We start from the raw sequence: 257,336 nt of genomic DNA on the forward strand, positions 1-257,336 counted from the left end.
GATGCATGATTGCATTTTGACTTTCATCAGAGCTTCAAAATTACAGATCCATTTTTTTACCACACTTTTGGGCAGCAGGGTCAGAATTCTCAAGTAATCCAAATTTTTTTTTTTTTTGAAAACAGAAATTAGTTACAAAACACACCCTCCTCCCAGGCCTCCAGTCTACAGCACACAGACCCCCCTTACAGAGAGCACAGTAACACAACCACGCCAGGTTTTTGTAAAGGATGAAGGAGTTTTTCCTTTGCTTTCCTTTTTTCTTTCACCCCCTTGTGTTTGATACCGTTTCCCTGACGCAGCTGAGGAAGCAGAACTCCTTTTGTAGTTGGGTTAGTTGACTATAATGATAATGTAGCTTCCTTCCTTTCTCTTTGGAATTGATTAGATTGTGTTTTCGTGTTAATTAGTCTCATTCGTATTAGCGTTTCTTCTTGTTCATGTACTTGTGTGGAAAGAGTACCTTTACAATTTTGTACTAAAATGAGGATTGTATTTGTAATATGAATGTTTGAAAAGTTTCTCTGTATTTTAAAAGAAATAAAAAAACAAGAAAACTAATAAAGGTGTTGGTTCTAAACGTGGTTTGTGCAGCGTGGCTGATTTCTTGCTCTTTTTAAATGACTCGCTCACCTCAGGTTATGCACAGAGCTCAGTTTCTGGGGTTGTGTTTGAACACACAATATTAACCAGGGGAAATAACCCATATGTAAAATTCCCTCCGGCATTGTTGGCAATGATGAATACAAATAAAAAAAGCTGTCAATGACATATTTCAGCTATATTTACTTTCCATATGGGGGGGAAATAATAGCCAAGCGAAAAAAAAAGATATCAATTTACCAGCAGCATTTCCACACCTCGCAGTGGATACCTGCAGCGGTTTGGAGAAATTGCACAAACCCAAGGAAGGCAGGCCGTGCTGCATTCAGCCCCCTGCAGAAGGGAGAGGTTCATGGAGATGTAAAAGAGAGATGACAGTGAGCCGCCAGGGAGAGAAGGCAGTACATGGTTTATAGATGCATACCCCTCACAGAGAGGCTGAGGAGACTGCTCTCTGATTTAATCAACATTCTATAAGTTTGCTTATAAAGTGAGATTTCCTGTTGAAGTCTATCATAGTGAAAGAAAGAAAGAAAGAAAGAAAGACAGACTAAGTTTTCTCTTAGTTGTGTTTGTGGGTTTTGAAGTTACAGATGACTCACCGATTGCGTCACCAGAAGAAACAGATGCATTCTCATCCGTTTGCAAGGATTCAGCCCCTCAGTGCTCGCCCACTTACTTCTAGCTGAGTGATCCCAGAACTTTATCTAGTCAGTTCTTAATTTACATTGGCAATCCATTCCATACACTCACCACACTGTAACAAAAAACAAAAAGATTCTCATACTCATGTCCTGTCCACTCCATGACCTTGTCCTCTGGTCCTGGTCTCTGCTGCTCTTCAAATATCCTTGTCAACTCCTTTTAAGAAATGTGAAACTTTTTAATAAATGCACCATATTCCAAAAAGCTCATAAAATGTATACAGCTTGGTTTCCCAAGAGATCCAGACTTCAGCGTTAAAAAGCTTCACGGCAAGCGACACAAAAACAAAATCAAAATCGATCAGGAGGTTTAACGAGTAGACACAGTCTCTAAACCAGGTGAAGGAGGATCTTCATTTCCTCACAGTTATTGTTCGTGATCGTCTGGGGGAAATGACATTCATTTCCACAGCGAAAGGTTCAAGTTAGTGCCCAGAGGACACAGTGTTTATCTTTCAATGCCTTTTCAGTCCAAACTCAATTGCAGAAGGCAGAGCGAGTGTGCTGTTTTCAATCAGGTTGTCGCTGGATTGAAAATGAATTCTCCTAACGAGAGTTGACAGCTGTAAGGGGCCGGCGACGCAGAGGTGAAATTGCTTCATGTCGTCTGGAGAATAAGTGAGTAGTTCTGTATGTATGTATGTTCATGATTAAAGAGATATACTGTATGAGGAGTAGAAGTTCTTGAATTGTCTGGTGTATCTTTTCCTGTTGAGCAAAGTAATTAAATAAAGATACTTCAGGAATATCTTGTGTATCAACTAATAGAACTACGCGATTCCCTTCCTAAAAGCCAATAAAAATACAAATATTTCTTTAACCCTGATCAACGTGATCCTAGCCAGACTGACAAGCCAAATAAATGCTGATTTTAAAACTCCTTTTTTCTCCACTGGGAAATTATAATTAAAAGCTTTGAAAAAGAAATCTATCACATTTTCCCAACCCTGAGATGAGCCTCGTTCTGTGTATCTAACCTCAGAGTTCACAGGTGCTTGATCTGCTGAGAATAAATCAGAGATTTATTTTTCACAATGAATTGATTCCCTTATGGTAGCCATTCCACCTCTGCTCTCCACCTCTTAATAACCAATAAGCCGCTGGCATATAGAAATGCCATTTTGAAGGCGATTAATCATGGTGTTGCCTTACTTTGCACATTGGGGGGGGGGGGGGGGGATTGGAAGCACATATGGGGAAGAGAGAAGATCTTCTCTTTAGCCTCATATCCATGGGCTCCCCCCTCCACCTCATCGGCATGTCTCTGTATGCTCTCCGTCTGAATAATGGAGGCCCTTAACAAACTCCCGGCCTGACCGTGATAATCAATTCTCTGCCACACATCAAGACCTGAGCTTTAGAGGCCAGGAGCCAACTAATTAATATGGTTTCTCTCCTGCCGCGTCGCCTCCTTTTCGTTACAGTGCTGCACGGGGGGAGAGGAGAAGAGAAGAGGGGGAGAAGGATTGTGTCGCTTTCTTCCCTCACACGTGTATGACCCCCCTCTACTCCACCACTCACTCATGCAGCCTCGAAGCAAAGTCTGGTTAACATCAGGGTCTTATCAAGTGTTGGTACTTCCATTGCTGGCTTCAGATAAAGTATAAAGGTTTCAACAGCTTACTTTCCCATGTGGAACAGGCCTCTGTGTTTTATATACTGTATAGCTCAAAGCCAAGTATTCAAAACGTAGTGTTTATACAAGTTCAAACCCAACCAAATGCATGACCTTGTCTACCCTAAAACATGAATCTAAGGAGGTGAGGGAGGGAGCGGTTCAGTCTCCATGTCTCAAGCCTGCCCTGGACTGGAGGGAGCACCCTTTCTCTTAGGGGGTGGGGGAGCAGTTCAGTCTTCGTGCCTCAAGCCTGCACTGGACTGGAGGGAACAAGAAGAACTCATCTTTAAATGGTTTAACTTATAAAAGGCATATTAAAATGCTCTGGAATCCTTAGCTTATTACAAATGGACAGAAACAAACTTTCTCTTACTAGAGACAAAACTAAATTAATTTGAAAACTAATTAAACACAAATTGTAACTTTTGAGATCACAAATTTATTTTGAAGACACATTTAACACAATTATGCCTGCCTTCCCATTATCCGATTCAAACAAATTCCAATTACACAGAGCAAACAAACCAGCCCTGTGTGGCAGCTTGGACACAATTAATTAAAAATAAATCTGTGTTGGGCACAATGGAATTAAATACATGGATAACGCAACTAATTCCTCATAAGAGCATTTTAATGTCATGTGTCTTACATATTGAAGTGATTTACTGAACCATTAAATATCCTAAATATCACCTAGATAGCCAATTAAAGAAGAATAACTCAATTCAAAGTGCTGGCTGAAATTTGTCGGCTTCTTTTCAGACTTTGAAAACTTCAGCACTTCAAAATACAGGTTCCTCAACACTGACTGTCACTTTAGAGATATATATGGTAATACAGAACTTATAAAATACTATCAAATCAGGAAAATGATCTTTCACAAACGCATCATTGCGCACCATCTGACTTCCAGCAAAAGGGATTATTATTATTATTATTATTTCAATTTCACTAAAACGATTTCAGGGCTCTCGGAGGAATCAGTTTCTATGCTGAAGATGCGAATGCTGTATCACAGAGAAACATTTTCTATTAAACATTTCCCAGCTGTTCGGGGCTGCTCCATGCTAGGAGATGGAATTCACATCAGGGCATCTGTATTGCTTAAATAAATCATGCACACAGACACTATTACTGTAGATAATGGAGAAAAGAAATACAGCCTTTGCCAAGAGATTATGTTTGGGGAAAATAAATATGCTTTTTGAAAAGCAGGTTTTGACATAACAATGTTCAGCTCAGTTTGAAGAAATGAGTCCGTCATCGACCCACGATGTAGATATAACAAAACAACGAGAATATCCTTCTGTTCACAAGTCCGCTATTACATACAAGCAAGCACACAACCTACTTTTAAATTCCATTCAACAGGAACGCACAGACAGCTTCAATTCCGTTCTCATGGTCGTGCTTCTGACCCCTCGCAATCATTCCGAGGGTTTCTTATTGTAGTTACACATGTCTGTGTGTCAGTGTGTGCGCTCTTTATTTGTTATTAAGGCTGAGCTCATGAGTTGATCTCCAGTTCCACTTGCCTGTCGTATGCATCACAGGGTAGGTGATCAAAAGAGCGTTTGAAGGGGTGAGAGAACAGAGGAGCACAGGGTCATGGCATAGCAGCATGACGGACAGTGGAGGATGTATTGCTAAGACAACATCCGATTGCAGATGACCTTATCTATACAGGAAGAGGGTGTGACCTGTACAGTGAATTAAATGCAAGGCTTTTCTCTATAACAACATCTTCACTGCAAAGCATGATGGCAGTAAACCACAGCGATGCTGCAGCCCTGAATCTGTACAGCAGGGATATTGGAGACACAGGAATTAGATTCATTTAGGAGTGTCCACACCAACGAGAACTTTAGTTATGTGCAGTTAAATAAACAGCAAGCGCTCAGCTCTGACAGGAGTAATGAGTTCCTGCAAAGACTGGCACTTACAACCAAGAATGACGCAAATAACCACCCCCCGCGTGCGATAAGCACAGAGCACTTTTCAGCTCAGTGGTTGATAGCATCCAGGTGGGTTCTCTACATATCCAGCACAGATTTATCCCAGCGTAAATGACTGTATATTCATTTCACAACACTTCACAAATAATTACTTTGTAATTTCAGTGTAACGTGCCCCCTCAATACAGTCACCTAACCAGAAAAAATGAGCTCTTATGAATTGCATCTTCTCTGGTGAAATTCATTGGACATGAAGAAGCTTTCTTGGACTGGTTTCCCGCTGGCAGGAACCCAACACAAGCGATGCTCGTTAATCAGCCTGGCATCAGACAGCTTTTCAGACCACAGCCTCGGGGTTATAAATCAATAGAAAGCAACGCGCGTCCCACAAAACACATTACTAGCTTGTAGCTGTTACTGTTGCTAAATTTGGGTGTCACAACTTGATGCCCCAGTTTCTAAGTATGGGCAGTGAAGTGTGTGCATGTTGGTCAGTTTCAGGTGGTATCCTCTTTCTGCTTTGTGGCGTAGAGAACTCGCAGCCCCCTACATTTAATCCACTTGTTACTTTGTCAATGAATCGATATGCACAAGGGTTGCTGGTGTGGATCCATTAGCCATTGCAATGCTGAGCACTTATTAAACAAACCAGCAGCAGCCTGTGGCCTCTCTCGAGTCCATGAAGGTACATTTCTGCCTCCGTTCTGAGAAGCAGTTGCTCGAGTGTTTTGCTTCCCCCCCCCCCTCTTGTTTCTTCCCCGAGCAGCAGCACTTATTTTTAGCAGCTAATAATAAAGAGAAAAAAAAAATCCTAATCCTGCTAAACTGTGCATTTCATTAATGAAACCTGTTAGCTGTGCACCTCCTGGGTCCTAAAGCTAATATTACCAGGCAGTTTCTCCAGACAGTGTTTTATGATACTGCTTTGGGAAAAAAAGCTCAGCAGTTGCCTATTGTAAATTACTTCTTACAATACAAATTCACTTAACACGAAGTTCCCGTCAGTGCAAATTATACTGGAGCCCCCACTGGGCACTGGTACTTGAGAAGTGCTACTTTTTAAAACTACAACAGGATTCAACTGTGTATCATAAATACTGCTTTTCAAAAGCCTTAGTTCTTTATCTAGCGTTTGAGCCACTGAAATTGATCTAATATGCACATCTAACTCATGTAAACAAATTTGGAAAAACATGTTCCGGTTCCATGGCAATCAACTACAAGTGCCATTGGATGTTTCATTTCTGTCTGCCTTTAATCTTAATGGAATAGAGCACCACAGAGTTCAGAGCAGTCTCCTTTATTTAAGGCTGTGGTTCCCAATAATGTGGCCCTGGTTTTAAACTCTGCCCAGGAGTACTGGTGGAGTCACAAACTAAACTCTGTTTGACCCGACAGCCCCCCTTTGCTTCCACACAGGTAGCAATCTCACGCCCATCTGAACGGTGTCCTTTCATTGAGGTCCCATCAGTTTCAGCACATTGACTGTGTAACACCGCGTGAACCACTTACATCCCAAGCAATGATGAGTGTTTTTAAGAGAGGCTCGCAGCTATCTCCACGAACCTCCCATCATGCACAGCACAACCATTCCGGATAGGCCTGCACTTGCTTTTTGGACACTAATAGAATTCTTGTTTGCGTTCACGAAACACCCTCGTTAGAGTAATTTACAAAACAGATTAGCTGAAAATGATTCTTTAATATCTGTTTTTTTAGATTAGTGCTCATTATTAAAAGCGCAGAGTAATGACAATGCTGGCAAACTGTGAATGAAGTGTTTAGAGCAGGATCCAATGGGACGGTGCAGACAGGACAAAGTGGGACTAACTATCATAGCAGTGTTTCAACACAGTCAAAGGCTTCGAGAGCGTTTTCTGAAGGCGTTATCGTCTGTTGTCTTCTGTCAGTGCATTTCTCTTTTTTGCATGGAGTCTCACATCGCCTGCCTGGTCAGAGAAGCACAGTAATGGTCTCAGTGTCTTTGGCGTCGCTGTGTTTCCAGTGCTATAAAAACAAAATGTTTGTTGTTGAATGGACTATGCTTGTTTTAGTACTGCTTAATTGCACAAGGCTAGAACTAAAACGACTAGAAAATATCATTTTCTGGTCACCAAATTCAAGTTAGGAGACAGACTTGTAAAATGGGTGTTCTCCCTCCTAAAATGAGTTAACAGGAGCGTTTTGGAAACACACTGCAGTCTGTCTAAAGCATTCGCGGGTTCAGGGACTGCTTTCATTCATGGTCCATTGCAGTTCTTCAGGTAAAAAAAAAAAAAGAGTTTTTCAATGTTACTTTCTTCCTTTGCTCAGCTGCGTATCCTTGAAGGACAGCTGGCAAATTCTGCCTTTTCAAGGTTTCACAGCTTTTCCAGGAGTTCAGAAAAAGCAGGGCAGCAGCCAGGGAGGGGGGGGATTGTTACCCCCAGCTGTGCTTTTCCATTCAGAGGCTGGGCTCAGCAGGGTAAACTGCATACAGATACTGCAGCTGGATCTGAAACCACATCCGCCTGCAAAACAGCTCCCCACTGACACCCACTGCACGAGCCAAAGCACAGCACTACAGAAACTCTGCCTTCACCATCCCGATGAATCTGCTGTCAGGAAGTTCTTCCATAGAAGCCTGTATTGTAGTTACACACACACACACACACACACACACACACACAAAAGTCTGATCTCTTCATAATTTAATACCCAAGTACAAAAAGCCATGAGAAACCTCAGCTGGCATTTGAGTGGATTATTACCAGAGCATTCTACGGATTGCTTGCTATTTGCAGGCACTGTGGAGAATGAAAAGCAAACAGGAGGGGTTCTGTGTGGAGGGAGGACGCTGGGGACAGGGAGGCAATGGGACAGGAAGCAATGGAAATGGATTGTGGGACAGGGCGTGCTAGGGCTTGGGGAGTTCTGGTTTGCAGTTCGCCTCTCCATTCAGTTTAATGGGCTGAGATGCTGATTCATTACAGAGTTGGCTCTTCAGGTGAACGGGAAGGCGATCGTCTTTGATCCGGATGGTTTGCTGTTCGCCTCTCCATTCAGATGCCAATTCACTGCAGTGGTGCCCGATAGGAAGAACACATTGACCTTGTTGTGCAGCTCCTTTCACCACACGCGTCTCAAATGTGCATGTTTCGAAAGAAGCACATGGATGTTCATTTAAAAACATGACATCTGGAACTACACTAGATCAGAGAACGCTCTTGGTTTGCTTGCCTTCCCTTCCTAGAAATCTGTTACTGCTTCACTTCCTGCGTCATCTGGGGTCAGGTTACTAGTACAATCCTCTGGAAAAAAAAAAAAAAAACACATTCTGCACACAAGCATCAGATAATGATATTCTATTAACATCTCAAATCAAATATCAATTGACAAACAAAAAAAAAAAAAAAAAAGATTTTTGAAGTTTCAGCCCTGGGAAAAAGTCCTTACTGACCCTATCTGAATTCCCTCTGGGTGGGGTTCCCTAGCTGTGGTTAGGAATAAGCCAGGATGTAAAACAGAGCTGGGGTTAGGAAGACGTCAAGTTCTAGAACAGAGCTGGTATTAGGAAGACGCTGAGTTCTAGAACAGAGCTGGGGTTAGGAATAAGACAGGATCTAGAACAGAGCTGGGATTAGAAAGACGCTGAGTTCTAGAACAGGACGCATTGCCATCTTCTGGTTATTTATATTATTTAAAGATATGGATCACTAAAGCTTTCCCCACCAGGGACCCTGTTTCCTGAGCTGCCTCTCGCTTCCTCTGCTTGCTTTAGTCTGTAAGTGGTCGTCAGCATCGATGATTAATGCACCACCACAGAGCTGCACACATGTTTCCAATCTAGAGGGGAACGTGGGGCCACGCATTCCAAGCACAGAGGAATAACCAGCAAATATTTCAATTTCAGCCCGCTTATCCCTGCCAGCATTGTTTTCCAGCTTCCAATTGCAGAGGGCTTTACAGTTAAACAGTGTAAACCTACCTTTAATAGGATCAGCCGAGTATTTCAAATACACCAGCTTTCTACAAAAGGTCTCTTTAATAACATTTCCTCCACTTGTCTCTGCTGCACCGTTCTGGAGCCACTGCACCCCAGCAGCTATCGCATTAACATTCCCCTCCCATTGGAATCGTACTGAAACAGCCACACAATCTTGGGGGGGGGGTTATTAACAAAAATACATTGTAAAACATAATGGCTAGATGTTTAGTCACTATTTATTGATTTAAATTTTTCTACAAAAAGACCTTGTATCCTTGAAAAATACATACAAAAAAGTACAGAGGAATACAATTGGGAAAAAAAAAATTCTTTGATATGAATAGCATTTTTTGTTCCATTAACGGGTGATCTGCAAAAAAACAAACAACACCTTTCAAATGCTTGGCAGAAACACAGCACCATGAACAGTAAGTGATGTCACTGAATAGCATTGTCAATGGTGAGAGAGGAGGGCAAGTGGTAAAGATACAGAAAGAGTTAAGTCCCATTCTGTGAAACCGCTCTACAGTCCTTGTGACGAGCTAAGACCAGCTAACACAGTCCCTGGTGACGGGAAACAGAGGCCCCATGGCACCAAGTACCTTCTAAAAAAAAAATTCATTACCAGTGGCTTTGCGTTATATTACATGTGATAGTGTACTGTTTGGAGAGGGCAGAACCAGCCTGGCTCCCCACCCACCCACCCACCCACCCCCAGTTCCTAGGAGCCCTTGTGGGGTTCACACCTCCAGCTTCTTCTTCAGGACAAGCTTGTAGAGAATCTGATAGCCGTCATCCCAGGCGTAGATCTGCCTCTCCCGGGGGTTGTACTTGAGGCTGGCGTGGGAGCTGTAGCGTCTGGGGAAGTAGACCAAAGGGGCGTCGTCGTTGGTAACCATGTCGCTGACGTCGAAGACACACTGGACCCGCGAGCGGCTGGGCAGCTTGGTGTTGTAGACCACGTACACCGTGCCACAGATGACGAAGGCCGCCTCAGCGTTCTCCCGGGGGCAGGGCGTGTCCCACATCTCCTCGATAGCCAGCGTCTTGGGGTCCATCTTGGCCAGGCAGATGTTCTTCTCGTTCTCCTTGGTGGCGTAGATGGCCCAGAGTCCTTCCTCATCCACGGCCAGGTCGATGAAGGTCTCGGGGGAAAGCCCGTAGACGGGGACCTGCTCCTCCGCCGGGAAGACGACGCTGTCCACCACGGTCTCGTTCTTCAGGTCGTACTTGATGACCTGGAAGTCCTGCCCCTCTTTCACGTAGTAGACGTGCCCGTCGTAGATGGTGTGTCCCGCGCCGCCCCAGGGGAAGGGCAGCTTGATCTTCTTGGCCCGCGAGGTTCCTGCAGAAGCCGTGAAGTCGCGCACCGTTTTGAAATGGTGCAGCGTGTCCCCGGAAGAGTTGTTGAAGACGTAGATCTCCCCCGACTGTGCGACCGGGTCTTTGGCCCACACACCCGTCGCACCACCGAGCCTCTTCAGGATCTTCATGGACTTGATGCTGGATATCATGTCCCTGCAGTCTGGGAGGGGGGGAGGAAAGGAGTTCAATAAAAGTGTGATTCTGAAGTGCATTCGAAATCATGCAGAAGAAATCACCGTTACGAAAAATGTCATCCCCACAGAACACCCAACTTGAAAATAAAAAGTAAAAAAGCAACACTTTTTATACAAGCATCAAATGATTAACTAGGAAAGAGATTCCTTCAGCTAATCAACTGGCATAAAAATGACTGACTTCCCACGAATATTCATTCTTTATCCTTTAGTGCTTTGTAGAGAGAATAAAACCAGAGACTTAGAGCAAATGGACCCCATTTCAAAGTAGAAATCCTAAAACTCAATGAGAAACATTTCAACTACAAGCCTCAATTAAAACATTTCTAATTGAATATTACAACTTGTCTTGTACTATATCAACTCTTAGCACTAGTAGGTGTTTTCTACTGCAGCGACGGATGAAATCTCAGTTTAACACGATACATGTTGGCAGTATTACACATGTGTTCCTTTTCCTGGCCCGGGTATACATTTCGATACCTCTGCATGATGTTAGATCTGCAGCAGCATGTCGTGAAGGAGTGCTCCTTACCTGTGAGCCTCTCGTACTTCACCTTGTTCTTCTCCTTCACCTTTCTGACCTGCTGCTCCACCAGCTTGTCGTCCACTTCCACGCAGGGCGGGGCGTGGTTCTGCGTCTCCAGGAAGTCCAGCTCTCGCTCCATGCGCTCCACGCGCGTGTTGGTGTTGTCCAGCTCGTTGCGCAGTCCCTGCCGCTCCTTCTCGAGGGTCTCCATCAGGGCCACGATCTGCTGCTTGAACTCACGCAGCTCCACGGCGTAACGGTTCGTGTTGTCGTGCCACGCCGAGATCCGGTCCTGGGGAAGGGAGAGGGTGCAGACAGGAAGGAAGTGAAGATGGAGCTCATGGAAGGGGAGGGACAGTGGGCATGGTGTCGGTGTCACTTCTTTCTCTCGATTCAATCACAGGTTGTTTTGGTTAATCTTTTAAAAATGTGGATTAAAAAAAAGGCAAAATATAATAAAACACTAAATACAAAAACTCTCAATAAACTCCTTCAAATCAGTTTAAATGTACCGAGACTGTTCTGATATTTGATGGTTTAATTGTAATGTGCCAGTAAAAGTTCTTGGTAAAGAAAGTTAGACTTTCACAACGCATTATACAGAGCTTACATGGGATTAATTGTTCATAGGCCATTTTTTTAATTACTTAAACCTCTCAGAACTTCAAATGCAAAAGCACATTTTTCTGAGAAGGATAAAATGACTATATAAAACTAGCAAGAATTTAACTGCAACTAATCCCAGAATTATATTTAAATTACAGCTCCACGTTCCTCATAGCAAGTCAACAACAAACTGTGAGACGTGACGGTATCATTGCACAGCTAGCATAGTTTGTTATAAAGTACCTTTCGAAAGATGCTATAAAAGATGTCATAATTAAATTGTAATCAGAGGGCATCTTGTTTTAATAAAAAAAAAAAAGTCTATTCTAAAAACTTCTCTCGGGATCCCCAGGTTGGGCTGGAGAGTCTGGTTATTCTTACCTCTATTGAGAGAATCCTTCTCTCAATGTATTCCATCAGAGGCTGGTGCTGGGCACAGGCCAGGGTGAGGGCAGCAAGGAGACACAGTGCTCGGAGTGCCATGGTGCTGGGGAGAGGCTAGTCAGCGTGGCTCCGTCCTGTACCAGCGTCTGGCTGTGTGCGAGTGAGGCACTCTGAATCAGGCTGCAATGCTTTCACAAAGAGAGGGGGAGGAGTCTGTGCACATCTGGGTTTTTATTCATTCCAGGTGTCCCGCTGGGAGTCTCGGGACAATCTTGACGGATTGGGGTTTTTTTTTTTTTTTTTTTGTACCTCTGGATGGGAAACTGCAGACTCCTGAAGGTTTTGCTTTCAGTGTAAAATGTTACTAAACGGTATGCAAAGGAAAGCAAATCTGCCCCCGCTCCCAACAAGGTGTTGAAACTCCAAAGTGATCTCTCTCCATCTATCTTTTACTATTAAAAAAAGAGACACTTTTTTGCTGGTATTTTAAAATGTTTTTTTGGGGGTATACTATTTCTAGAGGTGTCAATACTAGTTTGGAGTTTAAAATGTTTAAATCGTTAGCCAAGTGTTTGACGTTTCAGATTTTGCCTATATGTTTAAATTAAAAAATATGCAGGACAAACGCAGGGTGGTCCTGGTCCGCCCTGTGCATAATGGGAAGTGTAAGTCACTATTTCACATTAAAGTTCTTCTTCACTGTGTTTTGCATATATGATTGCATGCTGTACGGTTCACCCAATGTTTAAACTTTTTAGAAAATTAAAACACAAACCAACACTTGCATCGTGCCGTTTGTAGCTCTGGAAATTCCTCAGCACTACTGTCAAGAGTAATCCTCCGGGAATGCCCCTCCTGAAGTAGATTAGGGAAGCCTGTCTGCTTTTCAAGATCAAACTTTCTGATGTAGTATTCTCTGTCTCCACTTGATCAGAAGACCCATTCATTAGAGGATGGTTAATTACAGGAAGGGCGCAGTCTGTCTGAAGTTAATTATGTTTTTAAAAGTGCATCAGTTAGTCCAATTTACACAGCAATCTCAAGTTATTCTATCACTTCAGAGCTGTGTTATTATCCCATGGACTGCATTACAACCCCCCACCCCCCCCCTCCCCCCCCCCGAGCAGCAGAAATGGGTCGTCTTTCTGCTAAACTGTCTGCGATACAGCATTTTTGAACACAAGATTGTTAGAGAAGTTAAGAAGAGTCTTGGCTTCTGTTTAAAACAAGTTTACTTTCTTTGTTAACCTTTTAAAGGCTTAGATCCGCGTCAATGGAGTTTAGACCGTTCTTTTCAGTTATTGTTTTAGCTTTAGGATATAGCCATTAAAAAAAAAAAAGACTCCAAATGCAGACAGGTGTGTCAGGGGGCTGCATAGAAAATGTCTGCAAGCTGGTGAAGTGAATGTTCAAGCAGTTGTTTCAGGATCAGGGTATTGGGTAAACGCCAGCACAATCATGTTTTTTCCAAGACACAGTTTCACAGAGACTGCCAAAGCACCAGCGAGTAGCGTCAACGTTTCCATCATCCCATTCCAAAGGCTATTCCGCGTCCAAAGCAAACGAGTCCTGCTTTAAAAGCCTCTTGCCAAGCAGCTTCTGGCGTAGGAATAGAGGATTTCAGAGTATAGGTTTATTCAGATTCAAGAATACAGTGATGACTTGTGTGCACTGGGAAACTATCTCGGGGAATCGTATCTAAATGATAATTGATAACTATAAAAAACATTAAAACTACATTTAGAGCAACTTAAAAGAAACCAAATACATTTAGTAAGGTCTCTCTCAGTATTTATAAAAGTAACGTCAAGGAAATAGGATCCCAAAACAATGAAGACGTCTCCATGGACACCATAAACTGCAGTAACCTCCTTAAGCATTGCCATTTATGTGTTGCATTTCCAAGCACTCATTGTCAGCTCGTAAAAACAGACGCACAAACTCACACACAAAAACAAACAGTCACACACACTGTTTAATAGCCAAGCCTGTGCCAAGGGGAGACTTGCGTGGAAACTGCGTAAAGAATGAGATCATGCCAAGTTACACAACAGTAGCCCATTTATTTGTGACTCGCTGTTACAATCATTAAGCCAAGTACCAAACACAGAAGAACACACACTACTTTGTAAAACCAAAGACTTAAAACAACGAGATGAAAGAGGAAGATTTCCAACCAGACCCCATTTCTTATTAAAACATACAGTTAGTATTTTGTTAAATAGCTCTAGTTTTTTTTTTATTATGTAAAATTTTACAATCACCCCAAATACATTTGCAATACTAAAAATTAACAGATAATTAAAAGCTGCCTACATGTCTAAAGGGAAAAAAAAAAGAAATCACACCATATCAAAAAGGTTAATTCCTTACATTAGTGTAGCAAAAATATTTCAGAAATCTTACATTAATAGGAACACACACACACACACACACACAGCAGTGGAGGCAGATAAAGTTTTCTTGTGCAATTCAACACTTAACTATTTTTTTTAAACTGGAATGCAACAGCCTAAATCCCAAATGTTCAAACAAACAGACAGCACATGACAAGGCACCCGAGCCGGCTACACATGCACACAAAGCAGGGCTGCTCCCATTTCTAGAAGAAAGTGAAAAGAGACGAGACATTTTATTAAACTTCTTTATCAGGGATAAGCCTCCCCTACGACAGTGTATCACTGAGACTGTACAGAGTGGGAAAGCCGTTAGTAACACAGTGATGAAAGCGTTAGCCGTGCTCTACGAGTTTCATTCCTGATATGAATTCGTGCTGGGACAACAAACACTAGAATACGCAAACAAACACTGCCTGAAATGGAAAACAGGACGCAAACCTCAATGTATTCCTTCATATTACAGTTTACTGTCTGCGATACAATGCAAAAGGAGACCAATGCAGAAACGAGGAAATAAGAAACACACATTCTACTGTACAGAAGAGTTCGTCTGCTTCCTCTAACTGCAGGGAGATTATTAATTATGATTATTATTATACTGTAATATGGTACGAATTATACTTTTGTTTACCAGCTAGTTCAAAGTGAAAGAATATCTTTACATGGAACATCATCCCAGCACTAATATTACCCTGCAGAATAAGAGAACCCAGTTCACCTCCTCAATGTGATTGAACCACAGTTTCAGAGGGCTCATGTAGTAACAGTGATGTAGAAATTATACAGCATCAACTTGCTTTCCAAAATAGTGATTTTTTTTTTCAGCCGGTTCATGAATATTCAGCGCACTGAAACCTGCATTTGTTTCTGATGCACAGAAATGCCAGTGGCCTAAAATTCAGATCTGAAAATACAAAATGCAAAAATACATCTTTTCAGCAATATATTTGGTGCAACCAAACTGCAGAAGGCTCCCAAATGCAGTATATTCTCATAAAGGCGACTATGAAACAGGAAAGATCTGCAATGAAACATGCAAGGCTTGACATTAGGCAAGCTATGTGATTCACCAAATACAATCTACTTATACTGTACTGTCCATTTAAATATGACTGCATCATTAAAATGAAAGCTTTAATCACTGTATTACATATAGTACAGTCACTTTGGGAATTTCACTTCAATTCTACATGTGAATGTTTAATGAAGACTCGATACACAGACCTAATCAAAGCTTAAAATGAAGTTCCCACTAACTGGGGAAGGGTTGCAATTCTTCTGCTAACTCAAAACGCAGATAACTAAGACGGCAACATACAGAGCATGCACTCTGCCAATGTCGAACACATATAGTTGAAATTGTATTAAAAGCAGCCTTCCCGACATCACTGACCTACACGTAAAGTGAAAATGCAGAAGTACAATCTAAAACGGCTATACGTGCCACAACAGTTTTGAAAATATAAAACTAATAAAATGAACAATAAATCATCATAATGAAGCCTTGACGCCCACAAAAGAAAAGTACATTTTAAATTAGTTATCGATCTAAATATAAATTTACAATACTATGTTCTAAAAAAAACAAAAATGAATGCTAATTAAACACAGGTAGGCTAGCTATACTGTACGTTCCTAAAACAGTCAGGTAAATAAGTAAGTAAAGTGGAAACAGCAATACAAGGAGCTGGCTGTACAAATCCTACTGTTATCGATTGATTGATTTTAAATCCAACACGCAAGAGAGAAAGATTCTGTGTCTCTATTTCTCTCCTCTTCTCCCTGAACGCCTTTAAAAAAGGACAAGAGACTTATAGGAACTTCTTCGATTTACCACACAGTTAGCTCAGCATATCTGACAATGCTTAGTAAGGCACTATGAGGAAAACTCTCCAAACTGGCCCAACGCTGCGGCACGCCCACGGGTCACTACACCGTACCTGCACGCCCTGCAAGAATGACATTATAAAAAGGGGGAAGGTTTTTATTTGAAAACGGTAATAGGTCTATCACTATTGAGCCAGCCCTTTCCTCTAAGCTGGTCCGCATGTATTAGTGCCCCAGTGCTCTCCTTGCTGAAGGTGTTCTTTGTCCAGTAAAGAAAGCATGGAGGACTAATAGATGAAGACCACCATGACAGAGGTGTACCGCCAGGGAATTAAACTGAGGTACAGTCACTGAGGCACTCACAAACCTGTGCAACTCACAGACCTTAGAAAAAGCAGGCATCCTCTCCACCCCCCACCCCATCTGCAAATCAAAAACACTCTCAACTGTGTTCTCTAACAAATCCAGACTGGCTTTGAACGGAGGTGCCCTCATCTTAAAGACGTTTGGAACCCCTTTCAACCCAACTGTTCAAAACTAGCAAAGTAATTCACCACACACTAACCCCAGATCAATTCTCCAGACTCCTACCCACCTAGTAACATACCCGTATCCCTGCAGTCTTACTCCCTCTGGTTACCTGCTGTAGACCATCTTGGTGGCTGAGTGGACACGTGCGTTGCAAGTCTTCAAGACTGTAACCGCGCTCCACTGCAGCCCAAAAGCAGAAGCCATCTCACAGAGGGCTCAGGGGATGGGGTTGGAGAGGTGGAAGGGGACAGTAACAGCACGGGGGATCCCAGTCCTGCTTTTGATACCCTGTTGAGATGTGCCTAAATCAAGTCTCCCCTGGCTGCCTGGATATATTCAAGAAGACAGAGGCTTGTGAGGAACTTATTACTGGACTGCAAGAGCAGATTGAGAACCGGTCCGACTGCTCAAACCTTTAGCAACAAATCTCAACAAGGCAGCAAACAAGTGGATTCCCCGCCCCGGCGATGCCTTGCTTTCTCCATGCAGAAACGGATCCCAGAAGGACAAGCTCTCACGGCATTCAGAAGACACTGCAGACGGTTTGAAACAGAGCCAGGCTGCTGCGCGTTTGGATGCTCTCGGATTTCTCTTTTTGGTTTCCATTAAAAACAACATGAAAGGGAACTAAATAAAAATCTGTCGACCCCTGTTTTTAGGCGTACTTTTTTTTCTTTCTTTTGAAATAACTTTTGTGCTAAACCCGGTCACCACGAAAGCAAAAGCTGCACATTTCAAAACTGGCCACCTCTGCTCTATAAAACAACTTGACTTTCCCCAAGCCCAGGAAACCAGACTGACTTAAACGGAACCCGTTAGCTTCTGAAACTGGAATGGAAGCGCTCATGGGAACGTGTACCCAGCAGTATGAATTACAAACAGTAGATCTTGGTACCATCTCAGCCCATGTCAAACTAATATATGCTTCAGCATATTACATGGAATGTGTTATCCTGTGATAATGCCATCTTTATAAATGCATTCATAGCAAACATTTACAGTGGAATTTGAGATAGTGCCAGAAAAATAATTACAAAACTTGCATGAACACAATGCAGAATAACTGTGTGATTTAACTCTATATTAGCGAAACAGTGCTCAAGGCTTAGTAAACACTGCATAATAAAACTGAAATGAACTGATGAAGCAAAAAAACCAAACAAAAACCCTAACGTACAGGCTGAGTGGCTCCCAGGTTTATCTTAAACATTGATGGGAATGGCTAAACACCTCAGAATTAGTGGAGGTCATCTAAACAAAAACGTGTTCAAAATAAAACGTGGTGCCCTTAAAAGCACAAGCATGGCTCTGTAGGGAATGATGTCATACTTCACTTTTCAATGAGAACGCCAGTACAGACCGTCTTGGTATATTATGTTCATAGTCCTTCTGCGAGTCAGATGTGACACTGGCAGTATTGAAGCTACCTATTCCAGTTGTGAAGAGGCGCTCTCTCTCTCTCTCACACACACACACACACACACACACGCCTAGAGCAGCAACAACAATTCTTCACAGAGGATCGAAGAGCAAACTAAAAACATTGAAACAATAAGCGGCATTACTATACCGAGGAGCAGCTGGACAGCCTGAATTCAAGTGTGAATTACACTCTGTGTAATGAATGGTGAAGCATTTTCAAATCGACAGGTCGGGGGTTTGTTTAAAACTAAAACTAACTTCTTATTAACAATAATAATAATAATAATAATAATAATAATGATGATAATACTAATAATAATAACAACATCTATCCTGTCAGTTTAGAAAACTCAATTCCAGATTCCTATTGGCAGAAACTGCAAAGGGGGTTCCTTTTTTCCCCAGCAGTGGGTGCTATTGCTTAATTAAAATATATTAACAGCATGACCTCGCTGCCAAACCACTGAGTCTAATACCACTCAGCAGCACTAGGAACACGAAGGAGTGAAACAGCCTCCTTTCTCTTGTTTTGTTCTTTTAAAAAGCTGTTTTTTTTTATAATATCCTGCACATTACTTTTTTTTAAGCTTTTGGATTAAAACGTACACATTTATAAAAGATTCATTCTAAAATAAAAAGAGAACAGGCTAAATATTTGAGTTCGAATTTAAAAAAAAAATTAAATTGAATCCCCGTACCCCCTCAACATTAGTGAATTTCATAGTGGGGTACAGAGGGAGTTTAACAGCCCTGTTACTAAGGAGAAGTGTGCACAGTCCCTCTGGTTCAGAGCCTCGGTCTTAGCAGGGCAACCCCCTCCCCCCTATTGGTGTGTTCCATCTCTCTGTAGCCGACAGGCTTACATAGAGGGCAGCTGGTCCACGTCACTCTTGGCACCTTATTCTTCAATCTGAAGCAATCAGTCACCTCCTTTTCACAGTCCCCAGTCTTTTCATGCAAGAGAATTGTCTAGTTGTGTCTCTTTATTTATTGATTACTGATTACCCCCTCCCTCCCATCCCGCATTAGGGGCGAGCTAAAAATCAAGGACTGCCTTCTTTCCACCCTCATCCACTCCTCTTTTCAGCCAAGGGAACTGGTGGAATTCGGTAGGTGTTTGATCTCCATGGTTACGGGTATATGAGGGTCGCCAACTGTCTCCCCCCAAGCCCAGGGGCTCCCTCCACCACCACGCCCCCCCGCTGCCCTTTTACAGGTAAGAGTACTTGGTGGGGCTGAGGGGGTAGCCGCTGTAGACAGCAGTGGCTCTGGAGGTGCTGATGTATGGGCGAGCGGCAAACTGGTGCTGGTACTGCGCTGCCGGCATGCTGGCGGTGGCCAGGAGGCCGTGACCCATGCTGACTGGCACCTGGTGGACCAGGCTGGCGGGGTGGTGAGCGAAGGTGGCAGCGTGGCGCGAGGAGCCCTGCGAGGTGGCCAGCAGGTGTGCCATGGAGGGACCGGGAGCCAGCGTGGCTGAGGGGGCGTAGGTGTAGAGGTGAGGCTGGCTGCTCAGGTGGGAGGCTGCAGCGCTGAAGTGGGGCAGGCCGGAGCTGTGAGGCGGGGTCTGCTGGAGGCAGTACTGTCCCTGGGAGGACAGCGGCGCTGCAATGTACGCCTGCTGCCTGCGGGAGGAGCCGTTTCCAACACGCTCCTGGGACATCTGCGGCTGCACCTGGAATTGGAAATTCTCATTAAACAACAGGACAGGCATTTGAGCGAGTGATGAGCAACAGGTTCTCCAAACCACATTTGAGACATGCATTTTAAAGCCAGTTGTCAACAGCAACATTTGGGCATGACCATCTTGCTATGGTGGAGTGGAGCACAGTAAAGCACCTGCAGTCACAGGACTTGAGCAGGGATCGGAGTCCCATCCACAGTTACCGACTAGGGGAGCGGCAAACTAAGATTTTTAGGGAACTTCCTTTTACTAATGTACATGCACATGGCACATGGCACACAATTCTGTGATGGATCTTCATACACCAACAAGGTAATTTTCCCTAGAACACAGTTTTGTATTGGTGTGGTACCTGGCTGAGGTTGAGGGGCTGTGTCCCGCTGTGTGCTGCTCGCTGATGCCTGTAGCTGCTGGAGGTCCCTGCAGTGCTGGTCTGCAACATGTTAGTGGAAGAGGCATTCTTCCCCTTGCTGTACACGCTGGAAAGGTATCCTGAACAAGGAAATCAAGAACAGCTGTAATGTTATTATAAACCTCTCACCAGTTATAGACGAGCGGTTACTAGCCCTGCTGTAAATGAGAGCTAGGCTTCGAATCCTGATCTAAGTCATCACCACATCCTACACAGAGACACAGGCTCTCATGTGAAGGGCTGGCTCTCACTCACTTCGAGATGAAGTCCTTCCCTAAGCCAGGCTACACCCCCTTACATGTTTTATTGTTGGGAGTGGAACAGCTTAATACCACATCCAGAGAGTTTGTAGCTTAGCAGAATTTATAATAGTCTGACAATAAGCATGCATGTTTACGGTGTGGTTTTTTATTGTTGGTCTGACTTTGTTATTGGGGGGGGGGGGCTTGTTTAAAACTAAAACCCGTCAATTACTACACATCTGAAGCTTGATTGTGAAAGGAGACGGCACTGACCTGACACTAGGGCGGCGCTGGTGGCCAGGCCCTCCCCGATCTGGGTCTTGATGGAGGGGACGATGATGGTGCGGGACTGAGCCGGGTTTGCCGAGGCGTCTCTGAAGCTGGGCAGGCGCTCCGAGGGGAAGGGGCTGCTGGTGGAGGAGTCCGAGTCGGGGGAGTCGTGCACGGTCACGCAGCTGATGACGTTGGGGCGCTGCTTCATACCCGAGCTGCGAGGTGGAAAGAGAACGATAGGAATACGCAGGGAATCGGAGCGGACGCCCCTCTAAATTAATAACAACTTTAATCTCAAGAAACTGCACTAAGGAAATGTTTGTACCGGGAGCAACAGCTAGAAAACGTGTGTGGTGTGCATGACCTATAACGATAAGAAAAACACACGGACCAAGAATGTCGTAATAAAGCAGTCTACTTATTAAACCACATGCAATCAAAGTGGATCATGCATCATTAAAGCATTTTATCCTGATATCCCCCCTGAACAGGATCCCTTTTTCCTTTTCTCCTCACCCACCCTCTTCTCACACCTGGTTGCCACATTTCACACATCCATCATCACACTAATGGGAGACATTTACAACCAATTTAAAACCGGGAGAGGCCAACACTTCCTAACCCTTGTAAAATCGATGAATAGTGTTGAAGGCATTCCACAATTACAAAGATTTGAAACTGCAGCAAAACTAAATAACTGCCTTATGCAATTAAACATATTGATTGTGCCACATTCACAAAGCAGCAGCAGATCTAGGGACCAGCTCACACAATGAAAAAGTAAAAAACTAACATGCAGAAACTCTGTAACCCCACTGCTACACTGCAAAAACCAGTGTGCCCTGCTGAGTAATCAACACAGAACGTTGTAAAATGAAAAGGACTGAAGTGAAGGATGTCTGAGAGTCCAAGTCTTACCCGGCCAGGCTGTACTTGTTGTCATCCTCGTCCTCCGTGTCGCTGCGGATGGTGATGACACTGACGGCGGGGCTGGGCGTGTCTGGGATGATGATTGGCTGGGACAGCATGGCGTTGTAGGGCGGTGTGGCCAGCAGAGGGCTGTGTTGCACCAGGGAGGGGACAGGGTCCAGCAAGGTCATGGTCCTGAAAATACAAAAGCCAGTGTTAGAGCAGGCAAGGAGCTTCAAGTTTCAAGCCCCTTGTTCCCTCTGCAGCGTCAGGACGATTACCTGCCACGTTCTTCTGCTTGCCGAGCTTTGGCCCTCTTCCCCGAAGCTCCGCCCTGCTGCTGCCGGACCATGTGAGCCACGCCCACATTGAGAGGCTGCGCTGCCAGGGTCACGTGACCAGCTAGCAGAGACGGCTGCTGCATCACGCCACTGTACTGCCCACCATGCGAGCTTCTGAAAGTAAAAAGGAAAGATAAGTCAGCTCACCCACACTGCTGCTACAGTCCTGCCACTGGGCCTGCTTATTCTCTTTAGAATCAACTGAACAAGGCACCCTTTTCAATGTCTCTCAAGGATAAGCTGTACCAGATTGGGGGAAGGCTCTGCTTCTTTAGAGGGACTGCGGAATATGGATTTGTGCAATAAAACATTTTGACTCAGTTACACATTATCGATTATATGTTCGCTGAAATAAAAAATAAACACTGCTCTGCATTAACTTGCTTACTGCAGGAATATTTATTTTCCTCCAGTATAATTTTGGGACCGGCCCATGAGGTTTCATACATATATTTCTGTGGAGTTACATTCAAATGAACCAACCTTGTGTGTTCATCAATGAACCATGACAAATACTTTCATGATATGGGATTGCGTATATAGGTAGCCCATTCCCCTCATTTATCCCCTCATATACCCAGCTACATTACATCCACTAATTTCTTAAATGATGAACACATGTGATTTACAGCTGATATGAAGGTTTTTAATAAAATAGTCTATCATTGATGACCGTTGTATTGTATTGCAAATCATACAAAGTACTCCATCAGGGATCTCTCATCTTATGCATCTGTGGTTTAGCTTGCGTTGGTTTTAGTCTATTCACTCTACCTGTATAAAGTGTGATTAACTTCATTTAAAAATCCCTCGAATTCTTGGAGCAGACGTATATATATATAACGTTTGAACTCCTCGCCCTAGACGAAGCTGCTCACCTCCAGTCGGAGCCCATGCTGTCTGGGAGGACGGCCCCCAGAGAGGACTCTGGGATGACCGCTGTGGCCGGCTGGACGGAGCCGTGGAGGGCCACGCCGGGAAGCTGCTGCCACGTGGAGGGCAGGAGGATCTGCTGGGTCCCCGCGGGCCAGGCCTGCTGCAAAGAGCAAGCACACACACACACACACACAGGTCAGCATGGCCCAGACACGCTGTCACACTGCAGGAGACAGGGCCTCACAATGACAGGGGAGGGGAGGGTGCTGCAGGCTGAGGTGCTGGCATGGACAGCCCAGAGGAGTGGCTCAAATCTGGGGAACTCGCTCACTGCACAATCTAGGATTAAGGTCAATTTGAAGTAGAATGACAAATCCGAAAACGTCACTGTGCAGTATTTGTCTTTTTATTTTATTATTAATTTCAAATAGGTGGTTCATCTCTCATTTTTAAAACACTCAGCTCACATACAGAAGTACCAGCAAAGAAGCTTTGTAATATATTTATGCAAGCGTAAATGTTTTCAGTATTAGACAGAGGTCGGTCAGCGAGTGCTGCTTTGCGTTCCGTCACATGCAAAGCTTAGCGAGTTACACAGGCATTTTCAATTGCCCTGTCTCTGCAAACAGCTAGTGTGCTGGAGATCTTTCTACAGCTGGCTCTCTTGCTCTTTCTTTATGTGTGTACGGTGATGAGAATTCAGTGCAGAGGCAAACAGAAACCTTAGCTCTGATCTGAGTGCTGGCTGTGGTGCAACTGAAAATCTGGAGACAGGATACAGATAACATTATTCTGTACTCCAATAGGAATGGGAGTCTGTTGAGTGTTTATGTAAAAAAAAAAGGGAGGGTGAAAACAGAAAGCCTGGAGAAAACAAAAAGGTGATTCAGACCAGCTATGGATCCAAGCAGAAAGAATAATGGTTTTCTACCTACGATGGGAAAGTGCAGAGCCTTTCAATGAAGGTGGAGTGTGTTCTAGCTGTAGATAAGGAACTACTACAAAAGCCTTGGAATGAGGGTGGATTGTAGAACGGGGAAAAAAAAAAAAAGCATCAGAAATGTACTTTATTTTTTTTTCCACCATTGCATAAAAACTACAGTGGTGGCCACAGATATGCCAACACCTTACACTTTCCAGCCATCTTAAAACACGTCAAAAACATGCTTGAACTGCAACAGCTTGCTCCTTTTTAGTTTTCCAAATTCAACAGGATTGACCAAAAAATGAATAGGTGGCAGAAATGTGAAGAAAAAGATGACTTTCCAAATGGACAGCAAACTTTATACCACTGATTGGATATTCTTTTTGCTCGACCGGCTGGTTTCACAGACCCGATTAGCACCACTAACGTTCAGTAAAGTAGTCCACGAGTCTGTGAAACCAGTGGTAGGAACTTTGTAATAGTTCAAGCACGTTTAGATTATGAATAACAATAAAACCAAACACACAAAACGTGTTAAACTACTGGAAAAAGTAAGGGCAGTGGAACGTGTGTGAGCGGCACTGTACACAGGCTGAAATCTTTCAATTCCTTACAGCCCCAAAACCCCTCTGGAGGCGGTCCATATCAGCTCTGCAGTGGCCCTCTGGGATCCTGTTACTGTAACAACGAGCAGCAAACCCCCGCACGCCCTGCTGCAGAGGGGTACAGGATTGCGGTCAAAGTGAAAACAAACAAACACACACACACACACACAAACGAAAAACTCAAGCGCCTAAAAAAATAAAATAAAAAGGAGGGGGGAAAAAACATTGCAGCATGCCTGTTTCCTTAGCCAACACCTGCATTGAGACGAAAGCGAAGGAGATTAAATAGAGAGTGACTGGAGTGAGTGCGTGCTCTACGGGACACACACACACACACACTGCACAGACAGGACAAGGACAGAGAGAGAGAGAGAGAGCCAAGCCGTGCTCGCTTTTCTAAGCCAGGCGCATGCCCTACCCGTGCCCTAAAAGAAACCTAAAAGACAGGCAACAAGGCTTCTGTTAATGCACAGACGAACAGCCCATCCGCACCCTCACCCAACCCCCAACCTGGAAAAACTGGCACAGAAACAGCACTACAGTTTGGAGATCCACTCGCTGAAACAAAAAAGGAGTTTCTCAACTGCACAGGAGAAAAAGGGGGGGCTGCAAAATGAAGCCCTGTATGCGCACCAACAGCTACGAGAATGTTTTGAAAGATCCATCTAGTTCATTTTGTGAAGCCGAGTGCAGACGTAATCCACCGCCTTTAATATCAAGAAAACAAAATTAAATCCAAGCAATGCTTCAATAAATTCACACAACTAAAATCTCTTGTTTTGTTTTTTTAAATCCTGTGCTACATGTACACTGCTTCTTTTCATCAGTTCATTTAAAAGCCCCTAAATTTACTCGGGATGTTTGTTACTCTCTGGACACTGACAGCGCGGTGCCGAGACTCCTTTCCAAGACAGTGCAAAGGCAGCCCAAACATCCTTCTACTTAACCTGCCCCTTCACCCTCTAAACAAACCGGGATTACAATGCACAGCTTGAAACCGAGCTTGCATCAGCACTCTAATTGGGTGTAGACTGGTTGGGATTGTCCGCGGGGTTCAGTTTATGTACGTGCATTCTGAGCAGTCTAGTTCTCCGGCTATCAAACTGCATTAAGAGCTGCCACTACTCTGCAAGTCTGTGATGGAAGCTTGGAATGCATTTTGCTAACCAATGGCAGAGAGGAGGAAAAACGGGTGGGGAGGGGGTGGAATTACAGTAGTCCAGTCCCCACGGGGCCACTATCACCACGTTTTAGTTTCAAACCTATAACGGTATTTTTTTTTTACACTTTACAAAGCTGTGCTGCCTATAAGAGTTTTTTTTTTTTTTTTAATATTAGGATCAGGGTTGAAACAAAAGCATGGACTGGCAGCAGTCTGAGGACTGAAATGGGCACATGTCAGCTCTAGATAATCAAGGAGAGATTCAATTAAACACAGCGCTGCTGGGGACTGGTCTTTTTCGTTTTTGTTTTATGGCGCCATTCAATCAAAGTTTCAAATTGTGGGAGGATGCCAACCAAACACAGTCAAAAACATGCGGCGATATTCGAAACACATACGCCACCTAGGAAGTTTGATTGAATTCCACCACAGGAGCGGATCACGAGCAGGCAGCTGCATTTGTTAAATGAATCTCGCCCTTAGTCACCAACACCAGTGTTAGGGGGTAGCAGGGAGTGGGGGTGGCGTATGAAGGCAGCAGGCGAAGCACATACAAAAAAGGCGCAACAATTAGCACATGCTTCCATGCCTTCTGCAGATCGAAGGGTAAAAAAAAAAAAAAATACTAATGAAATAAAACAGAAAATGAATAATCTATAAACAGAATAAATGGCGCTACTTCAGGAGTAAAAGCAGTCAGTGCGGAGGAGGAGGAGGAGGAGGTGGTGGTTTTACCAGGACGGTGGCGGTCTGCTCTAGCAGGGCCGGCCTGCCTGCTGCGCAGTTCAGCGCCAAGGGGACTGCGTACTGCGGCGCTATCGTGGCAACGTGAGGGTGCAGGGTGGCCACCATCAGAGGAGTACAGGTGCCCTGGAAAGGAGGGTGGGGGTGGGGGGTTAGTTCTCTTCCATTGTGAAGTGCTGCGGTTCAGTCTTGACTGTCCTCGTAGGGCTGCAGAACACGTTTTATTACGAAACCAGACCAGCTGGTGTGGACAAATACTGGGGACGACTGACCTAGTCACCTAGTTTGGGAAAAATGATAAAAATGGGAGGTGGGGGGGGGTGAGGGGGGGGGGGCTACAGTGCCCATCTGCAATTTCCATTTCATTTAATATTAATAACCTCTTCAACGGAACTGACTTGAACTTAACCTTTTATAGTCCCGTTTTACATACTTCTATTGAACATCCTCCTCATCCTAGTTATCCTATAAACACATTTATTAGAATCAGAAGTACAGAAACAGATTATCCGGTGAGGAACAAAGCACCCTTTAAAAAAAAACAAAAAAAAACACCATTTCCTATAACTACTGTACTTCATTCTAAAACTATTCACTCGCTCCACATACAAAAAGGTGACCTTGGCAATCAGTCACTCCTCCCTCACCCCCCAACAAAGAGGACACAGGTGCTGACAAACAAATCCAGACTGAAAGAGCCATCTTTACTGGCTTGCAAGGACATCCTTGAGACGCTTTAATTAAGGGGGGAGGGGATTCTGTCCTTGGTTCTGAAAAGCTGGGGCAACAGACTGCAACACTGCCAGACTCCAATACCCTGTCGATAGGATTTTAAAAAGGTGAAAGGAGCTGCTGGAAAGAAACTGAGGGGAAAAAAAAAAACAACTCTACAGTACAGACAGCAAAACACTTAACTGGCTGCGGCAACAGCTTCGTTAAATAGAAAAGTATTTAATCATCATCATAATGAACTTTACAGTCAGCCAACAGTGTGTTTTACAGGTGTGTTCGATAAGCCGTCTTTACATAAACAGGGGCTATTCATCATGCCCATTCTGCACACACAGCTCACTATTCGGGTTACTCTGAATATAAGGAGAGACACTGTGAGACACTGTGTGATTTAGCGTGTATAATAAGGACCAGCTGACTCCAAGGTAAGTCACTGTAATCATTTCTGTATTCTTTTTGAGTCACCTCTGAGAACAACTGAGGTCAGTTAAACAAACAAGTGTGAATAGATTCCTGGAAGGAGGAGAAAGCAGATATTTTAAACGTGCCAGTTTCACCACGGAGATAAAGGGCTATTTCCCCTCTCTTCACAGCAGGGATGCTACCAAGCAGACACCTGAGTATTTAACCTGGGTTTAAAGGGGTGCTGAATGGAATTCTGGTTTTAGGTGATACCTTGAGGGGGTAGGGAGAGAGCTGGTCTGCTTTTATGCAGCAGAGGTTTCTCCAGGCTGGCTGTGGAGGGAATCTGCTTGTACTGAAGCAGGAAGAACGTGCTCTGCCCAGTGAACCTTACCTGTGTGAGCACCCCGGGCTGGAGCTGCAGAGACTGGCCAGACTGGGTCTGAGGAACCAGGGGCACAGCGTTGTCCATCCTCACTGGGTAACCAGAATGCTTAGCTGAAGCCTGAAGTCCTGCCGAGAACAAAATATAAACATGTTGTGATTTATATTGAAGGCAGAACAGTGTTAACCGTGTGCATGGTGGGCTTTACAGCTACAAGATGTGCTTTGCATTCACTGGTTCATTGTTAATCCTTAGCCTCTGCTGCCCTCTAGTAGTTTCACCAGGGATTGTTCTGAATACTCTACTACATGACAGGCTGAAGCTGCCATTCCCATTCCATTTCCGGAATGACTGGAATGCTTATTCCCGAATAATAATGGGATCGAAACAGCTCTAATACCAGATGATTAATAGGGCCCTTTGTGTAGCAAGGTTATGAATATCAAGCATGCAACAGTGCAGGTCTCTTCAATGTCTTTTAGCCCGGTGATAGCGAGGCAGGCAGAGCTGCAGCCCTTACCCTGGAAGGCTGGGGGGCAGACAATGAGCGTCTGCTGGAACGGCTCTGGCTGGGCACAGAGCTGGGGAGGGCCAGCCTGCAGAGGCATGCCTTGCTGGGCGATGCCCGGGATGTTTACTGTGGCCGGCGGGTACAGAGCGGGCTGGTAGTTCAGCAGCGACACGTCAGCATTGGCCAGCGAGAGAGAGGGGGCTCCTGACGATCCCGACACCAGGGACCCCACCTGAAGAAACACATAACAGAGCTGTACTATACATAATGCAATACAATGCAATGTGCAGCACTGCGGACACTGCGCTTCAAATCACTCTGCCTCAGACCCGAAAGACAGACGACTGCCCTGACAAGGACAAAACCCATTTGTGACCCAGAGCCAGAATTTAAAATGAAGGCCCTGGGGAGGTGAAAGGCTGGTGCGTTATTAACCCATCGTATGCATTAACGAGTCTGTGTGAAGGTGACGCAGAGGCTGGCTGCTCAGGCTGCAGTACCTGGCTGTGCTGCACTGTGTTCAGCAGGTTGCTGAACGTTACTGTGAGGTTGGTTCCTGAGCTGGGCGCGGTATGTGTGGTGAAAGGGCTCTTCCCGCTGTCGTACACGCTGCCCCGCCACTTGCAGATCTCCATGTTCTGAAAGCACGACTTGACACTGAAACAGAAAGGGAGGAGAAAACCTTTGCATTGAGAGGGAAGAAAACAGGGCCGCTATTGTAGCAGTGCAGGCTCCAAAAAACACGACAAAAGAAAGTTTGAGAGAAACAGTCTGAAGTTTCTTTAATGTTTGTTGTAACGGGTCCCAGTTTGAAAAAGCATTTACCAACAGGCAATTTGCACTCGCAAAATTCATAAGTTTAAAAGCTGTAAGGAAGTGATGTAGGACTTCTAAAGGGGTTTACTTTAAAAAGAGCATTCTAGAATTGCAATATATTCTAAATAGATCACGTTTCATTTTTGAAAAGCACATCCACAGTATTAATGGTTTCATAAAAGCGAGTAAAGCAATTGGCAATTTAACATCAACAGGGCTATCCTGTTAGGAATATCAATCCTCTTCTCTTACTGGGAGCTGTGGGGGAAGTCGAGCAGGTGGGTCATGGTGACGAAGGGGTGGTTCAGGGTCTTCAGGGGCGTGATCCTTTTATCAGCATCTATCGTCAGCATCTTCTTCAGCAAATCAATGAACTCCCTCCGGTCTGCCTTCTCGGCCAACATATCAGTGCCTTCTAAATCAGTGGACATGTTCACCTGCACGCAAGGAGCAAGGAGGTGAAGAGATTCAACGCATTTAAAAAACACTGTTTAAAAGATGTTATTGGTATCTGTGCAAGTTCCTTTGGGTAACACAAATACTATAGACAGGTTGAATCATATCTCCGCTTCCCGAACTCCTAAACTGACCACTGGGGGGAAATCAGGACCGCCCCTGAAGAACAGCCTGTGTCTTACTGCAATTCAGAATGTGTCATTACCTGCACCATATCATCCAGACAATTGAAAATGTACTTCCGCGCCTCCTTCGACTTGATACCCATCTCCCCTTCGTGCTCAGCTGGAGTCTGAAGACAGGAGAAAGGGGAGTGCATGTTACTGTATAACCCTGCCACTGCTACAAAGAACTGGGATCAGCTGCTGGGTCAGTCCAGCTCAAGCAGGGTTACTGATCCAAGTTACCATCCCTCACACGGAAGAAACGAGGTCATGGCAATACAAGACTCTGAATGATAAGGTCATCAACGGGATCTTAAGAGCACCTCAGTCTGTCCTCTAATCTCTACAGGTGACTCTCACTATCTTGAGCTCACCTTCAGTCTCCAGAGAGGGTAGCTCGAGCCAGTGTCTCTGTTGAAGAAGCGGCTGGTTTTGGTCCCCGCGCTCAGTAGATACTCTGCCGGCAGCCCCTGAGTTTGTGAGATATAGCGAATCTGAAAGGATAGGAAAGATTACACGAGGGGGTGTCAATACTGGGACAATATACTGCTGTTCGACACCAGTTTGGGGGAAAGAATTCAGACCATTTATCCTGTTGGTATATTTCAGTATCAGCCACTTGGCACAAGAAAAACTCAAGACATCAAATCGATTCCTCCCTTGCTCAAAACCCAGTGGTTTGCAAAAGCAGTAATCTAGCAGCTCCATTTCCTACACGAATGGCCCCAGAGCATGGCTCAGTATCTCTTGGCACAGTGGGGGCTGCTGATAAGCTTGTGCTGCCCTTAAACTGACCTCAGATTCTCTGAATATTTTCACAGACACACACACACGCCCACCCACATTTCTGTGAACTGCCACATTGCTTCAGTAAGGGGAGACAGAGGCACTGAGCTCAACACCACCTCGCCCCAGCCCCTATTATCAAAGGTGTAACAGCATTGCTGACTCACTTACGGCTTCATTCCTTGCAAATACAAAGCTTCCTTCACCAGTGGAATATTTCTGCTAAGCCCCCACACTGATGAACAGAACCAGGGAGGTACAGACAGACAGACAGGTATGTGGTACTGACCTGGTCGTACTCCGAGGCACCAGGGTACAGGGGCCACCCCAAGAACAGCTCTGCGATGACACAGCCCAGCGACCACATGTCAATAGCCTCACAGAAAGGGAGCCCCAGAATAATCTCCGGAGCTCTAGAGGAGACAGAGAAACAAGCAAAACATCTATACATTACTGAATAACTTTGACAATAAAGCTGAACTAATATCTATGATACTACTGCATGAGAAAAAGAAGCTATTGGATAGAGTCCAAATATTTTGAAACAGACTGTGAGAGTTTATGCAAAAGGAAGTTAACCTGGAATGGTTCCATTTATTTTTATTTTTTTTTGCTGTTACAATTACGCAAGGCCAGAAGTTAGGACAGTTATATAACCAGTGAACCCTGGCCAGGCCTGCACAGACCAGTCGGCTTCCAACTGCCCGACGTGTAACTCTTTATCTGCGTCAGCTGTCGCAATCGCTGTCATTTACAACGAAAAACGATGACACAACAAGACCTTCTAAAAGACCATCCGAGATGCTTAAAGGTATTATTTCATTTCTGTTTGCCACCTCTTCCAGAGCTCACTGGTGGTTGTTTAGCCATAGCAGCTCGGGTACAGCAGGAGTCTCACCGGTAGTAGCGAGACTGTAGGTAGGTGGAGCAGACAGCCTTGGAGACGTGGCTGGCCGAGCCGAAGTCAATGACCTTGACCCGGTAGGGCTGCCTCTGAGGGTCCACCAGCATGATGTTCTCCGGCTTGAGGTCGGCGTGGATCAGCCCCAGGCTCTTGAGCTTCATCAGAGCCGTGCCCACCTGCTGCAGGATGGGCCGGATGGACCGCAGCGGCAGCGGGCTGAACTTGCTCTGCTTCAGGAAGTCGTACAGGTTCTGCTCCAGCATCTCGAACACCAGGCACGTGTGGTTCTTGTGCTGGAAGCACTCGTAGGAGCGCACGAAGTTGAACTCGTCAGCATTCTCCGTGCTCAGGCGGCTCAGGATGCTCACCTACAAGAGAGATGAGAAGAAAATAGGATTACAGGAGTCTGCTCCAAACTACTTGTTTAGCGGAGCTCCATTTACTTATGCATAGTTAAGATATCACTGTGTTAGAAGTATCTTCAGTGTGGAGGGGCTCACCTCTATCTGGCCCTGGCGTGCATAGGAAGGGTGGTTCTTCAAGATCTTAATGGCCACAATCTCATTGGTTCCTCTCTTCCAGCACTTGGCCACCTGTCCAAACGTCCCCCTGCCCAGGAACTCGAGCACCTCGTAGCTGTTGGTCACAGAGCACAGGATCTCGTGCTGCACCAGCTGGTAGTCCCCCTCGCTGTTGGAGCTGCTGCTCTTGGTGGTAGAGGTGGAATGGGTGATGGTCTGGGTGGTGGTAACCGCTCCCATCCCTGTCCGATTGGGCTGCATGGGGGCCGGCCGCTCCTCCAGGATCTGCACGCTGCCGCTGCTGTCCACCTCCTCGCTCTTGCGCTTCAGCCCATACTTCTGGTAGGGGTCGAGGAGGGACAGGTCTGCGGCTCGCCGGCTCGAAGGACCTGGCAGGCTGCCTGTGCTGTCCGCCGCTCGCACCACGATGTGGGTCCGGGAGCCGCCGGCAGGGGGCAGGAGCAGGCTGGCCGTGCCGTAGGCAGCTGGGTTGAAGCTGGTGGTAGCGGAGGAGTGGCTGGCCTGGCTGCTGCTGGGCTGGTAGTACTTGCTCTCCCCTGCCTGTCCCGTCACATCCCAGGCACAGCTCTCCACTTTCAGCTTCTTCACGCGGCAGAAGGCACTCGATGACACGGATGGAGGGGAGAACACCTGCAACTGGGAGGCCATACCTGCGGAACAAGCAGAACAAGAGCTGAAGCAGTGTAGTAAAAACACTGTGCTTTTCTAAGGATGTCAGGGCACACATATTGAACCGAGATACTGTTTACAATGAATAATGATTACAGATCAATGCATTGGTTACTCATCATTTCAGTATTTCTATATACTTTATTATTTTAACTCTGAACTTTTTGTATGCATGTATTGTGCTGTTATAAAGATAGGCAGGTAGCTACTGAAGGTTGTGTTATGGTACATAGCCTAGCTCCATGTATTTCTGCATAGTTAAGATATCATTGTATTAGAAGTATCTTTGTATAAAGGCTTTCTTTACTTCTTTACATTCGGTTTAAACAACATGTTTATTGCTGGCTGCATGCCTCACTGCAAAACACCATCACCATTATTCTTCTTGAGATGACCCAGTACACAACACTGAGGCTTTCCCATTCATGCACGCCTTGTTATATATAAAAAAATAAAAAAAGGGTTAATGCAGCCAGGATCGCTCTTCCGCTTGCAAGTAAAAGCAAGCCCAGTAACCTGTTCTACACCTCAGTGAAGACAATGAAAGAACTTTGTAGAAACACATTTCCTTTGGGATGGGTGGGGCAATGATCCAGCCACAGGGGACCCACACACTAGCAAAATCTCTCTCTCTCTCTCTCTCAGGAGGTATTGTGAAGCACAGACAGAAACAGGGGTGGGGAAAGACTTTGAATAAACTTTATCCTGCACCTTTTTTGTTTGTTTGTTTGGACAAACTAAGCGGAAAGGTTTTCAATCTAAAATGAATGGACACCCATTAGCATACACTCCCCAACCCTTCAAAAATAACTGGGTGTGTATTGTTACTAGGGTGTGGATTCAACCAATGTATATTTTACCTGCTTAAAACACATTTTCTTCACCTTCTGCACGGGTACATTTACTGTGCAAGAAGTCATTTTCAAGGTACTGCAGGGATGCGAGACAGACCAAGCTATTCAAGACAGCTGAGCTCAAGTAACGCATGACTTGGGCTGCAGGGTACGGTGCAAACACCACTTACATGTTACTTATTTCCCTAGCAACTGATACTTACCATACAGAAATGAGTTAGCACACCAATTTAAAATCCTCTTTAACCCCAGGTCTCGAAATAAACACAAAATATACAACTGCTACAAGCAAGCACCTTACAAAGAGCACTGTGAACTGTCTGGGGCATTTATTACAACACTGTAATCTAGCCACTTTTATATTCCCCCAGTCACAGCAAGACAACTCCTCCTGCTCCATACAGTTCTTATTTTGTTTCTTAATCTTGTCTGCTCACTCCGTCTTGCCAGCCCTGCACAGAATCCGTTGCAAGTCCAAACATCCCCAGCCGGTATGTCTAAATAAACGACACGCTCTCGTCTAGAACTGCTCCTGCTTGGGAAGAGAAAAGCTGGAATGACTTTGATTTGCACTTAAGCGCTAGGAATGTGACCTTTAATCACTGCGACTGATTTCAGCACAGGAAGCAGCGGCGCGCCATCTTGCCATTTTCTAACAGCTCTGAGGAAGCACAGCCCAGCTTGTAAACTGGAAACAGCACCAGATGAAGAACAGAACAATACATAACAAGCTCCAGCTACAGTAATTCAACTCAAACGAGCTCTCCAGCCTGTTTTCAGTACAATGCAGGTTGCTATGGCAGTGCTAAGATTAGGCATTATCTTAGTTCACACATGAACAGTGTTTAGGCCCTGCCTGCATCTGACTTGCAACAAAACCAAAACTGATCTTTAACCCCAACCTTGTTATTTTTTTTTCCGCTTCAATGAGATTCCCTTGAATGTTTACTGTAGTGTGGGAACAAACAGACCTGGAAACGGCTCTCATATTTCAGAGATACTGAGCTCCTGCACCCCTGCAAAGATTAACAAGAAGAATCTTACAAAAGCACAAACAGGAAGTGTGTTGCAGCTCTGTAGATCCTATTCTTAATCAACGCAATACTAATGCCAAAAACTCACACGCTCATAAATATGCAGGCGTTTAATTCCAAGCAGTCTATCCCTGTACACAAAGCTGTTCCCATATTAGAACAGATAACACACCAGCTTCACCACGCTGCTATTACAGGGCCTCATAACAATGAGCTGCAATTGAGACAATAAAGCAACTCGCACATCTGTGCACATACCAACCCTTAATATATTCAATTACACTTTACTAGCCACAGTTAGCTTTAGATTTCATCCCAACACACACACAGATTAGTAAAGTTAGCACAGCATATATTAAGAGGCGTTAATTATAACCAGGAAGACACATTCTCTGTCTTGCAAAAGTCAGGCAAGCGCAGGCATGGAGGAAATGGCTTTTCTCTGGTGTGTGTGTGTGTGTGTGTGTGTTGAACTTTGGAGACTTTTGAAACTGATTAAAACGCATTGTAGCCCTGAAGCTGGTCTGTATAATAATGGCAGGCATTAATACTGTTCGCTACCTGATTGTAAATCTAAAGCACTGCGATGCTACTTTGCTGTTCAGTTTTAACGCAATATTCCACGTATGAGGCCGAGTAAATCGCGCATTACCCACAATTCTTATCCAGATCTGTTTGTTATGAAGCTGAGCAGTTTTTACATAAATAATGATTTACCGACTGCATCTTATTTCCGAGGAGTTTCTTGCGTCTTTCTACTCAATCGGGTGTTAATTCCATTGTAAAGTTGGGCTCCTGTCCTGTGCACGTCTTCAGAATGTCACTCCTGCTAAACACCGAGGAAGGTGTCTGCAAACACTCCAACGTCACGTGGTTGCGATTAAACTACAGAGCACTGGGTGTGTGCTCGTTTTTCACTTCGTTTTACGGTTTGCTAATCTCCTGGCACCACTTTGGTATGCCAGCCTCCTGTTGACGAATGCAAATTCGATTTTAAAAGCAGCACTGCGGGTATCTAGTCATCCCAAATGCAAATGTCTTGCACACATCGATGCCACTAATTTGTATGTACAGACCTAGGGAAAAGAATTTAACTTGCAACGATCCTTCACGAAACTGCGACCAGCAGCAAACTGAAACACGTTACTCTTCTGAACGGAGGAAATCCCGTGGTTTAGGGGGATTTTTACAGAACCCCGTGTTCTTGAAGCGTACAGTTCATCCTCTTTACAACACACACAAGTGCAATACTTCGTTGTGACCGCGGGGCTAGAGCAGCCTGTATTTGCATTAGTACATACTGTGCACAACACGACGTTATCTTAGTTCTGCCTTGGAAACAGAATTACTCCCCACACCATAATGGGTTACAAAATGTGCCGGATAGGGCACGGACTGCTGGCAGCTGGGCGATTATGTAAACCAGTGGGGAAAAAATAAAAATCTGAATGCATCCAATCCAAGGGATCACATTTCTGATCTAAAATAGAACAATCTATTTTTGTTACGCGCATCTAACTGCAGCCTTAGTAAACAGTGCACACAGATGTATGTACGTGTGCAACTGTATATATATATATATATATATATATATATATATATATATATATATATATATATATATAGATAGAGATAGATAGATAGATAGATAGATAGTAGATACATACACACACACACACACACACACACAAAGGTAGCAGGCCCCTAATTTGATTCTAGATATATTCAATTGAATAGACAGAGAAAACTGGTATATGTCGATTTTCAAACATATTCAAAACATTTTCAAAAACCAAGTGCATAATCAAATGCTTTTATTCACAAACGCTGCTAAACATTGTGTATATGTTACTGTATACATATTATATCCCCCACCCCCACAGCTGACCCTACCATAATGAAGCATACCAACATACACAGAAACCACTTCTCGTCCAGACTGTTGTATTGTAATTTTAAGAGCGTGTTGTTACGCGCTAGATTTCTGATCAGCGATCTGTTTTTTAATTACTGGTCCAGACTCTATTTACATTGTCACATTCAGCAGCGTATACAAAAAAACAACAACAACAGGATCTGATTACTCACCGATTTCACTGATCTCAGCTCCGGGTCGTGTCTATAGCAAAAGGGTTCGTGGAAGCGGCGACGGCCCCGGCTTCAGCACGGAGCATCCTCCCCAGCCTGCCTTTGTAAAAACGGAAAGGCACTGTCCGATCCCCGCCAGGTTATACGGCCAGTTTTCAATCAAAACGGACCAACAAACCAACCAAAAATAATAACCCCAGTACCTGTACGAAAAGCGCTATTGTATCCCTGCAAAATGACCGCTGTACATGCCTGGTTTTGATTCAAAAATACAGATCGCCAGTGGCAAACGGGCTCAGCCGGTCGGGGACCGAGTCTCGGGTCTGGAGGTTAACTTGAGTCCGGGGATTGAGCGGCTGGGGCTTCAGAGTTCCAGGCCGCCGGTTTATTTTTCCCCTTTTTTTTTCCAGACAGCGAAACAAGCCCCCAACCCGACCAGAAAAGAACCGTCAGCGCATGGAGGTTTCTGATACAAACAAACCAAACAGGTTGGTTTCTAAAATGTATTTATTTTTATAAAAACACCGCGAGCCCCTCTGCTTGGTGTGGCAAACCCGACCGCGGACACACAGGGACACGAATCGCTCGCAGAGTCATCGCTGGCACTGGAATCGAAAGCCGTGAGTATCAACCGCAGGATCCGGAGTCATCGAACGCGTCTGTCGTGCGTACTCTCTGAGAGCGATGACATCATAGGAATCATAACAAAATATATACACGTGTGGGAATAGATCGTGCAAACGGGGCATCATAGGAGCCTTACTCAATAGCCTGGAATGCGCCCCTTTTGGAAGAACTGTGTCAACAGGGCTTGCCTAATCAACATGAATAACGAATTAACATTTAGATATTCCGTGTACACGACCCTGGTGTTGATGTCACACATCTGCCTGGAATGTGTTGGTATCGATGGAAATGACATCACATTCGTTTTTTCTACAGTCTTGGTTTAAGATTAGATTAGATTATATATATAATGATTTCCATTACACGAGAGTAGATGTTAAAACTTCATGCTGATTTGAACTCTCGCCAAGATAAGCACCAACTAAGACGTAGCTTTACAGTAAACTAATGTGATCCATATGCGTCTCCATCCATTTACGTTTCCTTCCATATGATGATGTAGATATCCTTCAGTCTGGTGTTAATGGCTGAAGTGTAATGCTGGCTCCAGGGATCAGCTTATTTTGCCTCCCTGGCGCATCAGCACACACAACGGCTGCGATGCTGGCTCCGGGGATCAACCAAAGTGCGGCCTCCCCAGCGCATCAGCATGACAACCGTCTGGATTGAGCTAAGTAGGGTACATCTCTGGGGTTTTCAAGTGGGCACCTTCCATCCTCAGTGTTTCGTCGACTAGCCCACGACACCTCAAGAGGGCTCGACGGTGATTCTGGCGTCCCAGCATCACCCCCCTCCGTCCCCCACTCAACTCAGCCCAGCTTACTTACCTGTCCCCAGCCAGAATTTTTCCGTCTCAACCACAGCCAGTTGCTGCTCCTCTCTGCTGCTTCAGATAAGTTCTTCACTGTGCGACGCAACTCTTGGCCACTGAATCCGACGTCTCTGAGAAACCGGGTTGTAGAGTGTGCCACAAATCATCGACAACCCACTTCCACTGGGTAAACCCGAACTCTCCATCCTCGCTGTTCCGCTTCAGTGGCTAGTTGAGCATACCGCAGTTTCTTCCTCTCATACGCCTCATCTACAGCGTCCTCCCATGGCACTGTTAACTCTACCAGGTGAACAAGGCGTGCTGATCCAGACCACAAGACAATATCTGGTCGAAGGTTAGTGGTGGCAATCTCAGGTGGAAAAATAAGCCGTTGACCAACATCTGCCAGCATTTTCCAGTCTCTAGCAGCTTCCAGTTGTCCTGGGCGAGGATTGGTTTTAACACCTTTTCTTGGTGGTTGCTCTCCTGGGCGGAGGAATGTTGTCTTTTGTGTGTAATGTTTTGATGGAACAGGTGGCAACTTATTGGTCATGTTACGCTTGTCTTCCAATGCTAAGGCCAAACATCGCAGCACCTGGTCATGGCGCCAAGTAAACCGTCCTTGGCTAAGAGCCACCTTACATCCTGTCAAAATGTGCCTTAATGTTGCAGGTGATGAACACAAAGGACATGAGGGATCCTCTCCTACCCAGAGATATATATATATATATATATATATATATATATATATATATATATATATATATATATATAAACTGCACTGTACAAAATTGAAGGCATATGAAAGAATGTTTTAAAAAAATGTACATAAAAGGTTTAATAGATTAAAAAATCTTATTTTCAGGACGTTTCAGGCAAAAGCCCTTCTTCAGCTGTTTAAAAGGAAAAGATGTATATATATATAATGTGTGTGTATGTGCGTGCATTTATTTGTTATAAGTGTAACGTGTGTGAATGGCCCTCTGCATAACTTTTTCACCAGATTACTGACAGTGTGCTTTGCATTAAAACATTAGCTGCTCTTTCACACCCCTGCACGCCCATCTCCAGTCTGTCACACTGTGGATCTTACTGACAGACTATTGGGGGTATCAAATAAACGCCTTTGCCTTGATTCAAAAGAGGCCCCCCCATCACCTGATGTTTCTGGGGCTTTTAAACCCCCACACCTGACTGCGTTTTACTTGTGGTATCAAGAGGCACAGACGGGTGTGTCCCTGCCATGAGAAGCACAATAAATAATGTAGGGGGCGTTTTGGTTTTGCACTGGGTGAGATATTAAACACACGAGGCAGTATTTCAATTCAGTAAGAAATAAATAAATAAATAAATAAATAAATAAATACATACATTCCAGCCTTGGCCCCCGTCCAGTTCCCATTCAGATTTGTTTGAAATCGTGTTGGTGCCAGCTGAACGCACTGTGAACAAAAAAAAAGCTATTTTTGGATGGAAACATTGATGTCTCTTGTGTGGATAAGGAACGGAATGTGCTTGGAATGAAAGGGAAAACAGCCTTCTTATTAAACATTTACAGAAAGCAAACACGAACCGCATGACAAAAAACAGAAGTAGCTTCAGATTGGACTTGCTTTTATTTTGACATTTCCCTTACTGGCACAATTTCTTACAAAGAGGAAATCAGATACAAATGAGTATGCCGTGCCAGCAGCATTACAGCTGCACATCAAGCCCAAACTGTATTCATTTTCTCGTCACACATTTTATTTTTAATATAAATTATAACAATGACAGAACATTGTGATTTTATTTTGTATATATTTATTTCTTTTTACCATTAGTCCATGAGGTGCTAAGTTTTTAAAGCCATGCAGAGCAACTTCCATAAGACATTGTCTTTCAGTTTGAGCCCTGCTATTGTATTCCAGCTCAGTTGTGACTTGACAGGGAAGCGCTGCTGTTTCCCAGTGTTTGCATGACAGTCTTCAGCACTGTAAGAAAGCTGCTGAGTGCCTCCTCTCGCTCTGGGTCCTGCTTCACGGTCACCTGCAGCCCGCCAGCGTCTGTGTCCCGAAGCAGCTCTGCCAGCACCACCGTGCCCAGGCTGTGTGCGTACAGGTAGGCCTTCCAGGGGCGCGCGTGGGGCCTGCTCAGAGCCAGGGCCTGGATGTTGACGAGCTGCAGCGCGGCCTGTAGTGTCTCCAGGAGACAGTCACTGCCTGGCCAGTCCAGCGAGACCCTGCGAGAGGGCTCCAGAGCCAGCCAGCGTCTTTCGAAGAGCTCTGGGGACAGAGGAGGCCCTGAGACCAGGCACAGCTCTTCACTGGGGCCCGGGGGGGAGGGTGCTGCTGGTGCTGCTGCTGAACCGGCTGCTTCTGCTTCCTCGGCACTCCCAAGGTCTGGACAGGACAGATTTTAACATTAGATCAGTGAGTACCGCCCTCTACAGGTGGGAAACGGAATAATAAATATCACATTAACATATACCAAAAATGTAAAAAAAAAAAACCAGCGAAGTTAACATGTATATAGAAAGAGTAAAAGTGTTGAATAAGTAAATAAATGAACCGATTCTTACAGCTGCAGCCCTACCTGCTTGTGCTGCTCCCCCAGTCACCAGGGGTATGAGTGAAGGGCTCCCCCCAGTGGTGGCGGTAAGTGCTGCCCAGTCCTCCTGGCTGTAGACGGGTGCAAGTGTGTTGAAGTCCCCTGCCCAGCTGTTGATGGGCTCCTCGGGCCGGCCTGCGATCACCCCCAGCGAGGGGTCTGATTTGGGGCCGCCCAGCACCCTGCGAGCCTCCTCCACTCCACACTGCAGCAGCCGGTAACAAAACAGGGCCCGGTCCCGCACAGACATATCACACTCCTCCTCTGTAAAGAGAACAAACTGACTGCTTTACAGCCACCATCCAAGATGCCTTTTACACCTACCCACCTGGAGGGCTGATACTCAACAGGAGCAAAACTACAGCAATCTATTAAGAGACTGCTCAGCAACACCCAAATAATACCTGCCTTTACGGGAATGTTAACAAACTGGAATGTGAACAAGGAACGCACTTGAATTGAACAGTATGCTAGTGATGTGCAACCCCTGCCACAACAGTAAATACACAATGACATCATTAAAAACAATGATCCACTTCCTCTGTAAAGTATATGCGACACACAGAGATATATCCCCAGATTCTGATACTCTCAATAACTGCTGGAATCAAATCTGACTGCCGATTCTTCCGAAGCAGCTCTGTATAACACTGCAGTTCAGTTGATGAGCAGTCAGTGCGCATGCAGCTTCAGTACCGATGCAGAAGGTGAGCAGGCGTCCCAGCATGTCCTGGGTCTCAGCTGGACGGGACAGGAAGAGACGCACAGTGGCGGTCAGCAGCTCCAGCTTCACCGCAGGGGACTGCTCTGTCTTCAGGGCGTCAATGAACTCCTCCAGCACGTAGGGGGCGCCGGGGATCTGCTCGCCATGCACCCCCAGCAGCCAGACCAGGGCCTGCTTCCCCTGCACAGAACGAAAGAGACAAACACAGCTACGGTTACAGACTGCAGGACTGCCCCTCATTCACTACCAGAACCCAGGGCTCAGCTAACAAGCTTTCCGAACCACCGCACGTTTTGTCAGCTGTTTTGTTGGCATTTACAGAATTCTGTTTAATATCAGCGTATTACGCCAATGTAACATCAGAGATATGTTTAGATTCACTTTGTATGGCTTCTGTTTGGGTCATCACAAGTTTGAAGTGCCCACACGGTCTCAACAGAGCTCTCAGAATCACATCTAAACTCTAAACTCATGAGGCCCAGCACGGCCCAGCCCCTCACGGTCTCTCTGTAACACTGGTGTCTGTAACAAGCAGCACATTTGTACCTACAGGCCTGTGGATGGTGGTAATTGTAAAGTGTACATGCTGTGATTATCATGATGGTTTTCAGCAGGTTATGGGATATGACACGGCTCTACCTCACTGTCCTGGATGTGCTCCTCACAGCCTGCGATGGAGGCACACACAGACTCGCTGCACTGCGGACACAGCCAGACCAGGTCCCGGAACGTCTGGACAACAGCTGGGGAGAGGAGAGACAGAGAGCTGACGGGCCGCTCTCGCTGTGCAAGTCCTCTCTCCATCCTCCCAGTGGAGAATAACAGGGTGGAGAAGAGCTACGGCGATGACAGATTTTTCGGCAAATCAAAACAGCGGTTCTGAATGTTCAAACGTCATTATTATTTACTAAAGGCACTAACATTATCACAGCCGTGACAGATGCACAGCAGGTTTCTGAGACCCTGATTAGTCTGGGGCTATCCAATGTTAATTTAGGTAAAGTAGGGCTAGGGGTTGGGGTTAGGGTTAGGGTTAATCTGGGTCTGCGGAAATGGCTGTAAGGTAAATAAAAATATTGTTCAACTTAATGCTCTTTATCTTCTTGTTGAAGAAGGAAAAACACACCGCAGATGAGCAGATCTAAACCATATGAATAAACGTATAGACCTACCTGAAGTGATCTGTTCTTGTTTCAGTTCCAGAAGCCCAGTAAGGATGCTCAGGCACTTCTCACTGTATGTTTGACCAACGCGCCCTGCCAAGCAGAAGCACTTGTGAGCGCTTTCCTTAAAGGACAATCACTGTTTACATGTTTTGAATTGCAGTACATTATCTGTCTCCACCCCTTTCTTTACCTAATATAACATATTTAAATTGAAAACGCATGCTTGCTAACATTTCCAGACTCCACCTCTGAGACCCATGCATCTAACAGAAATGCAAAACAGTTAGGACTGCTGGAATTATTTTGCAAGCCCACGGTAACTGGAAAACATGCAGGTGAGGCTCCTGACTCCAGAGCTGGTTTTGAGTTACCGATGGCGAAGATGGCAGCCTGTGCCAGCTCGGGGGAGACATCAGTGCAGTACCCCCTCAGCTCCTCCAGCACCGTGCCCACGTTCTCATCGTTCACCAGCTCCACCAGGATCTCCATTTTACGGAACTTGATGTAGTTGGGCTCCGAGTAGCTGCAGAAGAACTTCTTGTAGTGCGCCCCGAAGTGCCCTGGCAGGCTGCGCAGGACCTGCTGCACGTGGCAGAGCGCCACGAAGCGCAGCTCGCGGGACTGCGCGTTGCAGGCGGCCAGCAGGGGGCCCCGCGCCCGCTCTAGCGCGCCGGACTGCACCGCCGGGAGGGCGGAGCCCAGGCTCAGGAAGAGGCGGGTGGTCGCCGCGACGACGCAGCTGTGGCTGCTCCCCAGGAAGCTGTCCAGCAGGTTGAGGATGTCGAAGAGCTCAGAGTGGCAGCGCAGCCGGTAGCGAAGGAGGAAGGTCAGCACCTCGCTCTGACCCCAAACATCCAGGTCCTTCATCCTGTCAGGACAGACACGCACCCCATTACTGAGTGACACTGCTTTTATTAGGAGTGTCAATTAAACATTCAGTCTTTGATTAATCCCCAACATCAAGAGATGGACAACTGACCCACTCTGTGAAAGTAACAAGGATGAATTACAACTTTATCGAAGGCTACACTGGACCTGCTGGTCATTTCGTTACCTGTTGAGCAGGTGATGGGCGATTGGCTTGTTGATGACCACGCCCCCTTCCTTTTTCAGGATTTCCTCCAGGGCCCTCAGGCAGTTCACCATGACAACGGGGTCCTGGTCTCGCAGCAGGCCATACAGCTCATTCACGACAGCGCCATCTACAGGGAGCACAGGACTTCACAGCTACAGCAGTGACTTCAGCAAAGTGAGAAATCAGAAATATCCGTACAGGAGAACTTCTATGACTCAATGTACAGGACTAAACGGAATGAGGGTTTTGTCACAACCATTCAGACCTTTGGAAAAGTCTATAGAAAACAAACATGTGCCGTTTAAAGCCTAAAGCTATGTTTTCTGCCCTACTGAAGTTAGCGATTTCAACACTGTGTTACGGCAGCTCCAATAACAGACATAGTCTTTACCGATTTCCACGTTGGGCTGCAGATTCTGCATCTTGGCACAGCCGAGAACCGCAGCCCGACGCACATAGGAGGCCTTGTCTCTCAGCCCTGACAGGATGGGCTGCTGGATGTACTCGCTGATACCGGGCATTCTAGAAGAAAGAGGAGCACAGGACAAATCATTACAAATAACACACAAACACCTACAGGCATGACTTTACAAGCCAAGTCACTGCCCCCACAACTGCCCCCAATTATTGATTGTAGGCTCAAAATGACCACGATTATCAGGTCATCTTAACCCTTGTTTTAACTCCCGGTAATTGCTGCTCTTCCTCAGAGGCTCCTGTTAAGCTTCAGATGAGAAACACATTCATCAGCAATCATATCGCTATGCGACTGCCCTGCACTGTGTCCAGACCCACCTGAGGTTGCACATGTTGCGCAGGGCCAGGCCGCGCACCATGGGGTTGGGGTCAGCGCAGTCCTTGAGCAGGGTGTTGATGGCCAGCAAGGCCAGGTCAGGTTTCAGAGTGGCGTATGAGCACATGAAGAGGTAGACCAGCTTCTTCTGCACGATGTCAACTGTGGCGCTGGCTTTCACCATCTCCATAAAGAGAGGGGCCATGTCCAGTCCTTGTGTCATGAACCTGCAGAGCCAGACAGATTCAACACCCAGCTGCACACACACACACACACACACAGACAGATTCAACACCCAGCTGCACACACGCACACACACAGACAGATTCAACACCCAGCTGCACACACACACACACACACAGATTCAACACCCAGCTGCACACACACACACTGACTGTGCCCACAATGGTTTTAATAATAATAATAATAATAATAATAATAATAATGATAATATCTTTATTTTTATACAGCGCCTTTTCATAGTGGACCTCCATCACAAAGCGCTTTACAGAGGTAGGCTGTGAACTGTGCATTATATGCAGAGTCACTTACAACAGGACATTGATTTAACATCTCATCCACAGGATAGAGCACAAGGAGGTGAAGTGACTTGCTCAGGGTCACACACAGTGAGTCAGTCAGTGGCAGAGATGGGATTTGAACCGGTGACCTTCTGGTGACAAGCCCTGGACCACACAGCCTCCTAATCACAGCATAGCTGACAGAATGTTATTATGTGAAGTTAGCGATGATGTGTGAAGCAAGTGTGTTTAGTCTAGAAGCTTAAAGAGAAGGGAGACTTCACATTCCACTGTTATATCTGTTTTTATGCTGCTCTTTGTAATCCTTGTCAGTGTTTCTTACTGTATTCACTCAAACACTGGGTTTGAGACTTTTTTTGTAAATGTAAGGGAGACCAACTATTAAAATGTAATTTGAAGAATTTTAACATGAAATGATTCAAAAAACATATTTTCGTGCCAATGTAATAACTTTAAGATGAATTTCATAGCTTTTAAGAGGTATACATCTGCTCAGATTTTTATATTTCAGTATCAGTTTATGTTTGATCAGTTACGAAATCCCCAAACTGTTCCTTGCTTTGTAACTTCCAGAATTGCACCGTCACTTAACAGAAGATCAGCCCAGGAACACAGCTGAAACCCAGATCCTTTCAGATATTCTGCCTTTGCAGAAAAAAGTGATTTGCAACAGGCCTTCTGAAGCACAAGCTATGGGGGACTGTGTTGATTTTATTTTGTTTCCTGCACTCTCATCGATTCATTCCAGTGTCAAGTCTGTAGCGCACTCACCTGATGACCCTGAGAATGACATTCCTGTATCGCAGCCGGTCAGACTGGACGTTGGGGTTGGACAGAGCCCTTTTCAACTCCTTCACCGTCTCCTCTGAGCCCAGGTAAGGCATCCTGACCACTTCCAGACACTTCAATCACTGACCGCACAGGACGAAAGAAAGGCTCAAACCGGGGTCTATTCGAGTGAAGCAGATACTAGACCACCTGTACCTGTCCACCAAGCTTACAAAATACAAGCTCTCCTACTGTAGGGCTAAGCACAGCCGCAGAAACAGATCGTTTGAAATGAAACGCCGAGCCCCCTACACGGTTACAGATCAACCGTTTAATTCGCGAATAATAACTGTTCATTTAAAAACCTACAACAGTGTGTTTTGATGTAAGGTTAAACCTAAACAAATACGTAAAGAGACATCCATGTAGAGAAATGTAACGTCAGGACTGACATTTCCTTCAGCTTTACACCCGAGAAAATAATTCAGCGAGCGGAAAAAAACATTTAAAACACTTACCGTTAACACAAAAAAGTGTCCAACATGCTCCATCTCTATTTATTTGTTAAGAAATTCATATTTTTCTTTATTAATTACAACTAAATAAAACCGCGACAGACGATAAGGTGGTAGGCGCTACTGTTTTTTTTTTTTTTTTACTTCCTGTCTGTCACTGTGAGACTTGCTGATTGGCTCACCGGGTTCCGATGCTCCACTCTAATTGGCTGCAAACAGAGAGCCTATCCGGCTGGTTAGAGAGGTTTGCCAACTGTCCCGCCTTAGGAGGGATAAACTCTGGGAGAGTGGAGAGAATTTCTTTATTTTTCAGTGTCCAAAGTGTAAAGTTTATTATGTTACTAATTTATATTACACAGTTGTAAAAATAGAAGAGGTGTATATTTTCTTTTTGTTTTATTGCAAATTTAACACAAATACACACAATAACATGAACAATTTTTAAAATTTTTCTTTATTTTTACCAAAAACAGTCACGCTGTATAATCATGCATATCAATAAAATGAAGTCTGTTAAAAGTTACAAACAATCCACAACTGGGTAAAGTTTAATGTTGATATAAATACATGATTATGGTCACTTGAAGCAGGTGCAAGTTAAAGACCTTTACTTCAGACTAAAGAGTTGTTGGTTTTTTTTAACCTCATTACCTCTAATATAAACACACACACATATATATATATATATATATAGATATATATAGATATACAGATAGATTGATAGATAGATAGATAGATAGATAATTTGTTCACATACTGTAAATGGCATATTTATAAAGTGCTAAGTAGGGCACCCTCACCCCCTCCCCCCCCCCTTCAGTTCAATAGTCCGCTGTTGCCAGGATGTACATTTAACTTCGCAAATCATTCTTCTGATGACGGCATACAGCTCCTTTTCTTCATATGTTTCTGCAGGCGACGTGGTTTCCAGCGAGGCAGTTTACAGTCTGCTCCAGCTGTTCTCCAGCGTCCCATGTTCAATGTGAATGGTCTCCTAGTTTGTGTTTACTGCTCATCCCTGTGTGTGTGTGTGTGTGTGTGTGTGTGTGTGTGTGTGTGTGTTCCAGGTGTCGTCCCCCAGTTTACTTGCCTGGTGTCCGTACGAATCTCAGCACCAGATAGGTGGCCACTCGGAAAGCCAGCATGTACAGCACAAGGACCAGGATGTTGCCCCAGACGGGGAGAGGAATGATGAACTGGTCCAGGATCTCCTGGGCTGGGATGTAGGCCGTCTCGTTGGGATTATTCAGATGTGCTGCTGCACAGTGTGGGGAGAAGGACTGGATCGCACACCTGCAATACAGACAAACAGAGAGACCATGGCAGGATCTTTACATGACAGCAGGGTCAGGCTAACCACAGACAGGAACCCTGCCGCGTGTGGGGGCGGCTGTGAAAGGGTCAACCCGAATTACTTCATGGCTAATAGCAATATTCAGAGTGAACTCCAATCCAGCTTACCTGAAAGAGGTGTCGTCTGTGAATTCGAGCTGGAGAGTGGCGTGGAAAGTGAACAGGATGATAGCCAGGTACCGCAGCCAAACCAGCCAAAAAGGGAGCTTCTGGATGTAAAATCCACCCAGTAGAACCGTAAGGACTATCAGCGAGGTGGAAAAAGCCATGGTCTGGTCCATGCGCAGGAATACAACACTGATCAACAACCCTAAAGCCTGGGGGAGAGACAGAGTGTTTGTGTCACCTCTTACTGCAGTCACAATGTCATTTTGTTTTTAAGGCTAAATCGTTTCCAGATTGTTTGTTACACGAGCAGGAATACAGCCAGCCAGTGTAATCCACATTCTGTATGGTGTCTTGTATAGCGGCAGCCTGTACCTCTGCGGTGAAGGTGCTCAATGCGATGATGCCCATGTCAGCGAAGTAGGCTCCAGCTCCGTTGAGTCCAGTCAGCCAGAAGGAAATGGTGATGTGGACCAGGAGCTGGGGGATCGCCAGGGGCAGCTCACTCAACACCTTGGCCAGGAAATAAGCTGACAGGCGGTATGAGCCGGCCAGGCGCTCCTTGTTGATTATCGGACGCTCCGCTGGGTCTGAGAGAGAGAGCGAGGGAGAGGGAGAGAGAGAAAGAATGAGAGAGAGAAAGAATGAGAGAGAGAGAGAGAGAGAGAGAGAGAGGTCACAATCACATTCAGGTTTAACTTCTTAAACGTTTTGATTCGTGGCTAACAGTTTCATGACTCCATTGAAGGCATTGGTTTAGGTGCAGTTATGCCAACTAAGACTCTAGAAAACTATGTTCCTCACCTTATAAAAGTTTACCACAGTAAATCTGCACATTCATTTTGCATTTTCTCATGGTCATGCTATGCATTTACCAGAGTAATATTCTTTACCATACCTCTGTGTGCTTTACAGTGCTTACCTGTGCTTCAACTGCACAATGCTGTCACTATGGTCAACTATTATAAGAGACATTTTTGCATGTCACATCGGTCATTTATAACTGTACAGTGCTGCAACCTCTTGTCAAGAAAATGTAAAGGCAACACAGAGAAAAGTGAAACACAGGTTTCTTTCTGTTGGTGTTAATAATACTAATACTTACAAGACGGTAATGTTCTGAAAATGGGTGTGATGAACCAATAGAGGACAAGATGAAACAGCTGCAACATAACCAGACACAATATTGAAAATGCATTCCTACTATCAAACGCTAACAGTGCAAGAACCATCCAAAATCTCTGCTATTTACACAACAGTTCCTGGAAAGTCTCTGAAGCAATTTCAATGTATCCCAAGCACCCCTGGGTCCCAATCAGTTGGGATGGGAGAGGCTTCCCTGTATATTGTTGAGTGATGAACTCTGGGTAAACCCTCACCATTCCAGCACGAGCCTTGACTTGGTCCTCCTCTCTGGGCACTTGAAACCAGATGAGCCCGGGGATGATGGACGTGACCAAGGTCTTTATCACGTTGATGAGGGACAGGATCTGCGGCCGCTGCTGTTTGAAATTGCGAGCGGTCAGCGTGCGGAGCTGCATCCAGAAAGAGGAGGCCCACTGTGGGCTTTCAACTTCCTCCAGCTCTGCCCCAGCTGCAATCACAGGGAGGTAAACACAGGCAAAATGAACGGAGGCCCAATCGGATCCCCAGAGTAGATTTATCTAGCCTTCCAAAACCAAGGGCCTACAACAGGCTTACTTCCCAAGGGGGCGATGGGGTTTAGTTTTATATTTTAACTGCATGTCCACCCATTTCTGGAGAGCAAGACTTACTAAAAAAACTATTCAACTGCCCTAAGGTCATCTCAAGTGAGATTGGGTCTGATTGTTCAAACTCCTGGCACCTGGTTCATTTCAATAATAAACCTAAACTAGGGGAGTTCTGAGTCCCAGGACTGGGTGTGAGCTAGTGTGAGTTTGAAGCCCTGAATTGGAGTTTTTCAATTTTCTTTCCAGTAAACTTGTACATACCTCCCTCCCCATCTGTGCCTGCAATCTTAACCTCAGACAGCTCTCCTGCCATCGACTGCAGATGTGTGTTGGTTTCGTCCTTTGAAAGCAGAGGGCATTCAACAGAGCTGATACTGGAATTAAAAGCAAGGCATTGTGGGATTACAGGGGCTGTTCAGGAAACTGCACAAGGGAGATGGAGGGAGTGAAGCGAGCTCTATTTCAGAGATATCAGTTATCTTACCGGAATTCATTAGAATAGTCCACAATATCCTGCCTGACCTCAGGAGACTCTTTTACTTTGTCCACTGCAAATACATGACAACACATATCAAAGTGAGGGAAAGAGGCGATAAAAAGCATGACCTGACGCTCTCAAATTCAAAGCATTTATTTTAACGTTCGATCTCTGCTTGCGATTCCACAAATCTGGTTTTCACCTTCATTTGCTACAAAATGATAACGTTTAGCTGAAAGAAAGTTCTGAGTTTGCCGTATGCCTTATCCTCGAGAAACTTCCCAGATCGTTTCACTTCAGCAGCGTCTTGCTATCGGCTGAAAGCGTGTCAGTACACACACACACACACACACGCACACACAGTATACAGCCTGAACTCACACATGTAATCAGCAGGATTCTCGTGTGCTGTGCACGGCATTCCAAGGTCAGCGAAGAAATCCACAATCCTTGAAGCCTGTCCGTAATACGCCACCTGCAAATCAGACGCGGATATAACTGGAGGGGAATCGCCGTTATAGAGAGGGCACATCTTAATGAATTTGCATTTACCCAGTGGTTTGGGGAGTCTGCACAGGTGCGGACCTGGAAATCAGTCCTGTACAAAGTTATCCTAAACCACATGGCTTACCTCTCCGTCAGACATAAGGAGCAGCTTATCAAACATGTGGAATATCAGGGAGGAGGGCTGGTGAATGGAGCTGATGATGGTTTTCTGGTGCTTGACTGCGTAGTGTTTCAGAGTGGCGATGAGACTATGTGATGTACTGGAGTCCAAGCCAGAGGTCGGCTCCTGAAATGAAGAAGACAGCGAGCCATCAGTTAAAGAACACAATTAGAATGACTTACAATTACTTTAAAACAAAAAGAAACAGCAGCTCACAGATTTGACAGCAGTAAAAACATCTTTGCTTACGTCTAGAAGCATGACAGAAGGGTCGGTCAGTAATTCACAAGCGATATTGACTCTCTTCCTCTCCCCGCCTGACACACCTCTCACAAAGTCGTTCCCAACAACTGAAACACAAGAACACATACCACAGGTTCATGAGTGTGTCAAAACACTAGCCTAAAAACCCTGCATATGGAGAGAGAGAGAGAGAGAGAGAGAGAGAGAGAGAGAGAGAGAGAGAGAGAGAGAGAGAGAGAGAGAGAGAGAGAGAGAGAGAGAGAGAGAGAGAGAGAGAGAGAGAGAGAGAGAGAGAGAGAGAGAGAGAGAGAGAGAGAGAGAGAGAGAGAGAGGAGAGATTTTGCTAGTGTGTGGGTCCCCTGTGGCTGGATCATTGCCCCACCCATCCCAAGGGAAATGTGTTTCTACAAAGTTCTTTCATTTCTTCACTGAGGTGTAGAACAGGTTACTGGGCTTGCTTTTACTTGCAAGCGGAAGAGCGATCCTGGCTGCATTAACCCTTTTTTATTTTTTTATATATAACAAGGCGTGCATGAATGGGAAAGCCTCAGTGTTGTGTACTGGGTCATCTCAAGAAGAATAATGGTGATGGTGTTTTGCAGTGAGGCATGCAGCCAGCAATAAACATGTTGTTTAAACCGAATGTAAAGAAGTAAAGAAAGCCTTTATACAAAGATACTTCTAATACAATGATATCTTAGCAGCAGTGTGGAGTAGTGGTTAGGGCTCTGGACTCTTGACCGGAGGGTTGTGGGTTCAATCCCCAGTGGGGGACACTGCTGTTGTACCCTTGAGCAAGGTACTTTACCTAGATTGCTCCAGTAAAAACCCAACTGTATAAATGGGTAATTGTATGTAAAAATAATGTGATATCTGTATAATGTGAAATAATGTATAATGTGATATCTTGTAACAATTGTAAGTCGCCCTGGATAAGGGCGTCTGCTAAGAAATAAATAATAATAATAATAACACAACCTTCAGTAGAGTGTGGTTATTGATTCATGCAATTCACACCTCCAGTCACTGTGTGGCACTGTTTTAAGACGACTTACTGGTATTAAGACATTTCTTGATGCCAAGCTCTTCCACCAATACAGAAATTATTTTTTCTTTCTCTGCAAAAGTAACAGAATCTGGCAATCTTAGATGAGCCTGGCACTAAAACAAAAACAGAAAACAAGTGAGTCTATCTTGCATTGATTCAAGTGAGTCTATCTTGCATTCATTCAAAATGAATATCGTGCATTCATTCAAATCCAACGAAAAGATGCCCAAGCAAATAGCACTCTTCCAAACTCTGCAGATGCAAAGCCTCATCTTATGGAAGTAATTCTCCGAATTCAGCTGTTTAACTTCAGAAAAAAAAGCACTGAAATTCAAATTCAAACTTACCATTAATGTATCTTTCACAGTCAGATTGGGGAAAAATATATCCTGCTGCATCACGTAGCACAACATTCTTCTGAGGTTTTTGGTCAGTGGTCGGCCACCTAAGGTGACCTGCCCTGATTTTGCTTGTATTCTCCCAGTGAGGACGCTGAGCAGGGTGGTTTTACCAGAGCCTGCAAGAGAAACCATAGCTATTGTAAATTTAAAGAATGACACTGGTAGATTTTTATTTATTTTGCCATTATACATGACAGACTCACCGCTGGGCCCCATCAATGCCAGCAGCTCTCCCGGCAGGACAGTGCCAGCGACGTCTCTCAGAATCTGCCGGCCCTGAATCTCCACCTCCACCCCTCTGAACCGGACAGCCAGCCCCCTTCTCTTCTGGGACTCTGCCTGCCCAGCACTCGCTCCTGTGGTACTATTAGAAATCAGGACTGGAGATTAGTTTGTTGCGTTTTCTAAAAGCAATATCCGAATTTGGCAAGGGAATTAGTCCAGACGTGGTAAAGATTACTTAAAAAGGCTATCAGCTTATAAACTAATGTTTATAATTTGTGGACATTTTATATCAAAACTGCCCTACAATGATAGACTATGATATAATATTAACTGTTGGTAAAAGGACATGAACCCTCACACTGTGCGATCTCTTTTTGGTATACTGCTATTTCATTGTAATGATCTCATAATGTTAGAGCTGTGATCGGGTGTGCCCTGTTATACTGTATCCTGTTATATGATCATGCACCTGCGCTGTTCAGCACACCTCTACTGTGCACACTTGAACGGTCTCTAATGCGGTCAGACTCACCTGTCCAGGTGAAATCCTTCCATCTTGTCTTCCATCCTGGCTCTTTCACATTCCCCCTCTCCAAGCTCCAACCCTGGGTTGGAAAACCCTGCCAACCCCACCTTGGAGCGTGCGGGGAGCGAGTCGCTGTCTTGGCAAGATGACATCCCTGCACGGCTGTGTTCTCTCAGTGTAGTTACTGTCACACCTGCCGTGTCAGAGAGTCTGTGTGCAGCACCTGATTGGCACTGGCATCTATATACTCTTCACCTGCAGGTGCCCCTCCCTCGAAGAACATACCGTCTCTTAGGCCAGGCATGGCATGTTAAGGAGTTGCTCAACATCTTACTACAGCAAAACCTTCACACTAGAACCTCCCCACCCCACCCCACCCCCCAGACGTGTAACAAATTCAGAGAGATCGACATCAGCACCATGACTGTGGTGGAAATTTTGTTCCCAGACCCTTGAACAGAGATTCAGGCCTTACAGACAAAGTGGAGTAAAACAAGTTTAATGGTTTGCAAACCCGAGAACACTCTCAACACACGTGGTGTTAGAAAAACATCGAGTAGAGTTCTGACTACGCAGAGTCAGTAAGCATAATATATACCTTGCAACCTACAGTTATTGCGAGCCCATCACAGAAGCTTAACTCAGCATATGTTGGATAGCAACAGCTTGGAAGATTAAGATGAGACCAATCATATAACAACTTATCTAAATTGCAAGCATCCTGTCAGTTGTACCTCTTCTAACTAGTTCGGTGACATTTCTGAGAAGTGTCACAGATGCAGCTTGCGGTTGCTGAATCCCTTATATGGGCCACTTGCCCTTCAACAAGAAAGAGGAACTATGTACAATAAGCATCTTTAAACTTTATTTCTATATTTTATATACTTATTAAAAACAAATCACACTTTATTCTATAACTAAAGTTCTGTTTGTCCTACGGACCTAGTAAAGCCAGCAAACTGTAGACAGTAAAATGTAACTTTCCCATTACATGACCTCGCCACAACTGAACAAGCCCTTCTCTAGACACATGGAAAAATGCAAAGCGCGACAGATGCACGTTTCCGTTATAGCCCCTTCGGACAGGAATTATAAAAATAAATGAATGCATTCCAGTGAAGCAAGCTCTGCACTGCACCAATCGCTTCGTAAAGCTGGTCCACTATTGTTTGTGTAACATCTGTTTGTTCGCATCGGGAGCTCCTAAAATGACCGACTGTGATGAAAATGAAAGTCGAAGCCGTTCACTGGAGTGGGACAAACAGCCCTGTTTCTAAGCAATGACATAAAAGAACCTGGTTATGCTTCGCAGTATCCGTCTCTCTGTAAAAACTAAACAGCCGTGTTTAACGTTACAAGATGTTCTTTCTTTATACGGATCTAGAATGTAGTTTGAGGACAATCAACGTTAACAGAATTCCACCAAGGACGCTGTCGTGTGGCTGCAGGTCTCCTTACAGGACAAGAACACGGCGCTGAATTCCTAGAACATGACTCACACTTTGCATAAGAACAGCCAGGCGATTCCACCAAGATCCAGAAGATCTGATGTTTGTATTCGTAGCTATGGCTCAAAGTTTTGCATCACCTTGAACTTTAGTATTGCGATGCAATTAAAATAATAATAATAATAATAATTTTAGATATTTTATTTAGCATCATGTAAAGAAACTACAAAATGATATTGCAAAAGTCTACCGGAAGCCATGCTAGTAGTACACTATTTCACGTTAGATTTTGAAATGTCACATTTTTGAATTTGTCAGTTTTTCGTTAAGTATATGGAAAGCTACAAAGCGGTGTGTGATTCAATATGTTAACGTAACATTATTCAGCAGGCTTCATTTGACTTCATGAAGCAAAATTAGTTAATTCTACGGGTGATGCACAACTTCTGGCTATAGCTGCAAGTTCACATGGCTTAATTTTGGGCTATTGGGGCTCCTGTAACAGAACTGGGGTTGACCTCTGTGTTGCTTTCCTTGTTTGTTACACCTTTGAGTTCTGTACAGTCCTGTAAACATGCGCTCTTCTGAAGAACCCTTTGGAACGCAGTCAAGCCCTCCAGCTAACATCTGGGATCGGTATCCTCTACTGTTCAATTATCTTATAATAACACAAGAACGAGTTCTGCCTGTAATCAATCCGAATCTCCAGCACAGCCCTCCGCGCTGTATCCACGTCCAATCAGGAACAGCGAGTAACACACGCATGAGGAGAATGCATTTTCCCTGAACGCTGTCTTTACAATCAAATGTTTGTTTCGCTTCACTGAGCCGTTAAGAACGACGCAGGCGGGCATACACAAAGTGCCGCGATTTGTTCTGCAGTTTTTTGTTCAAATTCCTTGCAAAAGAAAAATCGTACAGCACATGCCCCGATTCTCAGAAGTTACTTTAAACACTTACTTCATGAACAAGTATTAAAGCATTGCCCAGTCTACAGGACTGAAGCTCTGCTAACTGTACCAGATGGAAATAAGACTCAGATTGCATAGCAGTTTCACCCATTCCAGGTTTTACTACGAGCGTGATTAGCCACAGAGTAACAAGCTCAGGTGTGTCTTATTAAGCACAGTAAAACCAGGACTGGATCAAACTGCTATGCAATGGGAGTCTTATTTCCATCCCTGCTGTAGTGAAACTGTTTGGACAAACAGAGCCTGGCACAAAAGGATCCCAACTACAGCTGTTAAAGTTCATATAAATTCCAATTGAAAATCAAATCCTATAACAGAATATTTTAAGGGGAAAGGGCACAGATGTTCTTTCTTTCTTTCGTTTGTTTCATCCTTACCATCCTGGTGCATTGAGAATTGTAATTGAATACGGTGTATGAAAATCTCTATAACTCTGAAATACAAAAGTAAAATACAAATGAATAAATACTAAAATCAAGTCTACAGTAGAACCTGTCATATCCCATTTAATTGGTTCCAGAGGTCCATCAAATATGTGAAAGTATCTCCGAGAGGGCGTGGTTACACTACATTGTAGTCTCTTTATTAATGCTGGGAGGATTATAAATGAACACATTCATGTACAGCACTGGGTCTAAAACACTCAAGTACAGTACTGCACATATACCAGGCAAAGAAAATCAGTGAACATGAATACATAAAAGTGTTGAACAAAAAGCACTGTAACGCAGTATTGAGCAATTTACAAAACAGTTCTTACTGTACTCTCCCAGCCCAGGCCCAAGGAACGGGACAGTGTAGTTGAATCTTTCTTTTTGCACCAAACACACAAGATGCTGAGCTGGTTCACGTCAGAACAACGCAGGTTTAACAGGATTATTTAATCAAGACCAAATCTGCACAGAAAGAACTTGAAATCACACACTGTACAAATCGGAGCACGCTCTTCCGTCACTGTGAAAAGCACAGCGTGTAACAGCAGACACCAGAAGCACTGCTGGCACACCTCCTAGGGTTCAGCTATTCAGAGTGGACACAAGACTTACATATACAAGTACAGAGAGGGGCACGCAGGCTCCAATACAGAGAAGAGCTTCCAACAGCTTTCTCTGTCAAGAACTGTCATTGTAGAACGGATTGACTTGGACCTGATGCAACAAAAATAAAAACAACAATAATAATGATAAGAATGTGCTTGCAGTTGCTGTCGATTTGCACACTCATCCTGGTAGAAATAGTGCTCCTCTTCTACCGTCCAAGCAGCTTTCTAAACGGCTGCATCTCCTTGTTCCAGCAAACACCTCACACACAGTATTGGGGTTTGGTCTCCTGGGGGGGGGGGTCAGAACGCCCCTCGGTTGGGTTTCAGGATCTCTGGGACCTCCCCGTGCATCTTTCCACAAGTTCATCGAACGTTGGGTAACGCTGCTGCGCGCGATTGAAGGGGGAGAGACGGTACTTCTCAGCCAGGTGGCTGGAAGTTACTGCAAGAGCCTTGCAACTGGCAGCTCGGACCGTAGATGCCCCCTCGTAGAGACCTTTATGACCCACCTTATTTAAGGGGGCGAGCCTGCACTTCCCTGCAAGGTGACTGGAAGTAGCTGCAAGAGCCTTGCAACTGGCAGCTCGGACCGGCGATGCCCCCTCGTAGAGACCTTTATGCCCCACCTTATTTAAGGGGGCGAGCCCGCACTTCCCTGCAAGTTGACTGGAAGTAGCTGCAAGAGCCTTGAAACGAGCAGCTCGGACCGGCGCTCCTGTCGTAAAACCAGCAGACTCTGGAAATGAAGGCGAACCTGCTTGCTCTGAGAGGCAGGTGGATCCAGCTCGATCTACAGGCACTGCATCTCTCGTGTGCTGAAGACAGTTTTCAGCTTCAGTGTTCTTAGACAGCCAGGCTGATTCTGCTCCAGATTCCCTCATAAGCGCGCCGTTCCCAAGTGGCCACACAGACTCGTTCTCAGCTCTCCACGACCTCTGGGAGACTCCCTGCCAAGCACGGCACTCCAGATCCTCTGCCAAGCAGCCAGGATCTCTTCTTGATGGCTCCTGTAGCCCGCCGTCGTCTTTGTCCTCTGCTTTCGACTCATTCAGTCTCTTCGGTGGAGTGAACAGCTCACAGGAAGACTTCAGGGTTGGGTTGTCCTCAAGTGTGTTACCTGAAGCTTGTTTTGAAGAACCAAGTCCAGTCTTATACCACACATCATCCAGCTTCATCTGCTTTCGATTCCCGCCGCAGAAAGCAAGTGAACGAGGGAGTTTCTTACCGCGTCTAACTGCTACCTGGGTGGCAGCTCTGCTGCAGTCTCCCAGCACTTTGATTGGAAAATCAGGGTCCTGGCGCTGGGGCTCTAGGTCGTCTAGAGGGGGTCCAGTCTTCCTGACCTGGGGCTCTAGCTCATCTAGAGGGGGTCCAGTCTTCCTGACCTGGGGCTCTAGCTCATCTAGAGGGGGTCCAGTCTTCCTGACCTGGGGCTCTAGCTCATCTAGAGGGGGTCCAGTCTTCCTGACCTGGGGCTCTACCTCATCTAGAGGGGGTCCAATCTTCCTGACCTGGGGCTCTAGCTCATCTAGAGGGGGTCCAGTCATCCTGTCCTGGGGCTCTTGCTCGTCTAGAGGGGGTCCAGTCTTCCTGACTTGGGGCTCTAGCTCATCTAGAGGGGGTTCAGTCTTCCTATCCTCCCCCTGGCGCTGGTTTGGTCTGGGATTGTGCTCCGGCGACTCAAACACCACTCCCCTGGGGATATAGGGCCCGTGTCTGGGTGGTCCCGGCACATGCTTGGCTGGAGGGTCGTGGTCCTTCTTCATAAACAGCTGCACAGATTCCGGCACCTCCACTGGACCTCTCTGCTCCCGGTGACTCAGGTAAGCAGAGAAGTTACACGCGGATGATCCGACGATGGGGATCACAGAGCTGGGCTCCAGGGCCCTGACAAATTCCTCCAGCTCCTGGAAGGAGGAGTGGTCGGAGTAGGGCACTACGTGCAGGTTGCAGTGCCAGGGGGTGAGCGGGCGGCTGGTGGGCAGGATGGCCAGGGTTGGGTGCTGGGTGTTCCACTGAATCAGGGCGGAGTGCTTGACCTCTCTCTGCTCCACCACTCTGAATCTGCCAGCCCCCTCCTCTGTGACAAACACATCCGGGAGGCCCAGCACACGCATGGTCTCCATCCGCTCAGGGCTCACCACCACCCATGACTGGAACTCCAACGCCAGCTCCACCAACAGGGACTCCTTGCCCAGCTTGTAAAGGCCTGTGTGTGCGAGAGGGAGAGGGAGAGAAAGTAAATGCAGCTTTGTGTGGATTCCAGGTCAAAACAAAAAAAGAAAACTTAACAGAATCTCTGCCTAGGACAGGGTGAATCAGGGCACGCTATATCAGTTAGCCCTGATAGTTCTGCAAGACAACACACCCAAACAGAACGTCAGAGACATTCATCCAAACACCAGAGTAAAAGTCATCGTGACCTACAGCCACAGAACGCAGGCAGACTGCATATACCTCCAGATTCTGATATCTTGCACCAACGTCCTTGGCACGCTTCACAATTAGACGATTCAGACCTACGCAGAAAGCCTGGCCTCCCCAGCGGGGTGTTTCAGGAACGGGTTTGAAAGCCGCGGCTCGCGCTCTTACCGATGACGATGTTGTGCTCGGGGTGCTGGCGGATGAGCTCTTTGATCCACTGGGTGGCCTGGCTCCGGGACGGCAAGACCCGGTCTCGGCTGGCGTTGGTGTTGTCCAGGTACAGCACGTCAATCTGCTTGTGCTTACTGAGACATGGCTCCCTCAGCATCAGCGGGGTGTAGCGGAAATCACCTGAGAGAGGGGGGAGAGAGCGAGAGGGAGGGAGAGGGGGAGAGAGAGAGGGAGAGAGAGAGAGGGAGGGAGAGCGAGAGGGAGAGAGAGAGGGGGAGAGAGAGAGAGAGAGGGAGAGCAAGAGAGAGAAAGAGAGGGAGGGAGGGAGAGAGGGAGCAAGGGAGAGAGAGTGAGGGAGAGAAAAAACTGGTGTTTTTAGTTATTGGATCTTCTGTTAAAAAAAAAAAAACTAATGTTTGCTCTATAATTTGAAAACTAAAACGTCAATGCATTGATTATCGCTGATAAATCCCTACACGATAATCAAATACAAAATTAGGGTGCCGACTGCACCTCTGGTTACCAATAATAAAACATTTTCCTTAACAAAATAGTACCACAAAACTGAAATGTTTAAAAAACTAAAAACGAAACTGAAAGGAAAAAATAAAACATGAAAAACGAATATGCGGAGTTGTGTTAATATCGTTTCATGAAAACGCTCTATAAACGGCACAGCCAAGCTGCAATGACTTCCCACTCTGTGGCACTGTTACTCAAAGCACATGGATGGGTGTGTCTGCACTGTCACTAAAAAAAGAGAACTGAAATCGAAAGTGATTAATACAGGTTTTTTTTTTAATTTTTTTTATTTATTGTGAGTGCAGCAACTCTGCGTGCACCTAAAACTAAATAGAAACAAAACAATCTTACCAACTAAATAAAATCTGAAACTGAAAAAAAACACAATTAAAAGTTGATTTAATTTGGGAGAAACACACACACACACACACACGAGTAGACCAGACTCGTATAGGGAGTATTTTACAGAACTGAGGAAAAGTCCTGAATTGCATCAGCCTGTTATTTTGACATTGCTTGTGGGGCAATTCCTGTCAAATGATCTAACAAAAAAAAAAAAAAAAAAAAAGAAAAATCCCAGCTGTGGTATAGGTTGATGAAATCAACCGTACTCCATTCCAGATTCTACTGTGAGGACGCAGGCATGGGTGGACTGACAAGCTGAAGCCATGAACAGTAGTTTATGGGTTTACCTTCGGATGCTGAGTCAGTAACTGTTGCACACAGCCTTGAGAGCAGTTGCAGAAGAACCCCTCTTTTGTCCTACATCGACGCGCCCCTCCATCTGCTTACCTGTGTAGAGTATGGTGCCGAAGTAGCCCTCAAACAGGAACATGACGGAGCCCGGGCAGTGGTTGGCATCGATCAGGGTGACCGTCATCGTCTCCTTGCCCACCTCATCCAGGGGCAGCAGGTGGGCGTGTCCCACCTCCAGGGGGCGGATCCACCTGTCCTTCACCTTCACAGAGGAAACGGAGCAAGCTGTGGTAACAGTGCACTGTCCACGTGCCACGACAGCGACGCAAAACAGACCAACACCACGCTTCTGCTGAACCCGTTACACGCATGCAGAGAGAGGCAAGCAGGTCTGGGCAAAACAAAGCTCTTTAAAAACTACTGCGGACTCTCGATAGCCCAGAACGATCTCTAATCTGAACCACGACATCCTACTGAAATAACGAGCAGAAACCAAACTTAACTTGAAATGAAACACTTACACCCGCCTCTGTATTACACCCTGAATCGAGTGTAGTTCTCAAACCCAGGGCTGGATGCCGCGCCAGTCATCACGATTAGAGTACTATTGCTGAGGCCGCCCTGTCCCTTACCTGCAGCTTTAACCTGAGCAGCTTGGCGGTGACAGGCGAGCAGTAGATGGGTCTGTTGCTCCAGGTGGAGGTCAGGCCGCTGGTGTGGTCGGCGTGCATGTGAGAGAGGAAGAACAGGCGCGCCTGGCTGCACTTCCGCAGATGCCAGAAGTCCACGGCTAGCGGGGTGTGGGGGATGACAGCCCCGTTCATTTCAGCCTCCGAAACACACCTGAAAAATAAATAAAATAAATAAATAAAACGGGTAAAGCGTTATCACATAACAGCGCCGTCCCTACCTGCACGCTGTTAGAGAATGCAAAGGGAACAACGTTTGTTTACTTATTTACTTAAACGGCAGCAGTTTTTATCATAAAAACTTATTAATTTCTGTTTAAGCATATTTTGGCACACATGATTTAAAAAATAAAAAAAAAAAAACACACGTCTCATTTATTATCAAAATCCATTCATTCAACTTCGTACAACACACAGCCTTTACAACACTGTTAAAAAATAACCCTATTTAAGAAACGTAATATACTAATATACCATACTTTTGGGTTTTGCAAAGTTTCGTAACAAAAGTTTCATGCGTGCTACAGACAGCACCTTACCTGCTCGTGTGTAGCCTGTTAGGAGATACTAAAACGGACTGCTTTACATGCCCTAGAAAATAAACAGTTTAATAATCACAATGCATTAATTTAATAATAAACAACACGTCAGAGACTCTGAAAAGAATAACCGCTTCTTCTGAGAATCACTTCACTGCTGTAGTTGCAAAACCGCGCCATTTTTTCTTCTTACACTGTGACCTGCGTGGATGGGTGGGATTACGTGCATTCCATCCAATCAGCATTAAAAGCAACGTGACGTTCAGGCATTTTGTCCAGTCAAATCACTAGCACGTTCTCAAGCCCTGCCTTTGAGTTCTGCTGCGGTTTGCAACAACTATTCAAAGAAAGACCAATTTAATAATGTAGCAAAATAAATCAGCGCATTTAACACACATTTTAATTTTATTACATGCAAATACTGTTCGGAAACATCACGCGTTCATGTGTAGCGATCTTGATGCACGCAGGCTTCAAATCTAAGGGATACAGAATTCTATAGGGATGCATAAATCTAATTAAAAAAAGCGACCCTGCCTGCGCCCCCTCATTCTGCACTTGGGACTGTACGTTCACTGCGCTGTGAAATGATGGGCGTCTTTCATGTCCTAATTTACCGCTGAGGATATGTATACAAACAGGAAATACCCCAGCAACACGCAATAACTAGTCGCGGAGGAAGAGTTCTGGTTTTACGTCAAACTTTTAAGAAGTTTTGCTCGTCAAGAGAGAAAAATGGCCCCAAAAGACATCGAACGGCAAACCGCATTGATATTAAACTGTCTTTTCAAGGACGAGCCAAAGAGCTCAGTACGAAGCTTCAAGAAATCTGCAAAATTAATTTATGCACAATGCAACGCAGGTAACTCGTTTTTTTCGTTCAACTAAAGCAAGTGGTGCAGGTCTGTTTATTTTTTTTTATGACGCTCAATTAAACTATCTATATATCTATATATATAGAGAGAGGCTTGGTTTCAACTAACATAAAAGCAACTCTTTGTTACTGGCGCTCTATTATCCGTTAGTTAATTTGTAAACGGGAAGGATCGGGGATTTTTAAAAAAAAATAGTTTATATGTGTCACATTTCTACCAGACAATATAACTGTATGTGTTGTTTCTTTATGTTCAAGTACTGACTGTATCAAAATGATTAAGGAGGGTTTGGTAATATATAATCCCTTGACAAAATTAACCACAGTAAATATGGATAGTAATTTTGTATTTCCCCCCAACGCATTTACTATAGTTTACCATGGTTTGTCATGTTTTCTTTTCGTGGTTTTTTTTTTCAGGCTTGGTTTCAGATGGTGTGGAAGGTAAGAGTTTGTTCAACTAAACTTAAAAGCAACTCTTTGTTACTGGCGCTGTATTAAAACGTGTTAATTTGTAAACGGGAAGGATCGGGCATTTAATATATATATATATATGACTGCACCTCTAGTTACCAATAATTCATTTTCACATCGGGGTTTATCAATGAAAAAAAGAAACATTTTCCTTAACAAAATTGTACCAGAAAATTGAAAAGTGTTTAAAAAACTAAAAACGAAACTGAAAGGAAAAAACATGAAAAATGAATATGCTGAGTTGTGTTAATATCGTTTCATGAAAACGCTCTATAAACGGCACTGTTGTTCAAAGCACATGGATGGGTGTGTCTGCACTGTCACCAAAAAAAAGAAAACTGAAATCGAAAGTGATTAATACAGGTTTTTTTTTGGTTTATTGTGAGTGCAGCAACTCTGCGTGCACCTAAAACTAAATAGAAACAAAACACTTACTAACTAAATAAAATCTGAAACTGAAAACACACACACACACACAAGTAGACCAGACTCGTATAGGGAGTATTTTACAGAACTGAGGAAAAGTCCTGAATTGCATCAGCCTGTTATTTTGACATTGCTTGTGGGGCAATTCCTGTCAAATGATCTAACAAAAAAAAAAAAAAAAAAATCCCAGCTGTGGTATAGGTTGATGAAATCAACCGTACTCCATTCCAGATTCTACTGTGAGGACGCAGGCATGGGTGGACTGACAAGCTGAAGCCATGAACAGTAGTTTATGGGTTTACCTTCGGATGCTGAGTCAGTAACTGTTGCACACAGCCTTGAGAGCAGTTGCAGAGACTCTGAAAACAGCAACCTCTTCTTCTGAGAATCACTTCACTGCAACATTTGCAAACCCGCGCCATTTTTTTCTTTCTTACTCTGTGACCCGCGTGGGGGTGGGATTACGTGCATTCCATCCAATCAGGATGAAAGGAACGTGACGTTAGGGAATTCAGTCCAACCAAATCACGAACCGGGCAGATCCAATCCCCAAGCCTGAAATGATTTCGCTAGGAATTTAAAGTTGCAACGGCAGAGTTAACACTGAAAGCCGCACTGTAAAAACAAGCAATGATATCGAATTAAAAAGCTCCTTTAATCATTTCTGTGTGTTTTAATATTCTTTGACCTCCCTCTGGTCTCTCTTCTCTATGTAATACATGTAATGCGTGTCTGTCTATGTTTGTCAATAATAAGAAAAAAGATAATAAAAACATGTGCGCACCACGGCCCCTCAAAGTAGTTTTTGATTTTATACTGTATCTAACTGCTGTACCATTTCTAGGGTTAAAACCACTGGCGACGCTGTTTTCAGATGAGTTTGAAAACAAATCAGACTTTGCAATGGAGAAAATATGACTAAAGACTATATATATAGTATACAGCTAGACAACATGTGATTTGTTTATGATTTGACGTTCAGGATCAATGAGTTTTATTTTTATATATATATATATATATATATATATATATATATATATATATATATATATATATATATATATATAAACACATTGTAGTATTATAGTGCGCTCAGGTGTTGTTTAGCTGGAGAAGTCTATGTTTACCTGTGCCCTTTGGACTGTAGATTGCTTTGTGCAACACTAGGCGTGTTCGGTGTTCCTGAGAGAGGCTATATATAAAGTAAGTATAATCACACACCAGAAACAGGAAATACTGCGCGCATCAAAGCTGCACAGTTCAGTACTGTGAGGAAGAGTTCTGTTTTTATCTTTGACGTTTACGAGAAATGGCACCAAAAGACATTGAAAACCAAACCGCATTGATATTAGACGAGCTTTTTGAACTTTCTGACGGCGAGGCAGGAGCAACACCACGAGTTTTTTCAGGGTCAGGCTTGGTTTCAGATGGTGGGGACGGTAAGACTTTGTTCAACTAAACTTAAAAGCAACTCTTTGTTACTGGCGCTCTATTAAACCGGTAATTAATTTGTAAACTGGAAGGGTCGGGGATTACATTTAGCTTTGTTTAATTTATTTATACAGAAGGTTAACCCATTGAGGCCGAGACCTGTTAGACAATAAAACGATTACAAATACAAGCAACACAACAAATACATGACAGCCTACAAAAAAAAATAACACAATAAGACACATCTCTATGTTAATGTGGACTAAAGGAAAAACAACGACAAGGGGCGAGTCTAAGCAATTCCCAAATGCGATCTGTACAAGAACAGAACGGGAGGGCGCGTCACATCCCATCCTCATATCACTAGAACTAGTGAAACAGTTCAGCGTTTCTGGGAGCTGAGAGTTTATTTACGGATCAGGGGAAGAAGACAGTTTCGTAATGGATTTGAAATGGCTGCTAGTGTAAATTGCTACAGTACTGCTAGCATTAGCGGAGAATCGCAAGGGGTTTCTTACTGCAGTGTATAGCACATCGATTAATCAATGCAATAGGTTCAATACTGATACAAGTAATACAAGAGAGGTTTATAGGTGTCACATTTACCAGACAGTATGAACTGTGTATTTATTTTCACGTACTAACTCTTCAAAATGGTTAAGGGGGGAATATAATCCCTTGACAATGTTAACCACAGTAGAGTTGCATGGTCGTTTTGCATTTTTCCCCACGGTTATGCAATGCATTTACTGTAGTTTACCATGTTTTTAAATAACCTTTACTGTACCCCTCTGTGCTTTACAACGTGTACCTATTCACTGTACATTATTACACGTTGCTATGCTTTTAGTATGTAAGCTTTTAAAGGAATGAAATAAAACAAAGTATTGATATTCATAATTACCATATGAAACGCCCATCACCCCTCTCTATGTGTATTCCAGTAATTTAAAGATAAAAAGCTGGCATTTCTGTCAACGGCCACTATAAACAGCATATAGATTGTACAAGATTAAACAAAATAAAACACAAAAAAACGACATACAATAATTTAACTGCCATGTGTCTACCTGTTATTGTAATTGTCTCTCTAACTGTATTGTTATGATAACTGTCTAAATGTAACGTAACACTTTACATAAATACAACTTGTCTGTTACGACTTTTTTCAAAGAAAAATGAATTTGGTGCTTCAGGGGATAAAGAAGTGGAGCATTTTGTATCACCAGTTTTGTGTTTAATAGCGGTTCTGTATTCTGTAGACGATGACAGTTTTGATCCCGTAATAATTGCTGACCAGCTGCGAAACATCGCTGACCAATACAACAAGGACGTGCTGCAGCCCCTGATGGATCAGTTTGTAGGACAAGCCCGGGCGGCAGCAGGAGATCAGGTGATGGCCTTTCTCACTTCCTGTTGAGCAGTGTGTGGCATGAGAGAGGATGTGCAGCTCAAATCCTCTACCGTGACATGCAAAAACTCATCCGAGACCCAGGTCATCAAAACCAAATACTTCCTGCAATACCCAACATACAAATGAGTCGCGCACTTCCATAATGCGCAGCAGCAACAAGTGCAGAGAGGTGTTTGTTACTGACGAAGATCACTGTCTGTTTAAAGTCGATGCACAGAGTTAAAAAGTATTTTGTTGTGTGTTCGTGTGAGAGACCTCCTCCGTCTCAGGCCGTCTAATATGCTGATAAGTTGTCCTTTTATAAAAGCAGCTAATCAGTTAATAACTTAGAATGTAATATTTGTCTCTTTGTTTTTTCCCCACTTCCAGCTAGCAGCTATGTTTTCACAGACGGTGGACACTCTCAGTAAAAACTGGGTTTCGCAGGGTGGTGATGTCAGACAGGAGATGTGCGCTCTTAAAGCAGCCACGGCGTTGGGTTTATACGCCCGGAGGAAGTGCCCAGAACTGACTGCCTCCGTCCGCAATGCCATGGCGCAGTTCCTGAACTCTCGCCTGACCGGCTGGATTACCCAGCAGGGGGGCTGGGTAAGTAACTCGAGCCCCTCAATCGCAGCTGCTTTGTGACATCGCAGGTGGTTTTCAGAGAGCTTCATTTAAAGGAGGGCTAACCCTGGTTTATTATTCACCATTTCAAAGAACACAATCTAAATGTACACTATATTGGAAAGGCCTTGTTTGCAGTTCAGGCTGTTTACATGAGCCCTGCTCCGCCCCTCTCTGTGTGCACTACCGCTGGCAGTGTCATCTTAGGGGAATTCAGCTGGACTGCATTTTGCTTACAGGAAACGCCTACAAAGTTATTTTAGATCATTGTCTTATAAGGACACAGACTTTTTTTACATTATAAAAAACACAGAAACCCCCACGACAGTGACCACCTCCTACCCCGTTGTGATTTGTTTGAAGCATGGTATAAACCCTGGACTGACTCATGCTCGTCTCATTGATTTGCTATGGAAAGGTGTCGCACGTTGTTTCTTGTAGGTGTTTTTGCTGCCCTTCATGTGAGCAGTAGGGACGGGGCAGGAGAGCCTGTCTTTTACTTTCTGCTTCTATTGCACAGTGTTTTACACTTTAGACTGTTGGCTTGTGTCCATATATTTACCTAAGCTGACCAGGAAATGAGGAAAGTGAATAGGAATCACGTGAAAGCACACGGGCTGCCAGCCAGACTGGATATTAAAGCAGACAACAACATGCCATCAAAACTAAAAGCAAAACCTGTTTCTCAGACGTTCTCTTCATAAGGAACTCATTATGATTGAGGAAGTTGAGTTCGTTCATCAAAACAGCTTTTGTTCGGCTGTTTCCTACCAGTCACATCTGTTTATAAGATTTTGCGCCTTGGAGAAAACCGAGCGCGGTGTTTGAGCTAGCAGTGAAAAAGAAAGCAAAGGGAAGTTTCTAATCACACCTTACAGAACCCTCTGTGCATCTACTGAAGCTTTTAGGGAAGCACGTCGGTCAAAGAATGACTCTCGTCTTCACCAGCGTGAGTCGTGACTGCACTGTCACTGTGTATGAGCTGAACTGAGAAACCACATCTACACCCGCTATCAGTTATAAACTCCCCTGCCACCCTTAGGGGGCACTGTCGCTCCAAACAGAGGTGCAATGACTTGCATCCTGTGGTACATCACTATGATGCCAATCCCATAACATAGTTTTACTTGTGCTGAATTTCTTTAAAACCCCTCCCGTTAGACACTGTGTCTCTGGAGCAGGGGTCCTGAAGGGCCAGCCCTACCCCAGAGTAATGAACTCCTCTTGGACCGAGATTGCTGGATCTCTCCTTCAGACAATGTAAAGAACCAGACAGTCAGTAGACAGCAACATTGCCGTCCATTAAAAGCAGTTTCGTTGAATCCCCAGAGAGGTGACTGTGTAACGGTGCACAGAACAGAAAGCATGTAATAAACCTGCATGAGGCTCTGCTGTGGAATGTGAAAAAGGGTTTCGCTCCTGTTATTATTACCAATTTAAACAGCAGCCCACATGCTGCTGTATAAATATCTTCAAACCGCCCCCCTCTCACTCCGCACAGAGAGCTGGCTTTATTCCCTGGTGCTTTACATTCCATTCTCAAGGGAGCAGGGTGTGGCTCGAAACACTTTATACATTTCTGATGATCATTGTTTTGGTTTGTGGTCATTTCCAGCCGTGAGCGTTTTGTGACGGTAGTTTTGTCTTTTTTTATGGATTTGTAGGGTCAGGTTGCATCCGAGTGACGGGACGCCTGGGGGAGTGCTCCAGATTCAATGGGTTTGAATGGGACGCCAGCACACTGCTTTACTAACTGTGAAGAATACTACATAGCAGCCATTCTACTGCTATTACAAAAGGGAGATTATACTAAACTATCAAATCTGTAATCTGTGTTGATTTGCCAATAATAAAAAAAAAAATGTTTATTTTCTCATAGTACTGGTATTTTTAAAACTATTTAAGGCTCTTTCCACCCTACACCTCCACTCAAACCTGCACAGCACTGGAGTGAAAGAAACCTCCACTGAAACCTGCACAGGAAAGATACCGCCACTCAAACCAGCTTAATCAGCTTAAATGCAGTATATGTATTGCAAAAGCATGCCACGCTGACGGGCAGAGAAAGTCATGCAGCTTCCTGTAAGGGGGTGAGGGAAATGGATTAGTTTAACACCTGCAGTTACTGACATCCGCCACTAGAGGGGCTCATAACACCACTACTGCACTTGGAACTCGGACAGCTGAGGCGCTTCCACACGGACACGTGGATATAAAACAAAGCCGCGTCCCACCCCCACGCGTGCAACGGATTTGCTCTATTCTTGTGTCGTTGAGCGGTTTACTTCAGGGCTGTTCTATAGTAATCACCGCATCGATGCATTCTTCAATCAAAACAGCCGTTACATCAAAGCATTGCATATCAAACACCTCAGCAACAGGAACAGCAGTCATAGCTTTACACTGGAGCTGTGATACAGTACAGCAATATAGCGGGCTGAAAACTACTGCATTTACTGCAATGAGTTCATCTGATGCCTGCCTTGCATCATCTGTGATGCAACAAATCAACTTTTTATTTATTTATTTAAATCCCCGATTTTAAATAGAGCAAAACTCACGGATCAATGCATTGACACAGCAAAAAAAAAAAAAAGATTAGCTCCAGTGGATAATAGAAAAATAAGAAAGGCCAGTGGATTTCTAAGAGTCTCTTTATTTAGGTCTAACGGGACTTTTGTCTGGATCTCTGGGTCACAACGCTACCCTTTCAATAGATTGCATATTACAACCATTGATCGTTTTTTCATCATCCATAACTTTACACACGTTAATATAATATGCAGCACTACTGAAAAACAAGGTTAGTAATACAACATACAAATACACATGCTACAAATCAGACCGTGTCCATTTAGTACCCAAAGTGTTGCGTCTCTCAAACTTCCCTCAAGACTGTCCCACTCGCTGTGCGGGTATAGTGACGGTACAGTATGGAGGCTTTAAATCATATATCACATGTGATTACGCTGTTCAGTGCAGATTGATATCAGTCATTCATTAAAGAAAAGTGTCTTTTGTCTTTTTCAAAAGTCTCTGCCGGCATGATAACTGGCAGTGAACGGTCATTATTGCGAACGAGGTGGGATTGTACAGAGTGGTTTCATGGTGCAATACACGACACACTCACTGTGCAGCTTTACTAAAATCAACCGAGCACTATTTTTAAATAAATAATAAAAAGCCACTCTCTTGATGCTTATATAGATAATGAACGGGACAGTGAAAGCTGCTTGTGTCTCACGCAGCTGCAGGTCAGACAGCGTTCTGAACTTCCTGATGGTCGGTTTTCTCGTTCTGGAGATTGTCCTCCAGATCGGGGGTTTTCTTACAACAGAAGTACTGCCTCCAGATTGTGAGAAAGGCTGTTCTGAATTTCTTGATCCTGAACGCGTATATGATGGGATTCACGGCTGAGTTGGCGTGGCTCAGGAATATGGCGATGTAAGTCAGGACCATTGGTTTCTTGCAGGAGGGGCAGAACAAGGTAACACAGTTGAGGATATGAAGGGGGAGCCAGCTGACAGCGAACAGAAAGAGCACCAGTGCCAGCGACTTGGCCAGTCTCAGTTCCTTGTTGTAATATCTGCTGGGGTCGGAGGCGCTGGCCGACACCTTCTTGGTGAGCTGCTTGTGGATCATGCAGAAGATCTCCGTGTAGATCAGCAGCATCAGCACCAGCGGGGGCAGGACCCACCCGAAGAAGTTAAAGTAAACCATGTAATCCATGCTGATGACGTTCTCGAACTGGCAGGTGACCAGGAGGTCTGTGGAGTTGATCTTCTCCAGGTTGTTCCAGCCCAGCATGGGGATGAACCCCACAATGAAGGCCACTGCCCAGCACACCATGACCGCCACTCCGGCCCTCTTCTGAGTCACCACCCTCCTGTAGCTGTGAAGAACAACAAAGGAAAAAAAATAGCGCCCCGTTATTTCAGCCCGGGGCAGTTCAGAGCAAGGAGCCTGATTGTTCAAACACCTGGACCCTGGTCATTTTAAATACAGTATCTGAACTAGGGAAGTTCTGAAACCCAAGGCGAGTTTCAAGACCTGGACTCATTCTTGAACCCCAAACCACAAATAATGACGGACTGTCCCTCTGCTGGAACTGAAAAGGAAACACCTTGAAATGGGTACCGAGGTAATGAGATGCAGACAAGCAACAGCAAGCGAAGGCTTCCTCTCAAGAAAATAGAACACACTTAGATCAGAAGAAAACAGTACACACTTAGCTCAGAAGAAAATAGAACACACTTAGATCAGAAGAAAATAGAACACACTTAGCTCAGAAGAAAACAGAACACACTTAGCTCAGAAGAAAACAGTACACACTTAGCTCAGAAGAAAACAGAACACACTTAGATCAGAAGAAAACAGTACACACTTAGCTCAAAAGAAAACAGTACACACTTAGATCAGAAGAAAACAGAACACACTTAGCTCAGAAGAAAACAGTACACACTTAGCTCAAAAGAAAACAGTACACACTTAGCTCAAAAGAAAACAGTACACACTTAGCTCAGAAGAAAACAGAACACACTTAGCTCAGAAGACTCACGCTTGAAAATCTGCCTAGGTGAGACTGAATATCATGACCTTATGGACTATTTAAAAATGGACACAGATGGTTTGGGCTATAATTTGAAACACAGAGAAAAACTGATAGCAGAGGAGCTAATAGAGATAAGGGCAAATACAGAGAGCAGCAAGACTGGGAGGGAGGAGAGCAGGTGTGACACAAGACAGGAAGCCTGCAGGTCAGCAGGCTGACAGAATAAATACACTTCAGAGAGTTCCACAGAACTATTAACAGAAGATTCAGAATCACGGTCAGCAATCCCACACAATCACAAACGCTCGAGTCTGTTAGAATGCGCTCACACAGGTCATCTTTCTCGGACCCGCTTCAGAACGCGGACCAGTTTGTTTGTGTACAGTGTTTACTTTTTAGAGGCATTTCCAGCTCCCAACGACAGGAGGCGCTACCCCCACATCCCTTGTATTATTAATAATCCTATTGAGAGCAGGGTCTCGTTTCTAAAGGTGTCCTGCCATCCTGTCACTGTACCAGGTAATGTCCTGTAGTATATACAGCCGTGTGCACATGGTGTCATTGATATCCTTTCTATATACCTGCCTGCATGAAAACCTCAGGGGTGTGAGAATTTCAATTTCCACCCAGTACATCAGTGATATAGAAACAACAGGCACTCGTGGTGTGCGAAAATGTTTGACCACTTTTGTGCTTTAATTACGCATCTTAAAACTTCTAAAAAGTCTCATGCATGTTACGATTTGTGGCTCTGTGTTCTCTTTCTCTTGCTATTTTAGAGGAATTTCTTGTGCGGTACCTACTAGCCTCCCCACAGGTGCAGTCGATCCGGATCAAGCGTTTTAATGGACGTCGGGTGTAGTAGCCGCTAGGGGGCGCTAAGCAAGCGGTGTTGAAATAATACAGTTTAATAGTAACACAGTTAGGTTTAGGGGTAGAGGTTAGATTTAGGGGTTAGGAGACTAGTAGGTCCCTACTGGCCCATTCCTATGGGATGATTTTGCTGGATAACGTCCCATTGAATCGACTGATTCTAATCAATTCAATCAGACTATCACCAAACCTGCCTATTTTGACAGTTGTCCAATATTTTCAGTTCCAGTGGTTTTATTAAACATGCACAACAAAATCACAGCTACAGAGTCACCGGGATGCTGCAATACATGTGCGCAGTGCTGTAGTGCAGTGATATGACATGGGCACAGACTGGAGAAGTTTATTACAGGTTTATTAGAGAGAGAACGTTCTGCCAGTGGCTGCATGGGAGAGCGGACTGATTTCAATACAAGCCATACTCCACCTTGTCGGTATCTTCACCCTCAGGTACCGATCAATGGCTATGGCTAGCAGTGCCAGGATTGAACTCTGCGTCAGGACCAGCACGATGCACGCTACCAGCAGGCAGCTGTAGAAATGGGTTTGGAGTCCGATGCTGAGGTTTATCGCCAGAGGGATGACCAGCGCACCCACCGCGATGTCAGCGAGGGCCAAGGAAACGAGGAAGCAGAACGTTGTGTCCCTCAGTGCCCGGTTAATCTTGACAGCCCAAACCACCATCACGTTACCCAGCACAGAGGACACCGCAAGGAATAGCTCCACCGCGATATACAGGGCCTGGGAATCCGAGATGGGAGTCGACATCATTGTGCACCTGGCTGATGTGGAAACAGCCTGTTCCTTTATCACCAACCCGGTATGATACAGCGTCTCAGGGATGCCTCCGGTAAACTGGCATTATTCAGCACACCGCAGTCAGCAAACCGTAGCGACACACACAGCAATCAAAATACAGTCGCAAGAGGAGAGAGGCGATAGAATACAATCCATTTTCATTGCGTTATTCGGGTCGAGCGCATTCCGTCCCGTCTGTTTCCAATGAAGGTTTTATGAAAAAAAAATCAATGCAGGGAGATAAAACGCAATGTTATTAGCTAGCTGTGATTTTCAGTACAAGCGCACTCCCAGCCCGACGATATTGCAAAACCCGTGCTCTTTGAAACAGCAGTTATGCTTACCCAGCGCTGTAGAGCACATGGGGATCTGAATCTGGACCTGGGATATTTTTAGGCGGACCAGTCCAGCATTCTCCTCCAATACACACCGCCTGTATTGTCCTGTTCCAGAAATCACCTTCATTAACGATGCCGTCCCGTCTCCGGAATCACCCAGCGAGGAGTCTTTGTACAGGTCAAATCCTGATACATATATAAAATCAAGGATCACGAAACAGCAGCAAAGATCCTCACTTCAAACCACACGCGTTACAGCTCTGTGCCCGAGTCCCGTCACTCCCCGCAGCTTTGGTGTGGAAAGGTGATAAAGCGAGCGAATGCAGCGGCTCTGAAAACAGCGTCTGAACGCAGATACTACCAGCAGCTCTGCGAGTCAGCACTCCACACCGTCCCTCTCTGCCACTCCTCCCTTTAAGAAATGCCAGTATGTTTGTACACTAGCACGTCAATGGCAGGGGGTGGGTAGTAGCGGATCCTAATTCTAATTGTCCCGTCAATCGAAGTTTCCGAACCCAGCATACCCGTACCGAACTGGTCTTGAAATGGGGCTGTTGTTCGCCATTGTCCTTCTCCAAATCACCGCTGCACCTTGAGTGAAAAGAGAAAGCGACCGCGTTTTATACAGAAAGCGTGGCTGCAGCTAGTAGTCAATCTTATACAGACGCTATTATCTGTGGATTTATTGCAATTTCATTGAGATAGACCCCCCAAAAAAGTCTTGACGCTAGCTCGCTTCAGGCTTGCGATTGGTGGTACTCGTCGCGCAATCAAGTGAAGATACGAAAAAAACCCACCTGACAAAGAAATTGCCAACCTACACAAAATACACGCCGTAGCACGCACCGCGCGCGGTTTACTTGTCCAGACCCCGGATCACTGCAGCGCGTCGTTTTTGTCATTATTACACATTTATAATGATAACAGTGTACATTGCAGAATAGCATTGTGCGCACCGAGAACTCTTTGTGTAAATGTGCACCATTGTAATCAGCGCTATACCGGTTCATAGTTCTGCATTGCCAGATCGACAGCAAAACACGCCTATTGTAATTCAGCCCTCTGTATTGTAATGCGGATTACAGGGACTCCAGCTCTGACACTGCCATAGACAGTATTATAATTCATATACAGAACACTGCAGAGAGTGCGTTATAATAAAGCGAAGAATTCCACCGAGGGGATCTGATCGGGAAATAATAATAATAATAATAATAATAATAATAATAATAATAATAATAATAATAATAATAATAATAATAATAATTGGAGTCTGCGGTCCACCAGATCCCTCGAGCTGGAATTACACCGTCAAACCCTTCCTGTTAGTTCGTGACAATCCACGCTGTTTATTTGTCTCTGATTCTGCGTATCCAAGAACAGATACAAGCCGAGGTAACAGGATGTGAATTGCTAAAATAACGAGGCGTTTTTGAAAAGCGTACACAGCGAGATCATACACAGATCATCAGTTAAACACAGGGGACATCATTTAGACAGCAGTTAGAGCAGAGAAGCGACCGGGAAGGGGAAACAGCGCTGTTTATTTGACTGGAAATAGGAGTTTTTTTTAAAATTTAATTTCTCAAAGCACTTTAGAAGCTACGTTTTGTTTACAAGCGTTCCAGTGGGATAGCAGTATTCACAAAACAGCTATTAAAAACAAACAAAAACACCGTGTGTGTGTGTGTGTATATACATACAGGGATGGAAACACGACTCCTATTGCAGAGCAGTCTCACCCGTTCCAGGTTTTAATGCAAGCTTGCTTAGCCAAACTGTACAGGTAACAAGCTAAGGCGAGTCATAGCAAAACCAGGACTGGATCAAACAGCTATGCAATGGGAGTCTTATTTCCAATGCTGAATTATATACTATATATAATTATACACACACACACACACACACACACACACACACACACACACACACACACACACACACATAATGAAGAAGAAATGACAGGTTTGTGTTGAGGTTTGCTTCAGTGACAGGCTGATGGATTGCATTACTGTTCCAGGAAGCTGTGATCTGTCACAGCTCAAGGCTCACAGATTCACTGAATTTTGATTCTTCTCATCGTGGGGGAGTCTAGCGGACCTGGGAATCCAGTGTTCTCAGATGAAGGGACCTGGAGGAGGAGGAGGTGACCCGGTTAGAGGGGGCAGGGACCTCCCACAGGGTTAGGGTTAGGGTGAGGATAGAGCGGCTGTTTTTCTGGATATGTCAAATCTCAATTCAGTACAGATGAACATTCACCGAGTAGTGTAGTTCTGGTGGGCTGCTCACATGCTGTGAACACAACAAGCTGTATGTTTGGAAAAGAAAAAGTGTGTTGAAACTTCAATCAAACAGCTGAATTCGAAGAATGGCTTTTTCAAAAATCAAGCTCTGCATCAGCTCAGCAATGCAGCCTGATCTGGAAGCGTCCTGTCATTCTGTCGTTGGATTTATATAAATGCAAAATAAATAAATAATAATTCACTCAGCAGCAGAGTGCGAAAAAGTTATTCAATGCAAGATAAAAGGCATAAAGGTAAAAAGCTTTGAGTAAAAAAAAAAACACACACACAAAAAAACACAACAGCTGCAGTTTTCTGGAATAAGTAGGTTACTGGAAGGAGCTGAAGCACACAATATTGTACAAAGCTCCAGACACTCTCTAACACTGTAGCCCCTGGGCAGCCAGACCAGACCCTTCTTAAAAGCATGAAACTGTAATCTGGGCCGGGCTAGCAAGCTAAGGTATGAATCTGACAGGACGGGCTTCCTCTCTTTCTAGTCGTATTGTTCACACAGCATCCAAACAGCATCACCCCCGATGCCCCTGCAGCCAGATCCCATGCCTTTCATTCCATTTACTCAGCGTCGCTGTCACTGATGCCAGCGCAGCGGAGGATATCTCACAGTCGGGTTCATCTACTCAAAGCACAATGTTTCTGAGTCCACAGCATTAGCAGCACACGGCCGGACATTCCTAGAGTAGCTATTCCACAAATGAAGAAGGGTGACTAACCTCACCAGTGAAATAACCACAGCTTTCAACCAACACGCATCAAGTATTTGGTTTATATAACAAGAACATTGTGTGGAAAAGAAACCTGAATAAAAAGCAGCTGAGTTCAGGAGATTGTCTCCGACTCGATACTGCCGTTGTGCAGCCTCTGCTGTCAGTGAAGACCACTGAGTGAGTGAACGCGGTTCCCAGGGAGCTTTGAAACGCATGGCTAGGACCACATGCCCATGCATGCCAGCCATGGTCCCTTACTTTCTGTTAATTATCAGTGAAGCCAGGACGCTTCCTACTGAGCACGGCCATAATGGAGTCCCCTTGACAGCCAACAGCAAAAAACTTTAACCCACACCTTCTATAGAAACGGGCTTAACAATTGCAACTGTAATGTATCACAACCCTACTGTTTCAATTTAACAAAACACAGCGCCTTCGGGTTTGCCCATTTATGAAGCATTCCTCCTCGAATGCAAGGATGCAGGCTTCTATCATAGTGCAACTGTCAGTAGTGCAGCCTATAATTATAAAAATCAATTCCAGCAGTCGAAACAGGGGAAATGAATGCGCAGCAATTACCAACGCTGTGCCAGCCCTGGAGCTATAAAAGGAAAGGTTCCCGTAACTCAGTGAGGTTTTACTGTAGTTCATCTTTCTGCTTTCTTTATTCCTGTTTCTCTACCTGTAATTTATATATATATATAAAAGGGTTGTTTACTCCAAAATTGTGTCATAAGATTAAAAAAAAAGAATTTAAAAACACAGATGAAAGCTACTACAAACAACTCCCAATGTAATCAAACAACTCTTAATCTAATCAAACAACTCTTAATCTAATCAAACAACTCTCAGTGTAATCACACAACTGTTAGTGTAATCAAACAACTCTCAGTGTAATTAAACAACTCTCAGTGTAATCAAACAACTGTCAGTGTAATCAAATAACTCTCAGTGTAATCAAACAACTCTCAGTGTAATCACACAACGGTCAATGTAATCAAATAACTCAATTTAATGTTCACGGCTTTTAAAAGGTGAAGCCCCTCCAACGCAGCCCTCAAACACGCAGTCAAAAAGTAGAACAGACACCAGGCTTGGTTTGGGTTATTTCCAGATACAAGTTGCCCCCTTTACAGAGAAGCCCCAGCGTTCTAATACTAAAGCACTGTGGATGCAGCGAGCTCTCCATTCCCAGGACAGGATGAACAAGGGGGCTGAACTGCTGCTTCACCCCCGGGATGTTACCAGGGGCAGGGTCACCATGGTCTTTCAGAGGCAGGGGTCTTTGTTCTAGACATGTGCTGATTGATTGAAGTGATCCTAATAGGGCTCCACCTAGATCTTCAAACTATCAGGGTTAATGAATTGCACCTGATAAGCTTGGGCTGGTATGTCCTCCACACACCCTAGAGAGAGTCCCACCTGTGCCCCAGGCAAGGTATGAGGACAGTGGGGAGCCAGACTGAATGAGTACCTGCTCCACAATTTCAGATCCCAAGTCTCCAGTGATAAACACGCCATTGATATCCCTACTGGGGATGCAACCCTATTGTGAAGCGGATATCGTGGAGTCAGAATTGTAGAATCTCTTATCTGATTGGTCAGAGTTTGGTATAAACATGATTTAGTATAAGTTAATGACGTTAAGTCGGATCCAGGGGACACACACATGGAGGTGTCTGTCTGTCCATGCACTGCCGTTTCCTATTCTATAACATACTGTACATTGCTGAGAGCTAATTATGTTTAATTTCCAGCAGCAGTGGGGGTTGTACAGTTGGTTAATGACATGCTTGTTAAAACACAACACTGTTTTCAGGATCCAGTATCGCTGCTTCCTTTGAAAATGCAAACGCCAGCGGGCTCTCTTGTGTTTCCACGTTAGCACCATGTACAGTGTCAGCACTGCATTTATAATAAGACACCTCTCCCAGCAGCAATCTGTGCACGAGGAAGACTAAGATTTCTGAATGCTGGTTCATAATCCTTTCTGCACTGCGCTGACACAATGGGGTCGCCAGCCACTTCACTCGCAGTCACGTTCATGGGAGACACCCCTCCCAATTTCAGACAGCTCCCTCCACAAAGAAGGCACCATGTCACAGCTTTTTATGTAGTGATGATGACTTCACCTCCTTGTGCTCTGTCCCGCGGATGAGATGTTAAATCAATGTCCTATTGTAAGTGACTGGGGATTGATTCTCATGCACTGCAGGAATGCTACTTCTTGATGGCTTGTTTTTCTGTGAAGTTGTTTGATAAAGTGAAGGCTGTATCAGCCTCGTGACACATGAGATTTACCATCGACATGCCACATAAACAGCTGAATCACGGCCGATAACAGCCTCTTCCACACATTCCACAACAATATCTGTGTCTGGTACGTCTTGATACAACAATGCAGGAGTGTTTGATTTCTCATGAACTCTGTGTATACTATGGGTTCTCCTGGTCTGTGCTTACCTTTTTACAAAACAAATCCACCAGCGCCTGCTAATATTATACAAGGGAGAGGGCGCAGCAGCAAGATAATAGAAACAGCCTTGGAGAGAGTCCAGAGAAGAGTCTAGACTAATCCGTGGGCATTCCTCTGAACCGCATTGAGTTTGTAAAGTCAAACTTTGTTTTGCCTTTTTTTTTTTTTAAAGAAAGCCCTAGCTGTCCCTGGATCTGTGTTTTTGCACGGACACCAGCCTTACAAGATATTAAAATATGCAGCGCCCCAGGAGGGACAGACAGTCTCGAAAAATCAAAGCGCGACGTGCCTTATTGTGACAGAGGAACAGAACAGATCTGACTGCAGATCACGTTCGATTTCAAAGTCATGCCTTTTTAAAAATCAGCAGGTTCACTGTACACTGTGCAATTCGTAAGGAGGCAGTCAGTGAACTGTAAGAGGACTCTAACATGATAGCATTGCTCCGTTCACCAGGGGGGAGGACTCTGTGTGAGAGACAGGGAGGTGTTGACAGCATGTCAATGCAGCAGCGGCACTGGAACATATGGAAATTGCCTCTACACAGCCCGTTCCATTCAGGCTGGACCCCCTCATTACAACCATGTCTGTGTGCCCTCTAAACATGCGCAAGGTCGAGTCGGGTAGCTTTTACACCTCGCTACGCAGAGCGACTGAAACATGCTGGTATTACAGCCGAGCTGATTGAGATCAGTCGATTGAATGGCACGTTACCAAGCAATCCCATAGGAATGGGCCAGTAGGTACCTCCTAGCCTACTAACCCCTAAATGGGGCCTGTCTACAACTAAACAGTTAGACCTGCGATGGCAGTTTCATTTGACTGAACAGGACCGACTTGTTGTCTGTCTCTCTTTCTGTTAACGATATAGAAACGAAAGGCTCTCATGTGTGAAAATGTTAGACCGCCATGGTGCTTTAATTAGGCATCTTAAACAACTTCTAAAAAGTGTCATGCACTTTACCTTGTGTGGCTCTGTGTTCCGTTTCTCTTCCTATTTTAAATGAATTGCATGTGTGACCTATTAAATTAGTCAATTAAATTAGTCAATAATTAATTTGCCTATTTTGACAATTTTCCAATATTTTCAGTTCCAGTGGTTTGATTTCATATGCACAACAAATCAAAGGTACAGCAGATATCGATGTCTGAGTCCACAGCTTAAATCAGCCAACTACAGTGGCACTCAGATATCAGCGACACTCAATGTTCTGCAATAAAAAAGTTATTGTAAATTGAAAAGGTTCTGCTGCTTGTTACAATAAAGAAAACGGTGTGATTAATAATCTCAGAGATACATGCTGTTCCACCAGAGCTAATAAGTGGCACAGGAAGCTGAGTCACAACATTAATAAATTGCACACAGCGTTTGCCTCAGGGCGGGCCAAGTCCTGCACACATAATAAAAGGGTTTGATTTATTTACACAGCAGATAACAAACAGCACAGGTCAGGGCCAAAAGCATACTTCTCATTTTAAAGTTTCTTTAGCAGAACTCCAGCAAGAACACTTGGGACTAGCACAGGCTGGTGTGCATCTAATGCCTTTTAAAATCCCAGGCAGAGATATGGGATGACTTCTCGCGCACACGTGAGATATTTTGCATGATGTTGCAACCTATTTAGAGCACCACTGGCCTCCACACGCATGTTCTACACCAGGGGGCCAGTGTAAATAGTTATATGTATAAGCCATGCCTTTGTTTCTTCTATGGGTTTCAGGTAAGACAGGTAAGATGGTCCTTTATTGATGTACACACAGGTATTATTACATAGTACCCTACCAGAACCAAACAGGCAACGGGTTACAGTGTGGCCCAAACCAATATTGGAGACAGATCCTAATAAAGTGTCCAGACAGTATAGATGCATACAACCTACAAATAATAATATTCTGTAATCCGGGTCAAGGCTCAACACACTGTGTTTCTGGTGTGTAGACTATATGAAGGGCCTATTCTGTATTGTGAATCATTAATCACTGTTACTAGAATAGGTTTATTAAGAAGAATTCTTGTTGAGCAATTACTGTATTTTTGACACAAGGGGACCACAGAGAATTATTCCCTGTCAGCAGTGCGTGTAAATTAGTGTTCATGACTGAAATGCATAACAAATGCAATTAAACAAGCAGGTTTAGAATCAGCGGCCGTGTTGATGGGAAAATGTGTATTAGAGGATTTCTCAGGGTTGTGTACAAAGGGAACGTTTGAGAGATGCGATTCATATATTCTATATGTAAACAGATAAATGTGAAGAGCTGTTCTCTTCTCTGTGAGTGTGTGTAAACATAACTACTGGCATGTTAGTCATCTCGAAGGATTCCGTTTCAAATGCAAAACACAGTTTTATTGAAACGTAGCATTGAAATCATTTCTGTCTAAACGTTTTCTGCCAAAAGAAATTCAATCTTGTGTTTGATCGGAGATGCTCTTTTATGAGGTGTTGTGAATAAAGTTTGATGAGAAAAAAAAAAACCACTTCTTCGCTACCCATCAATCTCTGCTCCTTCTGCGGTTCGATAAGCACTGCCCTCCACTGAAACAACTGAAGAAACAGCTGCTTGGGTTTGCATGGATTGCTGTTCTCCACAGAGTCCAAGAAAATGAGCAATCATCTCAAATCTCATAAGCCCAATCGACACCAATGCCCCCCACATGGATAGCTCGATCAGAATAAATCAGCTAGTCAGGAAACTTTCAGGGGAAAGACACTGAGCACACGTCTTTCAGCAGGGGTGCATCTGTCTTCCTTCTGTTTTGTTTAAGTCACATCGATATTATTTTAGGCCCTCATTTGCATTCATCCTCCCTGTAGTCGTGAGGCTATTGATAAAATGTGCAAATAATATCCCTGTGGTACCATTCTATCAGACCCCCCATTGTAGCCTGCCCTTCGGCTGTCATTGCTGCTTCGATACACAACCACTGCATTGCCACTGGAGAGTGTTTGCACACTTTGGCAAAGCGTTTGTCTGCTTTCTTTCAGTGCGCCTGGTCCCGCTAGTCCTACGCTGGCATTAACAGCTTTTAAACAGAAGTACAGCGAGAGCAGGTCTGCTAACTGGACTGGCTCACTATACAAACCCATGGCTCATTTTAATTTAGAATCCAGACTTGGGGTTTACGTTTTTAAGTAAACTCTGCAGAACTCCGCACAAGGTCAGCAAGACTATAAAATATTGACTGACTTATTTCCCTTTTAATCTAACTTTGGAAAACCAGCAAGCTTTCTCTCATTATTTCTTATCCTCTGGCAGGAATGTGACATATTTGTGAAGCAGACAGATTTGCGTTGAGAGCACTTCAGAGTGTATTACTGAAGAGTCGGTGAACTAGAGAAAAGTTCTGGGTCGCTGGTTTGTATTCTCCTGGCATGCCTGCGTGGCTGGGAGCTCCTGTAGCACGGGCGACGTTGATGACAATGTAGACGATCCCTTGACTTTTCAGAGCCCATCCTGCCCTTCCTCAGAATACAGATCCGTCACAGATCCCAGCTGCGGTGGCTTTGACCTTAAAGAAGTGCTGGCACATCTGTGCATGTTTTGCATTGATAAAAGGACTAGCATGGTGGAAACCTTTACAAAATACATGTCAGTGGAACTGGGCATGCTTTCATGTACATAAGGCGAAGGGCAATTGCACTGACAGCCTCTAAGAAAACTCTGCAATGGAAGATACTCCTGATTTATATTTCCATTCGAGAGCTCTCTTTAAGGTATATGGATAGCACTTTATCATAGGTGCCTGGGGTTTCTGACATTTATTAAACCGCACTAAGTGAAGCTTGTCTGCTGATTCAGCACTGCACTTTGTCCCTGTGTTAATTAATGCTTAAACAAAGATCAAAAGCACAAAAAGCTGTTCATTGTTCCCGCCGCTACAGCATAAATCAAGCTCACCCGTGTCAATATTAGAGGAGGTACTCTCGACGATGTAGCTGCACTGATAAACACGCCATTTTACCCGCGCAGGTACAGTTGCGCTCCATGTGAGCCTGCATCTCAATTCAATTAGGCGAGGAGTCGTGCTGGTTTAATCAAACGGATCAGGCACAGCGAGCGAGGGAGCGAGCCCTCCAGTTAAATGCTCTTACTTGTTATTTACTGCTGCCTTCCTGTACATCTCACTTTGAAGGGAACTGCTGTTACACTCTTCCAGCAATGCTTAAAAATAAAAAATCAATACACTGCACCTATTAATCCTCCTCACTCACCAACGACACTAGGAGAATTGTTTAAAAATAAAACACCATCGAAATCTTTAAAGCAACACATTTTGGTGGGAAAATAAATATTGAATAAAGTCCAACTTTAAATAAGTGTTGAAACAAACAAAACTGAAAAAACCACTATTGGTTCTCCACTACTGGAATAAAATGATGCAAACGTTTCACGAAAGATCTGTAAACATTGCTTGCAGGTGATTGAACCCAGATCCCACACTACATCCCAGGACCCACAGAGCCTCCTAAGCCTCCCCTGGTCTGTTTTTTTAAATGAACCGTTAACACACTGCTTGAGTGACCTCTGCTTTCAGCCTTGACAGATGTTGTGGCAAGTGGATTGTAACTAAGATACACAGGTGTAAACCACGTCTCGTAACCAAAACAAAACTAAATACATCTACTGTTGCAGTATATTTAGACAGAGACACATAACAAGCCTGGAGATAGCATGTGGAACTACAGCCAAATGAATAGGATCAGAGGAGTGGAAAATCCATGTCATTTGATAGACTCCTTGTACAGTACACATTAAGTAGGGCACATTGTGACTATGCATAATAACATAGTAATTACGTGTAAGTGTACCGGTATTTACTATGTAACTACTATGTAAATACACAGTAATTAGGGACACTTCATGTAGTGGTTTATTTTACCGCACATTGAAATAGAATGGTTGGGCATTGAGAGAGATTTCAACAGGAACGGGAAGGCATATTTTAAAAGGAACTGCAGTACCTTCACTTTGAACTCCTTGGCAGTAACCAATCTTAGCAGAATCTCATCAGACTGTTATTGCGCAGGATTGCAGCTCATGTTTCACGCTGCGCTGCCCGTACCTGAGTTATATCTGCTAAGCAGCGAGGGAGCGGCGCACTGATGGAAGACTTCTCTAGTGACAGGGTGGAAGATTGTTCTAAACACTGTACTTCAGAGCTAAAAGCTTTCTTAAAATTGTAGGGATTACAACTTACAGAAGAAACTACATGAAGAGTTTAAAGCCCAGATATTAAAAGTGGTTTGTTGGTAAATCTAATTGGCTTTGAGTAAATGTAATTACTTTCCTTTTTGTGTATAAATGTAATCGCCGGTAGGTCCTGTCGCTTCAGAATGATAGACTTGATTGCACATTTCGGTGCCAAGCTTTTAGATATATGAGAAAAGAAATGACTTTGACCCAGGGCTGAATTCCAGAGTAGATTTGCTTGGGTTGGTTTCTTATTTTTATTTAAAGCTGTTGTTTTGCTCAGCTTAGTTTGCCCACAGTATTGAATTATTATTGGGAGAAATGGCAGAAGGATATGGCTGAAAGTATAACACAATGCTTTGCATAAAACAGAAGTGACGTGAATGTAAAATAAAGACATCCATTCTTTATTTCAGTACTTGGAGAGTTCAGGGGACGTTTAATTTTTAGTGGAAGAGATCTCTTGGGGTAAATGATAACGAATAAGAAGTTGATTTGATTAATCTATTGAATGTTTACAAAATTTCCAGTATGTGATCAAAACAATTAGTACCAACAGCAGAGGAATCATTGCAGTAATTGTGATTATTATATTAGTTAATAATTCACAGCTTTGATAACTAAATACCCAGCATGCTCTAGAACCGCCCTTTACTCATACCTGTTATATTGAACTTCCACCCAACCTCAAGTTTACACTAAATACATTTCATCACATCCCTGCATGCTGGTGAGAAGCACTGTTTGTTGTTGAGATGAATTTGAAAAATGACAGTACGAGATAGATAGACATATAGATAGACAGACAGACAGACAGATAGACAGATAGATAGATAGATAGATAGATAGATAGATAGATAGATAGATAGATAGATAGATAGATAGATAGACAGACAGACAGGTCGATCCAATCAATTCCTAAGCATGGTGAAGTTACGTATGAGTCCCATATCTTTTGCTGATGATTAAGAGTTGAGAAGGCCAGCCAGCTCATGCATTCCTGGCTGAGCCATGCCTGACAGTCCAGCTCAGTCCTTTACTCACAGTCATGTGGCTTGTTATTTATATTGAGCAGTATGTGTTGGTCGAGTTCTCTTGATACTAACTCCTGACCGCAGTGTAAAGGAGTCTACGTGTCACACTGCTGCACTAACACGGTTCAATACTATGACTGTAGCTCCAGGAATGAGTTCTGTTTTGCGTTCTTCCTGATGTGAAAAGGGTCAATATTTGAGTGCTTTAAGATGGTATTGTGAAGAGGCAGTTTTTATGTTCGAAGGTAAATCTGAGATATACAAAGGTGCGCTCGCCCATATCTAATTCTAGGTATCTTAAAAGCAGGCTCATCATTTGTTCTCGGTGGATAAGTAGAGTCTATGCTTTGTGTGGAACACCACCACAGGCACAATAAATACTCTTTAAATGCTTCCTGGTTGTTGCCAGCATTCTGGTATCGCTATACAAATGAAAACTTCAATAGATTGCTGCTAAGCAATGCATTAAATACTTTGAGAATAAAACATACTCGAATAATGATTATCTTCCTCTGCCAAACATCAGCGTTGTACCTGGGACAGTCCACACTGCTCACACAGCAAGACACCGCTTACTTTCTGGAGGAAGCTCTACTCTATATTCTGCTTCGGAATGGTTCACTGCAGTTTTTAAAGTGATGTTTTTTTTGTCTTTGCCCTCTGTTTCAAAACAGAGCACCAGGGGTGTTGCCCGACACATTTATGAGAAGTGTGGAACGATCTCCATTCGTGCTCCTTCAACTGAAGCAAAAGCAACAACACCAGACAGATCCGTGGTAACTTGTCAGCAAATCATGTAGATTGCAGCTGGATTGGGATGACAGTGAAAATGAGAAGAGACCGGGGTCACCCGTTCAGAAATACAAGGTGTCAAGAACTAATTCTCATACCACCTGCAGTAAAGCACCAGAAGGAATGATTTTAGCAAGTTGTGGGTGGTAATGATGTATAGAGAGCGCAGGAATGCAAGGACAGTGTCTTGAGGCTATGTGGTCCAGTGGTTAAAGAAAAGGGCTTGTAACCAGGAGGTCCCCGGTTCAAATCCCACCTCAGCCACTGACTCATTGTGTGACCCTGAGCAAGTCACTTAACCTCCTTGTGCTCCGTCTTTCGGGTGAGACGTAGTTGCAAGTGACTCTGCAGCTGATGCATAGTTCACACACCCTAGTCTCTGTATGTCGCCTTGGATAAAGGCGTCTGCTAAATAAACAAATAATAATAATAATAATAATTGATAACGGGCGGAGACGAGCAGCGCAGCTGTCTTCATGTTTTCAATAATTCAGTAAGTTTAAGTACTGCTTGTTTGAGTTCAATCATGCATTATGTATTGGATCAGCAGCCAGCATTTTATCTGCCTTGAGGGCTAATTTTAGAGCAGCAGCAAACGCCCCTGCCCCATGCAGCACAAACCAGCAGGGGTGTTTCCAGAGATTTTTCCACGACGCTGTATGCATGAGATGCATGTATGCAGTGCGGTAAGTTAAAGCGCATGCCCAGGACATGAACTCAGCTCTGTAATTACCTCTGTACAGAACCATACATCAAAACACGGTGGCATAGACTTGAATGGGCAGAGTAATGAGGAGAAGATGAGCGAATCCCCAACAGCATTCAGTGACTGACGTGTGCTGTGAACGGGACAGGAAGGCATTCATTCACGGGACAGCGAGCGATGGAAAGAAATGTGCATACATTACAGCATGCAAAAGAGGAATGGAAGCTGTCAAAAGCGTGGCGACTTACACACACACCAGAGGAATAACAAGCACTAGTTTGCTAACTGAATATCACACTGGTAATAATCAACAACAGACAATGCATCGAGCGCGCGGCAGCATTCACAAGCAATAAGAAAAAATAAGTGTTTTCCCAATAGAAAACATGCATGCAGATATGGATTACAAGACACGGTTCTATATCAAATGCATTGAGAATTAAATGCATGAGAGTCTTGCAGTCTTTTCAATCCAATACCTTCAATGAGATTCTTCACTTCAAAAGAGCCATACTGGGGTCTATACATGGATCAAGAGCCATCTGTCACCCCCTGCTATACTTTATGTAAAGCATCCCTTTAGTGTTTCTACAGCAAAGCCTTTATTCTGGACATTAAAATAACTGTGTTAAGGTGCTTTGATCCGAGTCGTGCAGAATTGTTTGTTAAAGGTTAATCAGAAGGGATTCTGCCCATCATTAAAATGCGACCGAGTCTCTTTATATAATAGATTGGAATCCGCCTCTGCTTTGATCCCAGGCATAGCCAGGGTTTGCTTCATCACAGGACAGTAGGAGTGAGTAAACACTTTATTCCTTCAATGAGTTTCAAGAAGTGTACGCCATTAACTTCAATTCAGCCCTTGATTTAATTTCTTCTCAAGTAAAGCTGAAGAGCATCACAAATCAACACACTGAGACAAATCAACCAGCGCTGACAGTGAGCTGAACCCAAAACACAAAGCACCAAATACCAAACTGGCTGACTGTGCCAGGTCAACGAGTCTCATTAAACCAGGGTCAGAATCTTTTATTAGGACAACGAGGAACGTAAACACACACTGCATTGCTTACACAGCGTGAATAATGCAGTCACTGTCTCTCTCTCACACACACACACACACACACACACAAAGGAAGGCATTGTTCGGTTCAGGGAAGCTCAGAACTTTTAAAAACACTTCTGTGCCAGTTACAAGTAGTTACGGTTCAAGCTGCAGAATTAACACCAAAGGTCTTCAGTGGCAATGGTTCTCTACTAAGAGGCGATGGTAGCACAAGGACAGCTACATGGCCAGAAGATTCGTTTCCATGTTAACATGCGCTTGGTATTCTTCTGCTGCAGCATGCACACGAGGACGTGCAATATGAACTCCTCTTGCTGTGTTTATACCATGTGGAAGATGCCATCTCTCTGGAATGCCCTGTTTACATGCTGAATAATTAGCGCGCATTGGGAGATGGGAGAATTCCGCCAGAGCAAAAGGCCCTTTTACTATTGAGCACACTATTGGTGTGTACCAGAATATACCGGCATGCTGAGCTGATAGGGGTTTTAGATTCTACATGCAGAATAATCATCAGAATATAAAATGCATGTAACTGTGCTGGATCTCAGTACACTCTGTCCAATGTAACTGTGCTGGATCTCAGTACACTCTGTCCAAACATTGGGCGTCTGTGAGCCCATTGGAGCAACAATGATTTACCCAAATCTCCACCCCAGAAGCTTATATATATATATATATATATAAATAAATTAATAATAAAAAAAAATTAAGATTGCAAGTGCTGGGTTTTATCCAGTTCTATTTTCATATAAAAGGTCTTTCTTGTAATTTTTCTCAAAAGATAACTGGTTTCGCAGACCCTGAGTGTAGCTGGTGCCCTTGTCCCTCACTATTTATCATTGGTCAGTCTCCACGGCCGTATGGATGCTTGCTGGTTTTTTTTTTTTTCATTGCATCATAGAATGTCAAAGGTAGCCAGAAGGTGCCAATCAAACACTTCTCCCCTGTCGTGACTCCAACACATCCGTCTCACATTACATGTTAACATCGCCCTCTTATTTGGAAATCCTCTTTCTCTGTCAGCGTTCATTTAACTCAATGGCACTGAAACAGGCTGCTGCATTGGAACGGTCTGCCCAGGAGCACGTCACTAACATCAGGGGTTACTACAAGGTCAGGGCCTCTCGTCACCTTATAGCTGGCCTGGTCTGTTTAATAACTCAGGAGCCAAATAAATAACTGGATCGTGCCGCATCAGCAGTTGAAAAGGAAAGACCTTTAAATAACTCATGAAAAATGAAACACAATCTGATCTACTCTCCAGTTCGGGAAACTGGTGGTGTTTCGTAACACAGGCTATTAATCAAGGGACAGGGATCCTACCCATTAATACATTATTAGCATGTGTCCATTAGGAACCTGCGCCATTCTTAAGAATTCTGATACGCTCCCTGGAGCGTTGTTATTCTCAGATCAGGATGCAGAACTTATTTTTCCCAGGAAGTGTAACAATCCAAATGAAGTGAAAGTGATATACGTTCCCAGCCGGGGCTTACAGGATTTCCAAGACTAATTAAGGCTCAGCCCTGGGATAGTAACAATTGAATCAGTATGCCATTGCTCTTATACAGAACTGCTGCTTATGTGGGGCAAATTCAATTGAGATGTTTGACCAACCTGTTCATGTTGTAGGTGTTAAACACCTCCAAATACATCCACGTATGGGTTTCCCATTTTTAAGGGGGTACAGTTTTACAGGGAGTGAAGGGAGGGTGTTAGGTCCTTGGTGCCCCCTGTTAAAAATCAGTCGATCCTTTCAATGCATCTCTTTTGTGTAGTACTTATAATCCTTTAGAAAATCATTAACTATAAAACACTGAGAAGCTGATAATTCCATTGATTTCTCACTGCTTTTTTTTGTTTTATAATGTGTTGGGGTCGCGTACTGACTCAATACAATTACGGTTCATTATTAAGCAGCCAGCTTCCTTCCAGTCCTATTGTGCCTCAAGGCGCTGTGTGCATTTGGAATTGTGTTTTTTCTTTATATAATTTACTGTATATCGTAATGGAACTACCCCCTCCAAAATACATTGTGCTTCAGGCACCGCCTTGACAAACTGGAACTTTATGAAACGCAATAATTACCTGTTGAAGAGAGTGATGAAAGTGAAACGTGTCACACTGCTGTGACTGAGCCCTGAGACTGAACTTACTTTCAACAGGGCGATGCAGCTTTTTACACACAGAGAGGAAGGATGTTTCCAGCCACGCTCAGGAGTGGAAGTCTCACAGCTCTTCCCGTGGATCCTGTGAATCGCAATACAGTGATTCAACTGCTGAAACAGAGGGACAGCTTTGCAAATATGAACAGTGGAATATTAAACACTGCTGTTGGGCCAGTCATTCTGCTTTATTATTCCAAGACAGACTTCAGAATGACAGAACGTTACAATAAGTGCAATACATATTATTACCAGAAGTAAAACCCTCAAGTAATACAATACATGCTTGTCACTTACTCTTTTTAAAAGGGCAGTTGCAATTGCTTTCTAGTTATAGCTGGATTGATGTGAGGGCACCATTCTGCAAGATGAAAATCAAAGAGCTCAGGAATAAAGGGTTCTGTTTCAATCAATTCCTCTCCCATACAATCAGCTATCATGCATGAAGGCTTTGGAGCGGTTTTATGAGGTTCTCAGTGTACTATGAAGCTATCTCCATGCAGTGACAGTATTGCCAGTCCTGGGATCTGCTTGGGTGCACATCCCTTTGGTATTTGGAATTGCAAGTGGTAACCTGAATGAATGAGTTTTGACAGACGCCACATCCTGCGTCTCAGTCATGCATCATTAGTAATGGTTTGACTGGTTGCAAATTCTGGCTGCCTCATTAGAATTCACCTATAACGTGATTGGATTGCGTGCGATTGGCAGGATCAATAATAGTCTATTTATCCTCAGAGCCAGGTCTGCACAAGCAGTGACAGTGCGTGCTTCCCTACACCCTTAGTTAATTTTAGTTATCTGAAAGCCACATCGACTGATGTCTGAGTGGATACAATCCAAGTCTAGGTTTCTGTACGAGCACGGAAGTACATTCAAGGCTTCCTCTAGTTGTGTGAACAGTGGCTTGGACTTTCCCTTTTCTGTGGCCCAAGATTTTAAATTTGCATGAAATAAAGCGATGCGCTACTTCAATGGAAGCGGTCATTGCCGGCAAGCTGTTTTTTGAATGAGAGCCTTTGTGACATTTGTTCATTGAAACTGTACTGCGTCCAGGATTGAAATCCCAGTGAAAGAGAACGACAGAGACAGATCACACTTGTCTGATTACTTGTCTGATGCATTTACTTCTAATACAAGGTAGTTAGCTATAGCAGAGGCGACAGAGCCTAAATGACCTGGCAAGACTGGATGCAGAGTGTGCTGCTCCTCAGGGTCCAATGACGTTGAGGAAGGACTGGCTGAATGCAGTTTCAACAAGGAGCGTTTCAGGAGGCACGTCACCTGAATTGTTGCCAGGGGGAGCTTTTATTGCACATTCACTGCACCAGCAGCCCACAGTCCGCATTGTCACAGATGTTATTTTTTTTTAAAAAGCTTTTTTCAGTCTGAGGACTGTTTTAATCTGAGCCGCTGTAGGGTTAGACCCAGAATAAGTGGAATAGAATAAAAAAAAACCTTGAGCCAGAATTACTGAAAGAACAGAAAAGGCTCATTGAAAATGGATGAAAAAGCTTTTTCCTGAGCTTGGGGAACAACCGTTTAATTTACTTTACTGTACAAAGACTGCAAAATAACTAGACACTGCATGTGAAACACACACAATCATGTCTGGTGCTGCTGACAAAGAAGGCGAGAGAGGGTTCTGGCAAGAAGGCCGTGTGGCGCTCGTTGAGTCACGCTCTTCATGATGGGAGCTATGCTTTCCTCTCCTGGACTGCAGTCAGACATTCAGCAGCACATACTGGCTTCAGAGCGCTGAGCTGCTAACAGCACTGGAACAAATATTACCGGCTACTGACACCCAGCAGGTATATAAAATCCTAGAGAAAAATTACAGAACATGGAATAATCTAGGAGTTCCGTTGATCAACTACATTGTACATTGACTCCCTGACCCTCGTACAGTACCATGTGTTTTGGGCAAGTCATTACCGGAGCCGTTCCTAATGGCCTGTCCTCAATATTCCCTTGTCTGGCGTTTTTATGGCCCTTGTCGATGTGGAGCGATCAACACTATTAATGAACTAATTACTTCCTAATTACGAGAGCCTTTCTGAAACGCAATGGCTTGGACAGCCCGCTCATGAAATAAACACAGCACGATTCAAGGAGGATTCACAATTCAGCCGACCTTTCTGCCTTTCAAAAGCCTAAAGGACACAGTGCCTGATCCTTTTGTTTAACTGGTTTACAATGTAGATCTGCTTCTCTGAGCTCCAGTGAAGCGTACAGATCACATTCATCACAGCCTCCAGCTGCTGCAGGTACTCCCTAACAAGGGTGGATTCTACTGACTTACAAACTATACAAGAATGTAAGACATGGACACAAAGGAAGGAATGAAGGACACTGTCTAACCCTAACCCTAATCCTCAATGGTAATCCAGCAGCAATACAAGGGCTCTGTAGTGTCTAAGGTAGGGCAAGGTATGGAACAATGGTATGAACTAACGCATAGCAACAGATTGCCCTGCTGCAAACTAAATGGCCTTGAAGAAATCTGTTTTATTATGATGAGATAAGACTCTGCTGTAATGTGCATTTTTCCCATATGATGCGTCTCATTGCTCACAATAAACAAGCATGCTTTAAAAGCTGTTTTTTTTTGCTGTTGCTTTGAAAGCATGGAATTCCTGTCTCATAATAAAACAAACACTGGCATTGTGACCCCTCTGTAAGGATTGCTTGAGTGCCTGTAAACCAGTCTTTTGATTTACGAGACTCGGGGAGGAAGTTCTGCTCCTGCTGTCTCTCGTAAGGATACACACGATTTAGACGGTGCATATAACTGCACATTAAGAGAAACATTGCTTCCATGACGAGAACAGATAGAGTAATGCTTTTCAAACACAGAGCAACCCTAGCGTGACACACAAAGAAATTCCCTCTCTATCTATCAATATATCTTTATATCTGTATCACTAAACTATTTCATTCGTCTGCTTCCATCTGTGATCGTCTGATTTGACTGGTATATCAATCCTGACACTCGAGTTTGTTTTAAAACACCTGTCTTCTTTCGACAGGTCTGGAGTTGTCAGTTTCCTCACCAGTGGATATTATCAGATCTGAATGCCGCTAATGGAACAGGCTGTCGCGTCGCTTCGCTTTGCTTCAGTCTGGTTGCCGGGCTGCACAGATCACCACTCTATCCGCGGTGAGAATCTCAAACGCTTCGTTAGAACCCAGTTGATTTTATTATCTGTCCACACTGGGCAGCGATTGTAGTGCAGACAGTGCCAGCTGATGCATGTCTGGGCACGTTGTACCGCGTACCTCACCCCCACTAAACCCTGGCGATCTTTACTGCAGCATTGTGACAACAGATCTGTAACACACCTGACACTTTACATGAAGCGTCTCCAATTACTGTGCATTCACATGTGTGCTTACACAGCCTCACAATGCTATCATGCACACCATGATATAACCTAACAGGACCTCCGAACAGAAGGAGGTCGTTACAAGTTTTAACTCTCTTTAGATAGGAAACGTTGATAACATATCTACTATAGTATTGACAACCATTTCATATTGTATGTCTGTTGCAGTAATATTGGATCCGGATTTAGCTTGTGCTCTATTTATGGTCATGGCATTTAGTGTCCTGGGAGCGTGACTGTTTTTCATCCATCATTCATCCTTATAAAGCCAATTACGTGACTTCTAGAGAAGGAATCCATTTGTGGTAATCACAGTAACCAGTGGAAGCGGCACATTACACAGAGCACAGTGCTGACTTACAGGAATACTGGCTGCACGCCCTGGAACTGCACTCATATTTTTCAGTTCATTATCCCCATGATATGTGTTCTTAACCCGTTCATGCATGAAAGATTGAACATTTGCCAATTCCATATCAGGCCTGATGTGTCCATCTAGATAGAGGACCGCAGAACCACACTGCTCCCACATTCAATCATATCTGTCAGATCTCATCACCACAGAACCTTTGAGACCAGGGTTGCAATGCTAATCTAGTGTGTGTCTAAAGGTTACGATAATGACCCTTCCTTAAACCCGAGCTGCCACTGTGAAAACGGATATTTGTATTTCATGTTTAATCAGAGGTAACAGCCACACATTCAGTAGATTATGGTACCGTGATTATAACATTGCTCAATAGCGATCCTATTCTTCTTGCAACACACCAGAAGCATGCAGCTGTTAGACAACAGTGCACACAGGCTTATTGCTTCACTGTGATATTCAGCCATGTTCTGAAACTTCATTCTGACAATGATAATCTCTATGAGCTGCCATATACCAAACACTGCCTGGAAATGGTTCAGCGTGGTAAATTAGGACTGACCACGTTTATTAGTTCAACCGTGGCTAAACACAGTTTCAACAGGACACAGATATGTCTTGCTGAGGTGCAATGGTAGCACTGAGGCAGCCATTGGCAAAACTGCACCACCAATGGAATCACACTGCAGTGCGATCTCTGTAACAGGCAGTGGGTCTGCAGGATTAGTGATTTGCCTGTAATGCTGTGGTCTGCTAGTGGGTCTGCTGGGATCTCTTCTGTGTAACACACTGGGATTATAATGGGATTTCAGCAAGCTTCTCTGAACAAGGACGTGTCAGAAAAAAATGAGACCAATCAAAATGCAATCATAGAGACTCAGTGCTGCCATTTCATTATGGGTGAACACAAGTGCACAGCTTCAGCACTGAGCGATGCATTTTGAATCTAATCTCCTGTGCTTCCAGAGTTCACTTATTCCTTCATATCCGCCACCCCCACAGCCGCTGATTGAGTTTGTAGTCTTTGCAGACTGGCACTGAGCTGCTGTCTATTCAACATGCCTGTTTTACGCTTTGCATCCTAGCCAGACGTTCAGCAGCGGTAAACTGGGATATACACGAAGTAAAAACTAAATCCAATAACATACAACGTAAAACAAACGCCTTGCCTGTTGAAGACCCTGAGAAAGACTTCTAGCTCTGTGGTGTTGCATAAAATGCTAGCAACGTCATTTCAGGGCAGTTACAAGGATAATTTGCAGCAAGCAGTAGGACCTGCGGACATGGGATTTTTTCACTGCACAGGGATTCAAACTTATTTGCAGAGTGATGTGCACAAAGAATTCCAAACTACAGGTTTGCAGCACGAGCCTGAGGGCAAATCGGTCCACTCACATCCCCACAGCAGACTGTGTTGGGACCTCTATCCTGGCCAGCAGACCTAATGAAATTAAACGAATGCATTCCATGATCGCAGGGCTGCGTTGCCTTGCACTGACCCCTTTAAAGCACCACACTATCTCAACACAACAGATGTACAAACACCTGCTTCCGCTGCAAGGGCAGGAGCAGTCCTGTGTTTGTTTACACAGCTGGGCTTGTACGGTTCCTGAAACGAAATCCCTGGTGTTGCAAAACTTTTAAAAAGCGCAGGCTGATAAACAAGGAAGAGCAGATGGCATGTTAATTGAACTCAACAAATCGATTAGCAAGTTCAATGAATCTTAATAGGAGCACCAAGGCTGGGATGAAATCTGGCAACCAGATATTGTAGCGATCGGTTTGGATATTTTAGTGTTGTCCTTTTTGTATTGTATTGGTCGCTTTGTTAAATTTTTCCACATATATCTATGGAAGCACTGAATTAAATGTAATGAAACTTGACCGAGACATCCTTTAGCGAAAGCTTTTGAGAGTAGCGGAATCTGCAGGTAAATCAAGACAGCTGTCCGTCTGTCTGTATGTCAGACTTTTACATACAGCAGAGATGGTGATATACTGTTACTGATAGCTTTGAATTCACAGCCGTGATGGGAGATATGTGTCATTCAAACACTGGTACAGTCTGTACCCTAGTGGTGTGTACCTAGATTCTCACTGCCACCTAGTGGCAAGACCGTAGAATTACTGAGGCTGTCATTCCATATTGACATTTAACAGTGAAGCCAGGGGTGGAGGTCAAAGGGACAGAGTGGGGCATTCTTATCAATAATCAATCATTTTTAAATGACTTCTTGGCCACCTCAGTTACTGGCGGATTAATCAAAGCGATGCAGTGACTTTATATTGCTATCACAGCTCACAGTTTTGTTCGGGTGAATGCTGCACAGACTGGCGTTAGTATTGAAATCATTAAAGACCTGGGGATGCCAATGGAAAGCTGTCAGCCACCTGGACCTCTTGACTCAGCTGCTGTAAGAGCCCTCTGTGTTAATAATGACCAAGCACACATCCACATGTCTGAGTGTTTATTATTGTCATTTAAAGGTATGCCTGCCCTGCACGGTTTCTCAGATACTTTGCATGTATAACAGTGTTAATTACCCCATGAGCTCAAGGATGGAGGCTTCTGTCCGGGACACTAAAACAACTGCAACAATGTAAACAAACTGGAGTGTAAACAAAGCCTTCCTTTGGGTAAGGCTGTGTGCGTAGAAGGCTTAACCACTGAACAATGCAGCAGACAGATACCAGATGACACTTGAGCATAACATTGAAAATTACTATGGGACGCTGTAGCTGTAAGATCACACAGAACCTTACATTTCCATAGAAGCAATGTATGTCAAAATGTATTTTACATTGTAAACGGAAAATGTTTCTATTGAAAATAAAAAAAAAAAGAACATGACCCTAACATATTTGAGAGAAGGGCAAAAAAAAAAGTTATTTGAAAGAACTCGTATTCCTTAAATACCAGTGGTTCAACTGCAATGTGTTATTAACCCAATAGGTGGCACTATGCACCAAAAATGATGCTAAAGAATAACACCTTAAATGGTAAGTGGTTTTTGCCACAATCTTCAATCTACTTCCCTGAACATTTTTTCACTTAAATTCTAGTCTGAACATTGGATGGTTTCACAGATCTCAAATTTGCACTAAACTGCAGGACCTTACCTGTGTCCCCGTGAGTGCTAATCTGGATCTGTGAAACCAGCCTGGCACTGGTAATGTTAACCATGTTTGATACATCTATTCTGTTAATATCATTAGTGTACCACAGTGCCAATCAACTTGCTAATGAATAAAAGTAGGATTCTTGATCTCTTGTTTAATTCCTTCTGGATTTGATAAATGTATTTAATAACATGCTTCTGAATGTACTGTTTTGATAGTGTGCTTGTGAACGTACTGTTTTGATAGCGTGCTTGTGAACGTACTGTTTTGATAGCGTGCTTGTGAACGTACTGTTTTGTAACAATTTGCTGTCTGTGCACCGTATTTAAAACTGCCTGGAACTTTATAAAGCTATTCACAATTCTGATTCACACTTCTAAATACAATTTGAAATACTGACATTGCTAGTTCATTACCAGCATAAACGTGAAACACACCAAAGCATTACCAGTGCTTCTGCGTTAAACATTACAGTGCAGCGACACAATCACAAAACACAAAGCATGCAGGGCTGACACAATCACAAAACACAAAGCACGCAGGACTGACACAATCATAAAACACAAAGCACGCAGGGCTGACACAATCACAAAACACAAAGCACGCAGGGCTGACACAATCACAATACACAAAGCACGCAGGACTGACACAATCACAAAACACAAAGCACGCAGGGCTGACACAATCACAAAACACAAAGCACGCAGGGCTGACACAATCACAAAACACAAAGCATGCAGGACTGACACAATCACAAAACACAAAGCATGTGGGGCTGCGAGAGATTCTGCAATTACCTTTAGCTTAATAAAAACAAAATGACTACATGTTTAGTGGACTGCGACTTTTCTGGTCAACTCGTGGACTATTTCGCTGCTACCCCTACACAGTACATGATCCAGTAGGCACACCATGGTCTCCCAGGGAGCACAAAGGTACCCGTACAGTATATACATTCATACAGCCAGGATCGCAGGAGACACGCCCCTGGTAGCAGTGCACAGTGCCTGGCTCCAGTCTCTGATGAACAGCTCATTGTCTGACAGTCTCAGCTGTTCGATCTGTTCTGTGTCACCACAGCCACCTGCCCGATGCTGCCCTACTATGGTAGCAACCCCCCTGGAAATGCGCTAACACTGTTCCTCGTATTACTGTCTAAACAGACGAGATGAACTGCCGATTGCCATCCTGAACTCTTTAATGAGAACCTTCCATGTGTTCAGGAGAGAACACAAAGATGCGGATATGAACCCTTCATTAAAGAGAACCGGGTAGTCTCGGTGTGAAGCTGTTCTGCATGACTTCAACCTCATTTGTGATGCAAGAAGAATCTTATAGGACCCTATAGGTTTATATATGAACATAGGGTAATGCTTTATTAAGAGTTATTATTAGATCAGTATTTAATTAATATGCCATTAGCTGAAGTTTAGTTACATGTTAATAAGCAGTTGATAGCTGTCTTGCATGTGTGTGTGTCTATCCTCAGCCTGCCATTGGAGCAAAACGTGAAGCTTGACTTCACACAATGCAGCTGTTTGATTTAGGTGGGGATGATTTTTCCCATGCATTTAACATGTCTTTGTAAACAGAACACGACATCTAAATACACAGAGTGTACTCCTGTTCAACATCAACACAAAACGCGCTTTCATTTGCTGTTGAGTGCAGACGCGTCTCCTCCTTCTGGAAATGTGCTGTTCATATCCACACTGCCGAGTCTGACTGAGCAGCACGGAGCGTTCACTGCAGGACACAGCTTTATTACTGCTTTGAGAAGAGGCAGCTTAGCCACAGTGAGGGGAAAACAAATACACAGTGCATCCCATGTGCGGCTCTAGATTACTGCATCGTTTGTTCACACAGACAGCGTTTGAATGGACGCTGTCAAGCTGCTATTGAAACGAATAGGATCAGTGAAGCCGGCAGGGCTCTGAAATTACCCATGCATTTATCCGCTAGCAAAAACAGCGGCTGTGTTTAATTGTGATCTGGACAACGCAGAATTGTTGCAAACACTGCAGGAGGTTCTGCAACACCTGAAACCCAAAGAGCTCTTATGTCGTGGCTGAAAACCTTGACTGAAAAAAATAAATCTGTCCACTTTTTAACTTGGAGGAGAATGACAGGGACAGAGTCTCTTCCCTGCGACGGAGATGTCATCTGCAGCAGGTGTAAAGAAGCCACCAAGAATGGCAAGAATATGTGAGACTCTCTCTCTGACACAAAGTTTAAGTCAGAAGACAGCTGTTGGGTAAATCAAAACTCCCCAGACTGGAAGAACGCTGATGGAACAGCTTTCGTACATGCTTGGCACAAAGACACCCATTGTTCACTTTCAGTAACCAGAAAAATGATGCCAGGCTTCATTAAAAGCTATGCAAATGTAGATCTGAGCTCAGTGTTAAAAAGCTCTTCCTACCTTCTGTACTTTCTCGGACCTGTTGTTCTCTCTGCGCTAAATTTGAAGTAGCGTCTTGGGTTAACTTTATCTATACCATTTATGATTTTTAAAGACTTCAGTCAAGTCCCGTGTTCCCCTTCTAGTCTTTCCTCACAGCTCAAGTCACTGAATGTACAAGTCAGATATGAAATTGCTTTCAGGTCTGCCCTGGGGTCAGATGGAAACAAAGCATTATCTAGTGGTGAATCTATGCAGTCTAGTGTATTCTGATTCCCCGCTGATCTCAGTCCCCAGCTAACAGTAGAACATGAACCGTTATAATTTCAACCCGGGAGCGTTCTCGCTACTGAATTAAATCATGATTTATAGATTGCATTTCACAGCAGGATTCAGTACCCGGTGCTGCGTCCCAAAACCCTCCCCCAAATGACCACACCTGCCTCCCATGCCAGGCGACAATGGAAAGTGTGGATCCTGACAGTGCAGATCGGAGAGGCAGCTGTCAGCTGCCACACAAACTGCAACTTGCACCTGCATCCGTGAACAAGGGAGCGGATCACGAGTATTAGAAACAGTCAAATCATTACTCCAGTTGTAAATGTTAAAGGATTTGTTAGGTCGCAATACCTCAGGTGTTTAATCACACGAAGAGTGGCAAACAAGACATTGCAGAGCCTTCATTTACAGCCTGCGATTGTTTTGCACCAGCACAGTAAGCATGACGTGTCTGTCAAGTGAGAAAGAGACAAAGTTTTACGAGAGGCTGTGTTTCCCAGTGCCCTCCCCCGCTGAGCCACCCAGACCCTGACTGCAGGACGCTTGGAGGCGTTCCCCTTCTCACTCACAGTGGTGGCACCGTGGGAAGCGAGAGACCTGTGATTAGATTATCATTCGACAGTGAATCAGGGTTAACCCAAGCCTGTGTTGGGATTTATTACACCTGGGTTAACATCCTCATGATATCAAATGAAGCAAGACAGCTCCTGCAGTGCAGAGCTCTCAGTATGAGCACTGGGATTAATCTCCGTCTCAGAGAGGACAGGGCCCCTTATAGATCCACCAAAGTGGCCCAAGTGAGATCTCAGCTGACCAAGTCGGTCTATTAGGCAGTGTGTCCAAGTTAAATGAGAGTCCTACTGGATGTATGAGTGTTGCTCCTCTGTGGGTTTTTAGTTCCCTGCAAGAATAAATTAAACTAAAGGAACACAGTGTCTCACTAACAGGCAGTGGTGTGTGAAGGGAGCCCCAGGGGAAGGAAGTGATGTTGCTCATGACATGTGCTAGAGAATGAGAATTGTCAGCCTTTTTAAAGTGCTATGTGAGCTTAACCATACAGAGCAGTCCAGTCTCCATGCCTCAAGCCTGCCCTGGACTGGAGGGAGCACCCTTTCTCTTAGAGAGTAAGGGAGCAGTTCAGTCTCCATGCCTCAAGCCTGCCCTGGACTAGAGGGAGCACCCTTTCTCTCAGAGAGTAAGGGAGCAGTTCAGTCTCCATGCCTCAAGCCTGCCCTGGACTTGAGGGAGCACCCTTTCTCTTAGGGTGGGAGGGACTTCAGTTTTAATGCAAGAATACATTTACAAAAAGAAATAATAGAGCTCACTGTTTTAGAAGACAGTTCAATGCAAGAAGGGGACCAGGCTTGAAGTATCAAATTATGGAAATGGGCGTTTCGAATCATCTGGTTTCATATGGAGCTAAAGGACTCCAGTTCATCACCAACGACAACGACAAGAGGAATTAACAGATTTAGCCGCCTTCGCTTGACAACAAGAGATATATTTAAATCGTTAGGGGGAGAAAGAAGGGAGAATTCCTTTGATGGGAAGGCGGTAGTGAAACAGGGGAGCGAGCGGGGTTATTTAAAACGTGTTGATCCTGGTGATCGTGGAAAAACAGATTAACAGGGCTGGATGATGCGGCAGCTCAAGCAGGACAGGCATCTCAATAGATTCCACAATCATGTCACCATGCAACATATCTGGAAGCACTTTGTACAACAAATAACTGGAAGTGCTGCAGCGAGAGTCACGGCCGGCATGCACTCCCCACCCCCTAACCTTCAATGTCAACCGAAAATAAATGAAGCCCTGATCAGAACCGACTGCACATTATAAGCTTTGAAATAAAATCACCTCTTCATGTCCAGTAACTAGGTTCCAGGGATGGGAATAAGACTCGCATTGCATAGCAGTTTGACTATGGTTTTACTCCGAGTTTAATCAGACACACCTGAGCTTGTTACCTAGACACACTGAGGCTAATCAAGCTGGTAGTGAAACCTGGAATGGGTGAAACTGCTCTGCAATAGGAGTATTTTTTATTGTGGGTTGCCATAAAAAGAAGCCTGTTTAAATGTTTATCAGGCATCTTAAAAAAAAAAAAAAACCCAGCAATATACATAGCTCTTCGTTTAAACTTAAGTACATCTGGTACACAAGAGTGTAACCATTAACCTGTCCCCCACCCCCTCCAAAAAAACACACTGCCCCCAGTGGATGTAAGAAACACATCAGCAAGTAGGACCACATAGAACAAATGGGGAACAGGTTTACAGTTACACTCAGGTGTACCAGAAGCACTTGGAAGTTAGACATGATTCGAGAGCTCTGTTGAAGCCACAAGGACGCTTTAAAAGGATGGAATTAACCGAAAACATAAAACGATGCCAACAGCAAGGTTAGATCTCGTGGTTAAGATCACCTTGGTTTGTGATCGCAGGTATGAACGATGTACGGTGGAGCGCTGTGTGGCGTCCTGCCCTTCAGCAGCACAGCAGAGTGTCACGCTTGAACAGATCATTTAGTCCAGGATCTGTAACAGGTTGCAGCAGCTGCTCTCTAGCGTGACCTCATTGCTTGGGAGCTCCAGTAATGAGTTAAACCACATGCCTGTGATGTCAGTGTGGGGACAGCCAGGCCCCTGTGCATCTCCGTTGATCCAGAGCGGAGGTGATGTCCAGCGGTCTTGAGAGCAGAACCAAAGAGAACTTGTGGGGCTAATCGACTAGTCTTTAAAAACCCTCATCTATAGCTATGCCCACACGCTGTGGGTACATTTGTGGGGCAGCAGTGTGGAGTAGTGGTTAGGGCTCTGGACTCTTGACCGGAGGGTTGTGGGTTCAGTCCCCAGTGGGGGACACTGCTGTTGTACCCTTGAGCAAGGTACTTTACCTAGATTGATCCAGTAAAAACCCAACTGTATAAATGGGTAATTGTATGTAAAATAATGTGATATCTGTATAATGTGAAATAATGTATAATTGTAAGTCGCCCTGGATAAGGGCGTCTGCTAAGAAATAAAAAATAATAATAATAATAATAATAATATTATTTTAAAACCAGTGTTTTGACCTGTAGAACCAGCAGAACCATTAGCAAGCCACCCAGCAATGGCACCACTGTACTGGGAACCACCGTGGCACGTCAATATGAAAATGCACAGTGATGCAACACATTTTCTCTGACCTAGTCCCCAAGGCAGATCAGACACTGATGACAAGGTCATGTATCTGATCACAGCGAAATTGTCATCTGCCCTGCCACTGAATCAGGGGTAGTCTGCGTCCTGGGACTGCATATAGACTCTGTGACCTGTTAAAGAATTGCATTGAAATGAATTGAGACACACCAGCTCACAGAAACACTGTGCTGAGCGTGAGGGATGTGATGTCATGCAATTCTGTTAGCAGACTCCATTGCTTGCCCACCAAGGCCAGTCCAGACACTGATATCAATCTGCAGGTCTTACTTTATTGGAACACGTGCACCAATTCTGAGTCCATCTTGAGTTCAGAGATTTTATATGACTTAAATAAAGAAGTATGGCTTTGACCACCCACGCTTTAGGAAATGATCAGACAGCCACAGGAGAATACAGCTCTTCCTGCTCCAGTAAAAGCAATCGCCATGTCTGATCAGATTACTATCAGTACAGTGTACTGTATGCAATGTGCATGTTGTTTTGAACCCATCAGAAGATTTTATAAAACATGAGAACTCAATTTTAATGGAGATTCAGAACACTCAAGTCAAACAGACACATGTTTCGGCTTTAAAAGTTTGAACCCGTGTTTTAAAATCCATGTTCTTATTGGCTCTAGTGATGACATCAGTGAAACAGAAAGAGGGAATTGAAGAGATTGGGAAGATCAGGCAGCTTGGACTGGTCATCTGGGCCTCCCCTGGTCACACAATTACTCAGAGCAATTGCAAATTTCAAAAAACTATTTGTCGCTTCTTTCCCATTAAGTTCATTTCCTATGACTCCCCCCCCCCCCCCCCCCGTATTTCTTACTAACATTCAGCAAAGCTGCGATATATCAGGCTGGGGTTCACATCCATAACTGGGCTCTTTTCTAGACTTGTTTTTTTTTTTCATTTTTTGCCTTAACTTGACACCACTGCTACTTAAGCTGCAACAGCTGCATATGTAAATGCCTTCCACTGTGAGTGCTGTACAGGATTAAGATGTGATCAAGCATGCCAAAAAGGGAAAGCAAAAACTCAGATTTAAAATACAGCATTTCACCATGTGCAGTACATGAGAGGATAAGCGTAATACAATTTGAAGACATCTGCTGGAAATCATTTCCCTATACTCCACACTTCCCATTCCAATTAACGAGTGGACAGGGCAGCTACACCACACTGCCTGGCTTACCTGTGCAAGGCCCCAGGGCGCACTAGCACAGCTCACAATACTGGAGCACCATCCGCAATGGCAGCATGTCAGTGTCAGCCCAAAATGGAATGATATCCAAGGCTGGTCAACGCTGGGCTGGGAATTGCTTTCTGAGCTTAAAGAGGAGCACCGATTCAGACAACGTATTGATTTTAAGAACAATGCTCTTACATTTTTACCCTGAGGTTGTCTGTTTTTGTTTTTTCATGCATTGTTCATAATGCTCAAACATTAGGCTGGTGCTGTTGAAAGTATAATCGAATCTGTTTTTAATTAACAACCCCATGTCTCCCGAGTGACCCAGCTGGTAAAGACACGGCTGTGCGGTGCGCAGGGAGAGTCGCACAGTCAGGGGTGTGCAGGGTTGCATCCTGGCTGTGCAGGGTTGCATCCTGGCTGTGCAAAACTGACATTCTTCACTGGAGATTCTGCATTGGCTCTGGCGCTCCCATGGGTTAGAGAAGCAAAATCAGCCATGCGAGATTGTCATTCATGTTAGGTGAGCTTTACTGGAACTGTCACACGTTTTATACACTGACAGCCATGGATTGAACTAATTAGATTATAGACCGTGATTTGACCGTATTAAAGACCACTGGGCGGTATGGTATAAGTTTCCTAACTATGGGTTGGTGCATATTTGAAATGCTCAAAGATGCGAGAGGGTGGCCACGTACTATTTAGAGATTTGGATGCTTGGTATCAAGTGTTGATTGCAATGTTGTGAGATATAAATACAACCATAAGGAGCATGCTTTAGGTACTTCACATTGAAGAGCACAAATCTGGGTGACCACTGGATGCCTTGCTAATTTGAATACGATGATGAAGGGCACTGGCGAGTTCATGCGATCATACGAGTATGGTACGCGACCTGCAATGTTACTTTTGAAAGAAAGAACAAGTCCAGCGATGCAGTGAACAACACAATCAAAGAGTTATTCAAATCCAAATCCTTATTTCTATTCATCTCAAATAACAACATGACTAGGTAACCCATTCCACACCCTCACCACTCTGTGTGTGTGTGTGAAGAAGTATCTCCTTCTCTCTGTCCTAAATCTAATTTCTAACTGTGTCCTGTGTGTGCTTAAAGTACTGGTTTACAGTCACTATGTCCACTCCTTTTAAGATTATAAAAACTTCAATTCACCCAGGACTGAGTGCAGGGCTGGTTTGAGTCGTTAACTCTGCGTTCACCTCCTTAGAACAGCCTTGCCTCACATTGTTTCTAAAGGGGGGGTTTAAAGCCCTCTGTTTTTCAACGACTAAGCTGTTAAGAGTGGAGAGCCTTTGTTGTAGCCAGCCCCTCTCTGTAGCTCCAGTCCGCAGCTCCTCTCCTTGGTTCTTGTGTTTATTTAGGCTTTTCCCCATATGAAGTCATTATTGTTCAAAGCCAGATTCCTTACAGCACACTTCTGTAAAATCCCCATGTGACCATGCGAAGGATCACTCAATAAGAGCTATCTGACGGTAAGACGCAAGCTCAGAGAGTCAGAAGGCAGCAGAGCTGTGTAAATAGCGACCAAGGCCATCTGTCGCAGTCACTGGAGAGGCGAGCGTTCGCTTGGAAGCAATAACGAGAGCGCAGATTATTTTTCTAGGCGTGTGGAGACAAGCGGGTGAGAAGAGGGCACATTCCATGGCTAATGCACCCACGTTCTGGGCATTTCTTCTCTAGAAGCTAATTCACGGATACACAGCTGTCTTGCAATTTGCTGCTGTATGTCACTGACGAAACAGGACCGAAACATGTAAAGACAAGACTCCAGAGGAGTTTAATAGCAACAGCTGCCTTATTTCAGTAACATTAGTTCATGTAGTTTTTGTTTACACGGTTAGGTTAAGGGCAGCCCCCACAAATATAAGATACAATTGCAGAACACACGCAGGTACATTGCAACTTCAATAACCAGAATCACTTCTAATAATTAACAACAAAAACGCCTACGCTAGTACTGCTAACGTTACTGCAAAGACAGTTCTTAAACTAAATAAATGCTGGTTCAACCAGGCGCTGGGTGTGCTGCATGAAGATGATGAGATGCAGGGTAACTGAGTGACACCGCTAAATAAATGCCAGACGTAAAAGAAATCAAGATACATTAGTCTCGTTTAATAGCACGGGCCACGTAGAAAACCCTTGGGGTCTGGCATTAATAAAGGAAGTCTAATGGCAGCCCGTGCCCTGCTGATAAAAAATTACTTTTGCTAGTGCAAAGTAAAACGCTTTTGAATCAATGGAAGAGTTTCATGTTCCTCGAGTTCCCCCGGGAACCAGACCCTCGCGGGACAGAGCAGCGAGACGGGGGTTAGCAGCTAACAGTGACGGATTAGAGCGTGCTGAGCCCCTGAAGAGCTGCCCGCTCCAGCACAGTGCTGTCTTTGTGTTTCCACACCATCAGTGAGCATCCATCACACTTTAAAGTGACAGCACACAGCAGAGGCACTTAATCTGCCAGCGCAGAGATGAATTACAGAGCGGAGGAGCCTGCACGGAGCGACCAGCCCAGAGACCTCCACCAGCACTCATAGGGTGTGAAGGAGACTTGTTTAGAAGTGTCTTACAGATCTTGAGTGTCTATTCATTTCTATCCTGTCATTTTAATATCATCAGATAATGAGCTGTTAAAATAGTGCCAAATTCATGAACACTGAAGGGAACTTAATACATTCAAAAGAGAAACGTTTTGATTGAAAAATACTTTGTTGAAACATTTGTCATTGTATCGATCAATGCCCAAAGATGATGATACCACTACTACTACTAATAACAATATTAATAATAATAATTCTGCTTTAGAAGGCAGATTTTCCAATTAAAAAAAAAAAAGACAAAAACCGTCTCAATTATTTTAAAAACTACATAAAATGTCAACCACAGTAACCTAGCACCTCTGTGATGGTGTTCATTTATTCATGTGTAACATGCATCCTCCAGGATTCACTTTGTGAATAAGATCTTCCAGCCAACAAACTCAGCAAACAGTTTATAATTAGAGGAATAAATGACTAGAACATTGACATTCTTGCTTAAAAGATAAATCGTTTTAAAACCTCAGAAAGAAACAAAACCAAACCCTCATTAGAAATGGTCGGGACTGTTTTTCTTATTACCAAAAGTTATGCAATTAATGAAGAGGTGTTTAAAGAGTGACTTTCTCCTCTCCGTTCCCCAGAGTCCATTCTCAGTCTCTCCTGTCTGGCTCTATACAGGAGCTCAGAGATGGTGTTGTGTTATTACAAACTGCAAATATACAGCTTATTTACATATTTTTGGGGCTGTCTAAGCCAATCAGAGTAGAGCAGTCATTATTCCAAAAGGCAGATTCCCTATAAAAGCTGAAGCAAATTTAAAACTGTGACATCAATCCCAAGCCGCCTAATCGCTCCTGACCAAAATATAACAAACACAATGCCGCCATGCACAAAAATATCTGCATGGTTTATGACGGCACTAATACCCTGTGCAGCCGGAATTAACCTGAAGCATCAATTATCTAGCAGTGTCGGGGACACGAATGCTTTTATACATCAATTCAGATAAAAATACTGAACAGAGCCCCAGGTCTGCGTGTGAAAACACGACCGTACGTTTTAAAAGATGATTTCCCAGACTGACACAGCGCAGTGCTGCTGAAGTGCCCTCATCAGTCTTTATTACAGCCTGGCAACGCCGTACAGTTTGTCCAGGAAAGTGTGTGGAAAATCATTTCTGCAGAATTACAAAAAGTCTACCAGAGTGCTGTTCTATAACGATGTCATGAAAAAAAAAAGACTAATCAAAGACTGTTGCTTCTAAAGTTTTTGAGCTCAGATATACCTTTACTGGAATGCAAAGTCAGTATAATAGCTAAATAATGGCTAAATAAAACATCTTTCATGTTGACCCACCACATGCCTGAAGAAGAGTAATGTGCCTGTATAGTGTTTATAATTGTCTTTTTAAATATAAATGTACAGTCACATTATGATTGTGATCAACAGTGTATTGCATTTCCTGTAAACCAGGCAACTCATCAAAGCTGACATCTAGCACATGCAATTGTTGTAGGATTGATTCGAAGTGTCTTCTGACTGTCCATATCCGGGACTGTGTTCTGAAGTCCCATGTAAAGTAAAAGAGAAAGGGTTTGATTTGTGATGCGAGCCTGGTCAAAAGATGAGCAAGAGGAGCTTTATATATTTGTGCTTTATTTGAGATATTCAGCCCCTGCATGCAGGACTTATCTATCCACTTTCCTTATGGAAATAAGCAAACACAACCACGGACCGATGTAATAAACATTATGCGATGTCCAAAATGAAATAAACTACATATCAAGTACACAGAAAGCACAGGACATCTCTCCCTGGTTAAATGTGCTTCTCTAATGACTCTAGCCTCGTACAAGTGGATACCTACTGCACTGCTGTAAAATCAATATCGAAAACTCCCTAAAAAATTCAATATGTTTACACCCCCATTTAGATTTGAATGCCACAAGCAACTTGTACAGCAGTCTCATCTTCTGAAACGAAGTACAGTTATTCCCCGAACCAAGTAGTGCCCAAAATCCCCGGGAGACCAGGAATGAAAGGAGATGTGAAGTCTAGATGTGAGGCAACAGCTAGAAGAGGGATCAGGTTTCCTCGGGCATTTCTATATATAACCCAGTGATCCCATGCCAGGCACAGGGTTTAAATGCCACCGGCCAGTTGGTGTGAACAGTTGTTGTGCACAGAGCGAGCGAGCGAGCGAGCAGTGGCTTCAGAACAGAAGTGCTGGAGTGGAGAAGCAGAGAAGCTGCAGCTATGGAGCTGTTTGAGACCAACCCGTACTTCTTTCCCGACCAGAGGTTTTACGAGTCCGGCGAGAACTTTTTCCCATCTCGGCTGCAGAACGGTTATGATCAGTCGGGTTACCAGGAGCGACCGCTTGTGGGGCTGTGCCCTGACAACAGACTGCTGCCTGGACCCGGATTGGAAGAGAAGGTCTCCCCAGTGTCCAGCCTCTCCCCACAGGAGCACTGCCCCGGCCAGTGCCTGCCCTGGGCGTGCAGGATCTGCAAACGCAAGACCGTCACGGTGGACAGGAGGAAAGCGGCCACCATGAGGGAGAAAAGGAGGCTGAAGAAGGTCAACGAGGCTTTCGAAGCCCTTAAGAGAAGCACCCTGATGAACCCCAATCAGAGGCTGCCCAAGGTGGAGATCCTGCGCAGCGCCATCCAGTACATCGAGAGGCTGCAGACTCTCCTCGGCTCCCTGAACCAGCAGGAGCACGAGCAGAGGAACCTGCATTACAGGAGTGCCAGCTCTCAGAGGGTGAGTGCACAGGGCTACAGTACAGCATCGCTCTCAGAGGGTGTGCACAAGGAAGGGCAACAGCATGACAGCTTGTACACCTATGGCCAAAAGTTTTGCATCACCCTATAAAATTACATAGCGCTTTGTATGGCTTCCGGTAGACTTTTGCAATACCATTTTGTAGTTTTTTTGATTATAAGGTCTAAATTATGTTCATAGTTTTTTTTTTTTTTAATTATGTCTCAATCCTAAAATTCTATGTGATCCAAACCTCGTGGCCCTAGCTGTACAGAGAAGCGGGAAGTTATCAGGGCTGGCAATACAGCATCATCCAAACAGCAAGGGCAGAAGATGAGGCTGGTTTTGTTTTCCTAGAACCTGAGCAGCCCTAATCTTGGGCTGTCTCACCTAATGTTAGGTAAACCAGGAGCAGTGCTAATCAGGGTCAATGAAAACCTGTCAACAGTCATTAAAAAAAATTGTATTAGCCACTTACAGTAGATAACTAGGTCCAGTGTCTACGGGCTCATCATACCTGAAATGTATCAAACAGCATGGGATTCACGGAGCGGAAGTTAGTGCCAGTCGCATGGTATACTGCACATCAGTGCGGTTAATTGATTGGGCTGTGATTACTGGACGCTTTTAGAACGCATCGACTGCGGATTATATTATTATTTAAAGAGGTTCTCATATATTTAACAGTATGTCTGCGCACTGCTTATGACGTCAGCAACCACAGGATACATTTAGGATAAAACTTCGCTTTTGACACCCGCATGAAGCAAATGCTGTTTCTGAAGATCAGACTGAGGTGAAGACGTATTTTTAAAAAAAGGCGCAAAATAAAAACGAATGCTTTGAAAAACATGATTTTGGACATTCAGCGTTTTCAAGATGCTTACCTTAAAGTTGTATGGGTTTATTAAAAAGTAAAGGTGTTTAGAACACACACACATTTGGGTTTACCTCTAGGTTTTTTCTTCTTCCATGAAGCAGTTTCTTTTTTTTTCAGATGTCCTCCTCCAGTGAGCGCGGGTCCAGCAGTACGTGCAGCAGCAGCCCTGAATGGACCACTAGCACAGAACAGAGCAGCACCGCATACAGCAACATTGCAAACAACCACGAAGGTAAGACTGATACAACACAACCCGTGCGTGCAGACTGGGAACTAGTGAAGGTAAGACTGATACAACACAACCCGTGCGTGCAGACTGGGAACTAGTGAAGGTAAGACTGATACAACACAACCCGTGCGTGCAGACTGGGAACTAGTGAAGGTAAGACTGATACAACACAACCCGTGCGTGCAGACTGGGAACTAGTGAAGGTAAGACTGATACAACACAACCCGTGCGTGCAGACTGGGAACTAGTGAAGGTAAGACTGATACAACACAACCCGTGCGTGCAGACTGGGAACTAGTGAAGGTAAGACTGATACAACACAACCCGTGCGTGCAGACTGGGAACTAGTACTAGAGAACTGAAAAATGTTCTTCACTACCAGAAACGAAAAAAAAAAGGATTTTATATTAGCACTGTCGTGGTAAGTCATTTCATGTGTGGGTCTTGATAAGGTTAGCCAGCAGTCCCTTGGGCTCGCTAGTTTCCCTGGCGCGTTGCTGACAGTGGCAGCTGTGTTAATTAGTTTGGCTTGGCAGAGCCTCTCCGTTGCGCCGCGGGGAGCAGGTACTAATTATCGGACCGCTTTCCATTCCACTCACCCTATCAGCACACTGCAGGCACCCGTTACTTGGTGAACTTTTCTTGGTTAGATTGTAATTTAATGACCATAACAATGCGCTTGTGTGGTTATTCCAGCAACATTGTGTCGGTCAATTAACCCTAGCGCGTCGACCGTATTGGAATGAGTATTTATTTACGTATTCATATGTTTTTTTTTTTCAATTTTGCTATAATAAACCTTATTTAAGATGGTTCTGTCATAAAAGATATTTAACGTACGCGTTTATTTTAGAATTTTCTTGTGTGTGTCGAAGCTGTACCATACCCGTCATGAAGACACTATTTCAAACGGAATTGCATTTTCCACAGGGTGGGAGCTCGAGCAAGCACGACCCAGATAAGGAGCACGTGATACATGGTTGCAGGGTGCAATATGTCTCCTAATTAACCAGTCCTAGTTTTCTTCTCGGTGTGATTTATTAGACTCAGCAATGCTTGGAAAGGTTGTATGGTTAGGGACACCGCACCGGTGCATGGAGTGCAGCCATAACTGTGTCGCGGGCAGGCAGGGGGGCAATGATTCAACGTGAAGAGGTTGCAAGGTGTTTCAATTGTTTACGTGGCGCCAGCAGTGCTGCGGCTTGCGATTCGCTTCAGATGTAAATTTAATTGCGTATTCGCATTGCCCTTGCTGTCGCAATCATCCACAGCGGTTCTGGGTTCCGCAGCTCCAGTATTCAGCACTCATTATTCCTGGTTTTTGAACTTGTCTGCTGGAGAATCCCATGGGCCTTCCTCGTTCCAATCAAATCACGTGACGATTTGACCTTCACATTTTGGAACAGAACGAGAAAGGATTAGCGCTGCTCTTGAGATCAAAGCAAACTCAAAGCCAAGTGGAAAACGAGAACCCTACACTTAAATTCGCTCACAACTTCAAAAACACTCGAGCACTGATTATAAGGGTCACGCAGACAAAGTGACAGCTGACGCCTCCATCCGTGTTCAACATATACGTTTGTACTGTGAGCAAAATTATATCCCCGAGGGTATTCCCCACGTGTAAGCAGAGTGCCTCGCACGGCAGTCCCATACTTTCAGTTGTTCTGTGTTTAAAAAGCCCACAATGTGTGGTTCATCTTCGACAGCAGCGCAGTGTATAGTGTGAAAATGAGCGCTGCTTACCGCAGTGATCTGTGCTGAGGTAACAGGTGGCACCTGTTCGGTGTGCAGTAATTAGAAACAGGTGTGGTTGCCCCGTGTAGGTGGCCTCTTTAAGTTAAAGACTGCTCTGTTGAAATGAAGGATTATGTAGTACTAACGCTATGGTTCGTGAAGGCAACAGAGAGGAGACAGGATACACTGCAATCCTTTCACATTAGAGCAATCAAACCTGGCAGGCGGAGCACTCTCCAAATCCAACGGTGACTACAGGCTCTGCAGGCTCTCCATTGATAAAACCAAACACGTTGCATTTTGTGAGCTTGCAAAATCAATGTTTCGTTTCTCTGACTGAATCCGCCCTTTCTGTTTTCCAGATCTTTTGAACGAAGACTTGTCGGAAGAGCCGAACCTCCGGTCCCTGTCTTCAATAGTGGACAGCATCGCCGCCGAAGCGACCCCCGTTTCATATTCGGGGAGCGTGCCCGGGTTAGAATGAAGAGGGATCGAGAGGCAAAGAACCGCGGCCAGCGGCACAGGTCAAATCAAACCATTCGGGGTTTGTTTATCCTAGATGAGCGGCCACTACGAAGAACCAACGCACAGAACAAGGACGCGTATCTGTAATTTAAACGCGGAATCAGATATTATGAGGAAGTCAAAAAACATGCCAGGCCTTGTAGGCAAAGCAGATTGCTGAAACATTTCTCTACTTCATTGAAACCCAGTACAGCACTATCCGAATTATTTACCTAATTTAAGGACGCTGTTCAGTTTTTAAAAGAAAAAGTGCGTCTTTTTTTATTCTGTAAGCCCTTAATTTCAAACACATAGCTTTTAATGCAATTGAATGTTGCCCATTAAATGGGGGGAAAAAAACAAGGGTGCTGTATTGAATTAATTTAATGCATTTCTTATACATTTGAGACAGAAAGACTTCAAAGTTTCAGATGATTCATCCTCTCTCTCCTCCCCTCCCCTCCCCTCCCCTCCCCTCTCCCTTAACTTAAAAACTGTTGATTCAATATATTCCATATATTTGCATTGTTGTTTTTTGCGTGTGTGTGGTCTGCTTTAACTCTGCTTTTAATTTGTGGGGCCAATATTTTATACTGGGGTTTGACCAACTGAGACTTATTCTAATGATGTAAATAATGACCTTTTTTATAGAGTGGATTTTGCTATTTTATTTTGGCTAACTTATTTTCATTTTTATAATAAAGATGGTTGTGTATTTGTATACCTGCTATGTGTATTTCTTTTGTCATGTGTCGAATATTTACAAGTTGAAATCTCAAACATGTCTTCCTTCTCCCTAAGTGGAGCTGGTACACCAGCATGTAACCATTAACCTATCCCCCCTGCAACACTGGATGTAAGAAATACAATGTCACTTGCACATCTTAGGAGTGTCTCTTTGTATTATAACTGCAGTGCAGTCCCAAAGGGTTGTTTGCTACCTGACCAAGTCAATATACAAAGAAAACAGTTACTTTACAAAATGGTGAGGATCTGGCTTTTATTGTCAGTTAGTGTTGTATGAAAATCCGGGTCACTTTTGTATCAATCACATTTTTATCATGTAAATATCCAGGACTACACAGAAACCATTTCAGGGAAGCCATCCAGACATGGGAGGCGACCACTGGCATGTGAGTTTAACATCTATTCCTTGTAAAAACAATTCCACCTCAGCACAAAACAGTGATATTGAACGTCTCTACACATCGGACAAAAGAAAACGCTCATTTATTGAAAACGCACAACAAAGGAAAGCTGGCATTTCTGTTTGGGAGAGGAGGGGAGGGTTAGAACGGACAAACAAACAAACAAACATCAGCTAAGACAAAATGCAGTTTTATACAATAAATTAAATATATATATATATTTCTATACTTTAAATTCCATATTGATATCTATAAAATCTTTTGATTTATGTACAGGAATAAATAAATAAAACAAAATAATAACCTTGCATTACTGCGGAATGGGGGGGTCCCTTTTATACACACTGCAGATCTCTCACACCCAGGAACAGTACTACATTACTACAACCACCACACTACTAGGCGTGACAGACCGGTTTATAACAGAGTATCAGAACAACATCACATCGACATCTGAATCACTGGAACATTACTGGAGAATCGGACTCCTTCTGCTTCGGGTCCCTCAGTCCCACAGTCATCTCCTGCTGTGCAAGCAGCAAAGAGAATCATCCCGCTGCTGCCCAGTGAGGTCCCGATCCTCCCCAGTCCCAGGCAGCTCACTCCCGGAAGGCTGCAAGCATGTGTCCATACAAGTAGTGGGATTGCACTGGGAGGAGAAGAATTGGAGGAGATGCGTTAAATTCAGTGACAAGCTGGTGGACTTGAGCTACATCAACGCCAGACCAAGCACTACGTGAAGGAACGTTTGCAACACAATACTGGAAGTGAAAAATCAAAGCAGGTGGTATTTTCTGTGGAGGTCCAGCCATGTTCGGCAGTGCCATCTACTGGCGGTTTAAATAATTACTTTTACTTGTTTACCCACGTGTGTCAGGCACGATTCAGAGCAGACTGACCTCTAAAACAGAGACCTGCTGTGTCGGCATTCCTGACTGAATCCGCCTTGCAACAGGGAGATGCAGCTTTTATATAATACAGAACACATGTCAGTGATAACACGATTACACAGATGTGTTTGCTGAATCCTGCAGATGTTTTTTTTTTTCATTTTTTTTCAGCTGGACGCTCGCTCTTTTATTTCTACTATCTGTGTGAGTCAGAGCGATGAAGCTCTGCCAGCCCGTAATCCTAAATGCAATCAATGTGATCTCAATCAGCTGCTGACGGAAATGGACCAGTCTGCTTTCACATCTTACTATCACTTTTAAAGGACGCTCACAACTTCTATCGAGCGTCTTGTTAAACACGGTCTGTCTGAGTCAGAAAAGCTGCACCACATTGCTTTGATCGAATCCACGCTATAGCCTGCTAATACTGCTGCTTCCGACCAATTACTGCCATGCACTGCTCAATGCTATTACTCCTTTACTCCGGAGTGGCCCTGAGGGAGTGCAAGCTCCTCATTTAGTTGTTGTTTTTGGCAAGTGCTGTTGGCTGTTTTTCACATTCCTCAGCAGAAAGATGTTCTGACATGGTCTAATGCACACTGTCAGTTTTCTCTCCTCTCGGCTGGCCAGCGTTTCTAAGAAGATGATCTGATGGAACAAGCTGTTTCATGCATTAATGCCTGTGCTAGATATCCAGAGAGTGTGAGAGAGCAGCACACGCTCACAGAAAAGGAATTAGAGTCAGAGGAGGAGGAGAAGGAGATGAAAAATCTACACCTCTGAACAGAGAGCGCTGTGCTGAACTTAAAATGAAACACAATGGGGGAGAATTCTTTATTTTTAATTATGGCTACCTTCGCCATCTTAAAACAACAAGGTGTTTTGTCGCCTAAATCATTTCTGGTTTGTCATTAAGTATTTTATATTGTCTGAATGTATTTTACTTGAAACACTGGGAACACTGTTGTTATTTTGGTATCCAGTCGTACACACTGAATACCAGTTTTTGACCTTGGCATTGCAAGATCGCCTGAACGCAAGTCATGCAGACTAGAACTGTATTTAATGGTGCCAGAAAGGCTTGTGAAATACGAACGCCTGTGTGCTAAAGCGTGTGTCCTTGTCAAAGCACTTGAAACAATCTGTACAGGATTATTTCACCAACACCTTGAAGAAACGTACAGCAGTGACTGGAATGCTAAAGCGACTCTGGCTAACACAATAATCCCATGCATGTCCCTTGCCATGCCTCTCTATTCTCTATGCACAGTAGAGCTTGAATGTGTAGTTTTGAAAGAAACACATATTTTCATTTCTGATCACTGGTACTCCTCTAGGTTAAAGAAATCTCTGTTTGCAGGCCTTGCTTTCGGATAGTCTTGCACTTGGTCATTTCTCCTGTACAGTGAAATTGTCCCCGCCCCTTCAGGGCCGTACTTCCCGTCAGTAACCAACCAGCTGCATCCCCCCCAATGACTGACATGCAGTACAGCCAATAAGATTCTTTAACCCTGAAGACGCTGCAGGGGTGAAATGGCCTAGGAGTTTCCTGGAAGGCATGTCAAGCTCGATGAGAACTTTATTACCCTGTGAATGTTTTAAAATGGAAATGCTGCACATGTGAGACCTCCAGTATGCAGTGAATGAAACGCACGACAGGGAAGATTTTTGAAATGATCTTATTAGCGGCCACCCATTTAAATCAGTACAAAAAAAATAATCTTCATAGCAACAGTGTAATGCGCTTACCTTGACTGCCCACGTGCTCCTGCTAGTTCAGGACAGTTAACAAGAGTAAGTCCGAACTGTCGAGCTGTCTAATCTCTGTGACCCTGACGATCCTGCTCAGAGTCAGTCACAGCAAACAAAGCCAAAAAAAAAAAAAAAAACAACATGCGGTGAGTGAAGCAAGCCAGGTCCAGCCACACTGCAGCCCAGTCAAAGACATTCTCCAAGCAGGTGTTAACCTTTTAAGAACCGGCACCGCTTTCCCTGCTAAAAACCTGCAACTGGGGTTTCTTTGCTTCTCCAGTTGGCTCGCTAGCTACTGGCTCGTAATAACATTCAGCTGTCCTTAGGCGCTCCAAGCATTACTTTAAATAATCTCTGTACAGGATTCCTCATATCGGATCTCGTACCTGTTTAAAATCCTGTTACGCACATTCTCCGTTGTTCTCTGTGCTTGTTTTTTGCTTAGATCATTATTTATTATGCTGCCGGGTCTGATTCTGAAAATCCCCCAGGTAAGCTAAAAAACACACACCTGCCAGGGTGTACAGCTGCAATCCCATATGCATCCTTGAGTTCTTAGAGAGGGGTTTCACTCAATAAAATCGAAGTTGCAGAGGAATGGCAGTCGCTCTCCCCCTAGTGGTGAATTCTAAAACCGTTAGCTTTCCTGCTTCTGTTCAGTGGCAGCCCCTGGGGTTTAAAGAGGACCCACGAGCCTGGTAAATACAGCAGTGATCTGAGCAGAAGCAGCAATAGAGAACTGTACTACACTTGTGTAAAAGTGTATACAATATGCCACTGCAGAGCCATCGGAGACGGTGCAGCGAAGACTTCTTACTGTGATCTGCTGGTAGCTTTGCAATGAACAGAAGGGAGGTCATTCACAGCTGATAACTGCACTAAAAAAATGGATACAAGCACACAGACACAAAATGAAATAATAAAATAGTAAGCATATTGGTGCCATTTCTGACAGGGAGATCGGTTGCCATTGCTGGCAAGCAAAGGCAGAATGCAAGGATTCACAAGGCAGCTCCACTGGGATAAGTGTGACAGGGTGTGGGGCTCTCACTCACCTTCAGGGGGCATTTTCTTGGGCATCGTGGAGACGGAGGAGGGCATGGACATGGCAGTGACCCTGAACCCTGCTGGCAGAGTCTCGATGGAGCCGGGCATCATGCTCAGACCGTGACTGTCGCGCGGACGAAAGCGCTTCCTCCACGACGGTGTTCTCCGGAAGGATTTATCATCGCCCTGCACACGCAGACAGAACGCTCAATTCAAGAGACCGGCAGGGAATCGCGTTTACCACACTGCCTGTGTTATTAGAGACAGCTTGAGATCTTTCAGCCAATCCAAGCGCATGTTTCGCCTTCTGTTCATGACATCAGCAGTGCCTCTTTTAATTTTATAACCAGAAAACATCATCTATTTAGTGGAATAAAAACTACTTTCTAGTAACAAAGCCAGGTTAATCTCAGCGTGAAGTTTTTCATTCTCGTACTCACCTCATCCAGTCGCCTGTCGGTCCCCAGGGCCAGGACGTTGTTGAATTCACGTTCTAAAACTTGCCTTGCCTTCACCACAAAAACAAAGAAACATGGATCACACTTCTACGGTCGCCCCCTGGGTAACTTGCAATGTGGAGGTTCTTGTTGCTGAAGTCTGGAATTCTGTGTAGGTTTGAGTCTCCCATATAAAGGATGGGTTTTACCGCAGTGAGACTCCAATCTAAGTTTTTCCTCCTGGTGTTTTTGTGTCAATTTACTTTGTATGTACAGGTCTGCAGCTGCATTTGAGGGTTAGGGTTGGAGTTAAGGTTAGGGTTAGGGTTAGGGTTGGAGTTAAGGTTAGGGTTAGGGTTAGGGTTAGGGTTGGAGTTAGGGTTGGAGCTAGGATTAGGGTTAGGGTTAGGGTTAGGGTCAGGGTTAGGGTTAGGGTTAGGGTTGGAGTTAGGGTTGGAGCTAGGGTTAGGGTTAGGTTTATGGTTTGGAGCTAGAGTTAGGACTAGGGCTAAGCTCTGCATCTGCTTAGCAATGGAATTCGGAACAGTGTGAATTGATTCCAAAAGGAGATTCCTCACCTGTGTGTTTTGCATTGGGATCTGCAGGATAAGTGCCAGGCTGCTGTAATCGAAGTTCTCATCCAGAGCAATGAGGGCCCCATGGACCCCGCTCTCCAGGAGATTGGTCCCGTACTCACGGAGCCCGATGGACTGCACCCAGTGCATCACCTGGTCGTTCGTCCACACCACAACATCTGCACACAAACCAGCAAAGCCACACAGACAGGTCACTCAGAGTGCATGACCAGGGTGAGTCTCCATGCCTCAAGCCTGGCCTGCACTGGAGGCAGCACCATTTAGCAGCCTTGAGAGAAGCCAGCACGTTCTAAAACTGATATCATGCTTCAGGTGAGGATGAGGAAGCTGACAGGCAAACCTTTGACTTCAAGCTGGCATTCCTGCCTCCTCCTCTCCAGCTCCTTCCTGTCGTAGTTCAGCCTCTTCAGGCACATGATGCCGTACTGCAGACTGGCCCTGGGTGCGAGAAACGCCCTGGTTACTGTGCCCGCAGTCACACAGGAGCCCTTGTTATACAGTGGAAGGAAACAAATGCATTTCTTGGCATGAGTTCCGATGTTGTTCGGACACGGAACACACACAAGGTCACAACGTACCCCGGTTTGTCAATCCTGTCAGGTCAAGTAGGATGACTGCAGCTGGGCTCCAGTGCTGGATCCCTACAACAGGATGTGAAAGACAGCGCTTACCGGTGGAAGCTGTCCACCATCTTGAGGTGCGTGCGCAGGTCTTTCTTGGTCAGGTGGTCAAGCATGCGGGCGTCCACCAGACACTCCATGAAGTAGCTGCGGTACTGAGGCAGGCCCAGGCTGGGCAGCCACTCATTCCCAATCCACTCGTGATTCATGTCTCCGTACGCAAGCGTCTGCAGCCAGATACGAGGTTCAGGGAAACTTAGTATTAATTAGTCATTTAGCAGACACTAAAAGTGTTTCTAAATTCAGCACTGTGGAGGGTTTAATAGTTCTGGATAAAATATCTGGACTGGGTTCTCAATATTCTTTCTATTACATCGTTGGGTTTTTTCAGAAAGGAAAAATGTACTTGATAAAGTTTCTGTAGCAGAAGCACACAAGACGCTTAATTTCATGTCCTTCCCAAAAAATACACAGAGAACTTCCAAACTCACCTGAGCCCAACTGCCTCCTTCTTTCTCCTTCTTGTAGGACGAAAGCATGTCAGTACAGAGAGACAATCAGACTAAATGTTAGTGTGTTAATGAGGTCTATCACGAGAGTCAGGGATTTCATTCAAATGATAGCATCGCCACAGCCATGTCATGGTCTTCAAACCCATTACTTTACATTGGTTTAACAGCCTTGTTTGATTCAGGCTTAATTTATACTTGTTTTGCATACATTTTTCAGAATTATTTCATTATGTTTTTAAAAATCAGTAAGTTAGTAAGAAAAATCTTTGACAAACTAATTTCATCTTCTGTGTGAATATTAAAAATGCTCATCAACGAGATTTTACTCACCGCTTTGGTAGGCGTTGTCATGGTTTCCATCTCCTCGTGAGTCACCCAGACATTCCCAGAAGACTAAGGAAGAAAGAGGAGAAGAGAAGAGAGGGCAGGAGGATGAGGTGAGGAGAGAAACAGGAGCGGAACTCTCCCTTTTCCATGTTGAAGTTTTTATCCTAAGAAAATTTAGGTAAAACTAAACATGGTTTAGAAAGTTCTGAGTTTCCATGCTTTACTCTCAGGAAGTCTGTTACGCTTGCACTTCCTGTCGTCACCGCAGCTGTGTCTTCAGAATCAAAGCACGTTACTGGCTGAACGCATGCCAGTCACTTGGAGAAGCAGCTGGTTGGTTAACAGCAGTATGGAAGCCGCTGAAAGGGGTGGGGACAGTTTCACCCCGCAGGTGACCAAGGGAATTGCAACACTAGCTGAAAGCATGGTTTGTAAGCAGAGGTTGCTTTAAGCTAGGGTGCAGCGTGTTTTAAAATCAAACAAGCGGTGAATGGAGATGCACAAACAGGCAGGGTTCGTGAAGCTGAGCTCCAGTCCCTGCAGGAGCTCCTGGGTGCAGGGCAGCACTCACAGTTCTGGAGGTGAGGGGGGCGGAGGGGCTGGTGAGGGACACCATCTCCTGGATGGCCAGGCGTAGTTTGAGCCGGTGCAGGGGGTTGCTGATGCCAATCTCTCTCTGGATCTCGGTGTCGGACAGGGCTGACATGATGGCACCGCTCTTCACATTGGCACGGCAGGCAGCCACGTACCAGGCTGGCATCCCCACCCACAGCTAGAGAAACACGGAGAGGGCAGTCAGAGACTGCAAGGAGGACAGATGGGCACACAGCAGGGCGCGAGCAAAGTGAACTATTCTGCTTGGAACTTTATCAAACTGTTTATTAATGTTATACCCTAAATGCACTTACCTCCATCTGAAACCACACGTTTCACAGATATATCGCAATGCAATTAAATACTGACATTGCAAGTCCGCTACCAGTATACACTTTAAACACAGAAGCTACTATGGGAAGAGCTTTTGCAATAAACATTGAGAGCTGTGATCTAATAATTGTGAGGCATCCTTCCTCATTCCAGTCACATCAATGTGAATCACAGACTATAGGGGTACCTGCTGCTGTCTGGAGGGATCATCAATGTGAATCACAGACTATAGGGGTACCTGCTGCTGTCTGGACGGATCATCAATGTGAATCACAGACTATAGGGGTACCTGCTGCTGTCTGGAGGGATCATCAATGTGAATCACAGACTATAGGGGTACCTGCTCCTGTCTGGACGGATCATCAATGTGAATCACAGACTATAGGGGTACCTGCTGCTGTCTGGAGGGATCATCAATGTGAATCACAGACTATAGGGGTACCTGCTGCTGTCTGGCTGGATCACATCTATTCCCTGAGGAGATTAGAAGACCGAGCAGGTTTTGCTTCCTTAACCACAGAAGACACACACTTAAAAACAGCCTAATGATTCTGCAGCACCTCACCTCGAGCCAGGACACCACTGTGGGCCCGTCCCACTGGGCGAAAGGCAAGCCCTTCCTCCGAGCGTCTTCCAGAAGCTCATGCCTGGGAGGAGAGGAAGGCACTGAGCTTGTGGTATTGTAGTGAAGAGTACCAGTGACACTTACACTCTTTATACTGGGGATCGAGGGGCAAAGACAGCACATGGGCAGATACACTGCAGTGCCACTGGAATGGTGCTACCACACTAGTAACATTGTCATACCTGACATTCCAATAGTAACACAATGGTATGAACACACAATACACTCTGGTAATCTCTGACATCAGCATAGTACCGAAATGTGTTTCCTGGAAATGACCGCTGACCCTGAGATTTGGTATCCCGGCATCTTAGTAGCTTCAGATAGAATTGTATTTGCTTTTTTATATTCACATTACTACAGTATGGTGTTTGCAATCACTCCGAGTGGTTCTGGGTCCTGTTGCTACCGGACGGAGTCATCGAAATCTGGAGAATTCGCGTTCTATTCCAATCAGGCGACAGCGCGACCTTTCAGCTCTGTCACCCCACCAGATAAAGACAGAAAACCGATAAGCCACAGAACCCAGATCCACTCACGATCACTGCTAACACCACACAATAGCCAGGTAACTGGAACAAAAGCAATTCAATGACATTTCATTCTGATTTTCAGACTGTAAAAAGGCAGTCAAAACTATAAATCGAAAAGACAAAAACACAAGAGAAACTTCTATGAAGTTAAATGAAAACGCAACCAAACAACAGCAGGAGAGCGACGCTTACCTCTCTCTGGGTGTCATGGGATGGGAGGGTGAATGGAAAAAGAAAAGCAGACATTGTTTTTAATGCACTGGTTGAAAACTCCCTCTGTGAGATCCATGCACACATTAACAAGCACGGCAACCGTTAGACGGAGAAACAAACAGAAAGAAGGCAGTTTTCAACCCACATCTCACAACGTGCAGCAAGACACACGAGGAGCCTTGTGAAATAAATGGCAAGTTTAACATGAAAATGGAAACTCAGAATCGGAGGATTAAACGCACACAGAAATACAAACATAACAGTGCAGTGCAGTGCTAGGTGGAAGATGGAAATGCCATTTAATAACTTTTAATGCTGAATGAATTAAAAAAAAAAACTGGAATTAATCCCACGTACTTCTTCTTGAATCTCCGGTCTCGCTCAGCCTGCGTTCCCAGCTTCCCCAGTCCCAGAAAATCCTGGAACCCGATCTCAAAATCTGAAACGAGTCCCAGTATCACACACATGCAAGAATCTCCACTCCTCAGGACTCCTGTGAGTCCCAGTATCACACACACACAAGAATCTCCACTCCTCAGGACTCCTGTGAGTCCCAGTATCACACACACAAGAATCTCCACTCCTCAGGACTCCTGTGAGTCCCAGTATCACACACACAAGAATCTCCACTCCTCAGGACTCCTGTGAGTCCCAGTATCACACACACAAGAATCTCCACTCCTCAGGACTCCTGTGAGTCCCAGTATCACACACACAAGAATCTCCACTCCTCAGGACTCCTGTGGGTCCCAGTATCACACACACAAGACTCTCCACTCCTCAGGACTCCTGTGAGTCCCAGTATCACACACACAAGACTCTCCACTCCTCAGGACTCCTGTGAGTCCCAGTATCACACACACAAGACTCTCCACTCCTCAGGACTCCTGTGAGTCCCAGTATCACACACACAAGACTCTCCACTCCTCAGGACTCCTGTGAGTCCCAGTATCACACACACAAGACTCTCCACTCCTCAGGACTCCTGTGAGTCCCAGTATCACACACACAAGAATCTCCACTCCTCAGGACTCCTGTGAGTCCCAGTATCACACACACAAGAATCTCCACTCCTCAGGACTCCTGTGAGTCCCAGTATCACACACACAAGACTCTCCACTCCTCAGGACTCCTGTGAGTCCCAGTATCACACACACAAGAATCTCCACTCCTCCAGACTCCTGTATGCCACTGCATAACCCTGTGACAACTTACTGTGGTTCTAGAATATATATGAAGTGTTTAGAACAATAAAAGACCACTCTTATTTGTATTCGTTTCCATGAAAAGATCATTTTACTTTTTTTTTTTTTTAATCTATCCAATATAGTGACCAAACCCAACGCACCAGGCCAACATTTGTACTCCGAATTGTTATTAGCATTTCCTGCGACATCTGAACCCTAATAAGAAACCGCCTGAGACCCCTTGGAAAGCCCTGCAATGAAACGTGTGACGGGCTTGTTTGTGGTTGGGTATGTCTGTCGGAGTTCTCCTGTGCTGTACCCTACCTGTAACCCCAGCTCCCTGCCCCCTGCCCATCTGCAGGAGCCTGGCCTTCTCCTTCTTGCCAAACAGCCGTACGATTGAGAAGTTGATGCCCTTCTTCTTGCTGCCCCTGTGGAGGGAGTCTTGGCTGCTGTTACGACTGCTGTTCTGGTCGTCCGGCCTGCAACACATTTCTCCTTTTATTGTTCTGTGTGTCCAATTATTATTTCGATTTTCTCCCAATTTGGAATGCACAATCGCTTTTCCCCTCATCCCGTCCTCTGATCCTACAACCAAGCCAGCGAGCTACCGGCCCCTGGAGGACAAAGGCCAGCCCTGTAGGACCTTTGAGCTCGCTGGGCACCTGGCCAGTAGGGTGCGCTGTAGCGTGACGAGGAGAAACAGTCCCTGCGGTTTTGTCTTACTAACCCCTGCACGTCGCACAGCCAGGATGCAAACCTGCGCTGTATGACCCACGCAGAAGCTCTTCCACCAGGAGAAGCCACTTGGGAACCGCGTCTGCATTTTACACACAGTAGGGTTTGTGCAGCCCATTTAACTCCAGGATAGTTGCAGTCCAATAAAGCAGTAGGGATTAATGTTTGGAAGCAGTTTGGAAGGAGATGGAAGGAAAGCGGCTGGCTTACCCTTTGCCGTCTTCCTGGCTGGTGGAGAGCAGGGACTGGGACATCTGCTCCAGACGCAGGCTGCGCGGGGAGGGAGGGGGCGACATCTCACACTTGATGGTGGGCTTGTCCTCCCGACTGTCATCCCAGGACACTGGAGACTGGAGCACAGGGTCCCCGGTTACACTCGAACCCAGCCCCACTCCCCTGACCGACCGGGGGAGAAAGTGACTGCACCTTTAGAACCGCATTTCATTCCCTTCAGTACTGACGTGGGTTCAATACTGATTGAAGTCTCCAGCTCAAACCCAGGTGAAGCATTATATGGTGAAGTCACTTTCAACCCGTAGTGCAGAATGGGAGCAATGCTGAGGCTTTCAGTGACAATTGCCCACAGACACACACATGACATAAATGGGATATGCAGGAAACAACTTACCATGTGCAATACTGTATGTGTGCTTTGTGTGTGCGTGTGTGACAGTATACAGCAGCATCCACTGCGAGGACCTCAGAGTCCATCAGTGCCCGATGTAACAATTTTAAAACACGACTCTCGAGGACCAGAGCCCTGTCTCAACTGAGTCTGAGCTGCTCAGCTGCGAAGCTGGTTTACAACTTTGAATGCAGAAGTATTTAGGTCCAGATCCCATGACTAAGGGGTTGATTTGATCAAGCCTAAACTTGAGCGTTTTACAGCACTGGTGAATCCCACTGCATTGCATCAACCGCCTATCCGTGGTAATGCTGCGATTGCTTCTAAAAATAGGATGCTGCAGTTCCGATGGATCCTTTGGTATTGTGAAATCCAGCTGCAGTACGAGTCATCCCTGTGGGATACGCCTCGATCGAATCAGAGTGAGAGTCAATGGAAAGATAATCACAAGCAATGGGATAAAAACACCAGACAGGGAGACAGGGAGAGAGGATTCATGATCGGTGTCTGACAAATCGAAAAACAAGCAAGAGCTGCACTTACAAGTACTTTCCTACGATGTTTCCTCAAATCGCTGGGCTGATCGGCAAGAAGAGAAAAGCAGACACATGCAAACAGAGATATTGTTAAGCAGTGTATCCTGAGCTAGAGCATGTATACAATACAGCAGTTCCTTTCCCCCCATTCAAGGTGAAACTCTACAGGGAAAGCCACAGATATCGACACACCCAACACTGAGGGGATTCCTAAGAGCCTACATGGAAACAGTAGAGGTGAATGAAGGGCATAATAGGATATTTTAAAAAAATCATATTCATGTGCAAATGTAGATAAACATTAAACCCCGTTGGAAATCCTAGCAATGGTGTATCCTGGACAGAGCTGGTAGTTAGTACTGGTTTTGAACTTGTCAATAGTGCATTTGAAAAGTCTGTTTTACTGTTAAATTCAGTTAAAAAATACTCCCAACCTGTTCTGATTCCCAGCTAGCAGGGACATGCTTTATTTATCTTTTACTGAGAATGGGACCCGGTGCTGTGAACTCCGCTCCGCTCACCAGAGTCATGATGCCCAGCTCATGAGCGGCTGAGCGGGAAGACAGCTTGGGCGTGGAGCGGCCGCTGACGGGGGGGGAGGAGCTGGCGAGCGACAGGGCGGTGAGCGAGGTGGGGATGGAGGAGCGGGACCGCAGGGGGCGCATGTTGAGCCCGTCCATACTGCCACTCGTCACCCGATTCTCAATCTCCTCGGCACGCAGCTCTGCCGACTCCTTCTCCTCCTGGATCATCCTAACAAACAAAAACACGAAAAGAGCCTCAGAGATCACAAGCACAGCAAGAACCTCAGAGATCACAAGCACAGCAAGAACCTCAGAGATCACAAACAACAGCAAGAACCTTAGAGATCACAAACAACAGCAAGAGCCTCAGAGATCACAAACAACAGCAAGAACCTCAGAGATCACAAGCACAGCAAGAACCTCAGAGATCACAAGCACAGCAAGGACCTAAGAGATCACAAGCACAGCAAGAACCTCAGAGATCACAAGCACAGCAAGAACCTCAGAGATCACAAACAACAGCAAGAACCTCAGAGATCACAAACAACAGCAAGAACCTAAGAGATCACAAACAACAGCAAGAACCTCAGAGATCACAAGCACAGCAAGAACCTCAGAGATCACAAGCACAGCAAGAACCTCAGAGATCACAAGCACAGCAAGAACCTAAGAGATCACAAGCACAGCAAGAACCTCAGAGATCACAAACAACAGCAAGAACCTCAGAGATCACAAACAACAGCAAGAACCTCAGAGATCACAAACAACAGCAAGAACCTTAGAGATCACAAGCACAGCAAGAACCTCAAAGATCACAAGCACAGCAAGAACCTCAGAGATCACAAACAACAGCAAGAACCTCAGAGATCACAAACAACAGCAAGAACCTTAGAGATCACAAGCACAGCAAGAACCTCAGAGATCACAAACAACAGCAAGAACCTTAGAGATCACAAGCACAGCAAGAACCTCAGAGATCACAAGCACAGCAAGAACCTCAGAGATCACAAACAACAGCAAGAACCTCAGAGATCACAAGCACAGCAAGAACCTAAGAGATCACAAGCACAGCAAGAACCTCAGAGATCACAAACAACAGCAAGAACCTAAGAGATCACAAGCACAGCAAGAACCTCAGAGATCACAAGCACAGCAAGAACCTCAGAGATCACAAACAACAGCAAGAACCTCAGAGATCACAAACAACAGCAAGAACCTCAGAGATCACAAACAACAGCAAGAACCTCAGAGATCACAAACAACAGCAAGAACCTCAGAGATCACAAGCACAGCAAGGACCTAAGAGATCACAAGCACAGCAAGAACCTCAGAGATCACAAGCACAGCAAGAACCTCAGAGATCACAAACAACAGCAAGAACCTCAGAGATCACAAACAACAGCAAGAACCTCAGAGATCACAAACAACAGCAAGAACCTCAGAGATCACAAACAACAGCAAGAACCTCAGAGATCACAAACAACAGCAAGAACCTAAGAGATCACAAGCACAGCAAGAACCTAAAAGATCACAAGCACAGCAAGAACCTAAAAGATCACAAGCACAGCAAGAACCTCAGAGATCACAAGCACAGCAAGAACCTCAGAGATCACAAGCACAGCAAGAACCTCAGAGATCACAAGCACAGCAAGAACCTCAGAGATCACAAGCACAGCAAGAACCTCAGAGATCACAAACAACAGCAAGAACCTCAGAGATCACAAACAACAGCAAGAACCTCAGAGATCACAAACAACAGCAAGAACCTCAGAGATCACAAACAACAGCAAGAACCTCAGAGATCACAAGCACAGCAAGAACCTCAGAGATCACAAACAACAGCAAGAACCTAAGAGATCACAAGCACAGCAAGAACCTCAGAGATCACAAACAACAGCAAGAACCTCAGAGATCACAAACAACAGCAAGAACCTCAGAGATCACAAGCACAGCAAGAACCTCAGAGATCACAAACAACAGCAAGAACCTCAGAGATCACAAGCACAGCAAGAACCTCAGAGATCACAAACAACAGCAAGAACCTCAGAGATCACAAACAACAGCAAGAACCTCAGAGATCACAAACAACAGTTGTTTCACGAGTTCGCTGCCCACCTGATCTCCTCGTTGATGGCGTCCAGCTGTTCTTGAAGCATCAGAGCCAGGGTCTGGGCGTCGGAGTGACCGCTGGGCGAGAGCACATCCACCGAGCTGAAGATGGTCTCGCGGTCATCGTCGTCGATGTCCGACAGCTCGGGGTCACTCTCGATGGGTTGGGTCACGCTGGCCAGGACACTGAGCGGCTGGGCGCGGTCCCATTCCTGATCCATTATCGGCAGGATCTGATGCAATCAAACGAGCAGAAGCTTTCACACCCGCCTCACTACATTCTGCTAAAGAAGAGGCCTTTTAAAAGAAGTCATGTCGCTGGAGCTGCCAGAGCTGGAATCCTTTAAGAGCTGAATCGACACTATCAGTCAGCTGTGTAGCAAGCTCTGATGGGATTAACCACCTCTTCTCGTTTGGAACTTTGCTTCTGTTGTTTCTCAAGGCGTTATTATTCAATTCAGCTCTCAGAGGACACATCACTGCATTATCAAGGCAACACTGGCGTTAAAATGAAGTGTGTTACTTTCCAGCTATAAACCCACAGGGAACTGCCACTGATTTATTAATATGCAATCGCTCCTCAGAAGTGTTCATTCAATATGATGTTCAAAGAGTTTCTACACACTAAAGCTAATGAAAGGCAAGAATGAATAATATGAAATAATATTTTGTTATATTCATTATTTTTTTTAAACTGGTAAATCATTAAACACAAAATAAGCTTTTAACCCATTGTTTCAGCTCAAAGAGATACCCAAGCCCTCTTATATTTACAGTTATATTTATTATCAATACTAATAATACTAATATGACTACTACTACTACTATCATTATTTATCAAGCCAGTGTTACATGTCTAGCTGCCCCTGCAGTTACACATGCTATACTGGAAACACAATGATCAGCAGTACCAGGAAATCAGATTTGTAAAGAACTCACATGTTGCGGATGTCCATTTATAGAAGCAGAAATCAATGGAAGCACAAGACATCAGTTAGAGGTGAACAGAAAGACAACGCAGACACTAGAGCTCTTGGTAAAGCACAGCCACAGTGCAGCAGCATGTGCATGCATATAGCAAGACACAGGACAGATGCCTGATTGTGAGACTCTCAGGAAAGCATGCTGAAGAACAGCCTGATCATATCTAATGAAGCAGTTCTCTCTGTGCAAGCAAGCTGGAAGCGTTCTTTATACTTGTGTGGCACACCAGGTAACCTGTAAGGGTTATTGACGTATTTCATTGGCTACAGTGTAGATCCACACATGGCCAACAATCTACATGAAGGGTTATGACTAGAGGCAACCCAAATCTAAGAACGGAATTCCTCGGAAATCTCGGAATTCGCAGACACCCGCGGAACCCGCTAAAGTGACCTGAAATATAGAACTTTGTGGTTCGGTTCTAGTTTCAAAAACTAGGTTTTAATTAAAGACTGGAGATCAGGCTTGGAACACGTGCCCCAATGAGAAGTCTCTCGTGATGCCATGTGATGTTTGACAGTTTCTAAAGATACAGCTCACAGAAATGCTTGCTATGTAGCACTGAACCCAGACATTGTTCCATATGATTCTGTCGTTATGAATACAAACACGAAACACAGATGCCCAGCACTGTGTGGTTTCGGGTGCCCCTGGGAGTGCCTCTCTTATGACCAGGGCAAGTTGCTGCACCTTGGTGGGTTCGTCCCGCAGGGCTGCCAGGCGTCCCTTCTGCGCCCGTCGGATCACCGCCGGAGTGCCGAAGTGGTCAACCTGCGTGTCCAGTGCCGAGCCCAGAGAGAAGCGGACATCCGTGGTGCTGCCGACGAGAGAGCTGCAGACAGGGAGAGAGACAGAGAGAGAGAGACCGGAGAGAGGGGACAGGAATGAAGGCTTCCGAACAGCACAGGCCAAAACCTACTGAAGGAAAACTGAAAAATCCAGGCCTTGGGGTCTTGAAATAAAAAGTCTTAAAAGGATTCAACGATTTACAGTAAGGAAACTGCGGCGTAAAAAAAAGAAATCAAATAAAAAAGGGCTCTGTGTTTACCGTGGGTGCACACTGTCCCCGAAGGCTCCACTTCTCCTCTTCAGCTGCTCCATTTCTGCACGCAGTTTTTCAATTTCAGTCGCCAACCTTTCCTGGTAACAAGGTTGAACACAAACAAGAACTGCACTTTAGAGTTGAATCATTTCGGGTCCCTATTTGATCACTTCCTGTGCTGTAGGTTACAATCACTGGAGGCAGCCCTGCTTTCCTCTACCCATACGGAGCTGAATCTGAATCGAACGAGTGGCTCCTAAGATATAGCCTTGGCTGGCATTCGCTGTAAATACTATACCTTGCTATGGTAAGAGTCTTCCAGTTGCTTTTGTGTGTTTTCCAGATCTTGAATCAAGGTATTCTGTAAAAAAAAAAAAAACCACACACACGATATATTTATGAATAAGTCTTATAATGGCATTTCAGAATAACCGTGTAGCACAGACAATCCATTAGAAATGATCAGAGAATGCTCAAGAAGCGGAATCATTAATAAAGCAGCTGTTCTCGTTTCAGAGACGCGCGGGACGCTGCGGGGTTGAGATTGAAGACGATCCCGTGGCGATTGCATTGCAGTGGCTGCACATATTCACCTTGTCCTCCAGAGCGGCCATGCGCTCCTTCAGGTGCAGCTGCAGCCTCTCGTTGGACTCTGTGAGGAGACGGTCGACGGTGTCCGAGAGTCGCTTGTTGTGTTCTTCGTTCATCTTCTCCCTCTGCCTCGCCTGCAACACGGCCAACATTAAACTATACCAAGCAAAGTCAAGGGTTTTGCACGGTCTGGGGGCTGAATGTTGCAAACACAGTTTTTGAAATCTTTTAACACATGGTATAAAATAGAAGTTAATTTCGGCACTCTTAACATCAGTTTTCCTCAATACTAGGTAACACTGGGTGCTATTTCCAAGGCAGCCACTAGATGGCACTATTCAGCACAGCCAGCGCCTCAGTATCTATTGCCATTATACATTCACTTCCTGTGCAGCAGCGAATAGGACCCCCTCACACGAGTCCTAGTGTGCTCAGGTAGGACCCTAATAAGTGCTGCACAGGAAGTGAGCATGTAGTGTGGTGGCAGCTGAGGAAATGACACCTTACCCGGCCCAGCTCCTGGTTTTTCTCTTCAAGCTGAGCCTCCAGCTGTCGGGAGCGCTCCTCGATACTGCCATGCCTCTCCTCAGCCTGGTAACAAGAAGAAACGAACAGGTGCCAACTAAGAGAGGGCTTCTATAGAAACTATAGCACCCGCGCGACTCCCCTGCTCTTTCAGCATTCAAACCTACTTTCTAAAATGTACATTTAGAGCAGCCCTGCGTCCTCAGGACAGCTCTTCTTGAACAATCCCCAAGTCCAGCAGGTACACCCGGGTGCGAGCTTTAACCTGTCCCCCTGCAACACTTCCTGTGTACAAAATACCACACTTGGTACATTGCAAAAAAAAATAGAAAGATAACACGCAAATCCATCCTTCTTAATCTAAGAAAAAGTACAAAACACCCAGAACTATCAATTGTGCCACAATTCACAGTCAGGGCTGTCAGAGACCAGAGCAGCGCCTGATTAATCTACACTATGTATGGATCTTTTACAAGGAGATAGATTCGTTCTGCCAAGTCTTTAATGGAGAGAGAGAGAGAGAGAGAGAGAGAGAGAGAGAGAGAGAGAGAGAGAGAGAGAGAGAGGGAGGGGGAGAGAGAGAGAGAGAGAGGAGCGGGAGAGAGGGAGGAGAGAGAAAGAGAAAGAGAGAGAGAGAGAGAGAGAGAGAGAGAGAGAGAGAGAGAGAGAGAGAGAGAGAGAGAGAGAGAGAGGGAGGGGGAGAGAGAGAGAGAGAGGAGCGGGAGAGAGGGAGGAGAGAGAAAGAGAGAGAGAGAGAGAGAGAGAGAGAGAGAGAGAGAGAGAGAAGGGAGGGGGAGAGAGAGAGAGGAGCGGGAGAGAGAGGGAGGAGAGAGAGAGATAGGAGGGGGTAAGAGAGAGAGAGAGGGAAAGATGGAGAGAGAGAGAGAGGAGGGGGAGAGAGGGAGGAGAGAGAGAGAGAGAGAGAGAGAGAGAGAGAGAGAGAGAGACACAAAGAGAGAGGAGACCCGCTGACTCTCTCTGCATGGATTTTGCCGACAGCTAAAGCCTCTAGTCACGGAAGCTGTGCTCATTAATTTCTAATTCTCCACCACGGTTTTGTAAGACTTCTTAAAAATGCAGAAAGCTGGAGACAGGATCCCTGAATGCTGGTGTGCAGGCGAATTCTTTCTTCTTCTGTGCAGAGCACGAGGACTTTGTGAACGGAGGGTGAAAAGCTTCTCTGAAAGCACCGGGGCTTTGAATCCAAACATGCAAACACCTCTACAGCCCAAGCATTTCATTCAGAATCACTGCAGCTGCAATATGTTCAGGATCCTTCCTGTGGTGTGATGGGTTATATGTGTTTATACATTAAGTAGTACATAAGTTAATTCAAGTAATATTGGAAAATAAATTAGTTAAGCCTTTTTTTGCATTATTATTTTTTTTTATTAGTCATTAAGCGGACACTTTTACCCAAGTAAAGTAAAGCCAGCCCCTGCGAGGGCCAGTGCTCTGCCTGCCCGCCCTGCCCTGTACTTGCCTTGGTCAGGGCGGCCCCTCTCTGTGCCAGCTCCGCCTCCACCTCGGGCAGGGTCTCAGCCTTGCGCATCGTCTGCTGCAGCTTCTGCTCTGCCAGCTCCAGCAGCTCCTGGATGTTCCTGGCCTTCTCCTCGCTCTGAGAGACACACGCAGAGCACAGCATGGGCAGGAGTGTGGGAGTGCAGAGACAAGCACCGCACACACACACACACACACACCAGTTTGATCCATGTCTGCTTTTACTATGAGTTTAAATCACACGTCCTGAGCTTGTTACCTCTACACACTGTTGCTAATCCAGCTCATAGTAAAACCTGGAATGGGTGACACTGCTCTACAGCAGGAGTCCCAGCCCTGCTCACCTGTCTGTAGAGAGACTCCTTGTTCACCAGCTCGTTCTCCAGCTTGTCATTGAGGTCGTGTATTGAAGTGGTTTCTCTCTGCGCACCCAGGTAGCGTTTCTCTAGAGTTGTAATTCTCTCCTCCATGTCTTCCTTCTGAGCCAGAGCCTAGGACACAGGCACACAGTAAAGCAAAACAAAACCACATGCAGCCGTCCCTCCAAGCTTACAAATACCAGTAGAAGTGAGCCGAGGTCTCAGAATCTGCACCACTTTTAAAGTCGGTGATTTTAAAGTCAGAAATTGCTCTAAAAGTGTATGTTGTATACAATTGTCTACAGAAGCCTCAGCATTGTGGCACTTGTGCGTTTGATACCAGCATGAAGCATCGTCAGCGTTTCATCTGTGTGGCGCAGAAGGGGGACGCAGTGATCGCTAGAGGCCTCAGTTCGCGCTCTGTCCAGCGGTGTCCAGCTGTGAGACATGCATGTGACCGCTGGCCCCCTCACCTCGCGGATGTCCCGCTGGTATTTGCTGCTCATCTCCTCGCTCTTCAGCAGGTCTTTGTGGGCGGTGTTGAGGTCAGCCTCCAGCTCGGCCACGCGGGCGGTCAGTGTGGCCACGCGCTCCTTGCTCTGCACGAGCTCCACGTTGCTCTTCTCCAGCAGCTCCTGTAACTGCAGAGCCCGGCTCACCTCGTCATGGGCGTCGATGGAGCCGTTCGGTAGCCTCTAACGCAACACAAAGCAGACAGCGACACGTTTCACCCAGAACCAGAAGCAGAGCTAACAACAGAGAACCACACAGAACACACATGATATTAAACAAGAAAGGAAGGGGAAGCACCCGGGATTGCTTTAACAATCTCTGGGGATCCCGGGAACACCACGCAAAATACTGATGCAATACCGGGGAATTCCACAGTGCTGTAAAATGCTCTATTTAAAAAAGTTTCATCAAATCAACCAGTTCCATTTTAAATAGTCTGACCTCAAAAAAATGCTGCAATTCGATTCCACAGTGTGATATCCATATGCAGCTTTTATCTTTTCAGCCTGACAGAGAATTCATTTGAAGTGTTAATTAACAGAGCCTTGTGATTCTGCAATGGGAGGCCACAGCGAGCTGCAGACATGTGGGTTATCTGTCACTGAGGACAAGGACACGAAGGCTTTGCTTACAAGCAGGACCATCTGAGGTACATCCCAAGTCACATTAACACGAAAGAAACCCATCACGGTCTTATTGCATTGTGTAAAGAATGCCGTGCACGCTAGCACATTCCCATCACTACCAGTGACCCACCTTCCAGGTTGGCTTGGGCACTGGTTCCGTCCCATCAACGTGATCTCCTTCGGGCTTGTCCTTCCTCTGGGGGTGCCCTTGTCTTAGCACTGAAAGCTGGGAGGAAACACGAGAACATAGAGGAGGATTCAATCAGAAAACACAGCAAGGCCTTCTGGTTTTTCAGATATATTCCGATCCTGGGACTAAATCACATTATGGCATCACATAGCTACAGTGCAGAACCATTACAGTGCATTTGCACTGGAGATCACAGAAGATAGTGTGACGGCTGCTCAGGGTTTAAGTTGAAATGAGCTCCATTCATTAAAATAAAATAAAGCGCTTTTTACTGTCGCTCTCAATCTCTGGTATTTATAGAATGGTGCAGTACTTTGTAAAATATATAAAAAGTACACATTTTTATGCCAGTTGAAATATTTTTAATATTGAGGAAGTGTTTTTTGTTTTTTTGTTTCAGGGGGGACAGGTTATTGGTTGCACTCAGGTGTACCAGATGCACTTGGAGTTTAGACATGATTCAGCTCTGATCAGGCAATGACTAAGCTTTAAACTTCCACGCTCGAATAAATAAGCCACCTCGATGTGACGACTGTACATGATCTAAAAAAAAAAAAAAAAAGCATGCATTACTTGAGAAAACATTGACGTGTCATATCCCCTTCTAAAAGTTCCCCATAGTCAAGCCTAGCAATGTGTCATGCAGCCCAGTGAAAGCTTAACCACTATGTCTGCATTTGTGGTTACAGAGCTTTTAACCTGATCTCACACAGAACTGAGGGATTTGTGAAACGCAATGGGAATGTGAAGCTGGTGCTTTGTGGAATGCATCGCTGTACAAGCTGCATGTGTGCGGTACCTCTTGGCTGGCGGCTGCTAGCTGCCCCTCTAAGGTTGTCACTCTCTCCAGAGATACTCTCAGTCGCTCGCGCACCTACACAGAGGGAAAGAAGTTCATTTAGGAGATCAGGGGAGGCTGAAGAGTCTATTTAAAATACACAGAGTGGCCCACAAAACCGGAGAATTTAGATCAATTAAAAAAATCCAACAATCACGACGTATGAAAATCAATTCATAGGGTCATGTGACGTGTTTCACTAGAACTATGTGTGTGCAACTATTCAGCAACGGGAAAGGATCTCAGCGATAGTGGGGCTCACACGACCGTCACTCAATGCAGTGGCAGCACATCTGAGACCTGCAATAGCCTGACAGGTAATAAGTCTTCTCAGAGAGTTTCTTCAGCTGCACCCACTCGAAGGTCATTTCTCCTCACATGCTGGAGTCAGCGTGTCAGCTGTATATTAATGGAAGCGGGTGACCCTGTTTCAGCGAAGGCCTCCTCATTCTCCACGCCTCTCACCTTTTCATCCAGCGCTTTGTGATGCTCGAAGAGGGACTTCAAGGCTTTCAGGACCTCCACCTCGCTGGAGACTCCAGAGGGAGGCTGGGCCTGTCTCTTCACTACCGTCATCCTCAGGGACCGCTCGTGTCTCGAAACGAGGCTCTCCAGGTGTTCCAGTAGCAGCTGCCAGGGACACACACACACACACACACACACACACACACACACACAGTCACAATGAGAGCGCTGGCACACTCCAGCTATCACAATGGGGTTACACTGCCACGTCACTCACTCTCGTGTTGTTCCTCTCTGCTTTCAGTTCAGAGATCTCCTCTTCTTTTTCCAGCAGCTGTTCCCTGCACCCGTTCAGCTCCTTCGTTAGGGTGGCAAACTCCTGGAAGCACAAAGGACCCAGCAGTCAGCAGTCTGCCTGCAGTCACCCAGTACTACTTGCATTGCAATGCCAAACAATAGACAATGATACAGAACATGAATAATACAATATTAAAACAGGTAAGAAACAACATAATGTATGTAATAACAATTATATAATAGCAATGTAGATAATATAAACTGTACATTTTATTTCATTTTTTGCACTGCAATAGTCCCTTGGTAATGTGTATATGGAGGACAGCATCACACATTCATTTTACAAAATCAATGCGCCTGTCATTAATATGCCGAGCCCCGTACAGCAACTATATATACGATTAATTTGGAAGAGGTTTGCTGCCCTGGGGCTTTAAATGTGTAGACTTGTGCTCCTGCAAAACGTAACGGTTCAGTATCTTAACAGACTGACGCACCCCAGGGCCCTGCACTCAGTGAACGCGGCTGGGGTGGGAGGGAAGCTCTGCGCGGTTCAGCGGCTTCTTCAGCGAACACGCACTACTAAAACAATTAGTGTCAGTGTTTTTACAGGAAAAAAAACAAATTGAGAAATAATGAGCTGTTCTATAGCGTGAAGAAAACAGAACAGGAAATTAATACTACAACTCCGGGGGCAGGTTCCTCGTTTTGAGAATGCCCTTAGCAAATCGCCCATTCCCTCATATTTTTATCTCGTGTGTGTGTGTGTGTGTGTTTTCCAAGCTGGCTTATATCCCTGTTGGAGTCAAATGAATTACATGATGTTGCATCCAAGTTCTCATGGGTTTTGAAATAGCTCCCCCTCACGACATCGTAAAGGTCCCGGATCCCATTCCGTGCTCTTGGTAGCTCAAAGCGCTGCCCGAGCCAGCTACCCAAAGCAATCAATTATCCAGGAGGCAGCAGCTTCCTGTCCCCACACTCTCTCTCTGTGGAGTCCAGTGTCTCACAAACAGCCAAACCGCTTCCACTGGCACGGCTTGGAACAGCCTGGGTGCTGCGCTGTGGTCCTCTTATAAACCACTAAACCCTTAGCATTGGTTTGTCTTGTCATGTGTGGATAATTATCTATGGTTGTTTTACACTCGTCTCCAGACCCCGAGGCTACAAGTTTTAAAAATGTTTTTTTTAATTATTTATATTTTTTTATTAAGATTGAAATCGCAGTTTTTAGAGATTAATTTGGAGATGAAAATCGCCTGTTTTTTTATTATTTGGGGTTTTGGAGTTCAGAACAGTAAATCTTGCCCCAGATGGACCGCTGGACCGGACTCTGCGCTCTGAATGCGGAGTCTTTTCAGAAGCTGGATCCTTTCTACAGAGCTATAAACGAGGTTTTCTCAAAAGCAAATTAGATTGAGGAATCGTTTATTGTTCCACGCGTGTTCTGCAGTTTGACTGTTTTTTACGCTGCTGGGAATCAGAAATCCTTTTGACCGCTTGCACAGCCCACACGGTTTCGGGCGAGTGCTGCTGAGTAACGGAGGAGCCCAGACCGCAGCGTCGGGAAGGAAGATGGGATTATTTATCATTCTCGTCGCTGCAGCTGCCCCGATTTAAAATTAGAACACATGATCACCATGTATTTATAGGAATAGCGGTTCTGCGCATATTTCAGGGCTCTTGCAATTAGTCGGTAATAAATATCTTGCTTAATCCAATATGACAGTTCCCAAAGGATCTGGAGAGATTATGGAATAATATGACGGGTGTCTACAGGCTCTCCAACCGGAATGGAATCAATGAGGAGGGAGGAGGGAGGAGGGAGGAGGGAGGAGGGGGGGATCCTACAGATAAAGTTTGGAAAAACCGCTGAAATATCATTAAAATACTGGTTTATTCCCCTAAATCCCAGATGATCACAGCTCAGCAATGGCACCCATATCCTGGCATAGCTGCAGGTTACCTGCACATGAACCTTTAGATGGGCTTCATCTACTTGCAGCAATGGGAGATTTCTAAATGACATGGGTTTTTTTTGTAGCGACAGCATTTTACTAGAAAACCAATCGAGATGATATTTTGGGCTCAAGGCAGCAGCCTTCTTTTGCAAGTCAAATTATTCTGCAAATTGATTCTGCGGCACAGAATCTGAATTCAAAGGGGGCGATGTAGACTTTTCTTTCATTGTATATTGCTGTCAACTCACACAGAGCTTTACTCTACTTAAAACCACCGTTTCATAGCAGCATTTTATATTTGTGCCTTTTTAAAAATAGTTCCGCAGATAGAAAGCTGCAGTTTCCCCACAGCTACGCTAAGTTATAAAAACATGATTTCTGGCTCATTTCTTAGCCTCCCCTGCTCTCTGTTTCTTTAGAAATCAGATCTGCCTGGCTTTGCAGTTCGTTACATCCTCTGAATGGGGTTTCAGCAGCTGGAACACACAGTGCACTTCGTCAGTGTTTCATCAGAAATAAAGCCGAGCGCGGCTCCACATCATGAAGACAGGCTAGCCTCACATCATTCATAATCTCTTACATCTTTGCGCAGCTGGTGCGGCATTGCATTGAGCAACTCTCATCTATTCGGCGTGAGAGTGATCTGTGAAACTGGGTGATATTGGCATATTAAGTAATTATATTTAAAAAACAGAATTTCTAAATGTTTCATTCTTAATGCATGAATCGTGTGTTAATGCACGCATCTGCCTGCTACAGTTAGGTTGTTCTCGTTGCAGATGATAAATCGGTTATCTTTTTAAATGTTCCAAGTGTTTTTTATTCGATCATCGTGCTGTAAAGAACCGCTTCATATAACAATCCCAGAGCGTGTTCGTAAGAATGCAAAGTCTTACTTGGACCTTACCTGACACACGTAAGTGTTGACGCGCATCCCATTTTGCAAACGGATTTTCACAGAGGTAGCGGCGGGGTTCATATCGAAACAATCATTGCCGTCCTGCCAATCAGCGGGCACTTAAAGCGCGAAGAGGTTTATTTGAAAACAAAAAGCCGCGGTGTCCCGTTCCGAGTGATTCGCGGAATGCCAGCGCGTTTCTCAATACAGGCACAGACACAGAGACGCAGGCACTACCCATGAAGCGATAAATACGATGACGTACTCCGCTGAGCCACCGTCCCGACAAGCTAGCCTCGAAATCAGAGCAGTCACTTGGAGCAGATGAAGCGGCGCGGTGTGTGTCTGACAGCGGGGTAGAGCTCTCTCCCCTCCACGGTAACACGGTGCGTGGGGTTCAGCACGATTACCACGCTGTTTAAAACACGCCCAGGTGAGGGATAGCCTCGCATTGTACTGACCACACGACTCGTACGGATAAGCAGGCGGTAGGTAGTGTGTGTTTTCCCCCTTGCGCTATTTTAAGCATAGCTTAAATTTAGCTCAACAGCAAAAGTAACACTTCCTGAAATAGCCCAATTAAAACATTCTGGCAAGCGCGTCTTCACACTAATAGCTGTATTTATAGAGGAAACGCAGGCAACCTGAAAAACTAGGACCCGTGAAGTCTTTGGATTAAAAAAAGAAACGAATGACGAAATAAACACAACACAGTTCCCGTGCTGTGTCCCAATACAGTTTAAAAATGATGCATTCAAATGAGTGTATTAATGAATGACACGCTAAATATATCAGCGGAGTCTGGTGAGAAAAAAAAATGTAATTCGTTTTTAACATGTTTTGTGAGCTAGAGCAGATCGTACACAGTACTTCAATACCTATTGGGATTTTGAGTGTCACTCCTAGACGTTTTGGATTGTACTTGGCTGTGATCCGATACATTCTTGCCTCTGACGGGCGTCCACTAAAGTGTTAATTAAACTCTCCTAAGGCTTCAGCTGTCTCAGCACGGAGCATCACAGCGCCATCTAGCGGGCTGAGTTTGCACAACTCTGTGTCCCACTTCTTGTCAGAATAATGTTGTTTTCCGTGGGAATGAGACCCACATAGTAATTACATTGAGGAGGCTGTATTCAGACTGGAGGGAGGGAACTAATAATTAAAAAGCTGGACCTTTCTTACTGCCGCACACTCACACTAAGTTGTGATGCACACTGCAGAATCGTTGGTCAGGCTCTGTTTAGATTACATTTCAATTAAAAAAAAAACAAAAAAAACTTTTTCATGAAATAAACTGGACTGCAGGGTAAATTGATGTATTCATTTTAATTTTGGTGAACAAAGGCCAAGCACCCCCGAGGGCAGAATATAAAACGAGTGATTTGCAAACATTAAGTAAAATGGCCATTTGAAGGATTCATTACTTTGTTACAGGAACCCAGGTACAACAACTGTTACAAAAACACAAGCACATTCTAAAATGAAAGTAAAACAAAAAAAATTAAAACTTCATTTAAAAAAGCGGTCAAACACAAACCAAATAAGTCTGTTCTAATACACACAGGATAGCTGGAAGTGTGCTGGCGCTAGGACCTTCTGTGTGCGCTTCTATGTTACACAAAGACCGGGGAAGAAGGGCTGGGCCAGGAACTTTCATTTTGAAACTAAACACCAAAGCACCGGGTTGAAAGATGGCCACCAGATGGACTATGGAGGAGGAAACGGGGCTAGTTGTACAGGAGCTGTTCGACCGGCAATTAGGTAAATATATTTTATATTAAACACCAAACCTGCTTGTGGACCCTTCTCTGGGTTACAGGCATCCATTATCGGTAGCCGCTTAGTCCTATAGAGGGTCGCGGTGAGCCGGAGCCTAACAGGACTACACTCTGAACGGGCAGGACTAAACTCTGAACGGGACGCCAGTCCATCGCAGGGCAACTAAGGGGCCGTTTAGAGAGGCCAGTCCACCTAGCCAGCATGTCTTTGGACTGTGGGAGGAAACCGGAGTACCCGGCGAAAACGGGGAGAACATGCAAACTCCACACAGATAGACCCCTGAGGCTGGAGTCGAACCCAGGACCCTGGAGATGCGACGTAACAGCGCTAACCACTGCGCCACCGTGCCGCCCGATTACAATCAATCAATCAATCAATCAATCAATACATGCATGCAGCCCTTGAAAATGTGTGTGACATCCCTGAGAGTAACAGTAGGCCTACTCTGAAAAGACTTTCGATTTTGTCGAGGTGTTTTGTGTACACAGTCCATTGCTAGTGTTACGATGCAGTATCAGTTAACTGTTTCAGTGCCACAGCGAAAGTTTCATTACCAAGGTCGTACGGGAAAGTACGACCACCCGCAGTCCTTCTACACTGCTGAAAATGCTTATCATTATGGTCGCACTGCACTCGTGAGATAGCTTGCTCGTTCAGATCCGTTGTATATATTCTCTTATAAAAGTTGACCACCTTGTTTTTTTCAGCTTTCCCGTGCTTTTTCTATGCAGTTTGCCATGTTTATTAATGTGGTTTAGCATGCCAGGCTGGTCTTTACAGTGTTGTCCAGATTATCATTTTTTCACTTGATGTTTACAAACCATTTGATCAGATAGCCATACCCGGTGCTTCTGAAGCAGCAGTTATATAGTTGTTTGATTCCTACCCTCTGGAATGAATTCCCAAGTGATGTTAGAAGCATCCCTTCTTGTCTCAGTTTGACACCAGGACTTCCCTTCGACAGACATACAGTTTGTGGTTCCGATTCTGGCTGCAAAAGCACTTTTGTTATTTTCCCAAATCTGTTTAAAATGTAAAAGTGTTCTAGTGGCCCCTATTCACAAAACTTTAAAACACAGCTTGGTTACTGAAATGAAGCGTGCAGTCAATGGAACTCCCTCTTCATCTTTATCAGAGGGCATGACCGGTGTGTGTGTGTGTGTGCGGACTAGACTCAAAACTAAACCACCCACACTGTTGTATTCGCAGGTGCAATCACACCAATACGCAAGATCGTGTCCTGTCCTGATTTCAGACCAAACAAAAAATCTACTAAAAAAAAAGGTGAGCTATTAATCTTAATTTAATTAAAACTCTTTGCTATTATGAACAACAAAAAAAAAAAAACATAAAACAATTCTAATCCCGTTGCCACTGACTTTCACTTGGATTTCAAATCCGTAAATCATAAACGGAATGCTGCCCATCATACAGGGACGTCACAAAGGCTCCCAGGGACAGCACAGCAGCCAGGCTCATGTCACTCTTGATCCTGGATTTGACCGACTCTGGTAACAGTTGTTCCTTGTGTGCGCCCTTTAGTTTATACCAAGGTAAAGGCTCCAAAAAATTGCAAAAATACAGCGTCTACAAAGCGCAAATGAACTTGGTTAGAACCCAGTGGTGAGATTGCTGACCCCAACAGCCCCTAAAGATGTGTGTTGACTGTTCAGATGTGCCCCATAATGTCTGTGTGTTCCGCAGATGATGAGTCATTTGATGCCACGCTTATTGCTGCGAAGATTGAAGAACTGAGTGACTTGATTGATAAGTCGTTCATTCAGAGCCATGTGGATGTGCTTGTAGAAAAAGCCAAGGGTGCTTCTCCAGAGCAGGTAATGGGATGTCATTTAAATGTCTTCTTCACTTTGATCCTGTTCTGGGATGAGGAAGGTTGTTCACACCCAGAACTTCGGATTCTCTGGACAAACTCAGGTAGAGGCTGATTTTATTGGTTCCCACGTGACTCCGTGTACACCGGGACAGTTTGGGACAGTTCAGGCTTTTCAACTCGCATCGCAATGCATTCTGGTACGGTTTACCTGTCTCCAGTACCTTTCACAGCAGGACTACAAAACACAGCTAATTACTACAATTCTGAGTTTTCCTCTTCATGATATACCTCTCTCCCTCTCTCCCCTCCCCCTCCCTCCCTTCCCTCTCTCCCCTCCTCTCCCTTCCCTCTCTCCCCTCCTCTCCCTCTCTCCCCCCTCCTCCCTCTCTCTCTCCCCTCCTCTCTCCCCTCCTCTCTCTCTCTCTCTCTCTGTGTTGATTGTCTAAAGTGATGGGTTCTCCAGCCTTGCAGAGCTACAGTATTTCAAACACATTTCCCCACTTCTCCCAGATAATAGCAGCGTTCTCACAGACAGTGGATGGCCTTTGCAAACCCTCAGAGCTGGACAGTATGAGCACTCTGCAGGTCGCCACGGCGATGGCTTTATATGCTTATAAGAAGAGTCCAGAACTGTCCCCGGCTCTCCGCCAGGCGATGACACACTTCCTGAACACGGATCTGAGGGGCTGGATTGAAAAGCAGGGGGGCTGGATGAGCTGGGTGAGTGCCAATCACTGGACTGGACTGGACTGGAGGGAGCACCCTTTCTCTTAGAGAGTGAGGGAGGCAGCTCAGTCTCCAGGCTCAGGGTTTGACTGGACTGGAGGGAGCACCCTTTCTCTTAGAGAGTGAGGGAGGCAGCTCAGTCTCCAGGCTCAGGGTTTGACTGGACTGGAGGGAGCACCCTTTCTCTTAGAGAGTGAGGGAGGCAGCTCAGTCTCCAGGCTCAGGGTTTGACTGGACTGGAGGGAGCACCCTTTCTCTTAGAGATTGAAGGAGGCAGCTCAGTCTCCAGGCTCAGGGTTTGACTGGACTGGAGGGAGCACCCTTTCTCTTAGAGAGTGAGGGAGGCAGCTCAGTCTCCAGGCTCAGGGTTTGACTGGACTGGAGGGAGCACCATTTCTCTAAGCGAGAGAGCAGATCTTGCTGATGTGCATTCCAACTGTCTCTTCTTTTGTTTTTAGGCTTTGAGAAACGCTGATTGATCTGAGGATGAGACCACTCTAGGCTTCTGAATTATTCCAATGCCATGTTAAACACGAAGCCACTTTTTCAGGAACAGCGGCTTGAAACCTGGTTCCGGGAGACCTCGTTTGAGGCTGCTGTATCAAACCCCAAGTCTCCCTGCCTGGTGTGCCGTGCAGCGGCCTGAAACCTAGTCTCCTGAAACCAAGTTCCAAGCTGCAAAGTGGCTTTGTGTTCCCTCAGGAACACCGGAACACAGGAAGCTGAATACGGAACTGCAGGATTGGAACATTTACAGGGCCAATGCACAGCAGTACTATTAATACTGCAGCACTATAAGTCGTTCGCTTGATAGCTAATCTAGCTTGTTACATATAATATTTACTGTAATCATGCAGGGTTTTAAAGTTAATGTTGATAGGTATGTAAATATACTAATGTTTTGCTTTTGTTTGTGCACATTTGGCCATTTGAACATTAAAATAGTTTTATAACTCTCTAGCATCCAGCCACCCCAGTACAGTTACTGGGGGTCTACCAAAAAGGGTCCTCTGAAGACACTGTGATTAGAGCGAATTCTGTGCAGACTAGAGTCACGTGATGAGCTGCGATAGCCTGCGAATGGTGCATCTGTTTGATACTTCAGAGGGGAACACTATCATTTCTAAATCTATTGGGTCCCCCTTGTGGCAGAAGGCTGTAATTATTCAGTTCAGAATATATAGTAAAATGCAGCTTTGAAACGAGGTATAACTGCAGTGTACAAAAATGTAAAGAGTTTTTTTTGTGTGCACAAAATATTTAAATGATCATTTTTATATTTTTTTAAATAGTAAGTTTGCTGCGCTATGTTTTCTTTCCACGCAGCTGAAGAACGGCTTTTGTCTGAAACATCCTGAAATAAAAGATTTTATTTGATCATTTAACCCTTGTGTGTGCATGTGCGATGTAAATAAACTTCGTCTGAAAAAACAAAAACATGTCTGGACTCCTGATTCAGTGCAGCAAATTTATATAGATATATATATAGAGAGAGAGAGAGAGATCTGATTGGCCAGGAGAGGCTTGAATGGTTTGTTACACTGTAAGGCTCTGTGGTTTAAGCTCCCTGGTGCTGAGCCTGTTGTATGACATCACCGCAGAGTCCTCTCAGTGTGAGGGGCACAGGAAAGGGGCACACTGCTAATCTCAGACCCATTTTGCAATCCCTGCTGACACTGCAGTGTAAGGGATCCGCTGGAGGTAGAACGGGCCCCGTGTCACATGACTTCAAGAACCACGAAGCAAACAACACAGGGCGTCCAGCAGCATGGCAGACGGGTAAAGACAGCAGCAGAGGAAACAGACAGCCTGGCGCCGCACTAAAACTCAATCCTCATTCACTGAAAGGCATCTTTTCCATGTACAGCCGTGGGTTTGTCAATCAGGACTCTCCACAGTAGCGTTTGTTGTTGCTGTACTCAAGTGCATTATTAATCAAACTATTAGAGTAAGTGCTTCACATGCAGGCTCCCTCCCTTCCCCAGTCTATTAGTCATTCATTTTCATCACATCAGCGTTTCTGACGTCCTGTGTTAGTCCTTCAACCAGACAGAAGCCTTGCACTGAACTGCAGCTCTGGAGAGTTGAGTAAGAAAGCACAGGGAAGGCTTGACCATCCCTGCAAGCTTCTGCGTGGAACTCACCCAACAATGATGTCATCTTCTGACACGCTCACTTACACACACACACACACACACATACACCTCCACCGTCTCCCCAGCTGAACCTCCTTTCAACAGCTCGAATCCAATTTATCTTCTGGAAATTTCCAGGGCAAGCAGGTGCTGATGAATCACTTTGATCTTGGCAGAAAGATCTTGTCGCTTCTCGTGCGTTTCTCATTAGAGCACCAACACTACCTGCAAGTGTTGGACCGTGTGACTGCCATGCAAATGAGAGGAATTGAAAGGGTTTCAGAGCAGCTGGGTGTGGGTCTGAAATATCACAGTTACCTGAACTCTCGTATTCTTCTTTTTCAGTTTCGCTTTACTTTCAGTCACCATATCCTGGTGAATTTTTCAGAAGTTTAAAGCACTCCTCTGTCTTCAATAGAGTAATTATAAAAGTATCCAATTTTTACAAAAAAAAAACAAAAAAAGATGTGCATGGTCCTTTTGCAGTTGTCCCATGCTGGTACACCAGAGTGTAACCATTAACCTGTCCCCTGGCAACATGCCATGCATGTAAGAAATGGGCCTACATGAAAAAGAAATACCAGATGGGACCAATGTAATATTTCCTTCTGCCACTGGGGGCAGTGTGTTGTTGGTAAAACAGGTCCCCAACACATCCTAACCCTAGAATACTTGCCATGTTCTTGTCTGCATTTTTCCATTTTTGTGAGTTTTGAGTTCTTTAGTTTTTGAGTGCATTCATATATACTGACATTGTTGTATTATTACAATCTCATTCAGTACAACAACTTTCTGCAATACAAAGTACAGAAGAGGCAGCCCCAGTAAACAGACCACATGAGAAAGCTACCCGAGCCTTCGATGACAATTCAGCTCTGATGCAGTGGTACAATGGTTCTGCACTACGGGGCCCTGGTGCTGACAGACAGATTGCCACCCATGTCAGTATAGAAACGGTTGATCTACCCCTAAAGAATATTATTTTGCAGATAAAGCCAGGAATGACTATTCTGTTGGCTTGCACGTTCTCTTCATATTCCTTCACCAAGACATCTGGCATGCTCCATATTCCAAGGTTCCTGAATCCCACACGCTGCCCAGAGGAGCTACACTGTCACAGGCTGCTCATAAAACACTTCCTTGGTAATTCTAAAAAGTATACAACATAAATCGAAAATGGAAAGCTACATATTCTACATAGGAAATAAGTTGGGCAGCCTTTACCAACACACTGCACAGAACCACGTCACGAAAGCACATACATTTAATCACCGCCCCCCCCCCCCCTCCCCCCGAGCATGCCGGGCGTTGAGATTCAGTGTGGATATTTAAAGCAGTGGCATTTCTTTACTGTGCAGCTCAGAGAGTAATACAGGGTGTCAGCTGGGCTGAGCTGCTGGAAAACAATACTGTAAACACGCCTGTGAGCTAAGCATCTCAACGCTTCTGTGAAATTAAAAAGCAACAGGACAGGACAGCCTGCATGTGTGCGTGTGTGTGCGTGTGCGTGTGCGTGTGCAGCTAGACCTGCTGCACACCCTTGATGGAAAATAATTGGCCACACTACATATAAAAAAAATCCTCCCATTGTGAAATGCTAATGCAGGATCTCCTTCAACTTCCAGCCCTTCCTTGCAATATTAACTGTGATAGCATTCCATTAGATTGCAGAGCCCTTTACAAACCCCCACCCCTGACATTCCCCTAATGTGCATGGCTCCCTTAATCAGCTCATTCTGCATGATTGAGAACGAGGCTAACCATGTGCAGAGTGGGGGGCTCCACATGAAAGGCTGTGGCATGACCTGTAATTAAAGCACTGTAATATTATTAGGCTTCTCTGTATACCGGACCACAGAGCCTCTCTAGAATGATTAGACAGTTTTGCAGACATGCTGTACTTTAGCTATGACTGCAGTGGCTGTCTGTATTTACGGTGCTGTTTCACAAACAGAATACTGGCTCAGGTTCTGTGCTCACCGAATTCTTTCACCAGTAACGTCACAGCAGTCCCTTGTTACCGATTGCAAGTTAAGACAAGGCTAGAAACTGATTTTCCTCCGTTGCTGCTGGCACGCTGCCAGCTTGCGAATGCTGTTCCCATGGCGACGGCTGGGATGTGCTGCAGCAGCAGCCCGGGCTCAAGAAGAATCAGATTCCTCCGATCTGTTTGTTCTGAAGCTCAGCGCTTTAACAGCTTGTTGGAGTGTAAAGAATGTGTCCTTACCACACTTCTCTGGGCTTTACCATGCTTCCCTTCACCACACCCCTACTGTGCTTTATCACACTCTGCTATGCTTTTACTATGGCAAACTGCTGTTAGAGAAATGGAGTGGAAATCAAGTGATATTGAGCATATAATATCAGTGATATGATTAGGTCTCCATTGACTCCCCATTGTGACTGCTGATAAGAAGCGGGTTTGGTTGTATATTTTAAATGTGGTTTTCGTCTGCTTCCTGATTGGTGGAGGACAGGGGTGTATTTTAGACTCCTCCCACAGTCAGTGATGTCAGATGTCTATAACCAGGGCAGGGGTGCAAATGTGAATCAAGCAGCAGAAAGAGAAGACAGAAACAGCCCTCCGTGCTGCAGAATGTGCGCCAGTTTGTTTCAGACGTTATCTGTGCATTGGCATAGAAATTGTATTCTCTGAACGAGTAGGGACATATTGTTCCAGTATTTGAATATTTATCCCAGAACTGGGGTGTGTTTTTATCTATTCTTTATAATCTCTGACAACGAAAAAAAAGCAGAACCTCTGGCTGCCTCTGGAAGACAAACCCATTCCAACAAGAGCCCTCCGTTCCATGATTCCACAAGCAAACCCATTCCAATGAGAGCCCTCCGTTCCATGATTCCACAAGCAAACCCATTCCAATGAGAGCCCTCCGTTCCATGATTCCACAAGCAAACCCATTCCAATGAGAGCCCTCCGTTCCATGATTCCACAAGCAAACCCATTCCAACGAGAGCCCTCCGTTTCATGATTCCACAAGCAAACCCATTCCAACGAGAGCCCTCCGTTCCATGATTCCACAAGCAAACCCATTCCAACAAGAGCCCTCCGTTCCATGATTCCACAAGCAAACCCATTCCAACAAGAGCCCTCCGTTCCATGATTCCACAAGCAAACCCATTCCAACGAGAGCCCTCCGTTCCATGATTCCACAAGCAAACCCATTCCAACGAGAGCCCTCCGTTCCATGATTCCACAAGCAAACCCATTCCAACGAGAGCCCTCCGTTCCATGATTCCACAAGCAAACCCATTCCAACGAGAGCCCTCCGTTCCATGATTCCACAAGCAAACCCATTCCAACGAGAGCCCTCCGTTCCATGATTCCACAAGCAAACCCATTCCAACGAGAGCCCTCCGTTCCATGATTCCACAAGCAAACCCATTCCAACGAGAGCCCTCCGTTCCATGATTCCACAAGCAAACCCATTCCAACAAGAGCCCTCCGTTTCATGATTCCACAAGCAAACCCATTCCAACGAGAGCCCTCCGTTCCATGATTCCACAAGCAAACCCATTCCAACAAGAGCCCTCCGTTCCATGATTCCACAAGCAAACCCATCCCAACGAGAGCCCTCCGTTCCATGATTCCACAAGCAAACCCATTCCAACGAGAGCCCTCCGTTCCATGATTCCACAAGCAAACCCATTCCAACGAGAGCCCTCCGTTCCATGATTCCACAAGCAAACCCATCCCAACGAGAGCCCTCCGTTCCATGATTCCACAAGCAAACCCATTCCAACGAGAGCCCTCCGTTTCATGATTCCACAAGCAAACCCATTCCAACGAGAGCCCTCCGTTCCATGATTCCACAAGCAAACCCATCCCAACGAGAGCCCTCCGTTCCATGATTCCACAAGCAAACCCATTCCAACGAGAGCCCTCCGTTCCATGATTCCACAAGCAAACCCATTCCAACGAGAGCCCTCCGTTCCATGATTCCACAAGCAAACCCATTCCAACGAGAGCCCTCCGTTCCATGATTCCACAAGCAAACCCATTCCAACGAGAGCCCTCCGTTCCATGATTCCACAAGCAAACCCATCCCAACGAGAGCCCTCCGTTCCATGATTCCACAAGCAAACCCATTCCAACGAGAGCCCTCCGTTCCATGATTCCACAAGCAAACCCATTCCAACGAGAGCCCTCCGTTTCATGATTCCACAAGCAAACCCATTCCAACGAGAGCCCTCCGTTCCATGATTCCACAAGCAAACCCATTCCAACGAGAGCCCTCCGTTCCATGATTCCACAAGCAAACCCATTCCAACGAGAGCCCTCCGTTCCATGATTCCACAAGCAAACCCATTCCAACGAGAGCCCTCCGTTCCATGATTCCACAAGCAAACCCATTCCAACGAGAGCCCTCCGTTCCATGATTCCACAAGCAAACCCATTCCAACGAGAGCCCTCCGTTCCATGATTCCACAAGCAAACCCATTCCAACGAGAGCCCTCCGTTTCATGATTCCACAAGCAAACCCATTCCAACGAGAGCCCTCCGTTCCATGATTCCACAAGCAAACCCATTCCAACGAGAGCCCTCCGTTTCATGATTCCACAAGCAAACCCATTCCAACGAGAGCCTCTGTTTCATGATTCCACAAGCCGGTGCCATGGTAACCATTTAGTGTAGCTCAGATCTGTATCTATTTTAAAGACTAAATGACAGGCACATGGTTGGGTTTCTTTCTGCAGTCGTATCTGTTTTTTCAAAAGCGGTTCTAAGATGTCAACAAGCTCTCTTTCATAAGAAGGTATTTTAACCATTTAGCTTCACACTGGCTATCAGTTATCAGTTCAGCACCAAACAGCCAGTCAACACCATCTTCCTGTATCTACAGATCCCTGACCTGCTACATCAGTAGCCTTGGTGCTAGTTATCAAAGGTCTCTTCTTCAGATGGTCCTGCCTCTCTGAAAGAAAGGAAGCAGATTTCTTTAACCTACCGTAGAACCAGCTATCGCTTTTTCAAATGTTTGCTAAAACCTAGATCTCTTTACAAAACATTATCAGCTGCTCAAATCTATTAGGGCTATAAGGTTGTTGCTTTTTTTTTTTAACTGCAATGATGCAATAATCCTGTTCAATATGCAAACGCCATGATGACATCATCACAGCCAATCTGAGCCCAGCGACATCAGCATAAAGCCTTCAACACAAAGTCACATCGCATCTCATCGCACGGCTAATTGCTCATTGAATTCCTTCACTGGGGTGGGGGTGGGTGTGACTCGGCCGTCTCTTTATTGATGACCCCGCGGGGAGGCTGAAGTCCCGAATCCCTCGCTGCTATAAAGAGAACGCAATCCCAGTCTAGCCAGACACAGGAATGAGGATCATGGGACTTGTCAACGCGAATCACAGCCCCATAACGTCAGCCGCTTGAGGACGGGGCGCAGTGTTGTATCTGGTTACAGAGGGAGCCACACTAAAGGAAGTGTTCCTGGATCCAAGGCTGTACAAAAATACACACGTGGTGCACGAAAACAGAAGAATCGTGAAAACAAAACAGGGCTCCCCCTAAGTGTGCGCACGTAAATACAGCCTAGAAATTAAAAAAACAAAACATCAAAACAACTGTTAAGACAGCCCTACGTTTCCGATCCGTCACATGTCTGCAGTCCCAGCTGTCTCTCTTGGTGGTGTCTTTCCCTTGGTTTTGCCCTTGTCACCTGTCTCATCACACAGTACATGTAGTTTGCATCTCTAACTCATGGCAAAGTGTGTCTTTCTTATCTGTACTAGGAACTTGCCATGTAAAATAATTCCTAAGCAGGTGGCTGGGAGTCAATACTGTATCCCTGTCTGCAGATCGGGCTAATGTGTGTGTGTGGGGGGGGGGCTCTTAAAATGCAGAAGCAGTAGATCCAGCTGGCGCCCTGCCCCTCGTTCCAACAGGAGCCAGGCGGAACGGTCATTTCACAAGCCAGGGCTAAATCAGCAGGCAGGGAGTTTCACAATTCACATACACAAGACACGTTGCTTGGAGACAGAAAAGCTATATTTATATATATATAAAGAAATAGCATGATATTACCAGGGACCATTAGCAGATCATAGCATTGGCAGCAGCTGCAAGGGATCTGGTATGGGACGACACTTAAAGTTATAATAGTTATAGTTATGATCAGAAACAATGCAATGAAAGCACCCAGCAGTATTTGAATTGACACGTTTGCAGCATCAGAAAGCTGTTGTTCACGAGACCATTTCAATCTCCTGCTCTGACTCTGTTACTCCAACGCCTGTCCACAGAAACCCTCGGAGGACTGGAAAAAAAATAAAACAAGCCAGGCTTGATGTGTGCAGACAAGGATCCCTACAGAAGAGGATGTGAATATCAATGAAGACTGGAGCTTCGCAGCCCGGGCCTGGGGAGTGTGCTGGCAGTCCTGTCTCAGGCTCCTCTGGGGTTTGCATTATTTTAAAAGGATTCAGACAGATTCATCATGCTTCGGACTCACAGACCCCATCCCAAGTTTGTAAACTGCAAACCTAAAATTATTGTGCTCTTTTTCGAATTTGTTTCAAATGAATACAAGCCACCCTGACCCTCAAATCAACCACAGCACCCTGACCCTTGCACTTATACTAACCCCTGCGTGTCACGCAAACATTGGTCCCCACGGACCCGTTTACATTGATTTCCATACAAAATGTGGTCGTCTGGACACATTTATACCAACAGCAAATCGTTTTTTTTTTTTTTCATTTTAATGTAGGAAAATGATTGAGTGGGGGGATCTTTAGGAGATACACTGTTCTGGGGTACCACCAGGCCTGTCACTTCTTCATTGACAGCAGGCTGTCAGCAGTCTGGTTCAAGGCACTTCAAGGTGTATTTATAATTCCTGTTATAGTGTAACGCTGTTCTTATCACGTGCTACAGGTATCACATTACAACAGCAGACACAGGAGCAGCACGGTCTGAACGGACTGCAAGCCAGACAGAGCCCTGTATTCAATCCAATCACAGCTATGTTCAGCAGGTATGCCTAGTGTTATTACTGCAGTGAAACTCCTGCATGACACTGCATGGTTAAATAACTCGGTGAATAAATACATACCTAAATAAATATACAGGATTGCTTCTGTTTGTTCGGTGACTTGGTTTTATTTTTTTTGTTGGGCCAATTATTATGAGAAAAAAAAAAAAACGTTTCTGGAATGGCTGTATTAGTAAGTAAATGCAATTATCCGATCGACTGCATGAACACACACCATGAAGCAAACTAAACGTGAAGTATGCTGTGCGCACAATGTGTGACCTGGGATAAAACCGCGCTTAAACACTAAATATTAGACTGGTCTAGAATTCATTGTAAGGACTGATTGGGCACGTGGGACGCTGACCGGGAGACCCTCGCGTAAACGAGACGGCGATGACGTCATCTTATGCGGTCCCGGTAATTAAACGAGGGCCCCCCCGCGGTGACAGGACATGCTGGAATAACACGGCTGGTCTTACCTGCGGCAGGGCTGAAGTGATCTGTCTCTGCAGCTGGTCTCGTTCGTGCACCGTCTCCTGCAGCTTGCCTTGGGTCTGCCCCAGGGTCTCCTGGCTCTCTCGCAACGTTTCCAGCAGTTTCTCCCGTTCGTCCAGCATGTTCACCATGAGCTGTTCGAAATTGGACTCCGAATCGGAACCGTTGTGAGAGCCGCGCTGAGAACCCGCGGGGTCTCCTTCGTTGATGGTGGGCATCACCTCACACATCATGTTTGCCAGCAAGATCGTGTACCGATATTATTGTAATAAAAACTATAGAGACCGATATTCTCACTCGGCAAGGTCATAGGATTCCAAATTCACATGTTCAAGTACCTTTTAAGATATTAAAAATACAAAACTTTTGCAGCAACAGGATTAAAACATTCTATTTCCTCCTGAAATGCCTCAACTCCTGCGCTAAATCAATGCGCTCTTTAGTTTTTCACTCGAGCTATCCGTTAGATACTGCTGTTGTGAAACAGGACTAGTGATAGCGAGCCAAGCCCTCGGTGTGAAATGCAATATTGTCAGATGCAAAAAAACACAATACAGCGCTTCATGTCGTCTTGAAGGAAATGCTGTGATCGTCTTCTATCGATAAGCGCCTGTTTCCATTCATCGTCACGTTAGGCAGCGGAATCATAAGAAGGTCGATATTTTCCCTGCCGCATCGTCAGCCGTGCCTCCGCTCGCTCGCTCGCTCTCTCTCTCCAGCAACTCCCCCTTATCAGCTGCTGCTGCTGCTGCTGCTGTCACCGCCGCACGGGGAGACAGACCAACGTGGCTGTATTCTAGCAATTCACGCCCATTTTCTTAGTTTTATATCAACCAAGACGATATTCTGGAGCACCACGCCCGTCACAATGGCTGAGCCGTGCGTGAAATACCTGGGCAAAAAACAAGGACCGAATTGATTGCCAGTGGTGGCAATGGGGGCGCTTAAAATGCAAGCCTTACAGCGCCCCCTGGTGGTTAGACATACAATGGGGTGAATTTTAAAACCCTGTTTTTTATCAATTTTTTTTAAAAAAAAAGAGAAAACACCTGTTAAACTAGAAAAAGACACATCTGGTATTTATTGTAACCCTTTTAATTAAATACCGCTACATTTACTCTCCAAATCTAAATGATGACCACAAAATTTTTGCATGCATTTTTTAAAAACTTTGCTCCATTTGACGGCAATATAGAGTCACCTTCAATATTAAGCACACCTATGTATTCTGCCGTGTCAAGTGTATCATAACGTCAACAGACCTCCGCTAGCAAGGCCTGCCTAAGGTTGTGTTTTGTTTAGAGATGATATTTCATCAACACATACCCTAGCAAACAGACAAGTAGACCAGTGCATTTATTTAGGGTTACCATATGGCTCCAGATTAACCGGACGCTTTGAGACAGACCGGGATTTCAAAATCCCCCCTAAATTGAAAGTAATTCACGTATAAATGAGCTCCACCTTTGCTGAGATTAATCCTGCTGTGGTGGAATTGCTTGGGCGCAGCAAACAATTCACACTGATCAGCTGCTTCCGATCAGATCTTAATGAACGAATAGCTAATCTATCGATAGAGCAACGAGATGATGATGCTTTGATTGTATTTGCAGAATAATATGGCCGATTGAATTTTAACAAACAGAAAATAATAGCGGCTGGCTGCAATTCATTCTTGGTATAATACAATTATTTGACGCGCATGCGGGTATTTAAGCACCATTCTTAATTGTAGCTAAGGATGGGTCATTTACACCTTCATTTATTTCAATTTAGGGGCAAGTTTGAAATCCCGTTCTGTCTCACAGCGTCCGGTTAATCTGGAGCCACATGGTAACCCTAATTTATTTCATAACCTAATGGCACAATGTTCTCTGCATAGCCAGACACGGCTAGCGTTCAGCTAAAGGGCTTGTGAGTGTGTAGGGTTACCATATGGCTCCAGATTAACCGGACGCTTTGAGACAGACCGGGATTTCAAAATTCCCCCTAAATTGAAAGTAATTCACGTATAAATGAGCTCCACCTTTGCTGAGATTAATCCTGCTGTGGTGGAATTGCTTGGGCGCAGCAAACAAGTCACACTGATCAGCTGCTTCTGATCAGATCTTAATGAATGAACAGCTAATTTATCGATAGAGCAACGAGATGTTGATGCGATTGTATTTGCAGAATAATATGGGCGATTGAATTTTAACAAACAGAAAAAAATAGCGACTGGCTGCAATTCATTCTTAGTATAATACAATTATTTGACGCGCATGCGGGTATTTAAGCACCATTATAAATTGTAGCTAAGGATGGTTCATTTACACCTTCATTTATTTCAATTTAGGGGCAAGTTTGAAATCCCGTTCTGTCTCACAGCGTCCGGTTAATCTGGAGCCACATGGAAACCCTATGCAATGATGCAGTGCGGTGCGGTAAGTATGGTGGCCTCTTCTCTACTGAACTAACCATAAGGAAACAGGATGTGGCCGTTGCACAGCTCTGTATTCACCGGCGGGTCTGCAAAGTCAGGACCGTCCTACCTGCTCTTCATTGCTACAGCTCGGAGCTAAAAATGAGCCCGTTCTTCAACAATGACACGTCCGCTTAGGCAAAGGACCAATGAAAAAGTCTCAATCTCTCTCTCTCTCTCTCTCTCGTGTTTAGGAGTAACTAGATATATTTTGCATTTAATTAACAAACGTCACTATGTTCCCTACAGAGGGGCAATGTGATATGTACTAGCCCACATGAACCATTGATTTTGTATGTTGCTATGGGCCGTTATCTTGTAGCTCCGTGCCTGTGAAATCACCACTGTCGGTGTACCGAATTATTCACAGTATAAAGGGCCACTCTGTGGCTGCCAGGTGCCGGTAGTTTACATTGATTGCTGCTAATGCAGCCCCGTGTCTGTTTCTAATAGATCCTCATCACCCAGTCACTAAAACCGTATGAAAATAAGAGCAAAGCAATTCAATTTCTTTAGCGTGCAGTTTACTACACGCGTGCAGTAAAATCAATTAATGTGCGGTCAGAGAGGCGAGTTGAGAAACCTGACCCGTCTTGGTGTCCCGGAATTATAAGACCGGTTGGCAGCCCTCGTCCTAATACTAATACTAGATGTTTTAAATTGTTGCGTGTCCCTTGAAGGCTGGTTTTGGGATGACGTAATGGCTCCGGCTGGGAAGTCTCGCGTGGTTCTGCGAGGTCTCCCTTCAGTTCCATGATGGCTGAAGATCCTGGAGGAGCTCACTTCAGTTTTCCTTTCATTTCTTTCCGTTTCCCCGTGTCTCTGCGTGTCGCCGCGACATGGCAGGAGCCGCAGCCTCGATAACCGGCCCCAGACTCCCGCCGCCATGCCCAAGAAAGGGAACCGAAAACGGCTGAAGTTCCGTGCCGAGGATGTTTGCTCGGAGTCAGGTACTGAGAGAGAGAGAGAGCCGGGTTTGCTTGAGCAGGAAGAGGGCGTGTCGGGGCGCCCTGCTCGCTACTCTGTTAATCCGTTAGCATAATCATGCAACGATGCACATGCAAGTGTGCTCAATTAAGAGAAATGGAGCGACACACGGGTTTCTTTAAAAGTACCATACTGCCGAGTTCAGTGTTAGCACAGGGCATTTAGATAGCCGAGGAACGCGATGTCAGGCGGGTTACAAGGAGGGAGGAAGGGAGCTGGCAGTACAATCTCTGTGAGACTGTACTAAACTGACGGCAAAATAAGCAATTACATCTGTGAAAAATTAAACATTTAAAAAAAGTGTGAGAACGAGAGTTTATGATGCGCGTTCAGAATGGCGTACGTTGCTAAGCAGCGTTGGTTTTCTGTCTTGCAGTCACCGTGGCAGATTATGCCAATTCTGACCCAGCTATTGTGAAGTCTGGGAGGGTGAAAAAAGCCGTTGCAAATGCGATTGAAAAAGAAGGTAAGCTTCTTAAATACTACGACTGCCAAAACTCAAGTGATGTGTAAGCTTTTGCCTGGCTCCATTTAAGCCAATATTAAAAATCAATCCTTAATGTTTTGTGTTTTTATTGAGCCTATCAGAATCTGGGGTAATAAGGATACCTCTTAGTGTATCAGTGTCTGTATGTAGAACTTCACGTTTTATATACAAGCATACAGTGGATGTAGGGCACAGAAATAGGTGTTCTTTTTGATGCATCAGGTTATATTTACAGCCATGGAAGTAGATCTTTATAGGAGAGATCAGGATGGGAAACGTCCTACTGAACTTCAGAAAATAGAACTGTAAGCACACACGCTGAGACACCCACACACGCATGCACACACTGAGAAATACACACACACACTGAGACACACACCCCCCAGCAGTCCGTGACCGTGTGTTCTTGGTGTTTGCTGCAGTGAAGTTACTGTGTGGCTTGGAAGCCTCTCACGGCCCCGTTCAGGAGGTGCTGTCCTCCACCGCGGGGGTCGGAGGACAAGCCCAGGAGAGCAGTGACGAGCTGGACGCAGAGGACTGCACCGGCGAGCTGAAGGCCTCCAGGAAAAAGAAAAGCAAAAGACACAAAGGTAAAACTCTGGCTGAAACCCTGAGCAGAAGTGACTGATCAGAGAACACAGGGATCGCTGCTCAGGCGTCTTGCACATGTCAGCTCTGGCTGATCCTCCTAGCGTTTTTATTTTTTTTTCTACCCTAAAATACACCAGTTGTTGCACTTTGTATTCAGATCTCCGTGCTGGGAACTGGCCTGTGGCAGATTACACTGCCCCCCTCCCCCACGTTATTGGTTGTTTTAATTAAGTGAAAAGGTCTGTATAGCGAGTGTGCGTCCGTTTTTAAAATAGGCTTTTTGTTTTGTTGTTTTTTTTTTTTTTAGTAAATGCTGATTCAGAGGGTGGAGCAGAGTATCCCGTTGATGTCTGGCTGCTTTTGGCTTCGTATATCCGTCCAGAAGATATCTGTAAATTCGCTCTCATCTGTAAGAATGCGTGGGCTGTTTCCTGCACTGCTGCGTTCTGGTCCAGGCTGTACAAACGGTAGGTTTCTGTCCATGTGTTGCAGTGTAACAATGCTTGTATGCAAACCCCGAGCAGCTCTGTTAACAGTTAGCAGTCTGAATGGGGATCGTTCTGTATGGGAGTGCAGAAGTGCACATGCAGGCAGTGTTGCATCACAAGCTAATCTCTTGCCACTTGCTGTAGCAGAGTGCAGTAAAGTACGGAGCTCAGCCGTCCTTTTTAAAATAATCTTTATCTACTGATCTCTTGCTTCCCTGTCACTGTCTGTGTGGTGTATTATTATTTATTTCTTAGCAGATGCCCTTATCCAGGGCGACTTACAATTGTATCACATTATACATTATTTCACATTATACAGATATCACATTATTTTTACATACAATTACCCATTTATACAGTTGGGTTTTTACTGGAGCAATCTAGGTAAAGTACCTTGCTCAAGGGTACAACAGCAGTGTCCCCCACTGGGGATTGAACCCACAACCCTCCGGTCAAGAGTCCGGAGCCCTAACCACTACTCCACACTGCTGCCCTGTAGGGTCACCCTGTGCGAGTGTGTGTGTAAGACTCCATGTGTTAACATTTCAACTCTACACTACTGATTTATTAGATCACAGCGTTGTGAATGGCTGCGTTTCTCTCAGCCCAGTAATGGACCGTCTCTTTGTATTTCCAGGCACTATATCTCGGACGCACACTTGCCTGTGCGTCTCCAGCCCGACTCCATTGGAAAGATGAGGGGTCTCCGTGCTTGTGTGATTCGCTCTCTGTATCACTTCTATGAGCCTTTCTGCTCCCAGGTCTCAAAAAGCCCCTCTATCCCCGAGTCGACTCCTACAGCTGTCCTGAATTCGAAGGTAGGAAGGCGGAGGGGGGTGACTGGGTTATCATCGTTAATCAGAAGTCCACATTTTAAGATGAGGAAAGTGGCATTCTACTGTGCTTGCGCTCTGTCCTGTTTAGTTGAGATCTTTAATTCACCCTGGAAGTTTCACCTGATTTTTGGCTAGTGCTGTATTCACTTCTTTGCACTGCAGATCTGTCCTCTCAAAACATCAGACCACCGATGTAGAGATTTTGTATTTATGCTCATTTTGTGTTGCAGTACAAGACTGCTTATTTCATTGGCTGTTCTAGACGCTGGACTTCTGTAAATTACTTGGTGCTTGAAGCATACTGATTGGCAGCCTACTGAGAATTAGTGAATACAAAGCACTGTTAACAGCAGCTGTTTTGTGTTTGCATTGTTTTGCAGTGTTTGCTCTTTTGGGTCAACAAGATAGTTGGGAACAGACCAGAAGTGCTGTGGGAATTCAATTTTAAGTTTCTAAAGCAGGTGAGGATTTCATGGCAGATTACATGCTTGTGTCACCGGTCGGGTTTTGTAACTTACACTTGTGCAAAAATAAATGTTAATTTAAGTTTAGTTTTAACAGTTTGTACCAGATATTTTTTTCAAAGCTTGCTAAGTTGTGAAACAGCTCCCTGAATAAAGCTTAAAAGCAAATGTCCTTGTCTCATGAAGCTTGCAAGTAAATTGGAGCATTACAGTGAAGCAGGCATTTTAAAAGCAAACCAGATTTCTCCTTGCAACAGTAAGTAAGCAGTATAAAACCAGAACCTTGGACTTCAACATCAGCAAATCCCCTTAACAGGGCAGTGTAGCTGTGCACCCAGGCAGTGATTTTATTAACCATGTGGGTTTGTTTCAGTCGTGTGCTTTGGACTAGTTTTAATTCCAGACTGTGCTGCAATGTTTCAGCCTCCCAAGTTTAAGAACGGCTGTGGAAACGGCCTTCAGTTTCCGAGGCAGTACCAGGAAGTTCACACCAACCCTGACCACGACTGCTTCCTGCTGCGGGTCACGACGCTGAATTTCATCTTCACTCCTGTAGTCATGGGCATGACGTTAACCCTGGTAAGCCTCCAGCGCGGGCTCCTGTGCAGAAACCATGCTCTGTATTGGTGCTGTCTAAACAAACCCAGATGGCCGTACGGTTTTAGCACAGCCAGTTCCACTGGAGTTTCTTTTGGTTTTTCCAAAGAGGAGTGTCAAAGCATTGCTGTTTTCCTGTGAGAATGATAGAGAACTGCCTCACATCCTGGCACTGTCTTACCAAGACAAGTGTGAATCTGGGTTTGTTAAAATATTTGAAGATTTGTCAGTTGTTGGTTGATGTTCCTAATACCTTTATCCCCCCCCCCCTCCAGCTCACAGTGAACGTGAGTACAGACATGAGGCACCATCGCGTGCGCTTGCTGTTTCAAGACTCCCCCATGGTGAAGGGCAGGAGGCCCCGGAATGAGCAGGGGGTGCAGATCGTCCTCGACCCCGTGCACAGCGTGCGTCTCCTGGACTGGTGGCATCCGCAATACCCCTTTTCCAACCGGACTTAACAGCATCTCCTAACCACATGGTGCAAGGGCACAACACAAAACCATGTGGGTTTTAATTGAAGACATGCAACTTTAATTATTTAAAGAGAAATTTAAAAACTATGTAATCGGACGCCAAAGCACTTTTCCCTTACTCCTGTTTTGGTGCAGTGTAATAGCGTTGTTACCGAATGCTGTGTTTCAGTTGTTGGTGTGTGCTTGGGACAGGTTTTGTGTCTTTGTGTAGAGTATCATATTTGTCCTAATTTGTATAAGACATACCCTTGGTAGTTGTATAAAATTCTGCCTCTACAGATTCAGTACTGTATAATATATAATCTCACAAAGAATTCCTTTATTCCCAGTAAAGAGTGCGTCGGGGGTGAAAGATGGGCCATGCTCTTTACCTGGTGCAGAAAGCATTGCATAATGTGTGTGTTTTTTAAAAAAAAATTTATATACAAGGGAGGTGTTTCATATTATCCAGCAGAATTTTAAATGGTCCTGTACGAAGATACATTAGAGAAATGTATGCAAGTAAATACAAACTCAGGTGTTTCACATTTTGATTTTAATAATCTCTTTCAGGAGTTAAATGGGCATTCGGGTTGATGTGTGTATTTTTTTTTTTTTTTTTTGCAGCTATAGTCTTTTTTAATTTTCAAAACATTTTACTTGTGACGTAAGCACAGAGAGCATTGGAAAGACCCATCTGCAGCCCAGCTTAGTCTTTAGAATTGAAACATGAGTTTAGATTTACAGGTACTGTACTCTACTGAAGAGGCTGTTTTCAAACTTTTTTTTGATGGTGTAATACTAAAGCAGAGACACTAGGTGGTGCTAATGTCATCTCTGCTCCTAATCCGCATCTTTTGTGGTGTAAAACAAGGTGCTGTGTCCCTATTATGTCTGTGGAAGATGCTACTGTGTATACATTTCCATTCCGCCAGGAACAACTAACACTATAGTAATGATCTTCATATGAACATTGCAGGCACCGTTACATACCACTTCATTGTGGATTTAGGGTAGAATATAGAAACGTGCGTTCAGTGCCCTCTGCTGGTAGCAGACATGTTTGCATATTTATCTGGATATGCTTCCCCTGTTTTGTTCACAGGTTAGATTCTGCTGCACAGGCAGTTTGCCAGTGTAATGGCTTTAACAGTATGTTAATGCATTTCAACATGTGGAATTAAGTTGACTGGAAGTAATGGGAAGTGTCTTTTTAAGGTGTTTAAGTGCTGAGTAGATAGAGTCCCTACAGGAGGATATAAAGAGCCTGCTTTGTGATTCAGGTAAACACACACACGTTATTTCCTAAAAATCATGAATACAATGAAACACGCTAGGCCTGAAAATCTATATAAATAAAACTTGTATAAGCAGAATTAATTGTTGTTGGTGTTCTCCTTTACAGTATATAATGTTTTTTTTTTTGGGCGGGGCGGGGCGGTCTTTATTTTTTGCTCCCGGTGCTGCAGTTCAGCCTCACGTTATTTGGTACCAGGAAGCAGCCGTTTTTCAATCGTGTTTTGTTTGGACGTGTTCCATCCAGTTATTAAAGGGCGTCTTTGTGGCTCTGGCAGTGCAGGTTACGCTCTGGTTGAATCCTCAGATTTGAAGAAGTGATTAGCAGGCTTTGCTGTCTGAACGTCAGTGTCATCATTGTAAATGTTCTATTGCAATATTAAACTGCAAACAGAGCTGTGCAGCTTCCTAATTAAACCGCAGCGTTTTTAATAGTGGCAACGATCAAGAAGAAGAAAAAAAAAAATAAAGCAGCTTCTGATTTTGACCTAGCAAGGGAACCTCCAGGACTGTAGTCGGTTTAAGATGTTGTAACGCAGATTATTATTATTATTATTATTATTATTATTATTATTATTATTATTATTATTATTATTAGGATGTTTTAAATAGTCATTTAAATGCTTGTTGCCCTAAAAGTGATCCAGAAGGATCAGGGCATGTAGTTACTGTCTGTATGCTAAGAAAGATCACATGATGCCCTATTCTGGATAATAATCTCAATAATAAATATCATAAGGCAGGGAGGAAGTGCTTTAATAAATAATATTTTAATACATTAAACATTGTACTTTTTTTTTTTTTTTTTTTTTAATGTTTCAGCTGGTGATCTATGTAAGGAATAATCGTGATGATAATTCCATGGATGGAGCTCCTTCTAGCTCTGTAAGCAGACTCTGTATATGCCACCTGTTCTTGCCAACATGGTTTTGTTTCTAAGAAGTGTTTTATTGGTTTTCAGATAGGAAAGAGAGCCGCTTGCTAGAGTGGATTCGGTGACCATGGTTTCCACTGCTCTGCTTTCCTTCAATCGGAGGATTGGAATGTAGACCTGTGTTCTAGAACACGGCTGGAAAAAAAGAAGTCTTAATACCCCCCCCCCCCCAAAGTGAAGAAAATATTTGCTTTTCCCAAAAATTGTTCAAGTTACCTTAGTCTTCACACACCATTGTTCTGGGATTGCATTTATAGTCCCTCGTGTCAGTCTGAAGTCCTGCAGTTCCTGTTTTGCTCAGGTACCATTCTACAGCTTGTTTGAATAGCGTTCACAATGTACGCTGTATTCACTAATCTGGTTTTATATGACTGCTATGATTGTTAAATCTGGTTTCTCATCTTTTATTTAGTTTAAGAATTAAAATGTAATTCATGTTGGGGGGGAATGGATTTGAAGTAAAGTGACACTTTTGACATTTCAAAATGAATAAACCTTGAAGTTATTGGGACCCCAGGGTACTGGGCTGTACTGCTGGGTGATCAATTCACCCCGAAGCCAAGAGCTTACAGAACCGGCTTTATATATAATGTATTTTGTGATTGTTTTGGAGTTATGCATGGGTTATCTTTCTGCCTTCATGTCCGTCTGTCTATTCGAGTTCTTCAGACAACTGGCTGTTTGAGCCACCCTTGCTAAGTGGAATGTCTCTGCCACACTCTCACGCACACACACACACACTGTCCAGCCATCCCTCCCGCTCTGCTGTTAATGATTAACAGCCGGTCCTGCAGTAGCCGCTCACGGTTCTTCTACTGTATTTAAAGCAGCGGCTGCCTGTTTACCGAGCAGTAATGAGAACAATAACCATAAAACAGTGAAAAGGAGCCCGGAGCAGGGTGGAGGGATGCAGAGCCAGGGGCAGAGATGAGCAGCCAGGAGCACTGGATGCTCCCTCTTCAGAGAGCGTTCTACCCCATCCTCGCCATCATCGGGATCCCCTGTGAGTACCGCCCGCCACCCCTCCTTTTCCTGGTGCTTGTGCGCTTCTTGTTTGTGATCCGGCCAGGGGCTGCTCTTCCTACAAGCTTTTCTTTTGTGACAACAAGAGATGGTATGAAAACAGAGACGGGTTAACTGCTTTCTATATGAAGTTGTAAAGACATTTTTTAGAAAGGCGAAGGAGTTTAAAATGTACATGAAGTGATTTATTTATCCAAGTTCAGGACGTTTCGGACAGTATGTCCTTCCAACGAATGCTGTGCAGCAGGGGTCGATTTGAAAATTAGAAATGCATGAATCTACGGCCAAATGTTTTGCATCACCTAGAATTGTGTGGCATTTTTCTCACATAGATGCAGTAAAAACAAGATTAGCGCTCTAATAGCGTGTGTTACATTCATCATAGGGGCGCCCGCATTGTCTCTGTGTTCTTCAATCAAACAATTTTTAAAAGCGATGTGCATGTGTTTTAAACAAGGTGGCTTAAAGAACGTTCAGCTTTTAGTTCCAAATGAGTTCTCGATTACTTAACTAAACCCTCACTTGAACTAATCGTTTGATTAATAATTAGGCCTTTTTAATTGTTTTCAGCTCTTAAACAGTTTTCAAGTTAACTGTAAAGTTGTGTAAGTAACTTGAAATCTGCATCTTTTTCAGAGCTGAAAACAATTAAAGGTATCATTTAAGCAAATTATGAGTTCAATCAAGGGTTTAGGGAAGCGATCGAGAGCTCAGTAGGAATGAAAACCATAAGACACAGGGGTCCCCAGGACCAGGTTTTGAGAACCACTGGCATAGAATAACTGCTTCCAGGAGCTTGATTGGAAAGCGCTATAAAGCAGAGAAACCATGCAGGTCACAGCGCACGGTACAGGAGTGCTTACCATCGTTAATGTGCTTGATTTTATTCCAGCTAACATAGTGACCTTCCTGATCTTCTGGAGGCGGAACTGCATGCTGTCCAAGTCCAGCACCTACTATCTGATGGCTATCTCGGTGGCGGACACCCTGGTCCTCATTCTCATCGTCGTCATGGAGCTAGTGCTGAAGTTCAACGTTGAGGAGCCCTTCTGGAGCAAGGACCCCTGGTGCAGCCTGAGGGACATCTTCAACTACGGAGCCTACAACGCCTCCATCTGGCTGGTGGTCACCTTCACAGCGGAGCGCTTCATCGCCATCAACAACTTCAGCCTGAAAGCCAGGTTCTGCACCCCGAAATGTGCCGTCATCACCATCACCCTGGTGTACATCTGCAGCCACCTGTGTGCCGTCCCCTACTTCTGGTCCAACAAATCCTACTTCAACGAGAGCACTCACCCCGGGACTCATGCCTGCATCTATGATCCACTCATGCCTGGTTTCTACGTGCGCGGGCTGGTGTGGTTCCAGACCGTCTTGGTTTACATCATCCCCTTCGTGGTGATCTTCACCCTGAACGGCTTGACTCTGCGGCAGATCGTTCTCAGCAACAGGGTCCACGGTGTGGCCGGGGTGTTCCGCCAGTCTGCCAGCCACTTCCAGAGCCAGAAGAGGAAGTCGGTGGTTCTTCTCATCACCGTTTCCATGACCTTCGCCTTGCTGTCCATCACCAGGTTTGTCACCCAGATCATCCTCCGCAGCGCGCACTACAACATCGACCGCACCGATTACACCATCCCCATTAATGTGGCGGCTGACATCGGGACCATGCTGGATCTCACCAACGCTTCCTTCAACATGTACCTCTACGCTTGCACGCAGTCCAAGTTCCGCAAGGAGCTGGTGGACTGTGTCAAGAAGGCCCTCTACCCCTGCAGGAGCTGCAAGCCCCTACGTTCGGACTACCCTTCCATCATCTTCCACCTGTAGTCTGGCTGCTGCAGCGCTCTGCAGTCTTTGCTCGAAGCAGCTGGTTTCTTTCTTTCTGTCTGTAGTGTGTGGTAGGGCCTCCATGAAAGCATGCTAACTTGAGAACTTGAATTCACCTGAAGGCGACCTGCGGTTAGTTTGAAATGTTCTGGTGTGAGACCAATTGTAGCAGAATGGCAATGTTTTTAGTTAGCTTTCCAGTGGCTTCTAAATGGGATCTTTATAAACGAACGAAGTACGAAAGGGAAGCTGAATCAAGTTGTGAAGTATAAGATGATCTGATTTGCTATCCTAACATCTTTTTAAACAGTTGTAATTCAATTATAAAAACAATGATTATCCAACCCCCCCCCCCAATCCCAATTAGTTCAGACAGCAGAGGGTTTACTGTCCTCAATAACAAAGTCAATTTGTAACTGGATGTAATAAAGTGTTTAGCACAATGTCACACGAAATATTATTATTATTATTATTTATTTCTTAGCAGACGCCCTTATCCAGGGCGACTTACAATCGCAAGCAAATACAAATACATTCAAGTGTTACAATATAAGTCATACAATAAGAACAAGAAATACAATAATTCTCAAGTGTGACAAACCACAATTCAATAATACAGCAGATAATAGTGAAAGTTACATCAGGATATGATTAAGTACAAAATACTACAGATTAAACACTTGGGAGATTACAATATTCTGAGGTACAGGATTAAATGCAGTAAAATAGGGGGCAGATAAGAGCAAAATAAAGCATATTTAAATGAAGGGTGATAGTGTCCCAGGATACAACAGAGGAGTTCTACAGGTGCTGTTTGAAGAGGTGAGTCTTATTCGTTTACATTACGACCCTTATTCGTTTACATTACGATCTCATTTGTACACAAACCCTGCTGTTTCTCTTCTCCTAGAGGTGCTGTGCAAATACCCTGAGACGGTAAGCAGATGACCAGTGTTTGCTCTCCAATTACAGTTTTAGTATTAATTTCCCCGGAGGTCTCCATTGCCTGACGGGCTGCAAGGCAAATAAAGGTTGCTAACTGCAAGAGATGGATCAAGTGAAGATGCGCCCTCGAGCCCCACCCATTGCTCTAAACATGCTCTGTTTACACAGAGTAATGGGTGCATTGCTAATCAAATATCCTCGCCCACAGTTTATGACGTTGAGCATTTTTTTTTAATAATGAATAACACATGTGAATATATAATTCATACTGAGACCAGATCTCAGCTGTTTGGTACAGCATTGTGAAACGCTTATATAAAGGTTTAATTTAGAGAGCATTCCCCTCTAATTTCAGGATATGTATATTTATTTTACAGTGCTATCTAGATTCTTGGTACCTAATTGCATGCTGCTCTGTAGGTCACATGGTCTCGTTTATGTTAGACGAGGAGAAAGAAGCACACGTGTACTTGTGGTTGCAATCGAGTCCCATATAATGACGTTTTCGAACTAATTTTTTGCTTTTTTGTGTTTGATACAATAAAGTGATTGAGGATGTATTGCTTATTTTTGGGGTTTGGTATTTGTTTTCAATTGTTTTGTGATTACAATTTTGGTTTTAATATAAGGCTGTGACTCCTTGCTTCTCTGTGTGTGTGTGTGTGTGTGTGTGTGTGCGTGTGTGCGTGCGTGTGGTGAAGCTACTGGACCATTGCCCGATACAAAGTTAACTGTGTTCCAGAAACGTAACTAACAGCGTAATTCCTAAATGGCGTGATCAGCACTGCACCCTGATATCAACCTATGTCCTGTGACCTCCTGTTAAGAGAGAGGGCCTACATGATCTATTAGAAAGCCGGCTGTGTTGCTGTCCCAGCTTTTGCGCATTCACTAAGGGTTGAGCTTCATGCGTAAAATCGTATGCTAGACCGGTGAATGTACTTCTACATAAGGCTTTCATTTCTTACATTTATAATATTGATGAATTAATGAAGTATAATTAAGACGAGGATGACTCATGGTTGAACTTGAAAAGCAGAGTCAGGGTTGGGGGTTGGGGGTTGGGGGTTGGGGTTGGGGTTGGGGTTGGGGTTGGGGGGGGGGGGGGGGGGGATTCTGTTGCTGCTGATGAAGCTCTGGGATCAATGGGTTATTAAGAACTGGATCGATCGGTTCAGTGTTTGGGAGCAATCCATCGCAACTGAATATTATTTGAGGAGGTTTTTTTTATTTACGAATCAATAAACCCATTGCAATGGCTATGAGGGTCATCTCCGCATTAAGACGGCAGGGCGGGGCTAAGTGACCATCGGATACTTGCCCTTGAGGAAGATATCTTTGAAGTAAAAGCGCACCATTCATCAACAGCTTGGTAACCCGGATGATCACTTCTATTACACTCTTACAAACACATCAACGGTTCTGGGAAAATTACTGGCGACTAACACATGACTGTCTATGTGTAGGCTTGAAATAATGCTGCCAGTTAACAATGTGACTGGCTTTTCATAACTCCAGAGTGCAGCTGTGACCTCGAACGGACGATAAAACCTTTGTTTTCGCATAAGCTGTTTCTCCTTAAAAAGCTTTTGTTTTGAGCGTATGTACAAACCATGATCAGACCCAATTAAAACTGCTTCTAAAAGCGCTTCCTTTTGCTGAAAGTGACACGCTATAACTTTAAACGTCACGCAACGCCTAATAACCCCTGAAACACGAAGGCTTTTTTCTGATAAACACGCGCCCTGCCAGGGCCGGTGTGCTTATTGTTCCACATTAAAGACACACGTATCCGCTGTTTGTTACTTTCTGTTATGTAACCCGTTGCAGCTCAGAAGAGAAACGCTACACTGATGCCAGCTCAGAACACCATCAGCATTTGATGTGCTTTTGTTCCTGAAAACAAACTCTTTTTGTGAGAATGTATGCATGCTGTATCCTGTATGCATATCTAAGTATGATCTGCATTTGAAACCGCTTCAGTACTGCCTGGCTAGGGAAAGCCAGCCTCTCCATTCAGCGCCGTGTCTCTTTAAAAAGGAACACAGCGGCTGTATTCCTATAGCTACCGCTACAGCTCGATCACGTGCTTCTATACTCAACAGTTACAGCGCAGCAAAGAGGAACCGCCGTCAGGTGTTCACAGCACCGGTACCATGGGCGGGACTAACAGAGACTTCACAATGAAAGCAACTTCAAACCTATGTTCTTAACCAACGGGATCTGATCAAAAAAAAAAAAGAAATACACACACAGTACAGCTGCTTAAATCTGACGTCGCTCAATACGAACGAGGAACCAGAAATAATTAACCACGCACTCTGAATCTACAGGTACGTTTTTTAAAATGTTTGCTACTAGGAGAAACTTTTTAAACTCGCTCGAGATCTGCGTAGTTAGTTATTATTATTATTATTATTTATTTCTTAGCAGACGCCCTTATCCAGGGCGACTTACAATTGTTACAAGATATCACATTATACATTATTTCACATTATACAGATATCACATTATTTTACATACAATTACCCATTTATACAGTTGGGTTTTTACTGGAGCAATCTAGGTAAAGTACCTTGCTCAAGGGTACAACAGCAGTGTCCCCTACTGGGGATTGAACCCACAACCCTCCGGTCAAGAGTCCAGAGCCCTAACCACTACTCCACACTGCTGCCTAACCACTACTCCACACTGCTGCCTAACCACTACTCCACACTGTTGCTTATAGTACTGGCTTGTTTGTCGTTAACGCGACTTGCTATTACAAATGAATGTGACCATCAGTGAAGCAGGGGGAGTGTAGCCTGTCCTGTCATGCACTGTACTCGAATTAACGCCTCCTTTCTTAAAACTGGTTTAGGACGATTTCCGTTTCAAATTGTGGGGCATGAAATTACAAAACATTGAAAAAGTGTAACCATTTGTTTGGTTTGAATAATAATAATAATAATAATAATAATAATAATAATAATAATAATAATAATAATAATACAATTCTCAGTACGCATTGTTCTGTGTGTTATTGTAAGAAGTTGATAACATGGCACGTATTAGTTTAGTGAGTTGTGACAAGTGCGCAGTTATATACATACAGGAGACGCCGAGGGTGTTTCCTGTACCGCATTACTAACTTGTCTCGTGTTCGCTTCAGTGTGGACCATTTGCCCCCTGGGTATAGGATTAGCACTTTATAATCGCTCTCATATTTAATTCAGTTGCTCATTCTGGCGTTTGGAAACCGCACTGGGAGTTACTCATATTAACATACCTCGGTGTGCTCAAACGTAATTTATTACTGATCGCGAAAAGGCTTTAAAAAGATCAAAGCACAACTACAGACTTGCTAATAACTGACTCGAGGAACGACGAGCTGGAAAATGAAAGAACTTCGGAGCTGCTTGGTTCTCAAGAAAGGAGAACCGTGAATGTAACGTCCTGAAGTCGAATCTCTGCTGCTGTGTCTCCACCCCATCGTGTGTGCAATACTGTCTGTGCGTCTGTTGTAATTGATATTCTGTAAAGATGCGGAACATGTAGGGTTCGGACCGGACCCTAATTCGGAACACTACAAGCCGGCCCGAAACCCGGACCTCAATAAACACACAGTTTCATATCAATCGTTGTTCATATCGTTAAATACCTGTTAGCCACCCTGCTTCAATACAGACGTTTGTGACCGTTCTTAAGCAGTGCAGTCTGAGGGTGAGTGTAGCAGTGGGTAGAATTCTGTTTTGAAGACATTTCGATTGCAGTATTATTCAGCTAACAATGGGAATAAGACCTCTGTTTGCTAAAGATGGCTCCCGTGTGTGCTTCTGTCACGCTTGTCTGCAGGTTCCAGCTGCTGTGCCATTTAAAATATTACAGTCAACATAATGAGGCGCTTTCAGTCCATTTAAATGTTGCTGCTTGAAGCCACAAACACAATTAGCTCACAGTGTTTGGAGTCTGAGTCCTCATATTTCCGTTTGTAATGGGTGGCATTGCTCAGGCAGTAACTCGTGCTGGAAATCTTTCTTAGCGCATGCGCAGTCAATTTCAGTTACACTATCATTCACAAGCTGACGACTTCCCACGTAAAGTAGGTTAATGGTAAAAAAAAAATACAAATTTAATCAGATATCAAACTTTTTTTTATTATTATTTATTTCTTAGCAGACGCCCTTATCCAGGGTGACTTACAATTGTTACAAGATATCACATTATTTTTACATACAATTACATTATTTTTTACATACAATTACCCATTTATACAGTTGGGATTTTACTGGAGCAATCTAGATAAAGTACCTTGCTCAAGGGTACAGCAGCAGTGTGTCCCCCACCTGGGATTGAACCCACAGCTGCACTCCCATCCTGTTCATCGGCTATCATATAGTGTTTTTGACACCTGATGAACAGGTAAGACGTGGCTCTCGGCATTGGCAGCCTTGTTTTACCTGGCTTCATGATCACTGTTTACGAGTCTGCTCTCTGGACCTGCAGGCAATTCAGGTGAACAAACGACTCCTTCCTGAAAGCAGTAAAATCATGGTCATGCTAGCAGACTGCTGGGAGCACACCTGCACGTGAAGGGTTCATTACCTGGCTCAGGGTTCAGAGATTCAGAGAGGTGGACTGACAGGGTTTAGAGAGAAGAGAACACTAGTCTATACTTCAATGTAGATCAAATAATGTACATTCCTGAACTAGGAAAGAAAGCCACAGTGAGTTTAACCCCCCCCCCCCCCCGCCCCGCCCCGCCCCGCCCCCCACCCCGTTGCCATAGTGTCTGTGATTACGTTGGGCACAGAAGCTCTGCACCATACCTGCTTATCTAGCAAAACAAGTTATTTAAGCCAAGGCAGTTGGAGGAAACCATTTCAAAAAGGTTCCTAAAGATCCTCCCAGGATTTGTTTTTGAGTTGTTTAATATAATATTATGTATAATATTTACTGTGTAGAATCTGTGTGTGTGTGTTTTAAGTGTTGGAATAAACTTCATTTTCTGTATAATATTTACTGTGTACAACGCACATGCATGTGTTTGAAAACACATTGTTACAATTATTAATGTGTAAAATCTCTGCTTTGTATAACCAGTGTGGGTGTGTTGAGAACGTGTTTACATTTCAGAGAAGGGTATTAGGTCAGCCAGAAAGGCTTTGGAAACAAACACGAATGTCAGTCCCTGAAGGTAAGCACAGCCACGCCCAGCACAACCAGCCACACCCAGCACAACCAGCCACGCCCAGCAGCACCACAGCAAGCTGAGATAGAGCCTATATAAGTCACAACTAGTTACTTATGTTTTCTTACAACCAATAGCAATATCCTAATTTGGCAGGGGGATTTGTCCAGACGTGGTAAATATTACATTGCAATGTGTATGTTTGTAGCATTATTATGTTTTTGTAATAGGGGCATGAGAGATCTGCAGACAGATAGGAGAGAGACTGGAGGCTGTGGTCGACATGCCATTTCCAAGCGCATGGTTTTATTTACATATATAAAAAACATGCAAAACAAAACATAGTAAAACACAACTAACAAAAACGAAAGCGGGCGATTCGAATCCTCTAAACTAATCCTGATCTTACTGCTGCGGTTCACCTGCTCACCCTGGTTCACACAGCCGCTGTGAAGGGTCTCCACACAGCAAGGGCTCCTCGCTCACCCTGGTTCACACAGCCGCTGTGAAGGGTCTCCACACAGTGAGAGCTCCTCGCTCACCCTGGTTCACACAGCCGCTGTGAAGGGTCTCCACACAGCGAGGGCTCCTCGCTCACCCTGGTTCACACAGCCGTGGTGAAGGGTCTCCACACAGTGAGAGCTCCTCGCTCACCCTGGTTCACACAGCCGCTGTGAAGGGTCTCCACATAGTGAGAGCTCCTCGCTCACCCTGGTTCACACAGCCGCTGTGAAGGGTCTCCACACAGTGAGAGCTCCTCACTCACCCTGGTTCACACAGCCGCTGTGAAGGGTCTCCACACAGTGAGAGCTCCTCGCTTACCCTGGTTCACACCGCCACTGTGAAGGGTCTCCACATAGTGAGAGCTCCTCGCTCACCCTGGTTCACACAGCCGCTGTGAAGGGTCTCCACACAGCGAGGGCTCCTCGCTCACCCTGGTTCACACAGCCGCTGTGAAGGGTCTCCACACAGCAAGGGCTCCTCGTTCACCCTGGTTCACACAGCCGCTGTGAAGGGTTGTCTGGGCTACCTTACCAAACGTAACATTAGGAAACTGGGGTCTGTGAAACCTGCCCGCTACATGGTAACTTGTGTTGAGTACTGTACTGAGGGTTGGATTGTCTGTGTGGTTTTGTTTCAGACGGCTAAGGGTTAAACTGTTCCTGAGGCATCGCTGCAATGAGATGCTATTGGAAGAGATCACTGATGACTTTGGGCTCCCTGTCTCTCTTCTTCCTCCTCCTTCTGTTTGTCAGTCTGGGTCTGAGGACTGAGGAAGACAGCTTTGCCACTGTGAGTAATGAAGCAAAATTATTATCCATAACCAGCAATGGTCTTGCCAACAGCCATCCAGAAAGAGATGCTGGGAATCAGGTGCCATGCAATTAAACTGGGCGTTGGAAAAACACTTTTCTTCTCTTGCATGTAGGATGAACGCTGGGGGGGCGGAGTGCTCCTCTGGCCTGCTCGATACAGATCTCATCCTCTGCTGAAATGTTTAATTACAGGAGGAGAGCAGGAGGTGGGCCAGAGAAGTGGCAATGCGGCAGATTTACTCTGAGAGGAACGGGGAGAACTTCAGGGAGCTCTGGAACTCCTCGCTACCCATTAACATCTCCTACAGTCACTTAGCTGGCTTTCCCAACCACGAAAAGAGTAAGTGACCCAAAATACTGTACATATATATGGCTTTGCTGTTGCAGTGAAATGCAGGCAGCTGAAACAGGTCGTTGTTTACGTGCCTCTTCTGTGGATCTGCTGGCCACTGATGGAGGTCACGTGCTTGTTTGTTTTTGGCCATTGAAAATGAATCTGCTTTGAAACGCCTATAGCTGTAGCACACAGAAACTGACTTCTTCCAGTTCTTCTTTTCAGAGTACCTGACGGTAGGGCTGTCTTCGGTCAAGAGGAAGCGAGGGAATTACCTCCTGGAGACGCTCAAGTCCATCTTTGAGCAGTCCTCCAACGAAGAGCTGAAGGAGATGGTGGTGGTCGTTCATCTGGCCGACTTCGACCAGGCCTGGAACAGCAAGGTGGTGAAGGACATCTCCAGGAAGTTCTCCCACCACGTGCTGTCGGGACACCTCATAGTCATCCACGCACCCCAGGAGCACTACCCCCCCCTGCAGGGGCTCAAGCGGAACTTCAACGACGCTCCGGACCGCGTGCAGTTCCGCTCCAAACAGAACGTTGACTATGCCTTCCTGCTCAACTTCTGCGCCAACCTGTCGCGTTACTATCTGATGCTGGAGGATGACATCCACTGCTCCAAATCCTTTTTCACTGCCATTAAGAAAGTCCTGACCTCCAGGGAGGGATCCTACTGGGTGACCCTGGAGTTTTCCAAGCTGGGATACATCGGGAAGCTTTATCAGTCCAGCGATCTTCCCAGGCTGGCCCAATTCCTCTTGATGTTTTACCAGGAGATGCCTTGCGACTGGCTCCTGGTTCATTTCCGGGTCTTGCTCACTCAGAAGGACGTTATTCGTTTCAAACCGTCTTTGTTTCAGCACAATGGGTTTTACTCCTCTTTCCTGGGCACGGCTAATCGGCTAAAAGACGACGACTTTGAAGAGGATTCCATTGATCTCCCAGACAACCCTCCAGCTGCAATCTACACCAACATCAGCACGTTTGAGAACTACAATCCCAGCAAAGCCTACAGCAACGTGGACGAATATTTCTGGGGCAAGTCTCCGTTGGTGGGGGATTACTTCACCATCGTGTTTGTCAAACCTGTGGTGTTGACAAGACTCCGAATTCAAAGCGGCACAGAGGAGAGGCAGTCGGATATGCTTCATGCTGGATTGGTCGAACTGGGAGAAGACCCAGCACGGATTAAAGAGAATGTGGAATGTTCCAGCTACGTAAAACTGGGGCGATTTGAGAACGGACAATTTGAGAGCAAGGATATTGATAAAAAGATTCATTCTGCAGTGTCTTGCATAAAAATTGTTGTAACAGAAAGCCAGAAAGAATGGCTAATCATTCGAAGCACAAGCATTTGGACCAAACAGAGTAAAGCATAGCTGAAAATATCTTTGTGTTGCTACATTTGGTTACACCCTTTTTTCTGGCATGCTGTACATTTTCACATAATGAGCTATTTATTTGTATAAGGACATCAGGAAAGTGTAATTCTGTACAAAGTACACAGATTGCTCATTAGAAAATCACATGCTTCTCACATCTTTAGTTGTGTGAATGCCAGAGTTTTTATTATTATTATTATTATTATTATTATTATTATTATTATTATTATTATTATTATTATTATTACTATACTGTTGAACAAACTGTATATCCAAAACATCCTAATGCCTTGTGCCTTCATGTTTTTAATATACATGTTTTCCTCCACCGTCTGTGGGTGCAACCCTAGAAAATGATTTCTGAATTTAAAAAACTAAAATCAGGTGTCTCGGCATCTGTGCCTATTATATTACACAGCCGCTGAAGGAGGGCATTATGAAGGAAATGAATTTCCTTAAAAATGAAAAGGAACCAAGTCCACCCATACAGAATTGTGGATTTGTACACCGTTACATCTGCATTAGAAATAGGTTCTGCTACTGCTTTTCTGTTTCTGTTGGCTCAATAAGAGAGGCTTGGGCCTGATCCGAGTCAGTGGTTTCCCACAAGCCTCGTGTGGGACTCAGTTTAGACGGGTGGACTCCGTGCCTCAGTTAGTTTGGGATCTTACGCACAGACACACAGCTGAACAGACGGATTCCATTATACTGTGCTTCTCGTGAGCACAGATTCTGCGTTCTACAAGAATACATTCAATGCCGATTGTTCTTTTACTAATTCCGGAACTCAGGAATCCATCCTTCTTCTAATTCCGGAACTCAGGAATCCATCCTGCTTCTAATAAATCATTGGGATTGTGGAGAGCTGTTGGCGTTCTTTATATCCTCTTTCACATCTTGTTGATTCGATCCAGCTTCTCTTAAGAGGGTTACTAATTGCAATGTAATGTATACTGTGCAACACAACAAGTGTACTGTTTGTCCTTGATCTCTTCGACCCACGCTGTCTACTTTTGGGTGTTGGTCAACTCCTGTGCGAGAACGAGAACATTAAACACGCCCCTGGGGGAGCATCCTGTACAGTATTTCCAGCTGGCAGGGTTTCAACATCGAGAAATGGTCTCTTCCTCAATCGTTCATTTTGTCAGGCTCTGCAGTTTACATACCATCACGCTGTCGGAGTAGTTCACTGGAAGCAGGGCTTCTCTCTACAGCCAAGCTTCCACTGGGATGGGTTTCAAAAACTCCCTGTGGCAAAAGCACAGCAAAGTGATCAAACAGCGAAGGGCCATGCAGTTAAACCCTCTGAATAAAACTCCTGCAGTTATGCAACTGATATCACTTTGGCAAGCAAAACAGAAAAAAAGATTACAAGGTTTCTGCACAGTATTGCAAGGGCACATATTAAATGGTGCAATGTAACTTCCTGCCCATTGCACTGGGCATGCTTAGCACCTCCCATTGCTTTGAATGTACAGTGCACTAGTAGACTGTACTGACTGAATGCAATTGTAGAACCTGTAGCTAACCCTGGTAAATATGGAAAAAATGACCATGCAAATATATATATATATATATATATATATATATATATATATATATATATATATATATGGCAAACACAAGGAGCAAAAACAAAAACATAATAATGAAAAGGTTTTGTGATTTAACTTTTGATGCAATAATGAAACCGATCTCTCTGTAAAACCTGTATTGTGTGTTTACTTGAATGTATTTTGGAACCTGGTACAATTTCCTTTTAAGGAATACTCAGCCTTATAATTGACAGCATTGCTATAACAGATGTTCAGGATGTTATTAAAGGCCAAACCAAAATGAGCAAGCATTTTCCATATTCATTTGGCCGTTAGGGTAATTATAGCTTTTAGTGTGTGTGTGTCTGTGTGTCTGTGTGTGTGTGTCTGTCTGTGTATGTGTGTGTGTGTGTCTCTGTCTGTGTCTGTGTGTATATGTGTGTGTGTGTGTGTGTGTGTGCGTGTGTGTCTGTGTGTGTGTGTGTGTGTATGTGTGTGTGTCTCTGTCTGTGTGTATATGTGTGTGTATGTGTGTGTGTGTGTCTGTCTGTGTGTGTCTGTGTGTGTATGTGTGTGTGTGTGTATGCGTGTGCGTGTGCGTGTGCGTGTGCGTGCGTGCGTGCGTGCGTGCGTGTGTGTTTGCGGAAAATCGTGGAAAAATGAAAAAGTTTACCAGGCAGTTTTTGTTTTTGTTTTTGCTTATGTGTGTACATTTACATCAAATATTAAACTTGCAAAGTTAACTGCTGAAGTTCTGCAGTTCTAGGATTGTTTATTATTAAAAGTATATACGTGAAAAGAATTGGCCACCCCAAGTGGAAACAAACACAAAGTCGTCATTAAAAAAATCATGTATTTACGAATTACAAGTGAATGCCAACATTTATTATCCTGTCACCTTCCACCCACTCCGCCTGTGTTCAGCTGATAAAAATAATGCTGCAGTGACACCTACTGGTTTTTTTCCCCATAAGTACACCTGCTGGAAAGTTTGTAGCTAAAATATACTTAATACCTAATATTGGGCTTCGTACAAAGATACTTGGTGCTAGTTACAGAGCTGTTAAACTGGTCCAGGAACAAATAGCTTCGTTATTAACCTCGTTAGTGTGCAGTTCCAACGTTATTACCTAGTATGTGTTTGTCTACACTCCTGTAAACCTCAAACGTTTTCTGCGATTTTTATATAGCTTACCTGCTCGTTTCCCGGTAAGACGCAGTTTTTATATATATGTAGATAGATAGATAGATAGATAGATAGATAGATAGATAGATATATTCTGTATGGAAGCTCCTATGGGAAATACAAAGGCGCACGTTGAAAAACCTGCAATATCTTCCAACAAAGCTGAAGCCTGCTGGCACGTGACCCTCCAGCTCACCTGGAGCGCGCACGGGGCTGAATTCAAACGCGAGTATTCTCTGTTTTGACTGTTGGACTTTAACGTTATCAGACCGTGGTAAGTACTGGTAAAATAAAAATACTGTTCAATTAATAATAATAATAATAATAATAATAATAATAATGTGATTAAGGAATACCCTTTGTGTCTTTAATTTACCTTAAAATACCGTACAACGAGATTTTTAAAGTACCGTAGAGTACGGAGGCCATTAACTATAACATTTTATAGTCGAGAGATTTTATACAAAGTTTGCCGGTGAATATTGTATTGTACCATTTTAAAAGTAAGGGAAACGCGTTGTTATTTTTATTTGCTCATGAAAGATGATGAATAGATAATAATAATAATAATAATAAAAAATAACCATGCATGTTGACTTTTTATTCTTATAAATTGATAATCTTCTTCATATTCTGTAAGTTAATGTAATTTAAATCAAAGGTTTCCACATTGTTTAACATTGTATTTTCCTAGTTGTACATTATTTACAAGCGCATTACGCAAGCTGCGCGATGGAGAAGGATCGACCGTTTAAATTGTTTCTACCTCCACGGATCAGTCATGGCCAGGTGTTTGCTGTAAAACCTCAAGAAATGACGGAGGATGGTGGATCAACCCAGGTACTCAGAGGGATGGACATGTGTAATTTCATTCATTTGATCTAAAAGTAGTTTGTGTCCCAATAATGTCAATGTGAATGGAAACCAGTAAACAAACCAGTAATAATGTGCAATAATGATTGTTAGGCTATTGCAGGCTTAAAGTATTTGTGTGATTATTTGTATGTTTTTGTGTAGGCTTTTGGGAAGCGCTTTGATAGTAATGACTCAAGCTTGCCATTAACAAAGACAAACACCTCCAAGTATTCTAAACCAGCCAATCCAGGTAAATATATACAAGAATTAAGCACACTGCACAAGCCAGGTGACCCCATGTACAGTTTAATTTTAAACAACGTTGTTCATAACTTGCCTATGTATAACTGGTATTATTTTTCTCCCCAGACCCTGTTTTAAAAAAGATGCCAATAATGCCAGAAGAAATGGTAATTTGGAAATGCAGATTTGTATTTTATAAATATCTTGCAATTAAGAAATTCAGTATTTAAATATTTATGTTCACCCCATATCACAGACCGCTACTTATGTTGTCTTTTTTAGTGTTAGATTTAGCTAGAAGAATACTTTTCTTAAAAATTCAGATATTATACACATGAATAAAAAATACTTTATAGCATTATAGCATTCATCCTTTATTATTATTATTATTATTATTATTATTATTATTATTATTATTATTATTATTATTAACTAATAATAATACTAATAATAAAATAAATACCTCTTCTGAAGGTGGTGGTCAGAATTGTGTTCTGTTGATTTATTTGTTCACAGTGCACTGAAAAAGTCAGTCAGCTTTATTCCAAGCTTTATGAGGAAGCTGAGAATATAAAGAGATGGAAAGTGGCCACGGATGCTGAAGTTGTACAGAAGGATAAGAAATTACAGGAAAATAAAAGAACTATTGAAACCCAGCGCAAAGCCATTCAGGAGTTACAGGTCAATCAGATTTTATTTTTTATTTTTTATTTAAAAAAAAACAACAGTTTGGAGTTTTATTCACCAGAGATTTATACTTTTGTCAAAGTGCTGCTATTTAAGAAAACATGATTTTATCTTTTCCTTTTTTAGTTTGGAAACGAGAGTCTGAGCATGAAATTGGAAGAAGAGATGAATGAAAATAAAAATGTGAACAACAAGTATGTGATTTCTGAGATTATAATGTATTAATAGTGACATCAAATACCATATAATGTTGCGGCAAAAAAGTTAGAATCTGCAAATGTTTGCAAATACTGTATACTGTAAATCTAATATTGAATGGTGTTATCCCTGTTCTTTACAGAAATCTGGCCACCAGACACTTGTGTAATCTGCTAAAGGAAACGTTTGACAGATCAGGAGAGAAAATGAATTTATGTAAGTAAATATAAAATCTAATTTGGGAAAAGCCTTTAAAGCTGTACAATACTACTTTAAATTAACTCTTTGATTGCTTATTAACGTAATAACTGTACTGCTTTTATGAAATCATTAGACCAGTATTTAGTATGTATATTTTCAATTAAGAACTAAACCAATGATCAATTTATACTTTTATACCTTTAAATAACATTTTTGTTTGAATTTTAGATGAATCAGAGAGAGAAGAAACACATCACCTGCTTATTCAGAATAACAAGGACATCCAGGTAAAAATCCCCTCTTCTTGAGAATAAAACAACTCATAATAACAGTTTAATTGTACTTTAATTGTACTGTGTTTGTAAATGATATATCCATATGATTTTTTTTTCCAGAGGATGGTACTGGCATTTGATGGCCTTCAAATCCAAGCTGAAAATGAAAGAAAGGAGATGAAGATTAAATGTGAGTTTTAAACTAATTAGATCATTATTACTGTGTGTGGAAAATTTAACAAGTGTATAACCGATAAACAACCACTATTTTTCAGTTCTTGTTGATCACTTTAATTAGTTAAAGAGTTTTTCTATATAGTACTGGAGCATCCTGGGAGGATATGTGTGGAGAGGAATGGATTTCATTGAAATAATCTGACGCCTTTATTTTTTTAATTTTTTTTATTTTTAAGTAAAAGAGAGTAAACAGCAGAGTGAGGAACTCAGAAGGGAATGTCACACAGAACTGAGGAAGAAACAAGAACAGGTTTGTCCCTGAAATGGCTTTATGACACTTTTTCATAACACCTAGAAATACAGCTGCGGTTCTTTTCTAAACGGTTTTGCTTGTATGATTGGCAACTGGTGTGCAGCATTGTGCAAATAAGCAAACCTATATTAAAGGCTGACATTGTATCTGCTGTAAAGATTTGTGAAAGCCCTCAATATGCATTTATTAATGTACGGTAGATATTTATTACTTCACTGAAAACCGTGAAGGAAAAATAAATACTAGAGACATACATGTTTATAGCCATAGTCATAGTACACAACCCTGAATAAACATGAACATGCAGAATACTGCTTCTTTAAAATGTATAACGTTTGTTTCAGATATTTAAAATAATGTAATTTATTTACAGGTGTTGCAGCTTAAGCAGAAGTATGATGAAAAAGAAAATGAACTTCAGCAAATATGGCTTCATTTTCAAGAAACAAAGCAGAAATATGAGCAGCTAGAAGAAGCAGCAAGTAAATATTAAGTTGGATTGTTTTAATATTAAGTTAGGGATTTAACTTGTCAATATGTGTTTTTATGGGAGAAAGGTTGTCCACATGGTCTGAGAATCGGAATTCCTGAACAATAATTAAACTTATTTTTCATTGTCAGGAAAACAATATAATGAGCTACAAGATTCGCATAGAAAACAAGAGGTGCTTTTAGATAAACAGGAAAAAGCAGAAAACTCCCATAAAAAAACCCAGGTGTGTGAGAACATCTTTTAAAACTAGAGTAAACATGTGGGGGTTCAGGGGATGTTGTTTGTTGGACAAGAGATCATATAAAGAGTTTGCTGGTAATGCTAAGTTCGTAACTCTGTTTAGGAACATCAGAAAGTTCTCGAGACAATATTAGAAACTAAAGAACGAACACTTGGGCAAGTAATTGTGGAGAAAGACGCAGCCGTGGAAGAGCTTAATAAAATGAAAGAATGTCAGGCAGCAGCGATTAAGAAGCTCCAGGATACAATACAGAGTTTAGAGACATCCCTTACAATGGAGAAACTAAGGTAAAAATGGCACACTTGGAAATGATGATTTTGTCACAAACACTTTTTGACAGTAGGAGACATGTTTTTCAGAATGAATGCTTCTCTCGTGTTTATGAGTACTATACACTACAGTTTTGTTTTAAATCTTCCAATTCCTGGCATATGATACTGATTTATTAGATACCTTGATATCCTTCATATTGATGGACAGGATGTTACATATCATGTTTTTATTCATTATGGTTTAAATTAAACAAAACATGCTCTGTTTTCCTATTATTCTCAATAATATTGTTTGTACAGGTCAGAAGAACTTGACAAGAATTTAAACAACATGTCAGTGGAAGCAAATAAAATAACTTGTGAATTAGGTAATCAGAAACATTTATTTTCAAAGGTTGCTACATTTATCTCTGCAATGGCTATACTTCTATTGACTTATGTTTACTTATGTGTTTTAGGAGCAATAGAAGAACACAAAAAAGAGAAAGAAAAGGAAATCAAACAGCTTACAGATGAACTGGTAATGCTCCATACATTTATTGTGTTATAAACTATGATTTTTGTCAGAGCATTTCCTTGGATTTCAATTATTTATGTAATGATTCCATTTTAAATTAATCTACCTGTGATATATTTATTGATTGTTAAAAATGAAACAGATTTAATTTGTTTCAGCATATTCTCGATGTAGTTTTGTTTGACAGCCTTTCATGAAACATTGCACATTGTAGGGATCACCTTGTTCAGCTTTTCCTCATCCAGTTGTTTTGGCACACTGTTTGAAAGTGCCGTATGTTCAATCGTTGCTAGCTTATTTTTTCAAGTGGAGTATATGTTGATTATTATAGCATTAGAGAATGTTCTAAGATAAATATGCGTATATTGTGTATCTCCTTCATAGGGAATTGCTAGACAGTCCATAACTGTGTTAGAGGAAAAGTTTAAAAATGAAGAGAAAAAGGCTAGGAACCTGATAACTGAACTGGGGGTCAAAAACACAGCACTATGTGAACTAAAGGTCTGGAAACCTATCCATTTTTTAAAATATTTTTTTTACAATATACTGTAACTGTACTGTACAGACATTTTATAACACTTTAGTCATGTTTCATTGGCATGTGCAAAAAGCAGTATAGCTATATATTCTTTATCACAGTATAAAAAAATCATCCCTTATCTACAGTACGGTCTGTTTTACTGTGTCATTCTTTTTACTTTAGGAAGCAGTTGAGCTTCTTTCAGATGTGAAAGGTAACCTTGAGAAGGATGTAGAACAGCTGCAGAAAGATCAGGAAGGGTTAAAGCATGTTGTACAAAAAAAAGAGGTTTGTTTCCCTACTTGCACCAAGTAAACTTCAGTTGTCTTAATAATTATTATTATTGTACATTTTAAATCTGATCACTTTTTTTGTTTCAATGCTTAACAAAATTATTTTCTTCTGTAGTTTGAAATATGTGAGATTCAAGAACAGTTATCTGCTGCTCTTGGAAAGGAGAGAGTCTCTTTGGAAGAAGTGGATAATTTAAAAATGATCCTTGCACAGAAAGAGTAAGTTATCCTAAATAACTCTGATTATTAGAAAAATAGGTGCTAAAAAGTTTAATCCATAATATTTTCTTTCACAAACTTTACTTGGGTCTCCACAATAAGTGCATGTGTGGATAAATAACTGGCTACATGGCCAATGATTTCTTTCACAACAGGAAAAGCTATGAAGAGTTGACTTCAAGTTTTAGCAAGCTTTTACTTGATCAAGAACAACTTTCACAGGAGAAAAAGAATGTAGTTGTTGAGGTCAAAAACCTTGAAAAACAGCAAAAGGTATGCAAATTTAACTCAGGCTGTGCTCAAAAGTGTATGGTCATTGGAGTATGTTGCAGAAAACGTATATGTAATTCCTTTGCTAAACATTGAACCCCATATATTTAGCATAAAACAAGTCTAGCAAGTCTAGTAACCAATATATTACCACTTGATACCACATGATGGAAACAGTTCAGCTTGGCAGACAGGTTACACATTTTGCTAAGTTCTCCCCGATTATTATACTTATTTCAATTAACCATACATTAAAACTACCTTTGAATTTATTCTGAAATTCAGGCCAGTAAGCAAAATGAAGAAAAGGCTAGGAAGGAAATTGAGAAGCTAGAAGAAGAAAACAATAAACTCAGGCAAGTTTTTGTTTGACTTGTAGCTACAGTACTGTATTACGCATAGTACTGTCAGTTTAGAACAGAGGATGCTCAGTGCATTCACTTGTATGAAATAAATACATCTATTGTTTTGCTCATTGTCAGAGAGGAAATTGAATTGTTAAAGGAAAACATTGAACAGAATGGTTTGGACACAGAAAACAAACTAGAAGAGCATGAAGAAAATGTAAGTACTAGATGAGTATTAGACAACAATGACTTCAGTGATGGAGACCTTATCATGTGTATTCCTAGAGTCAATCTTTATTTTATTTGTGTATTATTACCACAGAATAAAAGTTTGCACAATGAACTTGCTAAAAAGGACAGGCAGCTCAAGACAGTGGAAACAAAGGTAAAAGACTTTGTGTTGATGCCTACATTAACATTTCTATGTATTTCTGTATATCTTATTGAGTGTTTAAAATTATGGATACAAGATTCTCCGCAACATTTACAACCTATTAATCTTTTTGAAATAATATTATTTGTAACCACTATGAGTTTTGTCAATGTTAAAAGACACCAGGGTTTGAAAACTATACTGCTTTAAATAACCGAAACGCAAGCCTTTTGTAAAATAATTGTACTGTCTGAGATAGTAAAACTGATACTTATTTTTTTAGCTGAACAATCTGAAGAAGCAAATGGAAAATAAGAGCAAATCTCACGAAGAGCTGCAGCAAGAGGTATCTATTCCATATTCATTGTAAACATCAAGGAGAATACACATACTGTCTGTAGGTCAACATGATTATCTCAGTATAAGTGAACTCTCATTGAATTAACTGTACATCTGTTTCTTTTACTAGATTAAGAATTTAAAAAGAAAAATTGCAACAGAAAGCAAAGAGTGCAGTCAATTTGAAGCTGAGGTATGTACCAATGAAACATTTTTTCAAGCACTTATTTCTCCATCTCAGCTGCTTTTCACTTTTTATACAAACTTATGATGCCACCCATTTAAATGTATGTTCTGGTATAATGTGGAAGGCTGCTAGGGAAAACAGAACCCCCAGTCTCCCAGTCTTTGCTATGTGGACTAATGTCCACTCAGGGCTAAATTGAAAATGTCAAACTAATTGCATACCAAGGTGAAAAACAGGAAAGGCTATTGAACTATTCTGCTTTGCTGCCTATCCCCCAGAGGCTCTAATATTTAGTGAGGTTAGTATTACTCCATTGTGTTTTTTGCTGAAGGTAAATGAATTAAAAATGGAGCATGAAAATGTGCAAAGACAGCATGATGAGGAAATGAAGAATCTTAAGAAGGATTTTGAAGCCAAAGTGGTTTCTGAAGCTGAACTTTATGAGGAGGTATTTTTTTATTATTATTGATTTTTATATTTACACACATTTTCTGAAAATACATTACTGTACTATTGCGGCACATAGCCAGTATATTTTGGTATTACTTTCTCAAGTAATATAATAAAAAATGATTCTTGCAAGTAAAAACATGACATTAAAAACAAGTCTGTTTGGAACTTCCACAGTTACAGAAGCTAAAGCTTACAGCTGATGAAGCAGTAAAAAAACAGAGGGAAACTGAAATCAAATGTCAGCACAAGACAGCCGAAATGGTTACTTTAATGGAAAAGCACAAGGTAAAACATGTGATTATAGGTCATCGAAACAGACACAGAGAGCTATTGCTTTTGTGAGAGGTATTTTAATGACTAGTGGTGTTTACTCATGTTTTTGTAAAATGTCAGAACCAGTATGATAGGATGGTGGAAGAAAAAGATGCTGAACTGGAGCAGCAGAGGAAAAAAGAAATGGAAAAAATTGCAAATAAAACTTCACTGGTAAGATAGCAAACATCGCTGTACTGAAATACCCTAATAATTACTGTAGAAAGCGCCTACTGAAATAATTGTCCCGTTATTGATTATTTCACAAACTGTGCTTTTGTATTCTGTTGACAGATAAAGTTTTCCTCCCCAATAATATATTTAATACAATGTCTATGGCTGTACCCATTGCTGTGTAATATGTAGTTTCCTCTGAAAATTCCCATTTCTCAAAGAATAGTGTAAAAAACACTTAAAATACAGCAAACATTTGTTTCATTGACACACTGTCTGTCATATTTACGAAAATGGTAGCCAGTTTAGTTTGCTTCCGGTAAACGATTGTCAAAATGCTCATAAAAGTTATTTTATATTATATAAATAGTTATTTTATATTATATAAATAATATATATATATATATATATATATATATATATATATATATATATATATATATATATATATATATTAACATAATATTTAAATGTAATAGTAACATTTGTTTTTTTAGGAACAGGAATTGTCCCGAATCAATAATGAACTGTCATATTTCAAACAACAACTTCAAACTGTGACAAAAGAAAAGGTCAGTCAATATATTTTGCATATAATTTGATGCTCCAATTTTATGATTTTAGAGGCTGACTTCATATTATTGTGAATCTCAATTCATTTTTATGTTTGTAATACATTATCTTTTTGTTGCAGGAAAAGATAGAAAAAGAAGCCAAAGTATTGAAAGAAAATATCGAGTCTTTGAAAGAAAAACTGAAAAAGAGGGTACAATATATTTTATTGAAAAATATATATCACTATATAAATCTATATGACTTCCTGTTGGGTCTATTTTAATTATCTAAATACTATAGGGACTTTGAGGAATGTTGGTGTGCTAATAAGAGTAGAAAAAACACCAGCAGTATTTATATAAAGTTAAGGTTGGTGGTTAAGATCATTAAAATACACATTTTCTCTTCCAAATGTGTAGGATATTATGGAACAAGAAGTCAAAATCTTACAGGAGAACCTGGAGTCTAAAGAGGAAAAGACTAAGAAAAAGGTAAGATTTATGTATACAGAAGTTTTGACTAAATATATTGATTGACTTTCAGTAATTTAAATATATATATATATATATTTTTTTTACTAACACTAATCCTAAAATTGTGTTACATTTTAAATGCAGGACACATACCCCCAAAAGAGCAATTTTAGTTCAGGGAGCAGAAAGACTACTCCTTGTGATAAAACTGCGAGGAGCGCTTTGCTGGAACCTCCAAATAAAGGAGAAAAGGCTGAAACTGTCATGTGCACACCTTTATGGACCCCAGCCAGAAAAATGCAAGCTACTCCGAACGTAAAGGTGAAAAGAAAAAATCCAGTACACGCATTCCAAAAACAATTTTCTGTTATGAATTTGGTGCTATATTGTGTGGCTCTTTATTTGACGTATGTTTGTCTTCTTTCCCAAAGCTGTTTGTGAGGGTTGAATTGTTATTAACACACCTGTTTTAGTTTGGTGTACAGTAACACTACAGGTGACACACAGCATTGTGAAGGAGATCTGGTCATACCTGTTTTATATCTGAATAGACTCTTTTAAATTCACATTAAGATTGTGCTGTTTTTAGACTTACACAATACGGACACCCCCTCCTTCTGCTGGGCAGTCAGTGCAGAGAGGAAGATTCACCCCAATGGTCGATGAAGCATTAAAGAAAAAGAGAAAAGTTGCCCTGGATCTTGATATGCAGTCTGACAGCTCTGAGCAGAGTGATTTGCTGGTAAAGACGGACTAATATTTTGTAAATGTTATCTAATATGCAATAATTTGCAGTATCTATATATAGTTTTGCTTCTATAAGGAGTAGTCTATAATTTAATTTAGGAGGCCACCAAGTCCTCTTTTCTGTTGAAGAATCCACATTTACCATAACATTTTTAATTTAATTGACTTCACTAGATATATCAGTATATTTTAGGTAATTAGGAACTTTTGTTCCAGAATCTTAAATTGCCAGACGTTTGCTTACAGATCTTATCCTTATTTATTTTAGAGCGTTTCCACAGAAGTTGATACATTTAAAAGCTTATATAACAGTGATCCTCATGCTCTGCGCCTGTGTGGTGAAATTGGCAAAACGGTATTGTTTCATTTTTTTTTTTGTAGTATTATGAAACTTACTCTTAGGCGTAATGCTATATTTAGAGTGTCAGGTGGCATGCTTAACTGCCTGCATGTCTCTTGTATTTGATGTTTTAGGAACATTTTGCAGTAAAGTCTCCTGGTATGGCTCTGAAACAAGCAGCTGTTAAAAGGATGCGTGAGGCAGGGTGGGCAGCAGTTACAAATCCAGATAGGAAGAGGAAAATGAAGGCAGCTGAAAAAATCTGATTAGTGACATTTATTGCATGTTTAAATGACCAATAGTATGAATTGTGTTGTGTTATACTGTTTAAGGTTTGCTCATAAAATAATTTAAAATTGCTTTAAAACTTAACGTTCCATTTAAATGGGTATTTTTTATATTAACAGCTTAAGTTGTTTACCAGTAAGTGTGTAACAGCTGTTAAAAATTCCCTGAAGAAAAAATAGAAGTGTTGTGTTTTTTTTGCAGGTATGTAGTTTGATAATTGTTTGCTTCTCATTTGCATGAAATGAATAAACTGACCAAATCTAGACATTTATTGCATGTTTAAATGCCCAATAGTATGAGAATGTTGTTGTTTTATACTGTTTAAGTTTGCTCATAAAATAATTTAAAATTGCTTTACAACTTAACGTTCCATTTAAATGGGTATTTTTTATATTAACAGCTTAAGTTGTTTACCATTAAGTGTGTAACAGCTGTTAAAATAACCCTGAAGAAAAAAAAAAGTGTTGTGTTGTTTTTGCAGTTCTGTAGTTTGCTAATTGTTTGCTTCTCATTTGTATGCACTTCATAAATGAATAAACTGGCCAAATCTAGAATTTAAAATAATATCACAATGATTTACTGTACAGGACTTTTAGTTTTAAAAAAATTAAAATGTTGCATTTCTGAAACTGGTTGATCTTGTCATTATTTACGGTATACTTTCTACAGTATGCACCTTCAGTAGTATAGTGACTGGATTTTGCTATTAAGTTAGCCACTCAGTTCAACATCTTTGAAAACCTACATACCTGTTTGTAAATCAATGATTTAGATAGTCTAGTTCCTGGGACTTTTCAATAGTTTATTTTATTTAGAAAACACTCAATAACTAAGGACAGAAAAAATTGTAAACAGAAAATAATCAATCTTTATAGGACTAAAATCTAAATCAAAGAAAACCACACACATTTATAGCCCAATTAAAAAGATAAGATCATCATAAAAGGGAAGAAAGATAAGCTTTTACTGGTGTTAACTAATAGTTATTTATTTACTAGCTATTTACCAAAAGTGCTGAAGTTCCCTTGTTTGAGGATCTAATCTTTAAATACGGTTCTAAGATGTACACAGTATCATATTATAAACAATAAATACAACACTTTCCTTTGTCCCTTTTGGTGTTGATTTGAAGCAAATAATAATGATAACTTTCTTAAGGAAAAAACAAAACAAAATTGCAGATTTAATCAGATATAACTTAGGTTAAGTATTATAAACAATGTACATTAGTTAAGAATAATTTTAAGTGCACATATTATAAAAAATATATACAAAAAATTATGGTCCTTTTTTTTTTTTTACACATTTAAGGGCAGCTGCTGTAACTTGTGTCAATATATTAACCTGAAGTGCTAATTACATAGTTGTTCAATAAGTTTAAAATACTTTTTTAACACGACACAAAATGTAACAAAGCTATCAAAGCCTATTGAAGATAGACATCTGGAATATGAACTTGAAGAGATATATGTAGCTGATAAATATTTAGCAGCCCTTAGTGATTCCTGGAACCTGAAATAAAGTTTAAGTACAAATGAAAAACAAAAAGCAGAACATCTACATTCACATTGGTACACATATACTGTGAGAACAGATCAATCACTTAGTTCAGGGAGAATTCGAACGCTACAAGCTAAATCTCCACATGTTATTATGTAAGGGCTGTCTTAATTGACGGTGAAGTGTATAGAGACCTGTTCGTAGTTGCCCATAATGTGTTTTGCATTCCGGTTTGCAGTAGCAATGGTGTAAGTTGCCCTGTTTGAGAAGATGAAAATCTAAATCATGGGAGAGGTTCCTCTGAAAAACACAAGATGGCATAACAATATTTCCTGAGCATCACCCCTCTGTATTTTTTTCACTGCAAGGTATTATGGGCTTCTGCGAAATCTTGAATAATGGACTACAAACAAACAAACAAAAAAATTATAATAAAACATGACAGTACAGTAAATAAGTATAGCGTCAGCTTACACCTTCCTGTTTAGGTCTTGTGGTGGTTGCAGTCTGAAATGAATCAAAGCTCTTCAGGGGGAGCCTGAAACGTTTCAAAGGTAGACCCGCCGGTACTGGGGGGCCTTCCCTGTTCTTCTGGCAAAAATTCCAGTCGAAACTGTGGGGCTCTGGAGCCAAAGGGGCGGTGCTCTGGGTGGAGTTCTTCTTCGTCCTCCTCAAGAACAGTCATGTTTGGGTTGTAGATTCGGATGCCATCATACAAGCCTCCTGAAATGACCAGTGTATCATCTGGGGCGCTGTATCTGTCCACTGTGAAAACAAACAAGCAGATAGTCTGGGTCTCCACCTACACATTGCAACTAGATACGCTAACATTTACACAAACAACTAGCAATCCCATTGCGCAAACAACAAGTGATTGCAAGTTTACTGATTGCTCAAAAACAGAACCCTGATCTGCTCCTGCAACCAGTTCTGGGCAACTGCTTGCATAAAAAAACCAAAAAAAAACCAGCAACATCCTATAAAAGTTAGTGAAACGTACACAGTGCAAAAGAAAGATTACACAATATTTTTTTCCATCTTGTTTAGATGCAACATCTGATAATTCATACACATTCCCATTCATAGGTTATTTTTTGTAAGACTTGGAGCTTTGTATTTTATAATGACTATGACACTGGAGCTTATTAACACAGCAGGGGGAAAAGCACACAGATGGAGAAACACACGCTAGAAATAGGGAGCTCTTCTCTGTAAAGCCATGCCTGAACATGTCTACCCACAGGTCAAAAGTATTCCCGAAGATCCTAGGAAGTACAAGCTTAGCCTTGTCTTGCCTCAGGGAGATGATAAATAAAGCATTCAACCCCAGTGAAACGAGTCCAAACCACACACTAGCAACAAAGAGAAACATTTTGACTTCAAAGTCTTCTGAGTAACATTCTGAATAAAAGGATGCTAATGGTGAGAGGTGAGTGATCAGATATGATTTAGAATATACTGGGCAGTCTTGTACCCTTTAACCTAATCTGTTTAACCATTTAGATTCAGCCAGTCCTTAGACTGTAGATCCACCAACGTCTGCATACTGGATATATATATATATATATATATATATATATATATATATATATATATATATATATATATATGCTTTGTGCTTCCCTCATTACAGTTAGATGGCACAGTGTATGCAGGGGGCAGTTTGACCTGCCCTTCGGAACAGTGTACAGAGCCGGATGGTTCTCAACATTTGACATTAGATGCGTCAGCAGCATTCAGAAGACTCCAGAGCCCCAGACTGGTCATGGAGGAGTGGAAAGTGGTGCCGTTAAAGACTCACCCGTCTCGTCTGCAGTGTTGTAGAGAGGCCGGTGTGAATACTGGGCGCTCTTCCTCTTGCACTTGTTCAGGCTGTACATGATGAACACGAGGACAGCCACTCCGAGAATAATGCTGAAGAAGATGGTAATCGCCATTTCTGAACTGTTGAGTTCAAACCGTTCACCTTGAAAAAACAAGAGAGAAAAGCGTGCATTACCCTTACAAAAAGCTTTACATGTCTGCTAACGCTAAGAATGCAGTGAAGTGAGGTTTGACAAAGATCAGATTTCTACATTCCATGGCAGCGGTATTATCATTATTATTCATTTATTTGGCAGATGCCTTTATCCAAGGTGACTTACAGGTGTTACAGGGCTAAATCAATATTAAATACAGTACAGTTTACAGTAAGTGCAAATTATACTACTAAAATACAATATGAAATAAGATGCAACAAGTTAGGATTACAGCCATTTGTATCTACAATGACATAATATTAAGATGAGAGGAGGCCATTCAGCCCACCAGGGCTCGCCGGATTCCTAGTAGCTGACTAATCTCAAAACAAGTCTGGTCTTATAGGATCCCAGTGATTCAGAATCAACAACGTGGCTACATAGGTAACCCAATCCATCCCCTCACCTGTAGATTGGACTAGTTTACCAAACCAAGAGAAACAAGTGAAGAAACAGCTGCTTGGGTTTGTGATGAGAGCTGCTTTAGACTGTGGAGAACAGCAATCCAGTCAAACCCAAGCAGCTGTTTCTTCACTCGTTTCTCTTGGATTGGTAAATTAGCCCTATCAACATCGAATAATCGAATAACAGAACAATTGAATAATTGAATAATTAAACTATCGAATAATCGGTCTGTGCAGCTCCAGTTAGGGTTAGCTTTGTCAACCCCATTTTAAGATTTTAAACATTCAAGCACGCCTTCTCCGCAGCTCCACAGATCCTCACCTGAGTTGTGAGTGCTGACGAGGGTCGTGTAAAAGGAGGTGGGCTGCACCGGGAGGCTCCCGGTGACATCGGGGGCTCCGCTTGTTACAGATTCATTCGGGTCTAGCTTCAGGGTGGTGGGGATCGTGCCGGCGCTGGTCTGAATGGCGTGAGTTGTGGGCGGTGTTGTGACAGGGGGCGCTGTGGTACCCTCTGTCTCATTCACCGGGGTTGTAGATTCATCAGCAGTGGGATGCAGAGTAGTTGTTAGAGTACTGGCTGTAGAAACAAGCTCTGTTGACTCGCTGGTGTTGACCAGGGGACCTGTAGGTGGCGCTGTGGCTGGAACGTGCGTTGTTCCGTTGGGTGTGGTTGTCGTAGCATTCTGTTGTGGGGGAGCAGGGGGAGCGGAGGTTAGACTTGTGTCATTGCTGTTAAATAGATGGGCTGCCAAGCTGGCAGGAGGCAGTGACAACAGCAGATACAATCCGACTACAGCGAAAAAAGGTCCAAGTCTTTGCACAGGGGTCATGGTTTGTGTTTAAAACCTGAAAGAAAAAAGAAGGCTCAGAGTTTAATATGCATCCATTGTCATCATTATTATAAACCCAAGCAATGAGACATTTGTTTTAGAAGCTGTTCAAAAACATATAAACAATGACTAGGCAGGGTTCACTATGGTGCACCATCCCGGCTCCAAACTGCATAGTTTCAGTTCACACCAAAACCCTTGAGCAGCGTTTCCAAACAGCAGCTCCCATTACCGGAGTGAGCAGGCCTCCTTCTCAAGAGCGCTGACATACCTGAGTTTACAAGGCCATTTAAATCAAACAACAAAGAACAGCAAACACGCTGTGAAAGATTCTCCGATCTCCATTCTGACAACTGCACCAGCTCATCTGCCCTGCCACACAAAGTTACACAAGACGGCGTCGTGCCGGATTTCACTATAAAAACTACAACAGCAGCCTGAAGCCACGGCTTGGTCGACACTTACCTGAAGCAGCTGCTCAGTGTACATGAACGCTTGTTTTTACCACTTCCTTGTTTGCACAGCTCTGTTTTCACTCTCTGGAGGGCTGGCTGGAAGTGGATCTTTGCATCACAGAGCAGGTAACGGGGAGGGGCAGGCCCTGTTCCTACCTTCCTGTGTTAGTCACAGCTGTGACTATACGCCTGTGGTTATATAAAACTTCACTTCATACCTCCAATAGCCGTGCTTCTGTCTAAAGGGCAACTATATCTAACTACACTGGCAGTAAGACAGCAGCAGCGTGCTGTACTTGTTTCCTAGTGGTATGACCCTGCATTAGACTCCTGTCAAATGCAGGGCAGTGTTTGCTCTAAATCCATTGTGTTGCTGTTGTTTGCAATGTTGTGGTCTGCTGAAGATGGAGAGAGCTGCCTGGAAACTACGAAGATGAGCGAGGCTCCCACAAGCCTCACAGAGGCTCCCAGTCACAAAGCACAAAGCATTTGTCGCACAATCCTGTGCATACATTAACAACTTTTTTCCCCCTGAATTCACCTGTAAATGTATCTAGATTTTGCACACACTATAACTAACTCCCTTCTCACGCATGCAATCCCATAGGCTTAAACCAGTGTTGTATTTTACTTGTAGCAAAACACAGTACTGCCTGAAGTATGTTTCCCAATAAGGAGGACACGGCTGCCATCCCAATGCAGACTCCCCCGAAGAAAACCATGGACCAGCCAATCTCAGAACAGCAGCAGCATTCCAGCAAACCCCTCAATACTGACTGAGCACAGCCCAGCACAGCAGGCAGCTCAGTGGAAACGTGTCCCCAGCACACAGCCACGGAAACATGAAAAACCAAACACTGGTGAAATGGCACTGTTGCAGCTGATGATTTGATTATACAGACGGTTCATGACAAGCACATCCACTAGATGGTGCCACTGTACTATCTGCAGCACCTCGTTAGGCTTTGCTGATGGTTCAGCCTGGTTAAAGATATAATGCATTCGAAAAGAAAAGTCCCATCAGCCTCACTGTTTAAAATGCTACTCCGACACAGCTGCATGGGATAATATACTAGACACTGTCACAAGTACAAGACCGTGCGTCTGCTTGCACGCTTTCGTGGTGTCAATTCCTGGCACCGAATCACTTCCTGTGCCGGCCTTATCACCTGAGTCAATTTGACCTACAACACAGGAAGTGATTAGGTACCAGAAAGCAAAAGCAACGGTTCTAATATTTAAACCAAAACCAGACAGAAATGTGTTGATCTGAACAGTAGGGGAGACCCCTACACCTTGTTATGCCAGACGAGCCCCTTAAAGCTCACCACAGTACAGTAGACAGTGCAGACGACTCCTGCAGCCACGTTATATAGAGGGTACACTTGAGGGAAGTTCACCTCGGTAGCATTAGTCACAAGCTAACCTGTTTGTCTGGCGGCTGTCAGCAAAAGCCTGTTTATGTTTGAGAAAGAACATGACCCTTTATAAGAAGGGTACAGTGCATGCTGAATTGATACATTGATAATATATATGAGCACAGTTTAAACTAGGATTGATTCTGCCCCAGAGAGGTCCCCCCCCCCTCTCCGCACCCTTGTGTTTTAAGGAGAGGGGGTAGGCAGCTCAGGATGAAGACAGGCTTCTCATCAGCACAATTTAATTAGGTTCAGAGCCAGCGAAGGCACCACAGGCTGCAAAAGCCTTCAACCCGGCTGATGCAAAATTAAATGACAAAAAAAACCCAACAACATCAGATTGAGTTTCACGGGGAGCTATTGTGATATTGACTTTGCTTATATAATGAGACTGTATGGTAGCTCTCTGGCAGCCAGCCTGGCTCTCCGTTTGTTAGTCTGAATTAGTTGCTACGCACCAAATCCTCCTGTAAGACCGATAATGTCTGTTTAATATGGACATGTGGTAATAATCTACACATGTCCCATTTTCAGTCACAATGGGCAAGATAGTAGATCAGACCTCCTCTGATAAATGGCTGATTAGTGTCACTGTAAGCAGAGTGATCGCATGTTTTGTAAACATTACCTTTTGAACTTCAATATCCTGCTTTCAGTCTTCATGATTATGAATCTTTCTTGAGACTCCTGGGTCAGCCTCTTGACTATTCACAAGCAAGTATGCGCAAGAGAGGAGCTGTTAAGCTTCTTGTATGAAATCCAATCCGCCCTGCTTGTCCAAAAAGGCACGCTGTTTGGGTTGATTTTATCCCAAGCGAATTGATGCACCAAGAAAAGGGGTCAGAGGGGATTAGCGTGCTTGTATAAAGTCTCAGCGTTGAGAGACATCGGAGAATCATTCTCCCAGACAGTCCGCTGATCTCCACATACAGGTAAGTGGAGAGCTTATTTGGGTCTTTTTTACATGTCTTTTTTAAAATACAGTGTAGTGTTTTTAACCTCAGAATAGTCTGTTACCTGTATTGAGAATCGTGCACTTGTTTAGTGTTCATTCTCTTTGCTTTGTATGGCTCTTACTAGAATGCTTCACTATATACAGTATCATCTATAGGAGCCCAGCATGCCATTCTCTGTGCTCTTGTCTGCTGTTGTTTCTGCACAGATCACTATGTGCCATGCTTGCCAAGGCTTCTGAAAAGACTCCTCTGGGTTCATTGCAGGGCAGTGAGCTGGGGGTGCATATTAACGCTGCACTGTATACTGGAGCACATACGCGATAACCTTCCCAATCCGCATTATAACAGAAACACACAACTCCTCCAGACGGACGCTGTTTCTCAATTCAGTTAAGAGAGGTTCTTCTCTAGCAGCAGCTCAAAGTGGGCAAGTAGCACTTAGCAAACCAGCCGGTAATCTGTTTAGACTGTGGACCCCGTACATGTATCCTGATTACTTCTGAAGCGCTGTGTCAAACGACATTGAATGTTGTGTGTAACCCTAAGGAATACACTGGTACATCATACCGCAGAGAACACATACGGTTTATCGTAGATCCACGGGGGCAGAGTGCGGCAGGGACTGGTTACCGGTAAGAGTTAAATACATTAGTTGAGGTAACTGCGCTGTATCAGAGTTGTCATGCTGCAGAATTAAACCGTTGCGTGCAAGTCAGCGTTTTAATGATAGAAATCCTATCTAATGGCTTGGCATCCGCTGTCAAATTCATACCACTTCTATTCATCTTATTCCAGAGTCACTGTTGAGACCTGTTCAGAACACACGTCACCCTGCCTCAGTAGAGTCAGGTTAAACAAGGTTAGCGCTTAAATGACCCATGCCTTACCATTAAAGTATTTTATTATAATTGTATTCATTTTAAAATAGTTATATTTTTAGTTTTCTGCTGCAATAAATATTTAAGTTTTGGAATAATACTGCGGTGATTTTCATATGGTTACAGTTCCTGACTACGTATTTACGCATAACGTGAACTTCACGTTATCAATTAACCGTTTATCAACCGTTTATCAATTAAATACGTATTTCTATATGAAACAAAACGTATTCTAATATTGAGCTTGTTCTAATCAGTACCCAGTCAGTTTCATATTCAACACATTTGGCTCGTGCGTCAGCGTATCGTTCTAATGTCGTGCAGCGCTCACTAGGAGCGGAGACGATGAATGAATTTGGACCTGGTTTTATTTTCTCGTCCTTGCAGGATGAGTGCTGCTGTGCTGACGTGCGCCCTTCTCTGCTTGTCAATTGGAAATGCCTCCTCCCTGTGTGAGTCCACCGCATACACGCTGTACGTGGAAAGACAGGAGTGCGCCTACTGTGTGGCCATCAACACCACTATCTGTGCTGGCTTCTGCGTCACACGGGTAAGAGCATCACTCCATTCCTGCTTATCTGCTCAGCTGTCTATCTGTATCATACAGTCACTCAGACAGTGTGAAAGCCTTCTCCTTGAAACACACCCCAGTAATAAAAACAGCAGACACCTGTATGGCTGGCCTTTGTCCTCCAGAGGCTGGATGTAAAGAGCGGTGACCTTCAGGCATAACGTTTCAGGGCTTGTAATTGCATTTCAGGATGTGAACCTGAAGAGCCTTCTTCCCAAGTCAGCTCTGTCACAGAGCAGCTGCACCTACCAGGACCTGAGCTACCACACGGTGACCCTGCCAGGCTGCCCGCTCCACAGCAACCCCTCGTACTCCTACGCCGTGGCGCTGACCTGCCGCTGTAGGAAATGCAACACAGACTACAGCGAGTGCACCATGGAGCCCCTGCGCCCCAGCCAGTGCACCAAACCACCCCGCGAGGCCGACAGCTACCTCGGCCAGAGCAACTTCATCCAGTAGGGTCCACTCGTCTCGCATCGGGAGGGTGTTACAGGGGAGAGGGCGTATGAGATGGGACCAAAAATACAAGATTTTCTATGGAAGTTGCGTCACCTTTAACAGAACTAGCGTTGTGTACATTATCTGTAGAAACGGACTTGTCCACATTCCTGATTTTCCCACGTGTATTGAATTCTAAGCAGACCCACTTGTGCCATTCTTTTTTTTTTTTTCTGTTCACAAAGTATGTGGCATCTGTTTTGTTTTGTAAAAACGCATTCCTGCGATGCTTCGTGGGGTCTCGCACGCGGTGTTTCGTGTATGTGTTTCATGTGTGAACAGGGATCTTACATTCTTTGCATATTTCAATGTGCGTTCAGTAAATCCTTGTTGGGAGATAAAGCCTCTGTTTCATTTCATTGCACCACGTTTCTCCTTCCTGTTCTGTGAGTGGGACACAGGGCACGACAACTTTAAAAACGAGTCTAGCTCAGTGAAGTCGTTTTCAATTCACAATGTGTCTGCTTATTACAACAATAAAGCTGGTGGAATAGTGCGAGTTTCTTCTCTTTGTGAATTTCTGCAACTACATGATTCGAGAAGTTTATTGTCTGTATAAAACTATTGTGGTTCATCTTTTTCAAGTGTGTGACTGCAGGCTGCCTTTCTCACCCTTTAACTAATTAAAGTCTTTCCCCTTTATTTCTGTTTGGCTGTGTATTATTCCACAACCACTAAACTACACAAGGTTAACTCACTGCTTCTGTGCTCGGGCGAGGGTGAAATGAAATCTTAATGGTCTGTTGTTTGGAAGCCATAACAACACGATGAGTGTGCCAGTAAGAATATATATCCATGGTGACGGCCACAAAGCCACAGTGCTGTCTGGAAATTGCAAGGAGGTATGACCAGCGCTTCTGTGTAATCTTTTCATAATAATACACCGTACCCAGGTGCTTACCCAACTTCCTTGTCACGCAAATTCTTAAATAGAATGCTCATGCAAAACATTCCACATTCTCAGCTGACTTCCTCTTTACTGTGCAGACACGTAACTAGGGTTAAATTAAGAAGTGTGAATAAGCCAGGGGAGGGGAGAGGGGATTCCCCAATGCCAGGACAGTTCCTTCATTTATTTGACCCCCCCTTTCAACAAAATCCAATGAGCCCACCCCCCCAGAAAATGTAATAATATGTGTGTGAAGATGGACTGTATATGGATGACACCCTCCCCTCCCTTCAGTATTCCTGACCCCACCCTTAGTAGATAATGTATCCAGTGCTTTTCCATTCCAAATGTAGCTTTCACACAGCCTCCTGTTCAGTGTGGACACCACTGCTGTATGAATCAGGAAGACCAGGGCCCACACAATCCTTTACAGATCACCTGGACAGTACTTCCCACCACTTTAGCAGCAACATGTAAACAGCTGTCTGGGAGGCACTTATAAAATCGATAGTCAAGAGCAATGCTTTTTGGCAAGCACCCATGAACCTATTTTGAAAGAAAAAAACGCACGAATCATCCCTTACCACTGACCTGCGTCATTACGGAATGCTAGCAGTGGAAATGTTTTTCATGTCCGATATGTCCTGAAACTCTTTCAGAAGCACTGAGCAATGTGCCAGAAAGCTGCAGTGTGCTTAGACCGGTTCAGCAAGTAAGCCGACGCCTATGTATAACAGGTCAGTGATTACAGTTACCCGTGTTTCCTTATACCTGGAAAGGGTGGGTGAAGCTGGTTCCCTGTGCTGCGAATCCACTTCTCCTAGGAACCACGAAACCAGAAAAGTGACTTCTCTCTGTTTAGCTGTCGGCAGGGTTTGTCAAACAGGTTGTACTTTGAACAGAGGTGCGTGGAAACTGATAAAAAGAAGCATGAGCTCTCGGACTAACTGAACACAAAGGCCACCTTAAATATCGTTTTTTTATTAATATTTTCTGTTAATTACTAAAAAAAAAAAAAAAAAAAAAAGTGTGTTCCATGTTCCCTTATAATTTGACCGGAAAAAAGAAACAAGGACCAGGGGTCACAAATGGAGATTAGATAAAGGGGCATTCAGAACAGAAAATAGGAGGCACTTTTTCACACAGAGAATTGTGAGGGTCTGGAACCAACTCCCCAGTAATGTTGTTGAAGCTGACACCCTGGGATCCTTCAAGAAGCTGCTTGATGAGATTCTGGGATCAATAAGCTACTAACAACCAAACGAGCAAGATGGGCCGAATGGCCTCCTCTCGTTTGTAAACTTTCTTATGTTCTTATGTTCTTATAATAAGGTTTGATTCATAGGGGAACTACACAACAAACGATATTGGACTGAATCACACCATTTAGCATTAGAATCTCCTCACAGAGTGAAGCTGGATTCAATCCCAGGCGTTTCTTCCTTCTCAATTCCAAATTCCAAAGCTATCTCATTTCCTACACGCAGCCTGTGTTCCTGTCCTGTGAATTCTAATCGCACTGGATTGTCCCGTCCCCTTGGCTCTGGGTGGTTGTTAAATGTCACCATACCCCCAATGCTTTAGTGCTGTATTATTTATCCAAAAAAAGAAAAGTCGTCCCCCACCCCCCTCCCAACATAAAAACTCCCAAACCTGGTAAATGTTTACTAGAAACAGGCCTGATGGAAGCAGTCATGTGACCCTGACGATGGGAGCTGGCAATGCTGTTAGTAATCAAATGGAATGTGTGCTGTCACTGCTGTGCCTTAATCCTGGAGTGCCGTCCTGCCAGGGGAGGAGCAGCCTTTTACAAGCAGGCACCTTAAACATTGACCTGAGCAGCCCACTGAGCAGGGGTTCGATGGAACAGCGTGCTGCTTCAGGGGCTTTCCATGCTTTTCACAGCTAAACACATAGTGGGCATTAGAGCAAATCTGTACTGGTCTGTTACTAAGCAGCCAGCGAGTACAGACAGCAGCGGAGCCAATGGTTTAGAGTAAACAGATCCATTTAAAAGAGGAGACATCACAGAGTTGACTTTAGATCTTGACTTAACCAGCTCCGGAAACCAGTACGACCAGCTGAAAACCAGTAAACCAGCAGACCTGACCAGCATACACTGTCATTGCAGTAGCTTGAATATAAAAGAGGCTGAACGGGTTTTGAGGTGCTTGGGTTCTCTTGTTGTGGCACACCGCCCAGCTCCGCTCCCTTCTCCCCGAGGCTAGACGTGAATGCCATTCCTGCTTTCCAGAAGGAATTCTAATCACCGCTCTGAACAAAGCTTCTGAACTGCAGTGTGGCGCAGCAGCAGCAGACGTGGTTAATAAACACGTGCTAGCCTCTTTTTAGCTTTATTTAACATCATTTCTGTTCCTCTTTCAATGCACGTTTTACGTTAATTCAAGACATGTTTTAAATACAACACGTGATAAACTTTCTGCATCCTCAACTGCCAAAGGTGAAGCACGAAGCTCACAATAAAAACAAAGACAAATGAAACAGTGAGACTATTGCTTGAGCTAATGAGAGATCTGGACTGCTGGGCTGAACACCTGCAGCAAAGCACGCTCTCCCTGCGGGCTCGTATGAGTTATTATGTTTACGTGGCTCAAACACATGCCAGCCAGAGGCGGTGCGAGTAACTGAAACACCAATACACAATGAATGACTGTATTCATCTGCGTTAAATGGGTTTTATGAATAAACTACCTGTTACTGGAGACTCTTATCCTCTGATTTCATGCGCTATTTTTTTTTCTCGTCCAGAAAATGAGTTTAGTGTTAAACCCGCTTTTGTTTATTCCTATTACATTACATACACTGTAAAGTATTCAAGGACTAATAGCTGACGGCTGTAACAAGAAATTTGACACCACGTACCGGCCATTCATCTAGAACCAGGCTGGCGTTCACAGGCCAATAGAAATGTTAGTATTTAGTCCGCAGAGACGTGATTGGTTCAGTTTGTGCATGTGTGACATAGCCCCGCCCATTACCGCGTTGCCTTCGGTGGAAATTTCCATTCAATTCTTGTGAGTTAAAAACCTCAGCGCGTAGAGGGCGTATCCATTGTGAGGAATCAACAGCTACAGAAGGCATTGGAAACAGTTGCACTTCGAGGTAAGCTTTCATTTTTGTTGCTTTGTTAAAGTGTTTGACTTTGTTACAAAGTAACTTGTTGCTGGTATTTGAAAAACAAATTAACAGGCGATACTGAGTTAGGATAGCGGCGAAGAGGCAGTATCACAATATATATATATATATATATATATATATATATATATATATATATATATATATATATATATATATAGTGTTTCAATTGAGAAACACATATTTTCTGTGTTTTATTTTCTTGTCGTTCACTAACTTGTGACTAACTAGCATTGTCACTAACGGTTAGAGGAAGTCCGCCTATTTTTTGGTGGCAAGTTTTTAAAATATCAAAACTCGCTGTAAATATTAAAAACTGATAACCTTTACACACGATAGTCGTCTATAAATCACGTCTATAAGTGTTTTATTATTATTTATTTACAATGGCCTTGGTAACCGAATCCGCTAAGTAAATTAGTTAACTCTTCCGTTAACCTTGAGGCACCGCGGCGTGTCACATGACTGACGACATGAGAGAAACGAGACCGCTGTGTGTTGGCTCTATATAAGCAGGTCATTGTATTTGACTAACAAACTCTATTTTTGATTCCTGGACGTTATACTAGATGTCTTTTAATTACAATATATAATAATAATAATAATAATGATAATAATAATAATAATAATAGATAGTTGGCTTCTGTGACCTGTCTTTGTCATTAAACATTAAGTCAGTAACGTCCAGGGTAAGAGGAGTATTGTTACAGCTTAATAAGATCGCATTGCTACCCAGGAGGTAGTCCTTTGAGGTATGATCATTTCATAGGAGCCTGAACAAGGGTTGAGGAACCCCTGGCTTTATATCGTCAAGTCCTGGGTGTTCTGGAATCCTAATGCGTTTGGGCATGAGGCTTGCCCAAATCCTGTCTGACTGCAGCTCAGACACATGCTGAATGTCACAATGCCACAGTCTACTGTGTTTTACTCCAACAGGAAACCGCAACTGAAGTGGCGTGTAGGAGGAGCTCTGCGTGTGTGTGTGTGTGTGTGTGTGTCGCTGCAGTTCAGCTTCAGGGCCCTGTCATTATGAATCCTCGACTTGTCAGACTGACATGCTCTTCTCAACAGGGAGAGGAGCTGATCGTCCCGCCCCCCCCCCCCCCCCCCATGAATCATAGTCACATGCTCAGTGTCACACCATAGCTCACAGTTTATTTTGCTGGGTTTGCTTGCATAGCTTTTCCTAGTAACACCATTGTCAGTCAGCTACTGTAACCATCCGAGTCACATTGGAGGAGTGCTGCTTCAAAGGAACTGACTCATTGATCCTATATATATATATATATATATATATATATATATATATATATATATATAATATATATAAATATATAAATATATATAAAGCGCCTATTTGCATTGGCATCTGCTAATCTATAGAAAAACAGGAAGTTAAACAAACTATTTTGATCAGCTGTGTCTCGGTTCAGCGAAGGAGCGTTCTCTGGTACACAAGACTTCATCTTGGCACAACACTGACCACCACATTCTCATACAGTTGACAAATGAAGGTCACTTGGGTTCAATGTTTAAAGCAAAGAACCGTCTTTTATTGGCGACGTCTGTTGCTGAATCTACAGTAATGTGGAGAGCAGGATCCTGCCTGGCACCTGGCCAACGCTTTGCAATACGAAAAGGCATCTTTCTGCTTGCTGCTGTAAGAATTCAGAGACAAATCTGTGTGTGAGAGAGCCCAACCAGGGTATTGCTTTCCTGCCGTGTGCTTAAGTTTCAGCACAGTAAGGAGTCTACGCTCCAGTCAGCTGTGTGTGTGTGTGTGTGTGTGTGTGTGTGTGTGTGTGTGTGTTGCTGTAACTTGAGAGAAGCGCTCCGAGGGTATGCTGCATGCTGTGTGTGTGTGTGTTGCTGTAACTGGAGATGCTGCATGCTGTGTGTGTGTGTGTGTGTGTGTGTGTGTTGCTGTAACTGGAGAGAAGCGCTCCGAGGGTATGCTGCATGCTGTGTGTGTGTGTATTGCTGTAACTGGAGATGCGGTGTGTGTGTGTGTGTGCTGCGTGGCAGCAGTCTCGGGGTGGGGAGTTTGAATAATGCAAACAGGCGGGTGGAACAGCTGATGGTTCTTCTCTCTTCACTCTTCAGAGACCAGTCAAGACTCACACTGCTACACTCCACAGGCAGCTCTTCAACACTAGTGACCAAAGCATTTCGGAAGACAGCAGATTTTATTTTTTGAAGCTTCTTTTGCATTCGTTTAACTTCGTTAACTACAAATTCCTTGAAAGATGTCCCAGAAACAGATGAGGTGAGTTTCATTTATTTTATTTTTTTTTGTCACTTTGTAGCTGAGCAGTGTTTTCTGGGTATTGCCTAATGATTAATTAGAAACGTTTGAAGAAGGTGTTTTTTTTAATTTATTTATTTTTTGCTGTTAATAGAGTTTAAAATATCTCCATGAATGGTATTTTCTTATAGCAGTAGGATATAGAGAATCTTTATTAAACCAAGGCATACTTTAGTGTTCCTGCTACAGCCTGAGGTGAGAAGCGTCATCTAGTGGGTTCTCATTGTAAATGATGTAATGTGTGGGAGATGTGAAATCAAGAGTAAATGCTTTGCATCTTTATTCAATTTAAAGTCAACGCCCCAGCGACATGTGAGCATGCACACGTATGCCCTTCAATATGGCAAGTTCAGATCGCACTGCAGACCGTTTCGCTGGCAGATCCCTGCAGAGAGGGATCAAATTACCATCTCTGATTACCATCTCTGATTTCAGCAGGCAAGCCACTTTACTGTGGCTGTTAGATTTCAGAACCGGTGTGATTTTTAATTTTTTTTTATTTTTAAATTTCCTATTTGTATTATATAAAATGCATTTTCTTTAATCAGTGGCTCAGCAGAGGGATTTACTGCATTTATTTGAAGACCGTTGCATATTGGAAACTTATGTCTCCTGCTCTTTCTCCCTACAGCCTTCCTGCCAAGCTGATCAATGGCGGTATTGCTGGTATCGTGGGAGTCACCTGTGTGTTTCCCATCGACCTGGCAAAAACCAGGCTGCAGAACCAGAGGAATGGCCAGCAGGTCTACAGGAGCATGTAAGTAAAGCTTCACCTGCTCGGGTATCTGTCTGTATACAGACCTTTCAGCATAGCAATAAAAGTTGGGCTTCAAGATTAACCCCCTGTTCTGCATTGAGTCCTCCTAGTCTTTTTTTTTTTTTGGTATGGGGGTGGGGGGGGGGATTTCTCCACTCTGCACGCATTGATCAGCCATATCCTGTTCATCGCTAATCTCTTTATGTGCCTCTAAATGGTGTTGATTCCATCGCACTGTTGCTGCGCTGTTCGGTGAGCTGGAGCAGTGATTTCAGCGTCGCATGCCACCAGCCACCTTGTTTACCCTCCAAAGAGACCACATCTCAGCAGTGTGGGAATCCACGGTATTGCACAGTTTCTCATAGCCGCGGGGTGTGCACGGTTTACCAAACTGGGTTCTGTTTACTTTCTGTTCCCCACGGCAGTGTTTATGAATAGCTAGCGTTGGAGGAAGTAGGGGAGGGGGAGGGGGAGGGTTCTCTTATTGTGGGTCTGTTCTATAGACTGCTACCATTCCCTTCATCTGTCTAATGCAGCCGCTGTATCTCCAATAAAGCCTTAAGAATGTGCCGTCTGATCTTGTGACTTGCTTTTGTTTCTCAGGTTGGATTGTCTGATTAAGACTGTGCGATCTGAGGGGTATTTTGGGATGTACAGAGGTAAGAAACACAGCCGCATCATTACACACTGGTGACTCCTGTCCCTTTTTGTGTTAACTCATGTCCCTCTGAGCCTTACTAGAGAAACCCAGCATATCGCCACATTGAAGTGCATTTAACCCTTAATGTCCAAGTCTCTATTATCGGAGTTGTCCTGTAGCGTAGAATTGTGTACAATACGGGGAAAAACATCAGGAGTTTAGTGGATGCAAATGAGCGGTTCCTGTTATTTGACTTGGAAATGCTGTATCCTGAAGCCCTCACTCCAGTATGGGGGTAAGATAAGCACTGGATGACCTACAATGCCCGAGTCTTGCTGTTCAAAGTTTTAGTAAATGAGCTGCAGTGAATGCCTTTGTGAATATATTTCTCAATAGCTAACGGTATACTGCAGGACACTTTGCTACAGAAGTAACCATCGTAGCACTGGAAGTTCTAGAAGTAAGCCAGAGAGGTTTAATGGCTGGGGGTGGAGTGGGATTTTAATAAGGGAACCGTGTACGTGATGGATTGTAATGGACACCCAGTGTTGCCTACGGCAAGGTGTGTCTTTTAATGAGGTGCTAAAACATCTTCCTCTTCATACGGAGGGCATTGTGTGCAATACATCACTATTGTAAATTTTAAATACGAGGTTTTACATGGCAAAAGCGGGTGTTAAGAATGTATCGTCTTGGAACAGTCCCATTTGAGTCATTGGATTACTCGACCCACTAAAGACCTTTTACTAAGCTTTGGTGTTGCATCTTGCAAGTGTTATAAAGCTATGGTGGAAAACTTTAATCAAATCAAGCAATAAAAAATATAAATTTAATTAAGAAAAATAAAACCTAGTTGTATTGCAGTATGTATGGCATGTGGTTCAGGAGAGGTAGCTTGCAGATGGGCATTGAGAGATCCCATGCATGTTTAAAAACAGGAGCGGTGTTGAAACCCAGTCAATGCTGTAAGTAGAGAAATGCTGTTTGTTTTGCTGCATCTGTGTTTTTCATATTGCAGACGTCCCCGTGGATTTTGAAGGCTAGCCGATGTTGTGCAGCCATGCTGGAGGCAAATCATTTAATGGTTTACAGTACCTCTCACCTTTTGTAATGAGGCTACATTTTATTTTATTTATGTATTTATTGTACTGCATATTTTGAAGGGTCCATCTTTCTTCCTTCCTTCCCACTCCCTGCTCTCACCCTCATCTCTCAGCTGTCTTTCCATTCCTTGCCCATTTGTTTTAACATTCCCCTCTTGTTTATTTTTTTCCTACTTCAACATTAACTGTTATGCTCTGATTGCGTATCTCCGCTCTGCATGGTGACTCTCTCCTTGACTTTTCACAAATCTTCAGTCTTGTATAACGGACTCCTAACCTCACAAATTGGATTTGATATAATCTGAAACTGGTTTTTAAAACACATTTTTTATCTTTTTATATCCTATTGTGCACTTTAAATATTGCACATCTCTCTTTTTTTTTTTTTTTTTTTTAATGGTCCGAGATGCATCTATTTCTTTATCACCTCCCCTGTTGGCTGTGTAGTAACATCCTTAAGGATGTCTTCACTTCATTGTATTGAATCCACATGACACTGGAAAAAGTAGCGCTCTAATTTAAAGATTCGTTACTTCTCAGTGGACCCTTTTATTAAAACTTTCCCACTCAAAGCGAGATTTATTTCAGGGCAGAATCTTTGCACCCCAACTCTTACTAACTTCATTCCCAGAGAGGCATGTTCTTTTGTCCTGCATTGTTTCTTTCTACTAACCCTGTGCATAACATACCGTCCTTTTTTAGAGTGATTGTGAATTGTCCATTCTTTACTGTTTCCTCCTTTCCATTAGCTGTGTTTTTGCTTGTAAATATATTAAGCAGTAAACATGAAGTGTTTGACTAAATCCCACCCCCCCTTTTCCTAAATTGTGTGCTTAGATTCGTAGCTTTTTGAAAATGCTTGCTGCTTTTAAATTACAACGTATAAATGTATATTTAACCCAATAGCATTGAACTGCAATAAACCTTTTGCACTTGTTCAAGAACAAGTTTTTAAAATGCCCTACAAGCTGTATATTAGAAATGAGGGGGTACACACAATGTTGATATCAGTGTGAGCCTGTACAGTGTGGGTCTTCGATTTGTACTCCCTTGAAGGTAACCGTTGTGTCTTTATGTTTTTAGGTGCTGCAGTTAACCTGACCCTGGTCACACCAGAGAAAGCAATTAAACTGGCTGCTAATGATTTCTTCCGTCACCACCTTACCAAAGACGGGTGGGTGTTTCATGCTGTCGCAGCCCTCCGGGCCAGCCTGCGAGTAGTGGGTTAGATCTCTGACTGGCGACTCGCGGGGATCTGCATTTCCTTTTGTGATTGATAGCCAAAGGACTGGTACTGTTTTAATGCAAGCGGGTGCAGGGCTGGAGCAAGTCTTCAGCACAGATTTTTTTTTTGTTTAGCTTGTTTTAATGTGTGGTTTGTATCCATGTTGCAGGAAGGGGGTGAATGTATTCAAGGAGATGCTGGCTGGCTGTGGTGCTGGGACCTGCCAGGTTATTATAACCACTCCAATGGAGATGCTCAAGATCCAGCTGCAGGATGCTGGCAGACTGGGTAAGCCACTCCTACCTCTTCCTAACCACTGCCTTGCAATGGGATGCGAGTGTCAATGGGGCTCGACACTGCATCGAGCCCTTGAATCAACAGGGATTTCGTGCTAGCTTTAACCCTGGCATTCGTCATTAATTTGTACAATGGTGGACAGACTATTTGGTTAGATTGTGATCGTTGTGTTTATATCTTTTTGGGTGCAGCTGCTCAGCAGAGCGCGAAGGCTCCCATTGTAACCAGTGCTAAGCTGGCCACTACCAGTGCAGTACCCCGCCGAGCCTACAACGTGGGACCAGTTCCCCTGAATGGGAAAGTCTCTGCCACACAGATCGCACAGGAGCTGCTGCGAACACAGGGAGTCTGGGGTCTTTATAGGGGTCTAGGAGCCACGGTGCTGAGGTGAGTCTGGAAGTGGGAGGGGAGGCAGGCAGGGGGGAGGGCAGTAAGGGGTGGGGCTTACATTCTGTTTTGAACCAGTATCCTCTGTTCTGCTTCCGTACAATTTAGGATATGCTGTGTGGGTTTGTGTTTTATATTTTTTTTAAATGTATGCTTTTCCATTTAGCCTGAAAACTCCTTTTTTAGCCGTGTGTGTTTTCAGATGAAAAGGAAGGGGAATTAATCAGAATCTCCGTTGTTCCCACAGGGATGTGCCTTTCTCCATTGTCTACTTCCCTCTGTTTGCGAACATTAACAAGCTGGGCAAGCCGTCTGAAGATGAGAGCGCCCCTTTCTACCACTCGTTCCTGGCTGGCTGCATCGCTGGATCCACAGCAGCTGTTGCTGTCAACCCCTGCGATGGTAAGCTGGAGCACCCTGGTGGAACGGCTGGGTCAGTGCAGGACTGGGGCTCAGTGGTGTTGAGCAGCCTTGGTGGCTCGCTTATGTAACGACGTGCCAACCTGTTTTTATTTTTTTTGTCTTGGTGGAATGCAGTGCGATGAAAAAGGGTTTTGATATACTAGACCAGCGGTTTGACTGTTTTTGAATTGTCATTACCCACGATCCCTGTAGAACTGGAGATGATCTGCCATTTCATTCCTGTTCTTTCAATTTCTATTCCTTCGAAGAATTTTTTTTTTTATATAGAGACATGATGATTGTTCACCTGCTTTCATTTGAAGCAGATTTAATGGACTAAAACGTTGACCTTCAATTAAGTAATTGTCGCCATTGTGAGACATTTTGACAGAATACAGCTAATTGCAATGTATTGCTCAGTGATGTGTTGGAATTGATTTAAAAGGGAATTGGAATTGATTTTTAAATCCCCTGTGTTGATTTTCAATGGCTTTGTATTTTGCAGTGATTAAGACCCGTCTGCAGTCCTTGAACAGAGGAGCCCATGAGGAAAGTTACAGTGGGATTGTGGACTGCGCTAGGTAAGACTCTTCTCAAATCCTTTTCCACGAGACTAGTAAAGAGTGACTGCTACGTTACGTGAGTAACATTGTGTTTTTATCCTCCTTTAGGAAAGTGTTGAGGAAGGAAGGCCCCTCTGCTTTTCTGAAGGGAGCAGGCTGCAGGGCCCTGGTCATGGCCCCTCTGTTTGGAATCGTTCAAGTGGTCTACTTCGTGGGAGTGGGGGAACACGTCCTGAGTTACAGTCCGTACAATGTGATCTCTTCATAGAGGCCTGCATTCCCCACTTACACTCACACACAACTACATGTACAAAGAAAAGTATTAAACCACAACTCCCGCGGGCAGCTTTGAATATCTGACTATCCATGCGCCTGGGGAGCTTTGGTTTTGAGGGGATCTGAAAGTTGATGGTTTGATAGTCCATGATCGGTCAAGGATGAGCTGGAGACATGGGAGCTTGGAGGAGTGCGTTTCTGGAGTTCTCTTACCCCTAATTATATTATAGGTGCGTGTCTATATTTAACTAGTGTGGAGATGTCTTCTGTAAAGGCTTTTGAGACTGGACAGGTAGAGTGGATTCAGTTTTGATGTTGGTGCTTTAGCAAGTAAGAGAGTAATTCCTCCCTTTCTAATGCACCCAGCTTTGCTGTCCTCGATCTGAGCCTTTAGAATGCGGACCCCCAGTTGTACCTCAGTAAGGGCGAAGACCCCTTGTTCAGTCGTCCTGCTCCTCAGGAGGGCTTGAGTCCTTCAGTGTTTGCCATGACAGTCTGTTTCCAGGCACACTGATTCCCATGTCCTCCATTTAGTGTTTATACTGCGAGGGAACCAACCTGCCTTTCACGTCAAGCTGCTAGGACCCTGTTATTTATAATGTGAACCACAGCACCTGCACAGCATCGCTGGAAAGCAAAAGGGTTCAATTATTGTAAACCAAGCTGGGCATGTTCATCTAATGTGAAAGCCATGGTAGAGCATGGGGGGGAGATGGTGAAATGAATCGCATTCCTGTTCGACTTTTAACTTCTACCTCCTGTAGAAAGTGATCAAGGCTGAAGTTCCAACCTTTTTTTTCCCTTTACCATGGCAGTTTTATATTTGACTTGCTTTGTGTTTTAAGTTGAATCTGAATTGTGTTTTGGGACCAAATTTATTTATTTTTTAACTAAAATGGCTTTGTGTCCTTTTGTATAAATTCACTTTTTTTTAGATTTGATTCAAGTTCAAATTGTTTTTGTAATTTTTTTTCTGGTTGAATCTATGAACACAGTGGTGTATGAAGTGTGGGGGTGGTGGGGGTATTTCACTGTTTGAATGTTAATGAACTTGCTGCAGAGTTGCACACGGACCTGGTTTTTTAGCACTTGTTTTCCAATCTAGAAATGGGATTCTGCTGCGGTTCCAGCAGGATGCGTTCTGACACACAGAGTCACAGAAGAACTGACGTTTTAAACGGTTGAAAAACACTAGCGTCAAACTGTAGTTGTGTTCAACAGCCAATTCTGAACAAGCCCTACCACAAGGGTTTAGGGCAGTGATGGTGTAAGAACCAATATATATATATATATATACATATTGTAGTAAAGTTTTTGTTTTTGTATGTTTAGGAGGGTGACAGGGGTCGTGGGTGGACAATGTGCCACTGTGTTAAATATTCATAAAGCTGTCCAGCATCAAAGCGTTGGACTCTAGTAGCCTTGCTAGTGTTGCTTCATGAATAGAGTCACAGTGCATGTCCATGTGAAAGGCACGGGGCTCATTCTTCGAGCTAGTAATGTGCCACGTGGGGCTTCTATCAGAAACCATCATGTGATCCTAAGATTGATTTAATCTTAACCAAGTACTGTTTACATGAACTCTGCACGTTCCAGGTGCAGCATTCAGTAAATCCTCACTTCTGTAATCTAGGCATCCAGCTTCGTTTCACAGCGTTATTTAATTGTTGCTTTGTATGGTTTGTCACGAGTGCTTTATATATATATATATGTAATGTATGAAATAATAAAGCTGTCTTTTTGTATACATTTTTTGTGTGGAGTTTTCTTGTATATTTTTGCACACTACTTTTTAAACTGTGACTAACACTTGGGCCACACTGAGGGCAGGAAGCTGCAACATTTTTAGTCTGTTTTTTTTTTTTCCTCCTGCTTGAGATTAGAGTGCTGTGTTGTAAGTGCATTTACAGCATTGAGAGTTACACAGCAATGCTCTGGAACTAAATGAATGGGTCTATAAATAGAGCCCAAAGTGCTAGCGCCCCAGTAAATCAATATAGCTGAAATGGATTGAACAGCTGCTGAAGGGTTTGATACAGCGCTGCGTGGTTGTTGTGACACTGCTCATAGAGAATCTGGTACAGATGCGGACAAGTGCTAGAGAAGAGGAAGCCGTTTCAATAAGCACTTGAACCCCTTGACTCTAATCCTGAATGACTGGTCAGTGAAGGGTAAGCAGTTCTGGGAGACCACAGGGCATCTCGCTGAGCCATGCAGAGACCGGTCCTGGATTAAGCCTGACTGCCGAGGAGATGGACTACTGGAGCAGACCAAGCAGCTATTCCATTTGTCATCTGACCCGTTTAACACTGTACTGCCAAAAAAAGATCAACTGACTCCAACTGTACTCAACATAGCTGTGGGAGTGACACATGCAACTCTATTAATCTCCAGTCAATCTAAATGGAATTTATAATATTAATTTACATTTTTGTTGCAAATTCCAGGACCTAGAAGAATCCGATCCATTCCATTCCATTCCATGTGCTGTAGCGTGAATTGAAAAGCACATGTGGTTAGATTAATCGTGGTAAAATGATCAGGATCACCTCGGGTAATCAGATATTAGCCGTGGCAGAAGCCAACATAGACTCTGGGAACGCCTCCCGGTACAGCTGATGATTCAGTAAAGAAATAAACATCGCTGCGTATTAAAGGGTAATAAAATCTTCAAATGCACGCCTACACATAGTTTTGATTTCACTTCATAAACAGCAAAGAGCCTTTCTGCAGCTGTCATCTCTCCAGCCAGCCAATCAAACTCTAAAAGCAAGAGGGTCACATGATCAAGTTGGATTTTTAAAACTCACTTGTAATTTCTTGCGATCTGTACACTGTATCTTTTCCCTGGTTTACTTCCTCTCCGTTTATCAAAGAAAGACCGTAAGGAGACCATGCAGACAGCCGAGTTTGTTCACATTCACAAAAGTAGCCTTAACTTTAATGAAAAGCCAAAATAAAACACCAATGTAAAGATGCGAATGTGCACACAAATGAAGATTACTGGGCTGGGTTATTTTTGGCTAGGGGGCGCTATGGAGACAATCTGCTCTGTACAAAAAAAAAAAACCACAGGCCCTAATCACAAAGCTTTTACTCATGAGTTTATATATAAATATAAAGATATTCCAGTACAAACTGCTTCTGAAAACTCCTCAAAGCTGATTGGGAGGAAGTAGGGATGCATGCTGGATCCATTTGTGCTGGAATAGTAAGCAAGGCGAATATTATTATTATTATTAGTTTATTTAGCAGACGCCTTTATCCAAGGCGACTTACAGAGACTCACGACTGAAGCAGAAGCAGCCCTTGAGAATCGTACAGAGCACTCGCAAGAGAGTATTAAACTGGGAAGGAATTAGATTGGGAATCTGCACGGTATGAAGCAGTCTGTTAAACCTCTGAAGAAAGTCTGATTCAGTCCTTTAACATCAAGCCTCCCTCCGAACCGTCCCTGTGGCTTCAAGAACAAGGGACGTCATTAACTAACTTTAAAACAATCTAAGAAAGCACAGACTACATTCTAAACATTCCTACAGATAACAGGAGCTGCCTTCTAGTGCAGGTGATTCTCAACATTATTAACTAAAACACAATTAAAAGAATCATGTATCATTCTAAAATACACACAAAATATACAAGTACGGACATGGAGGGAATCAAACTCATAAAACACACAATCAACGACCAATCCAACCTCCACCAAGGCGTTTAAACCCATCTCTCTCTCTATATATATATGTTATATATGTATATATATATAGTTTTGTGATGGCTTTTCGTTTTTTCTCTGGAAATCAGTTTTTTGTTTGTTTTAAATAGTGTGGCATGGCAATGCAATGGGTCTGTACGAAGGGGCAGCTCCAATGAGATGAACACGTATCATGTGATCGGGGACGGGCAGATCTCAATGCAGTATCCACATGCTACTGCCTCCACACAACTAATCAATGGAATTACAAAAAAAGACATTGGGAATTTGGGTTACAACGCTTCCCTTCTAGATCTCTAGGGGGACATCCATACCTATAAGGCATTGTGAGATATATTATAACACAAACATTTCAAGTAGTCATTGATAAAGAGCATGACAAAAACGTTTGATCAGAAATGTGCACCAGTACGTACACTCCCTCCAAGAGCAGATTAGCAGTACAATCAGCTCGCTCCCAGAGTATTGTCCATTTTATTGCCATTGCCAGTAAAGCCGGGGTCCAAAACTACTGAGAGGAACGTGTTCAAATTCCACCACAAACGTTTTGACTGGCCTTTGATTGAAGACACTGAGAAAGACTGGTAGGAAAAAGGTTTGTCATGGAAAGTGTGTTTTAGTATTGCTGTGTGTTCTGCTGGTGTCTCTGTGCCTGCACTCTCCCTGCTGTGACCCGCGTTGGGTCGCTCCGCGGGGGGGCGGGTTTGGGGTGTTGTTTCAGAGGTTCCAGCGCAGGCCGAGGGGAGGAGGGTGGTGTTGTTAGATCACGTCCCGTGAGTTTCGGATTGCACAGCACAGAACCATGCTGAACACCATCCCGATGATCTAGGGAAACACAGGACAGCAGCGTGACAATACACTCACAACTTCAGAACATCAGCCCACTAGCTAACAGCTAACTCATCTACTGCATGGTGATGTGGTCCAGCTCCTTCACGTTACATTGAGTCTTCTCTCCTTTCTCTTACCTTTCCCCTGCTCTGATTCTGTATGAATCATTCTAAGTGGCTCCCGTTGCAATTACTCAGCAGCTTCAGTCAATGTGATGTAGGATAGGTCTGCACTAATGTCTTTACAGCCTAGAAGTAAGCGCCAGCACCCTCTAGTGGACAGCAGTGTATTGCCAGCAACACAAAAGGAAACCTGTCTCTATCCTGTGCTACATACCTCTAAGGCAGGCAGCTGGAAATCAAGCACAGTTGCTGCCAGCGCGGTCTTGTGCAATACAGACCACTCAGAATGATCGGAACGCACCATTCAACAGCTCGGGGGACGGTAACAAAACAGAGAAGCGAATGAAACTTGAAGCTCCTGAGACAGCGGAATGAACCCTTACCATTACACCAGCGATTCCAATCCCCACGTATCCGATAATGTACAGTTTACCATTGAAAAACTCCTCTATTGCATCTAGACAGCTCTGAAAAACAAAATAACACAAGTAATATATCTTACAAGGACCTCCACGTCGGTACAATATGCAACACCGCATTGAACTTACCTTCTCATCACTCTTAGAACAGCTTCTATGAATATTGGTGTCCTTGTCCGGTTTACCATCGCCACAGCATTTAAGCTGCAAGTGAGAAAAAAAAAGAGATGCATTTAAACACAAGAGCGACCCCGGGGCTTCTTCACAAAGTTGTGTCTTGGATTTGCATGCTAATAGGTTCTCAATGCACGGGTCGGGGTTGGTATTCCAGCAGGATACTGGCTGCAGATTGCTCCTGGAATGAACAGTGATAGCTTACCTCCTCGTGAAAGACTGTCAGGGTGTGGTTGCTGCTGTAATCTTGATTGAAATCTTTCACAGCTGAAGTGTACACGTCCTTAATCTCACTGACGATCTGAAACCAATAAGAAAGCAAGTGAAACCCAGAGTGATCTAACAGAGATCTGAGGACAAGGTGTGACGAATCATAATCACCAGCATTTCCAATCACACTCCAAAGGGCTTCTATGCAAACGGCCGTCATGAGGCTGAGTGCAAGTATAACCCACTCTACCCTCTCTACACGTTTCTGACAGTTTATAGTAACATAGATTCATTTCTATACACTACCCCTGAACAAGTATAGCAACGCACCATACAGTTAAAGAGGACAGTGTGCAGCTGTAAGAGTCTGGTTCACAGTGACAGTACCGTATCTTTGTTCATGAATCCAAACACACCGGCAGCCACTTCAGCAGCGAATATCACCAGGATAGAGGAGAAAAACTGAAACAGAGAGAAGCACAGAACAGTCAGCACCCCGTCCCCCTCAAACGAGCCACGAGACTGGGCTGAGCCACGCAGTGATGAACTCTGAAGGAGGGGCGACTCAATCCCAAGCGGCCAGGACCTCACCCTGAACAATCAGTTTGAACTACACTGTACCAAGCAACGGGAGTCGCTGTCAGTGACAGCTAATACAGGATGCTGGGAAAAGCAAGAAGCTTTGCCTTCAGTTTGTATCAACAGCCTGGAGCTTGCAGGGACCCTGCAGTCTAAACATGCTACACACCTTGCAGACACCTTGCACACCTTTTCAAACCCAAGAGAGCCATACTAACTAACTGCACTCCCTGTGAGTGAAACTAGCCAGTGGCCTCTCCGCCTGTCAATCAGGAGCAGTGAGAACGACACTCACCAATCCCAGAAGGCACTGCGACTCCCGGACAGCTCCACAGCACCCAAAGAAGCCCACGAGCATTATGAGCGTCCCGGCTCCAATCAGGATGTACACCCCTGAGAGAGCAAGAGAAGAGGCTGAGAAATGGGCTGTGCAACAAAATACACTACAGTGCTATACAACACAATGCTGTACAATGCTATACAACACGATGCAGTACAATGCATACAGAGTATCATATAGTGTGCCGTACTATACAACCTGATCTTATTAATCAGTCATTCAGCAGACGCTTGTGTCCAAAGCGACTTACAGATGACTAGGCGGTGAACTATGCATCACAACTGCTGCTGCAGAGTCACTTGCAATAGGACCTCGGTTTTACGGCTCATCCGAAGGACAGAGCACAAGGAGGTGAAGTGACTTGCTGAGGGTCACACACAGTGAGACAGTGGCTGGGACTGGACCGGCGACCTCCTGGTAACAAGCCCCTTTCTTTAACCACTGGACCACCAAGCCCTCTGATTGGGCTGCGTGATGTTCTCTAGGGCAGTGTGAATGGCTGTGTGATGTTCTCGATGTTAAAGTGTAACCTCACATATTGTTGCAGAAAGCATTTTAAAATCCTCAGAAAACATTTCATTGTCTTCCTGTTCCTCGCTTGTTAAACTGAATCCGTCTCTTGTGAGGTCAGTCTGTACGTGGAGTGACAGCCATCATGTATCTCGCTCAGCCCCCTATAGTATAGCCCTGGTGTATTTTTGCAGATCAAAGATATTATTGTAAATCAGTTGCATACCTTGACAAATACATGATTTATTTTATTAATGTTTATTTTTTTTTCAAAGATGAAAGGCTACTGAAAGGCCAACAAAAACTTGCCTTTCCTCAAAGTCCCCAGAAAAGCAGTTTCCTTTTTCTCCACTAGATGGCACTGTTGTACAGGTTTCCAGATTGCCTGAGAAAATGCCATTTGCAAAACTGAAAGTGCTGTCAGTGTTAAGGTTCAGGCTGGGGTCATGTGCACCCGGGCTTGTCTTGCTGGGATCTCATTCTGGAGAGTCCTGTGCTGTGAGAAGCGTGCGTGCCAACCCACGCACTCCTGCAGCACATGCTAGGACTGGAAGAGCTGGTACTGGAGGGGAATTCCTGCACCTCTGCCAGTCTGCTTGTGTCAAAACAAAGCAGAGCTTCTCAAGGGCTTTGGGGAATCCCTAACAGTTTCCCTTTCAGTGAAACCAACTCGACATTCTTCCTTTTAACGTCAGCCTTTGGACAAGTGTCCCATAGTAAAAGCATGGTGTTGTAATAAAGCATAGTGAAAGCATGTAAAACATAGAGAGGCATTGTAAAACTCAGAGAGGTATGGGAAAGCATACTAAAAAAAACAAAAACAAACAAACATGGGAAACCATAGTAAACTATGGTAAATACATGGTATAAAATCATGCAAAAACTGCCAAAATGTGCACTGTGGTGAACTTTTATAAGGGCCTCTCTGCTTATGATCACCACGTTTAAATGCTCCTGATAATATCACAACCCGGTTAATATCACTCGCATGTAACAGTCATGCAACGCATTTGATTTCCCAAATGATAAAATATGCATTTACCCAGCCCTCTGTGCTTTACAATGCTTCCCTATGCTTTACCAGACCTCTCTGTGCTTTACAATGCTTCCCTATGCTTTACCAGACCTCTCTGTGCTTTACAATGCTTCCCTATGCTTTACCAGACCTCTGTGCTTTACAATGCTTCCCTATGCTTTGCCATACCTCTCTGTGCTTTACAATGCTTCCCTATGCTTTACCAGACCTCTCTGTGCTTTACAATGCTTCCCTATGCTTTACCAGACCTCTGTGCTTTACAATGCTTCCCTATGCTTTGCCATACCTCTCTGTGCTTTACAATGCTTCCCTATGCTTTACCAGACCTCTCTGTGCTTTACAATGCTTCCCTATGCTTTACCAGACCTCTCTGTGCTTTACCATGCTTCCCTATGCTTCACCATGCCTCTCTGTGCTTTACCATGCTTCCCTATGCTTTGCCATACCTCTCTGTGCTTTACAATGCTTCCCTATGCTTCACCATGCCTCTCTGTGCTTTACCATGCTTCCCTATGCTTTGCCATACCTCTCTGTGCTTTACAATGCTTCCCTATGCTTCACCATGCCTCTCTGTGCTTTACCATGCTTTCCCTGCACATTATTACACTTTCCTGTGCTTTTACTATAGAAAGCTTTTATGATATTTGACTGTGTTTTGTTTCAGTGCATATAAACACTCATCGTCTAGACATTTAATAACCTGCAGCTACAGCTTGGGATATAGAATATTATATTGCTTGTCACAAAAAACCACTGTAATCGAGCAGTGATCATCACCTATCATATGAGAGCACAGATTCGTTTTTGCTTCACTGTTGGAGATAATGTATTTATCTGTGGGTGGAATGGGAGCCTGTCCTGTAAAAGGCACAGGGGAGCCCTGTAACACATACTGAATGAAGCTAAGTGGTTCAAATGCATGTAATACAGTCACCACATGGAGAGCTAATGGGGTTACAGGACTGTATTGATCGGGATTCAGTTTCATGGGATGGAAGCGCTTCAGAGGTAAGATGTGCAGAATTGTTCCGTTTGCTAGATCCTGTTTTTCAGGGTTCTATCTGCAGTGAGGGCACCACGCGCGGTGCCAGGTCTAAATGTTTATAAAGCCTGCACACATTCTTGGCCCGCAGAATGATACATGCTCTAACTCTGGCAGCCCAGGCTGCTACCATACATGGCTGTTCTCTCCCTGTTGAATTAGTTCATGTGTACGTTGGTCAGGGTCTCTCTCTGCTGTCTGTACTTTGGTCCCCAAGTGACTAATTACAGCTACAAAAACAGGAAGGCTTCCAGGAATCTCATAATCTCAGTCATAAACTGCACTTTACAGCCTTTTGTTTTGTCGAAAAATGTTCCCATAAACTGAAAGACATCAAGATGGTTTTATTTTTTCTGTGCATTTCAATGTATTTAACACATGTCTTAAACACATTACTTTTAGCACGCGCAGGCTGTTCACAAATAATAAGCTCCAGTTTTAGATGGAAATGTACAGGGATGTACTGTATCAGCCATCTGTATGTAAATGCTTTAAGCTGATAAGTGCACATTTCCGTTTTCCTGCCAGTGAGACTGTGTGTTGCAGTCAGAAAGCCAGAGCTCTCTTCGATAGCCAGATTATACTTCTGCCTTCCAATGAAACACTAAAACCTCTCCTCATCACCAGTGCCCTTTGATCTATGAAACGACACACAGGTGTGGCAATGGAATTGTACCTATAACCTGTTGGTCCAAAGTTATATGCAACTAGCCAGAAACAGCATTCTAGTTGTGCAATGATTCACATTACAAAATCACATGTTCCACACATCACCCCCGTTTCACTTCCTGTGTTACTGATAATAGGGTCCCACGGGGAAACAACGTGGTGGGATCAGGTGGGGTCCTATTTACAGGAACACTGATATTACAGAATCAGATATTTCCTCTCTGGAAAGTACCTGCCTCATAACTATCACTGATTGGCTACACAAACGTATCTCGCTTTCTCAGCGGCCCTCTCCCTGCTTTTGTTGTTGTTTTGGCCGCTCTTAATTTTAAGGGGCATGTTTTTTGGATTGTTTATTATCTGGTAACAAGCAGCACGGTAACAGATGCTGTTCGTTTGTGTTAATGGTTAGTAAACAGCAGCCTGTTGATAAGCTATGAAAAAGTCCAGCTGCAGTAATATTTAGGAAATGATCTGGGGTTTTATGAGTTTATAAATAGGTTCATTAAGCATTGACTCAAAATGAACAGCAATTGCTAACATGGTACAAACTAAAATAAAAAAATGCCTCGTAAAGTGTGCAGCATTTCCTAACAGGATCACACCTGCTGCGTGGTGGCATTTAAAAAACTCTGCATCTGCGTTTGGGGAGATTCATTTGAAAACGCATTCTGACTTCATCTTCAGCCATGAGTACACACTCTGAATATAGCAGCTGGCCTCCAGGGAGTCTTACCCAGGGACAGCACCTCTACCCTTGTTAAGTTGTTTGTCACTTTTTCTGTGTTAATGTAAGTTCCGATTTCACGCTGCTTTACCGCTGCGCTCATGACACACTAGAAGAGGGGATGCTGTGTCGTCATCCTCATCCTTACCAGCGCACTGCAGCATGCAGGTACAGCCAGAGGCTCCACGACGCTTTCCATCTGGGAAAGCTAATCCTGGCACAGCACCATTGTTTTCATAGTCTGGCTTGCAATGCCGAGGTTACCCGCTGGGAGCTCTCTTCCAGGGAAACGTCAGCTCACCTTCATTCCCTATCATTAACTCTCCTGACTGTTTCATACCCTCTTCTGAGTGTTCTGTAGCATTATTATTAGGGCTGTGCCGTTAAGCAATTGTTCTTCATTAATTCAGTAAAAGTGTTCATTACTCAACAATGCAGAGATTATTATTGTTCTTACTAACTGTTCCAGAAGCTTCTGATAAGACTGGAATTCGATCAATGGTGAAACCAATGCCATTGCCTTTAAGAACAGGTCAGAGTCGATATATTCAAGGGTCTGTTTCTTGAGTCTTCTGTAACGGTTCAGATAGAAGATGCATCAATGCTGCTTCCTGGGCGGTGCTTGAGGTCTGAAGATCAGAAGACCTCTGTTATCCGAACAGGGCCTTGGTGAGCTGTCCTATTGTGTGCTGTGCTCTTCTCTATGTTTATACTGACGCTAATATACTCCATAACTGGTCACAAGTTCTGTGTTTATGGTTCTGTGCTGCTTCATCAGTGTTACTGATAACAGAGTGAACCTGTCTGCAGTTACTATGGAAACACGGTAAATATTGACAGACGCTGAAACCATGAAAGGCAGACATGAGACGAGGCTCTGCGTTTATTTTATCTTTTTTTTGTCTGTTTTTTTTTTTTAACAGAAAAGCACCAGTGAAATGTACAGTAAATGAAACATCTTTACCAGGGGAACTCCAAGTTAACAGCAGCTGAGGTCACACCATTGAAACTTCATGGTATTTGATCACCGTCGAACCAGCTTGACTCATCTCCTGCAGGGGCGCACAAACCTTTCATACGTCGCCCTCTTTACAGAGCAGATGTTTTGTTTCGCCCGTCAGAACTTAACTTTAAGCACAGAAAGTTATAAGAAATAAAAATCTTAGAAATAAAAATTCTTTGTGAATTAGCACCCTGAAGATGCAAAGAGATTTTGACTTGAACTTTGCCTGAAGTGTTCTATCACTGGGTAGTGTTTTTGAGCTGACAGAATGGGAAGCTGTTGCTATGATGGCATTGAATGGAATCGTGTTTTTGAAATGGATGCTGAAGCTTTTCCAGATGAGTAGGAACAACATCACGAATATGATTCAACTCATTTTCCTCAAGGAATTCACTGAGACATGGAAACTGATTTTTTTTTGGCAAAATGCAGACACTCAACACCAAAATATTGCTATCCCAACCTTGAAGTGATAAAAAGTCCAGATTTAGCTACATAAATGTTAACAAACACATTCTTAAATAAGTTTTGAAATGTGCACTTTCAGGTGTAATTTACGCATGTTGAAAACGCGTCTCGCAAATTCAACATTTAAAATGATTGCGGCTTCTCTTTTCAGACTCTGTGGAGGACAGCAATCCAGTCAAACCCAAGCAGATGTTTCTTCACTTGCTAGAGTAAGTCAGCCCAGTCATAACCAACCTGAGTTTTTACCAGTTAAAGGTAGATTGGTTCCTACCCCAACGTCCTGATCGCTCAGCCTGTTCTCACACTGCGGACAGCATTGACTGCCCTGCAGGCCAGGTGTTTCTTACCTATGAAGAAGGTGGTGGGTGAACTTTCTACCTCAAAGATGGAGGTGGTGGTGGAGTCGAACCTGAGCCAGAGACCGACAGCTAGCACCATCGAACCGACCACCTGTAGAGAGAGGAGAAGGACAGCGGTCACGCATTCCCAAAAGCACTGACTGCAGCCGAGTCTGCGAGTACAAAACTATTCCTCTGAGGGGTACAGGGCTGGGGGTCACCTTTCCCGTCCAAAGGGAACAGTTATCCACTGATAGGTAAGCAGTTTTATTGAGCCTGTGATGTCAGAAGGCAATAGCGTTTTGATCTGCTGAGTGACATCAGAGGGCAAGCGTTGTTTGATCTGCTGGAGTGGCTGCTGGCAGTTTTGTAAGCAGTAGAGCATGCTGGTTTTGGTTCACATGACACTGCGAGAAGGTTGCTAGTTTCAAGCTAAGTGTTTCATTAATTGTCCATAAAACCAGGCATTTTAAAACTACAGGCCTACTGACTTCAGATTATAGTGACGTTATCTGTGTTACTGTACTGCACGCAAAAGATTCCAGTAAATCAGAGCTGTTTTGACGTTGATCGGGAAAAACAGGATAACGAGCTCACACAAAACACAGCCCTGATGCGTTGATACATTTCCAGAGTGCTTCATACTGCCCCTCTGCCTGCCACCCTGGCACAGACACTGAACTGGTGCTACCCTGCCCAGCAGTGAAATAACAATACCAGCATCTGTTCCACACACAGCCTCCCTGTCTCGCTCTGTCACCCGGGATCGAAAACTAGTGACAATGAATGCCTCTCCACACTGGGTAATGAGTAATGATACCTTCACTGATTCAACAGATGGTTAATACAGAACTGCACAGCCAGCTACAGAATCACCCTGCTTGATTTTGTATAAAAGTCTGATATCAAACATACCATCAAGCATCCATATTTGAGAGCCCGTGTAAACCAGCGCTCTGCGACTGTGTATCTCGTTTCAGACATCACATTGCATACACGCTCCGCTGTGTCAGTGTGACTCTTCACTTATTCTTAACCCTCAGTATTTCACAACTGTTTCCTGTGCAAGTCAGACAGCTAGTTAACAAGGGAGTGCTGTGCGCGAGGCTGGCAGCGAACCGGCAGGTTAGGGTCTCAACCACAGGACAAAAGAGCAGGACTCGTCTACATTTGTGCTTTTAGTGCTTGTGACCTCCTCCCATCTCTCCGACAGGGGAATGTGTAACTGCAGTGTATCTCACAACGCTGCCCGAAGCATCAGCCAGCGTATTAGCTGCTACACAGAAGAGCCACACTTTTCAGCATGAGTGCAGGGGGCAGAATGCTAACGTCCGTGCACCACGCAGCACTGCCTGCTCCATATACCCGCCTCGCATTATTTTATTAAATAGACATGAGCTAAAATGAATGCAATCAAATAAATGCCTCCAACGGCATTGCAAAGAGGCATAACTTCGATCAGCACTACTACTGGTATCCCTATAGTGGCTATTAACACCACATACCGAAGACTAGGATAACTCAGTGTATTATTCCTCTGTTCCTGTCTTTACAAGTTCACACAGTTTTTTGGAATAGAAAAAGGTTCTATTGACCCGGCGGTACAAAACCATTGCCAAGGACTCCTGATCTGAAGTTTCTGGGAGCTGAAGACGCGCTGCACTTCTTGATTAAAACGAAACCGCGGCTTGCCTCCTGTCCTCAAACGCTGGGCGAGTGTCGGTGAGGATCGGGGTGTTTTTTATTACAGGCTGTGCAGAGTTTCAGTTGTAAATGGTTCAGCGTGGGGCGGACGGCTTTCCCTCTCTGAATGTGGATGTTGTTTTTGGCATGGCATGTAAGAAGCAGTAAGAACTGTTCTGTCAGAGCTTCTGAAATGTTCTTGCAATTTGAATATCTTTTCATGTTGGCACAAGCTCGCCTCGTTGCATGAGCTTAGATAATGGTCCATTAGGAGTCTGTGCTCGCTGACGTCCTAACCCTCAATCCACACACTGGCTATTGACAATCAGGAGGGGGGTTTAAGAAACCCCTTTTTATTTTAACAGTTAAAAACAGGCTTGCTGATGGATAGTCCATACCGTACAACCTGTTTCTAAACTAATACAATCTAATAAACTAAACCTTGATCTCATTTGCTGAACATTAGTACATAAAGCCTTTAACCCAATGCAAGCCCATTTCTATGATGTGATCGGTCTTGAGTCGATTATCCCGAAGCTGGGATCTGATGTTTGTTGAACAGTTCAGCCTTTTTGTATTAGTTTATTAAGAGGTTACTACTAATGATCAATGGTGTATTTATACTGCACATTAGTGTACCATTACACCCCCTGTTACAATACACCAACGCATACAGACCTCCATACCTGTGTGAGGTGTTTTCTTCATAATTGTTCTAAGCTATTGACAACGACAGCGATGCAGGAGACAGCTGCTCAAACAATAATCCAGGTAGATTCATCAGGCAATGAAAAACTCATACCAGCTTACCGTGGCACATTTCCACTCTATCCCAGTATAGGCGTATACTTCACTGTGGGTTATTATAGCCAATCCAGACAGCTGTTTATCCAGTTGTGACACAGCTTGCTAAGGAAGTTCTTTTCGCACAAGTTACTGTGTGTCCTGCTTTTTATTAGCTTACAGCAGCCGGAGAGCTGCTTGGTTTTGACATTCTTTAGCAGATATATAGAGGCTGTCTGCCTCCATACACACCACACACACATGCACAGGCCATGGAGATCTGTTCAGGATAATTGTAGCACGAAGTTTGCATTATCTCAAGGGGAGGTATGTTACACACTTGCTTTTTACATTTTCCCAAACATCTGAAGACAAAGCGGTTCACATCAGGGACACACCCAGACATTTCTAACAGAATCCTCTGTTAACAGGCATGACCGCCGTGTTGATTACTCTCCTGTGAAGCAGTAATGGGCCCCTGGGGGCCCGTACTAATGAAGCCCAGCTCAGATCAGCACGCTGGCTCTCTCCGCATGGCTCTCCCATGGGGCAGCACTGTGGAGGAGCGCTCAGCTGGGACTGGGGTATTAGATGTGCTGTGTGGACCAGTCAGCTTACTGCAGAACTCGCTTAAACAAAACACTGGCTGATCGATGTTTCATTTCAGTGCTTTCAAATGTTAGGAATCCCCAGGATTTCTTTTTAAGCAGGAATGTGTCCGTAACTTCAAAGCGCACAGGTGAAGCGTTTTTAAAAGTCACTACATCATTAAAAAGGAAATATGAAGAGTGTGTCTCGTGACTATTACAACTTTAAATGTTCCTATCTAAAAATATAATGCTTTTTTAAAAATCCTTGCTCTTAGCAAGCATCCTTTAAGTGTCTTTTTTTTACCCCAAATGGTTATAACCTGTAGCGCAGATGCAAGACAAACAACAATTGAACAATTGGCAGCAGTGTGGAGTAGTGGTTAGGGCTCTGGACTCTGGACTCTTGACCGTAGGGTCGTGGGTTCAATCCCTGGTTGGGGACACTGCTGTTGTACCCTTGAGCAAGGTACTTTACCTAGATTGCTCCAGTAAAAACCCAACTGTATAAATGGGTAATTGTATGTAAAAATAATGTGATATCTGTATAATGTGAAATAATGTATAATGTGATATCTTGTAACAATTGTAAGTCGCCCTGGATAAGGGCGTCTGCTAAGAAATAAATAATAATAATAATAATAACAATTACAATTCTAAAACCACCAAGAAACAACTTCAAGAGCACTTATTACAAGACTCTAAAACCTCCTTAATATATGACAGTGGAGCTGGTCCTGGAGACAGTGCCCTGGTGGCTGTCTGTGTGTGACAGACTCCTGAGTGCTACAACTGTTAGATTTCGAAATGTCCCATTTTTCAATTTTTGTCAGTTAACGACAAACTACAAAGTGGTGTGTAATTCGATATGTTAACGCAACATTATTCAGGATTCATTCGACTTTATGAAGCAAAATTAGTCAGTTCTACCAGAAGATGCAAAACTGTGGGCCACAGCTGTAGAAAGGGTAGACGTGCTTTTTGTTCACACGCTGTCTCGTTGTCTACCCTTTTATAAAACACCACCAGCCTACATGCGCCCCGTTGACACTTGTCTTCATTGTGGCCCTTTGACCCCCAGCTGTGTTCTCAGGTCAGTAAGTAACCAGGCTAGTTTTCGAAGGGGGCAGAGATCCCTCGTCCTTGCACACTTCAACTCCGTTTGGAGACCGAAAACAAACTGGACAGTCAACAGCAATGGCACTTTAGAATGTCGTTCTATTCACTTTAACCGCATTTAGCAGTGAATTATGAAGCTAGTACAAGACTTTTTTGTTCCTGTGTGAACCCTATTTTAAACAGCAGAACGCTGAAATTCTCTTTGAGTGATTTTGAGGAGGGGAGAGGTTATCGATATCCGCTTCTCTGTTCCATTAAATCGGGTTCCTGTGTTCCCGTGGCAACACGCCAGTACAGAAGCGTACTCTGCTGCAGCTACATCCTGAGAACTGGCTGCTGAAATCGCCCTGATTCTAAGAAATTCGGTTCTCTTTTTTTCCGCCTCATTATCACAGCTCAGAATGCAATCTCGCTGTCAATTACGGGTCATTTAAAATGCATGAACTGAGAAGAAGAACGCCTGTTTTAGGCTAGGAAAGTTTATTTGATCCATAAATAAAAAAGAGAAAAATCTTTCTTTAAATGCGGCACTATAAAAGGTCTGTGAATATGTATTTAAATTATAACGAGAATGCATTTCACTTTGATTACTGCAAACACCTGTTACTGTCAGTTATGCAAATTAAAACGATTTGAAGCGCAACGCGACAGCACCGCGTGCATGTCTGCGTTAGGACTAGGCTGTAGTTGTTTTGCTATGTATGTGTGTGTTGTATTCTGTTTTTACTCCCTGAAGTCAATCTGGGTTTACAAATAATTCAAAATGAACCAGCCTCACTCGCTGCCGCGGCACGCTGCTCAGATTTGAACAGGCAGTCTTTTGAAAACACACACACTGCTCGACTTACAGGGAGGAAAAAGGGGCGGTCTTTCCTTATGGAAAATGTGATTTGAAATTGCATTGCCAGAGTCAGCCTCCGTCTCCTTCTGAACTAGGGAAAGACAACCTGGAAAAATTCAGCAGTAACTAGATACATGTATAAAGACTTACTACTAACACGACTCGAGCAAAATCCAACTAACATTATGCGTAAATGAGAAAATATTCACACACCACACACAACCCAAAAAAGTGCAATTTCAAACTTTGACATGTTTAGACAGAAAAGTTCTGTGCATTATTATTATTATTATTATTATTATTATTATTATTATTATTATTATTATTATTATTATTATTATTATTAAAAGTTGCGTTCTGTTTGCTTATTTGACTGTGCAGTTCATTTTATTTCAATAATCCCTGGAGAAAAATAAGGAACACTTACCCAAAATATGAAATTGAAGATGAAAAGAAGATATTTTACACACTTCATCCCGCCTTTGACTTTGCCCATTTTTATTCAGTGATTTTTTTCTAAATATCAAATAATAATCAAATTACGAGCCGCCCGTTTAAGAAATCCACTGCACAGGAAGACCGTGAACGAGAGTGTCTGAGAAGGTAGGGTGTCAATTTCTGCAATACAAAAACGACGGAAGATTTTTTTTTTTTTTTTAGACAGCTTTTCCTGACCGCCCATTTTAATATGCTAGGCTGGGGCGATGCGAGGGAGGTTTCAGACAGACACACACACACACCCGGCGCGGGCTATCTGCTTGAACGCATGTACAGTAACTCTGAACACTGTATCATTTTAGGACAACCCGTTCAACTCCCTAAAATGAAATTAGTCATTTAATTTCTTTCTTTCTTTTTATTGTATGGCTTTTACTTCTTTTTACATTCATTTTTATTTCACACCATTTCTCATTTTGAAAATGTGACAATTTCCCCCACATACTTTCAAAAGTTTCAAGGGACTTTTCCATTACTGTATAGCAAACATGGTAACATTTAAAAATACAGTCTTTATTATTATTATTATTATTATTTATTTCTTAGCAGACTTACAATCGTACAATCGTAAGCAAATACATTTCAAGTGTTACAATACAAGTAATACAATAAGAGCAAGAAATACAATAAACTTTTGTTCAAGCAAAGTACAAGTGTGACAAACCACAATTCAATAATACAGCAGATAATAGTGATAGTTACATCAGGATATGATTAAATAGTGATAGTTACATCAGGATATGATTAAATACAAAGTACTACAGGTTAAACACTTCGCAGATTACAGTATTCTGAAGTACAGGATTAAATGCAGTAAAATAGGGGGCAGATAAGAGCAATGGCTTATCAGTCTGTTGACCAATCAAGAAGCACGCATTTAGTAAATATGGCGAGCCAGAAAACACGTGACTCAATAATACCGCACAGGCCAACAGAGTCGAGGCTGTGGTCCTGAATTTGATATTGTGGTCCGTACATTAATCGCGTTATCCCTGAGAACTCAGGAACCAGGTCAATAAACTCCGTCATGTTTACAACAGTCATTCAGATCTGTTTCTGACCTTGGTTATATGACTTCTGGAAAGCATACAGCTGGGGGCGGGTATGTGAACACTTTATCCAAATGCTATCTTGTCTGATTATCTGCCTCTAGATAACACTCTTTGTTCATGGCGCTTGTCTAAAGAGCAGTTTGGTATAGTTTCACACGTATGACTTTAGCAGGATCAGGCGCATGTCACGAATTCAATCCGTTGTTTCTGTTTTCAGGAAAATGGGACCCCCCCTTCGATACCCCCCTCTCGCTCCCCCCACCTGCTGCTGGGGAGGAACTTATTTTTTCCAAGCATCAAAACAAAGGTAGGGTTGTACTGCTGCGTACAGTATTGAGGTTAATATATGACAGCCCTGCAGGCATTAACAGGGCTTACTGCACAGCCCTGGCTGATCTGCATAGGGGGGAGGGGGGAGCATTGTGCAGTGAACACTGTGCAACGCTGACATGCTTCCCCACTTCACTTCAGCCACAAGGAGTCGTTTCAGAAGCAATGTTTGCTGGAATAGTCAGTAAACGGGGGAAATTGTAAAAATACAGCCCTGCGTTTCATTGTTATCATTCCTGAGGGTGTCGGGCGATGGCACTCCATTCTATAATTCATGCAGCGTTGTGGATTTAATACGTTTGCTTTATTAACCAAACGAAGGTGTGTCTGACTGAACCACGGCACACACATTGCGTCTGACTGGATGCAGGGCTGCAATCACACGGCTGGCAGTGTCACTGCCGGGCTGAGGGTATAGAGGCGTGGTTCAGGTTCATGATGTTAGTAAATGGATGTGTGCTCTTGGCACAGGTCCCGTTGATAAAGCAGCGTCCAATGCATGCTGGATGCAGAACAGCACAGTGAAGCATCACTCAGGCCCTGGTAATACTAGTTCACTGCAGCTCGTTTATGCTCGACAACAACCCCCTGTAGACATAATTAAAAAGGGGAAAAAAAATATTTTTTTATTTAACATTATGTCATTAAAGAAACTACAAAATGAGACAGCAAAAGTCAACCGGAAGCCATAATAGTAGCACAGTATTTCATGTTTGATTTCGAAATGTCACGTTTTATCAATTTGTGTCAGTTTTTCGTTAAGTATATGGAAAAGTTTGACAAACTTGTAAACATTTGACAAAACATCTTTCAATTCTACATCTTCAGACCCTTGGGGACCGCTACATCCTTCCCCCGTTTCACCTGGGGATTCATTCACCTGGGCAGGGTGGGTAACCTAGCAACAGAAAGGGTGTAACCTAGCAACCTGCCTGCAGACCCGGTGAGAGACGGTCTTAAAAACTCTCAGATTACTAAACCTTCCTGCCGCAAAACAAACTGCCTCCTGTTTTTGACTCTGCGAGGTTTTGCTCAGGGTAACACGCTGACGTTTAAGTAAGACGCAAATTAAAAACAGTATTTTAATGATAAAATGAAGCCTTTTGTCTTCAAAGTGTTCTTATAAGATTGCATTAAAAACATCTTTAAAATGAGATGAAACGCGAGAGAAATGAGAATCAGATGCTGCCGGCCTGGTCCATGGAGCCCGGAAGCCTTGTTAATCACCTCAAGAGGATACCGGCTGCTGAGAAGCGCACTTTAGCGGTTTAATCATCGCACCGTTTGTAGTCAACATCCTCTTGAAAGCAAACCTCAGATCTCATGAGGAACAAAACATGCCAACAAGCTTCAAACAAATAGAAATTCCCCATAGCAAAAGCACAGCAAAGTATAATAACGCATTGTGAAAGCACGGTAAAGCACAGGCAAGCATTGTAAATCCCAGAGAGGTACGGCATAGCAAGTCCCTGTACTATACTGGTCTGTATCATTGTACTAGAGACCCACACGTCTCAAGTGTAGCATCAGCCTTGCTTCACATAGTTGGTGCCTTTGTAGACAGCGCCATCTGGTGGCAGTCAGTCAGTTCTATCAGGGCCGGTGGTGGCATTCTTTTGCGCTGCAGAAGTCGTAACGTTGAATTAATTCAATATGAAGACGCTTTACAGAGCTGAGAGAGGGGAGGTGGAGGAAAAATCCAATAAATAATGGTTGTTGGGAGGGGTTGCAGAGTTTTACCTCTTGAAGATCTTATGAACCCTGCAGGTAGTAACAGCTACATGTCTGCTGATTTCACAGTAACTTAGTGGAATTTGGACACATGGGCACAAAACTACCATTTGAAAGGTGACTGTAATTCAACAAGAACATGCACCTTTCACAGAAGACCGTGTGCATTGCTGTTCCGTTTCAATCCACTAGAGGGCACAACAACCTAAGACTTGCTGAGCGTTCAAAATTCTGAAAGGTATTGACAGATGAAGGGGCATTCAGAACAGAAAATAGGAGGCACTTTTTTACACAGAGAATTGTGGGAGTCTGGATCCAACTCCCCAGTAATGTTGTTGAAGCTGACACCCTGGGATCCTTCAAGAAGCTGCTTGATGAGATTCTGGGGTCAATAAGCTACTAACAACCAAACGAGCAAGATGGGCCAAATGGCCTCCTCTCGTTTGTAAACTTTCTTATGTTCTTATGTTCTAAGTCTCTTTGACAATCTGAAAACCAGTACTCCACTGGTTCTGATCGGCACACACCACTGCTGGGCATTCTTTACTTTGCAAGCAATGCTACCCAAAAGAGTGTGAGCCGACGCTAAAAGATAATTTCACAAACTGCAATGAGAATTGATTGCAGAACCATGGGACCACATCAGGAACCAAAAAATATATCAAGGAAAAATGAGCTGCTATGCTGTTTTGACACACTAGGAGGCACTGTTTCTCCCAGCAGAGTTGTGAAAAAGCCCCAAAGCCACCTGTACTTCTTCTCCTGCTCTTGTGTGTTTTGGATTAATATTTGTGTTCTGGGCCCCCTTTCCTCTTGGTCTTAAAGGGTAACTGCAAAAGTGTCACCTAATTAAGCTGGGCATCAGAACACAGAGAAATGGAGCTGATTCACTGCCTCTGTGGTGGTGCGGCTTCAGTTTAAAATGCCAACAAGCGAAAAGCTGAGCAAGGAAAAGAGAGAGTGTGTGGGAGAGTTAGAGCTGCGGGCTGCTGTGTGTGTGTGTGTGCGCATGTGTGTGCGCATGTGTGTGCATGCATTTGTGTGTGCATGCATTTGTGTGTGCGTGCGTGTGCACGTGTGTGTGTGTGCATGAGGCCCTACTCTGCGGCTGCGTCGAAGAGAAGCAAGATAAAAGCATCGTGCTTTTGCGTGTCTCTAGAGATTTTAACCCCCCGGAGCTTCCTGTCAAACAGCAACAACAATACCAGCAGCAGAATCCAATTAAAAACACATTTCCATGCACATTTCTGCCAGATACTGGAGCTGAGTAATGATCTTGGTGCTTGCCAGCAATACAATGTTAACCTATATACTGTGTATGCAAGCTTCAGACTGAAATTGTATATGCTGTAACCCTAACCCAAACACTAGCTCTAACCAAAGCCCTTTTCTGATACAATTGTGTACTTACATATCTCATGCAAAAAGATTGACATGTTAAGTACCTTAAGTACATTGTAACTGTGTGCAATAGCACTGTGATTATGTGTAAGTCCACATGCATTTACGAAGTGAGCACAATGTAAATACACAGGAATCAGTGTTACTGGTTGCAGAACGCTAAACCTGACTGCACTGTTTAGATCACTTGCTGTTGTTTCAATGTTGCAGATGGCTGTAAGCGGTTCCTTGGCATTAGAGACAGGGGATCATTGGCCAGAGCAGGTCTGTTTAGGGTTTGCTGATTGCTGGCTCTGGAATGAACACTTTGCAGAACGTGGGAATCTTTTTTTGTGTGTGTGTGTCACCACGACAACCGCGGAGACAAGTGCAGAAAGTAAAAAGCAAAACTGTCGAGATTTATTCAGGTAAAAGAAAGTAAACGGAACAAGTTTTCGGGTATTTTTCTATAAAGTAACGGTGTATAAGAGCGAAGATTTGTCTTTAAGTGCATTGAGCAAACATTACAGGCCTTGTCATTTATTTGAATTAGGATCACTACACTTAAAAACATATTATCGCTCCCAAATTATTATGAAACCTCGAGTAGACAAAAAAACGACCCCAGAAGCATGTACACAAGTGTTTAATAAATAACAAGGAAAAAATGCTATTTTTTTTGTAAGGATTTGTCAGATGTATAAACTTTAAATATAACATGCAGTCCTCATAACTTAAAACAACGTAACACAATAATTTACAGACTGAGGTAGGGCTGGGGAGCAGAGGGTATACGGGTCACTTTGAGTTGAGTTTGTGGTGCTGTTTCATTGGCCGGAGAGAGGGGGTTGGGGGAGGGTCCAGGGCAGTAGTCAATCAGTCAGTGTCTCCATGACTTCCTGCTAAGCACACACGCGCAGGCCGTGTTAATGCGAATGAAGCGCCACGCCACCAGCTTGTTCTCCACGGTCAGGGCGCGCACGAAGGTGTGTGTGTCGGTGCAGTAGGAGTTCCAGTGCTTCCGATCAATCCCCCGACAGCCAGCCCCGCCCTGTTTGGCGTTCCGGCAGGTGGTCTCGAAAAAGTACTGCTTGATGACCGTGTTGTTGATGTTCACCTCCGCCAACACGCTCACTTCCTGTCCTTTGATATCGGTGGCCTTGGTCTTGTCGCCCACCCAGGTGCTGACGCTGTCGCACACCGAATACTCTCCGCGGTGCAGAGCCGGATTGGCTTTCCGTTTCACCCTCGATCCCGTCGGGGCCTCCGCTCCTTCCTCCCCCGGTGGCTGAGAGCTGAACAGCACCCTGGGTGAGCGGTAGCGCCGCTTGGTGAAGAGTTTGGGGTCCACGGTGGTGCCGTTGGGGGAGTGAAGGGTCTGGCCACGGGACCGGCTTTGGTTGCTGCTGTTCCCCAGCTGTGCCATCATCGTGTGCGGCGCCCCCTGCTGCCCGGAGGAGAGTCCAGCCCCTGCCGCCTTGGCATCCCTTTCTGACTTCAACACAGCCTGGACGCCGATCAGAAACACCAGGACCAGTGTCGACGACCACATGGGCACCCGTCCTGTAGAGGACAAGACAGTTAGATACGCCTGCTAAACATGCTGTCCTTGTTACAATACAGGAATCCAGCAGTGAGCACATTTACTGCAACACCCCATTGCTTCTGCAGCTTTGTTTTTGTTGTGCACATGAAATCAAACCACTGGAACTGAAAATCTGGGAAAACTGGGAAAACTGGCCAATTAGTGATAGTCTAGTTTAACTGACGACTTTAATAGGCCCACATGTGCAATTGATTTAAAAAGAGAAAAGGAACACACAGCCACACGCATTATAAAACGCAGGAGACTGTTTAGCAGCTGTTTAAGATGCCTAATTAAAGCACAAAGTGCTCTAACATTTTTAGACATCATGAGCGCCTGTTGTTTCACTGATTACTGAGCGGAATTTGAAATTCTCACCCCCATGAGGTTTTCATGCAGGTGGGTATATAAAGGATATCAATGATAAATCTTGAGGTGTTGTAATACATGTGCACACTATGTCAGTCACTTACACCCTCTCGCCATGGCTGTACATTCACAATTCGAGCTATCAGTGTGACGGAAAAATGGATGGCCGTCAACGTGCATGTTAAAAATACTAAAATCTTTAAATTTATTTTTTGCCCAGAAATGCGCACTTTAGAGATCAAACACTTTGAAAAGCAGCCCCATAATGTAGATTATTACAACATATTAGTGATACAAAACTAAACCAAATTCTAAGCAGTTTTCTTAGACCAGTAAATGAGTTTGTTTTACAGTAAGTTGTTTCACTGGAACAAATTCTTGGCAAATCAGACTCAGAATGGAAACTGAAGAGCTTGCATTTTTGTTTGCAACATTAACAGGTTTTTTTTTTTATTCTGTTTGCCCTGGAGCAAAAACAAATCTTAGAAAACTGCTTCAACAGCTGGTCCTACTTCACCATAGACAGGTTAGCACGGTACAGTATACATTAACTTTGTATAAATACTGTGTAATGGAAAGAACAACTCACGATACAAGCTTCATGATTCTTATTACACCTATGATCGTCCTTGCGACTATGGGATATGCTATTCTTGTACAGTCACAGGCCATATCAGAGTTCACCATTGTAAATTTGCAAGGTATTTCTGCAGCGTTACCATACTTTCCCTGTGGTTATAATATGCATTTACCAGGATTTGCCTTGGTTTGCCCTGTTTGTTAATATGCTGTACAATGCCTTGCTATTTTTTACATGCTTGACCATGCTTTCCCTTTATTTGTTGTGCTTTTGCTATGGTGAACTTTCATAAGGGAGTATATGGGTCATTTAAAGAGCCAGTGGGAGAGGCTGGCAGGGTTGAAAGGTCACGTTGTCACATGATTGGAACGAGGACGGTTGATCTGGAGAGTCATCTCAAAGCAGGCAAACAGAGTCGAATGATACAAACTCCCATCGCTTTTGTATCAGTACCGTCTAGTCCTGTATCAGTTCCAGAAATGGAGGTTTCCCTTCCTGTTTTGTTAGTGTTCTGTATTTCTGGGCAGCTTCTCTCTACCAGGGGAGTGTTGCATGTTCTGTAAGTATGGGAGCTTCGTTCTGTAGGGTTAAGGTAGGTCAAAATGAAATCTGCTGTCTTGTCACTAAGAGGAGTTACAGAAATATGTCAGAAAGTGAGCTCTGCTTCAGGGTGTGCCGGCTAGTACCAGTGCAGAAGGTGTCGATCACATCGCCTCTATGATGCATTACTGAAATACCTGAATGAAGCTTCAATCAAAAGAGCCACACACTGCGATGCAAGCTATACAGTAACTGACAGGACTCCACTCGTCCATGCAGTGTGACCTCAGCAAAAGGAAAAAGCGATTTCTGACTTACTGAGGTTACTAATCGGAGTGGGGGGAATTAAAGTTTGAAACAACGGAAAGGAACTCTCACTTTGTTGCCGTAACACCCCAAACATTTCAGAGCGCGAGAGATCTCTGCACCCCGCTCCGTTGCCTGGAGAGCTTTTCGTTTAATAGTTTAATGTCACGTCAGTCTGGTTTGATGAAACGTGCACAGGCAGGCCCGGTCACCAGGGAAGTGATGTCATTCATACATTTCCTCAACAACAACTTTCCGCAGATAGAACTCCAGGCTTCTCTATTGTTACTAAATATATAGAGAACGAGGAGGAGACCACAAAACGGGAACACCTGACATAACGCTGTCATGGGGCCACTGTGGGAACTGATTTGAGGCTGTGAGCTGTTTATGTTGTTTTCAAGGGAGGGCACAGTGTGTGTGTGTGTGTGTGTGTGAGTGTGTGTATAAATATATATATATATATAGGCTTGTTTTTCTGTTGCGGTTACTTCACTTCACCCCTAGGGGTCAGCAGTAGCCATAAAAGCAACACCACACAAGACACCACACTGCCAGATTTTGTCACGAGAACATTTCTAAAGCGAGCACGGTTTCGAAATGCAGGATTGGGGGAATTCTGCCATGAGCCGATGTGCTCAGGGGTATCAGCTGAGATCCACTGGCTGCTGGCTGGGACACACAGCTCAGAGATATCCCTGCTGTCCAGCACAGACTGCTAGTAATAATAAACAACTCCTGCACAGCCAACCGCTCTCATCTTCCCTTTTTCCTCGTGGAAAACAGCCAGTTTGCCTGTGATTGTACGCCATCTTGACTGCATTCTTTGCAGATGGAATTGGTCATGCAATCTTTGCAATCTTAATTCTGATATGGAAGTCGTTCCTTTATACTAAAATCACTAGACATGCGACCTACGGTATTGTTTATGTGTGTGTGTGGTTTTGTTTTAAAAGCTGACAGAAAGTTTATATAAGGAGTTAAACCATCTCTAATACCACCCAGGTTATTACAAGTTCCAGGGGAGCAAGACTCATTCTAATCCTGTTCTGCTAGGGGGCAGAATCCACATCCGCACCCAGGTTCCCTGCATTCCCTGCCTCACCTGTGCACTGTCTCCAGGTGAAGTGTGCTCCCCGCAGGGCTCTTATAGCGAGCGTCGCGTGCAGGCAGTGTCACAGCAGCCTGCCATCGGGGCTGCCCTCTCTGAGCTGCTCTCCACACCCCGCCTGCAGAACAAGACACACGTCACAGCTCGGCATTTTATTATTCCAGCGAATGCATTCACCTTATCTGTTTTATTTCATGGTTGTAGGACTACAAGTTCCAGAATGCATTGCGGCCAACTGTCCCTCCCAAACTGTCCTAGTGAGTCTGGAGCTATGTGGTCACCCCAGGGATCGTTGTCTTCTCTTAACAGATCCACAGATGTTAATTAATAGCAGCCGGGCAGTGAATTGCAGGATACCACCTTGCAAAGGTCCCCTCTACTAGCTGTTGAAGGTCTTTGTCTCCCCCTTGTATTCACTAGTGGTACAACCAACCCCACGACTCCCCCAAGCAATCCACATATCAACCCTAACGTATGTTCTGGTGGACCAGCAAATAGCTAAAACCATGCACCAATGTCATTCTGCCCCCCTATGTCCTTCTAAAAGTTTACCATTGTATGTGTGCAGTTTTACCATGGCATGATCCTTGTACTGTTTTTCAAGGCACGATGGGGCATATTTTAAAAGACAGAGTAAAACCTGTCCTGCGTGTTTCACAAAACAAGTCATTATTGCAATTCAAGAAGTTCTCTTAGCAGGTTTCCCATGCTGATCCCATTCTTGCGCTATGCATGTCTTGCCATGTTTTCAATATGCTTTCCCATGCCTATGCCTTCACTATGCTTCATTAGACTTTGCTATGCTTTTACTATTGGAATCTATTAGGCAGGAGGTTTCAATGGCCCAACTCCACTCCACGTCTCATCTCTATTCCTGTCGTACCAACATCGTACTCCCCAACCATAGACGGATCTCATTTTACTCACTTATAAATACTATATAATATCAACATTTTAGATACTCTTAATAGATTATATATGATGTTATGAGGTATAGTAAAAAGCTCTAATTAAATCCAGCCTTCAAGGTAGAAATCAAATCTCCCACTAAAAACTTTCTGGGTTATCCAATCGCGTCCCAAAGCTGTCATTACACACATGTTTGGTTTTTAGTGCCAACAGTGAGACTTCAACCACCATCTGTTTAGCTGCTTACACTTCCCAGATGCCACTGGTGCAGTAAAACCAAGTTTACAACACTGTTTGTTCTGAGGTGATGACAAATCTGACGTAAAAAATAATATAAGAAACCGAGCTGACAAATGTTTCGGGCAACGCTTTCATCAGGGAGTCCATCAGTTCAGTGGGGGTGTTGTCAACAAAGGGTTAAACAAACATCAGGAGCAGTCTTGAGAACGCTGTGCTCGAGCGCAGCTGCAAGGAAAGGGGAATTGATAAAGCGGGGTACATCTTCTGCAGAAGAGACGTATGGTCTGTGTCTGGAACAACACTGCAGCTCATGTCATGAAATTGACAGTGTTTAGATATTGCTTGGAAAACAAAGTGTAAACAGAGTTCACAAAGTTGAGCTTCACCCCCCCCTGCCCACCCGCCCCCCCGCCCCCCCAGCTGCCTGAGTCCTCTGCTGACGACAGCCCATCCCCATACCCGAGCGCTCTCCCAGAACTTGAAGTCATTGTCTGATTTCTCTTCATAACTAGGCGCTGCATTGTTGTGTCTGACGACAAGTGGAATCAATACATGGAAACTTACTAACATAGCAATTAGTGTTGTGTGCACTCATTTGCAGATCCAATTCCTTACAGTGTTTCCCTGCATTGGTTTCAGTGAAACCTTTGCTGTTGCAACAAAATGTGACCTTACTGCTCCTCACACCGAACTACAACTATGCAATGATCAACAGTCTTACCCGTCATGACTGAAAGTGACGTGCAGCAGGGAGGTGCAGTGTGTGCAAGTGTTGTTTGTTTTTGCCCAATAAACAAACAACACTCCCTTGAATGCACCTCCCGCTGAACCGTTTCTTGTTACAGTTACAGCAATCCGGCCCTTTCCTGATTCTGCTAATGTAACAATGTCAGTCACATTGCCAGATTAGCCGAGATGAAACTGAAAGACATCCCTTAGCTTGGCAAACAGTTTCGTCATGTCTTTGTCCTGGCATGAGCTAGCTGTCACGCTCCCAGCAGCACTCCTCAGGGTAGTGTTTACAATCCCCTCCAGACTGCAGGTGCAGCACGCGCCACTGCCAGCAGCCCTTTCATCAGCTCCTGTGGGGGTGAGAGAGAGGCTGGTCTGCCAGCACACAGGGGGCGTTCTCTCACAGACAGCTCTGCTCTGGACCGCTCTACCTGACTGAGGCATCCTTGTGGATCAAGCCAATCCAACAGTGCTGCCCTGGAGGGTGATCTGTTAAGGTACTGAAGAGGCTCAGGTATTAACAAAAACTCTATCTCAGCACATGACTCCAGTCCTGTATACACAGCATTGGCTCCCTATGAAATGTTCATTTTAAGGTCCTGCCACTTACATATAAGGCATTGAATGGGCTGCTGCAGGTTACCTTAAGGACTCACTGCGTGAGTATACCCCAACACGCAATGCAAGATCTACTGAGGCAGGACTCCTCTTACCTGAAGTCAGGACTCTTACCTGTGCAGCACCACGACTGTGGAATTCTTTGCTCAAAATCTCGTTTTAAAGAATTATTTTTTTATCATGGCTTTTAATGTATCATTTTTGTAGTTGCTTGGTTGATGTTCTGTGTGGTTTTTTATGTATTCTCATGTGTTTTTGTGTGTATCCTTGTACAGCACTTGAAAAGCGCTTATAAATAAAATGTATTATTATTATTATTATTATTATTATTATTATTATTATTAAGATGATGATGATGATGATGTCTGCTTTCAAGACTGTAATGCACTTGTCCGTCTTCCCTGAATGAATTGAGCAAGTCTGGGATGAACTTGGACGACACATTCGTCATCCCGATCCTCTGCCTGCCTCTCTGCACGTATTGTGTGGAATATTAATGACTCAATGAATGTCCCTTGAGACACCTTCCAGCACCTTGTGGAGTCAAGGCTGTGATAAGGATAAATGGTGGGCCAGCCTGAAATGAGGCGCTGTGTTGAGTTCAGCCAGTTACCTCATTCTACAGCATCCCATGCCTGTCTTCAGTCCTATCTTAAACATTTGTCAGCACAGATCAGTAAAGCCAAATGCATCGTGCACAAGCTGTCAGTGTAGCCAGCTGAAAAGATTCTTCTTGTAGAGTAACGCTGTGGTGTTTGATAAAGTGCTCTTAACAAAGCCAGAAACTGTCTAGTCTTTTTCTGTTTAGAGTAAAACTGATTTTGTGCCTGGCAACATGGTTATAAACACTGTGATTCTTAGAAAAAAAAAACTATCCTGAAAGCAGTAGTTATAAAAGTTTACCACAGTATTTTTGCACTGTATGGTTTTCAGTTTTCATTGATACAGTTTACCCTGGTTTGCCACGGTTTTAAATGAGCTTCATCATTCTTTTTTTTTTTTTGATATGACGATAATGCTGGCATCTTGAAAAACGGGATCTCTTAATGAATAAAAAGCATCAATATCTGTACTAGAATGTCACCCTTGAGCTCAACATGGCCAGTCCTTGGTTTGCATGTCATTAATCTGCAGAAGGTAAATGCACTGGTTCGTGTGTTACCTGGTTTCTCTGCTACAGGTAAAAACACCTCAATGGACTTCATGCCCAGGTCCTGCACCTGTGCAGCACTGGTAATATCTCACCATGGGAGCAGTCAAACCCCCTATAGGAGTCTGCTAGTAGAGACGTAGCTTTCAATTACAATTGCATCTCTCCAGTGCAGCTTATTATTGGGTGAAGCCAGGTGACAGCATTGCAGAGACAGCACCACACAGTATCCGCGCTGGGTTTTCATACAGCGTGAAAGTATTCTGTACAGCGCAGTACACAGTGTAGAATCAACAGGCATCCACAGGGTGCCAGGTTGCCCTGTCGATTCAGATTGTAAGTGAAAAGCAGTAAATATGAGCGCAATATAAGTGCTTGTTATTACAGTACACTGGGTTCCAGGGCTCTAGTACTGGATGCGTTTCCGTCTGAAGCAGAGGTAAGCTGTAGTTTAAGAGTCTCAGGAGGGCTGGGGCTGGAAGAGGCCCCTGTTGTTAATCAGTCTTCAGAGGCCAGTGTGCAGACTGTCCTCAGACTGGGAGAGTCTTCGAATGGTGTTTAATCATGTGATGTGTTAGTGTTAAACAAGTCACTGGCTCCTGTGTGTGTGTGTGTGTGTGTGTGTACTACAATGTGGTAAACAGTATTGTCAGTCCAATTAAAATCGTCAGAGGTTACAAATAGCCCGAAGCGTGACCGATCCCAGAACACTTTCTTATTAACAGAACAGGTTGACATAGCAATCAGAGAGTTAAGCGCTGTGTAGCTTTCCTCGGGGCTTGAGTGGTTTCCAGTACAAACACTGAAAAAAAGAAAAATCCTTCAGGATTCCTTACATAGGTGCAGCCCACACTGAGCGACAGCGAGGGAAGAGATTGCCAGTATCAGCGGCTGTAGAACTGAAAGACTCACTCAAACTGAGAAACCGAAAACCGGACACTGTGCGCAGCGTTGAAATAAATATCAAGTGTTACACGTCTCCGCGTGCTGCTACAACTGTTTAACACGCCTGGAATTTTTCTTTTCATTGTTAACATACTGACGACTTTTTACACGTATAACCTGAAAGTCTGTTTCAAATGTCTGCTCTAGTGCACTGATAGTGTCAGGATTATTGCCCACATTGTCACACAGCAATAACGACCCATGATGTGGCCCGGAACAGAAAAGCCAGAGCACTTGTTGTTATGTTTTATTTTTAAGAGGACAGATCTCAAACCCCAGTGCACAAGATCGGACATTTTGAAAAGAGCTTTGAAACAGACTTGAAAGTTATACGTGTAAAAAGTGTTCCGCATGTTAACAATGAAAGGAAGCATTCCAGGCGTGTTAAACAGTTGTAACAGCACGCCGGGACGTGTAACGGTAGATTTTTCGGAACCCCACTACTTACTCTTTAAGTCTTTTTGACTATGAGTTCAGAGCTGTTCAGAAGGTTACAATGTTTAATCAGATGATAGATTTACAGCTCTTGGAATTATTAAATGCATGTGCGCTTACACATCATTACAATGTTATTATGCATAGTTACAATGCACTTAATGTGTACGTCTTTTTGCATGCTCTAACCCTAACCCTGACTCTAATCCTACCCCTGACTCTAAACCTAACCCTAACCCTTTTCTGATACAATTGTGTACTTACAAATATCCTGCAAAAAGTTTCACGTCAAGTGCATTATAACTGTGTGTAATAACATTGTAATGATGTGGAGGCACACGTGTATGATTTACTAAGTAACTGCTATGTAATTACACAGGAATTAGAGCCACTTCATGGAAAGTGTCACCCTTGTATCTCTGACCGGAACTGGAGCTGAGGATCGGCTCAGGCGAACACATTTACATCAGGATTGAATACAAGCATTTTAAATAGGATTGTGACAGGCTGATGACATTACCAATCCTAACATCAGGAAATGAACGAGAACCGGTATTCTTGTAAACTACCGTATGAATGGACAAAGGGTAGAACACAATTACAAAGATGAAATATGAACTCATTTAATAGGATAGGCGATGATGGGTGATGATGACGAGGACGTTGGCAGCCGCTAGAGATGACAGAAACCCATGACTGCTCGTTTGCTATAGTCCGTTAACCTGCAATGTGTAATTAAGAGGCTTCACGATATGCCAAAGAAGTGAAATCCTGAAGGTACGCGAGGGATTGAGCGCTGGTTCAAACGCTTTCTTCTTCAAATACATTTGAGAGCGACTCGAGGATCACGAGGAGGAAACTGACAGTTTGGAGGACCGGATCTAATCCGTCAGTACATTTTAAACCCGGTTTCGGGCACCTCGTTGCAGAAATAAGAACGTTAGCGTTACATGGTATCTTTTTGATATTGTCAGTTATAAATTCTGTTTTTTTTAACACATGAAAACATGGCAGGCAGTGTTCGTATGACTATTTGAATATTTGTCCCAGTGCCTGTTATTATAACGGAAATGTTTTGCATAGTTTGATCAGTTTTTCGTACCCTCTCGCCCAAACTGCAACACAAAGAGAACCCCACACCCTACCTTATAGTACAATAGCCGGTATATCCTAGCTGTAGCTCACAAGAACACAGTCTTGAGTGCAGGACACAAATCCAGCTTAGAGAAGTGCTTTGAGAGGTTCCAGACGTTTAAATAAATATAAGACATTTTCAAAAAATGTTTGGTTCAGCTCACAGAGTGTTCAATAAATCACTAGCATTTCTTCATAACAGTTCAAAACAAAGCCCCTCTGGTCCTGGCAAGAACAGACACATTCATACAGAAAGGACTCCAGGAAATATCTGTTAATGGCATGTTCCTAAAAACAACGCGGCAGACTAATTCACTGGCTGATTCTGTCTTTCACAGGCCTTGGTTTGAACCCTGGTCAGGGCACATGATGCCGCTGGTTCCAGCTATAGCGGAAATGATCATCAAGCAAACTCAACCACAAACAGTTTAACAACTGCCTGTCTGCTTGAGAGAGGAGCAGGACTGCATGGTTTCACAGAGCTGTGAAGGAAAGCTTCCATTACACAGTGTTGGTACAGTAGAACCTATCCTATCCCATCCTGTAAGGTACAGTACCCTCTATTAACAGACAGGCCTCTGGCATGTGTCATTCATATGCGCTGAGACCCATTGGAAGCTGATCAATGCACATTTTACTAGGGGTTTGAGTGCGCATGCTTGTGCTGTTGTCGTCGTCAACAAACACTTACTGGCAGGATCGTATTTTACTGAAGATTTTCATTTAACATTGGCAAGAGATTGCCTTACACAACGTTGGCATGGTGCAAAGCAACGGAAGGCTCTGTTTAAGAAAGCCGTCTTCTTCACGTTCCTGGCCCACTGCGCATGAAAGCGCTTTGAATACAAAGCAAAACAAACAACATACATTTTTTCATTATTTGACACAATTCAGTCTTTTGTGTATTCTGCTTAAAGAGGGTTATTGAACTACTGTGGAATCTTACAATATAAACAAGATTCAGTACTGCAACCCAACCCCTCAGCTCTAACCACTACCCTACAACCCAGCCCCTCAGTGCTAACCACTACACTACACTGCCTCCCTCCCAGTCCATCAGCTCTATCCACTAAACCACACTGCCTGCCTGCAGCTCAGTGTCTGTCTCTTCTCTCTCTCTGTGAGTCTCCCTTCAGTATGTCTGTCTGTCTGTCTGTCTGTGAGTGTTCTTCAGTGTGTCTGTGTGTCTGTCTGCGAGCGTTCTTCAGTGTGTCTGTCTGTGAGTGTTCTTCAGTGTGTCTGTGTGTCTGTCTGCGAGCGTTCTTCAGTGTGTCTGTCTGTCTAAGAGTGTTCTTCAGTGTGTCTGTCTGTGAGTGTTCTTCAGTGTGTCTGTGTGTCTGTCTGCGAGCGTTCTTCAGTGTGTCTGTCTGTGAGTGTTCTTCAGTGTGTCTGTGTGTCTGTCTGCGAGCGTTCTTCAGTGTGTCTGTCTGTCTAAGAGTGTTCTTCAGTGTGTCTGTGTGTCTGTCTGTGAGCGTTCTTCAGTGTGTCTGTCTGTCTGCGAGCGTTCTTCAGTGTGTCTGTGTGTCTGTCTGCGAGCGTTCTTCAGTGTGTCTGTGTGTCTGTCTGCGAGCGTTCTTCAGTGTGTCTGTCTGTCTGTGAGTGTTCTTCAGTGTGTCTGTGTGTCTGTCTGCGAGCGTTCTTCAGTGTGTCTGTCTGTCTGCGAGCGTTCTTCAGTGTGTCTGTGTGTCTGTCTGTGAGCGTTCTTCAGTGTGTCTGTGTGTCTGTCTGCGAGCGTTCTTCAGTGTGTCTGTCTGTCTGTGAGTGTTCTTCAGTGTGTCTGTGTGTCTGTCTGCGAGCGTTCTTCAGTGTGTCTGTGTGTCTGTCTGCGAGCGTTCTTCAGTGTGTCTGTCTGTCTGCGAGCGTTCTTCAGTGTGTCTGTGTGTCTGTCTGCGAGCGTTCTTCAGTGTGTCTGTGTGTCTGTCTGCGAGCGTTCTTCAGTGTGTCTGTCTGTCTGCGAGCGTTCTTCAGTGTGTCTGTGTGTCTGTCTGCGAGCGTTCTTCAGTGTGTCTGTGTGTCTGTCTGCGAGCGTTCTTCAGTGTGTCTGTGTGTCTGTCTGCGAGCGTTCTTCAGTGTGTCTGTCTGTCTGCGAGCATTCTTCAGTGTGTCTAATATAGTGCAATATTTCACTGCGGTTAGGTATATATATATACACACACACTCAAGAGGCTTGGGAATGTTACCCAGTATTTATATAGAATATAAAAACTATGCTGTGTATGTTATCTTGATGATGATAAGCAATGTAAACACTTCATTAAGTAAACAACAGGACAGCTGTTTAAACCATATCTCACATGTGGTCACCTACCTTTCCCGCTGCAGCCCAGCGCTTAACCACTGAGCTACTCAAACCACTACCTTCCACACTGCAGCCCAGCGCTTAACCACTGAGCTACCCAAACCACTACCTTCCACGCTGCAGCCCAACGCTTAACCACTGAGCTACCCAAACCACTACCTTCCACGCTGCAGCCCAGCGCTTAACCACTGAGCTACTCAAACCACTACCTTCCACGCTGCAGCCCAGCGCTTAACCACTGAGCTACTCAAACCACTACCTTCCACGCTGCAGCCCAGCGCTTAACCACTGAGCTACTCAAACCACTACCTTCCACGCTGCAGCCCAGCGCTTAACCACTGAGCTACTCAAACCACTACCTTCCACGCTGCAGCCCAGCGCTTAACCACTGAGCTACTCAAACCACTACCTTCCACGCTGCAGCCCAGCGCTTAACCACTGAGCTACTCAAACCACTACCTTCCACGCTGCAGCCCAGCGCTTAACCACTGAGCTACCCAAACCACTACCTTCCACGCTGCAGCCCTGTGCTTTCACAAACCGAGCAACTCAAATCCACTGATACCACTGCAGCTGACCACTGTGCTGCCATTGTCCTATCAAAAAGAACCACTGCCATTGAAATGTGTTGGCTCCTCAGCTTGTGTTCTGTAGTCTAAGCAGTCCTTCTATACCTTCTGAACAAGCTATCTCCATTCTTGGCTCCACTCAAAACCAACCATGACAATCTGCAGTAAGTGCCAGGGTTGTGAACCTCCACATTGAGTGTGCTTTCTCTCATTTACACTGCTTGAAGCTGACAGAGAAACTTGTAACAATGGCTACAGTGTTCGCTATGAGCCGGAGGGCTTTAGAGCTGGCTAGTGAAGAGACGTCTCTCTTGTCTTCTCAACCACAGCACAGAACTTACAGCGAAATCAGACTGGATCAAAATCCGTCTGTCTGCCTGCCTGCCTGCCTGTCTGTCTATCTGCCTGCACGCCTGACACACTGTCTGTACAGCACGTCAAAATTCATCAGTTAGGTATGGCATAACTTACAGAAAAATGCAATTTAACACACACCCTGATACTGAGAAGGTAGCGTGGGACTGCAGAGGAGTACCAGCAGGCTTTAGTGATCCGTCATCTTCAAATGAATTATAGAATCAAGTATTCATTCGAAGTCTCATAAAAAGTACAGATATATAATGTCTATAAAGTACGTATACATTTATATCTATAAAGTTTCCAAACCTTTTTATCAATCTAGGAGTAGCGGTTGGGCACAGACAGTGATTCTTCAGTGTTGAAAGAGTGCTGACTGTCTGGCTGCCCAGGATTTCTGCTCCTGCAGAGAATGAAATGTTTTTACTTCAGCTGGGGTGATGATGGCTTTGCTGTGTTATAGATTAGATAACCAACAGGATGGCATCAAGCACGCTGTCATCTGCAGGAGGTGCACTGAAAGCAAAACCTGTTAATGGAGCTTCGCCTCTTAATGTGACAACTTTCCATTAGATCTCCATTCCAGTCCTGAGGGCACGTGAGGTTCTAATGTCAAGATGCTACGGGTCACCACCTCAGCACAATTCTGCAGCAAGAGCCTCGCGTTTAACAGACAACCAGACAGGACTAGATTGTTGTTCTTTATTGTAGTTTTTCTTTTCCGTACCACAAACCCTGGACCCGAGTGATACTCTGAAATGTCTCTTTAATATTGACAGCAGTGCTGTTATTAAAAGTCTCCCAGTGGTGAACCGAAACACTAGAATTAATTCCCAGCCAATTATTGTTGGGAACCATTCCAGTTAGTGCCGGTGATCCTTGTTAAGGGTACTGCATGCTGAAGATGCCATGCTGTCTTACAGGAGGCACACCTGTCCAGTCCACATGGCTTGTGTGCAGCACACAAGAAAGATTTGGGGAGTTATGTCATTAGTCTCTCCCAATTGTGATGCTGTTTGCTGACACAATGCCTCTTAAGAGTGGCTTCGTTCTGCAGAGAGCAATGGCTACATATACGCAAACCAAAGGAATAAAAACTCTTTCCAAAGTTAATCCAATGTTTGGCTTGAACTCTGCTGTTATGTCATGTTATCTGAAACTGAAGCCAAACGTCTGTCCAGCCCCCACGTTCTAAATACAGCACAGGCAATACAGATGTCGTAAAGGGAAAATCGCATTTCTGAACCCTAGTGTAATCTCTCTTGTCGATTCTCCCTGTCTTGTGTGTCGAAGCACACTCACAGAGTTTGTTGTACAGTAATAAAGGTGTGGGATTGTTTGGGTGTTTTACGGATCAGGCCTTTTAAATATATTCTGCTTCTGCTATGTTTTTGTTAAACGCTGCTGGTGTTGTAATGGGGTTGCAATTGGATTGTATCAGGTTTTACCGTTGAATTGCCTGCACAATAAAAAGGGTTTTGTCACACGGAAGATTTGATTTGTGAAATGCATTATTCAGCGTATATTCTGTACAAAATTAGCATGTTGATTCTGTAAGGTTTTAGTACATTTGTTGCTTAATTAAACTTGAAGTGGACTGTTGAAAACACCACTGACCCCAAACCCGTTGTGTGGATGCATCCAGAATCAATACAAGCCTTTCCAAAATATTATTCATCCATCTCAACTTACACTTACCAGCGCCCCTGTTGAAAAAGTGAATTGTCTCTTCTCTACAAAAGACAGGAGCAAACATCTCTACAGTGTCTGTCAACGCCTCGAACCTGGAAAGGGGATCAAAACTTTTAGACTGGCCAGCTTTCCAGCCTGGAAAAGTGATCTAGAAAATATTGGAGCTGCTCATCTGTCAACCTGCAGAATTCCAGATTCCAAATTCCAATTCCAAATGAAATGTTAACTTGTAGACCTGTCAGTGTACATTGCTGGACGCCTTTGATTCAGCATGTTGGAACACAGCTGCAAAAACAAAGGACATCTGCAAAATGCAAATGTTTCCCCACAGTAAAAGTATAGCAAAGTGTAATAAAGTATAGCTAAAGCACGCTGAAGCATAGACACGCTTGTAAAATAGGTTTATGAGGTTTGAAAATATGTCATTGTAATAAATGTCAATGCAAAGTTTCATAAAATGTGAGATTCAGAACATGATCATTGCATGAAATGGCAAGTCAAAAGATCCTCCAAAAATATTCCTTTTTAGCTTGCGTTTGACTGAAGATTTTCAACACTAAAAAGGGTTGTAAAAATAATAGCGTGGTAAAACCTTTCACATGCTTCCTTCGATGTTCCCTCCCACTCAGGATGCATCTGTTTCTGATCCCGCACAGCATACCAACAGGAATCTGAACGTTTTCCTTTGGACGGCAGACACAGGGGGTGTTTTACTTTCATTACCTAATAGACGACTACTGTAGTGTATGTCAGAAACTGTAAAAGATACAGAACTCCATGCAGTGTTTAGAAGAAACACATTACTTTACCTTCGCTGTATCCCTGTTGGCTGAAATACATTGGTCTCTAATTCCTGTGTATTTACATAGTGGTTACTGAGTAAATACACAAGCACTTACACATAATTACAATGTTATTACGCACAATGTACTTAATGTGTCAATCTTTTTGCACGACATATGCAAGTACACAATTGTATCAGAAAAGGGTTATGCAAAAAAAATGAGAAATTAAGTGCACTGTAACTCTGCATAATAACATTGCAATTATGTGTACATAGCCAGGTATTTACTAAGTAACTACTATGTAAATACACAGGAATTAGACACTTCATGGAAAGTTGTACAGACTGCAGTGTGTAAGCGATTTGTTGCAGATGAGACACCGGTTTACTGCTGTTTTCAGTGAAAACTCTTTCGTCTCTGTCTGGTTAAAAGCCTCATATGTTTGTTTATTACTCATGAAGGATTTACTCAATGCCATTGTCTCCACGAAACGAACGAGCCCTTAATTCAAAATTATGAAATTTACTGTCAACTGCACATCTGGCTTTCACTTGGTGATCGAAACACACAGGCAGCAGCGAGCGGTGTCGAAATTCAACAAGGGATGAAATATCCTAGCAGTGAACATGCAGGCTCAAAGAAACAGCAGAGAGAGCGAGAGAAGAAAGAATAATTAACTCTGATCAATAGTTAATCATTCGAGCTGCAAAGTGTGCGTCGCCCAGCATTTCAGCGGGAGCCGCCCCAGAACCTCCCGGGAGCCACACCGGAACCTCCCGGGAGCCGCACCGGAACCTCCCGGGAGCCGCACCGGAACCTCCCGGGAGCCGCCCCGGAACCTCCCGGGAGCCGCCCCGGAACCTCCCGGGAGCCGCGTGCGTCTCGCGAGCCGTGGTTTGACCACCTGGTGTAGACAATGAATCAGCTGGTACCTCTTACACACTATGAGTCCTGATTTAGGAGCCCTTCTGTCCTCTGTGGTGTTGCACTGCAAGCTTATTGGGAGGCTATTGTGCTTATCCTTAATAAGCCTGAAGGCACTGAGTCATTCTTAAATGAACACGCTCCACTGCTTCCCTACAGAAGCTTTGAGATGACCTCGACCTTGCTGTGTGGTCGGCATTGTCTACTCTGACCCTTAGAAATGTATACTGGAGAGTATTACTATTCAACTGAATCCAGCTAGTGCAGCACATTCAGCACTTAATGGCACAAACTTATCAAAAATGGGCTAGTAGTTATTCCCCTGGCCGTGGAAATTGTATCCAATACATGCAATTAACAGCAGTACTGTGTAATGAAGCTTCGCTTTTAAGCGTGCCTGATAACTGATCTCCATGCGTGTTCATTAGGAGCCCTTTAACCCAAGGAGTGTGACAGACCCTGGTAAGTGAGCAGGGGGGTATGCTAGCAGCGTGTTCGTTACGAGCTCTTGACCCTGGTAAGTGCGCAGGGGGGTATGCTAGCAGCGTGTTCGTTACAAGCTCTTGACCCTGGTAAGTGAGCAGGGGGGTATGCTAGCAGCGTGTTCGTTACGAGCTCTTGACCCTGGTAAGTGCGCAGGGGGGTATGCTAGCAGCGTGTTCGTTACGAGCTCTTGACCCTGGTAAGTGAGCAGGGGGGTATGCTAGCAGCGTGTTCGTTACGAGCTCTTGACCCTGGTAAGTGAGCAGGGGGGTATGCTAGCAGCGTGTTCGTTACGAGCTCTTGACCCTAATAAGTGCGCAGGAGTGGGGGTGCTAGGAGCCCTCACTTGATGACAGGCTGGAGGGGGCTTGTGATGATGGAGCAGGTTCTTGTTTAGTCTGATCATTTCCTCTGCCAGTGAAGAGCTGGTGACAGCCTGTCTGTCTGCACTGGGCTCCTAATAAGACTCATTATTACGGGTATACATTAATATATACAGCAGTGCATCACCCATACAAAACTGTTAGCACACTATTACACATCATACTATCAGCAGAGCCAAGCAATCTATCAGAAACTACGAAAACTGCAAGATAATTTCATAACACCAAAGCCACCTTCCTGCTGTGTAATCTAAATATATATATATATATATATATATATATATATATATATATATATATATATATATATATATATATATATATATCATGCCGTCTGCCTGGTTAGAAAAGGCACACTTTTTTGTGTCTGTTGCATGCAATCTGTTTTCCACTTTTTTTTAAATCTTTCTACAATTGATTTAGTCTATCTCTGTAGCATGGTACAGCTGTCTGTGTGCCCGCCTGCCTGCCTGCCTGTCTGTCGGACTGTCTGTATGCCTGTCTGTCTGTCGGACTGTCTGTCTGTCTGTCAGCCTGCATGTCTGCCTGTATTTCCTTCTCAGTTTCTTTGTCCATTTCAGTACCTGTGAATACAGATTGTGGGATTAACTACAGAAATATTTACCTGAGAAGTGAGCCCTTGGCTAAAGTATGAGTGGGTGTGACGAGGGCTGCTCCCTACTTAGACAAGAAAACAAGCCCATAGAGAGCTGTTCTAATACAGTCTCCCCTCCTGTCCCCCTCCCTTTTATTCCTTTCCCTCTATATCTCCCACTTTATCTTCTCTCTACACCTCCTCTCTCTCCCCTCTCTCTCTACCCCTCCTCTTTCTCCCTTTTCTCTCTACCCCTCCTCTCCCTTCTCTCTCTCTACCCCTCCTCTCTCCCTTCTCTCTCTACCCCTCCTCTCTCCCTTCTCTCTCTACCCCTCCTCTCTCCCTTCTCTCTCTACCCCTCCACTCTCCCTTCTCTCTCTACCCCTCCTCTCTCTCCCTTCTTTCTCTACCCCTCCTCTCTCTCCCTTCTCTCTCTACCCCTCCTCTCCTCTCTCCCCTTTCCCCTCTCCTCTCTCTATCTACCCCCTCTCCTCTCTGCTCTCTCTTCTCTCCCCCTATTTTACACGGTGGATCTGATTTCATAATTAAGAGGTTCCATGCTTTGGTGAACAATAACAACATATTAAACCAGCAGTAAAAACAGTGGTAATACCTCCATCAGTCATTATACATGGTTATATACTGTAGTCTTATACAGTGTGTGTGTGTATATATACGTATATATGAACATAATTTAGATCTTCTATTTAACATCATGTAATCTAAGAAGCTACACAATGACTTCGCAAAAGTCTACTGGCAGTCATCATAGCAGTACAGTATTTCATGTTAGATTTTGAAATGTCACATTTTTTAATTTGTCAGTTTTTTGTTAAGTATGTGGAAAACTCCAAAGCAGTGTGTAATTCAATATGTTAACGTAACATTATTCCGCAGGGTTGTGCAAGACTTTTGGCAGGAGCTGCAATTGCGGTCTGCTTATTGTGTTTTCTTGGGAGATACACCATTTTTAAAATGATTTTGTTTTGGGTTTTTTTTCAATTCTGAAAAAATGGGTTTAAACTTGGCACTGACTGCAAAATATCAATTCCATTCTCAATGTGAGCTTTCAAGTCACCATCCCCAACTCGATATCATTACAAATACTTTATTAATACTTCAATTACAGAGTGTTTATGGATTATCCTAAATGCAGTGACAACGTCTGCAAATGATTTCTAAAAGTAGATTCTTACATCACGTTCAAATTAGCGTGGGGTTCAGCATTTTACAGATGGGGTTTTCAAACCCGGAGCCGCACACTAAAAACCGCCATGTCTCTTTCACTCGCCTTACAGCCTTCCCAGCCAGGCTAGTAGCCCTTGTTATCTTTATATTCCTTCTGCACTTCAAACATGAATCCTGGGCTAATCTTGAGGGGCTCATGCCATAGACTAAGGCCTGGAGTATGAGTTTGTTTTAGCACTCCACAGACCGTCCCCTGAACGCATCTCTGGTGGGTTAAAACTCTCGTGACAATGGCTGCTAACCCCTTCTCTAAAACACCTCATAAACTGAAGGTCTGAAACGTAACGCTACAAGTGAGCCACAAAGCAAGGGAGAAAAAAAAACAGTCCCGACTTCAAACACCCTATTTCTGCTTAAGCCCCTTTAACTAGAACCAGGTGGAGCCAGCACAAGACTACGCTGTGAAGAGAGCAAGACAAACACTATGGAGATCACAGCCACAGACTCCCCTTAAATTGTAACGCACATTAGTGATACCTAATACCCGACTGCACACAATCAGTCACACTTTGAGTCATAATCAGAGTGAATTCCTTCAGTTGGTAACAATTAGCATCACATGCAAGATACACATCACATGCGTGTAATATGAAATCAATGGCAAAGCATGAAAAAGATTCAGGATAATTGCATATGCTTTTGCAATCAGGGACACTATACTATAGCATTCATTTTGGCATGGAAATGGTATACGCTGGCTGAACTGCAGTCTTGAGAAACAGTCTTATATTTTAAAAAAAATATTCACAAAGAATAATTGAACAGTGCTGACATTAGCTTCTGTGGCATGTATTATTCCATCGCTTGTCCGCATTCTCACATAGTTCATTATTGTTGTCCTGTTTTGGAAAAGCACCCAATTCATATAGAGTCTGAACTTGTGTAAAATACAGAGGTCTGTTGTTGGAGTGCTGCTTTTTTTAAGTACGGGTTCCTGTCTCAACAGCAACTGGTATCCCGCAGGGAAGCTGCTGCTGGTGTCGCGGTAATGTGACTGCTTTAAACTGTGTGGCTACGTCTTTAAACTTTGTGGCTACCTCTTTAAGAGTGGCAATTTCAAACAGAAGGTGCCAAATCATTCTACAGGAGTAGCAGCGGTACTGGTTTCTTACTGAAACTTTGACAAGTTGGAACAAATAGACATTTACTGTATGAACATGTTAACTTATATTCTGTTGAGTGGATTTTGGTGCAAAACCTGATCAAAAAAAACAAACGAAAACACACTGTACTGTAAGTCTATAATATAGTGTACAGTATATCTTTTTTAAATGTAGGAGTCCTTGCAAATGTGCTGTAAAAACATCTGACAGGTAAATGATTGCATTTTTGACAAGCCTTCCCTTTCACACACACGCACACACAGGTAAATACTGGTTAGCAAACACCTTCAAAGTTACCTACCTCAGTTTTCCTTCCCTTCTCCAGCCAAGACTAAGGTCCACAGGTGCAGTAATCCCTGGTCGGTTATCCGAGTGCTTCCCCAAGACTTTGTTCTTGTTTTTGTGTGTGTGGAAAGGCCAGACTCAGCCATTCACTTTCACACTCAGCCCCAAATTGCCTGCACTGAAACTTAGTCAGAGGACTCCTAGTGTCATTCCGCTCTCTGTAGGATCCCTCAGGTCTTAGTGCCTGCCTGCCTCCCTGCCTGCCTGCCTACGCTCAACCATTACACACAACAAGGGCCTGGACATGGGAGTTAAGTAGTGAAAGCCTTGCATTAACACTCTGCCTGGTGTAAGTAATAGCTGGTTCAAAACCTATTAAAACAACATGATTAACTTTAAGCTAAACTGTAAAATTACTGTGCAAAATGACCAGAATTCCTCTGTATTAAGCCGCTAATAAACATGAACTCCACATAAACAGGCACTTATTTTAATGTGAGGCCCATTAAACAGCTCAAAGCTGGCGCACTCTCTTTCTCAACACGATGCCTGCTGGCACAGTAAAACCAGGCCCCCTTTTCACAGCTTCTTTTGACGGCTGTCTTGTCTACTGCCTGTCGATTCTTTAGTTTGAACAACGGAAAAACAGGAAATATGTATCTCGTTACAAATGTGCGTTTTATTTCGCAAGAAGTGTAAACTTTCTTTTCAAAAGTGGTTTGTGCCAGACGCAGAGTGATTTGTTTTCTGTGTACAAGACAACATGTGGGAAAATGTACTGGGATCATGTATGTGTGGGACACTGAAAGATCTATAATCGAGACATCGGACTTTAAAGTAACCAGAGGTACCAGAGACCAGCCCTCCTGGAACATCCCTTCAACTAAAAAAGGGGTTCTAAAAAACAAATCCATATTTTAACTTTTGAAATATTGCAATACCCAGTATACATTTATCGGGGAAAGTGGTAATTTGTATACAGTCCCTTACTGCTTGTCATGCTTACAATTTGGAGATGCTCCCTTGCCAGACAACACGGTATCTTCCTATCCAAACGAAAGTCTCGAGTTAAAATCATTAAGACGTGCTTGCTCTTGCACACAGTAATTACAGGAAGAGAAAGTGCTGGGCAGTGCGACGGTTAAAGCTGGTCAGGTGGAATGACAAAAGCATGTTACAGGTACGCCTGCACCTGTGCACACAGTCTGCTGCAGACGCATTGAGTTCCATGTGCTGTCACGACTGCCTGGGTTACAATTCAAATGGAAAATCACAGGAACGAAATCGGAATAGCAGATATCAAATTGTGGACAAACGCCTGCAATGTGTAGCTCACAAGTGAGGGCTTTCTTATGGAGAACAGAATTCACTGCAGCTGTCCGCTGTCTGTCTATGGAGGCCCTTGACAGTGCTATGGCGGGTGATTCTGTGTTCTTGCATCCAGTGCATTCTATGTGAGTTTTTCTCATAATACTGAACTTCTGGTAGTAAGTGTAAAAAATAAAAAAATAAACCACTTAAAGTTAATCTCTGTTCTGTTGGGATTGCACAGTGTTCATCACAGGTGGTACATTCACCAGTTAACTGCTGTAGTCTGCTTTGTTAGACTGCTTCCTTCACCTCTTTACAAGGCTGCGGTGCTGAAAGAGTTAAACATTAGGAAACGATGAGACACAATAACAATTACCTTCGAGGCATTTTTAATGTGCATTTTCCTGTGTTGAACTGCTGTCCGACCACTTGGCTAACAGGTGTAGGACCCTGACCAGCCCCTAGGGGGCGACCCAATGGAGAGCCTGGTTTGAGATGGGCAGGAAGGCAGTGCTGCAGTTTCTAGGTAAAAATCGTGAGTTAGTCAGAGCATTTCTGACCTCTTTGATGCCATTGATGATGCAACAGCTTGACTGGAACATTTAAAGCTTCAGAATACTTCAGGGATACTTCTTTATGAACTCAAAGACGAGGTCCACATCCTTGTGAAATGCGGATTGAAAGTGTTTTTAGTCTAGGTAAAATAGTGTGTTGTGTGCAAGAAAATCCACTCTACTTTACAATACATATTAACCTGTACAATAATGTCTTGCTGTTTAATTTCTCAATGTGCCTCATTTTGAACATTACCACAGTGGTGTGCATGGTGTTTTTGCAGATTCCCCATGCTGTTGGAGTAATCATCCGGAAGGGTACATTGAGCGCTAGGGCCCAGTGGTTGCGCGTCTTGTCCTCTCTCTTCTCGCAGTGTTAAGGCTGTGTCACTTACTCAGCTGCCTCCAATGCTCCGGGCAAAACAGGGAGTTTTCTTTTGCAGATCCAGTGAGGAGTGGAGAGTTCCTGCTAACACAGCATGACTAGAGAAGCCAAGTTAGGAGCTCAGGATGTTGTCAAGATTAGTCACTGTGAGAAATACAGAAAGTATGCAGAGAAGGGGAGACCTGGCACCCCACTGACTAAGTTATGAGTAAGGGAGATTCCCAGACTGCTCCCACCTTCACTTTCACACATAGAGAGGGGGGTGACAGTGCGCTTCGCAAAGCGAGTTTGCAAAGAATCGTGCATTTTCAACACAGCTTGATAAGGGGCAGTGGAAGCCCAGTTGCTGTAATCCAGGGCAGGCTTGAGGGTTGGGAGAGAGGGGAGCAGCGACCCAGATTCAGAGCTGACAGAACGGAAGCATCAAGTTGTTTGCCATGTCTGTTTATTCCCCGTCTGCCTCTGGTTTGTCCTCCTAAAGCAATTACCGCTGCTTCCTCACCTAGGAAGCACAATGAGCCCTGTCCAGGTGATTGCGCCTGTCCTCCTACATCCTCGCTGAATCAGCTAGCTGACACATCACCACTGTCTCCTCACTCAATGGCACTGATGCTTGCGACTCCCACAGAGCCTTTATGCAGTCAAGGCCACGCAGCCCGCTCAAACAGCACGGCAGCTCACATTACACATCACCTCTGCCCGTGGCACTTTGTTCACAGCGATTAGCGTGGGTGCTGAATGAAATGACTGGGGGTGGCTTTGAAAAGGAGACTTTTAACAGCCTGCCGACCGACACAGAGGCAGTCCGGAGACACGGATTTAAAACAAAGGAAGAGGAAACAGAACGAAACTCTGTATTGTCGGCTAGGGCCTTCATCATCGGATGTGACACGTATGAAGGCGGTAGCTGGAACTATCCACAGCAAGTGATAATGTGCCAGGCAGCAGCAGTTTCAACAGTTACATCTGCAGGGTGGTCGTTCAGCACAATTATTATACTGCTAACTCTAATAGGAGTCTCAAGGCTGTGGTAGTGTGGGGAGGTGTTTCATCTGTTTGAGGTTAACCCAGGGGATGGAGAGAAGAGTTCTAGAGTAGACATCCTGGGAGAGTTTCAAAGAACATGTGAGAACGAGTCTATACAAAAATGCTCATGTCTTGACCTTTGACCTAGTTAGTGTTAGGGGGAGGGGGAGGGGAAGGAGGGGGAGGGGTGACCTCCTAGACCAATTCAAACTCCAGGTTTTAATCAGTTAATTATTTTAGGATGTCTCTATGACCTGGAAGGCTGGACCTCAAGGACCATGTTTTGCACCCTTGACCTAGACAGATAACGTCAGTATGATGTCAAGGGCTTTCAACAAAAAAAAAAAATATTATTCATTATTCAACCCCCCTTATTTCCTACATTTCATCACAACTGGAGAAGCAGTTCTGCTTTGCTGGGGGTGTGCTTTGCAGGAGGATAATTGCATTTTGCAGGGGGGGGGGTCGTCTTGTGGGGGGTTGTGATCACACAGAAATCCTGGCGATGCCACTGGTTTTAGATCAGTCGCTCAGTATTCCACATCGATTACATCTGACCTGTGCAGAGACCAAATAAAGCCTTCAATGAAAGAGTGATAATTCCTCAAGTTACAGGCAGCTAACCCCAGGCCGGTGTCTGTCTGTCCTGCTCTAACACTCACTCTTACCCTCTGGCAGCAGATTACCCTCCATCACCATGTAATGAACCGACATCTCAGGCCGTTGAACTGAATGAGTGGACCGCACTGACCAGGCCCCTGAGCTGTGCTGTGAGGGAAGGTCATCGTCCTTTCTAAATTGCAGAGAGGAACGGGTAAAGCAGCTGGGCATGATAAATGCCTCACACAGGTCGGATGCCTTGCTGCTTCTTTTTGTCAGGAGCATATAAACACAGACAGAGCAAAGGGTTTGATGATGATGACTGTTAACTGCATTCCTCGCATGATTCCACAGCCCACAAGTGTTGCTTGGCCAAAAAGGAAACTCTGCATAGCCTTAAGCTGTCATAAGCAGTTTTCTTTACCCTTATCTGTTTATATAACTCTGCGATGGACATGCCAGATGCAAAGTGATCTGCAGTTCATCTGGGGTGCGCGGTGGGGGGGAGCAGTATATTGATTAAAGAGGAACTATGGGTGTGAGCTATTAGGGTTATCTTAAGGCACATTGACCTAAACAAAAGAAGAATTGTAACCCGACTAGCGAGATTGCTCTTTAGTGGAATGGTTAGATGTTTGTCTTTGAAACGGTAAGGTTAGCGGTTTCAATTTAATGGGCTGCACCTTGAACATACTCAGCTCTCCAGCACTGTCATTACCCTGCACCTTGAAAATACTCAGCTCTCCAGCACTGTCATTACCCTGCACCATGAAAATACTCAGCGTTTTTTAATTAAGAGGGCTGGATGTTCCCAGGATTGCTCAACAATTCCCAGTCTTTTCCCCCTGCCGTCTAGGTGCATTCTGCTTGGAGCGACTTCCTGTTGTTCTTGGTTGGGATCCGGATTCCCCTGACACCCAGTACTGTCATGTCATTTCCAGGAATGCCTGGGAAAATTGGAAGCTTGCATCGCTCTGTGCTGCTTCATGTAGGAAAGTTAAGTCAGCAGAGCCAGGAGGCTGCATTTCCCACTTGAAGGCTCTTCAGTCTTCCACTCCCACCCTCTGCAGGTTCAGAGGTGATTCGTTCGGGGTGGGGGGGTCGTCTTGTGGGGGGGTTGTGATCACACGGAGATCCTGGGGATGCCACTGGCTTTAGATCAGTCAGTATTCCACATCAATTACATGTGACCTGTGCAGAGAGAAAATGGAGCCTTCAGTGAAAAAGTTAGAGGCAGCTAGCCCC

The 257,336-nt window shown here is 43.8% G+C and overlaps 18 protein-coding genes across 40 annotated transcripts; 8 read left to right on the top strand and 10 right to left on the bottom strand.

The window, feature by feature from the left end:
- Positions 1 to 9,065: 9,065 nt before the first annotated feature.
- LOC131702129 (olfactomedin-like protein 3A) lies at positions 9,066 to 13,013 on the bottom strand. Its single transcript, XM_059004164.1, has 3 exons — positions 11,923 to 13,013; positions 10,942 to 11,227; positions 9,066 to 10,372 (listed from the first exon to the last, which is right to left on the bottom strand). The coding sequence occupies exons 1-3, from the start codon at positions 12,022 to 12,024 to the stop codon at positions 9,588 to 9,590; spliced, it is 1,173 nt and encodes a 390-aa protein (XP_058860147.1). The 5' UTR covers positions 12,025 to 13,013; the 3' UTR covers positions 9,066 to 9,587.
- A 955-nt stretch (positions 13,014 to 13,968) lies between these two features.
- LOC131696501 (homeodomain-interacting protein kinase 1-like) lies at positions 13,969 to 37,321 on the bottom strand. Of its 4 annotated transcripts, XM_059004160.1 has the most exons (18): positions 36,621 to 37,321; positions 31,934 to 32,625; positions 31,428 to 31,801; positions 30,819 to 30,942; positions 30,118 to 30,237; positions 29,785 to 29,871; positions 29,376 to 29,560; positions 28,808 to 28,964; positions 28,317 to 28,539; positions 27,806 to 27,924; positions 26,269 to 26,403; positions 24,381 to 24,479; positions 22,844 to 23,001; positions 21,906 to 22,079; positions 21,634 to 21,819; positions 20,716 to 20,930; positions 20,141 to 20,280; positions 13,969 to 19,779 (listed from the first exon to the last, which is right to left on the bottom strand). In XM_059004160.1, the coding sequence occupies exons 2-18, from the start codon at positions 32,621 to 32,623 to the stop codon at positions 19,315 to 19,317; spliced, it is 3,651 nt and encodes a 1,216-aa protein (XP_058860143.1). In that variant the 5' UTR covers positions 32,624 to 32,625; positions 36,621 to 37,321; the 3' UTR covers positions 13,969 to 19,314. The 4 variants fall into 4 exon arrangements, with proteins under 4 accessions (XP_058860143.1, XP_058860145.1, XP_058860144.1 ...); XM_059004162.1 differs by lacking the exon at positions 26,269 to 26,403; XM_059004161.1 differs by lacking the exon at positions 24,381 to 24,479.
- Positions 37,322 to 39,666: 2,345 nt separating this feature from the next.
- LOC117965957 (AP-4 complex subunit beta-1-like) lies at positions 39,667 to 46,374 on the bottom strand. Its single transcript, XM_034911100.2, has 11 exons — positions 46,234 to 46,374; positions 45,719 to 45,858; positions 44,408 to 44,632; positions 44,004 to 44,134; positions 43,592 to 43,739; positions 42,909 to 43,405; positions 42,544 to 42,627; positions 42,011 to 42,114; positions 41,344 to 41,551; positions 40,633 to 40,911; positions 39,667 to 40,439 (listed from the first exon to the last, which is right to left on the bottom strand). Exons 2-11 carry the CDS (start codon positions 45,829 to 45,831, stop codon positions 39,970 to 39,972), a joined length of 2,259 nt encoding a protein of 752 aa, XP_034766991.2. The 5' UTR covers positions 45,832 to 45,858; positions 46,234 to 46,374; the 3' UTR covers positions 39,667 to 39,969.
- A 334-nt stretch (positions 46,375 to 46,708) lies between these two features.
- On the bottom strand, positions 46,709 to 53,333 carry LOC117970436 (uncharacterized). The gene is made up of 14 exons (XM_059004051.1): positions 52,995 to 53,333; positions 52,441 to 52,601; positions 52,184 to 52,353; positions 51,844 to 51,949; positions 50,795 to 50,895; positions 50,510 to 50,671; positions 50,260 to 50,353; positions 49,885 to 49,948; positions 49,662 to 49,774; positions 49,068 to 49,282; positions 48,794 to 48,851; positions 48,064 to 48,278; positions 47,692 to 47,900; positions 46,709 to 47,523 (listed from the first exon to the last, which is right to left on the bottom strand). The coding sequence occupies exons 1-14, from the start codon at positions 53,138 to 53,140 to the stop codon at positions 47,313 to 47,315; spliced, it is 2,025 nt and encodes a 674-aa protein (XP_058860034.1). The 5' UTR covers positions 53,141 to 53,333; the 3' UTR covers positions 46,709 to 47,312.
- A 138-nt stretch (positions 53,334 to 53,471) lies between these two features.
- On the bottom strand, positions 53,472 to 61,706 carry LOC117428261 (uncharacterized). The gene is made up of 5 exons (XM_059004050.1): positions 61,491 to 61,706; positions 60,895 to 61,105; positions 60,359 to 60,524; positions 59,042 to 59,224; positions 53,472 to 58,658 (listed from the first exon to the last, which is right to left on the bottom strand). The coding sequence occupies exons 2-5, from the start codon at positions 61,084 to 61,086 to the stop codon at positions 56,773 to 56,775; spliced, it is 2,427 nt and encodes an 808-aa protein (XP_058860033.1). The 5' UTR covers positions 61,087 to 61,105; positions 61,491 to 61,706; the 3' UTR covers positions 53,472 to 56,772.
- A 7,645-nt stretch (positions 61,707 to 69,351) lies between these two features.
- LOC117970437 (adenosine receptor A1-like) lies at positions 69,352 to 74,269 on the bottom strand. The gene is made up of 2 exons (XM_034918230.2): positions 72,568 to 74,269; positions 69,352 to 70,607 (listed from the first exon to the last, which is right to left on the bottom strand). The coding sequence occupies exons 1-2, from the start codon at positions 72,909 to 72,911 to the stop codon at positions 69,971 to 69,973; spliced, it is 981 nt and encodes a 326-aa protein (XP_034774121.1). The 5' UTR covers positions 72,912 to 74,269; the 3' UTR covers positions 69,352 to 69,970.
- A 34,109-nt stretch (positions 74,270 to 108,378) lies between these two features.
- On the top strand, positions 108,379 to 113,054 carry LOC131696494 (myogenin-like). 2 transcript variants are annotated; one of them, XM_059004052.1, is made up of 3 exons: positions 108,379 to 108,983; positions 109,981 to 110,095; positions 112,192 to 113,054. In XM_059004052.1, the coding sequence occupies exons 1-3, from the start codon at positions 108,474 to 108,476 to the stop codon at positions 112,311 to 112,313; spliced, it is 747 nt and encodes a 248-aa protein (XP_058860035.1). In that variant the 5' UTR covers positions 108,379 to 108,473; the 3' UTR covers positions 112,314 to 113,054. The 2 variants fall into 2 exon arrangements, 1 of the variants encoding a protein (XP_058860035.1); XR_009309286.1 differs by lacking the exons at positions 108,379 to 108,983; positions 109,981 to 110,095 and adding an exon at positions 110,102 to 112,077 and having other exon boundaries at positions 112,192 to 112,280.
- A 465-nt stretch (positions 113,055 to 113,519) lies between these two features.
- Positions 113,520 to 153,342, bottom strand: LOC117965978 (liprin-alpha-2-like). 12 transcript variants are annotated; one of them, XM_059004042.1, is made up of 30 exons: positions 152,432 to 153,341; positions 135,590 to 135,691; positions 135,313 to 135,477; positions 134,809 to 134,883; positions 133,950 to 134,045; positions 133,154 to 133,375; positions 132,666 to 132,800; positions 132,305 to 132,439; positions 130,804 to 130,887; positions 130,299 to 130,430; positions 130,004 to 130,066; positions 129,712 to 129,803; positions 129,354 to 129,495; positions 127,686 to 127,912; positions 125,568 to 125,799; positions 125,054 to 125,089; positions 124,096 to 124,235; positions 123,472 to 123,629; positions 122,318 to 122,399; positions 121,155 to 121,236; positions 120,234 to 120,434; positions 119,666 to 119,728; positions 119,315 to 119,344; positions 118,875 to 119,050; positions 118,544 to 118,641; positions 118,186 to 118,361; positions 117,611 to 117,679; positions 117,179 to 117,356; positions 116,121 to 116,212; positions 113,520 to 114,130 (listed from the first exon to the last, which is right to left on the bottom strand). In XM_059004042.1, the coding sequence occupies exons 1-29, from the start codon at positions 152,678 to 152,680 to the stop codon at positions 116,157 to 116,159; spliced, it is 3,696 nt and encodes a 1,231-aa protein (XP_058860025.1). In that variant the 5' UTR covers positions 152,681 to 153,341; the 3' UTR covers positions 113,520 to 114,130; positions 116,121 to 116,156. The 12 variants fall into 12 exon arrangements, with proteins under 12 accessions (XP_058860025.1, XP_058860026.1, XP_058860022.1 ...); XM_059004043.1 differs by having other exon boundaries at positions 127,686 to 127,891; positions 132,666 to 132,812; positions 152,432 to 153,340; XM_059004039.1 differs by having other exon boundaries at positions 119,315 to 119,341; positions 132,666 to 132,812; positions 152,432 to 153,340.
- A 1,078-nt stretch (positions 153,343 to 154,420) lies between these two features.
- LOC117428725 (transmembrane protein 183A) lies at positions 154,421 to 161,189 on the top strand. 2 transcript variants are annotated; one of them, XM_059004127.1, is made up of 8 exons: positions 154,421 to 154,870; positions 156,272 to 156,361; positions 156,805 to 156,972; positions 157,281 to 157,440; positions 158,099 to 158,279; positions 158,678 to 158,758; positions 159,185 to 159,340; positions 159,634 to 161,189. In XM_059004127.1, the coding sequence occupies exons 1-8, from the start codon at positions 154,837 to 154,839 to the stop codon at positions 159,817 to 159,819; spliced, it is 1,056 nt and encodes a 351-aa protein (XP_058860110.1). In that variant the 5' UTR covers positions 154,421 to 154,836; the 3' UTR covers positions 159,820 to 161,189. The 2 variants fall into 2 exon arrangements, with proteins under 2 accessions (XP_058860110.1, XP_033903629.3); XM_034047738.3 differs by lacking the exon at positions 154,421 to 154,870 and adding an exon at positions 155,594 to 155,858.
- A 1,407-nt stretch (positions 161,190 to 162,596) lies between these two features.
- Positions 162,597 to 165,268, top strand: LOC117965979 (probable G-protein coupled receptor 139). Its single transcript, XM_034911174.2, has 2 exons — positions 162,597 to 163,046; positions 163,959 to 165,268. The coding sequence occupies exons 1-2, from the start codon at positions 162,971 to 162,973 to the stop codon at positions 164,891 to 164,893; spliced, it is 1,011 nt and encodes a 336-aa protein (XP_034767065.2). The 5' UTR covers positions 162,597 to 162,970; the 3' UTR covers positions 164,894 to 165,268.
- A 2,489-nt stretch (positions 165,269 to 167,757) lies between these two features.
- Positions 167,758 to 175,879, top strand: LOC117428212 (alpha-1,3-mannosyl-glycoprotein 4-beta-N-acetylglucosaminyltransferase C-like). Its single transcript, XM_059004084.1, has 4 exons — positions 167,758 to 168,171; positions 172,150 to 172,301; positions 172,517 to 172,664; positions 172,884 to 175,879. The coding sequence occupies exons 2-4, from the start codon at positions 172,188 to 172,190 to the stop codon at positions 174,035 to 174,037; spliced, it is 1,416 nt and encodes a 471-aa protein (XP_058860067.1). The 5' UTR covers positions 167,758 to 168,171; positions 172,150 to 172,187; the 3' UTR covers positions 174,038 to 175,879.
- A 1,524-nt stretch (positions 175,880 to 177,403) lies between these two features.
- LOC117426298 (synaptonemal complex protein 1) lies at positions 177,404 to 183,015 on the top strand. Its single transcript, XM_059004085.1, has 19 exons — positions 177,404 to 177,601; positions 177,779 to 177,866; positions 177,986 to 178,026; positions 178,376 to 178,540; positions 178,673 to 178,740; positions 178,887 to 178,960; positions 179,174 to 179,232; positions 179,341 to 179,410; positions 179,634 to 179,707; positions 180,084 to 180,192; positions 180,332 to 180,426; positions 180,547 to 180,731; positions 181,017 to 181,084; positions 181,175 to 181,236; positions 181,618 to 181,734; positions 181,937 to 182,041; positions 182,162 to 182,265; positions 182,421 to 182,538; positions 182,821 to 183,015. Exons 1-19 carry the CDS (start codon positions 177,494 to 177,496, stop codon positions 182,905 to 182,907), a joined length of 1,797 nt encoding a protein of 598 aa, XP_058860068.1. The 5' UTR covers positions 177,404 to 177,493; the 3' UTR covers positions 182,908 to 183,015.
- LOC117965980 (synaptonemal complex protein 1-like) lies at positions 183,008 to 187,752 on the top strand. The gene is made up of 14 exons (XM_034911181.2): positions 183,008 to 183,099; positions 183,205 to 183,267; positions 183,539 to 183,601; positions 183,725 to 183,787; positions 184,113 to 184,229; positions 184,409 to 184,519; positions 184,628 to 184,720; positions 185,218 to 185,292; positions 185,415 to 185,486; positions 185,695 to 185,766; positions 185,893 to 186,069; positions 186,338 to 186,490; positions 186,764 to 186,850; positions 186,970 to 187,752. The coding sequence occupies exons 3-14, from the start codon at positions 183,560 to 183,562 to the stop codon at positions 187,099 to 187,101; spliced, it is 1,194 nt and encodes a 397-aa protein (XP_034767072.2). The 5' UTR covers positions 183,008 to 183,099; positions 183,205 to 183,267; positions 183,539 to 183,559; the 3' UTR covers positions 187,102 to 187,752.
- A 607-nt stretch (positions 187,753 to 188,359) lies between these two features.
- On the bottom strand, positions 188,360 to 192,473 carry LOC117427677 (uncharacterized). Of its 2 annotated transcripts, none has more exons than XM_059004087.1 (4): positions 192,344 to 192,473; positions 191,368 to 191,894; positions 190,425 to 190,589; positions 188,360 to 189,388 (listed from the first exon to the last, which is right to left on the bottom strand). In XM_059004087.1, exons 2-4 carry the CDS (start codon positions 191,876 to 191,878, stop codon positions 189,141 to 189,143), a joined length of 924 nt encoding a protein of 307 aa, XP_058860070.1. In that variant the 5' UTR covers positions 191,879 to 191,894; positions 192,344 to 192,473; the 3' UTR covers positions 188,360 to 189,140. The 2 variants fall into 2 exon arrangements, with proteins under 2 accessions (XP_058860070.1, XP_058860069.1); XM_059004086.1 differs by lacking the exon at positions 192,344 to 192,473 and adding an exon at positions 192,150 to 192,269.
- A 1,975-nt stretch (positions 192,474 to 194,448) lies between these two features.
- LOC117430019 (thyrotropin subunit beta) lies at positions 194,449 to 197,290 on the top strand. 3 transcript variants are annotated; one of them, XM_034049945.3, is made up of 3 exons: positions 194,449 to 194,683; positions 195,973 to 196,135; positions 196,346 to 197,290. In XM_034049945.3, the coding sequence occupies exons 2-3, from the start codon at positions 195,974 to 195,976 to the stop codon at positions 196,613 to 196,615; spliced, it is 432 nt and encodes a 143-aa protein (XP_033905836.2). In that variant the 5' UTR covers positions 194,449 to 194,683; position 195,973; the 3' UTR covers positions 196,616 to 197,290. The 3 variants fall into 3 exon arrangements, with proteins under 3 accessions (XP_033905836.2, XP_033905837.2, XP_033905835.2); XM_034049946.3 differs by lacking the exon at positions 194,449 to 194,683 and adding an exon at positions 195,206 to 195,339; XM_034049944.3 differs by lacking the exon at positions 194,449 to 194,683 and having other exon boundaries at positions 195,682 to 196,135.
- A 3,247-nt stretch (positions 197,291 to 200,537) lies between these two features.
- Positions 200,538 to 210,403, top strand: LOC131702088 (mitochondrial glutamate carrier 1-like). 2 transcript variants are annotated; one of them, XM_059003849.1, is made up of 10 exons: positions 200,538 to 200,666; positions 202,803 to 202,965; positions 203,636 to 203,761; positions 204,365 to 204,420; positions 206,588 to 206,678; positions 206,899 to 207,017; positions 207,218 to 207,413; positions 207,661 to 207,815; positions 208,321 to 208,396; positions 208,487 to 210,403. In XM_059003849.1, exons 2-10 carry the CDS (start codon positions 202,946 to 202,948, stop codon positions 208,644 to 208,646), a joined length of 999 nt encoding a protein of 332 aa, XP_058859832.1. In that variant the 5' UTR covers positions 200,538 to 200,666; positions 202,803 to 202,945; the 3' UTR covers positions 208,647 to 210,403. The 2 variants fall into 2 exon arrangements, with proteins under 2 accessions (XP_058859832.1, XP_058859833.1); XM_059003850.1 differs by lacking the exons at positions 200,538 to 200,666; positions 202,803 to 202,965 and having other exon boundaries at positions 203,678 to 203,761; positions 205,420 to 206,678.
- A 1,160-nt stretch (positions 210,404 to 211,563) lies between these two features.
- Positions 211,564 to 226,492, bottom strand: LOC117433354 (CD9 antigen-like). The gene is made up of 8 exons (XM_059004174.1): positions 226,275 to 226,492; positions 220,844 to 220,946; positions 214,997 to 215,094; positions 214,510 to 214,584; positions 214,118 to 214,213; positions 213,868 to 213,942; positions 213,703 to 213,786; positions 211,564 to 213,191 (listed from the first exon to the last, which is right to left on the bottom strand). The coding sequence occupies exons 1-8, from the start codon at positions 226,341 to 226,343 to the stop codon at positions 213,126 to 213,128; spliced, it is 666 nt and encodes a 221-aa protein (XP_058860157.1). The 5' UTR covers positions 226,344 to 226,492; the 3' UTR covers positions 211,564 to 213,125.
- A 4,700-nt stretch (positions 226,493 to 231,192) lies between these two features.
- LOC117965946 (venom nerve growth factor-like) lies at positions 231,193 to 252,572 on the bottom strand. Of its 3 annotated transcripts, XM_059004321.1 has the most exons (4): positions 252,232 to 252,571; positions 245,027 to 245,120; positions 235,324 to 235,447; positions 231,194 to 232,401 (listed from the first exon to the last, which is right to left on the bottom strand). In XM_059004321.1, exon 4 carries the CDS (start codon positions 232,388 to 232,390, stop codon positions 231,719 to 231,721), a length of 672 nt encoding a protein of 223 aa, XP_058860304.1. In that variant the 5' UTR covers positions 232,391 to 232,401; positions 235,324 to 235,447; positions 245,027 to 245,120; positions 252,232 to 252,571; the 3' UTR covers positions 231,194 to 231,718. The 3 variants fall into 3 exon arrangements, with proteins under 3 accessions (XP_058860305.1, XP_058860304.1, XP_058860303.1); XM_059004320.1 differs by lacking the exon at positions 245,027 to 245,120; XM_059004322.1 differs by lacking the exons at positions 235,324 to 235,447; positions 245,027 to 245,120 and having other exon boundaries at positions 231,193 to 232,401; positions 252,232 to 252,572.
- Between the last annotated feature and the right edge of the window lie 4,764 nt (positions 252,573 to 257,336).

The sequence above is a fragment of the Acipenser ruthenus genome, chromosome 29 (assembly GCF_902713425.1).
Source record: "Acipenser ruthenus chromosome 29, fAciRut3.2 maternal haplotype, whole genome shotgun sequence".
Taxonomy (NCBI): domain Eukaryota; kingdom Metazoa; phylum Chordata; class Actinopteri; order Acipenseriformes; family Acipenseridae; genus Acipenser; species Acipenser ruthenus.

Excerpts from the sequence above, each read along its gene's own strand:
- LOC117433354 (XM_059004174.1), bottom strand. The coding sequence starts at position 226,343 with ATGGGCAAAGTCAAAGGCGGGATGAAGTGTGTAAAATATCTTCTTTTC. Across the intron at positions 214,585-214,996 it reads CGCAGTGCCTTCTGGGATTG|TTTTTCTCCTCTATCCTGGT; the intron begins GTGAGTGTCGTT and ends TCTCTGTTTCAG. Across the intron at positions 213,787-213,867 it reads GTTCTAAGAGTGATGAGAAG|AGCTGTCTAGATGCAATAGA; the intron begins GTAAGTTCAATG and ends TTTGTTTTTCAG.
- LOC117970437 (XM_034918230.2), bottom strand. The coding sequence starts at position 72,911 with ATGATGTCGACTCCCATCTCGGATTCCCAGGCCCTGTATATCGCGGTG. Across the intron at positions 70,608-72,567 it reads AGGGTGAAGATACCGACAAG|CTACAGGAGGGTGGTGACTC; the intron begins GTGGAGTATGGC and ends TGTTCTTCACAG.
- LOC117970436 (XM_059004051.1), bottom strand. The coding sequence starts at position 53,140 with ATGTCATCTTGCCAAGACAGCGACTCGCTCCCCGCACGCTCCAAGGTG. Across the intron at positions 49,775-49,884 it reads GACTATTCTAATGAATTCCG|TATCAGCTCTGTTGAATGCC; the intron begins GTAAGATAACTG and ends TTTTAATTCCAG. Across the intron at positions 49,283-49,661 it reads AGGCACAGATGGGGAGGGAG|CTGGGGCAGAGCTGGAGGAA; the intron begins GTATGTACAAGT and ends CTGTGATTGCAG.
- LOC117965980 (XM_034911181.2), top strand. The coding sequence starts at position 183,560 with ATGGAAAATAAGAGCAAATCTCACGAAGAGCTGCAGCAAGAG. Across the intron at positions 183,788-184,112 it reads GCAGTCAATTTGAAGCTGAG|GTAAATGAATTAAAAATGGA; the intron begins GTATGTACCAAT and ends TTTTTGCTGAAG. Across the intron at positions 186,491-186,763 it reads CTGAGCAGAGTGATTTGCTG|AGCGTTTCCACAGAAGTTGA; the intron begins GTAAAGACGGAC and ends TATTTATTTTAG.
- LOC117965946 (XM_059004322.1), bottom strand. The coding sequence starts at position 232,390 with ATGTGGTCGTCGACACTGGTCCTGGTGTTTCTGATCGGCGTCCAGGCT.
- LOC131696494 (XM_059004052.1), top strand. The coding sequence starts at position 108,474 with ATGGAGCTGTTTGAGACCAACCCGTACTTCTTTCCCGACCAGAGGTTT. Across the intron at positions 108,984-109,980 it reads GGAGTGCCAGCTCTCAGAGG|ATGTCCTCCTCCAGTGAGCG; the intron begins GTGAGTGCACAG and ends TTTTTTTTTCAG. Across the intron at positions 110,096-112,191 it reads CATTGCAAACAACCACGAAG|ATCTTTTGAACGAAGACTTG; the intron begins GTAAGACTGATA and ends TCTGTTTTCCAG.
- LOC117965979 (XM_034911174.2), top strand. The coding sequence starts at position 162,971 with ATGAGCAGCCAGGAGCACTGGATGCTCCCTCTTCAGAGAGCGTTCTAC. Across the intron at positions 163,047-163,958 it reads CGCCATCATCGGGATCCCCT|CTAACATAGTGACCTTCCTG; the intron begins GTGAGTACCGCC and ends ATTTTATTCCAG.
- LOC117428261 (XM_059004050.1), bottom strand. The coding sequence starts at position 61,086 with ATGAACGGGGCTGTCATCCCCCACACCCCGCTAGCCGTGGACTTCTGG. Across the intron at positions 60,525-60,894 it reads TGCTCAGGTTAAAGCTGCAG|GTGAAGGACAGGTGGATCCG; the intron begins GTAAGGGACAGG and ends TCCTCTGTGAAG. Across the intron at positions 59,225-60,358 it reads CGGCACCATACTCTACACAG|GTGATTTCCGCTACACCCCG; the intron begins GTAAGCAGATGG and ends CCCCTCTCTCAG.
- LOC117430019 (XM_034049944.3), top strand. The coding sequence starts at position 195,935 with ATGAATTTGGACCTGGTTTTATTTTCTCGTCCTTGCAGGATGAGTGCT. Across the intron at positions 196,136-196,345 it reads CTGGCTTCTGCGTCACACGG|GATGTGAACCTGAAGAGCCT; the intron begins GTAAGAGCATCA and ends ATTGCATTTCAG.
- LOC131702088 (XM_059003849.1), top strand. The coding sequence starts at position 202,946 with ATGTCCCAGAAACAGATGAG. Across the intron at positions 206,679-206,898 it reads CACCACCTTACCAAAGACGG|GAAGGGGGTGAATGTATTCA; the intron begins GTGGGTGTTTCA and ends TCCATGTTGCAG. Across the intron at positions 207,816-208,320 it reads TGCTGTCAACCCCTGCGATG|TGATTAAGACCCGTCTGCAG; the intron begins GTAAGCTGGAGC and ends TGTATTTTGCAG.
- LOC131696501 (XM_059004160.1), bottom strand. The coding sequence starts at position 32,623 with ATGGCCTCCCAGTTGCAGGTGTTCTCCCCTCCATCCGTGTCATCGAGT. Across the intron at positions 27,925-28,316 it reads CTGCCCCCCAGCCTTCCAGG|GACTTCAGGCTTCAGCTAAG; the intron begins GTAAGGGCTGCA and ends TGTTCTCGGCAG. Across the intron at positions 21,820-21,905 it reads CAAGCAGAAGAACGTGGCAG|GACCATGACCTTGCTGGACC; the intron begins GTAATCGTCCTG and ends TTGTATTTTCAG.
- LOC131702129 (XM_059004164.1), bottom strand. The coding sequence starts at position 12,024 with ATGGCACTCCGAGCACTGTGTCTCCTTGCTGCCCTCACCCTGGCCTGT. Across the intron at positions 11,228-11,922 it reads GAAGGATTCTCTCAATAGAG|GACCGGATCTCGGCGTGGCA; the intron begins GTAAGAATAACC and ends TCCCTTCCCCAG. Across the intron at positions 10,373-10,941 it reads GAAGTACGAGAGGCTCACAG|ACTGCAGGGACATGATATCC; the intron begins GTAAGGAGCACT and ends CCCCCCTCCCAG.
- LOC117428212 (XM_059004084.1), top strand. The coding sequence starts at position 172,188 with ATGAGATGCTATTGGAAGAGATCACTGATGACTTTGGGCTCCCTGTCT. Across the intron at positions 172,302-172,516 it reads AGGAAGACAGCTTTGCCACT|GAGGAGAGCAGGAGGTGGGC; the intron begins GTGAGTAATGAA and ends GTTTAATTACAG. Across the intron at positions 172,665-172,883 it reads CTTTCCCAACCACGAAAAGA|AGTACCTGACGGTAGGGCTG; the intron begins GTAAGTGACCCA and ends TCTTCTTTTCAG.
- LOC117965957 (XM_034911100.2), bottom strand. The coding sequence starts at position 45,831 with ATGCCTTACCTGGGCTCAGAGGAGACGGTGAAGGAGTTGAAAAGGGCT. Across the intron at positions 41,552-42,010 it reads AGCACATCCAGGACAGTGAG|GGGAAGCAGGCCCTGGTCTG; the intron begins GTAGAGCCGTGT and ends CGTTCTGTGCAG. Across the intron at positions 40,440-40,632 it reads TGGGGGAGCAGCACAAGCAG|ACCTTGGGAGTGCCGAGGAA; the intron begins GTAGGGCTGCAG and ends TGTCCTGTCCAG.
- LOC117427677 (XM_059004087.1), bottom strand. The coding sequence starts at position 191,878 with ATGACCCCTGTGCAAAGACTTGGACCTTTTTTCGCTGTAGTCGGATTG. Across the intron at positions 190,590-191,367 it reads CGTCAGCACTCACAACTCAG|GTGAACGGTTTGAACTCAAC; the intron begins GTGAGGATCTGT and ends TGTTTTTTCAAG. Across the intron at positions 189,389-190,424 it reads CAACACTGCAGACGAGACGG|TGGACAGATACAGCGCCCCA; the intron begins GTGAGTCTTTAA and ends TTGTTTTCACAG.
- LOC117428725 (XM_034047738.3), top strand. The coding sequence starts at position 155,795 with ATGCCCAAGAAAGGGAACCGAAAACGGCTGAAGTTCCGTGCCGAGGAT. Across the intron at positions 156,973-157,280 it reads GAAAAGCAAAAGACACAAAG|TAAATGCTGATTCAGAGGGT; the intron begins GTAAAACTCTGG and ends TTTTTTTTTTAG. Across the intron at positions 158,280-158,677 it reads CAGCTGTCCTGAATTCGAAG|TGTTTGCTCTTTTGGGTCAA; the intron begins GTAGGAAGGCGG and ends ATTGTTTTGCAG.
- LOC117965978 (XM_059004038.1), bottom strand. The coding sequence starts at position 152,680 with ATGATGTGTGAGGTGATGCCCACCATCAACGAAGGAGACCCCGCGGGT. Across the intron at positions 121,237-122,317 it reads GACCGGAGATTCAAGAAGAA|GCATGAGCTTCTGGAAGACG; the intron begins GTACGTGGGATT and ends CTCTCCTCCCAG. Across the intron at positions 119,345-119,665 it reads TGACAACGCCTACCAAAGCG|AAGGAGAAAGAAGGAGGCAG; the intron begins GTGAGTAAAATC and ends TCGTCCTACAAG.
- LOC117426298 (XM_059004085.1), top strand. The coding sequence starts at position 177,494 with ATGGAGAAGGATCGACCGTTTAAATTGTTTCTACCTCCACGGATCAGT. Across the intron at positions 177,867-177,985 it reads TTCTAAACCAGCCAATCCAG|ACCCTGTTTTAAAAAAGATG; the intron begins GTAAATATATAC and ends TTTTCTCCCCAG. Across the intron at positions 182,539-182,820 it reads ACCTTGAAAAACAGCAAAAG|GCCAGTAAGCAAAATGAAGA; the intron begins GTATGCAAATTT and ends TCTGAAATTCAG.